At 45.1% G+C, this 288,358-nt stretch overlaps 1 protein-coding gene and 3 long non-coding RNA genes across 4 annotated transcripts; 3 read left to right on the forward strand and 1 right to left on the reverse strand.

Annotated features, from left to right (window-relative positions):
• Positions 1-67,920: 67,920 nt before the first annotated feature.
• LOC129637242 (uncharacterized) lies at positions 67,921-76,442 on the forward strand. The gene is made up of 3 exons (XR_008707396.1): positions 67,921-68,438; positions 72,638-72,777; positions 76,127-76,442. It is a non-coding gene; the product is annotated as an uncharacterized LOC129637242 (long non-coding RNA).
• A 28,199-nt stretch (positions 76,443-104,641) lies between these two features.
• LOC129637244 (uncharacterized) lies at positions 104,642-224,041 on the forward strand. The gene is made up of 3 exons (XR_008707398.1): positions 104,642-104,796; positions 222,156-222,463; positions 223,870-224,041. It is a non-coding gene; the product is annotated as an uncharacterized LOC129637244 (long non-coding RNA).
• On the forward strand, positions 136,482-145,335 carry LOC129637243 (uncharacterized). Its single transcript, XR_008707397.1, has 3 exons — positions 136,482-136,559; positions 143,758-143,885; positions 144,110-145,335. It is a non-coding gene; the product is annotated as an uncharacterized LOC129637243 (long non-coding RNA).
• Positions 224,042-261,706: 37,665 nt separating the features above from the next.
• LOC129637241 (centromere protein R-like) lies at positions 261,707-263,806 on the reverse strand. The gene is made up of 3 exons (XM_055561213.1): positions 263,375-263,806; positions 262,886-262,979; positions 261,707-262,547 (listed from the first exon to the last, which is right to left on the reverse strand). The coding sequence occupies exons 1-3, from the start codon at positions 263,702-263,704 to the stop codon at positions 262,480-262,482; spliced, it is 492 nt and encodes a 163-aa protein (XP_055417188.1). The 5' UTR covers positions 263,705-263,806; the 3' UTR covers positions 261,707-262,479.
• Between the last annotated feature and the right edge of the window lie 24,552 nt (positions 263,807-288,358).

Below are 288,358 nucleotides of genomic sequence, written 5' to 3' on the forward strand. Positions count from 1 at the left end.
TCCCAGTGTATTCGCGTGATTCAACAACAACCTTTCATCTTGGGGGCTCGTCTGGGATCCTTCAGGACAAGGTAAGGAAGCTTGGAGCTTTAGTTCTTTGTTCTCTTAGCGAACGTGTTTTCTGCCGTGCTTTACTAACTCTACGGTGTGCTTGTGTGAATGAATGGCAGGCCCTTCATGAAGCAAGTAAGGGGCCCTGCTCTGCGGTTCCACAGTGATCTCATACGGCTTATGGCAGAAACCTGTCGGGCCATTGTACCAACCTGCCAATGCCAAGAGGCACCCAGTGTCTCCTTCGGGAACCGACCAGAAATGGGCAAAGCATGTGGACCGAACTTTGCTTTCTCGGTCAAACTTTTCGGTCTCTTTGACCATTTCATAACTCCTTGGGAATTAGAAGTGCTAACCTAATCTATCGGATCATAGACTTTCAAGGGACTTGTGATCTATACTGTTACTGTATACTGTGGCTTAGGTCCCAAACTTGGATTGGTAGTCAAGAAAGTGTCTAGCCTCGCTAGGAATCGAAAGTTCGGAAGCTAGATGGAGCTCTAGCTCCCAGAACATCTCTGAGGTTAAAGGTTACTCAGATTGGGACTGTGATGGGTTTTTTCCTTTGGTAACGCCGCCGGCTCTTAGTGGATCAGAGGAGGCTGTTATACTGGTGTGGTGATGCTTGGAAAGAACATCTCAGTTTTATGTTCGCGTCGGTCTTATTGTAGTCAGGAAATACTCAGGGTCGTGCACAGGCACTCAGGTGACAAATGTTTCCCACAGCGGTCTTAGCTTGGGAGGCATTCCAAAAGGTTACTCTGATTCACCCCGGGTGACATCAGAGGCAAGCAAGGTTAAGGGTGAAGAGCTGGACGTCAAGTAGGGATGCTATCAAGTCTACCCCTGGTACATCCCCACCCCATCTCGGTGGTAGAACCGGGAGGGACGAGTATGGCACCTGTGTCGGTAAGGGACAGACTAAGTCCGACCAGGAAGGAAAAGCTTTTGGTGTAACGTCTGTCTATACCCCCATCTAGAGCAGGGAGGGACGCCTCCGGTAGAAAAATGGTGCTGGTCGCTTTTTTTCTCTCTTACAGATGGGAGCTAACAATTCCAGCCTCACTCCTTTGAACTGTATCCTGAAAAACTGGGATAGATTTGATCCCCAGGGCTTAAAGAAGACACACCTGGTCTTCCTATGTGATACTGCATGGCCACGGTATCCATTGGAGGACGGCGAACGGTGGCCGGTTGGAGGGTCTCTTAAGTATAATACTGTTCTACAATTAGACTGGTTCTGTAAGGAACAAGGGAAATGGGTAGAAGTAGCATATGTGTTGCCCTTTTTCTCTCTGAGAAATATGCCAGACTTATGTCCTAAGGGTATAGATTTTGGCATGAAACCTTCAGCTCCTTCCTGTCCTCTTACTTTGCCCCCATACTGGGGACTCCAAACTGGGATTCAAACTGCCAACATGGAGGTCCAAACAACCCCTGTTTCAGTACGACCTCAGACTACTCTGGTTTCAGTAGAAACTCAGACCATCGAAGTAAGAGATGAGATGGAGGACAGGAGACAAAGAGAAGAGGAAAAACAGGTTTCTCCAATCTATCCCTGGCATCATATGCGCAGAGCAGCCAGAGAGACTGAGGAACAGCCACAGAAGCTGTTGCCTCTTTATGAAACACCCACCGGGAGAAATAATCAGTCTGTGAGAGTTAATAAGCCTTTTTCTTATCAAGAAATACAAAGAATCAAGGAGGATCTGGGAGACTATTTAGATGACCCAGAAAAATATATTAGAGCTTTTAAAGGTGTTACTCTGCTTTATGACCTCACTTGAAAGGATGTGATGTATATCTTGGGACAAATGCTGACTCCTGAGTCAAAGACTCGAGTTTTGGGAAAAGCGGTTGCTTATGGAGATGAATGGCTTGGTAATGAATCAGTAGGGAAGAGGGAGAACGAGATAGCGGCCCTCCCCACTGGGAATCAGGCGGTCCCAACTACAGAACCAGACTGGGACTACAACACAGCTAAAGGAAGATGGGATCAGAGTCATTTTGTTAGATATATTCTTGAAGGACTTAGGCAGGCACGTTCTAAGCCTTTAAACTATGGCAAATTGGCAGATATAGAACAGGAGGAAAAAGAAGCTCCTGGTAAATTCCTAGATAGACTGAGAGAAGGCCTTTGCAGATTCACTGAGATTGATCCTGAAAGCGAAGAGGGAAAAGTGATCTTAAAGGATAGATTTCTCACTCAGTCGGCTCCAGATATCCACCGTAAGCTATTAAAACAGGCGTATGGACCAAATCAGTCTTTAGATACTCTGTTACAACTGGCTCAGACAGTCTATTATGGTAGAAAATATGAGAAAAAGAAAGAAAGGCAAAAAAAAAGACAAAGGAAAAGGCGGAGGCCTTCGCCATGGCTATGAAAAACGTTCTTAAACAGCCTGAGAAAAATGTCCAGAGGGGCTCAGGTGAAAAGGGATGGGCTTGCTACTACTGTGGAAAGGAGGGGCACCTCAAGCGGGATTGCCCTCAGGCATCTAAGCCGCCCCCGGCTCCATGTCTGGTCTGCAAAGGACCACAATGGAAGAGAGACTGCCCCCAGAGGCGTAGGTCTCCCGGGTCGGACTCTCAAGACAATCAGGACTGAAGGTGCCCGGGGGTCCCCACACAAGCTCCCGTCCTAATTACACCTGAGGAACCCCGGGTATTAATAATTGTGGGGGGCCAATCCGTCGATTTCCTTTTAGATACTGGGGCAACTTATTCTGTGCTTACTGAAGTCCCTGGCCCACTTTCTTCCCGATCCGCTTCCATAATGGGACTGTCTGGACGAGCCAAAAGGTATTATTTCAGTTATTCTTTATCTTGCAACTGGGATTCTGTGCTGTTTTCACACGGGTTTCTGATCGTGCCAGAATCTCCCTCACCCCTTTTGGGAAGGGATATACTGAGCAAGGTCCATGCCTCTGTTTTTATGAATATGGAGCCCTTCCTTTCTCTCCCTTTAGTTGAACAAAATGTAAATCCTAGAGTATGGGCTGATGGAAAATCTGTGCGTTGAGCACAAAATGCTATTCCTGTAGTTGTTACGCTCAAAGACCCACACGTATTTCCACATAAGAAGCAGTATCCACTGAAACCTGAAGTTAAGGAAGGGTTAAAACCCATCATCGAAAATTTAAAGGAGCAGGGACTATTAATTCCCTGTAACAGTCCTTGCAACACTCCTATTTTGGGTATAAAGAAATCGAATGGTAAATGGAGACTAGTTCAAGATTTACGAATAAATGAGGCTGTAGTTCCTTTACACCCCGTGGTGCCTAATCCTTATACTCTATTGTCTGAAATTCCTGAACGAGCCAAATATTTCTCAGTAATTGATTTAAAGGATGCCTTCTATTCAGTGCCTTTGGCAGAAGAAAGCCAATTTCTATTTGCCTTTGAAGACCCTACACAGCCAGCTTCTCAGTTAACCTGGACAGTTTTGCCCCAGGAATTTTGTGACAGTCCTCACTTATTTGGACAAGTTTGTCACGGGATCTGCAAAACTTTAATAGCTCTGAAGTAGTGGTGTTACAATATGTAGATGATATTTTGCTCTGTGCTGAGACAGAGGAAGCTTGTTCGCGAGCCTCAGAAGATTTCTTAAACTTTCCGGCGGACTGTGGTTACAAGGCATCAAGAGAAAAGGCTCAGCTTTGTCAACAATCGGTTAGATATCTGGGCCTAATCATATTAGAAGGGACTAGGGCCATAGGCCCTGAGAGAATTAAACCTATACTAAATCACCCCCTATCTATGACTTTAAGACAATTGAGAGGATTTTTGGGAATCACAGGTTACTGTCGCATTTGGATTCTGGGTTACGGGGAACTTGCCCGGCCTTTATATAAACTTATAGCTGAAACTCAGCAGGCCCAAACCGACAAACTGGTTTGGTCTCCAGAAACTCAAAAGGCTTTTAAGGTTCTTCAGACTGCTCTCCTGCAAGCTCCAGCTCTGAGCTTGCCCACAGGGTCAGAATTTAATTTGTTTGTCACTGAAAGAAAAGGTGTGGCATTGGGAGTTTTGACACAACCCCGAGGGCCTCACCAGCAACCTATTGCTTATCTAAGCAGAGAATTAGATGTAGTTTCACGTGGGTGGCCCCACTGCCTAAGAGTAATTGGGGCAGCGGCTTTATTAGCACCTGAAGCTTTAAAAATAATTAATGGACGAAACCTTACTGTACTGACTTCTCATGATGTGAGTGGAATCTTAAATTCTAAGGTTAATATTTGGATGACAGACAGTAGGCTTCTTAAGTATCAGTCATTGTTGTTAGAAGGACCAGTAACTAAGCTTAAAGTTTGTGGAAATTTAAATTCTGCCACTTTCCTTCCTGAGAAGGAAAATGAAACACCTGATCACGATTGTTCTCAATTCCTAACTTTAAACTGTGCAGCTCGGGAGGATCTAAAGGATACCCCATTAGACAATCTGACATGGAAATATTTACAGATGGCAGTTCTTTAGTTCGGGATGGAAAGCGTAAAGCAGGTTATGCCGTGGTGACTGCTGAACAGGTTTTGGAAGCAAAATCTCTCCCCCAGGGAACCAGTGCTCAGTTGGCGGAGCTTGTGGCTCTGACCCGAGCTCTAGAGTTAAGCAAAGGGCAGCGGATGGGCCTGATAACCTCTGTGAGCTTACTTTTGCTGACTCCAAATATCCTGAGTCTGCCGTTGGATCCTCAAGACAATGTCTTCCTGTCCTGGGCTCACTCCTATGCTGCATTCCACAATCGGTCTAACTGCTGGGTCTGTGGAGCACTCCCTTCTTCGTCAGTGGAAGGCTTCCTGTGGTGGACATCCCCACTTCAAGGAAAAGACTTTCTCCAAGTCTGTGAATACCTTCGACAACAATCACATGCAGTGCCTCTTCTTCATCTGATGACGTCTACCAACCCTAAAATGGACTGGTGCAACAGTTTGCACTTTAACTATGGACATAATGTGACTTTTAATTATGATTCTGAATGTTGTGTTTTTGCTGTTTGCTCCCTGCATCTGTAATTGTATAACTGGATTTGTTTCTAGCCGCATGAAAGCCTTTAAGTTACAAATGGTTGCTCAAACTCCTGCTACTGCTGTAGCTTCCTCCAGCTACTATTTGGGGCCCCTGGATCAGATATCCTCAATATGAGGATTAGGAGAATATGTTGCCTCACCAATTTAGGGACAATGCCCCTTGTCAGCTCGGAAGTAGTTATGGAACGAGAACGACGCCCCTTTTCCCTAGGCAACATAATTCTCCTAAAAGAAAAGGGGGGAATGAGAGAGTCAGTTCCCAGGCAAGTTGATAGGGAGTCTAGGGGTCCCCAAGGAGAGAGGGGTCTGGAATTCTCAAGGAGGAAGAAAGGACAAACTGTTTTGTCTTTCTCTACATTCCTTAGGATTATATAACAATAATGTATCCTGCCTAAGGACAGTCTTTGGAGTCAACCTTTTGTTATCTTAAAATGTTAATTATGGGAGTAGACCTGGTCTTTACAAGGATGTATCTTGCCTGAGGACAGTGTTACCTTAAGATGTAAATTATGGGAGTGGGTCTGATGAGGTCTTTGCAACCTCCAGACATTCTTTGGCTTATATAACTTCATTGTTAACACTAGCAAGCGGGTACTCTTTCTGCCCCCTTCTGATGCCTATGTCAGAAGCTTTCTCTATCTCCTTTATACTTTAATAAAACTTTATTACACAAAAGCTCTGAGCGATCAAGCCTCGTCTCTGGCCCCAGATTGAATTCTTCTCCTCCGGGAGCCAAGAATCCCAGTGTATTCGCGTGATTCAACAACAACCTTTCATAAGGTAGCGGATGCAGGCTCGATCCCTGGTCAGGGAACTAAGATCCCACACGACTCATGGCCAAAAAACAAAAAACAAAAAACAAAAAAAAATAAAAGAGGTACAATATTGTAATGTAATGTAACGTAACAAATTCAATAAAGACTTTAAAAATGATCCACATCAGAAGAATCGTAAAAAAAAAAAAGCAAACACAGGCATCATGGCACTTTGCACAGCACTAGGGACTCAGCAAACCCTCTATAAATATAAGCTCTGTATGCTGTGCGCTAAGTCACTTCTGACGCTTTGCAATCTGATGATCACCAGACTCCTCTGTCCATGGGATTCTCCAGGCAAGAATACTGGAGTGGGTCTACTGGAGTGGGTCGCCGTGCCCTCCTCCAGAGGTCTTCCCTGACCCAGGGATCGAGCCTGCGTGTCTTCCGTCGCCTGCGTTGGCAGGCGGGTTCTTTACCACTAGCACCATCTGGGATCTGTGAAGTTGAGGCTCATATGAACCTCTTGGACACAGGAGGTCTGCAAGGAACAGTAGGGACGTGACGATGATGACGGCCACGTGTTCTGTTTTCACAGGATCTCTGCGGTGCCCCTGAAATTCTTCTATCCCCCACACCTCCACATCAAAGTGAAATTCAAAGCCATTGTCAAAATTGAAAAAGCAACAGACTTGCCCCCGGGGAGGCTGATGATGGATCTTGGGTCTACTGGTGCCGAAAATCATAAAAGGCAGCTGCCTTCCCCCTGGGTTTTCCTCTGCGCTAGTCTTCTGAAAGCTGACTCCAACAAGAGCAGTTCTTGTAATGGGAACTTGCTTTCCTAGAAGCAGGGGGTGTCTCTTCATCCTCTTTTCTCTTGTTCTGTCTGGCTCTGAATGCTTATGTCCTCCCCAAATTCATATGTTGAAGCATTCACTTGCAACGTGTTTTTTAAAAAGATTTTTTAAAGCAAAAATTAAAAAAGTTATTTGTTTATTTGGCTGTGCTGGGTCTTAGTTGCAGCACTCAGCATCTTCCATCTTCATTGGGGCATGCAGGATCTTTAGTTGCAACATTTGGGATCTAGGTCCCTGACCAGGGATCAAACCCAGATCCACTGCATTGGGAGTGCAGAGTCTTAGCCACTGGACCACCAGGGAAGTCCCACTTGCAATGTGATAGTATTCGAAACTGGACTTGTGTAAAGGGATTACGTTTAGTTAGATGAGGTCATGGGCTTCCCAGGTGGCACAGTGGTAAAGAATCTGCCTGCCAATGCAGTAGATGCAGGTTTGATCCCTGAGTTGGAAAGATACCCTGGAGGAGGAAATGGCAATCCACTCCAGTATTCCTGCCTGGAGAATCCCATGGACAGGAGCCTGGTGGGCTACAGTTCATAGGGTTGCAAAGAGTTGAACACAACTGACTGGACTTAGCAAGCACACACTGTATTTTTGTGAACTGGTTTCTGATCATGGGGCCTAGAACATAGTAAGTGCTCAGAAATGTCTGTGGTATTGAATGTGTGAATGTTAAAATGAGAATTCAAAATTAGCCTTTTCAAGGGCCACTTTTAAATACAGGTTTCTCTTAAGAGTAAAGTCAGGTTCTGACTTTGAGACAGCAGCTTTTAAATTTCTTTTTTGCAGGAGGATCAGAGTTTTGAAATAGTACATGTAATGAGAATTTCAGTTTAGGAAAATTGATTTGTTCAATGGGTTTAAACATCTTTTCCGTTAGAAAAGATGATGCCCAAGGACAGAAGACATTGGCCTGTGTTCATTCCAAAGACATTTACATTGATAGAATTAGAGAAAAAAGGATCATTTTGGATAAAATATCCAAATAATGATACATAAAAAATTATAGAATATAAATGTAAAGTAGCCTAAATTTGTGTTGTACCTGGGGGGAAAAAAGCTAAGGCTGTACCTGGATGGAGAAACTTGTCCTGGAAAATATCTACTCCTTCTCCCAACAATTCTAGATATCTAGAATGTGTCAGGTCTTGATTTGAGCACTAACACGATCACCTTTAATCCTTTCAAATCCCTGTTTGGTAGGAGTCACTGTCTCCACTTTGTAACTGATGACATTGAAGTTCAGCATATTGAGGTACTTGGCCCCAAGTTCGTGCAGCTGGGAAGTAGCGGAGGTGGTATTTGAACACTGGTCTTCCTGATGTCAAAGCTGATGTTTTCACACCCATTTCAACCCAAGGATGGGGCACAGGCGTAATTTTCCAAAAGGGAACCCAAAGCGCTGACTTCACATTTAGTCCCTGTCTTCGGCTCTGGATGTTTTTTAAAAAATTATTTTATTGAAGTATAGTTGATTTACAATGTTCTGTTAGATTCTGCGGTACAGCAATGTGATTCAGTTACTCATTTGCATACATTCTTTTTCATATTCTTTCCCTTATAGTTTATCACAGAATATTGAATATAGTTCAGCCCAGGGCTCTTTATTTTTAAAAGTATTTATTTATTTTTGGGTGCACTGGGTCTTCGTTGCTGCAAGCGGGCTTTCTCTAGCTGCAGTGAGTAGAGGCTACTCTCTAGTTGCCGTGTGCAGGCTTATCATTGCGGTGGCTTCTCTTGTTGCGGAGTACGGGCTCTAGGGCACAAGGGCTTCAGTAGTTGCTGCACATGGGTTCAGTAGTTGCAGGTCCCGGGCTCTAGAGCACTGACTCAAGTGTTCTACCACAGGGTCTTAGTTGCTCCATGGCATATGGAATCTTCCCCGACCTGGGATTGAGCCCGTGTCCCCTGCATTGGCAGGAGGATTCTTAACCACTGGACCACCAGGGAAGTCCATGCCCAGGGTTCTTTAAATCCTTTCTAGCCAAGGTCAGGACTGGCCCTGGGGCTAGGGAGGGCTGAGCTTTCTTGCTGGGAAGGGACTCTAAGGATCAGCTGGAAGATTCTTCCTTGGCAGGATTTGCAGGTGAAATGCTCTAACTCTGAGGACAAATCCTGGGGGGACAGACCTTCTCCCAGCAGACAGGTATTCCCCTCTGCCTGTCTGGGGTAGTGAGGGTGAAGGTGAGTGGGTGCACACAGGTGAATGCCTTTGCATGTGTATAAACCCAGGCACTCATGCTTTAAGAGGGTGTGCACGTCTGTAAATATTTATGCCTTTGCATGTGTGTTTTTGTTGTACATTTCACAACTATTTCTGCCTCTGTATGTGTGTCTATCTGTGTATGTGTATATAATGACTTACAACAACAAGGAAATGTGTATTCAGAGATCCCCGACTTCCCGCCATCCTATTTAACAGATCTTAGAGAGTGTCAATTTACCTCTTATTGGAACTGCTCTGCTGCGCTCTGCAATTTCATCTCCCATTTGATCAAATGGATTTTGTTTATCTTCCATAAATCTTGTGCTGGCAATTCCAGCTCTGCTGACTCCCACATCTCTCATTGTTCTCAACATTGTACTGTCTTTTATGAGGTTTAATATTCTGCCCAGCCTTCGTGGGATGCTAATTTCCTATTGGGCTATGATCCTATTGTGTTGGCCTGGACTTTGGGGAAACTGGCTTTGGTAACTGATGGCCAGATCTGTCCTGTTAGCTCTCCTGAAATATAGAAACAATCTTGGGTGTTGGCAGGTTTGGCATCATCTTAGGCAGCATGGAGTGAGGGACATAAAGAGATGGATTTTGAATTAAATGGAATTCATTTCAATTCTGGCTCTGGAACTAACCAGATGAGTGACCTCGGGCAAGTCCTTCTTGTTTCCTTCCTGCCATTAAACCTTTTAGGACAAAGAGAATTAGAAATTCTTAGTTTCATGGATAAAAATAATCTATCCAAAACATCGTTTACTTGGTAAGAGTATCAGATAGATATTGCTGTGTAACAAACCATCTCAAAACTAAATGGCTTAAAATCTATAAACATTTGTGTTTGCTCATGAGCCTGTGTGTTGGCTATTTGCAGGGGGATGTTCTTTGGCTCCCAGTGGGGCTCTGTTCTGTGTCTGTGGTCAGCTGAGGGTCATCTTGATGGCTTTTACTGGAGGTTGCCTGACTATTGGCTGATGCCTCTTGGTTCTTTTCATGTGATTTCCCAGCCTCCAGAAGACTAGCCTGGGCTTGTTTTCACAGTGGAAGCAAGACATTTGAAGCTATAAAGTTTCCTAATGCTTCCACTTGGAACTAGAATTCTGGTCCATTGCATTCTATCGGCCAGATCAGGTGATAGGGCCAGCCTGGATAAACTGGTGGGGAAATAAGACTCTACCTCTCTCTCTCTCTTTTTTTTTGGTTGCACTGGGTCCTTGCTGCTGTGCACAGACTTTCTCTAGTTGCAACGAGTGGGGGCTACTCTCTAGGTGCTGTGCACAGGCTTCTCAGTGGTGGTCTCTCTTGTTGCAGAGCATAGGCTCAGTAGTTGAGGCTCCTGGACTCTAGGGCACAGTTTCAGTAGTTGTGGCCTATGGGTTTAGTTGCTCCGAGGCTTGTGGAATCTTCCCAAACCAGACATCAAACCCTGTGCTCTATAATGGCAGGCAAATTCTCAACACAGGACCACCAGGGAAAAGACTCTCTACCTCTTGTTAGGAGAAGCTGCGAAGTCACATTGGAAAGATGTGCAAACAGGGAGACCATTAACTGGGGCAATCAATGCAATCAGCCTGTTGCAATAGGCACTTAATCCTGGAACTTAGGAGGAATTTCGTGAACATTAATTAATGGCACTTAGTGTAACCTGTTTTGAGGGAAAGAAAAAACAGGTTCCCCCCACTCTTCTAAATTCTTGGCTGAGATTCTATGGTGCGTGCAATCTCAGTTGCTCAGTCGTATCTGATTCTCTGTGACCTCATGAAATGTAGCCCAGCAGGCTCTTCTGTCTATAGGATTCTCCAGGCAAGAAAACTGGAGTGGGTAACCATTTCCTTCTCCAAGGGATCATCTTCCCAGTCCAGGGATCAAATCTGCGTCTCCTGCAGCTTCTGCCTTGTCAGGTACGTTCTTTACCACCGTATCACCTGGGAAGCCCAAAGATCCCCCTGTAATAACAGATATTAACAGGAGAGAAAGAAACAAAAGTTCAATAACACGTATACATGAGAGAGCATGGCAACCCACTCCAGGATTCTTGCCTGAAAAATCCCATGGACAGAGGAGCCTGGTGGGCTGTGGCTGAGCCATGGCATCGCAAAGAACTGGACTCGATTGAAGTGACTAAGCACAGCACAGCACAGCACAGCATACGTGAGAGAGACCCAGGAGAAGTGAGTAACTCCTTGAAATGGTCCAAGTCACCACCTTAAATACGGTCTCCAGCTAAAGTCAAAAGCATGTATTGAGGGAACCAGGTCTGGGAGGTGACCAGGAAAAGCGCAGTAAACAAGGGTACGGACGCAATGCAAATTTAAGTCAGTTGGTTTCTCCACTGATAAGATTTTCCGGAGATTTAGTCATGCTTCCTGTGGTCCAGAGAGGAAGACACCCTTCCAAATGGAGATTTCCCTTATCAATGTAAATTTCGGTTACAAAGGGTCACTTCTACTACTGGGGTTCTGAGAGCTCCTCTGGTTGCTGCTGCTCAAAAATAACTAACCTAAAGTTATCCTGATGCTGGAGAGGCATGTTTTAGGGCAACAAATTCTTCTCCCCTTCTCTGTATAAACTTGGATCTCCAGGCGGACCACTCTCAGCACAGATTTGCATTCATTCAGGGCCCTTTGATTTCCTCGTCTCTCTCTCTGGCTGCATCCCATACCTGGGCTTGATTCCTCTCTTTGAGCTCAGTAGGCATTCAGAATGCGCACTTGTAGCTCATTTCTTCAAATGATGAGAATAAACGTGTCCTGGAGGCTTACTCAGCTCTAGGCTTTGTTTTTGTTGCTCAACAGCTAAGTCGTGTCCAACTCTTGGTGACCCCATGAACTGCAGCATACCAGCCTCCTCGGTCCTTCACTATCTCCCAGAGTTTGCTCAGACTCACGTCTTTTGAGTCGGTGATGCCATCCAACCATCCTCTGTTGTCCCCTTCTCCTCCTGCCCTCAATGTTTCCCAACATCAGGGTCTTTTCCAGTGAGTCAGTTCTTCATATCAGGTGGCCAAAGGATTGGAGCTTCAGCGTCAGTCTTTCCAAGGAATATTCAGGGTTGATTTTCTTTAGGATTGACTGGTTTGATCTCCTTGCTGTCCAGGGGACTCTCAAGAGTCTTTTCCAGCACCACAATTTGAAAGCATTAATTCTTTGGTGCTCAGCCATTTTTATGGTCCAACTCTTACATCTGTACGTGACTACTGGAAAAACCATAGCTTTGACTATGCAGACCTTTGTCAGCAAAGGCGGAGAAGGCGATGGCACCCCACTCCAGTACTCTTGCCTGGAAAATCCCATGGACGGAGGAGACTGGTAGGCTGCAGTCCTTTGGGTCTTGAAGATTTGGACACGACTGAGTGACTTCCCTTGCACTTTTCACTTTCATGCATTGGAGAAGGAAATGGCAACCCACTCCAGTGTTCTTGCCTGGAGAATCCCAGGGACGGGGGAGCCTGGTGGGCTGCCGTCTATGGGGTTGCACAGAGTCGGACATGACTGAATTGACTTAGCAGCAGCAGCAGCAGTCAGCAAAGGGATGTCTCTGCTTTTTGATATGCTGTCTAGGTTTGTCATGCTTTCCTTCCAGGGAGCAAGCGTCTTTTAATTTCACGGCTGCAGTTACTATTCGCAGTCATTTTGGAGCCTGAGAAAATAAAATCTGTCTAGGCCTTATGCTATTAATAATGTAGGGGAGTACAATTTGCTTTCCCCAAATATCTGTTTGTGTATTACTTTGTGCTGAAAGCAATCAGTGTTCCAAAAGACTCAGGAAGAACCTTTGACCTTCCTCTAACTGCTTAAAAGAATGTAGACAGAGGACCTGTTCCAGGAAGGGAGCATCACGGGAGATCACCAGGGTGTAAACTAGCTGTGTAGACAGGGAGGAAACCAGCAAAGTCTGTTAAAACTCCTCTCTGTGTGGGCTTCCCTGGTGGCTCAGTGGTAAAGAATCCACCTGCCAATGCAAGAGACGTAAGTTCGATCCCTGATCCAGGAAGATCCCACATGCTGCAGAGCAACTAAGCATCACAGTTATTGAGCCTGTGCTCTAGAGCCTGGGAGCTGCAACAACTGAGCCCATGTGATGCGGCTGCTGAAGTCTGTGTGCCCTAGAGACTGTGTTCCATGATGAGAAGCTGCCACAATAAGTCCCTGCACCACAGTTAGAGAGTAGCTCCTGCTCGCTGCAACTAGAGAAAAGCCTTAGCAGGAAGAACACCTGCTGCTGCTGCTGCTGCTGCTAAGTACAGCCCAAAAAAACAAAAACAAAAACAAAAAACTTCTCTGTGTCCCATTTGTTTGCCAAACATTTGCTTCATTTGCTTTTCCAGCTCCATGTTGATTGCCTTCCTCTGTTTTGAAATCCTAAACCACTACCCCCCCCCCCCCCAACATCCTCTTTTTTTCTTTTAATTATTTTTGTTCATACTGTGTGGTTTGTGGGATCTTGGTCCCCTGACTAGGAATTGAACTCAGGCCCTTGGCAGTGAAAGCATGGAAGCACCGAGTCTTAACCACTAGACTGCCAGGGAATTCCCTCAACATCCTGTTTTGTCTTTAGCTGGAGATTACGAGTTACTCAGTTCTCTGAGTCTCTCCCATGTATATAGGTTATTAAACTTTTGTTTCATATTCTGTGTCAATTTAATTCCTAAGAATTAATTCAGAATCAGCCAGAAGAATCTAAAAGAGAAGAGAAAACTTTCTTTGTTCCTGAATCTGTGCATTTCATTTGCATTCATTTTTAATCTTTTTTTGAGCACTGAAGAATTGATGCTTTTGAACTGTGGTGTTGGAGAAAGCTCTTGAGAGTTCCTGGGACTGCAAGGAGATCCAACCAGTCCATCCTAAAGGAGATCAGTCCTGAATATTCATTGGAAGGACTGATGCTGAAGCTGAAACTCCAATACTTTGGCCACCTGATGCGAAGAACTGACTCCTTGGAAAAGACCCTGATGCTGGGAAAGATTGAAGGTGGGAGGAGAAGGGGACGACAGAGGATGAGATGGTTGGATGGCATCACTAACTCGATGGACAGAGTTTGAGCAAGCTTCAGGAGTTGGTGATGGACAGGGAAGCCTGGTGTACTGCAATCCATGGGGTCACAAAGAGTTGGACGTGACTGAGCAACTGAACTGATACTGATTTATCTTACTACTTTCCTGTGATGGAAGTACCTTGATCATCCCCACATTACAGACAAGAGAGGGGAGTAGCCTACCCAAGGTCACTGAGCTAGCACAGGTGGGGTTCAAACCCAGGTCTATCTGATTTTAAAGTCAGTGCTTGGGATTTTCACTGATGTCTGGTGCTTAAGAATGTGCCTGCCAGTGCGGAGGACATGGGTTTGATCCTTGGTCTGAGAACTAATACCCCACGTGCTGTGGGATGACTGAGCCTGTGTGTCACAACTGTTGAGCCTGGGAGCTGCAACTACTGAGCCCTTGTGCCCTGGAACTCCTCCTCTGCAACAACAAGAGAAGCCCCCTCAGTGAGAAGCTTGAACACCACAACCCCCAGTTGCTGCAACTAGAGAAAGCCCAGGCCACAAAGATCCAGCCACAAAGATCCAGTGGAGCCAAAAATAATAATATTTTAGAAATTAAAAAATAAAGTCAAGGCTGTATAAACAATGTCAGACTGTCTTCTAGGTACACCTAGGATGACCCACTCATCTTGGTTTTCTGGTTTTAAAATGGAAACCCCTGTGAGGGGGGTGGTTTAGAATGGGGGGAACACATGTATACCTGTGACCGGTTCATGTTAATGTATGGCCAAAACCATCACAATATTGTAAAGTAATTATCTTCCAATTAAAATACATAAATTAATTAAAAGACAAAATGGAAACCCCTGTGTCCTTGGAAATCACTCTGTCCTGGCAAAGTGGGGTGGTCTGTCATTTTGCCCTGACCTGAGCCATCTTGCACGAGGCAGGCCTGGCTCAGGATCCAAGAATCCCCTGGCTTCCCCAGTCCTGATTGGAAAAGGAGGATTCCCAGGCCCTGTAGCATCTCTTGTGTCCTCTCTGATTCCCGAGACCGGTCCCGTTGCTCGTTTCCTGCCGGTACAGCCTGGTGTGCCATCAACATCTGCTTTGTTCCACTTTGAAAGCGCACACATCACTGCAGGTTGCTCCTGGTCCTGACTCCTGCCCCTGGACCCATAGCCGAGGCCTCCCTGGGGTCCCTAGGTGATGAAACAAAATAGCAATCCCATCTGTTTGGCAAAATCTTAGGAAACTTACTGTCCTCTTAATGCCTCCCAGTTGCCCCAGGGGGATAGGCAATGCCTTCTCACTGTGACATCTTTGCTAAATTCCTCTCATCACCTTGACAACCCAGCCATCACAGTTAGCCATGGGGTATTCACAGGAAAGAGGGAGAAACTATTAATAGCATCCAAGGGATTCCTCCCCAATCAAATATGCTTGCCCTTAGAATCATTTTTTTTTTCTTCTGAGCAGCTTCTTTATTTTTATTTTTTAAAGCATTTTTTATTGTGGGAAAATCTACATAATATGTGACTATCTTAACCATTTTTTAAAAAAATTGGAGGATAATTGCTTTACAATGTTGTGTTAGTTTCTGCTATACAACAGCATGAATCAGCTATAAATATATGTATATCCCCTCCCTCTTGAGACTTCCCTCCTCTCCATGTGCTCAGTGGCTTTGGACTCTTTGGGACCCCATGGACTATAGCCTGTCAGGCTCCTGTCCATGGAATTTTCCAGGCAAGAGTAACGGAAGCGGGTTGCCATTTCCTCCCACAGGGGATCTTCCTGACCCAGGGATCAAACCCACATCTCTTGGGTCTCCTGCATTGGCAGGCAGATTCTTTACCACTGTGCCACCTGGGAAGCCTATCCCACCCCTCTGGGTCATCACAGAGCACTGAACAGAGCTCCCTGTGTTACACAGCAGCTTCCCACTAGTGCCCTTAGAATCTTTATATTCTTCTTATGTTCTTAAAATAGAACATTGCTCCTGATAATTATCACTTAAAAACCTTCATTCAAATCAAAGAACTACAAACATCTAGGGGCTTCCCTAGTGGCTCAGATGGTAAAGAATCTGCCCGCAATGTGGGAGACCCGGGTTCGATCCCTGGGTTGGGACGATCCCCTGGAGGAGGGTGTGGCAACCCACTCCAGTATTCTTGCCTGGAGAACCCCAATGGACAGAGGAGCCTGGCAGGCTGCAGTCCATGGGGTTGCAAAGAGTCGGACACGACTGAGCGACTAAGCACACACAGAAACATCTAGGCATTAGGGATGGTACTCAGAACGATGGTACTCTCTAACATGCAGCATAGAAGACTTCCCCGTAAATACAGAGAATGCTGAAAGGAGGGAGGGGAAGCAATATTAGATATCCCTGAGTGCTGATTTAACCAGCACAAAAATATATTGGAAATGCAGACTTCAACGGGTTTGCTATTAATACATAACCAGATTGGCCACTGAATCTGCCCAATTTCAAATGAGCATCTCACCTTGGAAGCTTCTCCAAGCTTGACCTCTCGGGAATCTTGAAGACACCCAACAGAGCAAGAAAAATTGGTCCTGTATTTTTCTTTAATTTAATTCGATGTTATTTTTGGCTTTGGCTGCACTGCAGAGCATGTGGGATCTTAGTTTCCCGACCAGGGGTTGAACCCTTGCCTGCCCCCTGCATTGGAAGCATGGAGTCCCAGCCACTGGACGGCTAGGGGAGTCCCCAGTCCATATTGTTTAACAGCCAAGGCAATGACTTTTCTGTATACAGTGGATTTAACTCAGATGTCTGGAGGAGCCACAGGTAAGCAATCAAAAAAAAAAAAAAATTGTGTAAGCACTAGAGTTGCTCACAGTTGAATCTTAAACAAAAACCCTCAGCACCCCGTGTTGCTGGAGGTTGGGTGCACTTGTGAGATACAACAGTCAAATCAGTATGTACCCGGAGAAACAAATTAGGAACGAGCAGCTCCATACTTAGTCAAGCGTGCCCAGCTCTCCAAGGATGTAGAAATGAAAGATTTCCCTGGCCCTCTGTGCATGCCCCAAAGAACATCTAAAAGCTCCCCAAGGTTAACTCCAGAAGAAAAGAGACCTTGGGCAACTGTGATGTGAGAATTTACATTAGATAAAGTTAATGGGATTTTGAAAGTACTTCTTGGTTGCTATTAGGTCCATGCTGGGAAAATAATGGGAAAAAAAAAAAATCTAGCAAAAATGCTTTTCAAGATTAATGGGAAATAATATTGGGGAGAAACAAAAATCCCCTACTGATGAGGGCAGTCGAATGGCTGCATATGGCCAGTGTGTGGGGTAGACTTTCCATCATGTCAGTGATTAATATGGTTAATATTGAGGGTAATTAGAAACAGCAACAGGAATCTAAAGAGTTGCCGTCACAGAGCCCAGGGAGTGAGGGATTGTGGGTAAATCCTTTCCTGTCTTTTTCAGCATCTTAGCTTATCTCCATATCTCATTCACTTGGCAGATTCTGTGAGTTGAAGGAAAGATGAGGATTATCACAGGTCTCCTGATTCAGGCAAAGAATCAGCCAAGATTTCCATCTGGATGGGAAACTGGAGGTTGGCAACCCTGTTTGCTCCCCAATCTGGCTGCCCATCAGAATTCCTTGGAAAATTAAAAGAATAGACTATTGGAAATCCCTTCAGACATATGGAATTGATGTCTTTGGGGCTGAGGTCCAGAAATCAGTACAGTAATTCCCCTACACACGAACCTTCAGGTTGTGAACTCTCAAAGATGAGAATGCGCATTCCATCAACGTCAGGTGTGAGTGAAATTGCAGCTTGTCCTCCATCTCCTATTACTGACCACCCTTCAGCTCTACCATCTCCCAACTCTTCTCCCGCCTCCAGTCAGTAATTCTTTTTATCTGTTCACTTGATGCCAGCCCCTGTATGCCAGCTGTTGTACTTTACCGTTGTACTTCTCAAAGTACTGCACTGTAAGATTAAATTTTTTTTAAATTTTTTGCTTTTTTGTGTATTATTTGTGTGAAAAGTATTAGAAACCTATTACAGTACAGTATTATATAGCTGATTGTGTTAGCTAGGGGCCTAGGCCAACTTTGTTGGGCTTATGAACAAATTGGACTTACGAACGCACTCTGGGAATGGAACTCATTCATATGTAGAGGATTTCAGTTCAGTTCAATCGCTCAGTTGTGTCTGACCCTTTGCAACCCCATGGATGGCAGCACACCAGTCTTCTTTGTTCATCACCAACTCCTGGAGTTTGTTCAACTCATGTCCACAGAGCCGGTGATGCCATCCAACCATCTTATCCTCTGTTGTCCCCTTCTCCTCCTGCCCTCAATCTTTCCCAGCTTCAGGGTCTTTTCCAGAGTCAGTTCTTATCAGATGGCCAAAGTATTGGAGCTTCAGCTTCAGCATCAGTCCTTCCAATGAATATTCAGGACTGACTTCCTGGAGGATTGATTGGTTGGATCTCCGTGCAGTCCAAGGGACTCTCAAGAGTCTTCTCCAACACCACAGGTCAAAAGCATCAATTCTTCGGCACTCAACTTTTTTTTTTATGGTTCAACTCTTGCATCTATACATGATTACTGGAAAAACCATAGTTCTAACTAGATGGACCTTTTTTGGCAAGGTAATGTCTCTGCTTTTTAATATGCTGTCTAGGTTGGTCATCGATTTTCTTCAGGAGCAAGAGTCTTAATTTCATGGCTGCAGTCACCATCTGCAGTGATTTTGGAACCCTCTCCCCCTCCAAGTGAAGTCTTTCACTATTTCTATTGTTTCCCCATCTGTTTCCCATGAAGTGATGGGACCAGATGCCATGATCTTAGTTTTCTGAATGTTGAGTTTTAAGCCAACTTTTTCCCTCTCCTCTTTTACTTTCATTGAGGCTCTTTAGTTCCTCTTTGCTTTCTGCCATAAGGGTGGAATCATCTGCGTATCTGAGGTTATTGATATTTTTCCTGGCAATCTTGATTCTGGCTTATGCTTCCTCCAGCCCAGCATTTCTCATGATGTACTCTGCATATAAGTTAAATAAGCAGGGTGACAATATACAGCCTTGGTGTACTCCTTTCCCAATTTGGAGCCATCTTGTTGTTCCAGGTCTGGTTCTAACTGTTGCTTCTTGTCCTGGATATAGATTTCTCAGGAGGCAGGTCAGGTGGTCTGGTATTCCCATCTCTTTTAAGAATTTTCCACAGTTTGTTGTGATCCCCACAGTCAAAGGCTCTTGCATAGTCAATAAAGCAGAAGTAGATGTTTTTCTGGAATTCTCTTGCTTTTTCTATGATCCAAAGATGTTGGCAATTTGATCTCTGATTCCTTTGCCTTTTCTAAATCCAACTTGAACATCTGGAAGTACATGGTTCATGCACTGTTGAAGCCTGGCTTGGAGAATTTTGAGCATTACTTTGCTAGCATGTGAGATGAGTGCAATTGTGTAGTAGTTTGAACATTCTTTGGCATTGCCTTTCTTTGGGATTGGAATATATACATTTTTTTATATGCAGTAGAGAACTTACTGTGTATAAAAAGTTTCTGTGTCAAAATAGTCACTACCTGGAGTGTGTATATATATGTGTGTGTTTATCATATATACTCAGAGAAGGCAATGGCACCCCACTCCAGTACTCTTGCCTGGAAAATCCCAGGGACGGGGGAGCCTGGTGGGCTGCCGTCTATGGGTTCGCACAGAGTTGGACACGACTGAAATGCCTTAGCAGCAGCATCAGCATCATATATACTATATGTTATATTTCAATATGCATTCCAGGTGGTTCTATAGTAGGAGCAGATGTTTGGAAAAATGGAGCTGGTGTCTTTCACAAATAAGAAAACTGAGTCACTGGGTGATGAGGGACTTGCTTAATGCCACTGGACACAAATCCATGCCTGGAGGCTTAGCCTCTTAACACAAGGGTTAGGCTTCCCCTTCTGGGCCAGGCCACAGCTCTTGCAGTAGTTCTGGAAACTTCTGGGAAGGTTTTGTGTCGCCCCTCACAAAGACATGTCCACAGAAGGGCTGGCTTATTTGGCAGAATCTCGTGGTCTTATCAACTCTGACAAGCCCTTCTGTTTGCTCACTCGCAGAAGCCTCCCAATACAGAAATACTGGCCTCCTCCCAGTGAGTACCTCCGTGGGCAGCTGGACAAACAGAGCTCTGTAGCAGCTGCTAACTTCCTGTGTGCCTTTTATTGAGCACCTACTATGTGGCAGGCACTTAAACTTCATATCAACATCCTGAGGAATAGACGGTAGTATTCCCATTTGATAAATGAAGAGGCTCATTTCACAAATGTTTTACAAAGGGGAGGCCCAGAGAGGTGAAGAAACTCAACCAAGATCACGCAGCTCAAAAGCACTGAAGATTTAGGGAGTTCCCTGGTGGCCTAGTGGTTAGGATTCTGGGCTTTCATTGCTGCGGCCAGGATTCAAGTGAAAAAAGTGAAAGTGAAAAGTGAAGTCGCTCAGTGGTGTCCGACTCTTTGCGACCCCATGGCCTGTAGCCTACCAGGCTTCTTGGTTCATGGGATTTTCCAGGCAAGAACACTGGAGTGGGTTACCATTTCCTTCTCCAGGAGATCTTCCCAACCCAGGGATTGAACCTGGGTCTCCTGCATTGTAGGCAGATGCTTTAACATCTGAGCCACCAGGATTCAATCCCTGGTCTAAAAACTGGGATCCTACAAGGTGCGTGGTGCATCCAAAACAAGAAAAGAAAGAAGCAAAAACAAAAAACCCCTAAGATTCAAGTCCAGGTCATTACAGCTTCGAGGCTTATATTTTTTCCTTTGCTTCTATGGCATCACTCACAACTCTCCCATCACGTCTGAAGAATTTCAGCAACTCTCAGTTCATTTAGAAACTAACCCATTCTCTTGATTAAAAATAAGTTTTTGTTGTTCAGTTGCTAAGTCGTGTCTGGCTCTTTGCCACCCCATGGACTGCAGCACACCAGGCTTCTTTGTCCTTCACTATCTCCTGGAGTTTGCTCAAACTCATGTCCATTGAGTCAGTGATGCCGTCCATCCACCTTATCCTCTGTCGCCCCCTTCTCCTCCTGCCCTCAATCTTTCCCAGCATTGGATTCTCCAAGAATTTTCTTAGCAGAGAATTCTGGTCGGGGAGCTGGCCTTGGGGAAGTCAGCACTGGTGTTAACCAAAGTTCAGTCACTTTCTGGCGGATGGAGGTCAAGTTCAGGCGTTTGTAATCAGTTGGTAAAAGGCATGTGTGCACAGCCATGCAGGAAATCTATGAATATTATCAAATAATGGTGTCGAGTATAATTAAGGTTGAGCTATTAAGCACTAATTAATTAAGCTGTCAGATTTTAATCAAGGAATTGATTGTTTCTGTAGAGCGCTCAGATGGTTCCGCATCTTTGCAAAGCTTGGAAACCATGATTTACAAAGATTAACAAATTAAAGGGCCATGCTCCAAGAGGAAGTGAGCTGTTCTGTTCCTTGGAGAATGCAGACCTGACCACATTTTGATTCTTATAGACAGTCAAAAAGGCAAGGAGTCTCATTCCAGTAGGACCAGGACCAAGGTGGTCTTTAACATTCTACAGATTAAAAAAACCCTTTCTTGAACACCTACTCTGGTTGGAAATGGGTTTCCCCACCTTATCCTCTAAGCAACTTGTTCTTCAGTCACTCAGTCGTGTCGGACTCTTTGCGACCCCATGGACTGCAGCACGCCAGGCTTCCCTGCCCTTCACTGTCTCCTGGAGTTTGCTCAAACTCATCTCCATTGAGTCAGTGATGCTCTCTAACCATCTCATCCTCTGCTGCCCTCTTCTCCTTTTGCCTTCAATCTTTCCCAGGATCAGGGTCTTTTCCAATGAGTCAGCTCTTCGCATCAAGTGGCCAAAGGACTGGAATTTCAGCTTCAGCATCAGTCTTTCCAATGAATATTCAGGGTTAATTTCCTTTAGGATTGACTGGTTTGATCTCCTTGCTGTTCAAGGGATTCTCAAGAGTCTTCTCCAGTACCACGATTGGAAAGCATCAGTTCTTCGGTGCTCAGCATTCTTTATGACTAGAAAGAAGAAAAAACTGAGACCTAGAGAGGGATTGGGACCAACCCAAGGTTTTATTGAGTTTCCCTGATGGCTCAGATGGTAAAGAATCTGCCTGTAATGTGGGAGACTTGGGTTTGATCCCTGGGTCAGGAAGATCCCTTGGAGAAAGAAATGGCAACCCACTTAAGTATTCTTGCCTGGAGAATCCCATGGACAAAGAAGCCTGGTGTGCTACAATCCACGGGGGTCACAAGGTTTTATTACTGAAGCTGGACTTCTTGGGGAGGGGAGTGGTGTTGGGCTTCTCTTTCCTGAGGCCGAGTGGACTGTCTTCTCTTGGATTCTGAGGATTCGGCTTTGGTTTTTGTTGCATTTTGTGTTACTGCCACCCTTCTTTCAGTCTCTCTTCCTACTGAGCAGAAATCACTTGCCACATGGAAAATATACCTGTTTGTTTTTCCCTAGGGAACTCCATTTTTAAAAGAATTAATATTAATCTGGCTAGGTGGGCCTTAGTTGTGGCACGTGAGATCTTTATCACAGCATGTGTGATCTTTAGTTACGGCATGTGAACTCTTAATTGTGGCTTGTGGGTTCTAGTTCCCTGACCTGGGATCGGACCTGGGCCCCCTGTATTGGGATCACAGAGTCTCAGCCTCTGGACCACCAGGGAGGTCCCAACACACTTGTTTTTGAAATCACACACATCAGGGTTTAAGCCTCCCTCTGCTACTTACTGGCCACAAAAACTTGAACAAGTTATTTTCATTTCTCTGAGCCTCAGCTTTCTCATCTGCTAAGTGGGAACAATGCCGCTTCCCTTAGAGATGATTTAATGATCTAATAACTCCCTAGCTCTGTTGTTATCAAGCACTTCCTATCTGCCAGGCGTGCGCCAAGCACCATATGCTCACCAGTTCACTTCATCCTCACAATAACCCAAGACTGTGCTGCTCACCAGCCCTTCCTGCCACGATGAAGACATTTTTATCTTTCTTACCTGTTATCTGTGCTATCCAACAGAGTAGACACTAACCACACACAGCCATTGAGCACTTAGACATGGCTCTCACGACAGAAAGACAAAGTTTTAAATTTTCTTTAATTTTTTAAAATTTAAACTTTTAATTTCATATTGGAGTATAGCCGAGTCACAATGCTGTGATAGTTTCCAGTGTACATCAAAGCGACCCAGCCATACATATACATGTACTCCATTCTCCCCCAAGTCCCCTTCCAAAATTTTCGTTAATTTTAATGAGTTAAAATATAAAGAACCAGAGTTGACTGGTGGCTACTGTATTAGCGCAGCTCTAACGATGTACTTACCCTCTTACCCTCGTTTGACCCATGAGGGCTCAGAGAAACCATGTGATTTGCCTATAGTTCTACAGGTTGTAAGTGGCGGGGTTGGGATTTGAACATGGCGAGGTGACTCCTAACCATGATACTATACTGCATGGGAACTCTTTTAAAATTTTAATTATTTTCTTTCTGGCTGTGCTGGGTCTTCATTGCTCTGCCTGGGCTTTCTCTAGTTCTGGGGAGCAGAGGCTCTTGGGCCCGTGGGCACAGTAATTGTGGCACACGGGTTCAGTTGCCCCACGGCATGCGGGGGCTCTTCCCAAGCCAGGGATTGAACCAGTGTCCCCTGCATTGCAAGGCGGAGTCTTAACCCCCGGACCACCAGGGAAGAGCCCCGCATAGGAGCTCTTCAGGTGATCAGGGCATCTTGCAGCAAACATCCGTGGCCCTCTGTTGTGACCTGGCCTTCCTGCTGAGGGTCGTAGCAGGAGACAGGCCGTCTTACCGCATCCCAAAGCTGCTCGTCCGCCCTGAGTGAGTCGCCTGTTTATAGGCAGGAGATCAACTGGACTGGAATCGTGCGCTGCCGACATGCAGCGGTGAAGATTAATTGCACAGTCTGTGTTTGTTTCTCGGTTGGAGCGACCTGTGCTTTGGCCTTTGGTCAGTTGAAAAAGGGAGCTGGTGTTGAGTGAATGCTGGTCGTGTTCCAGATGCCACGTGGGGTCCTTTAAGTGCTGTAAGGCAGGCGCTGTCACCTCTCTCCTAGAGGTGATAAGACTGAAGCTCCAAGAGGCTGGATGACCTGCCCAAGGTCACACAACCTGGAGGGGACGATGCAGAGAGCCTTGAAGGCAGGAGTCTGGCTCTGTTATTATATTTTGAATCTTCTCTTGCCTTCTTCTCTTTCTCGGGATGCTTTACTGTGGCTGTGTCTCCCTGTCAGCCGTTTAGGTCTCTCTCATGGTGGGACAGACCTTGGGGATCCATCTCTCTAGGCAGGAAAGCAGCAGGAAGAAAATGGGTTTTGCAGAAATGGACTCACAGACTTAGAGAATGAATTTATGGTTGGGGGGGGCGGGGAAAGGATGGGGGAAAGGGATAGCTAGGGAGTCCAAGATGACGTGCATGCTCTACTATATTTAAAATGGATAATCAGCAAGGACCTACTGTATAGCACAAATACTGCTCGATGTTATGTAGCTGCCTACATGGGAGGGGAGTTTGGGGAAAATGCATGTGCCTACTAAGTCGCTTTAGTCGTGTCCGACTCTTTGTGACCCCATGGACTGTAGCCTGCCAGGATCCTCTGTAGATGGCATTGTAGAGGCAAGAATACTGGAGTGGGTTGCCATGCCCTCCTCCAGGGGATCTTCCTGACCCAGAGATCAAACCCATGGGTCTCTTATATCTCTTGCGTTGGCAGGAGGGTTCTTTACCACTAGCGCCACCTGGGAAGCTCTCTTGGGGGAGAATGGATACATGTATATGTGTGGCTGAATCCCTTTGATGTCCACCTGAAACTATCACAACATTGTTAATCAGCCATACCCTAGTATAAAATAAAAAGTTAAAAAAATAATAAATCTTTTCAACCTTTAAAAAAAAAAAAGAAAATGGAGTTTTGCTGAATTTGGCTGTAGCAGTCTCTAGCAGGATCGGGGAAGGGAGACAGGGAGCTGAGGAAGACTAGGGGATGACACCGAAGAAAGCCATTATTATCATAATAATTATAATCACACTGATTCTCCATGCCCTCTCCCTGGAATCTCTGTGACTCCCCCACGCCCCACACAATGGCCTCCCTGGAGAGATGGGATCAGTCATCCTCAGAGGGACCTGACAACATAAGAGATCGGCTGTCACATCTGGAGCAAATGGAAACCAAGGCACCAACGTTTAAGGAAATGTATCTGCACTTAATACTTTGTTTCTTTGATGGAGCTGTAAGAATGCCAAGATTTACACATTATGGGATTCCTCATTGAATCGTGTGAGTGTGGAAAATGCGAGCTCTGGGAATCTTTGGAAAAGCAGGCGGGCAATTTGCCAATGTCAGGCTGCCATCGAGGCTTCCTTCTTAAAAACTGCTGTTGTTGTTCTGTCTATTAAGTCGTGTCTGACTCTTTGCAACCCCATGGACTACAGCACGCCAGGCTCCTCTGTCCTTCACTATCTCCTGGTGTTTGCTCAGATTCATGTCCATTGAGTCAGTGATGCCATCTAACCATCTCATCCTCTGTCGGCCCTTCTCCTTTTGCCTTTAATCTTTCCCAGCATCAGAGTCTTTTCTAACGAGTTAGCTCTTTGCATCAGGTGGCCCAAGTATTGGAGCTTCAGCTCTAGTGTCAGCACTTCCAATGAAAATTCAGGGTTGATTTCCTTTAGGATTGACTGGTTTGATGTCCTTGCTGTCCAAGGGACTCTTCAAGAGTCTTCTCCAGCACCACAATTTGAAAGCATCAATTCTTTGGCCCTCAGCCTTCTTTATGGTTCAATTCTCACGTCCAAATAAAATATTACCAAGAAACCACTATGAGTTGACTTGGTTTGGGGAAGGCAAAGATAGAAGCAGAGAGAAAAGTAAAAGAAAAATAGTGTAAGATTTTTTTTTTTCAATTATTTGGATTATGAAAATATTTTGAAATGAGTTCCTAATATTATAGAAGTCCTTTGAATTTTTTTTTAACGGCCCTGTTGGGTCTCGTGGTCCCCGTTGCCCTGTGGCATGTGGGATCCTAGTTCCCTGCCCAGGGACTGAAGCTGTGCAAACAGACAGTAGAATGGAGGTTAGCAAGTGCTGGGGAGTGAGGGAACTGGGGAGACGCTGTTTGAGAACACACACTTGCGGCTAGTGGATACATAAGTGTTGGAGGTCTAACACACGGCCCAGGGATGACAGCCAACAATGCTGTATTGTAAACTGCACAGTTGCTAAGAGACCAGATCTTAATTGTTCTCACTACAAAGAAGAGATGATCATTACGCAACCTGGTCGAGGAGTGAGCTCACCCTCCAGGGACGATCATCTTGCAGCCCTTACATGTATTACACCAACACTGCTGTGCATCTTAAACTCACACGATGTTACATGTCAGTTACATCTCCACAAAATAAGGGAAGGAATTACAAAAAAACAAAAGCAAAATAAAGCACGAGAAGGACCCTCTGTAACCCTAACAGATCAAGACAAAACTAGGATTACAAATGACACTTTGTAATCATGTCTAGGCACAGACAAAACGCAAACATTGTCCAGACCCCCAAAATGATCAAACCATCCTTTATCCTGGCTGATCTGAGAGATTGCTGTTTCTTGACCAATCAGCTTAAGCCTTGGTTCATTTCTGCCCCCTTCTGTGGGTCTTTTAAAAATTATTATAGAATTGCTTTTACTTCCTGATACTGCCAATCCAGAATAAAGCCCCACTTCCTTAAAGTCATCACCAAATCAACCAACATGAGCCCAAATCATGTAAGAAATCCTTACCCAGGTACCTCATGTTTCCCCGTGGTGTGTGTCCTCTCTCACTGCAGTGAGTCCATCAGCTCCACCTCCTAACTGCCGGCGCATTTCTGGTGGTCCTTGGTTGACTGTAAGGTGAGGAAACACACAGACCCCTGCCAGCATTGTGGTGGTGGTCAGTAAGCAAGCATACACATCACATAAAGCAGTGCCAAGTACATGTGGCATGGTATGCAGTGTCTGCTGGAATCAGGATTGCTGTGGTCTGGATGCTCAGCATCCATTCCCTTCTCTCCTTTATTCAAAGTATCAAGAGTGTCCCCAAATGGGCATGCACTTTTCTGAGCTCAGAAGTTTTCCATGTTCCCTTTCTTGACCAAATGAACTCCTACTCATCCCTGAAAACCCAGCCCAGATAACCCCTCTTCTGTCTAGTGGTTAAGAGCATGCACTCTAAAGCCGAGTATCTAGATACATTCTCCTCTGCCTCTCACTTGGTATGTGTTCTAAAGCAGTTTTCTTCCTTCTCTGTGCATCAGTTTTTCTTCCAAAGAATGGAATGATGATAATATTATTCCCCTTATAGTGATATTGAGGATTACATGAGATAAGTGTATGAGTACTTGGAACAGTATTGTTGCCTGGAGAATCCCATGGACAGAGGAGCCTGGTGGGCTGCAGTTCATAGAGTAGCAAAGAGTAGGACATGACTGAGCATGCATGAACACACACATGCACTTGGAACAGTAGGTGACACCTAGTAGCTGCTTACCTGATGTTAGGTATTATTAGGCTTTATTTTCATCCTCTTTCCCCCACCACACCTGCTAGACCCTGGCCATTAATGGGCATTACTGGATTTATTAGTAGGTGTTCACAAGTGTTTGTGGAGAAAAGGGTTGTGATATAGAAATGGTATTCACTAGTCACATTGTGTATGAGTGACTGCTAAAATCTGAGCAAAAATCCCAACCTTAAACAAACTTCTGAGTCCTGAATAAACAGATGGAGGAAGTCCAGGTATTGAATTGGGAAGGGATACCCATAGTTTGCTCTTATGAGTGGCTATGAACCAGCTCCAGCACATCTAGTTAAGCCCCTTATACTAACTCTGGTTTGTTTGTCAGCTGCTTCCTGTAGTATGGTGTTAAGAAGGATTCTGAGACTGTGTCTGGGTACAGAGAGAAAGAATGACTTGGTCGATTGTGGCTGTCTGCCACAGGTGATGGAGGGCATGAGGCACGCGGGTGCAGGTACTTATTGTCTCTGGATTTATGAGCTTGTAGAAAAAGGCCCTTCCAGGATTTGGCACCAAGAGGCACTCAATTGATGATATAGCTGGGCAAAGAGACAAAGACTGTCTCCTATTCTTCTTGCACTGATACATTTTGAACATACATGGGAAAATTATTTAAACCAAAAGTTGATAAGTGCTTCAGAAGCACAAGGCCCTGTGGGACAAAGGGTAAAGCTTGGGCTTCAGAGTCAAACTGACCTGGCTGAGTATTCCAGCCCATTAGCTGTGTGACCTTGGAGAAAATTATTTATCCTCTCAGATCCTCGGTTTCTTTATCTGCAAAATGGGGGCATTATTGAGAAGGTTGACTACAGGTATGAAAATAAAGCATGAGGCTCATCGCTGGTGTTTCCTTTCTCCAATTCAGTCTGAAGCTGCAAATGCATCATCTGACCCACAGCCAAGTCAGCGTCATAAACCCTGAAAGTCCTGTGACTGATTTCCAAGCAGCAGTAAAACTCGAAAATCACTCACAAATCTTCTGGCTCCACTTAAAATGTTCCCTGAGTTATTCTTTTCCATTTGCAAACAGAAAAAGACTAAAATGGGGAAAAAATACTCTTCATCCATACTCTGCAGATAAACATCCTTAAGTCGTTGATCCCCAGGGACCGTCTGCAGTGAAGGACAGGGACATTTGCTTTGCCACATGCTGGGTTCATTATAATCCCTGGAAAAAGCAGGCTCCAAGGGAGAAATTCTGATGCAGCCCTCCGCGTTGCTAGGATACATACATTATACACAACCCCATCCTGAAATGTGGAAGCTCTTTCTAATGACCAAACCCCTGCCTGTCTCATGGGAGAGCCTCCTGTCATTGTGTCCTGAGTGCCTGCCAGCCTTTGTTTCATTTCATTGATGGCTAACGAGACTCATTGATTGTCCTTCCACGATTTAGCTTCCTTCCACTTGGCAGGTGTGAATGGGAGCTTGGTCTTAAGAAGGGGAGCCAGTTACGTAATGAAATGGCTTCTCAGCAGGGCAGTGAGGGGCGGAATGGCGACCCAGTCCAGTTTTCTTGCCTGGAGAATCCCACGGATGGAGGAGCCTGGTGGGCTACAGTCCATGGGGTCGCAGAGAGTCGGACACGACTGAAGGCAGTTAACGCTTGGGTCTTCATTGCCGCTCATGGACTTTCTCTAGTTGTGGAGAGTGGGGGCTACTCTCTGATTGCGGCGTGCAAGCTTCTCATTGTGGCGGCTTCTCTTGTTGCAGAGCACGGGCTCTAGGCACACGGGTGTCAGTAGTTGGCGCACGTGGCCTCAGTGGCTGTGGCTTGTGGTCTTTAGAGCCTGGGCTCAGTAGCTGTGACGCATGGACTTAGTTGCTCCACAGCAATGTGGAATCTCCCTAGCCCAGGGATGGAACCCCTGTGCCCTGCATTGACAGGCAGACTCTTAACCACTGGACCACATGGGAAGTCCGTAAGGCTCTGGTTATAACAAAGACATTCTCCTTGGCTGATTCAGGATCCAGGGTTCTAAGTTCATGCCCGTGAGTCACACGGGCTCTTGTGACAAGGCAGACTCTGAGTGAGTGGGTCTAGGGTGGAGCCCAAGACCCTGCATGCCTGTCTAACAAGTATCTGGTGAGGCCAGTGCTCTTGGCTTCTGGTTGCTGCTTTAGTAGCCAACCTCCAAGACATGTAAAAGCGCTTTGGGAACAGAAATTTATTGTACCCTCTGGTGGTTCAGATGGTAAAGAACCCGCCTGCAGTGCAGGGTTTGATCCCTGGTTCAGGAAGATCCCTTGCAGGAGGGCATGGCAACCCACTCCAGTATTCTTGCCTGGAAAATCCTATGGACAGAAGAGCCTTGTTACCTAGGAAACACAGATGTGGAAGTTTCCTCAGATACTTAAGCCAAATAATACTTAGTAAGTACCTCGGAGGTAGCCAGTAGTGTGTTTGGATGGTAACGCATTAACTCCTCCAGTGTGATGATGAGAGCAGAGAGAAAGAGGGACAGAGAGAGAGAGAAAGAGGGAGAGAGAGAGAGAGAGAGGGAAGGTGTGGACTGTGGACAGACCTGAGTTTGAATCCTGGCTCTGCTGTTTCATAGTTGTGTGATCGTAAAAGGGGCTCCCCAGGTGGCGCTAGTGGTCAAGAACTCGCCTGCCAATGCAGGAGACGTAAGAGACGTGGGTTCAATCCCTGGGTCAGGAAGATCCCCGAGAGGAGGGCATGGCAACCCACTCCAGTATTCTTGCCTGGAGAATCCCGTGGACCGAGGAGTCTGGCGGGCTATAGTCCATAGGGTCACAAAGAGTCGGACACGACTGAAGTGACTTAGCATGTAATCATAAACAAGTCAGATGGTCTCAGTTTCTCCACGTGTTAAATGGGCATTACATCACCTTCATAGGTTGGGCTGAGAGGGTTAAATAACAAAGCATCTGTCAGCTGAAGAGTAGGCTCAGTGGATGCTGTGCGTGTATGCTAAGTCACTTCAGTCATGTCCAATTCTGCGACCCCACGGACTGTAGCCTGCCAGGCTCCTCTTTCCATGGGATTTTTCCAGGCAAGAATTCTGGAGTGGGTTGCCATTTCCTCCTCCAGGGGATCTTCCCGACCCAGGGATCAAGACTGCGTCTCTTGTGTCTGCTGCATTGGCAGGCGGATTCTTTGCTACTGAGCCACCTGGGAAGCTCGATCTGCAGCCAGTCCTCAAGGCCCCAGCTGCAGCTTCCCAGTGCCAAGGGGGCTCTGCTTCCCAGGATGCCGCTTCGCATTGCAGCATCATGACTCATAAAGCCAGCAGGGGACAGGCCTCCCTGGCTCCAGGCTGATCACTCTGTGTGCGCCTTTGCTCCGTGCTCCTGGCCTCCAACTCACCCTTGGGAACCGCCAGGCAGGGAGCAAACACCACCCATGCCTTTGGGAGTTAGGTTAGGTGCACTCAGCCAATGTGGGGAGCAGCTGGGATGCAGAAAAGAGCAGCTGGGATCCACATGGCTTAATGCTATCTGGCTTCAGCTTTCTCATCTGCAAAATGGGACCATAAACCTTGATTCAGAGAGGCAGGGCAGTAGAGAGCGGGAAATCGGCAAGTCTGGATTGATAACAATATATGGCTCATGGGGGAATGTGTGGTCTCCTCTCTCTGGCCAACCCAACAATCTTCTTGTTTCTCTTCTCCTACATAGGTATTCTGGTCACACACAGAAGTTTAAGATCTAGAGAGAGGCATGTGGTTAGGAGAATTGGTTATTGCAGAGTGAGGCAGAGCTGAGTTTGCAGTCCAGCTCTGTAGCCTCACCTGCATACTCTCGGTTAATCCATAGTCTCTCAGAGGCTGTTTTCTCAGCAATAAAAGAGCTAGAATAGTCCTGCTTTCCCCATAGCATTGTCATAAGGAATAAACGAAATGCGAGTCAGACAAGTGCTTAGCTTAGGGCTTACATGTTATTATAGTTGTTATGTCTTTTTCTTCCTTCTTCCTTTCCTCTCTCCCTCCCTCCCGACTTCTTTTCTTTCTTTTTTTCTTCCTTCCTTCTCTTTTCTTTCTCTCTTTCTTCCCTTCCTTCTTCCTTTCTTTCCTTTCTTCTTTCTCTTTCTTTTCTTTCCTTCCTTCCTTTCATTTCCAACTGCTACTTTGCCCATCTTGCTAACATCTTCTGAGATGGACCACAAACAGATCACTAAGAGGAATATTCAGAATAAAAAGCATCACTCTCCATTGGCCTTTGAAGCCCAAGGACAACCATGACGTCACATCTCATCTTCCTCTCCGAATAGAGAAGATTCAAGAGGTCCAGTGCTTTCAGATGGGACGGCAGTGGCGTTAGCATGAGAAACCGATTAAGGAGAGGTGTGAAGCTCTTCTGCGTTAGAGACCGTCCCCGATCTGGCCGTCACCTGCCTTTGGCCTCCTTGTCCTCTGCTTTCTCTCACGAGCAGGCAGGGTGACTCTTCAGCACCACACTTTCCCACCTCCATGCCTTGGTCTACATTGTGGCCACCTTCTGGAATGTTCTTCCCCATCTCATTTATAAATCCAAACAGATCCATCCTCACCTTCTCTGTGTCTTTGCGGCTTGGCCACACAGAGGGAACGTCTCTTAAACAACCATTCTTCCTATTTTGGCAATGCTTTTTCCCCATGGGGTTAGGTTGGGGTTGACCCCCATCATCCATCAGAGTGATGTCTTCCTGTGGCAACAGGAAAAGGGAAGGATGGAAAGAGCAAAGCTGGGGGTGGGTCATGTCTGGGGGAATCAACTTCATTTAAAGAGCCTTCCAGGAAGTCGCGCCATCTCCATTCCCTGATTGCAAAGTGCTGAACTTGAAGGCTGATCCTCAACAGTCCTCTTCCAGTTTTCTTTGGAGACTGGAAATCAACATGGCCTGGGGAAAGCCTTGTAGAGTGGGTGTCTTAACCTGTCTTTGCTTGCATTACCCTGGGGACCACATCAATAGGGGATTGAATGGAAGCCCCCTGCCAGCGCTGGTTCTCAGCTACCACGTTTCTGCTGTCCTTAAGCTTCTTACCACTGTCTTTGCTTCTCATTTATAAATGTTTAAAAATATTCGCTTGATGCACAGTGGGATTATAGATTCTCTCATTTCTGCAATGAAAAGCCGCTCATGCATTATTCAAGAAAAATATTGTATTATTGAACAAAGGATGGGTGCATTCATCCCTTATTATGCATTCTAGTCTTTGTTACCTTATTAGTAGATGTGTTCTGTGAGGACTTTACTGATGCGGTTTGTAAACAAAGGTGAGATCAAACACTGGTGTGTTTAGATGGCAAGATTACGAGGTTATCATAAAGTCATCAAATTGTATGCCTGGGAGGTTACCTAGTCTTCTCAGTGCCTGGGTTCCTTCTCCCTTCCATTCCTACCAAGTGGAAGTTCAACCTTGGCTTGAACTCTTCCAGTGATGGGAAACTCATTACCCCAATTTCACCACTGTGGTGTTTGTAACAAAGTTCATCTCATATTGGGCAGGGACTCTCTCCCCATGGGCTCTACCCACTGGACTTCCCTTCTACATGAAATAGTTCTGTTCCCTTTCCTCCACAACAGCCCTTAAGCTAAGCGCTTAAGCGAAAATGGAGATTGTCGTAACCCACCTTGGTAATTTCTTTGAAAGGCTACATATCCTTTGATTCTTCAGCCAACTGGCCATTGCAAAAAGGACAGTCAATTGGATCAATAAATATTTATCAAAGAACCTCCTCTTTACAGTCCAGTCACTTTGATAAGCATGTTCATACCTTATAACTCTTTAAGAATATTTGTTTATTTATTTGGCTGGGCCAGGTCTTAGTTGAGGCCTGAGGGATCTTTAGCTGTGGCATGTGGGATTTAGTTCTGCAACCAGAGAGTGAACCCAGGCCCCTTGCATTGGAAGCTTGGAGTCTTAGCCACTGGACCACCAGGGAAGTCCCTGTGGCTTATAACTCTTTGCAATTCAGTGGAGGATTTGTAGAGTGTTTAACTAGCAGGGTTCGAAGCTCATATGCACCCTGTACCTCTCCAGTCCTGACTCCTACCACTCTGCCCTCACCCTCCTTCCTCAGCCTCTTTGGATTTCTAGCCCTCCAACACACAAGCTCTCCCTGCCTCAGGGCCTTTGTATATGCCACGCTCACTGCCTGGGATGTTTTCCCAAGATCTTTATATCTGCTGCTCACTTCTTACCATACAGCTTGCCACTGAAGGGACATCTCCTCAGAGTAGCCTTTTTGGATTTCTATCTAAACGAAGCCCCCAGTCCCACCTCTGGCCCATCACTCTCCCTTCCACTGCCCTGCATTATTTTTTCTGTAGCACTCTGCAGTCAATAAATGTTTACTGAGCACATATTATGTGTCAGGGATTTTTCTAGGAACTTGAGCTTCATTGGTGAAAAAAAGAAATTCAGTAATTCTTGCCTTCATGGAGCTTACCTTCTCCAGGAGGGACAGAGAATATGTAATATATGTGTGGATAAATTATCTGGTATGTTAGAAGGAGTTAGGAACTAGGGAGAAAGAAGCAGAGGACTGAGATGCTAGTAAGGTGAACAGGGTTTTGTGTTAATATTAAAGTCATCTTTCAGAGATGAACTTTGAGCAAGGATAGTTTCCAGAGATGAGATAATATTTTTATTTGTGTGTCTGTGTATTCCTTGTCTCTTCCTTTTTGGAATGTAAGATCTATGAGGATGGGGGTCTCTTCTGTCTTATTTCTGTTTGCACCCAGTATCTGGCATATCATAGGAACTCAATGGATTTTTGGGAAATGACTGTCAAATGCCTATACGACTAGATAAGAGGCATTGGCAAAAGTTTTTGTCCAAGGTATAATGTAAAATGCACAAAGTTGGGACTTCCCTGATGGTCCAGTGGATAAGAATCCATTTGTCAATGCGGGGAACGCAAGTTTGATCCCTGGTCTGGGGAGATTTCTCCTGCCATGGAACAATGAAGCCTGTGTGCCAGGGCTGAAGCCTGTGCCCTTGAGCCCGCGCTCTGCAGCAAGAAAAGCCACCGCGATGAGAGGCCCTCGTACCGCAGCTAGAGAGTAGCCCCCGCCCGCCACAACTAGAGAAAGCCCAGGCACAGCAACAAAGACCTGGAGTAGCCAAAAATAAATAAATAAAAACTAAAAAATTCCCCCCTCAAAATCCTTGCAATTGTCATCTGCATCCTCTACTTCTTCCCTGAATTTTTTTTAGGGCCTGCCTCCCTATTTCCTTTCCCATAGAATGGCAGATCAGATCAGATCAGTTGCTCAGTCGTGTCCGACTCTTTGCAACCCCATGAATCACAGCACGCCAGGCCTCCCTGTCCATCACCAACTCCCGGAGTTCACTCAGACTCACGTCCATCGAGTCAGTGATGCCATCCAGCCATCTCATCCTCTGTCATCCCCTTCTCCTCCTGCCCCCAATCCCTCCCAGCATCAGAGTCTTTTCCAATGAGTCAACTCTTCACATGAGGTGGCCAAAGTACTGGAGTTTCAGCTTTAGCATCATTCCTTGCAAAGAAATCCCAGGGCTGATCTCCTTCACAATGGACTGGTTGGATCTCCTTGCAGTCCAAGGGACTCTCAAGTGTCTTCTCCAACACCACAGTTCAAAAGCATCAATTCTTCGGCGCTCAGCCTTCTTCACAGTCCAACTCTCACATCCATACATGACCACAGGAAAAACCATAGCCTTGACTAGACGAACCTTTGTTGGCAAAGTAATGTCTCTGCTTTTGAATCTGCTATCTAGGTTGGTCATAACTTTCTTTCCAAGGAGTAAGCGTCTTTTAATTTCATGGCTGCAGTCACCATCTGTAGTGATTTTGGAGCCCAGAAAAAAAAATCTGACAGTGTTTCCATTGTTTCCCCATCTATTTCCCATGAAGTGGTGGGACCGGATGCCATGATCTTCATTTTCTGAATGTTGAGCTTTAAGCCAACTTTTTCACTCTCCACTTTCACTTTCATCAAGAGGCTTTTGAGTTCCTCTTCACTTTCTGCCATAAGGGTGGTGTCATCTGCATATCTGAGGTTATTGATATTTCTCCCGGCAATCTTGATTCCAGTTTGTGTTTCTTTCAGTCCAGCATAGAACGGTAAGAAGGATGGAATTGCACCCACTTCCTGCTAACACATCCCATGATGTGACTCAGAGAAGGTGCTATCATTCCCATTCTGCAGATGAAGAAACTGAGGCTCGTAGTGACCGAGTGTGGATTTGAATCAGAGTCCATTCCACTGACAGGATGACCAACGGCAAGCCCCCCTCACTGGCTTTTTCTGCACTATCCTCAGACCAGAGCTTCCTTGAACAGCTTGGGTGATGGGTCCTCCCTGGTGGGGACTCTCACGAGATCCAACTCTTCATTGCCTCCCCACCTTGAATCTGAGGTGGAATTTTCCTGAGAGTGAATCTGCTACTTCCTAACTCTCTCTGAACCAAGGGCAAATCCTGCTCAGCCTGCTGGATCCTCTTAAACAGAACCAAATAAATAAGCAGTAAGCTTTGAATAATTGGCTTTTGCTTCTCAAAGCCAATTGTTATCAAAATGAATCCTTCATTCTGCCTCTTTCATTACATTTGACTAAATTGTCTTTTGGGTCTCAGGGGAAAGATTAACTCTTTTCCTTCCAGATGTCTTCAGGGCAATAGCAATCTTCCCTTACCTTTCTAAAGGATCTTAGGATTTTCAAAGTCCTTTCATATAAATCATAGGATTTTTGGTCTAGGTATTACAAACCATCCTGTGTTGTATAGTTACTTAGTTAGTCACTCAGTCATGTCTGACGTTTTGCGACCCCATGGACTGTAGCCTGCCAGGCTCCTCTGTCCATGGAATTCTCCAGGCAAGAATACTGGAGTGGGTAGCCATTCCCTTCTCCAGGGGATCTTCCCAACCCAGGGACCAAACCCAGGTCTCCTGCATTGCAGGCAGATTCTTTACCATCTGAGCCATAAGGGCACTTTAAAAAATTGGGAATCCACAGATGGATGCATTCATTTTCAAGTAACAGAAAACTCAGCTCCAATGGACACAGAAATAAAGGGAACTTACTGACATAGAACTGAAATATCCAGAGGAAGAAACAGTTTTGGGTGCCGTGTGATCATTACTATGGCTTAATTTCTCTGTCAGTGTTTTTTGTTTTTTTTTTCAGTTATTTTGCAAGTCAGATTCATTCTCAAGCTGGCTTCTTCCTTGATTGCAATATGGTTACAACAAACGATGCTTTATGCTTTCTCATTCACATCCACGGAGCAGAAAGAGCCTTTTTGTTTCCACATTCCAAGAGGAAGCCAATGGCTCACCTCAGTTGCACCTGCAGAAATCACGTGCTCACTCCTGAGCCGGCGACAGCGGCTCAGGCAGGGGCAGGTGTGCTAAAATGCTGATTGGCTTGGAGTCAATTTCCCCTAAAGCATATGGATGCTGTTAGGGAGAGGGCAGAGGGTACAGATGCTGAATACGTAGTCAACATATTTCTACTCCAGATCCAGGTTAGGATGTGAAAACCTGAGGATGGAGTCATTTATGAAAGTCATTTATTGGGCACTGGGTATTGGAGCAGAGACTAAAACCTAGACTCACATCTTTGGATTCAGAGATCTTTCCCAACATCAATTTGTCCTCACCTTTTGCTAGTGCTGAATTTGTAATCTTTCTTTTGCCAGAGGCTGAGCAGTATCAGCAGAGTAAGATATTCGGATGAGGGAAGGCCTCCTTTGTACCTTGTTGATACTGAAAACTTCACATAATTACCTTCTCTGGGGTTACAATATTGCTTGTTCAGTTATTAACAATCATCCGTTGAACCAGGAAAGTTGCCTGGCCCAGACCATCCAGATACCCGTCTTTTAATCAAGTCTTCTAGTTGCAAGTTACAGAAACCTACTGAAGCTAATTTGAGAAAAAGCAAAAGGAGAGGATTTATTCTAAAAGTACAGGATTCTTGATTTTATCCTCTCTTCTCCCAGAAATTACATCATACTCTTCTAGATGAAATGTGTAATAACAATACACACACTGCTTATGGAGAATATTAATTAGCCCCGGAAGTCTCTGCAGCCTGATCAGAGTGGATTCTCTGCTCCTCTTATTATATTTGAGTTTAAGTTTAAGGAGCTTTGAATAACATCTAACCCCATTTGCATGTATTTCCAGCTAGCTCTTTTAGGATTAATTAGATGGTTTTTTTTTTTTTTAAAGGAAAGGAACTGGAAAGCTTTTCTGGAAAAAAAATATAGGGGATCGATTGGAAATCTGTGTGGTAAAGTCTGCTCCTCTCATTACCCAGTTTAGATACTCAGTCGCTGTAACCTCAATGCGTGCCCACTTTGTACTGAGTTTGCATTCCGACTCAGGTCCCACAGGTGCAAGCGAGAAATTACTCGAGGCTGGCAGAAGGCATGCTCATTTTATCAAGTTTCCTGTGCTCACTCCCATGCAAGATCTGGGGCCATGGAAAAATTTCTTGGCCACTCAGGTATTCAGGGAGGACAGAGTGTTTCTATCTCTTCATGAAGACCCTGGATGGATGGCTCTCATTTGGGGATTGTAAGAGAGTCACCTTCTTATGCATCTGGATTAAATCATCTGGAACCATCCTCTCCAGCTCATGAACGTCATAGCTTCCTCCTCTTTCCAGAAGCAGAGGGAAGCAATACCTAGATAACCTGATGAGTAAGCAGTGAATGAATGAATGGATTCCTCTTTTGCTTCCCCAATGAATTCTTCAGTTTCTCTGCTCAAATTGCAGCTTCAGAATCAGTTGAGAATGTGTTGGAAGCATCAAATCTGAAGCCCCATTCCAGACCCTGAATCAGAAACCGTGTTTTAGTAATACTCCCTGGGCCTTTCCCAGGCACAGGAAAGTTTGAGAAGCAAGGCTGTATAAATTGCTTCTACATCACCTGTAGTCCTTTACTGCTCATTTGACTGCCTGTCTGCATCCAGGAGAAGGGCCAGAACCATGTCTATTCCCTTGGGTATCTCCATCTCCTATATAAGGGTTATATCCTGGGGGTATTCAGTAGCTGTTAGATGGATGCATGGATGGATGGATGGATGGACAGATGGATGGATGGATGGATGGATGGATGGATGGATAGATGGGTGGGTGGATGGGTGGGTAGGTGGATGGATGGATGGATATGTGAATAGATAGATGGATGGATGAATGAGTGGAAGGATGGACAGGTGGATGTATGGATGGACAGATGGATGGATGGATGGGTTGATGGATGGATAGATGGGTGGGTGGATGGGTGGGTAGGTGGATGGATGGATGGATATGTGAATAGATAGATGGATGGATGAATGAGTGGAAGGATGGACAGGTGGATGTATGGATGGATGGATGGATAGGTAGGTGGATGGATGGATGGGTGGGTGGATGGATGGGTGGGTAGGTGGATGGATGGATATGTGAATAGATAGATGGATGGATGAATGAGTGGAAGGATAGACAGGTGGATGGATGGGTGGGTGGGTGAATGGATGGGTGGGTGGGTGGATGGATGGATGGATGGGTGGGTTGGCAGGTGGATGGATGGATGGGTGGGTGGATGGATGGGTGGGTGGATGGATGGATGGATGGGTGGGTTGGCGGGTGGATGGATGGATGGGTGGGTGGATGGATGGATGGATGGGTGGGTGGATGGATGGGTGGGTAGGTGGATGGATGGATGGATGGATGGGTGGGTTGGTGGGTGGATGGATGGATGGGTGGATGGATAGGTAGGTGGATGGATGGACGAATGGATGGATGAGTGGGTGGATGGATGGATGGGTGGATGGATGGATGTGTGGGTGATGGGTGGGTGGGTGGATGGGTGGGTGGGTAGGTGGGTGGATGGTAGGTGATGGATGGATGGTAGGTAGATGGATGGATGGAAGGATGGATAGGTAGGGGGGTGGATGGATGGATAGTTAGATGGATGGATGGATAGGTGAATAGATGGATGGATGGATGGATGAGTGGATGGATGGATGGGTAGGGGGGTGGATGGATGGGGAGTGGATGGATGGATAAGCGGATGGATGGATGGATAGGTAGATAGATGGATAGGCAGATGGAAAGAGAAAACAGATTTCACTGCTTGCAGGGAGGCTCCCTGTTCTAGTGGCAGAAAGCTGAGGTCAGAGGAAAGGGAAATGTCATTGAGCAGTTTTGTTAGCATCACATTTCTTGAGCATCCTATTTGCGTGAGGTGGTTTCCTACACCATACAGCTCACTCCCTATAAATCATTACCAGGTAGGCATCAACACCATCATATTACACCTGAGCAAGTGGTGGCGCTACACTTTGAACCTGGACCAATACTTTTTCTTTCCTGCTGCACTGCCACTCAGTGTCTGTGTGACCTGGGTGTCAGGGGCAGAGGCTTTGGCGCCCTGCTCATCCAGTACCCCCTGCCATTCACTCTTCCATACAACAGCTTCTGTCTGTGGGGAACCCACAGCTCTGCCTGAAGGCTTCCCCCAAGCTTAAGAGCTTGCTTGTCCTGTGTGCAAGGCAAGTCAGGAGTTCTGGGGAGATAACACTGTTAGGAGCAACCCTCCACCAATAGGAATGGGTTGTTGTTGTTTAGTCCCTAAGTCGTGTCCAACTCTTTGCGACCCCATGGACTGCAGCACGCCAGGCTCCCCTGTCCTTTACTATCTCCCTGAGTTTGCTCAAATTCATGTCTATTGAATTGCGGATGCCATTCAACCATCACATCCTCTGTTGTTTCCTTTTCCTTTTGCCTTCAGTCTTTCCCAGCATCAGGGTGTTCGCCATTGAGTTAGCTCTTCACATCAGGGGGCCAAAGGATTGAAGCTTCAGCTTCAGCATCAGTCCTTCCAATGAATACTCAGGGTTGATTTCCTTCAGGACTGACTGGTTTGATCTCCTTACAGTCCAAGGAACTCTCAAGAGTCTTCTCCAGCACCACGATTTGAAAGCATCAATTCTTATGGTCCAACTCTCACAACTGAATAAAATATTAAAAACAACAACAACAACAACACTATGACGACTTGGTTTGGGGAAGGCAAAGGTAGTAGCAGAGAGAAAAGAATAATGAAAAATAATGTAAGGTTTTTTTCAATCTTGGGCAGAGTTGGTGCATAAATGCCTCTTGGATGGGATAACTCTGGGAGCACGTTCTACAGCATCTCCTAGAGTCTTGATGTGGTGAAGCCCCAGCTGTGCACCGTGGAGACCTACTCAAAACACCCTCTTCATTGGTTTGCTTTGCTTCCCTGTCTCCTCTCCCTCTGGTGCTTCCTGGGATAGCCTCACAAATACATTGTTTGCATTCAGATACTTATCTTAGAATCTCCTTCTCAGAACCCAAATCTGAGACAGGATCTATTAAATAAAAACCACTACAGCCATCATGTTCTGATTACCAGACACTGTGATAAGCACCTGGAGAGTGTTATCTCATTGATCTTCACAACATCCCTGGGAGGTAGATTCTGGCTGCAGATAGGAAATCAAGGCTCAGAGAGTGAAGGGATGTGCTGAAGGTCACCCAGGCTGGTCACTGTTTCTGTTTGTTGTCACGAGCCTTAAATACCTGCCATCCCAAGAGGATCTGAATTATCCCCTGAGATCATGGATGTGACGATTCTTCACAAAAACTGGAACTGAAGTTATCATCACTGAGTTTCTAGAATGGACTGACTTTGTCAACAGAGTTCTTTCCAAGGATGCTAGGGCAAGTCAAGGAGCGTTTGGGTTCCCAGGGGTCTGAGGGGATATTTGGAGAGGGTTAATGTAAGGATTTCAAGGGACCAGAGGACAATGGAAAAATGTTCGGGCTAGGGATGTGCATGCCTGCAACCCTATGGACTATAGCCTGCCAGGCTCCTCTGTCCACGGAGTTTTCCAGGCAAGAATACTAAAGTGGGGTTGCCATTTCCTCCTCCAGGGGATCTTCCCAACTCTGTGATCAAATCCTCGTCTCTGCATCTCTTACATTGGCCAGTCAATTCTTTACCAGTAGCGCTACCTGGGAAGCCCAGGGTCTAGGGCTAGGGGAGATCTTATCAGTAGAATAGGAGGAGGCTAGATGGATTTGAGGATGAGCTTGGAAAAAGCAAGAATGATCCGGGTCCCTCTATCCACGGCCCACATCTGGTGCTTGGGTGTTGGGGAGTAGCCAAGGAGTATGATAGACAGTCTGGAAGTAGGGAAAGGGATTATATGTGGTTCATAGCAGTCAAAGGTGAACCCCTGGCAGCCACATCAATAAATTGTAGAGGGTAGACTGGCAAACAGCTTTTATCTTACATGCCAGCTCTCACTGACTGATTATGGCTTCCTGGAGCCCTGTGTAGAGGGCAGTTCGGTGGCTACTTCTCACCTCGGAGTAAAAGAGAATCAGGATTGATTAGTGATGTCTGCCTGGGGCCCAGGGGTGGAGCGTATTGGTACCCACGCCCCGTGGAGGAACAGACTGAATTCCAGTCTGAGTTAGAAAAATTCTTTCCATTAGGATGGAAGCAACATTTACATTTCAAGTAAGCTTTTGCTTTTGAGAAGTAAGATTTTTTTCCTTGAGAGTTTATCTTTCCTTTGAACATATGTGGCTAAACCGAGGCCATATGCAAACTTACAGCTTGATTGTAACTCCCTAGAGGCAAAGAAAAGAAAAAAACCAGCACACAATCTCTGAGTAGAACACACAAAGAAGAGGGAGTGTGTTGAATGGCTTGCTTCTCCTCCTCCTTCTTGCTCACGGTGGCCTGTGTTGGGTGCGTTTTGATGATGCTAAGTCTTCCTGCAATCCTTTCTAAATCTGTGTTCTCTGACTCCAGGAACTCTGGCTCTGGGTCTCATCTAAGTGATAGTGACAAGGTCTGATAGTGGGAGTTTTGTTTTCTTATTGCAGTTGGGAGAAGGAGGCAGGCAGCCCCCACACGGGCGGTGGTGCGCGGGTGCATCTGCCTATGAGGAATGCCGAACACAGACTATAAATAATGCAGCCGCATCTGCCCTTGGCTTTGGAGCGCGTGTGCTCTGCCGCATCACTTAGCTTGCTGATGCTCCATGCAGACCTGTGTGGTGGGGAGAGTCAGACTCACACTTTTATTTTAACCCATAATTGGTACCCTCGCTTTCAGAATGCCCTGGGGGATTGACTTTTATCTCATGAGATGTTTTGAAATTGTCCTCAAGCATTCATTGGAAATTCAAGCATTTAGGTGAAGTCTCACGGAATGAACTCGTTATGTATTCACATAGGGACAAATTCTGTTTGTATTTAATGTGTAATTGTCAGGTTAAATGGTTTAACAGAGTACTCCACACTGAGATTCGATTATACGAAGTGGCTTTCCTAACATGAGCCTGGCATTCAGCAGATTTATGGGGAGAGGTATAGTATTATCCTTCCAGTGCAGAAGGCTGGTTTGGAAACACAGTTAGATGGAGTGTGGCTACAGGAAAAGGATGGGAAATTGACTTCTTTGGGTTGGTAGCTGATGCCTGGAGCTTAACTAAACAGAGAAGATTGAAGTCGAGGTGAGGATCAGTGAAATGGAATGTCAGGATTGATTAGAAATGTCTGCCACGGATAAAGGCGAAAAGAAACAGTATGCACGCATAGGTGTCATCCTTTCTCTAAGAGGAAGTTGTTTAGAAAAGCAGGACGGGAGGCACAGACACCAACTGTCCTGGAAGTAAAAAAGAATTGGACAGGGTCCATCCTGACCGCCTATTACTGGAGGAAAAGTTTTGATTTAGACATTGGCAGGCTCCAGAAAAAGCTAGTTCCTATCCTCCACAGTTTCCTATGAGAAATGAGCCAACAGCATTGTTTAAGACCTAATGCAAATGAGTTTTTTCAGGCAGAGGAGAGACAGGAGAGAGAAAAGCAAAAGCTTTCTTTTGGCACTAGGTGGTGATGAACAGAACTATAAAAAGAAAAGACTTTGCGGAACCATACTGAGCATGGGGCTGTGGTTTTCCTTGAATTTCCGTGTCTTCTAGAACAGTGAAGTGGAAAGGCTTCATTCAGCTTTGGATGTGGATCAGCACATCGATCGCATCACATACCACCTAAGTCACTTTGGCCAGGTCATCTGAACATTCCGAGCTTAATTTTCTTCCTGTGTAAATTAAAACTAAAAATGTAAAACCTGCCTAACTGATGAGGTTTTGAAAAAAGTGGAGCATTAGTTCCTTCCATGTGGAATCTGCCTGTGAGGATGTGGCTGGTACAATGCTAGGCACGTAGTGTGTGTTTGACAATATGAATCCAGAAAGGAACAATCCATTTAGGATCAGACTACCCTGGTTTTTGCTCCTATCTCTAAGGTCCTGGAATGCTTCTTCTCGGGGATCATGCCTTCCGGAATGTCTCTAGAGAAAAGAAAGACAGCTCCAGATCCTGGTGGCTTCAGTCACTTTATCAGCCTTGTGAATTTCACGAGACTCTGAAGAAGTTGTGTGTTAGTTTCAGTTGATCCCAAAGGTGATGATTTGGTCTGGCTGTCTAGATCATTGAATACCCTTCTTTCTGCAAGTCCTGGATATTGAGTTTAGCTTCTTGATTTTTCTGTAGTTGGGAGAGAGAGACCGAGACTGCCAGCCCCTTCCCAGGTCTTTATGAAGCGCCAAGGTGAAGACCACTGATAACTTTCTCACCATCTCGTTGTTTCTGGAGTCATGCAATCCTTGCAGACCCAAGAAGAATGAGTGTTCCATCAGAGCTGTAAATGGCCTCAGGCTGGAGGCATCTGGGGAAATTGGCAGGGCAGTCCTTACCCAAATAGCTCCTCTAGCAGAAGGAAAGCCTGCAGATTTCTGAGCCTGCAACCCTTTCCACCTTCAGATCATTTACAAATTGCTAACAATGAATAGATGGAGAAATCAAGGCTTCTTGCTTGTGTTTTCACCACCCTTTATTCTGGTTGAACATAGTTGAGCTTCTGTTATAGTAATATAGCCAAATAGTAGATTTTTCTCCTCATACTCGCTTCTCAGTCTTTTTGGCTAAAATCAAGTGTAGAATGGGGGCTTCCCAGGTGGCACAGTGGTAAAGATTCCACATGCCAATGCAGGAGATGCAAGGGATGCAGGTTTGATCTCTGGGTTAGGAAGATCCCCTGGAGAAAGAAATGGCAACCCACCTCCAGTATTCTTGCCTGGGAAATCCCATGGACAGAGGAACCTGATGGGCTGCAGTCCATGGGGTCACAAAGAATTGGACACGACTTAGCTACTGAGCACACTGTGCCCAAGACCAGCCCACCATCACTCCATCCTTGGCTCTAGCTGTGCAGACACCTGGTCAATCAGGGTGCTTCCTCAGTTTGGAATTTAAACCACAGTAATCCTTATTATTATTTTTTTTTCCTATCTGGCTATTGAGAAAGGACCAAGGCTGGTGTTCAGCTGCTGCCTCCTGCTTCTAGCTTTGCAAGCTGAGAATGTCTGGAAGCCTGTGCCCGGGGCCTGGCATCCACTGGGGCTTTGCGGTTGGGCATATTCAAACCTCTTGCCCACAGAGAAGAAAGTCTCTGCTCTTGGGGCCTCGCTGAGAGCATTGAGATAGGAGGCATTGTTCCCGCGGGCAATCAAGGGAGAAGCTCAAGCTGATTTTTCTGTTCTGGCAGCCGCCTTTGCTTTCCTTTCCCCTCTGGGGAAATTAGCTTGCTGGCTCAGAAAGAGGGAGAATAAACAAGTCTAACCTGAAATATGCATTAGAGTTTAGCTATTTTTGGAGGTCTCCAAGATGGAAAATGGCTGAAGACTGACCAGTTCCCATCTGCCCTGAATTAACTTTCTGAGGTTTTATGGGGAGAGGGAGGGGGCCCATAGACCATCAGAACAGTTGAGCTGAGACTGAGAGCAATCTGTCGATCTGAGTGAAAGAAGCATGGCTGTAGCAAGTCCATTCTTCTTAGCAACCAACTCAGAGAGGAGACAGAGAAGGAAGCTGTTTTGAGATGCGCAGGGGTTGCCTCTGCTATGGACCCAATGCCTGTGGCCCCCTCTCCCCCCAGCTAATCCCAAAGAAAGGCAATGCCAAAGAATGCTCAAACTACCGCACAATCGCACTCATCTCACATGCTAGTAAAGTAATGCTCAAAATTCTCCAAGCCAGGCTTCAGCAATATGTGAACCGTGAACTTCCTGATGTTCAAGCTGGTTTTAGAAAAGGCAGAGGAACCAGAGATCAAATTGCCAACATCTACTGCATCATGGAAAAAGCAAGAGAGTTCCAGAAAAATATCTATTTCTGCTTTATTGACTATGCCAAAGCCTTTGACTGTGTGGATCACAATAAACTGTGGAAAATTCTGAAAGAGATGGGAATACCAGACCACCTGATCTGCCTTTTGAGAAACCTATATGCAGGTCAGGAAGCAACAGTTAGAACTGGACATGGAACAACAGACTGGTTCCAAATAGGAAAAGGAGTACATCAAGGCTGTATATTGTCACCCTGCTTATTTAACTTATATGTAGAGTACATCATGAGAAACTCTGGGCTGGAAGAAGCACAAGCTGGAATCAAGATTGCCGGGAGAAATATCAATAACCTCAGATATGCAGATGACACCACCCTTATGGCAGAAAGTGAAGAGGAACTCAAAAACCTCTTGATGAAAGTGAAAGTGAAGAGTGAAAAAGTTGGCTTAAAGCTCAACATTCAGAAAATGAAGATCATGGCATCTGGTCCCATCAGTTCATGGCAAAGGGATGGGGAAACAGTGGAAACAGTGTCAAACTTTATTTTTTTGGGCTCCAAAATCACTGCAGATGGTGATTGCAGCCATGAAATTAAAAGACGCTTACTCCTTGGAAGGAAAGTTATGACCACCTAGATAGCATATTCAAAAGCAGAGACATTACTTTGCCAACAAAGTTTCGTCTAGTCAAGGCTATGGTTTTTCCTGTGGTCATGTATGGATGTGAGACTTGGACTGTGAAGAAGGCTGAGCGCTGAAGAATTGATGCTTTTGAACTGTGGTGTTGGAGAAGACACTTGAGAGTCCCTTGGACTGCAAGGAGATCCAACCAGTCCATTCTGAAGGAGATCAGCCCTGGGATTTCTTTGGAAGGAATGATGCTAAAGCTGAAACTCCAGTACTTTGGCCACCTCATGTGAAGTGTTGACTCATTGGAAAAGACTCTGATGCTGGGAGGGATTGGGGGCAGGAGGAGAAGGGGACGCCAGAGGATGAGATGGCTGGATGGCATCACTGACTCGATGGACGTGAGTCTGGGTGAACTCTGGGAGTTGGTGATGGACCGGGAGGCCTGGCGTGCTGCGATTCATGGGGTCGCAAAGAGTCGGACACGACTGAGCGACTGAACTGAACTGAATGTGATAGTAGTGGGAAGTGGGCCTTGGGGAAGCCGTTTGGTCATGAGAGTGGAGGCCCCATGGTGGGATAAGAGTCTTGAAAAGAAGACTACCTTTTCTCTTTTTTTGTGCCATGTGAGCACACAATCAGAAGATAGCCACAAGCAAACCAGGAAGAATCCTGCACCAGACATCAGATCTGCTGGAGCCTTGATTTTGGACTTCCCCACTTCCAGAACTATGAGAAGTACATGTCTGTTGTCTCAGCCACCTCATCTATGCTGTTCAGTTTTGTTGTTGTTGTTCAGTCACAAAGTTGTGTCTGAATCTTTGTGACCCCGTGGACTGCAGCACACCAGGCTTTGCTGTCCTTCACTGTCTCCTGGAATTTGCTCAAATTCATGCCCACTGAGTCAGTGATGCTCTCTAGCCATCTCATCCTCTGCCACCACTTTCTCCTCCTGCCCTCAGTCTTTCCCAGCATCAGGGTCTTTCTCAATGAGTCAGCTCTTCACATCAGGTGGCCAAAGTGTTGGTGCTTTAGCATCAGTCCTTCCAATGAATATTCAGGGTTGATTTCCTTTAGGATTGACTGGTTTGATCTCCTTGCCATCCAGGGGACTCTCAAGAGTCTTCTCCAGCACCACAGTTTGAAAGCATGAGGGATCTTTAGTTGCGGCATGCAAACTCTTACTTGCAACATATGGGATCTGGTTCCCTGACCAGAGATTGAACCCAGGCCCTCCTCACTGGGAGCATGGAATTTTAGCCACTGGACCATGAGGGAAGTCCTTCATGTCCCTATCTTTGAAAAAAGTGACTGCAGACTACCCACATATCTATTGACAGATTAATGGATAAGCAGATGCGATCCATCCATACAATGCAATCACTGAAAGGAATGAAGTACTGATTCATGCGACAACGTGGATGAACCTTGAAAACAAGGTGCTATGTGAAGAAGCCAGACACAAGAAGTCACATGCTGTGTGATTTCTATGAAATGTCTATATTAGGTAAATCCACAGAGACAGCAAATAGATTAGTGATTTCCAGGAGCTGGGGGAAGAGGGCCATGGGAGTGCCTGCTTAGTGGGTCTGGGCTTCTTTTTGGGGGTACTGAAAATATCTTAGCGATGGTGCTTGCAAAACACTATGAATGTACTAAAAGCCATTGAACTGTCAACTTTAAAAGCATTCATCATTAATTTCATGTTAGATACATTTACCCTCAAGGAAAAGAAAAGGCAATGTGTTGGTCCTTATCCCCTGGTAGCATATTCAGGTCACCTGGGAGCTTTAAAAAATGGATGCCAGGCCCACCCCTACGGATTCTCATTCCATTTTGCTCTTGTTCATTGGTTAGTCACTAAGTCGTGTCCGACTCTTTCCGACCCCATGGACTGTAGCCCACCGGGCTCTTACATCCATGGGATTTCCCAGGCAAGAATCCTAGAGTGGGTTGCCATTTCCTTCTCCAGAGGATCTCCTTGACTTGGATTGAATCCACGTCTCCTGCATTGCAGATTCTCTACCACTGAGCCATCAGGAATTTCTAAAAGTTGCTCTGGAGATCCTAACCTGCAACAAAGTTCAGAACCACAGAACAACCTCTAAGGTTCCTGCCAACCCTGCTTCCCTGTTGAGAGTGAATTTAAGTCAATTCATCCTTTCTTTGGTATTTTGAATCTTCTTTGTGGAGTAAAAACCTTAAATCTTTTTTTTTTTTTTTTGGGTTAAAGATATTACAGACACGGACTTGTAGGAGAGGTAAATTTTGGAGTGCGGGGGATGGTAAAGGGAGGAGAGTTGCTGGGTGCCTTTGAAACCACGCATCCCCCCAGCACACTTGATCCAGCCTCTTCCCTACAGAAAAGTATCTGTGCACTTCATCTCAACATCTTTAGATACCTAAAACCACACGTACAACATTAAGCATTTCAAGGTACCGAGACTTAAATGGACTCAATCCCATTCAAACACTTGAACTGAGGACCTGCTGGTACTAAATGAGCGTGGGGTCTGGCTGCTCACCTCTCAAAAGCCAGTAAACAGACCAGGTTGGTGCAAAGGAAACTTTGCTTTATTTCAGATGCAGGCAATAGGGGTGGGGGGCGCTATATGTAGAAAACCGCACAGTCACCTCTAACAGTCATCTTCAAATTGGTGGTCTGACCAGCATCATTTTGATTGCTTTAGGTACAGTTAGTCTTCAGTTCCAGGTCCATTTATTCCCATTTGCTTGAGGCCAATTCTTGGAATTGTGGCTGTGACAGCTGCAGTCTGGTCATTATGTAGTTAACTTCTCCACCTGGCATTTCGGTATCTGTAAGACAGCTCCCAGGACATGGCTCAGAATATTATCTATAGTCCTTGAGAAGGAACCAAAGGTCCTTGACTATGTTTAATGTCGTATATTAATGATCCTACATTATTATTATTTGGTCTCCTTTGACTGCTTTCCTTTGTTTCTGTATTTCTCATATCTCTGATCAAACTTATCCTATGACTAAAGTTTTCTATAGACAAAAGGCAGGCACGGACATTTGCGGGGATGCGGGCAAGGACCATAGGGTCTTGCTCCTTTTCACTACTATGTGCCCGGCTTTGTGCTAGATGCCAGTGGGGGTGAGAAAGAAACCAGGATGAATCAGAGCTCAGTTCAGCAGCCCACTGTCCAACAGGGGAGGACAGAAGCATTGTGAAAGAGAACAGTAACCTTCCCACCAGTGCATAACCTGGATCGACAGCCTGCTGTGTGCGAGGCCTTTTATATAGACCATCTCATTCTGAGAAGGTTGTCACCTGCTCCAGGTGTGATGGTTACTTTTAGGTGTCAGCCTGACCAGGCTCAGGGATGCTCAGAGAGCCGGCAGCATGTTATTTCTGGGTGTGTCTGTGAGGGTGTTTCTGGAAGAGATTAGCATCTGAATCAGTAGACTGTAGAAAGATCGCCCTCACCAACGTGGGCAGGCCTCATCCAATCTGTTGAGGACCTGAATAGAACAAAAAGGCGGAAGAAGGGCAAATCTGCTGTCTCCACTTGAGTTGGGACGTCCATCTCCTGTCCTTGGACCTCAGCGAGTCTTGCCCTCCTGCCTCTGGACTTGGGCTGGAACGCACACTGCTGGCTTCCCTGGCTCTCAGGTTTTGGGGTTTGGGCTGGAACTACACCACGGATTCTCCTGGGGCTCTAGCTTTCAGATAGGAAGGAGGTCGTGTGACTTCTCAGACTCCCTAATCCCACAGGCCAATTTCTTATAATGAACCTCTTTCTGTGTATCTCTTTGCTGTTGCTGTTGTTCATTAGCAAAGTCGTGTCTGACTCTTTGCGACCCCATGGACTGCAACATGCCAGGCCTCCCTGTCCCTCACTGTCTCTCAGAGTTTGCCCAAGTTCATGTCCATTGAGTCAGTGATGCTATCCAACCATCTCATCCTCTGCCGCCCTCTTCTCCCTTTGCCTTCAATCTTTCCAAGCATCAGGGTCTTTTCCAATGAGTCAGCTCTTGGCATCAGATGGCCAAAGAACTGGAGCTTCAGCTTCAGCATCAGTCCTTCCAATGAGAATTCAATGTTGAATACTCAAACCTGTGTATCTCTATGTGTACCCTATTGGTTATGTTTCTCTGGAGACCCCTGACTGATGAACCACTTTACATGGCTGGGATGTGGTTGTCACAGACTCTCAGCTACTGGCCACTGTACTTTCCCTCTTGTGTTTCCAGGGCTCACTCTGACCTTGCTGCTTGGAGACTTATGTGGCATCTGGAGAACAGAGAGGAGGGGGAAGTCATTTTACAAGAGGGGGATCTTCCTTAGGAACCTGCCCACCATATATTTCCCTCGAGCTTTGTGGTCCAATATGAGGGTCACGGGCCACCTGTGTGGCTACATAAATTAATCAAAATTAAATTAAATTGGTCACACCAGCCACAGTTCAAGTGGTCAGTAGCCAAACTCAAATTTATTATCTTATAGTTCCAGGGAGTCAGAAGTGAGAAAGCTCTCAGTGGGACAAAATCAAGTTTTCAGCAGGCATGCATTCCTTTCTGAGGCCCAGTGGGAAAAATCTGTTTTCTGGTTTTTCCATCTCCTAGAAGCTGCCTTTGCTCATCGTCCCCCCTCCATCTTCAGAATCACCAATGGGCAGCTGAGTCTTTTTCATTGACATAACTCTGAACTCCAGCCTCCTCTTTCACATTTAAGGATCTCTGTGGTTACAATGGACCCATCTTGATAACCCAGGATAAGACCCCTCTCCCAATTTTAAGATCAGCTGATTAGTAACCTTAATTTCACCTGCTTCCTTAATTCCCCTTGGCCAGGTAACATTGCTCCTTGGAAGGAAAGCTATGACAAACCTAGACAGCTTATCAAAAAACAGAGGCATCATGTTGCTGACAAAAGTCAAAGCTATGGTTTTTCCAGTAGTCATGTACTGATGCAAAAAAAGTTGGACCATAAGGAAGGCTGAGCACTGCACAATTGATTCTTTTGAATCGTGGTGCTGGAGAAAACTCTTGAGAGTCGTTTGGACTACAAGGAGATCAAACCAGTCAATCCTAAAGGAAATCAATTCATTGGAATGTTCACTGGAAGGAGTGATGTGAAGCTGAAGCTCCTTTGGCCACCTGATGTGAAGAACTGACCCACTGAAAAAGACCTTGATGCTCAGTAAGATTGAAGGCAAAAGGAAAAGAGGGTGGCAGAGGGTGAGATGGTAGGATGACATCACTGACTCAATGGACATGAGTCTGAGCAAACTCCAGGAGATAGTAAAGGACAGGGGAGCCTGGTGTGCTGCAGTCCATGGGATCACGAAGAGTCAGACAGGACTTAGCGACTGGAGAACAGCAAAATGATATATTCAAAGGTTCTGGGAATTAGGGTGTGGACATCTTTGGGAGATCATTATTCTATCCACTACTGCATCTAAAGTTCTAGTAGAAATCATAGCAAAAGACATATTTATGTGTGTGGAGGATGAGTGGCAGGTGAGAGGTGAGGCTTTGTGATTTGAAAAGCAGTGTAAGGTGGACGTAGAAGAGGCTTTCTGGATTTCTGGAGTCAGACTGCCTGGGTTAAAGTCTTGCATGGTGACCTTGGGCAAACATCTTGGAGCCTCAGTTTCCTCACCTGTAAATGGAAAATAATGACAGAACCCCTCCTCTACCCGACCCCTCCCATGTCTTGGTGAGAATTAGAAGAGATAATGCATATAAAGGCTTGGCAGATAGTAAACCCTGAAATGTCAGGTACCATTTGGAAGCTAAAAATGCCTTCACATTACAGTTTGAATGTGTTCTAGCTTTGAAAATAGCCCTGAATTCCATTTATGTTAAGAACCACATTCTGTTCTCCATCCCTGTGTGTGAGATGGTCCCTGGGAACTGGGTGGTCCTCAGCACAGGGAGGAAGGGAGTTCTGCGTGTTCCCAAGATGACGGCAGAATGCTGGGTGACCCAGAGAGCCTCCCTCTGCTCTCTGCTAGCAGACCTAGGGGGACTTGAAGTTCAAAAGCCTGTTACGCTTTTACAGATCTAATAGCAATACTTCTGTCATCTTGAGTGCAGTGAAATCAGCTAGTGCTGATGTATTTCAGGAAATTCCTAGAATCCCCAAATTACAAGGGAATCTATTGGGGCCATTTGCACGAAGCTTGCTTATTCTTTATCATAATTGGCTAAAATCATCATCCCTCTTTAAATGACCCAGAGAGGCAATTGCATTTGGCTGTGCCTCACTGCTTGTGATATCTTAGTTCCCTGGGATTGAACCTGGGGCCCCAGGAGTGAGAGCACCAAGGGAATTCCCTGCGATACCTTTAAAATAATAAGAATAAAGGGATAGGTAACACATGCACAGGATATAAAAGGGTTTGCTGCTTCAGCAGTTCTCCTCTCTAGGATCAACTATTGCTACTGGTTTCTTTTTGAGAAAAATATTTAATTAATTAACTTGGCTGCATCGGGTTTTAATGGCATCACACTGGATCTTTCATTGTGATACACGGACTGTCTAGTCGCGGTGAGGGCTCAGTAGTTTCGGTGTGTGGGTTTCATTGCTCCTCGGCATGTGAGATCTTAGTTCCCTGACCAGGGATTGAACCCAAGTTCCCCACAATGCAAGGTGCATTCTTAACCACTGGACCACCAGGGAAGTCCTGGTATTGGTTTCTTGTGAGCCCTTCCCAATGTGCACTTACATGCTCTACATTATGCTGTATCTGTTCCTCCCCCACTGTCCCTGACACCACTGACTATTCACCATTTTGTACTTGCCCCACCCTGCTCCTGGTCGGTTTCAGCAATGTGTCTTGGATTCTGTTCTCTATTGCTACAAAAGCAGTATTCCATTTTAAGCATGTATCGATACCATAATCTATCTTACTAATAACTTATTTATAGTTTTTAGATGGTCTCCACTGTTTTGCTATTGCAAGCAATATTGCAAATAATCTTTGTATTTACAATGTTTCACGCAGGTCCAAATATAATAACTTTTTCCAGTGGAATCGCTGCATTTTAAAAGTATGTGGATTTTTAATTTAAAAAGTTTGTGCCTTTGCTGGTGAGAATGTAAACTGGTTCAGCCTGAATGAAAATAGTATGGGGAGGTCCTCAAGAAATTAAAAATAGAACTACTAGATGATCCAGCAATGCCACTTCTGGGTATCTATCCAAAGGAAATGAAGTCATTATTCTGAAGATGTATCTAAACACCCATCTTCATTGCAGCATTATTTACAATAGCCAAGATATGGAAACAACCTGTGTCCATTGGTGGATAAATGGATAAAGAAAATGTGATATATATATATATATATATATATATTATATATATGAAAGTTGCTAAAAGGGTAGATCTTAAATATTCTCACCACACATAAAAAATTATAATTATGTGATGTGTTAACTAACCTTCCTGTAGTAGTCATGTTTCAATATATATCTGTATTGAAAAAACATAAAAAAGTTGGGGCCGAATTTCATTTCATAGAAGTTTATCAGCAATTGTGAAAAAGACTATTTTGCCACAAACTCAATGATAGTTTTTTATCAAATATCCAGATTTTTGCCAATTAACTATTTTTTTTTTAAATTTTATTTTATTTTTAAACTTTAAATTAGCATTTATCTGGGACTTCTTTGGTGGGCCAGTGGTTAAGACCCTGCACTTCCACTGCCGGGGGCACAGGTTTGATCCCTGGGCTGGGAACTAAGACCCTGAATGCTACACATCCAAAAAAAAAAAAAAAAAAGAAAAGAAAAAAAATCAAATGTACCTATTAAAAAAGTATTTTTTAAAAAATAATTGATTCACATTTATCTTATAATTAGTGTGAGTGACTATATTTTAATATGTTTAAGAACCATTCATATTTTATTTTTAAATGAAGGACCCTTGGTCCATTTTTCTATTGAGTTGTGAGTCTTTTTATTACTAGATTTATTTATTTACTAGATTTCTAGAATTTCCTTATATTTAGGAAATGGCCTTTTCTTTTGGTTCACACAAACGTTTTCCCCAGTTTGTTGTATCTTTTTAAACTTTGTGGTTTTTAAAGGCAGAAATTGCTTATTGTGTTTATTCACATATATCTAAAATATATGGATTCTGAATTTTAAGTTGTCCTTAATGTTTTCTGGTCATCAAGAGTTTATTTAAAAAAAAAACATTTTTTTTTTCTCTTAGTATTTTACTGGTTCCATTATTTTATGTTTAAATCTTGGCTCCATCTGGAATTTGTTTTAGTGCAAAGGTATGAAATAAGAATTCGACTTTATATCTCTCCAGATGGTTTTCCAGTTGTTACCATTTATGGAGTCCTCTGTCTTTCTCCCGCTGATATGAATGCAATGCCATTATATTAGCATCATGTATGTACTGGAGTCTATTTCTAGATCCTTTCTTCTGTAATTCTCTTCCCCTTTGGGTATGTTATTTGGTCTTTGGTGGTCTCTAGTGCTTTTTGTCCCAGGTCCTCTTAAATCACAGAAAGGAAGTTCCTGCTGTTTTGACTGCATTCTAGACTTTTGCAATGGCTTCGACTCGAATGTAAACTCAGGCTTGAGAGGCTGGCTAATTAGAAAGCAGGGTGTGAGGGCCAGGAAATTCCTCTCCATCATTGGCCACAATCATACTCTCTCAGGATTCAGAGGTTTCAGATTGCTGCATTGGAAAGATAACATTAAAAGTGAGATGACCTCCCCTCTTGTGGAGGACTGGTTGATAACCATGATGATATTAATGATTATAAACTACCATCCTGGTGGTGCTAAGCACTTTAATATTAGTTCACTGATTCTTCCAGCAACTAATAAATTATCTAATAGTGTATTTATCCCTATATTACATAAGAAGAATGTGAAGGGAAGTAAAACCTACGAGACAGTACAAAATAGAGAAATTTAGACCTAGACAGAACTGATTCCAAAACTAGGACTTGTAAAAATTTTTTAAAAAGCATTTAATTTTGCATTGGAGTATAGGTGATAACAACATTGTGATAGTCTCAGGTGCAGAGCAAAGCGACTCAGCTATACGTATACATGCATCCATTCTCCCCCAGGACTTCCCTCCCATCCAGGCTTTGAGCAGAGTTCCCTGTGCTATACAGTCGGTCCTTGTTGGTTATACATTTTCAATATAGCGGCATGTACATGTCCATCCCAAACTCCCTAACTATCCATTCCCCTCCTTCTTCACCCTGGCAACCATAAATTCGTTCTCTAAGTTCAGTGAGTCTATTTCTGTTTTGTAAGTTCATTTGTATCATTTCAAAGCTAGGACATTTATCCAGTCTGTATTGCAGAATCTTTGGCACAGCATAACTAATGAAATACACTATGTTCATTTATTGTCTTCTTCATTAATTCACTCCATTATCACTTTGGAACTCTCGGTACTTATTAACAGGAGTTGGAAAATCATATACCTTTTGGGGCAGGCTGATGACATAGTTACCCAGATAGGGTACAATAGGGAGTGGTGGAGACTGTGGCAAATGAGAGAGCATGTGTCGTGTCTAAAGTTGGCACAATCCCTCAGCCCAGGCCATTTTTGCCATGGAGAAGGGTGAGCTGAGCATTGCCCAATCTTCAGATTCCCAAAAGGAACCAGAAATTCAGATCTTCAAGTGAAATCTCCTAATTTTTAGGTATCAACAAATTATGAAAATCAATATATGTCCTTTAAAACTCAGTACTTAATTCTAAAAGATTCCTGTTAGATAGGGCATTAAGCAAATAGAGATATTGATTTGACCAAAATTGACTCAGCAAGGGAAGGGAATGAATTACTGATACACGTGCAAGATATGAATGAATCTCAGATAATCTGAGTAGAAGAAGCCAGACACAAAAGAATGTGTTCTGCATACATCCATTATTTGAAATTCTGTGACAAGTAAAATTAACACATGATGAGGGCAGGGATTAATTGGTAATGGAGTGAGTACCCTTTCAGTTGTGGTAGTAACATTCTGTATCTTCACAGGGTTTGGATTAAACTGATGCATGCATTTGTCAAAACCGGGTTCAAGAGGGAAGAGACATATGTATACCTATGGCTGATTCATGTTGATGTATGGGAGAAACCAACATAGTATTGTAAAGCAATTATCCTCTGATTAAAAAGAATAAATTTTAAAAAACCTAGTGAATGTGCTTCCCTGGTAGCTCAGCTGGTAAAGAATCCGCCTGCAATGCAGGAGACCTGGGTTCAGTCCCTTGGTTGGGAAGATCCCCTGGAGAAGGGATAGGCTACCCACTCCATTATTCTTGCCTGGAGAATCCCATGGACAGAGGAGCCTGGCGGGCTACAGTCCATGGGGGGTCACAAACAGTCAGACACCACTGAGTGACTAAGCACGGCACAGTGAATGGACACTTGAAAAAGTATATATTTCAATGTATGTAAATTGTATACCAAAATCTATTAACACATATTGAACTCTAGTTAATGGCAATCATCCTGAAGTATTTAGGAGAAAGTATTAACATATGGATGTCTACAACTTACTTTGAGATGAAGGTAAGAATAGACGGATTAATGGAGGGATGGATGGAAAGATATGTGATACATCAAGCTTAGTAAAATGTTAATGAATCGGCAGTTGCTGTGTACTTGAAAATTTTCATTATAAAATGCTGGGGCACTTCCCTGGTGGTCCAGTGGTTAAGAATCCACCTTGCAATGCAGGGGACACAGGTTCGATTCCTGGTCGGGGAATTAAACCTGTGCGCTGCACTTACTGAGCCCCTGCTCTGGAACCTGTGTGCCACAGCTAGAGAGCCCGTGTGCCACAACAAAAGATCCTGCGTGCTGAAATTGAGACCCAACACAGCTAAATAAGTATTTAAAAAATATATAAAAAATGGGAAAACTAGCAACCCCCCCCAACCCAATAAGAACTATGTGTGAGCTTAGTACACACACACACACACACACACACACACACACGCATCCCTGTGGGCTAGACTTGGCTCTATTCCATCATGCGCCCTCATCAGCCCATTACATGGTGTTGTCTCTGCAAGTTGATTATAAGGAGATCGTTCCTGAAGTTGAGCTCTCCCCGATGCGCGGGGCTTGATAGGTCAGTGGGTGAAGGTATGAGGAAATCCATCACCTGATGACATCATTAACACTTCTCCAACATGCCCTGTTGGAGACAAAAGTGAGCCTGGCCTCCTTCTCATCAATCAAGGGGCAAGAAGAAAACCATTCTGGCGACACAGCACCTTCGTTCCCTCTGCTAATCCATCTTGCTACATCAGTACTCTCTCTATATACATGACATTTAAATTCAGAGGGGACAAATATTAGCCTGGCACAGTCCCTTCATTAGTGAACAGGGTTTCAGAAGAGTGTTTGCAGGCTGCCTTGCCGTTCCCAGTGTTGGCTAAGAGACAACAACCTTCACTCGTCGGCAGCATTTCGGGGCAAGGGGCTGTGTGTGGGTTGAATACCCATTGTGTGTCCTCGGCTGTGGCTGGGAAAATAGAAACTACGCTCAAGGAGTGTCAGAGTCTTGGAGGCAGTGCCGGAACTGCACGGAGAAGGGAACAGGATGGAGTAATGTTCCCTCTAAACACAGTCTCTAAAAGCTGCACTTTGCAATGATTTTAAAAGGCAATCTTTCATCATAACAAGGGTTTAGACTATGATGCATACAAGTAGACGAAACAAGGGTCAGTTTTGTAAGTACGTGATTGATGCATCAGAGGTCAAACCTGCAGACATTTTAAGATTGTAGTCAGAGGAGCACCTTTTTAATGGGCTCTTCTCTTATGCTAGTTGAATTATTCACTGGACTATTCACTCCTTCTCCCTGGAGGAGGATAATGCTTCCTTTTCTCAATGATGTCATACTTTTGACCTCCTTTGGCCAATGAAATGGGAGCAGAAGTGATATGAGTCACTTCCAAGCAGGAGATTTAGGGGCTGCATTCTTTTTTCTTCTGCCAAAGCCATGTCTCAGACTGCGGCTGTTCCAGCAGCCTGGGGCCTAGAGAGAAGAGACGTGGAGAAGAGCTCTGTGCTGGCCGTGGTGGATTTACAAGATGAAGGAGATACAAATATTTGTTACTGTCAAGACATTGGGCTACTGGAGTCATTTGTTATGGCAGCTCACCTAGCCTACCCTACCTGATGCAATCCCCAGCTAACAAAGGAGGTTCCTGCCCAGATTGTACAGACAGGATCCTCTTGACCTGATGACATCTCCACAAAACTTCTGCCTAGTTTTGGAAAAGCAAGGACTACACAGTAGAAATTAGCTTGGATAAAGACAATATAATTTAGATGCGATTATGTGTTGTGAGTGTGGTTGCTAAGGAAGGAGACCAGGTGGGCTGGTGGAGATGGGCATGGCTGTTGGGGACGACACAGCACAGGGCAGTGGTCTAGGGTACTGGCCTTGAATTCTGGATATGCTTTTCACTAGCTGTGTGTGTTTAGTCGCTCAGTCGTGTCCGACTCTTTGCGACTAGCTGTGTGGCTTTGGACCAAACTCTTGGTGTCTCCACTCCTTTGTGCCCAATAGATGGAGTTTTTGTGAGCTAAGAACTGGGTCGGTTGTAAGGTGTATCATCAGGATTCAGGGTTTTTTTTCCTTTTCTTTCATCTCCTTTTCCTCTTCCTCTCCTATGTGGTCTGAATAATAATATGGAGGAATGGTGGACGATCAGGAAGTATAACATATGCCTGGAGATAAGGTTCTAGCCTGCCCTGTGGAAGGGCCTTGTCCTCTGAGTTTCCAGCAGACACATTTGGACAGCAGCTTTGCCATTCATTTAGCTGCTTAGACCTTTGGATGAACCAAAGGGAGATGGGGTGAATACCCAGATCTTCCCTCAAAAAATTTTTTTTCTAAATGCATAAAATAGAATAATCAGAATTACAAAGTTTATTGCTGGCAAGACATTTAAAAAATACAAATATGTGTGTAGAATAATACACACATTTCTTTATTAGTGTGTTAAATATAACTGGAACTTTTGGCAGATCTAATAATTATCGATATTTCAGAATTCTGCTGATCATAAATAATATTTTTCCACGACTTCAACACTTGTATTGTGATGGGAAAATATCTGTGGTTTCCTTTGGTGACAAAGTCAGAATAAGGTAAATACAATTGTGCTTGGTTGTCTACATTCAGTCGAAGAAAAGAAAAACTTTCAGCTAGAGGTTATGGAAAACTTTTTCTAATTTGTTCCCATTCAAGTTTACAGATTCCCTAAATTCCATTCAGGACACCTTGAGGGTCTGTGGACTTCAGGTTAAGAACTGCATTAGCTTCATTTTCTTTTTTAAAATTTATTTTTAATTGAAGGATAGTTGCTTTTAAAAATTTATTTTTTAACTGAAGGATAATTGCTTTTCAGAATTTTGTTGGTTATTTAGCTGCATTTTCTTAAGGACATTATGTCCCTTTTCTGAACCTCAGTGTCCTCACTTGCAAAATGGGTGTCTTACCCTTGATATTTTTTATAAGCATGGGATTTGGTAATCCTCAGGTGAGGAGCCCTTGTGGGACTCTGCCTCCCCGGATAATGGATTTCAAGGAGTGACACCAACCTGTGGCAGATTCATTTTGATATATGGCAAAACCAATACAATATTGTTAAGTTAAAAAATAAAATAAAATTAAAAAAAAAAAGAATGAGCACACTCAGCTGCCTCTCCTCTGGCCCAAAGTCCTATGAATTGACAAGAGAGAGGGAGAGGAAGACAGAGGATATAAATGAAAATATATACAAAGCAACAAACTGGAAAAGGAGAAAGAGTGGCATCGGCAAACGAAAATTCTTGAGAAATCTTTGACACATCAAAACACAATCATGTATTTGGAAGAAGAGCCACTGGAAACCACAACCTAAAACACACTTATAAGAGTATCTAATTTTAAGACCCTTGGCACACTGACCCTGTGCCAATCTTCGTACTTGGGTTATTTGTGTTAGTCTTCATGATGCCCCTTTCATGTAGGGATATCCAAAAATATCCTTTTTATGGATAGAGAAACTGAGGCTTAGTGGGTTCAGGGACTTTGCCTGAAATCACGCAGAGAGTGACACAGCTGAAAATGTTTGGCTATGTGGCTTCAAAGTCCATGATCTCATCCATTGTACTCTCCTGGTAGTTAATTGCTGCATTTAATTCATAGGCAGGAAGAGGCTTTTTTTATTTTTTCATCATTTTAAGTCCCGCTAGAATCTGCAGGCTTAAGAACTGGGATGAAAATTGTTCTGGCACCGCTTCTGGATCTGGAAAAGCTTAAGATCCACCATTCCATTTAAAGGGCAGCGTGGTCCTCATTAACCTACCTCCAGGTCAGCAATGCAGGCAGGAGCTGTCTAGCTTGGGGGCTGTCAGGGGAACCCACACTTACCCATCCGAAAATATCTGCACTTGAACACAATTAACTCACTGTTTCTCTTCGTCTCTTCTCTGAACACCATTTGCCCTAAAAATATTCTTTGACATTATCCACAAACATTGAAGAGACTTTTATCTGGCCCTGACCTTTGTACAGTTCCTACTAAATAAGCGTCAGTGACACAAATGGGGATGAATTATTTATAGGCCTGAAGGGAAGTCAAAGTTGCTTTTATTCCTATTTAAAGTTTATTAGAAGGCCAAAGAGCACCAAATTAATTATGGTGCCTCACAGAAGGAACCCAGCCAAACTCAAGGATGCTTATTAAAGCCGGGGTGCTCTCCATGGCTGGGTCCCTGGAAATCCCCATAAACTTGGGCTGTTGTTTGAAGTGAAGTGAAAGTCGCTCAGTTGTGTCCGACTCTTTGCGACCCCATGGACTATTCAGTCCATGGAATTCTCCAGGCCAGAATACTGGAGTGGGTAGCCTTTCCCTTCTCCAGGGGATCTTTCCAACCCAGAGATTGAACCCAGGTCTCCCAAATTGCAGGCAGATTCTTTACCAGCTGAACTACAAGGGAAGCCTTTCAAATGCCTTGTCAGGGAGCAAAAGTCTGTATCCTTTCTGACAAGAGGCTGCCAGGATGAGAGCAGAGATGTAAGGAGTTCTGGGGGCTTCAGAGACAACCATGAGGGTGGTCATTTATGAACTTATTTAATAAGTCAACTGACATTGATTGAGCACCTACTTGAGGCTGGGCATTGGAGAGGAAGAGACAAGCTCATTAACTTATTTGTCCAATGATTCAACAAATATTTAATGTCTTCTCTTGAGAAGTACTGTTTTAGGCACATGGATGTATGTAACAGGGCTTCCCTGGTGGCTCTGATGGTAAAGAAGCCACCTGCAATGTGGGAGACCTGGGTTTGATCCCTGGGTTGGGAAGATCCCCTGGAGGAGAGCATGGTGACCCATCCAGTATTCTTGCCTGGAGAATCCCCATAGACAGGGTCCTGCATTCATGATAAAGATGCTATTCCTGTTCTCAGGAGCTCAGTCTAATGAGTCCTTAATCACCATGATCATCATCGTGGTTCTTATTGTCATCATTTATTGAATGCTTACTATTTTCCAGGCACCGCACTAAGTGCTTTACATGCATTAATTCAACTAATCCTCATCAGTACTCAATGAGATGGGGTTATTACGATCATCCCCTTTTCACAGCTTAGAATACAGTTACAAAGTTTAAGTAACTCGCTCAAAGAGTCAGACCCTGGAAGCTGTGGGGCTGGGTTTCAAGCCTCGGCAGTCAGCCTACCGTGAAATCTGTTATTATAGCGCTTATATATGGCCTATAAGACTCAGAGGCACAAGGAAATCAGGAAAGGGGTGTCTGAATTGGGTCTTTTTTTAAAAACAAATTCAACTTTTTTTTTTTTTTTTAATATTTGTTTATTTATTGGGCTGTGCCGGGTCTTGGTTGGGTCACATGTGATCGTTAGTTTCTCTGGCACCACAACTTGGAAGCACAACGGAGATTTTAGCCATGGAAGCAAACTCTTAGCTGCAGCATGTGGGATCTAGTTCCCTGACCAGGGATCGAACCCAGGTCCCCTGTATTGGGAGCATGGAGTTTTAACCACTGAACCACCATGGAAGTCTGTTCTTTATTATATTTTAAAATACTGCCACAATAAACTTGTTCTATTTTAAAAGTAGAAAAGAGACAGTAATTATGTCTTTCTTTTTCTGTGTTTTTTTCTTTTCTTTCTGTCCTTCTCTTAGGAAAAGGTCAGATGGGTTCCCCTACACTCTAGGGAGGCAGAACTGGGGATCTGAGTCTGGGTATGTGTCAAGAGACAGAGGCGGAAGGAAGGTTGGGAAGGTAGGTGACAAGTCACCATGCTGGGTGCTTTCTGTTTTTCCTTATTGTTTTCTCAGCCACCCGGCTGCGTAACTGTTGTACTCCCTAAACATTGATTTTAACAGTGAAGGACACAGATTGAGAGAGGGGACACCTTTACAGTGAGCAACAGAGTGACAACTGAGCTGGGTTTGGGGGCAGCCCCGTCTACACTCCTGGTCCCACCTGCGCTGTCCCCCAGCTCGGACCTGCTCCTCCCAGCTCCACCCCTCTCAGGGGCTTTAAATCCCTCAGCTCAGGCTCCTGAGAATGGCAGTGAGGTCCTCCTTCTCACCCAGACATATGACGCTGTTTCTCACCATTTCTTTGCCTTGTGGGCTCCTCAGGGACCCTGACGATGCAGAAAGTCCCCCTCTGTTGCTTGAGCTTTGGGCCCTCTTGGATCTTATCAGACACTTTCACCATAGTGTTTACATCTCAGCTAAAGAGGGGAAAAAGAAAGCTGTCATCCTCCCAATACACATCCTTGGCCTAGATTCGCCCAGGCAGGGACCATTGCATCTAGACGTTGTCACAGAGAAAGGAACAGTGGAAGGGCCAGAGGATGAAGTGCAGGGCTGTCTGGGTGTGGGAGGCGGGGAGGGAAGCCCTGGCAGCCGCTCTGGGGAATATCCGTTTATGGCACGTCTGATCTCGATGGTGTGTGTTCAGGAGAAATGATCAAACATCTCAACAGACCAGCCAGTGGGGGAACTGAATAGTGAGCGAGACCCAGTGCCTCTTCTCTGTCCTGTAGAGCTCAAGGTCTAGTACAGAGTCTGCCAGGCTCATGGGCCCTCTTGGCAGGAGAAGCAGTACTGGAGGGGAGCAGAGAGCTGATTTGGGGGGGGGGGGCCTGGTGGGCTGCCATCTATGGGGTCGCACAGAGTCAGACATGATTGAAGCGATTAGCAGCAGCAGTAGCTTAACCCAAGAGAGGTGAGGACAAAGACCTTTCCTGACCACATTTGAGAGTAGCTCCTCTGAGTCCTCTTCCCCACAAGGCCTCAAGACTGACCTTGAACTTGAACAAGCTCGACCTTGGACTTGAACCAGCACCACCATAGTTTTTCTAGCAGTTCATGGCTGCACCCTGGGATGAGTCTAATCTTCCTTAAAATGCTGCCCGAGGAAAACATAAGGATGTCCACAGAAATGGTTGTTCCAGCCAACTCCTGAATATGGGACCCCTGCCTCTTTGGGAGGCTTGGAGCCTAATTTCCAGCAACACCAGTTAGCAAACCCAGATGGCTCAGATGGTAAAGAATCTGCCTGAAATGCTGGAAACCTGGGTTCCATCTCCAGGTGGGGAATATCTCCTGGAGAAGGGAATGGCTACCCATGGAGAATTCCATGGATTGAGGAGCCTGGTGGGCTGCATGCAGTCCATGGGTTGCAAAGAGTCAGACACGACTGAGAGACTAACACACACACATCCCTCCCTCCCATTTTTTGGTGACTTTTCACGTCCCTGTCTCTGCAAGATCCTTCCACTCCTCTTTCTACTCCCTCATTCTCCCTTTAGAGATCCACTCATCTCTGCACAAATCTGGATGGAGGTCTGATCTTTTTCCTACTGTTGGTAGTTACTGAATAAAATCTGCTTTCGCTGCTTCAACTGAGGTCTGGCTGTTTCTCTTTGGTTTCGGGAAGCATGATCTGGAAGGATGCATGGAGAAGGGACGCGAAACTAGGGCATAGGGGTGAACGTTCTGCGGAAGGAATGGTTTGTGCAGCTGATACACATGGTTCAAATAACTGGGCCAAGTTTGAGGAAGGTGGAGAGCAAGTTGGAAAGGCGGCTGACCCACCAGCAGAGCAGAGGTGCACGTATTTTGGGGTGATACTTGGCGTGCGCCTTGGTGCAACTGTGTTTCCATAAGAGACTGTCTCGGCTGGAGAAATGGAGACTGCTTTAAACTGCAGTGAATCCAGGATCAAGTCAGGATGTCCAGTGGCGCTGGATAACTGATGGTCCCCCCTGTCTCCTAGCTTTCTTTTTTCCGGAGATCCTTTGTGCCGTTCGACGCCTGTCTCCTCCCTGCCTCTTGAGAGGTGGAATTGCAAATATTGTGGCCCCTGGATGGGGATATTTGGGGGCCAAGAAGTCTTCCTTCCTTGTGAAAGTGTTAGTTGCTCAGTCATGTCTGACTCTTTGTGACCCCATGGACTGTAGCCAGGCTCTTCTGTCCACGGAATTCTCCAGGCAAGAACACTGGAATGGGTAGCCATTCCCTTCTCCAGGGGATCTTCTTGACCTAGGGATTGAACCTGGGTCTCCTGCCGTGCAGGCAGATTCTTTACCGTGTGAGCCACTGGGGAAGCCTTCCCTGCTTGTAGCACACCCCATGCCTGTACAAGTGCTAAGTAAGTTGCTTGAGTCATATCCCACTCTATGCAACCCTATGGACTGCAGCCCACCAGGCTCCTCTGTCCATGGTATTCTCCAGGCAAGAATACTGGAGTGGGTTGCCATGCCCTCCTCCAGACCACACCCCATGGTATTGTTCATTTTTGTGATTCAGCTCCACCAGAAGTTAGTATATTCCATCTATAACCCCTTTAGCTTTCCTGAAACAGGATTCAGGGCTTCGTGTTCATGAGTTCATCCTTTCCCTCTCATCCTGTTTACCATGCCACCTGCTGCAGGGATGCCCTGAGGGCCCCTGTCATTGTGTTGTTTGTGGAATGCAGGGGACTGCAAGCTGCTAATTTCCCTTCTCTCCTTGGAGAGTTTCTGTGCAAGGCTTCTCTTGATATGCCTAGCTCTGGGCTACGGTAGGTCTTTGGATGCCCGATGTTATGGTGTTTGACTTGATTAAGCTTTTTTTAAACGTAAAAGGAGTTCATCAAGGCTGTATATTATCACCTTGTTTATTTAACTTATATGCAGAGTACATCATGAGAAACGCTGGACTGGAAGAAACACAAGCTGGAATCAAGATTGCCGGGAGAAATATCAATAACCTCAGATATGCAAATGACACCACCCTTATGGGAGAAAGTGAAGAGGAACTCAAAAGCCTCTTGATGAAAGTGAAAGTGGAGAGTGAAAAAGTTGGCTTAAAGCTCAACATTCAAAAACAAAGATCATGGCATCCGGTCCCACCACTTCATGGGAAATAGATGGGGAAACAGTGGAAACAGTGTCAGACTTTATATTTCTGGGCTCCAAAGTCACTGCAGATGGTGACTTCAGCCATGAAATTAAAAGACGCTTACTCCTTGGAAGGAAAGTTATGACCAACCTAGACAGCATATTCAAAAGCAGAGACATTACTTTGCCAACAAAGGTCCGTCTAGTCAAGGCTATGGTTTTTCCTGTGGTCATGTATGGATGTGAGAGTTGGACTGTGAAGGCTGAGCACCGAAGAATTGATGCTTTTGAACTGTGGTGTTGGAGTAGACTCTTGAGAGTCCCTTGGACTGCAAGGAGATCCAACCAGTCCATTCTGAAAGAGATCAGCCCTGGGATTTCTTTGGAAGGAATGATGCTAAAGCTGAAACTCCAGTACTTTGGCTGCCTCATGGGAAGAGTTGACTCATTGGAAAAGACTCTGATGCTGGGAGGGATTGGGGGCAGGAGGAGAAGGGGACGACAGAGGATGAGGTGGCTGGATGGCATCACTGACTTGATGGACGTGAGTCTGGGTGAACTCCGGGAGTTGGTGATGGACAGGGAGGCCTGGCGTGCTGCAATTCATGGGGTCGAAGAGTCGGACATGACTGAGCGACTGATCTGATCTGATAGCTTATTAACCTTGGAGAAGGCAATGGCACCCCACTCCAGTACTCTTGTCTGGAAAATCCCATGGACGGAGGAGCCTGGTAGGCTGTAGTCCATGGGCTCACTTAGAGTCGGACATGACTGAGCGGCTTCCCTTTCACTTTTCACTTTTCACTTTCATGCATTGGAGAAGGAAATGGCAACCCACTCCAGTGTTCTTGCCTGGAGAATCCCAAGGACAGGGGAGCCTGGTGGGCTTCTGACTATGGGGTCACACAGAGTTGGACACGACTGAAGCGACTTAGCAGCAGCAGCATAGCTTATTAACCTAGACAATATATTAAAAAGTAATGATATAGCTTTGCCGACAAAGGTCCCTATAGTCAATGCTTTTGACTACTGGAAAAATAAATGCTGGTTTTTCCAGTAGTCACGTATGGATATGAGAGTTGGACCATAAAGAAGGCTGAGCGCTGAAGAACATATGCTTTCAAATTGTGGTGCTGGAGAAGGCTCTTAGAGTCCCTTGGGCAGCAAGGAGATCCAACCAGTCAATCCTAAAGGAAATCAACCCTGAATATTCATTGAAAGGACTGATGCTGAAGCTGAAACTCCAGTCCTTTGGCCACTTGATGCGAAGAGCTGACTCATTGGAACAGACCCTGATACTGGGAAAGATTGAAGGCAGGAGGAGAAGGGGACAACAGAGGATGAGATGGTTAGATAGCATCACCGACTCAGTGGACATGAATTTGAGCAAATTCCAGGAAATAATGAAGGACAGGGAAGCCAAGTGTGTTGCAGTCCATGGGGTTGCAACGAGCCGGACATGACTTAGTGTCTGAACAAATAACCAATTAACAATGTTGTGGTAGTTTCTGGTGGACAGCAAAGAGACCCAGCTATACATCTACATGGATCCATTCTCACCCAAACCCTCCTCCCATCCAGGCTGACATATAACATTGAGCAGAATTCCCTATGCTATAAAGTAGGACCTTGTTGGTTACCCATTTTAAATATAGCAGTGTGTACATGTGATCCCAAGCTCCCTAACTATGCTTTCCCCCCATTCTTCCCTCCTGCCAACCATAAGTTCATTCTCTAAGTCTGTGAGTCTGTTGATTAAGCTTCTGTTGAATTTCTTTCTGATATTTTCAGGCACATATATTCCTACATTTAAGAAAACCAGTTTTACGAAAGTTTGAGCACATGGAATTGACAACTGGCTCTAGAACTTTTTTTTTTTTCACACACACCAGAAAGCTGGGGGGACTGGAGCACATTTTCATAAAGTGGTCTCTACTGGCACAGTGTGCTTCTGGTAGAGCAAGCAATTTCCATATAAATGAAGAAAGAGAGCTGAACTGCAAATTTTGAAAATGGAGTTTTCAGGAGATTATGTGATCTGGGAGATCATATTGTTTCCCGAAGAAGGTAATACTTGCCGGGTGAGAGAAAAGAGATTTCATGCGAAGTGCTGCAAAGCTCTGAAAACTCTTCAAAAATCATCTGTTCTAGCAACACCACCAACAAAAAGCCTGAGACTTGGCCACTGTGGTATTTTTTTTCAATATTGAATTGCTTTTTTTGTTTTGTTTTGTCTCCAGGGAAAAACCCATCTACAAGTGTATAAGAAAAGTCTATGAAAAAGTTTGACTTACTTTACAAAATCACTTTCCTGAAATATATCTACCTGCTAAGGCCACAAGATGCCTCTATGGAGATGAATAAAAATCAGATGCTCCAAAGTCAGAATTCTGGCAGTGGTCTAAAATACCGTCATATGATTGTCACTTCTTCCCCCAAGCTGTTCTGGGGACCCAAGGTGGATACTGGGGCGAACTTCAAGGAGATGTCCCATTGTGAACATCAAGGAAACAGCTGGTCGTGTTTGGAGATCAGTTGCTAAAAATACCTCCATACGCTGAGGCCAATCACCCATGGTGGGAACTTGTCAGATTTCTCTTCAATAACTCCCCAGCTTGAAGTGTGCATTTGACAACTCCATACGCTCTACTAGTAGTCCGAGATATAACTGGGAGGAAGCTGGGCTCTCCATCTCTGGCGCCCCCACACGGATGGAATGCAGTTCTGAAGATGGTGTTGGTCTCCGTTGAATATTGCTTCCGCGGTGGCTCAAATGGTAAAGAATCCGCCTGTAATGCGGGAATCTGGGTTTGATCCCTGGGTTGGGAAGATCTGCTACAGCCCCGTGGGGTCACAACGAACACTTCCACTTTTCACGTTCACTTAATGTTGTCCATTGCTCCTCCCTAAAGTTTCCAATACGATTTACGGCTCATGTGAAGCTCATAAAACTAAAGCTAAACAACAGTGAGAATTACAGAATCTAATTCCAATGCCATTTTGGCATCACTGACTCAATGGACATGAGTTTGAGTAAACTCCGGGAGTTCGTGATGGACAGGGAGGCCTGGTGTGCTGCGGTCCATGGGGTTGCAAAGAGTCAGACACGACTGAGCAACTGAGCTGAACTGAAACAACAGTGAGAATTACAGAATCTAATTCCAATGCTATGACTTAGACTTAAGACCATTGTGGGATTTTTTTACTTCATTTTCAGCTAGGATCCCACTGGCTAGTGGACTTGCCACGTGGGTTTTGTGTTTACCACCTCACACACCATCCCCTTCCAACCTAAAGGATTCAGTGTCTTTGTTACATCCATTTTATAGATGACAAAACTGAGGCACTTAGAGATGAAAGATGTCTGCATTTCCACCAGGAGTCAGTGGTCCAGCTGCGATGGGAACACATCTCTGTCTATGTCACTGCAACTTTTTTTTTTGGTGTTTTTTTTTGTTGTTGTTCTGTTAAATAAGATCAATAACTTTATTATTTGTGTAGAAGTGTTGCACCCATATTATAAAAATTCAAGCCATTGGAGAAATATACAGAAGAAAAATAACTTACCTTGTTTCACCCTCTCTAGAAAAACATAATTAATATTTAGTGACTATCATTCTAGGCATCTCTCCACGTATATACACAGACATCAGGATAGGGAGGTCAGTGCAAAGATAGACGGAAATTATTCTGCTAAGTGAGAGCCTGCTCTTCATCTTATTCATAACAAAAATAATTACTTTAACTTTTACCTGAAGAAAATTAAATGGAAATGGAATTTGAAGAAATTGTTAAAAGCTTAGATAGCAAATCCTTTCCCAGAAATAATTCTCATCCCAAAGTCATTCCTCTAAAATGAAGAGGAAAATTATGGACTCATTTCATGGCTAGAATCTTTGTTTTTCAGCAACTTGTTTCACTTTATCAAGGCTGGAGAAGGAAATGGCAATTCTTGCCTGGAGAATTCCATAGACAGAAGAGCTTGGCGGGCTATAGTCCATGGGGTTGCAAAGAGTTGGACACAACTGAGTGACTATCACTCACTCACTCCTGTAAAAGGTGAGCAAATAGCATGCTCACATTCCTCTTGTCTGTTGTTCCCAACCTTGTGGTTTTAATTATGTAAAATATGTGCTTACATTTTCAAGGTCATAGTGTTGGAATTAAATTCTGTAATTCTTACTGTTATTTAGCTTTAGTTTTAGATTTAAACAACTCTATGCTTAATCCCAGGTGTGTCCGTTCTTGAGCTCTGCTGATTCATTTCTTATTTGAATACATTTCATTGTCAAGCTTTTTTTTTTCCCAAGAGAAACTCAGAGGTGTTGTATTCTCTGAATGCTTATAGGCTTGATTTCTACAACTTTCTTTTAAAATAGGATTTTATTGAGATGTAATTTTAGTACATAGAATGTACAAGTCCTAAGGGTACAACTCTTTTGAGGGGACTTTTGTCAATTGCTTTATGGGCTGTGTCAGCTACCGATTGGCACTTGCCAAGGGCAGTTGCCATCTGCCTCTGGCTGAACCCTGTGCTGCGGCCACTCTTACCTTCAACACCCCCGAGGGGGTTCAGGGTGGAGAGTGAGGCACTCTGCTCCAGAGAAACTGGTGAAATAGGATCTTTAGATAGATATTTTCAAGCACTGATTTCATGATCCCAATCTTTGCATCTCTTCATATCTGGAAAAGCACTAAGTCTCTTCCTGATGGCATCAGCTCCTTGTGACTAGGGGAAAGCCTCTTTAAAGTAAGCCCGTGATTGCGTTGAACTCCCTCTTCACCAAAGTCTTCCATATTGATCTTCCCCACACTGAACTTCCCTGGTGGCTCAGACTGTAAAGCGTTTGCCTGCAATGCAGGAGACCTGGGTTCAATCCCTGGGTCAGGAAGATCCCCTGGAGAAGGCAATGGCAACCCACTCCAGTACTCTTGCCTGGAAAATCCCAAGGACGGAGGAGCCTGGTAGGCTACAGTCCATGAGGTCACAAAGAGTCAGACACGACTGAGTGACTTCACTTTCTATATTGATCTTACCTCCACTACCTCTTTGGAGCAGTTTCTCTGAGTTACCTGAGATACTGTCTCCTGAGCTGCATCCCTCATTTTGCCCCAAATAAAACTTAACTCACAGTTCTCACATTATGCATCTGTTTAATCGATAGGTGTAACTGACAAAAAATAAACTGCCCGTATTTCAAACATACAGTGGGGTAGAGTCTGGTGTGATGAAGTAACCAGTGAAGCTAAAGCAAACCAAAGATTAAGAGACAGTATCTGTAGCCATATACCCGACAAGGGGTTGATATCTAAAATGTGTAAGGAACTCATACAACTCAATAGCCGAAAAATTGAAATATTCCAATTAAAAACTGGGCAAAGGACCTGAATGGACATTTTCCTAATGAAGACCTACAGATGGCCAACAGGTATCTGAAAAGATTCTCAACATCACTCACCATCAGGGAAGTGAAAATCAAATGAGCTATCACCTCACACCTGTTAGAATGGCTTTTATTCAAAAGATGGTTGTTGGTTAGTCCTTAAGTCGTGTCTGACTCTTTTTGCCACCCCATGGACTGTAGCCCGCCAGGCTCCTCTGAGCATGGACACACACATCAGAGAGTAAGTACTCTATTTTGTCTGAATTTTTTTACTCAGCATAATTATTTTGAGATTCAGCCCTGCTGTTGAGTATAACAATAGTTCATTCTTTTTGCTGCCGAATGGTCTTTCATTGCATGGATGTACCATGATTAGTTTATCCATTTACCTATTGGGCTTCCCAGGTGGCACAATGGTAAAGAATCTGCCTGCCAATGTAGGAGACACAGGAGATGAGAGTTCGATCCCTGGGTCAGGAAGATCCCCTGGAGGAGGGCATGGCCACCCACTCCAGTATTCTTGCCTGGAGAATCCCATGGACAGCGGAGCCTGGTGGGCTAAAGTCCATGGAGTTGCACAGAGTCGGATACAACTGAGCACGCATTCACTAAATAGCCAATTGATGGATGTCTAGATTTTTGCTGTTACAGATAAAGCTGCTGTTTACATTTGTGTACATTCTTTGGATGGTCATATATTTTCATTTCTCTTGAGTAATCTGGATGTGGAATGGGCTGAATCACCTGTTAGATGCATATCTGAATTTTAAGACACCGAGAAACTGTTTTTTAGAGTTGTTGTAGCATTTTAAACTCACCAACAGTGTGTGAGAGTTCCAGTTCCTCTGCATTTTTGTCAGCTCTTGGTATGGTCAAACTTTTAAATTTTAGCCATTCTGATAACAATATCTTGTGGTTTTAATGTGCATTTTCCTAATGACTAATGATACGGAGCATCTTTTCATGTGCTTGTTGGCATCGATATATATTCTTTTTTTCCATGCCAGATATAATAGATTTATTATTATTATATATTATTATTATTATTATATTTTTATTTAATTATTATTTAATTTTTAAATTTAATTATATAATTAATATTTAATTTTATTTAATTATTTTATATATATATATATATAATATAATAAAATTACTTCTGTTAACCCCAACCTCCCACTCCACTACTCACCAAACCTCATCCCCTTTGGCAAACACAAGCCTGTTCTCTATGTCCTTGAGCCTGTTTCTGTTTGTAGATAGGTTCATTTGTGCCATACTTAAGGTTCCACATATAAGTGATGCCATCTGGTATTTTTCTCTCTCTTTCTGACTTACTTCACACTTCTGACTTACTTCACTTAGTATGATCATCTCTAGTTGTGTCTATGTTGCTGCAAATGGCATTATTTAATTCTTTTTTTATGGCTGAGTGGTATTCCATTATATGTATGTACCACATCTTCCTTATTCATTCATTTGTCAATGGACATTGAGATTGTTTCCTTGTCTTGGCTATTGTAAATAGTGCTGCTCTGAACATTGCAGTGAACATATGTGTTTGAATTAGAGTTTTGTCTGGATGTATGCACAGGCGTGAGATGGCTGGATCATACAATGGACATGAGTTTGAACAAACTCCAGGAGATGGTGAAGGACAGGGAAGCCTGGCGTGCTGCAGTCCATGGGGTCACAAAGATTTGGACACAACTGAGCAACTGAAGAACAACAGTGGTAATTCTATTTTTATTTTTCTGAAGAATTTCCATACTGTTTTCCATTGAGGCTGTGCCAACTTACATTCCCACCAACAGTGTAGGAGGACTCCCTTTTCTCCACGTCTTTTCCAGCTTTTGTTTTTTTTGGTAGAGTTTTTACTGATGGCCGTCCTGACTGTTGTGAGTTGGTGCCCCAGTTTTGATTGGCGTTTCTCTAATTATTAATGATGTTGAGCATCTTTTCATGTGCCTTGTGGCCATTTGTATTTCTCCTTTGGAGAAATGTCTATTTAGGTCTTCTGCCCATTTTTTGATTGGGTTGTTCATTTTTTGTCATTGAGTTGTATGAGCTGTTTATATATTTTGGAAATTAAGCCCTCGTTGGTCTTGTCATTTGCAAATATTCTCTCCCGTTCTGTAGGTTGTCTTTTCGTTCTGCTTCTAGTTCCTTCTGCTGCACAAGAGCTTGTCTCGTACGTTTGATTAGGTCCTGTTTGTTTTTTCTTTTTTTTTTTGCTTTGGGAGACTGACCTAAGAAAACAATTTATGTCAGAGAATGTCTTGCCTGCGGTCTCTTCTAGGAGTTTTATGGCGTCGTTTCTTATGTTTACGTCTTTAAGGCACTCTAAGTTTATGTTTGTGTATGGTGAGGGGGTGTGTGCAGCTATATATGTTCTTTATTAAAATGTCAGTTCAAATGCTTGGCTTATTTTTCAAAGTGGGTTGTTTATTTTTCTTAGTTTTAAGCTTTGAGAGTTCTTTGTATAACCTGGACAGAAGTCCATGATCAAATATATTTTCTACTGTGGCTGGTCTTTTCATGTGCTTAACAGGGTCTCTTTTTCTAACTTTTAAAAAAAATGGAAATGTAGCTTGATTTATAATGTGTTAATTTCTGCTGTACAGCAAAGTGATTCAGTTACACACACACACACACACACACACACACACACACACTCTTTTCTGTATTCTTTTCCATTCTGGTTTATCACAGGATATTGAATATAGATCCTGTGCTCTGCAGTAAGACCCTGTTGCTTATCCATTCTATTTATAATAGTTTGCATCTGCTGATCCCAGACTCCCAATCCTTCCCTCCCCCACCCCCTTGGCAACCACAAATCTGTTCTCTATGTCTGTGAATCTCTTTCTTCAATAATGTCTTTTGAAGAGTCAAGATTAAAAAACTTGACAAAGTACATACTAATCATCAAATTTCTTTTCTTTTATGGATCATGCTTTTGGTGTTATATCTAAGAAATGTTTGCCCAACCCAAAGTTACAAAGATTTTATGTTTTTAAGGATAAAGCTAGATTCCATTAACTTTCTTCTAAAATTTTTATAGTTTTAGATTTTGCATTTAGTCTGTAATCCATTTTGAGTGAATTTTTGTATATAGTGTGATGTGTTCATCCAAGTTCTTTTGAGGGTGAATAGCTACCCAGGTTTCCCATAAATGTTAATTAGGCCAAGTTGACAGTATTATTCAAGTCTTCTATATGCTTGTTAATTTCCTTCTACCTGTTATATTAATTTTTGAGAGAATCTCTGGCTATAGTTTAAATTTTCTATTTTTACTTGCAGTTCTATCAGTTTTGCTTCACATATTTTGAGCTCTGGTTTTTTTTTAAAGCCCACCTTTCTGACCATCCTGGGGGTCAAACTAGACCAGCATGGGGTCTTTCCTGTGACCTGATGATAGCCCTGGATTTTGTCCTTCTTAGAGATGATTTATTTATTTTTTGATAAGTCTTTCACATCTGTAACCTTTATTTTCAAGGAAATTTGCTTCCTGCTTGATGTCTGAGGAGGCATGCACTGAGACTCAGCCTCCCCCCAAATAATGGTAATAATAACAATAGCAGCTCCTGGCTGCCAGGTGCCTTGCCTACATTATCTCTAATCCTCCCAGCAGCTTTGCATGGTAAATATTATCTCTATTTTGCAGATACCTTCTATTTATACCCCGCCACGTTTTAGGAAGGCTTATAGAAGGCTTTATAGGGAGTTATAAAATAGAGTATCATCACAAAAGGTGAAGGTAGAAAAAACAGTTTCTTAAAAGCAACGCAGAAGTGGAGTCTCCTTGCCTTTAAGAATCTTGCCTGCAACCACTGAAGTGTTAAGAATTGCGATTTGAAACTGGCTCTTTCAGCTGCTAAGACTCTGATGTTTATACTCAGCCAGACCAAGCAACAAGAAGAGGCAGACAGGTGCTGGGGGTCAATCCTCAGTGGGGACAGTCTTGTCATTGTTCACTCACTCAGTCGCTCAGTCGCTTCCAACTCTTTGGACCCCATGGACTGCAGCACGCCAGGCTTCCCTGTCCTTCACCATCTCCTGGAGTTTGCTCAAATTCATGTCCATTGAGTTGGTGATACCAGCCAACCATCTCATCCTCTGTTGCCCCCTTCCCTTCTTGCCCTCATCAGTCTTTCCCAGCATCAGGGTCTTTTCCAATGAATCAGTTCTTCGCATCAGGTGGCCAAAGTATTGGAGCTTCAGCATCAGTCCTTCCAATGAATATTCAGGGTTGAGTTCCCTTAGGAATGACTGGTTTGACCTCCTTGCAGTCCAAGGGACCCGCAAAAGTATTCTCCAGCTCCACAGTTTGAAAGCATCAATTCTTTGGTGCTCAGCCGTCTTTATGGTCCAACTGTCACATGACTACTGGAAAAACCATAGCTTTGACTATATGGACCTTTTTTGGCAAAGTGATGTCTTTGCTTTTTCATACACTGTCTAGGTTTGTCATAGCTTTCCTTCCAGGAACCAAGTGTCTTTTAATTTCAAGGGGAGACTGACATAGGGCTAATTTGGGGGTAAGAAGAGAGGATTAGGGGAAATAACATACAGCCGGAGACTTTTTGGTTGATACCTGCTATTATTGCTTGGCCTTCACCCTTTCTTTGATAACAGAGCTGCTTTTGGGAAAACCCATTCATTCCATGTGGACTGGATGTGGTTGTTCCCCAGGCTGAGGTGTGGGCATGAGACCTGGACCTGGTCAATCAGAATACTCTACTCCTGTAGGGGCAGGCACGTGGTCAGAGAGAAACCAGAATCTGTCCTGGGCTTTTCATCCAGAGCCAACAGGGAGGATGCTCTCTTCCCAGCGTGGTTCTGAAACAGAGCTGGGCCCTCTGGTCTTTGTCCCCCATGTCCTCCACCTGCCTTTTGTCTGTGGAAAAACTTTAGCCCAAGAATAAGTTTAATCAAAGAAGTTAGAGCATGCAGAAACAACAGAAAATGATACAAGACAAAATTACATTAGTTTAGTCAATAAGTATAATCAAGGACCTTTAGGTCCTCTTCAAGGGCTATAGATAATATTCTGAGCCATATCCCTTGGGCTGTCTTATAGACACTGAAACCTCACCAAGTGGAAGAAGCTACCTACCCGATGAGCAGACTGTAGCCATGACATAAGCTGCCACGATTCTGAGAACTGGCCTCAAGAAATGTAAACAAACTGACCCTGGAACTGAAGATTAGCTGTACTTAAAATGATCAAGATGATGCTGGTGAGACCACCCATGACCAATTTCAACATGACGGTCAGAGATGACTGTGCTATTTCTACATGTAGCCCCTCCCTCTGCCTATAAAAGCTGACTTCCCTTGGGAAGTCAGCCTTTGAACTGTCGTCCACCCTCCCCCAAAGTTGCCAGCATCCCAAATAAAGCAAACTTTCTTTTCCACCCACCTGGCCTCCTTATTGGCCTCTAAATGGTGAGCAGTTGAACCCCATTTTCGGTTACAGTTCCAGCCACAACCATGTGAGTCCGGGGCTTCTGACAACCATCCTGCATTCACATGGAGAAAGGCTGTCTAAGAGACGGGGAAAGCCCGAGCCGTGGTGGCATACATTGAAACCCCAGATCCAGCCTTGCCTGAAGCCTGCTCTTTTACAGCAATTGATGTGTTTCCCACATTCGTGGGTGGCTAAGTTAATATAAATTGGGTTTCTGTTACTTGTATCTAAAAGGAATTTACTACAGATCTGAAAAATAATAGAAATTAACTAGGGAGATATTGGGAGGAAGAGTGTTGCAGGCATGAGTGAGGGGCTGAGGTGAGAGAAAGCTGGATGCACTGAGTTGAAGGAGGTCAGTCCAGACACATGAAGTGGATAAGGTGGACAGAATTGCACCAGTGGGCTGGTGTACTGCATGTCATTGCCTGGATGAGCAACGAAGGGAGTTGGTGGAGGTACTAGGTTGAATACTACTCCCCTCAATTCATAACCGTATAGAACCTCAGAGTGAGACCTTATTGGCAAATAGAGTCTTTGCAGATTACTTTGTTAAATGGAGTAGCTGCTGCTGCTCAGTTGCTAAGTCATATCCAACTCTTTGCGACTCCATGGACTGTAGCCCGCCAGGCTCCTCTGTCCATGGGATTCTCCAGGCAAGAATACTGGAGTGGGTCACCATTCCCTTCTCCAGGGGATCTTCCTGACCCAGGGATCCAACCTGGGTCTCTTGCATTGCAGGTGGATTCTTTACTGTCTGAGCCACCAGGGAAGCTCAAGGTATGAATACCATGGATAAACACCCCAGCTTCCTTGTCCTCCGATGGGATGACTCTAAGGCATGTCTCACAGTCTCCAGTGGTCTCCAGCTTCATCACTCTCTGTGGCCCAGAGGGTAACCTGCTCATTTTTTAAAATATTTATTTATTTGCTTGACTGAGCCAGGTGTTAGGTGTGACACAGGAGATCTTTCATCTTCGTTGCAGCAAGGGAGCTCTTAGTTTCAGCATGTGGGCTCTAGTTCCTTGACCAGGGATTGAACCTGGGCCCCTGCTTTGGGAGCGTGGAGTCTTAGTCACTGGACCACCAGGGACCAGTGCTGTAACGTGCTCATTGACGTGTCCTACGCTGGCTCTTTCCCCTTCTCCCTCTCTCTCTTCCCTTTGCTTCCCGGGATCACTTCCCAGATCAACTACTCATGCCCAGATCCTTGTCTTGGGGTCTGCTTTGTGGGAATTCAAACTAAGACAGATGTCCCTTAAGCCAGTGGTGGCCTAGTGGACAGGGGCTGGAGATGAAGATGGTGAGGTTGGCAGGAGACACATTGTGAACATCTTCATGGACAGATGGATGCGTTTGGGCTTAATCTTAAGTGGGAGTGATGTCTGATATTCATTTTTCAAGGATCCTATGGGCAGCGGTTCATAGGGCAGTAAAACAGTTGCAAGGAGACGGATTGCAGTGGTCTTTCTCCTTGTTATAATTCAGGATCTGAGGCTGAACTCTCCCCTGGGGATAGAGTGAGATGCACAGTAGGATGGGCAAGATGCAATTTTCTCCCCACGAATCTTGGGGACCCCTTGTTATGCTGTAACTGTCTTAGTTAACACTCAATTGCCGAGTAATTCTCATTACCTCTTCTCACTGACAGACAATGAACAGCTGTCAAGCTTGTCTTACAAAACAAGACAATTTTTTACCGATTAACGAAGCTCTGGATCGGAGTGAGGGAAGGAGCGTGCGCTGCCGTAATGGAGTATTCTGGCTGTGTCTCTGCCAGCCCTGCTTGCAAGTGAGCAATCATTTCCCTGCGATCCTGGGAGGAAGTGGGGAGAGGGGGCAAGGCCGAGGTGACTTTCTGGACCTGTTTTCCACTCTGCTTCCCATTCCTCTTTCTGAAAGAAACCTAACTGCAGCCCCTTTGGAATTTGTGTATAATCTGCATTTGCAATTGTATGTGGGGGACGCTTTCACCTGAGATTGTGTGTTACGTGCAACCAAGTGGGAAAAGGTTTGATCCCGAGTTTAAATACTGGAAGAGGGAGGGAAGATCTTTAAGCTGCAGACAGACTGCCAGGCACATGGAAGGCACTCGGTAAATCCATGCATTCCTCTCCAGTCTTTGTTCTTTCCTGTCTTCTCCCTCCCTCCCTTTCCTCTCAACCTTATTTTTGATGCCTGAATCACATTTACAATATACCCATTAGATGGTGTCCAGACTTGGTCTGAATACTGCCAGTGACAAGGAAGTCATGACTTCTCATTCTGTTGCAGTTCAGCTCTGACAAGGAGAAAATTCAATTTTTAAATTGCTGATGTGAAATTTTTTCCTCTGTACCTCCCACCTACTGGGTCTAACTAAGCTCTCCCAGTGCTCAGTCACTTCAGTCTTGTTTGACTCTCTGCAACCCCATGGACCATGGCCCGCCAGGCTCCTCTGTCCATGGGATTCTCCAGGCAAGAACAGTGGTTGGGGGCGGGGGGCATGGGTTGCCATTTCCTTCTCCAGTGATAAAGTATGAAGTGAGTGAAGTGAAGTCTCTCAGTTGTGTCTGACTCTTTGCATCCCCATGGACTGTAGCCTACCAGACTCCTCTGTCCATGGGATTTTTCAGGCAAGAGTACTGGAGTGGGTCGTCATTTCCTTCTCCAGAGCTCCTCCAGTAGCCTCACAAAATAACTCTTATCTTTCTTCCACATGAGTGCTGCATGGACATCTGAAGATAGTGCTTATACCCCTGTTTTTTTTTTTTTTTTTTTTAACCTAAAAGAATAAAGACAGGGCTTCCTTGGTGGTCTAGTGGTTAAGAATCCTCCTTGCAATGCAATGATTCGATCCCTGGTGTGGGAAGATCCCACATGATGCTGAGCAACTAAGCACTTTAGAGCCTGTTCTCCCAAGAGAAGCCACTGCAATGAGGGGCCCGTGCACCCCAATGAAGAGCAGCCCTGCCTCACCGCGACTAGAGAAAGCTCACATGCAGCAATGAAGATCTAGTACAGCCAAAAAATAAAATAAACAAATCTTAAAAAAATCTTGGAAAAAAGTTCACCAGACTTCCTATAAACAAGTTCCAATAGTCTTTATCTCTTTGAAATGGTGGCCTTGACTCCCAGTGTGAAAACCAGACTTGGACTGTCACCTCCCTTTCCCTGAGCAATAGACCTCTATTGATGCAACCCAAGATAACATTAAGTCTTAAAATTTTTTTTTTCATTTTTAGTATTTTGGTGGCAGCTACTTTATATGGCTAGCTCATGTTTATCTTAGCACTGACTAACTCTTTAAAAAAATATTTATTTACTTATTTTTGGCTGTGCTGGACCTTTGTTGCTGCTAGAGAAACTCGGGGCTTCTCTAGTTGTGGTGAGCAGGGACTCCCCTTTGTTGCAGTTGAGGCGCACAGCCTTCTCATTACAGTGGCCTCTCTTGTTTCAGAGCACAGGCTCTAGAGCACACAGACTTCAGTAGCCGGGGCACACGGGCTTAGTTGCTCTGTGGCATGTGGGATCTTCGTGGACTAGGGATGGAACCAGTGTCCCCTGCACTGGTAGGCAGATTATTAACCACTGGACCACCAGGGAAGTCCTGATGAAGACTCTTAAGAGCTGAAAAGACAAATACTGTCAGAGGCTGAGTGGGTAAGGCAAATGAGTGAAACGTTCTGGGTGAGGCTTGAAGTGAACGGAAGAGTTCATGCCACTTTCAGAGCAGACAGCAACTCTCCTTTTCAGCTGATTTCTGTCCTGCAGGCCCTGCAGGGTGTATGTTCAGCTTTAAAAATGAGAAGATTCCACATAAAAATCCAGACTTGAAACTTAAGAAAACCAGACCCAAAGATCTGGCAGTCTTGGCTGCATAGTCCAGTGTGGCTGGAGCTGAGCTGTAGCTGTGGGAGGCCTTTGGGCAGTCTTGCAGCAGCAGCAAGAGGGCGCTGGTCCACTTTCTATGTGACTCTGTTAAGAATCTGTTGAAGGGGTGGGCCAAATGGTCCCCAGGAGGGCGCAGATGCTCAGTCCCCTGACATCACTGATGGAAGCAAGGTAACAAGGGGAGAGGCCCTGTCCAGGGTATTTTGGAGTCATAGCATCTGGCACTTTACTATAGAAACACGGCAAGCTTGGTACTTTATTATCTCTGGTGAAAAGTGGAAGAGGAAACATGATAAATGCACATATGAATATAGTCCATAGAGTTGGGGACTTCCTTGGTAGTCCAGTGGTTAAGAATCTGACTTCCAATGCAGAGGATGCATGTTCAATCCCTTGTTGGGGAACTAAGATCCCACAGGCAAAAAAAAAAAAAAAAATCTATAGAGTTAGGGAGAGATAAGTGTCTGGATGGAACAGGAAAGGGGAGGAGTCAGGGGTGGAGTCGGGGAATTGTTTAGATGTAGGGGTCCAGGAAGCCTGCTCTGACAACATGACTTGCAACTGGAGACCTGAATGAAGGGAGGGTAGCAGGCGATGAGAATGTTTAGGCAGCAGGTGAAAAGGTCCTGAGGTCAGGATGCTCTTCGTGTGTTTGAGGAGCGGTGAGGAGCCTGGGAGTTGGTGAAGGACAGGGAAGCCTGGCCTGCTGCAGTCCATGGGGTCACAAAGAGTCAGACACGAATGAGTGACTGGACTGAACTGAACTGAGGGGCCTGGGACTGTGGAGCAGAATGAGAGGTGGGGCAGTACCAGAGGATGAGGCGGAGGCGGTGGTAGGGCTGAGTGGTATAGGGCAGGACAGGCTGAGGGGAGGCGTTGAGAGTTTTAAGTGCAATGCCAACTTCCAATACATATTTATTGAGCTCCTTCTATAAGCCAGTCACTGTGCAAGATGTTAGAGACAGTGAATGAAATGGATAAAATCTGCCCTCGTGGGGCTTAATTCTAGTGTGTGTGCATGTGTGTAACATATGATAAACAAGTCATATGTGTAGTGTGTGTGTGTAACATGATAAACACATCATATGTGCAGTGTGCAAATACAGAAAAATAAAGCAAAGAGGCTGACATGATCTAAGGCCAACATCACAGCCCCTCTGAGCCCCAGTTTACTCATTTTTAAACTCTGATTTCCTCTTGCTGTTGTTAAAAGGATTAAATAAGGGGGTGTTACAGACTGCATGTGTCCCCCAAATTCATACATTGAAGTTTCAGCCCCCAGGACTCAGCATGTGACCTTATTTGGAGATGGGCTCTTTACAGAGGTGGTCAAGTTACAACAAAGTCATTAGGGTCAGCCCTGGGCTTCCCAGGTGGCGCTAGTGGTAAAAGAACCCACCTGCCAATGCAGGAGATGAAAGAGATGCGGGTTCAATCTCCAGGCTGGGGCGATCCCCTGGAGAAGGCCATGGCAACCCACTCCAGTATTCTTGCTTGGAGAATCCTTTGGACAGAGGAGCCTGGCAGGCTACAGTCTATAGGGTCGCAAAGAGTCAGACACGACTGAAGCGGCTTAGCATGCACTCATGTCTGCATGCATGCACGAACCCAATATGACCGTGTCCTCTTAAGAAGAAGAGGAAACCAGGATATGGACACAACAGAGGGAAGGCAGTGTGAAGACACAGGGGAAGACGGCTATCTGCAAGCCACGGAGAGGGGCCTCGGAAGGAACCAACCCTTGATCTTGGACTTCAGCCTCCACAACTGTGGGACAATAACGTTTCTGTTGTTTAAAGCTCCCAGTCTCAACAGCACCCCAGCAAAGCAATATAGTGAAGTGTTTATTCCAGGGCCTGGCACCAGTAAGCATATGCTGGGCAAACAGAGGTGGATGTTATAACAAATGTGTATTGTTGCATGGTCCGTGGATGACTCTTGTTTCATGGTACTGCCTCCCTTCACCCCACCCATATCAAGGACAGGCAGGTGTGTGTGCTAGGTCACTTGAGTCATGTCCCACTGTTTGCGACCCTTTGGACTGTAGCCCGCCAGACTCCTCTGTCCATGGAATCCCTCCAGGCAAGTGAGTTGCTATGACCTCCTCCAGGGGATCTTCCCAACCCAGGGATCAAACCCGTGTCTTACCTCTTTACCACTAGTGCCACCTGGGAAGCGTTATAAGGATTCTCAGACAGGTTGCCCAAGCAAGAAGTACCCTCACTCCTGCCTTGATCATGGCTCATGCAGAGCAAAGCTTTCCACTGGCAACAGCTCTCTGGGGGAAACAAAATAAACCAAAAAGAAAACATCATCACGTCCCGGCCTGACATTTCCCCACCTTGGATATTCTTTGAGGTTGCCGAATAGCTATGAGCAGCATCTTCCACAGCCTCAGATGACAGATCACCGCCTTTTAATGGAGTAACTGAACTGCAATGTCATAGCTGTTTCGAGGGAAATGAGGCTTGTAATCCACCCTCTTCCTCCCTTCAGAGACTGTTCCCCAAAGGGCGGCTGGTTAGACACAGAATGGTCACTGCAATCATTAGCATCCATCCCTGGTAAACCTCAGCCTGACCTCCTCTCCCCCCAGCTCCTTCCCATGGCATTCTAGACCTGTTTCCTCTGTCTAGTCATTGGATCAGATGGATCTGGAGAGTTTTCCAACAGCCTGTGGCCATCGTCAGTGTACAGCAAGAAGTTCTTGCTTCCTGGATTGGAATACTGCAACTGCTGCTCCAAGCACTTACACCTCAGTAATCGGCTAATAGTAAAGACAGCAGGTCCAGGTCCTCTCGGCCTGGACGGGAGGTGAAGCGGCAGCGCCCCGGCTCTGGTGTCTCGTGAATCCGAGTCTCCAGGCTGCCCGCTGGCTTACAGCTCGCCTTCTCAATCTGTTCTGCACGTGACCGATGGCCAGAGGGGTTTCTCTGCAAACACAGGGGCCTTGAATACCTTCCCTGAATGCTCAGCATCTCCAGAGTTCAAGCACTTTGGCACGGCATTCAAGGCCCCCTGTAGGCTGGATGTTCCTGTCCGCTCTCCAGCTCACTCCTTTCCCCCGTCGTGGGCACCTCCCCGTGTTCATCTCCTGTGTCTTACCTCTGTCCTTGTTTTTCTGGCCACACGGCATAATGGGAATCTTGGTTGCCTCACCAGGGATCGAACCTGTGCTCCCTGCCATGGTGGGGCAGAGTCTTAATCACCGGACTGCCAGAGAATTCCCTCATCTGTCTGTTTGCAGATGTGTTCCTGCTGCTGTGTTCCACACCCGTTTAGTCCACCAGCCTAATGTCTATTTGTTCTTAAACATTTTGCTCAGTCTTTTTGTATAGACTCCCGAAGCCCTGGGCTTCCCTGGTGGCTCAGTGGTAAAGAATCTGCCTGTCAATGAAGGAGATGCAGGAGATGCGAGTACCAGCCCTGGGTTTCGAAGATCCCCTGGGGAAGGCAATGGCAACCCTCCTCCAGTATTCTTGTCTGGGAAATCCCATGGACAGAGGAGCTTGGCGGGCTACAGTCCATGGGGCCATGGAGAGTCAGGCACGACTTAGCAACTAAACAATAATAGCCCAGAACTTCCCTCTCCCAGGAGAAAATCCCTCCCTCCTGTATAATGCATGCTCCCCCATAGGCACTTCATTTAGTTTCTCTTTCCGTGTTGAGACACTTGACTGTTTCTGATTTCTGCCTCTCTCGCCAGTATTCTTCATTCAACAAATATCTGTGGTGCTCCAACCACATCAGGGGAACGGTGCTAGGAAATGGAGATGCAGCCGAGAGCAAACATGTATGGGAGCTCCGTCTTCTTGGAAACTAGGGTCTGTCCGGGGGAGACTGACATTATACAAATGCCTGACAAATAATTTAAAATATGAGCATGAACGTTTCAATGAAGGAAAAGTTGGTCATGGGCTCCTCCAAAGTTTTTAAAATGATTGTAACCTGGGTCCTCAGCAGGGGGCAGATTTTGTCCATGGGGGATGTTTCACCATGTATGGAGACATCTTTGGCCATCATAACTGGGGGTTGGGTGCTCCTGGCATTTAGTGGGTGGAAACCAGGGATGCTAACATCCTACAGGGCTTTGGATAGTCCCCACAATAAAGAATTATCCGTCCCCTAATGTCAATAGTGCCGAGGCTGGGGGACCCTGCCATCACCCCCTCACCCAGTAGGTGAGGGGGGTGCCCATAACAGAAACACAGGGAAAAAGGCTTGTTGAATAAATGGGTGGAGAGAGGAGGTCATTCCATCATGGCAGCGAGTGATGCTAATACTTCATACATGGGCACCTGTGAACAGCTTCTCCAGATCCTTGAAGGGTAGGGCAGGGCTGGCTTCCTGGAGGTGGCGCTGGTGTGGTTGTACAGGATCCCGGGCTCAGAAGGGTCAGTTGAGCGCTATGCTAGCGCCATCTTGAAATTCTGAATAATTTTGGAGGGGCCTCCCTGGTGGTCCAGTGGCTAAGACTCTGAGCTCTCAATGCACGGGCCCCATGTTTGATCCATGCTCAGGGAACTAGGTCCTGCATGTCACACTAAGAGTTTACATGCTCTCTCTCTCTCTTAATTCGCTAAGTTGTGTCTGACTCTTGTGACCCCATGGACTGTAGCCCACCAGGCTCCTCTGTCCAGGGAATTCTCTAGGCAAGAATACTGGACTGGGTTGCCAATTCCTTCTCCAGGGGATCTTCCAGGCCCACTGCACTGTAGGCAGATTCTTTACCAATGGAGCTACAGGGGATTTCACATGCTACAACTAAAAAAAAAAAAGATTCCATATGCCAAAACTAGGACATAGCACAGCCAATTAAATAAATTTTTTTTTTTAATAAATAATTTTTGAAGAAAGGCCCTGCATTTTCACTTTACACTGGTTCCTACAATTATGTGGTTGGTTCTGGGGTGTGTGTGAAGGAGGCTGTGATCAATGAAGCCTCTGAGAATGGGGTGGAAGCATTTGGGGAGAGTAGGGGAGGCGTGTAGCCCTCTCTCTGATGTCTCAGGTCTGGGACCAGCGCTTGAATTTCTGCCACAGGAGGACCTTCACCTGATCCTTCTCTCTGCCTGGCTTCCCCATCCCCAAAATGGAACAAATGGTACAACACAAACTTATAACCCCATCACCAGCTCCAGCAATGATCAGCATGTTTCCCATCTTACTTCATTTCCTCCCCTTCCAAAGTTTCCCCCTCTCTATTATTTTGAAGTTAATCCCAGAATTATATCATTTCATGTATAAAGATTCAAGTGTGGAGCTCTAAAAGATAAGAACGCTGAAGAATACAAAACCACTCTACCACGATCCCATCTAAGCTGTTGATAATTCCTTAATATCCTCCCGTATCCCGTCTATGTCTGGGAACTAACTGCTTCCTCCTCCTCCATCGTCCTCCTACGTGCATCCACGAGCCCTGACATCCTGTCATCTCGAGACCCATCCAGAACCCATCCATTCTGCCCTTCCTCTGAGACCCCCATCCTTGCCCATTCCAGGACTGTCTTGGATCCTGACGAGTGTACATTTCACGGTCTGGTCTCTGTCCACTCCTGGACCTCACCCGCTTCTGGCCTCTCTGCACCTGATTCCTCACCAGCCACGGAGCCTCCTTGCTGGTCCCCAAACATGCCCCTGTTTCCTGGTGCTGGAATTGTTTTCATCCAGGTATCTCCAGGGGCCCAGCCTCAATGTATCCAGATCTGTGGTTCTCAGGGAGACCCTCCCATCTGGCTTATCTAAACCATCTCTCCCACAACCCTGTCCCCTCCCCCAGCCTTCTCAGTAATCAGGCTGTGTCCTGTCCTGCCGTTGGCTTGTTTATTGCTTTTCTTTCCAACTAAAGCAAAAGCTGGATAAACCAGTTCATTGTGCGTCCACTGTATCTGGGACAGGCCCTCCAATACTCTCAATCCTCTATAAATATTTGCTAAGTGAACAGATTTACTGGGTGGATTCTTCTGCCTCTGATAGATGTAGCCATATAGACTTCCTACCAAATGAACAAGTAAGTCCCTCTTCCATCCAATTCTGGAAAATCTAATCAAGAATCAACCAGGTCTAGAAGGCATTTTTTTTTTTCTCCCACATTAAAAAAATTTCGTTAAATTTATTATTTATTTATTTGGCTGCCAGAGATCTTCGTTGTGGCATGCTGAATCTTTAGTTATGGTGTGAGAAGTCTCAGCTGTGACATGTGGGGTCTAGCTCCCTGACAGGGATGGAACCCAGACCCCCTGCATTGGGAACAAGGAGTCTTAGCCACTGGACCACCAGGGAAGTCCCCGCAAATTTTTAAAATTTATTTATTTTTGGCCGCAATGAATCTTAGTTTCAGCATGTGGGATCTTTCTTTGTGGCGCACAGGCTTAGCTGGCCCATGGCATGTGGGATCTTAATTCCCCGACCAGGGATTGAACCCACATCCATCGCACTGGAAGGTGAATTCTTAACTACTGGGCCAGCAGAGAAGTCCCTGGAAAGCATCAGATGGTTGTTAAGGACATGGCAGAGGCTTTCTCCCAAAGTGGGGCTGGGAAGGCGCCAGGAAGGTCCTACTTCTGGTTACCCTTCTCACCTGCTCAGCATACCTTGAGCCTGTCTCCCATCTTTCAAGGTAAACCAGGCTGGGGAATCCTGGTCTTTCCCCAGAAACTGCCCACCCCACCATCCACTCCAGGACCACAGGGAGAAAGGAAAAGCTGGAGAGAACACTCTTTTCCAAAGGTGCATGACACCCCGAGGCACCCAGGTGTGGGCAGCTCTGTGCATGAGGGCTAATAAGATGGGGCTTTGAGGAGCCCAGTATCTCTGGGGCAATCTGTTGATGATGCAATTGCCTGAACTCTCTCCTTGGACACTAGTCCAGGGCACCCACACAGGGATGCCGGTATCCCAGAGGCTGCTCCTCTAAGGGACTGTACAATGAGGATGCCAGGCAGGACTTGGAGTTCCTGCCTCTTTTGAATGCCGGCTTCGGAGACCTGGGTTCAATCCCTGGGTCAGGAAGATTCCCTGGAGAAGGGAAAGGCCAGTATTGTGCCCTGGAGAATTCCATGGACTGTATAGTCCATGGGGTCGCAAGGAGTTGGACACGACTGAGTGGCTTTCACTTTCACTTTTCCTTTTGAGCAAACACAGGAGACTAATTATTCAGTTCTATTGAGACCTCCTGGAAGGGCTCAGACACCTCGTTAATTGGAGCTCAACAAAACCGGGCCTGGAGGTTGGAATAAAAATAGCTTCGTGCAGGTTAAAAGGAAACATTGGCTTTGGCATCAGGAATTCAGGCCTCAAGGTTGTGGGGGGTGTTCGGGGGAGTCAGAGGCCTGACTGTGTGTGTCCTGGACTATGCATGTCCACACCCATTTGAAGCAATGGGTGTGTCACACCTGCAGATCGTGACGAGATGATGTTAACTCACATGCTATAAGAGTTTCCCTGGGCTGCTGCGGCAGATGACCAGAGATGAGGTGACTTAAAGCAACAGAAATTTATTTTCTCTCTATTCTGGAGTTTGGAAGTCTGAAATAAGGGGTCGGCAGAGCCATGCTCCCTCTCAAGCCTCTAAATGAGAATCCGTCCCTTTTCCTTTATTCCTATTAGCTTGTGGACCCATCACTCGCTCCCATCTCTGCTTCTGTTGTCACATGGCATCTATCCCTGTGTGTTGGTGTGTGTGTCCAAATTTCCTTCTTAAAAGGAGGCCAGTATCGGATAATTGGGACTTCCTTGGTAGCTCAGCTGGTAAAGACTCTGCCTGCAAGGCAGGAGACCCTGGTTCTATTCCTGTGTCAGGAAGATCTCCTGGAGAAGGGATAGGCTACCCACTCCAGTATTCTTGGGCTTCCCTGGTGGCTCAGCTGGTAAAGAATCCACTGCAATGTGGGAGACCTGGGTTCAGTCCCTGTGTTGGGAAGATCCTCTGGAGAAGGGAAAGGCCACCCAGTCCAGTATTCTGGTCTGGAGAATTCCATGGACTGTATAGATGATGGGGTCGCAAAGAGTTGGACACGACTGAGCGACTCACTTTCGTTGGATAATTATAAATACAGTTAAATCATATGACCTAATGACCTCACCTGCTTACATCTGCAACTTCTCTATTTCTAAATAGAGTCACATTGCAGGTACTGGGGGTTGGGGCTTTAATGTATCTTTTGGGGGGACAAGATTCAAACCATGACACATGCATCCCACAAGTATCCCCTGAGGACCTAGTGTGCTGCCTAATAATGTGAAGAGGGCAACCTCACCCATCTTCTGGCATGCTCTGTACTTGGTGCATTTATGTGCATTAAGACACGGGCTCAAGTTCATCCTTTTATTTTTTTTAAGAAAATTTCCTCTTTGCTGTGCCGTGTGGGCTTTCTGAGAGTAGCGGCTACTCTTTGTTGTGGTGCTTGGGCTTCTCATTGCTGTGGCTTCTCTTGCTGCAGACCATGGGGTCTAGAATGCGCAGGCTCGGTAGTTGCGGCTCCTGGGCTCAGTTGCCCCAAAGTGTGTGGAATCTTAGTTCCCGGACCAGGGATCTAACTGGCATCCCTTGCATCAGAAGGCGGATTCTTAACCACTGGACCACCAGGGAAGTCCCAAGCTCATCCTTTTAAAGAAGAGCAGAATCACCTGTGATGCCCACTAAGGGTTATACTAATGGAATCCATCCCACCTTAGGGTTCAGGTCCCAAGATGCTGGAGTCTCGACATTGGAGACAGACTACTTCACTGGCAGACTCTTAGGAGGATTTAGTGGTTGCTTAATGATCTTCCCATATGGGGAGTCAAAGTAGGGTTCTGGACTAAACTGTGGAGAGAGTCAGCCTTTTCTAGAAACTCTCCATTTCCCAATCAGAGTCAGCTCCCAGGATCCCCCCCCACTATTCCATGTCCCTCCCCATGCAAAGGTTATGAGAAGCTGGGGGTGGGAGGCTCCTCTGTGCATGGTGGGGATATTGAGGGGACAGCCTACCCTGCTCCATTATGGCCACCTGCACAGCCCATGTTGAATTCTGTTACTTTTAGCCTATCCTTGGACGATTTTTTCAACATTGGCTCAAGAGACATTAGAACTTCTTGTTGTTTAGTTGCTCAGTCGTGTCCAACTCTGTGATCCCATGGACTGCAGCACGCCAGGCTTCCCTGTCCTTCACTATCTCCTGGTGTTTGCTCAAACTCACGTCCACTGAGTTGATGATGCCATCTACCCATCTCATCCTCTGAAGACCCCCTTCTCCTCTTGCCTTCAATATTTCCCAGCATCAGGGTCTTTTCTAATGAGTTGGCTCTTCATATCAGGTGGCCAAAGTATTGGAGCTTTATCATCAGTCCTTCCAATGAATACTCAGTGTTGATTTCCTTTAGGAATTCTGTTACTTTCTGCTTATCGCTGGACCATTCATTCAACATGGGCTCAGGAAATGTTGGAGCTTCTGCTCTCTGCCATATGCTTGGAAGCCAAATGCGGACTGAGACAGTGAACACAACAGACCAAGTCCCTGGTTTTATGCAGTGGATGTTATATGGAGACATGAACAATGAACCAGAGAATAAATGAGCCCCCGCTGTCGGCCGCGAGCATCTCTTTTCCTTCTAAGAGGTCTGACGTTCCACTAGCCCATGATCTTTGGCCCTGTGCTGTCTGTCCCTGAGAAGGGAAAAACGTCCAGGCCTCCTACCCACACCCCTTTGTGGAGCTTGGGCTGTCTCTGTCACAGCCACATACATCAGAGCCAAAGGGAGCCATTAGGCAGGGGTCCTGTCTTCAAAGTCACCTTTTCTTGAAACTCCTAGCAACCAGTTGGGAGCAGGGATCCAAGGATGAACACTTTCTTCTGCCTTCTCTAATTTCACCATCGATTCTCTTTTCATACCAGAACTTGGTGTGATTAATAAAGCTGTGACTGAAGAATAGATAGAAGCAGGATTTGGGGTAGGGGATATAGAAATACCAAAACGTGGGTTCATGTTCACTGTGCACCTACCAGGGCTGAGGCTGGGGGAGTGGGGTGAAGCCCTTGCCTTGGGCGCAAAATTTAAGGAGGGGTGCCACCAAACTTAGCAGTTGAGAGAAATCATACTTCAATGGAATGTTTTGAACATTATTATTGTTATTTTAAAAATAGCTGTATTTATTCATTTTTGGCTGTGCTGGGTCTTCATGGCTACACGGGCTTTCTCTCGTTGCGGAGGAGGGGAGTGTACAGGCTTTGCTAGTTGTGGCTCCCAGGCTCTAGAGGGCAAGCTCAGTAGTTCTGGGCATGGGCTTAGTTCTGTGGCCTATGGGACATTCCCAGATCAGGGATCGAACCTGTGTTTCCTGCATTGGCAGGCAGTCTTTACCACCGAACCACCAGGGGAGCCATTTTTAATGATTATTTAAAAAATTTTTATTTATTTATTTTTGGCTGCCCTGGGTCTTTGTTTGCTGCACGTGGGCTCTCCCTAGTTGTGGGGAGCAGGGGCTACTCGTTAGTTGCGCGGAGCAGCTTTCTCATTGCATGGGTTCTCTTGTTGTGGACCCAGGGCTCTAGAGTGTGGGCTCAGTAGTTGTGGCACAAGGGTTTAGTTGCTCCACAGCATGGGGGATCTTCCAGAACCAGGGATCAAACCCGTGTCTCCTGCAATGGAAGGCGGATTCTTTACCACTGGACCACCAGGGAAGTCCCTAATGCAATATTTTAGCGCATTGAAGTTCATGCAGAAAAATCCCAGATGAGCAAAATATCAAACCTTTGAGTGAGATCATATCAGCAAAGATCCTAGTTCAGGACTTGGCACCTGGTAGGTATCTGAGAAATCAAACACAAGAAGGGAAATGGGGAATAATAATGCTAAAACTTTCTGGTGTTCTTCTAAGGAATTTGCATGTGTTATTTTGTTGAATCCTCCCAACAACCCCTATGAGCTGGGTTTCTTGATGCCCATCTCATAGACAGGAAAATAAAGGAATACTCACATCCATGTAATGAGTTGGCTTCCCTGATAGCTCAGTTGGTAAAGAATCTGCCTGCAGTGCAGAAGACCCCAGTTCAATTCGTGGGTCAGGAAGATCCCCCAGAGAACGGATAGGCTACCCACTCCAGTATTCTTGGGCTTCCCTGGTGTCTCAGCTGGTAAAGAATCTGCCTGCAATATGGGAGACCTGGGTTTGATCTCTGGATGGGAAGATTCCCTGGAGAAGGGAAATGCTACCCACTCCAGTATTCTGGCCTAGAGAATTCCATAGACTGTATAGTCCATGGGGTAGAAAAGAGTCGGACACAACTGAGTGACATTTGGTTTCACATGTGATGCGTAGAGGGTGGAGCCAGAATGAAAACTCAGATTATGTACTGCCAGCATCCACAGAAGTAACCACTCATGCCAGTGACTCTCACAGGGAATTAAAAGAAATCAATGTTTTCACTGTTTCTCTGAATCTTCATTTAGGATTAATTTGAACAGAAAAAGGCCAATGGGGATATTTCCCAATGTTAGTAAATACATAGAATTAAATAATACAAAGCGTTTCTCTGGCTACGTGATACGTGTTAAAAGTAGAGGAAGAAAACCCAGCTCCTCTCGGGTTTGACATCAGTCTAAAACGTGACACTATTGATTTGATTCAATGGGAGTCCCACGACAGCGGACATCAGGGAGGAAGACATTATCCCGTGAGAAGGAGGAGGAGGGGGAAATGGGAAACCATAATCAGTTTAACCTCCCTTGGCTGTGGGGAAGGGATCATCTCTCCTCCCCTGACAGAGCCCACAGGTAAAGGGTCCGCCTGGGGAGGCGGCCCCTGGAGGGAGGCTGGAAAATGGATTTGTCAGTTCCAGTAAGTCTCTATGAATAGCAGCGGAGAATCATTTGGATTGAAAAACTGCATTATGGCTTTTTCAAAAAGTAGAGAGTCCTCTGTGCAGTTTTCAGCTTAAATGTGGCATCCCTCTTTCTGTCACAGTGCCCTGCGTATTTTCTCCATAGGCCAATTGGTTATTATTATTTTATTTTATTTCTTCACTTGCTTGTTTATTGTCTATCTCTCCGACAAGCCTGTAAAGTGGTAATGTGCCAGCACCAGCAGTTCTTCCTGACCCCGTTTTTGGTGATGGGTAGCTTCCAATGCGGCTTCTCTAGTAGCTCAGCTGGTAAAGAATCTGCCTCCAAAGTGGGAGACCTTGATTCGATTCCTGAGTCAGGAAGTTCCTCCAGAGAAGGGATAGGCTATCCACCCCAGTATTCTTGGGCTTCCTTGGTGGCTCAGCGGGTAAAGAATCTGCCTGCAATGCAGGAGACCTGGGTTCGATCCCTGGATTGGAAGATCCCTGGAGGAGGGCATAGCAATCCACTTCAGTATTCTCGCCTGGAGAATCCCCATGGACAGAGGAGCCTGGTGGGCTACAGTCCACGGGGTCACAAAGAGTTGGACACAACTGAGTGACTAAGCACAGCACAGCTTCAAACGGCCACAGTGGGAGTATTTACACCATGGGAATTGGCAAAGGCTACAGGTAAGGCTCCCCTCACCCCACCATATGGAGACCTGGGTTTGATCCCTTGGTTGGGAAGATCCCCTGGAGAAGGAAATGGCAACCTAATCCAGTACTCTTGCCTGGAAAATTCCATGGATGGAGGTGACTGGTAGACTACAGTCAATGGGATCTCAGAGTCGTACCTGACTAAGCAACTTCATTTCACCCCACCATATGACTAGGTTCCTTGAGGATGGCCATCATGTCTGTTTTGACTTCTGGGTCCTGCCCTGCTCAGGGCTAGGCACACAGTTGGTGCTTGCTAAGGACCCAAATCAAGTAGCTTGAAATGGTCTCAGCAGGAGAATTTACACCACAGAAATTGGCAAACTGACAGATGGCTGTTGTTGTTTGGCTTTTTGAAGAAATTGTTTCGATGCAAGTCTGTCGTGTCGATTCAGTCACTACCTTGTATCAGATGACAGGGCATCCCAGATGGAACCATCACAGTCTCCTGCCCTCTAGAGGCTCACAGTAGGGTTTGGGGTAGGGGGTAGGGTTTGGGAGAAGACTCATGGACCAATGGCCAAGCCAGTGCTCAGGGGTAGTGGGGACAAAATAAGGGGTTAGAGTATATCCCTGCTGAGGGATTAGAACCACCTAGGGGTCAGTTTCTCTGTCTGAGCATCATGGCACCAGCCAGAAGTGGACACAGCCAAGCTCTGGAGGACATGGACTCCCAGTCCAATCTCACTGAGCTGTGAGACAGGCACCTTACCTGTCTGTGTTCCAGTGTGCTCATGTGGTAAGATAAAAATAATAATACTTGTCCACAGGTGTTGTTTAGAAAGATAACTTAAATAACACTTGTGAACACAGTAGACCCTGAATGGACTTCCCAGGTGGCACTAGCGGTAAAGAACCCACCTGCCAAGGCAGGAGACATAAGAGACTCAGGTTTGAGCCCTGGGTTGGGAAGATCCCCTGGAGAAGGAAATGGCAACCCACTCCAGTATTCTTGCCTGGAGAATTCCATGGACAGAGGAGCCTGGCAGGCTACATGGGGTCACAAAGAGCTGAACACGACTGCAGAGACTTAGGATGCCCACAAGGTACTCACTGAATTAGCATGTGGTCATCTGATGTGTTGGAAGAAGTGACATTTTTTATCCAATGCAATATATATATTTCCCATATAGTTTCTCTCTCTTCCCTCTCCTTCTTTCTTTCATTTTCCCTCTGTTTACCAATAGCTAACCCTTTAAAAACTTTATTTGGCTGCATTGAGTCTTAGTTGTGGTGCTCGAGGGCTTCTTTAATTGTAGCACAGGGGTTTTGGAACATGTGGGCTCAGTATTTGTGGCACGTGGGCTTTATTGCCTTGCTCCATGCGGGATCTTAGTTCCCCCACCAGGGTTCAAACCCACGTCCCCTACATTGGAAGGCAGATTCTTAACCACTGGACCCCCAGAGAAGTCCCTACTAATTGCTAACACTTATTGGGCATTTATTCACTCAGTGCAAGACACATTCTGAGTGCTCTCATCGAGGGCTTACTTTGCACAACAATCCTTGCAGGTTGGTACTGTTGTTATCCCATTTTATAAAGGAGGCAACAGTGAGGAGACATAACTTGCCTAATGTCACTCAGCAAATTCATGGCAGAGCTGGGACTGGACCCCGGGGGCTCCGTCTCTCATTCCCAGCAGCCTCTGGGAGCCTTTTCCCACAGTGGAGGACCAGGCAGGCTTCCTACAATTGTCCCTGGGAGACCAGTGGCAGCTGAGGAGAGATGCTGACCATTGCTGTCCCTAATGAGGGAGCCTCAGAAAAGAGCAATTACAGCTTCAGCATTTGTGTTCTCCCAGGAGGGCCAGGACTGGTCCTGAGCTCTCTGGACAAGGCCAGCTTGCTTCTGATAAAAGCAGAAATTTGCTAAGTGCTTTGGCAGCAGGCAAAAAATGGGGAAACAGTGGAAACAATGACAGACTTTTTTTGTGGGGGGGGGGGCTCCAAAATCACTGCAGATGGTGACTGCAGCCATGAAATTAAAAGATGTTTGCTCCTTGGAAGAAAAGTTATGACCAACATAGACAGCATATTAAAAAGCAGAGACTTTACTTTGCCAGCAAAGGTCCATTTAGTAAAAGGTATGGTTTTTCCAGTGGTCATATATGGATGTAAGAGTTGGACTATAAAGAAAGCTAAGTGCCAAAGAATTGATGCTTTTGAACTGTGATGTTGGAGAAGAGTGCCTTGAACAGCAAGGAGATCCAACCAGTCCATCCTAAAGGAAGTCAGCCCTGAATATTCATTGGAAGGACTGATGTTGAAGCTGAAATTCCACTACTTTGGCCACCTGATGTGAAGAACTGACTTATTTGAAAAGACTCTGATGCTGGGAAAGATTGAGGGCAGGAGGAGACGGGGACGAAAGAGGATGAGATGGTTGGGTGGCATCACCGACTCAATGGACATGAGTCTGAGTAAACTCCGGGAGTTGGTGATGGACAGGGAGGCCTGGCGTGCTGCAGTCCATGGGGTCGCAAAGAGTCGGACACGACTAAGCAACTGAACTGAACTGAACTTGGCAGCAGAAGCATCAGACCTGCCACAGAACCCTCTGCCTGCAGGGGGCACATTCCTTGCCTTGCTTCTGTGATTGCGGGTCTGGGTCCCGAAGGATCGCACGTTCCCAGGGGTCTCCCCCCACCCCGCCCCCGAACACTTGCTCAGCTGTCATTGGCTCTTTGAAAAGGAGGCGGAGCAAACTCTCTAAAATGCAAAAGGAAGCACGCTGCTCCTCAGCAGGCAAATGCACGCGGGTCCCAGGGCAGTGGCCACTCTCCCCAGTGACACCGACGGCCCTTCCCAAACCGACCCCTCACCACGTTCCCCTCTGCGCCCGGCCACCAGCCTCACCACGGTGCTTAAGGCGAAGACGTGCAGTCCTCTCTCTTGCTGTCATCCTGGTCTTTCCGTCATCTGTCTCCTGTGTGTGACACCATGGCCTCCCCTCCACCTCCTACCTGGTGTTCCAAGCTTTGGGGCAGGGGGTTACCTCCTCCTAGAAGGTTCCTTCACCTCTTAGACTGAGCCGGGTCTCCCTGCTGTATGCTGTCAGAGACCCCCCGCGTCTTTCCTTCTCCACACTTTGCGGGGTTTATAACCTGTCCTTGTGTCACAGCCCTGAAAAACTTCACTTGAGAAACTGTGGAGAGTAGCAGGGTAATCTGAATGACAGACAATTATTCTCCCCCACAATACATATATACACATGCACACATATACACACAATGTACATGTGTGTATGTACATGTACATACAGACATGCACACATATACAGTACGCACATAAACATGCATGCAATATTGTTCTTTACCACACTGGACTTTACCATCACCACCAGACACATCTACAGCTGAACGTCGTATCTGCTCTGGCCCAGCCACTTCATTCTCTCTGGAGTTATTTCTCCGCACTTCCCCAGTAGCACACTGGACACCTACCGACCTGGGAGGGATCATCTTCTGGTGTCATGTCTTCTTGCCTTTTCATACCATTCTCGCAGCAAGAATACTGGAGTGGTTTGGCTTTCCCTCCTCCAGTGGACCACGTTTTGTCAGAACTCTTCCACTACTACTCATCCATCTTGGGTGACCCTGCACGGCATGGCTCATAGCTTCACTGAGTTACACAAGCCCCTTCGCCATGACAAGGCTGTGATCAAGGGGATATACACAGACACATAGGCACACAGACACACACACAAACTTATACATACATATGTATATGAGATAACAGATCTTGTGCTTTCTCAAATGCACAGAGAAGTATCCAAGGAATGACAGAGACAGAAAAAAATCTCGAGAGTCAAGGAGGACTTCCTGAAGGGGGTGAAACCAAACCAAATAGTAGAGTGAAATTCACCAGACAAGTGAGGTCCTATTTGACCAGCTTTCAAAGACTTGCCATCCATCGGCACCTATGGTTCTCTACTGTACCCTTATAATAAGCGTTCTGGTTGTGTTTCGGTGTTTACTCTTGCTTGGATTGGTTTCTATTTTATGCAAGTAGAAAGAGTCTTGTAAAGCACACTCACCTACCCGTTCAGTGCATGGGAGGGGCAGCGGGGTCATGAGGGTACTGGCTCCCCGAAAAGAGGAAGTGTGCTGTTCGACTTTAATGTTCTACCAACAAGCTTTCTTAGAGGCCAGCATCAGAAATACTTTCTGAATTAAGCAAAGACAGTAACCTTTTGAAGGATGCAGGGCCTTATAGAATCAGGGGAACAAGTGGAGACATAGGTAGGAACCAAGGATGCTTCAGAGGCTGCAGAGAAGTGACCACAGTGTGGGCACACGAGACGCTCCTGCTGCCCTCTGAACCTGGCCACCCAAGATGCCCTTTGGCTTCAGGGATTGGGATTGTCTGGCTTGGGTTCAAGAACCTGCCCTTGGATATGTGAGCTGAGTCTCTACCTGACCTCGGCAGTCTATAGTGCATTGGAATGGACACACGATTGGAATTTCTTCCCAAAAGGCTATCAGTAAACCATAGGAAGAAGGGTGGACTTGAAAATAAAAAGCCACAAATTCTGTTAAAGTGCCTACTTTAAAATGCCCTTTTAGAGGCGCCAAATCCACCTGTTTATTTGGTGTCCTCAGTGATCTATTTCTGTTTTCTGCTTAGACATGGGAAGTCAGCCATGGGTCAAATCTCGGAGCAGCCGATACCAGCCAAAAAAAAGAGACTCTTGACAGACAAGCTCCTTCCCTAGTTCACTAAACACACACTAAACTTCTCAGATGTGGTCTTTTAAAAAAATAGTTATTTTTATTTATTATTTGGCTGCGCTGGGTCTTAGTTGCGGCATGCGGGATCTTTCATCTTCGTTGCAGAATGTTGAATCTAGTTCCCTGACCAGGGATCAAACCTGGACGCCCTGCATTGGGAGCACAGAATCTTAGCCACTGGGTCACCAGGGGAGTCCCCCTCAGGTGTGGTCTTGATGATTTCTCACTAGGACTGGATTGGGCACCTCAACTTCTTGCTCTGGTCCTCAGTAAACAGGTCATTACCAGGAACAAAGAGTGTACGAGGGTGCAACTTGCATGCTAAGCAGCCAGTCATCTCCTCTTGTCCGTCTCTGGCTGCCACATCCCAAATCCTGGCATGAGGGCCACATGGGCCCTGGTCCATGAGCCTCTAATGGAACTGAATCCAATCCTGCCTGCAGTCCTGCAGAGCCATGAGGATTTGGCTAATATGCTTAACCTGTCTGAGCCTCTGTTTACCCATTGGCAAAACGAGGGTAAAAGCCAATGGAAACTTGCTGTATGACTCAGGGAACTCAAAGCAGGGCACTGTAACAACTTTAAGGGGTGGGAAACAGGGGGAGGTGGGAGGGAGGTTCAAGAGGAAGGGGACACATACACCTATGGCTAACTCACGTTGATGTATGGCAGAAATCAAACCAATATTGTAAAGCGATCATCAATCAATTAAAAATAAATATAATTTTAAAAAAAGAGTGCTTACTTCACAGAATTGTAGTTAGGATTAAAGGAAATGATAAGCCAGTAAATTGCTGGACCCAGAATGGGGGCTCAATAAATAGCAATTATTGTTATTATTGATAAATACTTATTTCAATCCCAAATCAACTGTTTGGTGTAGCAGAAGGGAGACTGCAGTCAGACCTGAATTAGAATCCAGCTCCTACAATTTATTAGTTAGGAAAGTCACTTAACACCTCTGAACCTCAGTTTCTTCATCTGTAAAGTGGGTAGAATACTTTCTAGCTGCAGGACAGATATGAATATTTATGAATATATTCAGCTTGACAGCGACCTCATGAAAGGCTGAGCCAGAAGCATCTAGCTAAGTTGCTGCCAGATCCCTGACCCACAGAAAGTAAGATAATAAATGTTCTTTGTTTCAAGTTGTTACCAGCAAGAGATAATGAACACACCCACCTGGTTACTTCTGCTTACTTATTATTGGCCAGACTGTATCACATGGTCACTCCCCCCTCAAGGGAGCCTGGGAAATGTAGTTTTTAACCAGGCAGATGGCCAGTCAGAATAAAGTTAGGACTTTATTAATGAGAAAAAGGGGAGAATGGATAATGCATTGAACAGTTTCTTTATTGTATTGTTGCTTTATTATATTTCTTATAGCACAAACCTGCAAGAAGTTGAAATGGTTTGTGGATAAACACCTCCTTTTCTTTTTTTTCTTTGCTAATGCATGGTGGAGAGGCAGCAACTCAGCTCCCACGAATGGCAGTGCTGTTGCTTCACTTGAAGTGTTTCCAATAAAATTAGGGGACAAGGAAAGTATGTAGAAGTCCTCTCTGTGTCTGTCTCCCCTTGTAAATAAGCCAGCCACAAAGATGTTTGCATCATCCATCAACTGTTTAATTTCTTAAGGGGCTATTCGTTTAAAAACCTTTCTGCTGGCCAATTGTATGGCTGTGAGGCTCTGGAAAGATTTATTGGCTCTTAATTTTTCTTACTGGCATCTTCTCCTGCATTCCCTTTCAAGAGGAGAAGACCCAATGCTATCATAATATTTTGTGTCATGTTTGAATATCTGCCATAGGAACATTTAACTTTTTTTCCTAATTAAATGGGAAGTATAATTCTAGTTTTTATGTTTTATGAAAACACATTTATCACACCGGGAGCCTTTTTGTGCTGTTTCCCAAGTGGAAGAAAAACTAATCATTCTCTGAAGACCTCCTGCATGCCAAGTGTTTATATATAGAAAAAATATATATGCATATATAAAAAATAAAATATGTATGTGAAAGTGAAGTCGCTCAGTCGTGTCTGACTCTTTGTGACCCCATGGGCTGTAGCCCACCAGGCTCCTCCATCCATGGGATTCTCCAGGCAAGAATACTGAAGTGAGTTGCCATTTCCTTCTCCAGGGGATCTTCCTGACCCAGGGATTGAACCCAAGTCTCCTGCATTGCAGGCAGATGCTTTAATCTCTGAGCCACCAGGGAAACCCCAAATATGTATATGTATGTGTATATATGTGTGTGTGTAAATATATATATATTCTCAGTCACACAGTTGTATCCAGCTCTTTGTGATCCATGGGCTGTAGCCTGCCAGTCTTCTCTGTCCATGGAATTTTCCAAGCAGAACACTGGAGTGGGTTGCCATAGGTGCACCCACGATAGACCTATGATAAGGATTGCTAGGATGTCCATTTTACAGATGAGATTCATAGAAGTGACTTGCCCAGGAGATGAACAAAATTTGAATACAAGACTCAGATTTCAAAGTCTTTGCCTGCATGAATGTTAAGTTGCTTCAGTTGTGTCCAGCTCTCTGTGATTCCATCAACTGTAGCCTGCCAGGCTCCTCTGTCCATGGGATTCTCTAGGTAAGAACACTGGAGTGGATTGCAATGCTCTCCTGCAGGGGATCATCCCAACCCAGGGATCCAACCTGCATCTTTCATGTCTCCTGCTCTGGCAGGCGGGTCTTTCAATGGGAAGCCCTTCAATGTCTTTGTTGTTGTTGCTCAGTTGCTAAGTTGTGTCCAACTCTTTGCAACCCCATGGACTACAGCCCACCAGGCTTCTCTGTCTATAGGATTCTCTAGGTAAAAATACTGGAGTGGGTTGCCATTTCCTTCTCCAGGGAATCTTTCTGACCCAGGGACTGAACCCAGGTCTCCTGCATAGGCAGCCAGATTCTTTACCACTGAGCCATCAGGGAAGTCAAAGTCAACGTCTTTGCTTGCCACTAAATTGCTACTCGCCCTGCACCCTGATTTAAGATGGAAAAACTAATCCTCATTGTCAACCTTTAACTTTTTTCTTTTGGTTGGTTTCCTGACCCAGTGAAAAGTTAATGACAGAACTTTTAGGCCCTTGCCCAGTGCCTAATTGTATTTTAATATTTGATGTGCTTAGAAATGTATGAAGAATTAGTGCTAATTCTGGGCTGATTATCACATTCTGGCATGTCTTATGGCATGTGAACTGTGGCCTTCAGGACGTTCTTGAACTTTTCCCTCTAATTATCGCTGTGTGGATGTGAATTGATGATGCTATGAAAGGAGCCTGTTGGGACTTCATTTTTTTTTTTTGGTCATTAAAATAAAGATCTAGGAGAAAGTGGATCTGACTTTTCTGAAGATTTGTGGTGTTCTATTGCCCATGAATTGGTTTCCATTTGATTCCATTAAGAGGCCAGTCTCTGCTTGGATTTAATTTTGGCGGCAGGGTCTTTGTTCAAGATTTCATTTTACTTTGCTTTCTAGTTTTTTTAAATTAAATTTTTTTTTTTTTGGAGATCATTTTGGATTCACATTCAGTTGTAAGAAACAGTACAGAGAGATACCATGCATCCTTTTCCCTATTTCCCCCTTAATGGAAAACTTGAAAATTTTGAAAATTCCAATAAAATCACAGCCAGGATATTGACTTAGTAGAGTCACTAATAGAACAGTTCTATCACAAAAATTCCTCCTGATTTAATTTTATAGCCATGCCCAGTTAAGATAACTTGATGACTAGGAATAAAGTCACGGAGGAGAGCTTAAATTCTTGAGGTCGCATAGAGTCGGATGCGACTGAATGACTGCACTGAACTGCTTAATCGAGGGGAAAGAAGGCTTTCTTGGAAGAGGCATTAATATCTGCTGTGGTCCGCTCATTGTCTCCCGTTCTATTTCTTCTCTTTCAACCAGGTGACTCCGATGAGGCTGTCAATCATAGACCTTACTCCCATTGCCATAGAAATCGGTCAGGTGACCCATGAAAAGCCAATCACGGTAAGTCATTTCCTGGCTAACAGAGACTGGTGGTGGGTGGATGGGTGAGCATATTTCCAATTCTGGTCTAAAGGCTTTCCCTGCGTTTTTTGGTATGAAGCGGGAGGAAGGGTTTGCCTCTAGAGTTCTGGAGCTAAAATGATGGGGCATTGTTGCCTGCAGCCTGTTTCCTAACATGTGAGGCAAAGCTGTCTATCGGAAAAGAGCATGCCGCCCACATAGAGATATAGGGATTGGAAAGATGGCAGATGAGTGAGTGAGGGAGATTGCAACGTTGTTTCCTCTCTGGGCTTAGTTGTGCCTAAAGTCACCACCTTCTCTCTAGTTATTGGTATGTAAATCAGTAATTCGCATCATTTTGTTTACCTTGGTTTGATTTCTATCACTTTCTGTTGCCGGAAGGGGGACCCCCTTCCAGGGCCCGAGAGTGGGCTCTTGTTTTAACATTAGGAAATGAATTGTCCGAGGAGACACATGTGCTGACAAAGCAAGAGATTTTACTAGGAAGGGGTGCCCGGGCGCAGAGCAGGAGGGTAAGGGAACCCAGGAGATCTGCTCTGCCACGTGGCTAGCAGTCTCAGGTTTTATGGTGATGGGATTAATTTCTGAGTTACCTTTCATCATCACTGCGACTCAGGATCCTTTCTGGTGGCTTGTGCATCACTAAGCCAAAATGGATTCCAGCAGGAAGGATTCTGGGAGGCTGGTAGGACATGTGAACAGGCGTCTCCTCTCTCCTTTTGACCTTCCCCGAATTCTTCCAGTGGGTGGTGTCTTGTGAGTTCCATGCTCCTTACCAGGACCTCCTGTTGTAAGATAATTCATGCAAGTGACTATTATTTTACCTGGCCAGGGCAGGTGGTTTTGGTCAGTGTTTCCCCTAACATTTCCATCCAAATAATGCTACTGAATGCTGAAGGATCCCAGGAAATTTCTTGGACTCATGCCCAGCAAGGATACTTCAAGGTCTGAGGTCAGGAACTCAAAGCACAAGGGCCCAGCAGGAAGGTCTCCCTGGGAGCTGTTCTGCCTCTCCCTAGGCATTGGTCTCTTCTTTATCCCAAGATAAAGAGCTTTTGCTTGTTCTCCATGCTCACGCCGGTAGAAGATGGACACTCCCCCAACCTCTGCCATGTGGCTATCTCCTGATCCAAATTTCAGATGTCTGGGGTAGAGAACCCATTTGGCCCAGCTTCAGCCTGATGTCTGCCCCTTGTAGGATAATGATCAGGGTGACATGCTGCAAAGAGGGTTACCAGCAACACACCTCGGAGGTGGGAGGCAGTTCTCAGAGAAAAGGAACAAGCATGAAATTAACCTCATGGAGATACCTACCCCATTGCTAGGGTACTGAGATTCTCAGTGTTGTTGTTCAGTCTCTTAAGTTATGTCTGACTCTGTGACGCCATGAATGTCTGTATGTAGAGAACGAACTTGTGGACACAGAGCGGAAAACAGAGGGTGGAACAAGTTGAGAGAGTAGCATGAACATATATACACTGCCATGTGTAAAATAGATAGCTAATGGGAACCTGTTATATAGCACTGGAGCTCAGCTCGATGCTCTGTGATGACCTGCTGGGTGGGATGGGGGAGACGGGAAGGAGGCTCAAGAGTGAGGGGAATTACGTATGCACATAGCTGATTCACTTCATTGTACGGCAGAACTAACACAACAGTGTAAAGCAATTATACTCCAACAATAAATTAAAAAAAAATCTATAAGCTTCTATCTCGTGTGGCACATAACAGACACCTAATTCCTTCCTTTAGCCCTTAATGTTATTTAATGACAATTGCCAAATCTCTCATACACAGTCAGAAAGGACTTCTGACATCTCCATTTTCTCTGGGGCTCACAAGTGCAGAAGCTCATCAATCTAGAAATGTACTCTCTATTTCGCGGATTCTGTTTTCTTTCTCCCATGAGTATCTTCTTCATTCACACGATCCATTTACTGATTAACCTTTATTCTTTCACTGAATGGAAAGTAATCTCTCCCCTTCGAGGGCTGGAACTCCAAGAGGGGCTTAATTCTGAAAACTCAGGAAAAGGAGCTACACAAAAACAAGTGTATTTGTGAGCCCTCGTGGGCCCCATGTTAATTAGAAAAATGTTGTAAAATCTTTGCAGAGATGGAGGAGCCTCAGAGCAGAAGTGGGCTGGTGATAAGGACGGTACTAAAATCATCCCCTTATAAAGAACATCTCATGGAATAAGCCAAGCCTGTGAAAAGACAAGGCCTCCAGCTTCCCCTTCCCAATGACTGGAGCTCCAAGATGCTGGAGAAGGTGTCTTGAATTCAAGTTTTATAAGAAATGGTAGTTTTAGGTTGATTTTGATGAAGGTGAGAGGAAGACAAGAGGAAGGGAAATTTAAATGTGAAGGGAAAAGGACATCATTTATTTATTCAGTAATCATCTATGGGTTGTCTAACTGGGATTCACGCTGGTTAGGCTTAATGCTACTACTGCTCTCTTTAGTCACTCAGTTGTGTCCATCTCTTTGCAACCCCATGCACCTGGCCCACCAGGCTCCTCTGTCCATGGGATTTTCCAGGCAAGAATACTGGAGCATGTTGCCATTTCCTTCTCCAGGGGATCTTCCCGACCCAGGATTGAACCCGTGTCTCCTGCGTCTCCTGCGCTGCAGTCAGATTCTTTACTGCTGAGCCATTAGGGAAACCAAGGAAATAACTGGGTTTTTTCCTGATCAGAGTAATTTACAGAAATTTAAAAAATGGGGGTATGAAAATGGTTTCCTTTTACCTTCAGCAGTTAAAACAGACTAAATGTGATCCAATTGCATTTTCCTCCTCTCTGCATCGTAACTGCAGTATTGTTTAAGCAACACATTCTGTGTTAAATTGTAGCTAACACAGATACAAAAGGCTTAACAGGCGAGCAGAGGTGAGAGTAAATGAATCACCCTTCAGCAGGAGGAAAATGCATGAGTGCTTTTCATGCTGTTTCTAGATTGGAGACGGAGACTGGGGAGGCCGGATGCTGTGAAATGCCCAGACCAGCACTTCGGGATGCCTCCTTCCCCCAGCCTCACCTGCCCAGGACACCTGAGAAGCAACTTGCAGAATAAGTGGTTACCAAAAGTGGGGTCCAGCTGCTTGTGGCTTAAAAGCCAAAAAAAGAGGCAAGGTTGGTGGAAAGAAAAGTTTGCTTTACTTTGGATACTGGCAACCGGGGGAGGATGGACTCTTGTCCGCAGGCTGCCTCCCTCCTCACCCCCTCATCACATATCAGTGGGCAAGAGCTTTATATAGGCAGAGGGAGAGGGCTATGTGCAGAAACAGCAATCAACTCTGCCAGTCATCTTGAAATTGGTCATGTGGTGGTCTGATCAGTGTCATCTTGATTGTTTTGAGTACAGTTAATCTTCAGTTCCAGAGTCAGTTTGTTTCCATTTCTTTGAGGCCAGTTCTTGGAATTGTGGCAGCTTATGTCATGGCTACAGTCTGCTCATCAGGTAGTTAGCTTCTCCACCTCGTAGGGATTTCACTATCGTAAGACAGGTCACAGGACATGACTCAGAGTATTATCTGTAGCTCATGAAGAGGAACTAAAGGTCCTTGACTTTGCTTACTATTATTATTGGTCTATGCGCCTTTGTTTCTGCATCTTCTCACTTCTCTGATTAAACTTATTCTTTGGCTAGATTTTGCACAGAAAGAAGACAGGCGGAGGACATGGGGGTGGGGGAAGACCGTCCATCCGGTCCTGCTCTGTAAGGAACGCTAGAGTCACGAGATTTCACATCCTTTGTCCTGAGGCTACAACACCAGAGTCACAATGTTCTGGATAAACACGAGATATATCCCAGGTGGCGCTAATGGTAAAGATCCCTCCTGCCAACGCAGGAGACATAAGAGACGCAGGTTCGATCCCTGGGTTGGGAAGATCCTCTGGAAGAGGGCATGGCAGCCCACTCCAGTATTCTTGCCTGGAGAATCCCATGGACAGAGGAGCCTGGTGGGCTCCAAAGAGGTCTTTGGGGTCACAAAGAGTGAGACATGGCTGAGCGACTAAGCACGTGTGCACGTTCACAGGTTCTGAATGAATGTCTATTGTGTCAGGCACTGCGTTAGACCCTGGGGTGTGGGGTGGGGAATGTCAGATGTCATGCTAGAGACCTGGATATAATAACTGGGTACAGAAATTGCCTTTGCTCACACCATCCTCTGTGCCTGGACTGCTGGCCCACCCCCACCTAACGAGCTTCTACTAATCTTCAGAGCATCATTAGGCCTCACTTCCTCCTGCAAATTTCCTCTGACCTTCTCCCTGCAGGGTAGAGGCACCTCCCTCCTTTTTCTTCTTTTGTCTCAACATGGGACCTAGAATCAATCTCTCTTTCTCTCTTGTACAAACACATGCACACATGCATACACACGCACACACACACACGTGCACACGCACAGTGCTGTTCACTGCTGTTTACTTGCTCCCATGTCAATATCTCCCCCACCCTGCTTCCAAGGGCCTTTTGAGGACAAGGCTAGTCTCATATATTTCTGTCTCCCTATTTTTAAAACTTAGTTCCTGGGATGTAGCAGGCGCTCAAAAATGTTTGTTAAAAGGGATGAATAAAAGTTTAATTCTGGATTTGTTCCATCTATTTCTGGATCTTTCTGTCCTCAACTGCTCCCAATAAAACTCAAGCCTTAATGATCCTGGAGGCCCCTCGAAGCACCAACGTTCTTTAATTCTACCCAGACCCAGTTGACCAAGCACTGTTGTATCCTGGAGCAAATGGAGGGTGTGTTCCGTGGCTCCACGAAGATAGGAGATATTTCATTTTGTTGTGGAGAGAAAAGAAAGAAAAAGAAGGTCCTTTAGGGCAACTTTGGGTTTATGTATGTCTCCCAGTATCCTTGCCTGGAAAATCCCAGGGATGGAGCCTGGTAGGCTACAGTCCATGGGGTCGCAGAGTCGGATACGACTGAGCGACTTCACTTCACTTCTTCCCGTGCATGGGCAGGGTCCACCGCGCGAGACAGGGTTATGACTCTAGTGGAGAGGCAGCAGCAGCTGTAGCTGCCATTACTGAAAGGTGAAAGTGTTAGTCACTGGTACTCTCCAAAGACAGGCTCTCCTGTCCTTCCTGGACGCGTGGAAAGCCACGTTCCCCAGACCCCTTGGAGCTGGCAGGGCCCATGCTGCTTGCTGTTGAGTCCTTCAGTCATGTCCAACTCTTTTGTGATCCATGGACTGTAGGCCATCTGTTCATGGGATTTGCTAGCAAGAATACTGGAATGGATTCCCCTTTCCTTCTCCAGGGGATCTTCCTGACTAGGGGCTCGAACCTACGTCTCCTGTACTGGCAGGCAATTTATTTACTAGTGAGCCACCTGGGAAGTCCTTTAGTTGCTGAGAGCTTCAGAAATGGAGCGCTTTTCTTCTCTCTCTTTCCCAGCTGTAGCAAATGAGGAGGTTCACATTCCAGTTGGTGGGCTTCCAACAGCCTGGTGCCTGAGTGACTACCTGGAGTGGAGTTAGGCTAACCCAGGGAAACACATGATTGAGAAATAAAATTTTGTAATGTTAAATCACTGAGATCTGGCTCATGCTGACTGCTAGAGGCATGAAGTGGTGTATTGGCCCTTTTCCAATAAGTTCGAATGCTCTTTACTTTATTCTGTTGTTGTTTTACTCGCTAAGTGGTGTCCGACTCTTTGCAAACCCATGGACTCTGGCCCACCAGGCTCCTCTGTCCATGGGATTCTTCAGAAAAGAATACCAGATTGGGTTGCCATTTCCTTCTCCAGGGGATCTTCCTAACCCAGGGATCAAACCCACATCTCCTGCATTGGCAAGTGGATTCTTTACCACTGAGCCACCCAGGATGCTCTAGCTAACCTATCACCGTGTTCTAGTCCCTGACTCCTGAAGTTAGACAAGGAGAGTTCTGAAAAGGGACAAGGATGAAACAGGAGGGAGAGACTAAGTGAATTCTGTGGGTTATCATCCATTGAGTTAGTGTTTTTTTTTTTTTTTTTTTTCTGTGCTGTGCAGCTTGTGGAATTTTAGTTCCCTGACCAGAGACTGAACCTGTGCCTTTGGCAGGGAAAATGCGGGATCCTAATCTCTGGATCACCAGAAAATTCCGAGTTTTTTTTTTTTTTTTAATATATATTTATTTATTTGGCTGTGCCAGGTCTTAGTTGTGGCCCAAAGGATCTTTGCTCCTCATTGCAGCTTTAACTCTTATTGCGGCATGTGGGATCTAGTTTCCTGACTAGGGATTGAACCTGGTCCCCGCCGTGTTGTCAGTGTGGAATCTTAGCCACTGGACCACCAGGGAAGTCTTGAGTTGATAGTTTTGATCTGTCTCCTGTTAATAAGTTATTCATAGACTATCATCATTCTAACCAGGCAGCTGCTTGATTTTTCAGTGTCTGGGGAGTTGTTTATTTCTCCTTTCTGAACAAGGGGGATCATTTTGCTAACAACTGAGTCAATTAGCTGGCCAATAAATAACAGTCCCAGAAAACAAGAGCTGGAGTCTCAGGCCTGGATCTAAGCTGGTGCTCAAACAAGAGTCCAAATCACATCTGTATAACCCTGAGAGTCAAGGGAAGCCAGGTTCCAGCCTCACCCCTCAGGCATCACAGCACCAGGGAAGGAAAACCAAGCAGCATGGGATAGCAGTTCTGCACCTGAGTTCAGAGCCAGTGATCACCATTTGAGTCATATCCCCCCATTTCAAGCTATCGATTTTAGGGAAGTGGTGTTAACTCTCTGAACAAAGGAATAAAACTAATAAAACTGACCTCCCTGGACTATTGAGGGTGTGAAAGATGTGATGTCTTTGGGGCAGGTGGGAATCTCAGGCCAGGCATTGACCATGCAGTCAATGGGATCCCTTTCCCTCTCCGGGTCTCAGCTGAGTTTCTGTCGCACATGCCTGATACTGATGGCACAGCCTCTCCACTTTTCTGGTTCTGATTGACTTGTTTATGCTGATCTTGTTCCAAAGGAAATGATCTTGCTTCTTCCAGAGCCAAGCAGAGGTAGAGGCAGGCTCAGAGGCTGACTCAGGCTGACTTGCATGCTGTTGTTGTTCAGCTGTGAAGTCGTGTCTGACTCTTTGCGACCCCATGGACTGCAGCCCGCCAGGCTCCTCCGTCCATGAGATTTTCCAGGCAAGAGTACTGGAGTGGGGTGCCATCGCCTTCTCCAGCACCACAGTTGGAAAGCATCAATTCTTTGGCACTCAGCCTTCTTCATGATGTATTAGTTATCTAGTGCTGTGCTATATATTGATCCAAATGTATCAATTTATAAAAACCCCACACGGTTATTAGATCATGGTTTCAGTGAGTCAGGAATCTGTATGCAGCTTAGGTGGGTGCTTCCAGCAGGGTCTCCCTAGAAGCTGCAATCGAGTGTCAGCTGAGGCTGCAGAATTCTGCTTCCAACATCACTGACATGGCTGTTGAACCGAAGGCCTCAAGTTCTTGCTGGCTGTTGGTTGGAAGAATCAGTTCTTTGTCATGTGGACCTCTCTATGGGGCTCCTCACAGCATGGGAGCTGGCTTCTGCAAGAGAGAGAGAGAGAAAGAGAGAGAGAGAGAAAAGGAACCCAGAACAGAAGCCAGTATTTTTGTAACCCGGCCTTGGAAGTGGCATCTCATTGCTTCTGCCATATTCTGTTCATGAATCATCAATAATCTCAACCCAGGACTTCCCTGGAGGGCCAATGCAGGGACTGTGGGTTCAATCCCTGGTTGAGGAGCCAAGACCCCACATGCCTCATGACCAGAAAACCGAAACATAAAACAGAAGCAATATTGTCACAAATTCAATAAAGACTTTTAAAAAGTGGTCCATATCAAAGGAATCTAAAAAAAAAAAGTAATCCCAACGTTCACTCAAGGGGATGGGTTTCCCACAAGGACATGACCTGCAGGAGGTAATAATTATGGAGGGTCATTTCAGGACTTGCTTTTCCCCAACCTTCACATGAGGAGCAAGATTTAGGTCTCAGCTCTCAGTTTCCTGGGTTTCCCTGGTGGCTAAGACGCTCTCCTGCAGTGCGGCAGACCCAGTTTTAGTCCCTGGGTTAGGAAGATCCCCTGGAGAAAGGAGTGGCAATCCAATCCAGTATTCTTGCCTGGAGAATTCCATGGACAGAGGAGCCTGGCAGGCCCATGGAGTCGCAAAGAGTCAGACAGGACCGAGTGACTATCACTTTCACTTTCCCCAGTTTCCCAAACCTGTCCTCTTTCCTTTGTTCTTATCCCCCTGCGACTAGACCTGGGAAAGCGCTGGGGCGGGACTCGGGACTCTTTCTCAGAGATCCAGTGACATGCAATCTTCCTTGCTTTCTTCAATCCTGGCAATCTCCAACTCCTTGAAGGCAGGAAAACTCATTCTGATTGATTATAAATTCTCCTAAATCTATTATTAATGACATCATTTCTCTGCCCAGAGTCTTTTAGAGCTCTGACTTCTGATTCTCACAACCTAGGATTTTGAAACTCAGAGAACGAGTCTCTCAAACTCTTGTTTTGAAAACTTAGCTGAAACGCCAAAGCAGAGAACAGATTCTTCTCCCCTTCCTAAATTTCTGCTGTCATCTCCTTTCCCGCAGCAATGAACACGGGAAGCCTTAGCATTCTGGACTTGTGGAAGGATCGACAGGGATTTGGGGAGGGGATAGCTGTTGTGGAGGGAAGCCTAGCTGTTAATGCATGCGGATGTTATTCTGTGAGACACACAAACCACCTGGGACATTTCGTCATGTGCTCGGTTCACATCATGTACTCAATTCAAATCGGCTCAGGTCTTCGCTGGTGGCTCAGATGGTAAAAGCACCTGCCTGCAATGCAGGAGACCCAGCTTCGCTCTCTGGGTCAGGAAGAGCCCCTGGAGGAGGGAATGTGACCCACTCCAGGAATCTTTCCTGGAAAATTCCATGGACAGAGGAGCCTGGGGTTGCAAAGAGTCCGACACAACTGAGCAACTAACACACAATGATGGCAGTTCATATTAATTCTTTTTCTTCTTTGTATCTTTGTGGGAAATCAGGCAGATTCTGAAGGTGAGCAGACAGGCATGTGAACAGTGAGGGCAGAACTGAAAGGTCGCAGGCAGTAACTGGGGTATCTGTGGAGGGGAGTTTGCTTGCTGGCAAGACAGTGACCCTGAACCCCATTGCATGGTGGTGGCCAAGCTGAGGACACGCACTTCACAGACTTCTCTCCTTCACTGTTTCACCATCATCTTCTGTCCCCCATTCCTGTCCCCTGGGGTCACTTCCCGAAATAAATCGGCGATCTGAAAGTACTTGTTTCAGGGTTTATTTTTGGGTGGAGTGAGAACTCTGCTTCCTTTCATGGATCAGCTCCTGTATGAAACATTCTCTGCATAAGAACTGTCTTATCCCGTACAGGTTGCTATAACAAAAATACCGAGGCGGGGCGGTGCAAGAAGAATTGGGAGCCGGGGACTGACGCAAATGCACTATTGATCCTCTGTATAACATAGATAGCACCTTCCCAGGTGGCTCAGTGGTAAAGAACCTGCCTGCCAATGCAGGAGACATAAGAGACTCAGTTTTGATCCCTGGGTCGGGAAGATCCCCTGGAGGAGGGCATGGCAACCCACTCAAGTATTCTTACCTGGAGAATCCCATGGACAGAGGAGCCTGGCGGGCTACAGTCATAGCATCACAGAGAGTCAGACACGACTGAAAAAACTGAGCATGCGCACATATAACTTAGATAACTAAAGAGAACAATTCGTATAGCACAGGAACTCTACTCAGTGCTCTGTGGTGACCTAAATGGGAAGGAGATCCAAAAAAAAAAAAAAAAAAAAGAGGGGATATATGTAAATATAGAGCCGACTCACTTTGCTGTACAGTAGAAACCAACATGATATTGTACAGCAACGATACTCCAATAAAAACTTAAAAAAAATACCTTGGACTGGGGTGATTTATTATTTATTTCTCATGGCTTTGGAGGCTGGAAAGTCTAAGATCAAGGCACCAACAGCTTTAGTGTCTGGTGAGAGCTCACTTCCTGGTTTATAGATGGCTGTCTTCTTACTATGTCACCCCTGGCAGAAGGAGGGGGTGAAGGAGTTCTCTGGGGTCTCATTCATCAGAGAGCTAAGCCCATTCATGACAGCTTCAGCCTCATGACTTAATCACTTCCAAGAATTTCCACCTCCAGATAGCATCAATTTGAGGATTAGAATTTGGGGCTGGGGGGAGGACACAAGCCTTAGCAATTAACCCATTTAAGTCTCATAACATCTGATGAGGTAAGTTTTATTATCTCCACTTTACAGATGTGGAAACAGAGGTTCAGAGTAGAGGTGGTTTGGCTAGGGTCACGAGGCTTGGATGTGGCAGAGCTGGGTTTGAGCTCTGGTCACTCTCAGGTCTCAGATCTTGCTTTGGATCAGTTCTCCTGCCTGGACTCTCATCCTGCATCAGAGCCCAGTGGTTCTGGTTTTGGGGAAGGGGCATGTCCTTCCCCAGGCTCTGGAGGACCTCACACCGAGAGTGTCACAGGTGAGCATGGCCTTTGTCCTGCCCCTCTGGCCGAGCCTGCTCCCCCAGGAGCTGATGCCCTAAAATTGCAGACTCAGGCCCACAGCCAAGGGCTCTGAGTTTCCCACCCTTCTGAAGTCTGAGTGCTTTGAAACTGATCTGAGATTCATCGGAGGCCGAGAAAGGGGAAAAAAAAAGTGCTTGACTTGCTCTTTTTATTTTCTTTCTTAAAGAAACTGTAAAGTCATTTTGGTAGCAAGCCTGAGATCAGTCAGTTTCTGTCCAGAAACAGCGGTGCTGGTGTTTGCCAAGGCTGGCTTTGTTTTGTCCCAGCAAAGACCAAGTGAATCCTGTTTTTTAAAAGCCTGTCTGTGGATTTCCCTGGTGGTTCAGTGGTTGAGGATCTGCCTTCCTATGCAGGGAACACAGGTTTGATCCTTGAATCCGGGAGGATCCCACATGCCATGGGGGCAGCTAAACCCTTGTGCCACAACCATGTGGAGCCCACCCACAGCTACGTGGGGCCCACCCACAGCTACGTGGGGCCCACCCACAGCTACGTGGAGCCCACACTCCTGAGCCCTCCAGCCGCAGCTACTGAAGCTCACTCTCCTGGAGCCCGTTCTCCACAAGAGAAGCCACCAAATTGAGAAGCCCACACACTGCAACTAGTGAGGAGCCTCTGCTTGCCGCAACTAGAGAAAGCCCGCACACAGCAACCGAGATCCAGTGCAGTGGGGAAAAAATAAGCTTTTTTGTGCCTGTTCTTTGGCTCTGGCCTCATCTCGGCTAGACTTGGTATTCAGTCATTGGCATCTATGAATACGATTTAAAGGATGCCATGAAACCTCCAGCTTCCCAAACATCTCTACACCCCCGTGTGCCTCGGGGACTAGAGTTCCATTTTTTTGGAGGTAGAAGCCAAAATGTACAGATGTTCTTTTGATTAAGCGCAGCAAGTTTTATATGAAATTTCTCATTCCATGCACATCGTCCCACTATACAAATGAGAAGACTGAGGTCCAGTCTTCTGGACCTTGGCTGGCCTGAGATCAGTGAGTGGAAGAGTCAGCGTTTGAGCTTAGAACTGTCAGCTTTCAAAGTCTAGACTGTTTCTACTTCAGCTCGCTGCTGCTATGCTTAGTGATTTTTTTCCTTTGGGCTAAGCCTTGCTCTCTCCCTGGGGAGTTAGGAAAGGATTTGATTAGCGAATCCCTAAAAGTTCTCTGATTGGGGAACGAGGGTCCCCAGAACCCAGGCAAATGGCTGAATCAACAGTCATACCGGGGAACTGGCTCTGTCAGACTTGGTTGCCTCCTGGGGTCCTGCAGTTGCATTGCAGTTTTTTCAAAGCAGATCTTTTCTTCCCAGCAGTTGCTTTTCCAGGAAGCAATGACGCAATGCATGTGGACAGCTGATCTGAGCCCTGGGAGGGATGAGGGGTGCTTTAGTCCTAGAGCAGCAGTGTCTGCAGAGACCTCAGTGCTCAGAGTGTGGTCTGCAGACTGGCGGCCTCTGCATCTCCTGGGAGCTTGTTAGAAATGCAAGCCCTCCCGAGGGCCCCAGTTCTGTTGCATTTTAACAGGCCTCTGGGTGACTTGAAAGCACAAAAACGTTTGAGAAGTGCTGAGCAGAGAGGCTAAACCAGCAGTCTCTGACCTTGCTTGGATCCAATGCTGTGAGTCCTCTGAAGAGCTGAATCTATCAATGAACTTTGTGACACAGATGGAGATTATTGTGTGCCTGTCTCCACTGTCACCCCCTTACTTTTGACCTCATATACATTTTTACACACGCACCCATGTGACAGTTCTTGCAACATTAATTTTCTGCAACAAAGTGTTTCATGGAGCAAATTCCATTAAGCCTTTTAAATCCAGGACTTAAATTGCTCTATAGCTCAACTAAACTGTTTCCATTCTTTTCCCCCATCAAAATAGGTGTCATAACATTATTTTCATAGCATCGATTATTTTCTGTTTAAATTTTACAACAACGTGTTTCATTCATCTTCCTCCTCATACTGACTTTCTGCTGTGGCTAACTTCTGCTGTTTTAAGGTTTTTGTTTGTTTGCTTCCTTCCTTTTGTACATTTTAATAAAAAAAAATTTTAAAGTTATTTATCTGCTGCACCTTGTGGCATGTGGGATCGTAGTTCCCCGACCGGGAATTGAACCTGTGTCCTCTGCCAGTGGACAGGTGGAGTCTTAACCACTGGAGCACCAGGGAGGTCCCCGTTTCCTTCTTTTGTGGCCTTTCTACCCAGTGCAAATCTCTTGCAGATCGAAATGGTGTCAAAAATACTTTTCTGCTGCCGACTTATAGCCTGTTACAAATTCCAGCGTATGTCACGTCAGCCCTGTTAGTTTTACGAACAGCTGATTATTTTCTACCAGTAGTGTATGATAGAAATAACCACTGGGATGCAAGGGAGGGAAGGATTTCTGTCTTTATCCTCCTGCCTTGTCTTCAGGACCTAGGACAGTGCCTGGGGTCATAGTGGGTTCTCTACAAACATTTGGAGGCAGAATGAATAAAATTCACTAACAGTTGAATCAAAGACTGATGGTTTGGGCTTCCGTGGTGGCTCAGAGGGTAAAGAATCTGCCTGTAATGCGGAAGACCTGGGTTTGATCCCTGGGGTGGGAAGATCCCCTGGAGGAGGGCACGGCAGCCACCCTAGTATTCTTGCCTGGAGAATCCCTATGGACAGAGGAGCCTGGCGGGCTGCAGCCCATGCTGTCCCTGAGCAACTCAGCACACACGCACTGATGGTTTATCTGTGTTTGTCATACAGCATCAGTGATCAACGTTAGGGGAGCGAGATAGATGGAGGCAGATGAAGAAGGACGAGAAGATGGGGAGAGTATGCACACACATGCTCACTGGCACACACATGTAGGCACATGTGTACACACATGTACACAGACACGCGTGCATATGCACACGGGTCATGCACACTCAGGTTTGCACACATGTGTGTGTGTGTCCAGGCATGCACATGCACATATAGAGACATATATGCATATGCTCATATATACACACACAGACACATTCATGCCTACTCACATGTGCACATAGCCACAGGCACACGCATACAAACACACATTTGCACACACATGCACATGCGTGCACACACAAGCACACAGTGACAGGTGCATACATAAACACATACACAGGCACTCACATGTATACACAAAGTCTACCAGCATATTTACTGGTAAACTCTTTACTGCAGGGTAGGGTAAAATGTCTCTGGTGCAAGAATAAGGAAAGAAAAATTGCAAGATCAAAATGACATGCTTAACACTCTCCTCTTTGGGGGTGTCAGCATCTCCATTTGATAATTGATTAAATGCATATCGAGGTGAACTGAACATTGGAAATCCAGTTGCTGCCTTGGTGTGAATTTATTAAAAAATCATACTTGGTCTTCTCTCTGGGTCAGACAGTGTGAAAAACACTGGGTATTGGAGATGGAGAGTGTTTGGCCCTTCATTTCAAAAGCTCCCAGGCTGGTGAGGGAGGTGGATGTGGAAGCCGAGCAATTAAAATGCAGTGCGATAAGGGCTGTGTAGAAAATTCCTCGGAGCGGGAAGAGCTGGGGGGGGCAGGGGGTGTTGGAGTTTAGTGGGAGCTGTTAAGGTCTGAGCCATCAGACATTTCTGCTGGATTCCTCTTGGCGTGTTAGCTAACTAATTATAAAATAATTATAACGAGCACTTCAGGGGAAGGGAAGGGGTTGAAAGGCAGGAGAGGGCTGGAAATGAGCTGGGAAGATATGCAGTTAGAGACCTGGGCTGCCCAGTCAACCTGGATGAAAGAGAGGCCAGTGCTTTGTTCTTGACCCCCAAATCCCCACCTGTAAAACAAGGAATAAGAAACATCTTCTTCCCAGGTTTGCTTCCCAGGCTAAATAAGCAAATGGGTCCAGAAGAGTTCTGGAAAACACCCACCACTAACAAGCAGGACATTTTTTAATTTAGAAGAGACTGCAAAGACCTGCAGTTTGTTCTTCAACTAGTCAGTGTCTACATGGGCTTCCCTGGTGGTTCAGTGGTGAAGAATCCACCAGCCAATGTGGGAGACACAGGCTCAGTCCCTGGGTCGGGAAGATCCCCTGGAGGAGGGCACAGCAACCCACTCCAGTATTCTTGTCTGGGAAATGTCATTGACAGAGGAGCCTGGCAAGCTATATAGTCCATGGGGTCACAAAAGAGTCGGACACAATTTAGTGACTAAACAACAATATCAACCTGGAATTTTAATCTAGCTGGTGCTGGCAGAGGCAGAAGATGACAAGCCCACTTTTAAGTACTTTTAAAGCCCAGCAGTCCATTGGTCATTGCCAGTCACATGACCAAGGGAAGGATGGTATAAGTTGAATTGGGAGGGAGAGGGGAACTAATCTAATCTGCCACAGCCTTCAGGGCAGGACTAGTGATGATGATAGACTGGATGCCGATTCCTGGCATTTCCCTTCCCCTTCCTAGCCTGAGACTTGGGCTAAGTCAACTTCTATAAGCCTCAGTTTGCTGATCTGTAAAATGGGCATAATAATATTCCCCATCTCCCCTGAGGTGAAGATTGTTTGATTTGCTACAACAGCCCTATCACCAGCTTCCTAGCTTTGACCTTGTGTCTCCCCACTGTCTCTTCTCTTCACGTCAGCTAGAGTCATTCATCCTTTAACTACAAAAGTCACCCAGAAAGAAACCTCGTGTCCATTCAGGCAGGCGAGTGGTTGCTAGGAGCTGGATGGGAGAGAGGAAACGGGAAGTGACTGTTAATAAGCATGATATTACTTTCTGGGCTAAAGAAAATATTCCAAAATGGATTCTGATGATGGTCACACAGTTTGGTGACTGTACAGTCTCTCTGCCTGGAATCTTCTTCCTTCAGATATTTGCCCATCCCCTCAGGTCTTTGCTTACATAAGGTGAGCTTTCCCTAAACACCCCATTTATTTATCTGGTGGTCCATACAGCTTGTGGGGGTCTTAGTTCCCCTAGCAGGGGTGGAAGGCTCACCCTTGGCAGTGAAAGCTCAGAGTCTCTAACCATTGGACCACCACGGAATTCACCTGAATGCTCCATTTAACCTTGCAGTGCACACTGCCAGTCTCTCTTTTGATATATTTTATCCAGCATTTGGACCAATCTGACGTGTTTCATATCTTGGTTGTGCACTTTGTCTACGATTCATTCCCTTCTCCTCCTCTTCCTTATGCCCAAAATACACCAGGAGAATGTAAACTCCCCAAAGGTAGCCATATTTGTCTATGTTGTTTGTGGCTCCCTCTGCAGATGATACCTGGCACCTAGCCAGCCCTCCATAAATATTTGTCGAATGGATGATATAAACGATATAATGTTTATTAAGGGCTCCAGATCCAGTGTGTATGAGGGGCATCATCAATGTTCGCTTTCATCACTACTTATTTCAGACGAGCTCCTTCATTGCCACATTTTCTGTCTGAAGTGACTCTGAGTTTGAGTCAAATATTTTCCCCCCGGGAGTCCTTGCTGGCAAACATGTGTGGGTACAGATCCTGCCGCGTCTGTAGAGGCAACATTTCAGTCCCAGGTTCTTTCCTGCCGGGCAGACGGAGCCATGACATTTATAAATCTCTGGGCTCTTAATCCCCTGCTGATCCTCAGAAAGCAGTAGTGCTTTGTTGCTAAAGACATTGCCCCGCTTTGAACAAAGGAGTGAAGCCACATCCCAGCGTCCTTCCTGGAGCTGTGATGTCACCTCCATCATCAGGAGGAGGAGGCGGCTCAGGGGTGAGAACTGACTTGCCCCATGTCACCCGTCTGGGGAGGGTGAACTCGCTACGGGGACATGCATCCTGGGGTCCTGCTCTTCGCCCTGCATTCCTGAGTTTGGGGGCTGATCTGTTGGTTTGGGGGATTTTCCCTGATGTTGAGCTAAATTTTGTAACTCTTCCCTTGTGGCTCAGCTGGTAAAGAATCTGCCAGCAATGTGGAAGACCTGGGTTCAATCCCTGGGTTGGGAAGATCCCCTGGAGAAGGGAAAGGCTACCCACTCCAGTATTCTGGCCTGGAGAATTCCATGGAGAGTCCATGGGGTCACAAAGAGTCGGGCATGACTGAGCAACTTTCACTTTCACTTTCCATGTAAATCCTGTACCTTCTCACTACCAACTGTTCTCTCCTCCATGTCAACCTTTTTAAAGAGGTGGCCTCTCCAGCTCTCTTAGAGCGATTTCCACAGAATCAGGTCCAGAAGTTCCTGTTAGCATGCACACATGCTATAGTACAGCTACATTCTCACTGAGATTCCGTGGTGTGAAGTGTGGAGAATCAAGTCAGGTCCTTCCACCATCAGGCACTGTTGAATGGGGACCACGTGGTGGTTGATGGACTGGTTGGGATGGGCAGGTCTGGGATTTGGGGGCCTGATCAGGGGCATGGGTGCTCCTGATCCAACATGGCACTTTAAAGGCTCCCTAAAGACCCCAGCCAGAGAAGGCAATGGCACCCCACTCCAGTACTCTCGCCTAGAAAGATCCCATGGATGGAGGAACCTGGTAGGCTGCAGTCCATGGGGTTGCTAAGAGTTGGGCACGACTGAGGGACTTCACTTTCACTTTTCACTTGCATGCATTGGAGAAGGAAATGGCAACCCACTCCAGTGTTCTTGCCTGGAGAATCCCAGGGACGGGGGAGCCTGGTGGGCTGCCATCTATGGGGTTGCACAGAGTCGGACACGACTGAAGCGACTTAGCAGCAGCAGCAGCAGCAGCAAAGACCCCAGCAGCTTGGGGAGCCATGGAGAAGAAATATGTGAACACCAGATGGTGGCTCCTGGAGGCTGTGTTTGCAGACACACCATTTACAGAAGGACCCGAAGCAAGTGTCTTGTCCATTCAGTGATTACATTTGGCAGGACATTAAACAACCGAGAAAGCTGCCGAGGCCAGGCTGAACCAAACCGTTGCAAATGGCCTTTGCTCCTAGGGGTTGGCTTGAATTAAAGAACAAACCATCTGAACTGGAATGAGAAAGCGGTGTTGGGACAGACTGTAGACTTTGGACCAACAGGCCAAAGAGCCTGAAGCCTCTCATCAGCAATTCTTTGGGAGGAATGAAATTCATTTATCCTCAGATCAGTTCAGCAAAATTTATAGAGTGCTGCCAATAGGCTATGGGTCCAGAATTGAAAAAGCTAGATTCTTGCCCTCCAGAAATTCCCGGCCCAAGACAACGTAATTACTTCTCTATACAACACTCATCAACACCGAATGTGTTAACCAATCAGTGGACACAATGATATAAGGTTATATATGTGTATATGTGTGTGTGTATGCATAAGGACACTCCCTAAAGAATTTATAAATGTGACATTTTTTAACTTACTTCTTGCTTTTTGTTTTTGTTTTATTTTTTCCTGTTGCTTTTTTTTCTTTTTCAAAACATCATTCACATACCACAGAAGGTACCCATTTTAAGTGTATATCATTCAGTGGCAATTAGCACATTTACAAATGGCAACCCACTCCAGTGTTCTTGCCTGGAGTATCCCAGGGATGGGGAAGTCTGGTGGGCTGCCGTCTATGGGGTCGCACAGAGTTGGACATGACTGAAGCGACTTAGCAGCGGCAGCAGCAGCACATTTACAGACTTGCTCGATCATCACCATCCACTTATTTTAAATAGGCTTCCCTGATGGCTCAGTGGGTAAAGAATCTGCCTACAATGCAGGAGACATAAGAGATGTGGGTTTGACCCCTGGGTCGGGAAGATCCCCTGGAGGAGGAAATGGCAACCCAATGCAGTATTCTTGCATGGAGAAAGAATCCCATGGACAGAGGAGCCTGGAGGCTACAGTCCATGGGGTCACACAGAGCTGTACATGACTGAGTGATTGGGCACACTTGCATGCTGCCCTACAGGACTTTTATTTTAAATAATTTCCATCACCCGGGAAAGAAACCTTATGCCTATTTGTCATCACCCTCCATCCCTTCCTCCAGCTTGAGGCAACCACTAATTTACTTCCTGTCTTTATAGATTTTCCTTTTCTGGACATTTCATATAATGAAATCATATAATGTATGGCCTTTTGTGCCTGTTTTCTTTCACTTAGCTTAATGATCTTGCAGTTCATTCATTAGACACACTCAGAAGCAGCATTTTCCAGCATCTATATATACTTTAATTTCATCCTCTTCCATCACAATTGAAGGGACAATTAGCTGGCCTCCACCTGATGAAGTTAAAAATTGGCTCATTTCAGTCTCGGTGGAGATATGATCCCTTATTAATAGCAGCGCTTTAACTTTTCTGTCTTCAGTCACTTTTTATAAGATCATGAGTAGATTTTAATAAAATGGCTAAATAGTCACCTTGATAAAGACAGTCGATGGTGTTGGAACTGCTAGTGGGTGAGCAGAGGTGCTGGAAAGAGGTAACATGTCTCATGATGTGTGAAAGCGAACGTTTCACAGACAGATTTGACCCAAGGACAGGGATGCACAATGTATGAAAGTGCAGCTTGTTTGTAACTTGGGGGTGTGAGTGTCGGAGACGGCCCGTAAACGTCTCCGTCACTCATCCTCATGATAGTTGGAGCTACCCTTTTCTGATCTGCACCATGTGTCAATACTGTACTAGGCAATTCACGTATATTTTCTCATCTAATCCCCACAACCACCAAGAGAGGCTTTTAAATTTTTCATTATTATTCCCATTTTATAACTAGAGAAAATGAGGCTCAGAGATCTTAAAGAAACACATCTAAGATCACGTGGGGAGGAAGGGATAGAACCAGCATTTGGACGCAAGGACTCTGGACTCCACGGATGGTCAGACAACTATGGTGGACCCTTGAGCACAGCAGGTTTGAACTGTGTGGGGCCACTTAAATATGGATTATTTTCAATGGTAGATACCACAGTGCTACACTATCCTTGGCTGGTTGGGTTGAATCCAAGAATGCGGAAATGTAAATATAGAGGAACCGTGTATCAACATAAGGTGTGGCTTCTCTGGGCTTCCCAGGTGGCGCTAGTGGTAACGAACCTGCCTGCCAATGTGGGAGACATAAAAAACATAGGTTCGATCCCTGGATTGGGAAGATATCCTGGAGGAGAGCATGGTGACCCATCCAGTATTCTTTCCTGGAGAATCCCATGGGCACAGGAACCTGGTGGGTTCAAGTCCAAAGGGTCGCACAGAGTCCGACATGGCTGAGCGACTGAGCACGCACAGACACACTGATGTATAAACAGGGCTGGGGGTGGATTTAGAGGAATCAGAGGAAAAGCGTGGATTCAAAGAAAAAAGGTAGGTGGGTGGAGAAGTAACTCTGGGAAGTAGGAAAAGTGTGGGCAGAGCAAAAGGGGAGGTGATTATGGTCTTTTTATCAGAAAGGTATTTAGAGGCTGTGAGTTGCAAAGGCAGGTATCCTGGGACGTGACCTTCCTCTTCTAAGAGTTAGGGACCTTCCTCCCAGTCACTTTATCATTGGTCTTGTTGATGAAAAGGGGAAAGGGATCAATATATTTGCCTTCTAGGACCTCTGACCTCTGCGAGCAAGGATGCGGAGGTCTGCGTTCCAGTAAATGTGGGCTCTAAAATAACTCCTGATCAGTGTCCCACTGAACCAATGATCAGAGTGTTTCCCACAAACTATATGGCCTCAGGCAAATTCCTTAACTTCCCTAGGCCTCAGTTGTTTAGTCTGTAAAATGGGAATACAAAGACCACGTCCACCTGCTCTGAGAGTTATGAGGATGAGATGAGCCCTGATCTCGTCTCTTGTTGGAAACTCAGTGACCAAGATGGCAGCTACTGGCCACGTGCAGCTGTTTAAATTAAAGTTGATTAAAATGAAATACATTTAAAAAGTTAGTCCCTCCGTCACAGAAGCCCTATTTTTTTCTTCTTGTCTTTTTTGTTTTATTTTTTAAAAATTTATCTTATCGAAGTATAGTTGGTTTATAAAGTTGTGTTAACTTCTACTGTTCAGCAAAGTGATTCAGTTATACATATATATGTTCTTTTTCATATTCATTTCAATTATGGTTTATCACAGGGCATTGGATACGGGTCCCTGTACTAGGGAGTAGCACCTTGCTGTTGATCCAGCCTAAACGTACTGGTTTGCCTCCGCTAATCCCAAACTCCCAACCCATCCCGCCCCCACCCACCTCCCTCTTGGCAACCGCAAATCTGTTCTCTATGTCTGTGAGTCTGTTTCATAGGTAAATTCAGCTGTGTCATATTTTAGATTCCACACGTAAGTGGTATCATTATGATATTTTGTCTTTCTGACTTACTCTGCTTAATATGATCATCTGTAAGCCCATCAGAGGAGCCATATTTTAAGTGCTCAATAAACCTCTGTGGCGAATCCCTACAGTCTTGTGAGGTGCAGATACAGAATATTTCCGTCGCTGCAGAAAGTTCTTTTGAATGGCGTTGTTTTAGAAGTTGCCAATGGTACATTCTTTGTGGATCAACAGGTATGCCCTGGGGACTTGTCCAGAGATGAAAATAAAAACGGTTATGGGTCAGAGAGGCAAACAATAACTACCACTCAGCAGAAACACCCGAGTCATCTGAAGAAGGTGGAAGAAAACCCCCAAACCTTTGAAAGTTGGCGAAGTTCCTGGGCAAGCGTGTTGCCACTCTCTGCCGGCGGAAATGCTGCCTCAGAACCTATGACATCCATGTTCCTACCAGATAAATTCATTAGGATGGATGCGATCACAGTGAATACCAAACGAAGTGGCCGTGACGGGACAATCAATCCAAGTGTTACATAAACAGTGCTCAACTGTGGGACCCCTCCCTCTGGCTCCCTTTGCCTGTTTGCAGGCGGCATGGACAGGCAACTCATCTGAGGGGTGGCCACGGAAATGTTAGAGCACCTTTTTGAAAGGGTCATTGCAGAACATTGCCTGGTGGGGGCTTGAAGACATTTGGAAGCAAAAGGGCTCCAGGAATTTGGATCTCGGCCTCTAGATCTGAAGCAAGAAGACTGCGGTTGTCAGAGGCAATTATCACCCCTTGCACTGGCACAGGATTTATCGTTGCAAATGTTCTGGGCATACGTTTCTCTCATTTGATTGCCAATTACCTATGGGGTTGTGGTGAGAGATTGAAATCAGAGAAAACCCTGAAAGCTAAAAGTGTTTGGAGACAATTCATTTTGTTCCCTAGGCTTCAATTCTGAACACATTACCAGGCAGCTGGGACTTTATGAGCAAAGTGTTAGCAGCCTCTCTGAGCCCATTTCCTTATTTATAAAATTCTTACTTCAAAGTGTGGGTGGGGGGACTTCCCTGGCAATCCAATGGTTGAGACTCTGTACTCCCAATGCAGGGGGCACAGGTTTGATCCCTGGTCGGGGAAGATCCCACATACTTCATGGTGTGCCCCCAGCCCCAAAAGTGGAAGTGGGTGGGTTGGAGATAGAATGTACAGACACACGAAAGGTGCTCAGCATGTGGTAACTGAATATTCTTAGCCTCTGGTGGCTATATGAATGGACATTTTCTGAGAACCTACTATGTACCAGGCAAGGGAGTGATAAAAACCAAAATGGATAAGACGTGATTCTTGTCATGTGCAGGAAGCAACAGTGTGTAATTAATCACAGTAACCAGTGATCAGGACACGGATGGATAAAGGTGTTTACAGGGAACCATGGAAACACAGACGCACTTTTCTTCTTGGGAAGGCTTTAGTGGGAGGTGTCGTTTAAGCTGGATGGTGAGAAAGGATTGCTAAGAAGGCTTGGGGAGGGCATTGCAGAGGGATGGGGAAGAGCTTTTGAAAGAGTTCAGAGCTGGGAATGCTCTCTGCTTGCAGAAAACTCAAACAGATCTGGTGGGTTAGGACCAAGGGTATCTATGGGAAGGGCTGAGAGATGAGGATGGAGGACAAGGGCTGCAAATGAGCGTGAGGTGTCTGTCTCAGGCTAAGAAATGTGCTTTCATTGATTATTTTGTTTTTCTAAATTTTATTTATTTATTTTTATTTTTGACTGCCCTATTTTTGACTGCTTTGTGTGGACTTTCTCTAGCTGCAGCGAGCAGGGGCTTCTCATTGTGGTAGCTTCTCTTGTTGAAGAACATGGGCTCCAGGGTGAGGGATCAGTAGTTGTGGTGTATGGGCTTAGTTGTTCTAAGGCATGTGGAATCTTCCTGGACCAGTGATTGAACCTGCATCCCCTGCATTGGCAGGTGGATTCTTAAGCCCTGGACTACCAGGAAAGTCCTCACTGATTATTAATGGAGGATTATATTATGTCTATGAACTCATAGACCAACCACTAATTATTAATGGAGGATTATATTATGTTTATGAACTCATAGACCAACCTAGACAGCATATTAAAAAGCAGAGACATTACTTTGCCAACAAAGGTCCTTCTAGTCAAAGCTATGGTTTTTCCAGTAGTCATGTATGGATGTGAGAGTTGGACTATAAAGAAAGCTGAGTGCCAAAGAATTGATGCTTTTGAACTGTGGTGTTGGAGGACTCTCGAGAGTCCCTTGGACTGCAAGGAGATCCAACCAGTCCATCCTAAAGGAAATAAGTCCTGAACATTCATTGAAAGGACTGATGCTGAAGCTGAAACTCCAATTCTTTGGCCACCTGATGCAAAGAGCTGACTCATTTGAAAAGACCCTGATGCTGGGAAAGATCGAAGGCAGGAGGAGAAGGGGACGACAGAGAATGAGGTGGTTGGGTGGCATCATCGACTCAATGGACATGAGTTTGAGTAAGCTCCGGGAGCTGGTGATGGACAGGGAAGCCTGGTGTGTTGCAGTCCATGGGGTTGCAAAGAGTCAGATACAACTGAGTGACTGAACTGAATTGAATGAACTCAAAAAATTACCTCTCAGATTAGCATCTTTAAATATCAAGAAACCTTTATTGTCTCACAGTTTCTGAGAGTCAGGAATTTGGGAGCAACTCAGCTGAGTGGTTCTAACTTAGGATCTCTAAGGAGGTTTCGGTCAAGGTGTCATCTGAAGGCTTAACTGGGAAGGTAGGACCCACTTCCAAGATGGTGCCCTCACATGGCTGGCAGGTTGGTGTAGGCTGGTGGCTGGAAGGCTCTGTTCTTCATGGATTTTTGCATTAGGGCTGCTTGGGAGTCCTCACAATACGATTTCTGACTTCCCCCAGAGCAAGCGGTCCAAGAGAGACCAAGGCAGAGCGGCAATGTCCTTCATGCCCTAACACTGGAAGTCACACATTCCTGTAATATCCTTTTGATCACCAGCTCAGCCTATCAAGTGTGGGAGGGGACTTTGCCAGTGTGACCCTCAGGAGATGAGAATCACTGGGGCTGTCTACGAGGCTGGCTACCTTTCCAGGTAGATGAGGGATTATATCATTGGTCCCTTTTTAACCAATAGGAGGCCGAGGTTTGAGGCTGAGTGACTGACCCACAGATCATGCAAGGAGATGTGATGTTGGGTGAGCTTGGTACCTTGCTGCCTCCTGAAGTGCTTTCTTCCATTCAAAACCACTCGATTAGGATTTCTGAAGGTGTCACAGAAATAGCAGAGAACTCTGAATTCCTTGTGGGGAGTACTAGGGAAAAGTACACTTAGAGGAGAAACTAAACCCAAGAGAAATTCTTCCACCCAGAACCTATTGTTCAGGTAAAATGACACTGTTAGGTTCGTAAGGAGGCTGGCTGGTGGACCGGTGGTGGTGGTTTAGTTGCTAAGTCGTGTCTGCCTCTTGCAACCCCTGCCTCTTGCAATGGACTGTAGCCTGCCAGACTCCTCTGTCCATAGGATTTCCCAGGCAAGAATACTGGAGAGGGTTGCCATTTCCTTCTCCAGGGGATCTTCTATTGAATTGACCCCAGGAATTGAAGCCAGGTCTCCTCTATTGCAGGTGGTTTCTTTACTGACTGGGCTCCAAGGGGCAGGCAGACTTATTTGTTTATTACAGGTTGTTTTATTAATGTTTGTTTTCAGGAAGTTCCTCATTAAACTGGAAAAATAATTTACTAATCTATCTATGTCTATAGTTATGGAGAGATGGGTGGGTGGGCAGATACATAGATAAGATGCTGGTGTAAGGCTACCAGGGTCTTTTGGGGAAGGACTGGTCTTTATTTTGAGGTTATGTTCTTTCTGAATAATACTTAAAAAGGTTAAAAAACCCAAACCTTAGAGTTGCCCTTGACTTCTCTCTTTACCTCATATCCTATATTTTCAAAATTTCTGGAATTTGGCCACTTCTCACCACCTCTTGGGATATCATCCTGGTCCCGGCCGCCCTCATCTTTGGTCTGGGTTATTACAGTGGGCTCCTCTTTGCACCCATTCACTCTATTCTCCACAAGCTGCCAGAGGGATCATACGGGAACATAAGCAGGCCATGTGATTCCTAGGCTCAAACTCTTCTGATAGCTCTCAACTCAGAGTAAATCCCACATCCTTATAATGATCCAGTGGGCCTCGAAGAGCCCTGTCCCCTGTTTTCTCTCTGACTCCTCCCTCATCCACTCTGGCCTCTGCTGGTCCTCACACTCTCCAGGCCTCTTTCCTCTTCAGCATCTTTGCTGATTCCTCTGCCTGACATGTTCTTAGCCAGACTTCTGCATGACCCACTCTCCTACTTCTTGGTGCTGCCTTCCCTGGACACACAAGCCAAAATCCTCCACCCCCAACTGCGTTTTGTTCCTGGCTGCAAGCCCCAGCTTCTGAAAGCATGTTGAATGTCAGCCCTCAGTAATTATTTGCTGAATAAATGAACAAATGAACAATAAATACCAGTCAAGACCTTTCCATTCATCATCTCATTTAATCCAGGCAAATAGGTCTGATTTATTAGTGTCTTCATTTTATAGGTGGGGCAACAGAGTCCAGGGAGAGTCATTGGTTGGCCTGGTCCGTGGCTGAGCTGAGACTAAAATGGAAGCTTGTCTGGCTCCAAGGCCAGTGTTCACTTTGCCTCTCATTGCCCTGTGTGATGTGGAGCTTCTACCCTCGGACACTGGGGATCCTAGAATGTCAGCTTCAAATCCTAATTTTTCACCAAATGGATTGAGTCATCAGAGAGGTGACATTAAGATGCAGTGGGAAGTATAGAAAGCTATTAATTTTTTCTTTTCTCTTTTTATTCCACAATATTGGGTTTCTTTTGAAAAGTCCTCCTCACTGACCTTTAATAATAGCCTTCTCCCCCACCCCCTGCCCCCACTGCAGTATACCTCCACACATGCTTGCAGAAACCTTGCTGGCTAAGAGTTGTCAGCTCCAGCTGCCTCGGGACTCTCTGGGGGAAGACTGGCTTCTCTTGGTTCTGCTTGGAGGTGAAAGAGCCATTCCAAGTCTCTCTAGACAGTTGCTGCTGCTGCTGCTAAGCCGCTTCAGTCGTGTCTGACTCTGTGCGACCCCATAGATGGCAACCTATCAGGCTCCCCCGTCCCTGGGATTCTCCAGGCAAGAACACTGGAGTGGGTTGCCATTTTCTTCTCCAATGCATGAAAGTGAAAAGTGAAAGTGAAGTCCCTCAGTTGTGTCCGACTCTTAGCGACCCCATGGACTGCAGCCTACCAGGCTCCTCCATCCATGGGATTTTCCAGGCAAAAGTACTGGAGTAGGGTGCCATTGCCTTCTCCGTCTCTAGACAGTAGTGATGACTAAACATAACTGAACTGCTGTTTTCTTCACTTTTCATTTTAAGGAAAAACGTGACCATATTCTAGAAAGAGTTTTGAATGAAGGGGAAAAGACTTTCCTAATTCTGCCAGGTAGCTCAGCAGACATGTTGAATTGTGAGCATCTTCTAAATGATCAGAACCTCTTCCTGTGATAGGACTTGATGAAAATTTTGGTTGAGGTGCATGAGGGAGACAGGAATAAAAGACCACACACACACACACACTCGTTCACAGAACCTGGAACTCACACCTAAGCCATGTAGGAGTCAGGACTGGTCTTACCTGGCAGATGATTCTCCATGAAGAGAGTAGGAAGATGAGCAATTAATAACAGCTTTCATCACGAATCATATTCTTTACCTCATTTAGTCTGGCAAGACAGTTATTACTTAATGCTACCTGCATTTTACAGATGGTCAAGTTGAGTCAGAGCTAAAGAATCCGTCTGCCAAGCAGGAGACTTGGGTTTCATCCCTGGGTCAGGAAGATCCCCTGGAGAAGGAAATGACAATCCACTCCCATATTCTTACCTGAACAATCCCACGGACAGAGGAGCCCAGTGGGGCTACAGTCCATGGGATCACCAAGAGTTGGATGTGACTTAGCACCTAAAACAGCAAACAACAAGCACCACAAAATCAAGTTAATTGCTTTATCCACTCTGTGGCCAAGCTGCATTTCCAAGGTTACCTTGGTGAAGAGAAGACCCCTGTCTGTAAAACTCTTCTTCATGTATAAGTGCCAGCTTCATTATAGGTTTATTCTCTCAGGTTTGTAACCTGGTTCTCAACCTGGGGAGCTCTGACACAATGCTGATGCCCAGGCCCCACCCTCAAGGGTGTTGACATATTTGATGTGCGTGGAGCATCAGAATTAGGGATTCCAGCATGCAGTCAGGGTTGAGATGCATTGGGTTAGGTCTTTGCTGACTTGGAGAAGTCCCCAGCGAGATGCAAATACTTTGTCAACTGCACCCTTCTAAACCATGAGGGGACGGCAGATGTTACACCGTTCACTGAGCTGGAGCAGAGCTCACATGGTGCACACTTTGCTCTGTGTCTCTTCCCAGAGCCCTGATGGGAGGCCCTTTAGGAATGACAGAGACCCCTGTGGCTTAGCATCACTCAGGAGTGATGCTTGATGGTAATGGAAAGAATGTTCTCCTCTTGCTTTTAAGCTTTTTATTAAAAGAAAAAAAAACACACTTTATATTTTCCCAAGTTAGGAAGAAAAGTATAGAAAGGTAGCCCGGAAGGTAAAGAATTCTCCAGGAAACCAAGTAACTAATGTTGGGATGGCAAGGAGAGAGTCAGAACCTGGGGGTTCCAGGGTGGGCACCACACCACATTGGAAAAGATGGAGCAGAGAGTTGTGTCAGGGATCCCCCAAAGACACAGAGAAGGAAAACTCTGCCAGGGCAGGGGCCATCTGTCTTGATTTCACTGTATTTCTAGTTTCTGGGACAGTACCTGCGATACAACAGGTGCTGCATCAATATTTGTTAAATTAATGATGTGTGTGTGCTCAATCGTGTCCGACTCTTCGAGACCCTGTGGACTGTAGCCCACCAGGCTCCTCCATTCATGGGATTCTCCAGGCAAGAATATTGGGGTGGGTTGCCATGTCCTCCTTCAGGGGATCTTCCCAACTTAGGGATTGAACCCACGTCTCCTGTGGCTCCTGCATTGGCAGGTGGATTCATTATCACTGAACCACCTGGGAAACCCCTTAAATTAAATTAAATTAATGATGAATGCATTTAAGAAAACACTATTGCTTTTCAAGAGCTATCATCAGTGGTCTCCAGGACTTTCCTTCTTGATTCTTCTGGATATAAAGATAAGGATGATCCAGAACTGAAGTATATTAATAGCTCTATGGCTAGAAGGTTCTAGAAAGACTGGAAATACATAACCTCAGGGCATCACTGTGGGCCAGGAACATGATGAGGCATGGAGATGCCAGAGACGGGAACCCACACACGCGTAACTCAGCTTTGCTCTGAGCATGCCTTCTGGAAAAGATGAGATGAGATTCTCCAGGGGCTACATACTGGAGGGCCATGCAGAGAATGTAGTTCCTCAGCTATTTTGTTTGGATCACCAGTTTATTAATGATATTTTAAATTTGTTACCAACACTTGAAAATTGGGAGATTTGGGGCTTCCCTGGTGGTCCAGTGTTTAAGAATCCGCCTGCCAATGCAGAGGACATGGGTTCAATCCCTGGTCTGGGAAGATTGCACATGTCGTGGAATATCTAAGTGCATGAGCTACAACTCCTGAAGCACAAGTGCCTAGAGCCCATGCTCTGGAACAAGAGAAACCCTCTTGCACCGTAAGAGTAAAACTAGTAAAACTAGTAAAAACTCTCTAGCACCGCAGCTAGAGAGTACTCTCATTGCTTGCCACAATGAGAAAAAGCTCATGTGCAGCCATGAAGACATAGTGCAGCCAAAGATACAGAAATAAACAGATAAATGAAAATCGGGAGATTTCCTTAAGAAGTCTAGATTTCTGGTTTCTCTGGAAAATTCAGAAGCTCTAGTAACTCTGGGTCAGAATTCCCACTAGCAGGAATTATTGACTAGCTGCTGACCCTCTAGACAGATGGGCTAGGCCCCCCTTACTTTGCCTTTACATCTGCCCGGGGGCTCTGCCAAGTGTTATGACCAACCTTGGCCCCTGTAGGCATTTGAGTTTGATACTCTCTGTGTTGTTCCTTTGCTTCTGACTTCCAGCAACATATTCCAGGCTGTTTTTCTCACTGGGCGTTTGGCACCTCGGCCAGCCTGCTTCTCAGCATCTCCAGGTGATTGCTTCACACACAACCCAGGCTATATCTGATGTGGCTCATCTGCCTGTTGTGGCAGGCACTGCTGGTTTTTGTTTTTGCCCAACAAACATTTCCTCCCCGGCTTTGTTCTTCTGAAGGAAAAGGCAGTGTGTTCAGCCTTGGAGGATGAATCACAGTTGGTCTAGGTTATCTGTGGTAATTCCAATTCATTTCCCAAACCGCCTGGGTTTTGTCGTGGACACGTGACCCAGTTCTGGCCAATGACATCTAAGGAGTAGCTCTACTGGGAGTTTCTGGCAAAGCGTTTTCTCCCTCATAAAAGAAGAATTCCTTCTTTTTGGAAAACTGCCATGTGAAGATGTGCTACTTTGAGTTGTGGCAGCCATTTTGTGACCATGAGGCAAGACCTCATTCTCTCACTGAGAATAACAGAAGACAGGAAAATCCAGGGACCCTCATGATATCACTGAGCTGCTGCTAGTTTTCTTTACTATGAGTGTATTTTGCAAGCCACAAATGCACTTATGTTGCAAGATGTGTTGGTATTTTAAAAACAATTAATTGAAGTTGAACACATTTCTAAACCATATCTCTCTCTCACCAGGTGGATAGTAAGCTCCAAAAATGCAGGATTGCATCTGTTTGTTCTCTAGTGTATATATATATATATATATATATATATATATATACACACACATACATACATACATATATATACAAGGCTTAGCATGGTGTCTGGCACATAGCTGCTGCTGCTGCTAAGTCACTTCAGTCGTGTTCGACTCTGTGCAACTCCATAGATGGCAGCCCACCAGGCTCCCCCATCCCTGGGATTCTCCAGGCAAGAACACTGGAGTGGGTTGCCATTTCCTTCTCCAATGCATGAAAGGGAAAAGTGAAGTCTCTCAGTCGTTCAGTCGCGTCCGATTCTTAGCGACCCCATGGACTGCAGCCTACCAGGCTCCTCTGCCCATGGGATTTTCCAGGCAAGAGTACTGGAGTGGGGTGCCATTGCCTTCTCTGGGCACATAGTTAGCACTCTATAAAATATTTATTGAATGGACTAATAAATGCATTTCAGACATTTCAAACTGTGAAATAGTTTCATTACTATTCAAAGTATGAAGAAGGCAGAAACACCTAATTTATATGCTCCGGTCCAAGTAAATAATATATTTAAACAAAAATCAGGTAGTAATTTCAGAGTAGTAAAGGTGAGATGAATATATTTGACCTCATTTTACAGGTGAGAGTTCTGGAGCTTAGAGGGGAGAAATCCCTTGCCTATATTCCCAGGGATAGTCACAGATGGGAAATAGTGGAGTGTGGGTGGTTTGAGTCCAAAATCCATACTCTGTGGCCTCTGGTCCATGTGCTAAGCTCTATCACCTGCCGTCCTCAAGGGAGGGTGTAACGTCTGCAGCAAACAAGATAACACTGACAGGCTTTGCGTTGCAAAATACAACAGATGACAGAACTACCCAGCAGAATTTGGTTCTCTCGAGCCCTGATTCATAGATGCTATTTTGGTGTCATGTATGAGTAGAGCCACCAAAACTGGCCTCATGGAACCTGACAGTTCGAAGGAAAGCTTGGTATCCATCCCTTTTAGCTCCCTGCTTATGAACCCATGTGGCGGCAGTGAGAGCATGGACCTTGGAGACCAGCAGGCCTGATTTCTAGCTCCAGCTCTGCCCCTCGCAAGCTGTATGACCTTGGGTGTACAAAGTCAGCCTTTTGAGACTCGGCTTCATCCCCTACAAAAGGCAGTGTGTGTATAGTGAGACAGCACATGGGAAATACTCTCTTTGCACGGTACCCAGCACATAGGAGGCACTCTACAAACTGCCTGTTTCTGCCTGTTCCCCTGTTCCCCTCTTCTACCTCAGTGCTGAGGTCAACTGTAAGTCAAGCTTTATGCTTCTAGAAGTTATTTCATTTTTTTTTTTTTTTGGTATGAGGGCAATGTGAAAGGGATGTGGAAAATTTTATTGAAGATTTCATAACCCTTATTTCTGGGTTCTGAGCCAGAGAAGTAAACCTTAGTTCATCTCATTGTGAAAGGGAACTAGTAGCAACTGCTACCAAATGCACAGTCAGGCTGAGAGATGTTATGGCTTAAGTGCTGCAGAATATTTTCTTATCTGCAGATGAATGACATTTAAATAGAAACTCATGTTCAGTTATTTCATTACCTGAAATATGCCCCCAAACAACATGCCTCAGTAATTACTGTACACTTTTCTTAAATACCGTGTTTACTGATTATCTTATAACCGGATGATACACATACGTTAATTTTATATTTATGGATAAGTGCTCTTTCCTGACAACTTGAACATCTAAATTAGGCAGCGCAAAATCAGATAATTGCAGAGAAACATTTGTCGTCTGGCATATGAGATCTCCAGGTAAATAGCATAATTATGTGCTGTCTGTTTGGAATCAATTGAAGGTGGGCGTCTGGATGTTGATCAGTTACCCTTCCATCATCTTCTCACTTCTAAAAGTGAATTTCCAAGTTACTTTAAAGAAAATCTTCTAGCTTTGACAACTCTCATCAAATGTCCATGCCCTTGCTGTCATGACTTGATGTTCTTGGAGACTGTGGGTACAGATAAGCATGTTTAAGTAAAGTAGCTACTGGAAAAAAAAAAAAAATCTGGCAGGGTTTTGCATCTCTCTCCTTCTGATAACAGATCTGGCCAATGAGATTGGCATATGGCTCAGGTCTGGCTGATCATTGAACTCTATACCTCAGGCATCAGTAATTGGCTCAGTGAGTGATCATGTGACCATAGGAGAGCCAATGGGCACTCGTCCCTGGAACTGATGCTGAAGGAAAGACAGTCTTGTTTTTGGCTGGAAATATAAAGGAGTATGTAAGTTGTAGGTGCTGGCAGCTGTCATTTTTTTCCTGTCCTGTAGAGAAGACCCATACTGTAGTGGAAGATAATGAAGTCAAGGAGAGAAAAGGGAGGTGAGAAGTTGATGAAGGCAGGGGAGAGAGAGAGAGAGACAGCGAAATGCCTTGCAGCGTCAAGGTCCAGCCCCATTACCTTCCTCCAGTGTACAGGTAGACTGGGTTCTGAACAAAAGCACTTTAGCTTAACAGTCAGAAAAGGGCAGGATTCTTTGAGGCAGGCCCTTCTGTGTGATTATAATAACAAAAGCAATGAAAAGCAAGTCAAAGAAACAATTCCAATGTAGAGTCAAAATTGACTTTCCCCTGCAATAGGTGCAAGAATCTCCGTGGGTTAAGCAGGGAGGACATGTTTCCAGGATAGATTCTTTGCTCCTGGGAAGAACTGGAAAGACTTTATTTCCTAGATCTAACTCCTTTTGAGGTGAAAAAAGTGTGTGTGGTTTTTTTTAAAGTACAGTTCTTAAGGATTGGATGAGATGGAAGTAGCTCTGGTGGTAGGGATGGGGTTGGGGTCCCTGGATGAGAGAGGGCATGGGATTTGAGGGCGGTTCTGTGGGTGGTGAAGTCGGTGACCCTCTCAGGATGCCTGTGCAAGGGTGGAAGCTGAGAGCGGTGGTGCAAGCCTTTGTGGCTGGACCAGTGGTCAGTGAGAGGGGATCTCTGGCCGAGGCTACTTTGAGCCTAATTAGGCATCAACAGCCAGAGATTGCTGAAAACTGGGTTCAACAGGTGTCACAAAACAGAAAAATTGGCACTGATTCTAGGACCCCATCCATCTCAGGTCCACATCTCTCTTCCATTCTCCGGGCATCGAGAAACCTGGAGGATTTCACAGAGAGGAGGGACAGCAAAACCCAACCGAGACTTCATTTGTCACTACCTCGGCAGATGGAACTCAGAGTCTGATCTGATTTGATTTGGAAAAAATAAATTTTTTGTGACCGCTTTGCCCCCGAGGGTTGCAGGGCCTTTTCGAACCTGATTTTGACATTATTTCCTGTCTGCCGAGCATCCTGATAACCCGCTGGCCAGGAGAGTTAGAAAGGGCATCCCTGCTTTGCTTTTTCAGCAGAAGTGCTAGGGAGGGTGGAGGGATGTGTTAAGGAGATTCATCGGAGGGAACTCGTGAACCTTGGAACCAGCATTTATTGGAAGACAGAAGGAAAGGAATGGATTCAGTGAAAGGATGGAATCCTTTGAAGGGGTTTTGAAGCTGGGGTCTAGGACCCCAAGCACCAAGTCTTCTTCCTGGCTGAGTGGCCTGGGGCAAATTATACCACGTCTCTGAGCCTCTGCTTTCTTTTGTGCAGAAAAGGTATAATAAAATCCACTGTGGTGGATCAGGTTCCCAGGAAACAGACTGAGGTGGAGATTTGTCTGGAGGTTTAGAGGGGAGAGTTCTAGGGCTCAACACTTGTTGGAAGGTAAAGGAGCAGGATTTGGCAGTAGGAAGAGGAGAATTGGTAGGGCTGCAAAAGAGACCTCAGCCAATTACCATATCATTGTACCTGAGCAGGACCCTGTGGGGCCTTTCTGGTGCAGAGCCCTCCCCCATATCCTCTGCTTTATCTCTTCTCTGAAGTACTGGATAATAGTATCAGATGCTTATTTCCTGAGGGATCTTCCTGACCCACGGATTGAAACCAAGTCTCCTGTGTCTCCTGCATTGGTGGGTGGATTCTTTATTACCACTGAGCCACCTGGGAAGCCCCTACATATGTTAAAGGCACTAGCAAATGGAATAAATTAACTACTTGATGGTCATGTAGCCCCCAGACCTGCTGGTGCCAGAAAAGTGAAAATGAAAGTCACTGAGTCATGTCCAACTCTTTGTGATACCATGGAATAGTCCATGGAGTTCTCCAGGCCAGAATACTGGCATGGGTAGCTGTTCCCTTCTCCAGGGGATCGTCCCAACCCAGGGATTGAACCCACATCTCCGGCATTGCAGGCGGATTCTTTACCAGCTGAGCAACCAGGGAAGCCCTAAGGAATCCTTAGGATTGCTGGTACCTAAGGATTGCTAATGTTGATGCCCGTGACACTGCCCTGTTTCCTCCCCGTCAGCCAATCAGAGAATTGTGCATGAGTTGATTGCATACCCGGATGCCCCTCCTTCAACTGGTCTTAAAAAATGCTTTGCTGAAAAACCTTTTGGGGAGTTCAGGTTTTTTGAGCACAACCCACCCATTCCCTGGGCTTCCCTGGTGACTCTGTCTGTAAAGAATCTGCCTGCAATGCAGGAGACATGGGTTCAATCCCTGGGTTGGAAAGATGCCCTGGAGAAGGGAACGGCAACCCATTCAATTCTCCAATATTCTTGCCTGGTGAGTCCCCATGGACAGAGGAGCCTGGTGGGCTATAGTCCCTGCGGATGCAATCAGTCGGACACGACTGACTGACTAACACCATTCTGACACACACATGTCACATATCAGCCTCTCAATGAACGGTCTTTGACAATATTGTCATAGTTGTTATAATTCTTCTGATATCAAGAACATTTGAGGAGAAGCTAATGGATAAAAAGAGACGAGTAAGTTCCCAGCAGCCTTGAGGTCTGGGAAATTCAGGGGAAAGGCTTATCCTCCAGGAGTTCAGTGGCCTTTGCAGAGCCTCTAAGCGTGGAGGAGCTGACTGTAGACGTGAGTCCTGAAAAAGCCTCCAAGTCTGCAAACAAAGCAACGTCTTGCCTTTGAAGGTGGAAAGCGGGAACAAGCAGAGGTCTGAACAAAGCTGTTTTGCATATGAACCAGCCCTGGTTTATGGTTCTCTGGAGCCAAGAACATTCAGGCAACCAACCAGCTTGTGCTGTTTTGTTTTCCTTGTGGCAATTAGATTCTGCCTCCTCACTAGGCCGGGTGCTGCCTGAGACTTGATTATTTTCAGGAACAAGGGCCTGTGCTGAACCCTTTGAACGTGTACATGACATCGAGGCCTCTGCTCAGGCTTTGTCTCTTTCTGGAAGAAGTGCTGGGTCAGCAGGAGAGGCTGCTGGAGCCTCAGGTACTGCAGGGAAGTCTACTAAAGCCACCAGGGGTTTGTTCCCAAAGTGACCGCCTTTCCCCCTTCTCCTGGGAACTCCGAGGATCCTGGTTGAGAAGACCACTTGTCATCATGGAGATGTGAAGGTTGACACTGAGCTCCATGAGGACATATCTTATGGGTTTGGTTTGTCCTTATTTTCCTTATGGGGCTTGGTACCTAGGAGGAGCTCGGTGAATATTTATTGGATGAATGAACAAGCAAACGAATGAATGAATGATTCTCCAGAAGATACTGGAAGGTCCAACCTCACCCTCCAGATCTTTGTGTCCCAGGAAAGTGAGTGTGTTGCCAGGAAATGTGACTGTCCATGGACCATCTCCAGGTGCTCCCCTCCCCTGAACCCTGGGCCCCTTGGGGGTTGTGTGTGTTCTCTAGTCTCCCAGGTATGAGATTCTATAGTGATGGAGAGGCAGAGCCTTCACACATGCCAGGCCCTTGCCTGGTCACCTTCTTCTTCCTCACTCGCCCCTCTTCACTTTGATGAGTACTGATCATCCCTGGGATTTTTTTTTTTTACAATGCCGCAGTTAGGGCGATTGCTTGAAAGTGCTCATCAGATCACATGTAGTCTCAGTTTCCCCATTAGTTGCTCCCCACTGTCCTCGGGGTAAACTCTGAAGCTCCATCAACGCTCTCCTAGGCTTTGTTTCCCCTTCAACATCATCTCAGGCTGTGGTCTCCCTGGACCACGTGTGATAGATGCTGGCTCAGGGAACACTCGGGACAGTAGCTCAGATCACAGGTACCTCCTGGGAGCTGCAAGAGCCAGACCACAGATGTTGCCACCAGACCTATTGGAGCAGATGTTGCAGGGGCCCTGCATGCACCCCTCGGCCTCGGCTGGGGTTTCAGCTCCTCTGCATCCTGATGGTTTCCTCTGGCTCCCTGGGGTGCACTCTGTCCACCCTCTGGGGCATCCTTGGCCTGTGCCTTGTGTAGGCAAATGTGCTAGAGAGTTTTAACACCCCAGGAGCAATCCTAAACAGGTGAAGGATGGCAGTTGTATATTCATAATCAAAGGATGAGAAGTTAACTGAGCGTAACAGACAGGGCTCAGCCCACCTATGTGGCACGTGAGGAGCAAAGCTTCAAGAACCCCAGAGGTTCTGAGGATGGTCTTGCATGGCTCCCAGGCCCCCAGGCGACTGACATTGCTTGGAGCCTCTTTACCAAGAGCACTGGGAGGTCAGTTCCGAATCAGAGGCAGGAAGGAGTGGAGATGAATGTCGGGGTGTGAGCCTGGCTCTGTTGTGTGATCTGGGGCAAGTTGCTTCTTTCACCTGGGTTTTCTTCTCTAGGGGAACTATTAATTCGTTTAGATGATTAACTATCTGAACGGGACACAGGGAGCGTGAAGGGGACACTGTTCGATTATGTGGGAAGCGGGCCGTGAGGTCCCCTTACTCATTGCTAAGGGAGGCGATACCAACAGTGTTAGAGGGGATCCACGGTAAGACGTACGCTCCTATTTTATTCCTTGCAATACTCCTATAGACTGATGCTGTCATTACCCTGTTGACAGATGAGTAAGCTTGGCACTGAGGGAGGCTCAGTGAAGGACTCAAGGTCTAGAACTTGCTCGCATCCCTGTTTGTGTTCGGTGCTCTTGACGGTGATGCTATGAAGACGGGGGAGGCCCGTCCTGCTGGCGCTGCTAGGTTTCCAAGTTCTGTGCGGCATGTCCCTGAGCGCCGGCTGCCTGCCGGTCTCTCCCCCCGGTTGTCCCATGAGGTCCAGGCACTGACCTTATCCTCACCTGCAGATCTTACCTTGAACCAGTGCCTTCTCCTGCTTCAGATTCTGAAATGACCTCCCAGTGGTTTTGGTAAAGAGGCCCCAGCAAAGCTCTGTGTGATGCCATTCAGTCACCTACGAGCCCTCCAGGACCATTCTCAGAACCCTTAGGAATCTGGACGTTCCATTTCTCACAAACCGCTGGCTTGCGGACAGGCTGAGTTGTGCCTACACTATGCTCAGTCATTTGTGTGCATGTTAGTAGCGCAGTTGTGTCCAACTCTTTGTGACCGCATGGACTATAGCCCACCAGGCTCCTCTGTCCATGAGATTCTCCAGGCAAGAATACTGAAGTGGGTTGCCATTCCCTTCATCCAGGGGATCTTCCCGACCCAGGGATCGAACCTGCATCTCTTATGTCGCGTGCATTGGCAGGCAAGTTCAGGAAAGGCAACCCACTCCAGTGTTCTTGCCTGGAGAATCCCAGGGGCTGGGGAGCCTGGTGGGCTGCTGTCTATGGGGTCGCACAGAGTCAGACACGGCTGAAGTGACTTAGCAGCAGCAGCACCACCTGGGAAGCCCAGTTAATGGTGGCCCTTTAATTATGAATGTAAAATGGAGCCTCTTTCATTTTTCAAGGCCATAAAACTATTCATTTAAAGTCACTCCTGCTCAGCCCATACTCATAGATAAACATAAATAAATCATACCTCTTTCCCATGAATTATGCATTAAATACACATCTGTAAAATGTCCCCATCCATAGGAGGACTTCGAATCTATGGGATTTTAATTGGACACCAAATCAATTTTCATATCTGTTGATGGAATTTAAAAAATACTCCTAGCTTTATTTCAAATGTCAGTCCTTGTTACATGATACAAAAGTAAAACCTTTTTCTCAAAGCCCTGTCATTTGGATCTCCACTGCTTGCGTTCACTTTCCCTAATTCAAAACTCAGCTCAGGTACCTGGCGATGAAGAGATTAAGATGATTCTCTGCCAGCCAGGCAGCAGAGAGTTCAGATAACACTGGAGACTAAGAGGTAGAAAAACGGTCGACAACGGAGGAAATATGCATGCCTGGCATGAGCCAAGAAGCTCTGGTGAAGGCGTCGAGGATGCAAAGGCAAGAAAGGAAGAAGGGGAAGTAGAGATGGAGAGAGGGTGCATGGTGGTGGGGGGACATTATCTCCTCTCTGCCAAGTGCTTCTTTAAAAAATTAATTTAATTTATTTATTTTTGCCACACTGGGTGGGTCTTCATTGCTGCACAAGGGTTTTCTCTAGTTGTGGCAATCAAGCGGGGACTGCTCTCTAGTTGGGATGTGGGAGCTTCTCATTACGGGAGCTTCTTGTTGCGGTGGCTTCTCTTGCTGCAGAGCACAGGCTGTGGCATGCGCAGGCTTCTATAGTTGAGGTGTGTGGGCTCAGTAGTTGTGGCACACAGGTGTACTTGACCCAAGGCACGTGGAATCTTCCCAGATCAGGAACTGAACCCGTGTCCCCTGCATTGATAGGCAAGTTCTTAACCACTGGACCACCAGGGAAGTCCTTTGCTAAGTTCTTTAACTCCAACAGGTGATTTAGGTCAATCTCCCATTTTATGAGATATGGACTCCATTCTGCTGGTGAGAAAACTGAGATCTAGGAAGGTCATGGGATTTTTTCCCCCCCCAATTTTGTATGGAACACGTTATTGACCAGAGACATATTAATTTGTCTTTTGTTACCTGAACATTATTGACGGGAGATGTATCAATATCTCTTGCATAACAAATCACTGGGCATAGGCGTTAGTTTTTGCAAAAATCTCCTGGTCAATAATGAGCTAATAAATAGACTCATAAGGTATTTGTCTTTCTGTGCCTGGCTTATTTCACCTAGCATTATGGCTTCGAGATTTGTCCACGCTGTAACGTGCGTCAGAATTTCCTTCTTTTCTGAGGCTTACTAATATTCCATTTTATGTACATGCCATGTTTTGTTTATCCACTGTTCTGTCACTGGACACTAGGGTTGCTTGCATCTTTTGGCTCTTGTGAACAATGCTTCTATGGGTGTACAAGTATCTCTGATATAGTGTTTTCAATTCTTTGGGATGTGTACTCAGACATGGAATTGCTATATCATATGGTAGTTCTGTTTTCATTTTATTTAAAAGAACTCTACTGTTTTCCATAGAGGTTGAACGTTTTATAATCCCATCAATAGGGTCATAGGATTTTTTTTAAGGTTATGCTATGCTGTGTTTGCTCAGTCATGTCTGACTCTTTTGTGACCCCCAGGACTGTAGCTTACCAGGCTCCTCTGTCCATGGAATTCTCCAGGCAAGAATACTGGAGTGTTTTGCCACTCCCTTCTCCAGGGGATCTTCCCAACCCAGGGATTGAGCCTGGATCTCCTGCATTGTAGGCAGATTCTTTATCATGTGAGCCACCAGGGAAGCCCAGGGAATCAGACTGGTGTCCTTATAAGAGGAGGAAATTTGGATACGCTAGACAGCAGGGCTGTGTGCACACAAAGAAAAGACCTTGTGAGGTCACAATAAGAAGGTGACCATTTGCAAGCCAAGGAGAGAAACCTCACCCAGCTGGGAATCCCAGGGACGGGGGAGCCTGGTGAGCTGCCATCTGTGGGGTCGCACAGAGTCGGACATGACTGAAGCACCTTAGCAGCAGCAGCAGCAGAGTCAAACTTGGGTTGATCTGATAGCAAAATTCATGTGCTTAACTACTAACCAAATTCATGACTTAGAGTCAATAGTTAATGAAAACAGTAGCAATACATACTGTCTGTGGATTGCTTGCCATGTGCTGGGCATTGTGCTGAGTTGCTTACTCCCATTTTCTCATTTAATCCTCTCAACAATCTGTGCGTAAATGTAATCACACCTTCCTTCTACAGGTAAGGAAACAGGCACAGAAGGTTTGGCGATCTGATCCGAGTTCCATAGGTGATAAGGAGGGGGCAGTGCTACATTGATCATCACTGAACATCTTCCACAGGCGCCTTCTGTGCTCAGATTCCTTTTTGTGTTTTAGCAACAGAACCCTTTCCCAAGCAGGTCCAGAGAGGCAGAGAAGATTATCTGCAGGTCCACACAGCTGGTGGGTGGCCGAGTTGTGACGTTAGCCCCCTCAGACCTCAAGCCTTTCTACTGGTCCTTTCTGTGCTCCATTCACTCCACTTATACTTTTCCCAGTGTTGCAGCTAGCCCCGCGTGGCCTCGAGAACTTCTTCAGCCTCAAAGGTGGAGCCATGTAGTGACTGACCAACAGTGGGGCATTCACAGAGAAACCGTCTTAGAACGGCTCCAGTGCTTATTTCCTCATTATTTTGATTCTGAGCTTCTGCAAATTGAGGACTCAGCAGCACAAGGATTAGGCAATTTTCTTGCCTCCCATAATGTACTTTCTCTGAATTGGTTCTTTTGAGACAATTATTTGAGGCCGTCAGATTGCTCCCGCAGGCAAGCTGAGGAAGTCACATCTTCATATTCCCACACATCTTAGGGTTCCTTTCATCTCAAACTTGGATTCACAACCGCAGGAAGGGAAAGGCAGCATCCTCCTCCCCCTCCAAGAAACCTACTCAGATCCAATCAAGGATCCTCGATGCAAATCATCTATGTCCAAACACAAACCAAGCCCCTCTGCTATCTCCTCTGTTATCCTCTTAAATCCTTATGCTGACCTCCTGAGAAGGATCCTATTATTTCCAATTCTCAATTGAAGAAACTGAGGATCCTTTAGAGAGGAAATAAAAATTTTCCAGGTAACAGCCAGTCCCTAGCCTTTGCCATCTTTCACTCATGTCTCTTCTCTTTGAATTTTCAGAATATAAATTGCCTCTCTCTTCATTTGGTGCTTACTAAGATGTAGGCTTATCTTTTATTTAACCGCTTTGGAGAGGCAGCAGAGTATAGAGGTTAAAAGGATAAGCTTTTGAATCAGAGATATGTGGGTTTGATTGCTGGCTCTGCCTCTTACTCGCTAAAGAACCCACGAGCTATTTAACCTCTCCGAGCCTGTTTCCTTTTCTGTAAAATGGGGATAAATAGAGTACTTAACTCATTGAGTTCTTTGTGGGCGAATAATATATTTAAAGTGGCTGGAACAGTTCCCGCACATTGCAGGTGCTTAAGAGAGCTTAGTTGACCTTGTCATTTAGGTCATTATTGTTAATTTGTGTGGACACCGTTATGAAAAGTGCTGGGAAGAGAGCCAAACATCCAGGTGTCAGTTATAAAGTGTGCAAATTCCTGCAAATGTGCACACCGCTTGCGTCCTTTAGCGATTGAGTCTCGGTTCTTAATTTAAATTCTGTCCGATGGGGATACTGAGTTTGGCTGTGTTTGCTTGAAAGAAGCCTTGTGGGGGCTCAGATGGCACTACGTACCTCAGCCAGTGCATGGCAGCCCAAAGATGTTGAGTGATTGACAAGATAACTTTACATGAATGGTTTTTAAAAGCCCCCCAGTGCATATGTGTAAAGGACTCATGGATCAATTCAACCCAGGGAAAGAAGGTAGATTAGAGGAAATCATAAGGAAGAAAGAAAATAAAGGAAGGAGGGAAGAGAAGAGGTACTATGTTCTTAGGCACCATGGTGGTCGTGGCTAAGGGGGGCGGGTCTGCAGTCAGATGGTTGGCTAGAATCCCTACTTAGCCATTTTCCGTCTGTGTCCTTGGATAGATTACATAATCTTGTTGGGACTTGATTTTCTCAACTCTAAAAGCACATCTGTATCATAGGGTTGTTGTAAGAATTAATATGAATTAATAAGACAACAAAGTGTGAATGTTTAGCATACAGCCTACTCTGGTACTCTTGCCTGGAAAATCCCATGGACAGAGGGGCCTGGTGGGTTGCAGTTCATGGGGTCACTATGAGTCGGACACGACTGAGCGACTTCCCTTTCACTTTTCACTTTCATGCATTGGAGAAGGAAATGGCAACCCACTCCAGTGTTCTTGCCTGGAGAATCCGAAGGACGGGGGAGCCTGGTGGGCTACCGTCTATGGGGTTGCACAGAGTCAAACACGACTGAAGCGACTTAGCAGCAGCAGCACATAATGGTCACTTAATATTATATTATTGTCACTGTTATGGATACTGGGTTTCCAAGGTGGCTCAGTGATAAAGAATCTGCCTGCAATGCAGCAGGCGCCGGTTCGATCCCTGGGTCAGGAAAATCCCCTGGAGAAGAGAATGGCAACCCTCTCCAGTACTCTTGCCTGGAGAATCCCATGGACAGAGGAACCTGGTAGGCTGCAGTCCATGTGGTTGCAAAGAGTCAGACATGACTTAATGACAACACCAACATTATGGATACTGAAAACTGTCCTGGGGGAAGTACTTAGGAAACTAGTATTTATTAAGGAGTGACTCTTCACTCATATTTTATCTAACCTGTACAGGAACCCAAGAGGGAGATGCCAGAATTATGCTGCTGTGTTTACAAATGAGTATCTGAGGCTCTGAAAAGTGAAGTAACTAATCCAAGGATGGACAGCTGGGAGGTGGTGGAGCCTCGGTTTGATCCCAGGTCTGTCTGAATGCAGAGAGCTTGGCCCTGTAAGTCAAGGCAAGGACAGGGGCTTCGGCAACTGGAGAGGAAGGAAAGGAGGCGGAGAGGGAGACCAGAAGAGCTTCAGAGCATCGCACGCAAAGGCACTGCTGGGGCTGGTCCCATGTCACCATGGAGAGGGCTCCAATTTCTCTGAGAAGCTGCCAGATCTCTGATATTTAAAACGCTTTCCTCTCTTTCAGAGTCTATCAAGACTTTTCCAGTTTCGTAAACTTTGGAGGTCTCCCGCAAATTCTTAAGAGCACTGTATGAGAAGGAAGTATCTGACTTTCAAGCCTCGGTTGAGATTATAGAGACATGGTGGTCCTTGCAGGGTGGTCCTTGAAGAGAGGTCTTCCTTCGTGGACCACCTGCTCAGTTGCTCACCTGCATCCCACCACACACCTGGCTTTGCTGCCAGCTTTCTCCCCCTGCTTGCTCTGTGGCCTTATTCATCACTGTCATCATCCTGACATCTCTGTGTAAAGACTGGGGACAAGCAGAAGGTCACATGGTTTATGTGTCTTTCCTTTGGCAACCTCTCCATCAGTGGATCCCTTCAGGGAGTTCTGACAGCACTGGGAGCTGCCTTTGGAGTCCCCTCAAAACTATGGTTTTTCTGGTAGTCATGTATGGATGTCAGAGTTGGACCATAAAGAAGGCTGAGCGCCGAAGAATTGACACTTTTGGACCGTGGTGTTGGAGAAGACTCTTGAGAGTCCCTTGGGCTGCAAGGAGATCCATCCAGTCCATCCTAAAGGAAATCAACCCTGAATATTCATTGGAAGGACTAATGCTGAAGCTCCAAACCTTTGGCTGCCTGATATGAAGAATGGACTCAATGGAAAAGATCCTGATGCTGGAAAAGATTGGGGGCAGGAGAAGGGGGCAACAGAGGATGAGATGGTTGCATGGCATCACTGACTCAATGGACGTGAATCTGAGAAAACTCTGGGAGATAGTGAAAGACAGGGGAGCCTGGTATGCTGTAGTCCATGGGGTTGTAAAGAGTTGGACACAACTTAGTGACTGAACAACAAAAAGCTAGTCATTTAGATTCTTTGCCACTGATGTTAAATACTGATCATTACAATGACTGAGGATCACGTGGTCTGGTGCTGTAACATTATGAGAGGTTTACAGAAATGGTTTTTGGGGATGCACGTTTGAAAGACACATATGAAAAGAAAAGGAAGATGTTTCTCCATTTTCATTCAGAAGTTTACACACAAAACATCCCTGCATCAAAAAATCTAAAAAAGGAATTAAGGCCTCTGTGTTCACTTCCAAGAGGAGACTGTCAGGAGCCTTGCTCAGAAAGGGCTCAGAAAGTCGAGTTTCTTTTTTTAAATGTTTATTAGAGGATAGTTGATTTGCAATGTTGTTTTATTTTCTACTGTACACCAAAGTGAATCAGTTGTACGTACACATGTATCTGCTCTTTTTTAAGTTCTTTTCCCACATAGGTCATTACAGAGTATTGAGTAGAGTTTCCTATGGTAAATAGCAGGTCCTTATTAGTTATTTATTTTATATCTAGCAGTGTGTATATGTCAATTCCAATCTCCCAGTTTATCCTTCCTCCCCTTTCCCCTGGTAACCATGGTGGTTAAGTCGCTAAGTCATGCCCGACTCTTGTGACCCCATGGACTGTAGCCTGCCAGGCTCCTCTGCCCATGGGATTTTCTAGGCAAGAATACTGGAGTGGGTTGCCATTTCCTTCTCCAGAAATCTTCTCCACCCAGGAATCAAACCTGGGCTGCAGATTCTTGCATCGCAGGCAGATTCTTTACCAATTGAGCTATGAGAGAAGCCCAGCAGAAAGTATAAACTCTATCTCACTGCCTCTGTGCAGTGTGTCATTTAGGGAAGAAGGTCTTAAGCACTGTGTATCTGGCATCTTCTTGGATCAGGTATTTGGTCTACTTGAGTCTTCACAATGCTCCATGTAAGGAGGGTATTATGTTGTTGTTGTTTAATTGCAAAGTCATGTCTCTTTTGTGACCCCATGGACTCCAGCCAGCTAGGCTCCTCTATCCATAAGATTCTCTAGGCAAGAATACTGGAGTGGGTTGCCATGCCCTCCTTTGGGGGATCTTCCCGATCCAGGGATCAAACCCACATCTCTTGTGTCTCCTACATTGCAGATGGATTTTTTTTTTTACCTCTGAGCTACCGAGAAAGCCCTAAATGAAAAGCAAAGCTTATTAAATGCTTAGAAAACTGCCTGAACCCTGGAAGCATTAAATATGCAATTGGGATTATATTCCTGGTCCTCTAGGTCTTGGCGGAGAAGGAGCGCTGACTGCCTCCACTGATTCAGGCAATACTGCAGGTCATAAATCAGAAAAGACAAAATTGGGTGGTCTGTGTGCTCAACACCATCTGAAGAGCCCAGGAGACTGGGGCTGGTCCTGGTGGCAGCGCAAAGACAATATCAGCTAAACACAGAGTGTGATCCATCTATGGTGGGCACTCCTGTAGGGCCCCAGGGGGACAGGGAGCGGGGTCCTGGGTCTGAGTACTCTGAAAGGGAGCCTGATTGGAAGAAGCTCTGCTCATCTTTTCTGCTGTTTCACAGACATTCCAGGCTTGAGGGTCACTTTTAAGGGAAAGGACAATCCCACCAGGCAACAGAGGGTTTCGTCAAGCGGAGAAAAGCATCAGTATAAGCTGACTGGGTTTCTCTTGAGCTCCTGTCCACTGTTTATGGATAAGGATATGTGATGGGGTGAGGTTGGTTTTTATCTTTAAGGGGCATGGACTCAGTGGGTCTGCTCCAGTCCAATTATTTCTGAAATATCCCTGAGGATTGGGTCGTTACAGCTCAACATTTTAGGCATGCGAGGGAGGTTGGTAAGAATGTGTGTGTGTGTAAACTCGGTTATTTTCAATTCCTGCTCCCTCGAGCCTCTCTTCTCTTGGCAGGAGCCCTCAGGGCCACTTGGCAGATGGTCCTTATCTGCAAAGAGCTGTCAGTCATGAGGCATCTCAGGGCTGACAATGCTTCACAAGAGTCCTTCTCCCATCTCTGGGCAATTGGATCTAGGAGGCTCTGGAGTAAAATTTAAAAGCGAGCAACAGACCCAGAGACATGCTGCGTGCGTGTGTGCTCAGTCGTGTCTGTCTCTTTGCAACCCCATGGACTGTAGCCCCCCAGGCCGCTCTGTCCATGGGGATTCTCCAAGTAAGAATACCGGAGCGGTTGCCCTTTCCTCCCCCAGGGGATCTTCCCAACCCAGGAATTGAACCCATGTCTACTGTGTCTCCTGCACTGGGGGGCAGGTTCTTTACCACTGAGGTTTCCAGAAACTGCTTTCGGTAGTTTCTGCCTCAAATGGTAATAATGGTACTAATAATTTGCTACAGCCCAATGGTGCCCGCCCCCCTTCATAACATGGCCACCCCAATAGAGTAGGGAGTTCGATGACCTCGGAACTGTGCTTATTAAAGTTAAGTGCATTCATTAAGTTCTGTCCCACACGAGTCTGCGGGCAGTGCAAGGGAAGTCAGATTTAAATGAGCTAGGTTCAAGAGAGCAGAACAGTCATTTTAATAAACAAAGCAAAATTTCACAGAATGGGGTGCTATTATCAGGGAGCTGAGATCCCTGGAGGGTGAATGACTTTGCGACAGTAATAATGGGGATTATCCATTTGTTTGTTCAGACACACAAAAAAGCATGTGTTGAAACCCTGCATTCTACCAAGCCCTGTTGTTGGCACTGCTAACACAGGCACGCCCTAACCTTGACGGTCTAGCAGGAGAGACCGTCTTTTCAATAAGTGGTTTCACAAATAAATGTAATTACAAGGAAATGTTCATGGTGCTCTAAGATGGCACAGAACGGAACCAAGACTAAGTAGGGGATTTAAGGTGGTGACATTTAAGATGAGCATTTACTATTTTTTAATCAATTTCAAGGAGGTATAATTTGCATCCAATAAAGTGCTTCTTTTTTCTTTTGTTAAACCACAATCAGGATATAAAACATTTTCTTCATTCTCATGTTCCCATGCAGTCAACCCTCACTTTCTCACCCCCAGCCAGGACCAGTCTACTTCCTGTCACTATGAGGTTAGTTTAGCCTGGGGTTCTTGACCTTGGTATGTCTAGATCAGATAATTCTGGGCATTTTGGATCAGGTATTTCTTTGCAGTGGGCGCTGGATTCTGCATTTTAAGATGTTGAGCAAGATCTCCAGCCTCTACTCCCTGGAGGCCAGTTGGTGACAAATCAATTATATTTCCAGATGCCCCGCCGCCCAGGAGAGAATGATCACCTGCAGTTGAGAATTACAGAATTTTAGATAAATGAGTCACAGCGCATGTCTTCTTTTGTTTCTACTTCTTTGGCTCAGTTTAGTTTTGGGGATTCATTTCTGTTGTGTGTCTTGTTTCTTTTTCATATCTGAGTACTAGTCCATTGTATGGATGTATCCTAATTTGCCCATTTACCTGTTGATGGACCTTTGAATTATTTTCAACATAGGGGCAATAGGACTGTCTCATTTAAACATACATTTATAAGTCCGTTTGAACATATGTTTTGACTTCTTAAAAGTAAGGAATGAGAGACTTCCTTGGCAGTCCAGTGGTTAAGACTCCGAGTTTCTGATGCAGGGGGCGTGGGTTTGATCCCTGGTTGGGAACCAAGATGCCCACATGCCATGCAGGTACAAAATAAATAAATAAAGTGAGGAGTGAAATCATGGGGTTGTATGTAAGTATATTTTTAACTATATAAGAAACTGTCAAACTGTTCTCCAAATCGGTCTTGTCTTTTTAAGTTCGGGTTACTCCACATCCTCTTCTCCATTGGAATGATTAGTCTTTTTAATTCTAAATCTTCTAATGCCTGCAAGATCAAACCAGTCAACCCTAGAGGAAATCAGGGCTTCCCTGGTAATTCAGATAGTGAAGAATCTGCCTGCAATGCGGTAGACCTGGGTTCCATTCCTGGGTCAGGAAGATCCCCTGGAGAAGGGAACGGCTACCCACTCCAGTATACTTGCCTGGAGAATTCCATGGACAGAAGAGACTGGCAGGCTATAGTTCATGGAGTTGTAAAGAGTCAGACACGACTGAAGCGATTTAGCACACATGCATATATTTCTGGATACAAGTGGTTTGTCAGTTGTTTGTATTTTAAGCATATTCTACCAGTCTGTGGCTTTCTTCTTCAATTCTTCAGTGGTGTCTTTGAAGAACAGATATTTTCAATTTTAATTAAGTCAAATTTATCCACTTTTCTCTTTTGATAGTGCATTTTGTGTGTGTGTGTGTGTGTTTTTTTTTTCTAGAAAATCATTGCCTATGCCTAAGTCAAAAAGGCTTTTTCCTATTTGTCCTCCAAAATTTTGATAGTTTTAACTTTTATAAGATTTATCTCTATGGTCTATGTTGGGTTAATTTTTTTTTTTTTCATCTATGGTGTATGGTGTAAGTTTAGATTTAAGGTTCATTTCTTTTTCTTATGGGCTTCCCTGTTGGCTCAGACAATAAAGGATCTGCCTACAATGTGGGAGACCTGGGTTTGATCCCTGTGTTGGGAAGATCCCCTGGAGAAGGGAGTGGCAACCCACTCCTGTATTCTTGCCTGGAGAATTTCATGGACAGAGGAGCCTGGCTCCTGGACAGAGGATGTCTTGTTTTTCCAAAGCTATCCTTTTCCTGCTCAATTTTCTCAGCATGCTGATTAAAAATCAATCGACCATAGATACGTGGGTCTATTTTTGGACTCTCTAATCTGTGCCATTGATAAGCTGATCTTCCTTTAAGAGCATTTACTATCATAACTGCCACGTCTGCTGCAGTTGCTGCTGCTAATACCACTGTTTCTATGACTACTATCACGGCTGCTGCCCCCTTTTTCTCCCCAGCCCACCACTTCCTCTTCCCCCTGTTGGTGTATATCCAGGAATAAAGCAGAATCCTGAATCTGATTGTGTCATTACTATTGTTAGAACAACAAGGCTTTTCTCCAACTGAAAAACAAACAAACCCAGAGCAATATTACAACAGCTGCAATACAGAGGGAGTCTGAGTGTTATCATGAAATCCACTGGACAGTGGACCCGTCTCTGACCATATCCCAAGGCTGATAGAGTTAAAGGTGTTGCCTATAATTCTGTCATTGTTTATGCTCTCCTGGACTAACTGCGTCCATCCTTGTCCTTTCTGTAGGCACCCGCTACTGTTAAGTGAAACTTCTGGTCAACAAGGCAACCATGCGCAGAGAAAAGTAAAACAAAAGTAAAAGATTAGCTGGGAAAGCTAATAAGGTGGCTGATACATCAGAACTTTATGGCCATAGAGTTCAGAGTAGCTCATCATCCCTTCTCAGCTCAGTCCACTCCAGCTCTGTCCCTATCATCCCAGGAGAAATGCCCTCACCGAGCCACCGACACCTTCCTTGCTGAAAAGGTCATAGACATTGTCACGTTCCCTCTTGCATCCCCTCCTTGCAATAACTGCCAGATTTGACCACTCCTTCCTTCCTGAAAGGGCTTCCCTGGTGGCTCAGATGGTAAAGCATCTGCCTGCAATGTGGGAGACCTGGGTTCAACCCCTGGGTCAGGAAGATCCCCTGGAGAAGGAAATGGCAACCCACTCCAGTACTCTTGCCTGGAAAATTCCATGGATGGAGGAGCCTGGTGGGCTACAGTCCATGGGGTCACAAAGAATCGGACACGACTGAGCAACTTCACTTCACTTCACTTCCTTCCTGAAAACTCTCCACGGCCTTGTCATCTTTAGTACAGTAAATCAAGACACAGAATATGGAGGCAGATACTCTGAGATCAACCCCTTATTCCATTCCTGCTGACTGTGAAGTCCTGAATTAGTCACCCATCTAAGCCTCGGTTTCTTCCATCGTCAAATAACCTTTGCAAAACTCATAGCCTGGAACCATTCAATACAAGTTAGCTGTACATGCTAAGTCATTTCAGTCATGTCTGACTCTCTGTGACCCTATGGACTGTAGCCGGCCAGGGGTACAGCAGCCAAGTCCATGGGAATTCTCCAGGCAAGCATACTGGAGTGGATTGTCATGCCCTCCTCCAGGAGATCTTCCTGACCCAGGGATTGAACCCATGTCTCATGTTGGCAGGCAGGTTCTTTACCACTAGCACCACCTGGGAAGCCTCACAAGTTAACTATATATTATTACCATATTCTCTTGGTGTTTGACTGACATCCTGGTTTGTTTCTTAGCCTGTTTGTCTGACCTCCATCCATCTGTTCTTTAAAAACTGGGTTTCTCTAGGCTTCTCTCGTAGGCTCTTTCCATTTCAGGTTACACATCCTTCCTAGGAAGGCTCATCTACCACCATAGCTTCAGGTATCATTTTTATGCTGAGAATTTCTGTTCTTTTGTCTCTAGCCCAGATTTTTCTCCTGAGCTTCACACTCAAACTATATGACCTTTCCTCTTGGGCATCTCCCAGGGATTTCAGACTCTCTTGGCTCCAGATGGAGTACACAGCTCTCTCCTGAAACCCGACCTTTCTCCCACGTCTACTATCTCGTGATCCATCCAGATGCTCAATCCCGAGTCCTCCCCACTCCCCAGGCAGTCATTCATCATGTCCTACTGTTTCAAACCACCCATTGCTACCTCGTCACCATCCTTTCTGGCGAAGACATCTATCTCCACAGTTGTCCTAACTGGTCTCCCTACTGCCAACCTTGCCCACTTCCACTTCATCACACAGCTGGAGTGATCTTTAAACAACAAGAATCAGATCGTGCCAACCCCCCACCTGAGACACGCCAGTAACTTCTCTTCATTCTGAGAAAAAAATCCCAACTCCTTCATCTGCTGTAGTGGATGCTTCGGTGTGTTGTTCTGACCCACTGTGAGACCAAGAGCTCACAGCTGAGTCCCTCCCTAGACAGGGTGCTGCCTCGTCCAGGGTTATCAGGGGAAGGCTCCATCCAAGCTTGGCCAGTGCAGAGGTTCAAAGTCTGGCTCCTTTGCTTCAATTCCAGACAGATATAGCGCCCCCTGTGGCATCGTCTGAGATTTGTATTGTAACTGCATCATTGCTCACCAGTTCTGTCTGTCCAGTCTGATTTCCCTCCCTTCTTCCCAGGTGTTGTACCTGAGAACATTCCCCAGGAAACCTCCTGCATGCAAATCTCCACTCAGAGTTTAGATCCTGAGCAAACTGATCGTTTTATGAGGTCCTCTATAATCTGGCTCCAGCACAATGTCTGGTCTTTAGGTCAATGCAAACTGAGTTCCAGGGGTTGACTGGCTGGTTGTTTGCTTGGGGCAAACATGCATTCTGCATGAAGTGGTCAGCACTGGGCATGTGTTTAGTAGCTCTCAGGGGCATAGTCAGACAACATCCAGGATAATTCATGAGCAATGCAGACCCCCATCAGTAACAATGCAATCCAGGTAGCTCAGGGGAATGGAGGAGAGGTTTTCTTTTATTGTCAGTGCTTTATTTGCAGAGAATTTGAATCTGAATCGATTTCTGTGTTTTCTGTACTCTGCCAAGCCAGGAACAAAAAGGAAAGGCAGAAATTTCAGAACGTGCTGCAGCCAATGGAATTCTCTCTGAATCTCACCTTTTTTAAACAACTTGCTGTGAGAACAGCAAGGGCAGATCGCTGGCAGGATTCTTTGTGAAATTTGGTACTAAGCCCATCCTGCCAAGTAAAGAGAAAAGGCAAGAGCAACGGAATCCCAAGCTTGGCTCACAAGCTTGGAGGTTGGTATGAGAGCAATCTTGAAGACCTGGATTCCAAGCCTTGCATGGAATCTGGCCTTGCTGTGACATCTGCCTGTACCACTCTTCCAGCTTTATCTGTCTGCACACACCTTGCTTGTGCTTTAAAATACATCTCAGAAATGACCTGCCACAGGTCTCTCCTCTGATTCCACAACAGGATTGTATACCTCCCCTCTGCTGACATCACGTTGTCCGGTAACATTTTATTTCTCTCTTTGCATTGGCTGCTAGGAAGCTTGGTGTTCAATGTGCAGGCTACCAGTAATCTGTTCGGTGTGTGTGTCATGGACATTCATCTCACTTCCAATTTTCTTCTTCTTCTTTTTTTTAAATATGATAGTGAATTTATTACTATGAAATAGTATGTATTTATTTTGCCTGTGCTGGGTCTTCATTTCAGCACGCAGGCTTTATAATTGTAGAGCAGGGACTTAGTTGCCCCAAGGTGTGTGGGATTTTAGTTTCCCGACCAGGGATTAAACCCAACTCCTTTGCATTGGAAGGCAGATTCCTAACCACTGGACTACCAGGGAAGTCCCCAGCTTCCTCTTCTTTTGCTTACCCTTATTTTCCCTTCCCTTAATTTCCTCAGTGGCATGTAGGTGTAGTCTTGTGCCGACATACTGATGCTAATCAATTTTTCAAGCAAGAGTTTTTTTTTTTAGTGACTACAGTGTATCATAATGGTGTCTGCTTGTCTCCTTTTCCCCACTAGTTTATGAGTTTATGAAGAGAAGATAGTGACATCTTTTAACCCATCTGCCTCGAATGCCCGGTGCGTAGTAGGTCCTCAAAAATATTTACTGACGGAGGAAACCTGTTCTAAGGAGTGTGTGGAGGTGAATCCAGCGCTTTGGAGACCTTTGACTTCGGACCCAGAGCTTTAGACAGAGAAAATCGTAGACGCCAGATTTTCTGTGGGTTTTTTTTTTTTTTTTTTTTAATTTAAAAAGATCATGGATGATTTTGTGACCAGGTGGCCTGGAGAGGGAAGGAAGGAAGCAGTGAGACTGCTAGAGAGGGAATATAGTTCACTTAAAAGACAGCCCTTCACCCCCTCCCTCTGCCCTCGCTGTGACTAGGCTTTATGTTAAATTGAGGGGGACAAGTCTAAGTACATAAAACACTGAACAGAAGCCGCTAACTTCTTTTTAAAAATTAAAGTGCATTTCTATCTTCCCCATGAAGCGATAGTTCTTTCTGTTTATTTAGCAGGACTGAATGACATAGTGATACCCATTCTCCTGACATGATCACATTTTATTTTTCATTTTAATTTTTTTCATTATCACACTTTATTATTTTTATTTATTTATTTTTACTTTACAATATCGTATTGGTTTTGCCATACATCAACATGTATCCACCACGGGTGTACACATGTTCCCCATCCTGAACCCCTCTCCCACCTCCCTCCCCATACCATCCCTCCAGGTCATCCCAGTGCACCAGCTCCAAGCTTCCTGTATCCTGCATTGAACCTGGACTGGCGATTCATTTCTTATATGATATTATACATGTTTTAATGCCATTCTCCCAAATCATCCCCCCCACACACAGAGTCAAAAAAACTGTTCTATACATCTGTGTCTGTTTTGCTGTCTCACATACAGGGTTGTTGTTACCATCTTTCTAAATTCTATATATATGTGTTAGTATACTGTATTGGTGTTTTTCTTTCTGGCTTACTTCACTCTGTATAATAGGCTCCAGTTTCATCCACCTCATTAGAACTGATTCGAATGTATTCTTTTTAATGGCTGAGTAATACTCCATTGTGTATATGTACCACAGCTTTCTTATCCATTCATCTGCTGATGGACATCTAGGTTTGCTTCCATGTCCTGGCTATTATAAACAGTGCTTCGATGAACATTGGGGTACACGTGTCTCTTTCAATTCTGGTTTCCTCAGTGTGTATGCCCAGCAGTGGGATTGCTGGATCATAAGGTAGTTCTATTTCCAGTTTTTTAAGGAATCTCTACACTGTTCTCCACAGTGGCTGTATTAGTTTGCCTTCCCACCAACAGTGTAAGAGGGTTCCCTTTTCTCCACATCCTCTCCAGCATTTATTGCTTGTAGACTTTTGGATGGCAGCCATTCTGACTGGGGTGAAATGATACCTCATTGTGGTTTTGATTTGCATTTCTCTGATTCATTATCACACTTTAAAGGGACAATATCCCCTGGAGGAGGGTATGTTTATCCTCATTTTCCAGAGGAAAGATGTGAGGCTCAGAGAGGTGAGGTAACCTGCCTAATGTTGCCCAGCTGAGGGCAAACCAGAATTTGAGCCCTGGTTCATCTGACCCCAAAGCCCATTATAATCTCTTCCTACATCCTTCTGACAGGGGACAAAGATGAACGATGATATGGACCAAGTGGTTTCTCAGGGGAAAACCCAGGACTCAGGGGAAAGGGACTCTTTCAAGTTGACCCATCAAGGGCCCATTTCCTCCTCTTATCTCAAAATTTGTTGTTGTTCAGTCACTAAGTCATGTCTGACTCTTTGTGACCCCCATGGACTGCAGCATGTTGTTTAGCTTTGTACTAGATGTCTTGTGTATTAAAGAGAATAACCCCCCATGTCCCAAGCAACTGCCACACCCTGACACCCTGCGGCCCTGGCCAGATGCTTGCTGGTTACATATTGTTTAAGATGCTCATTCTCAAACCTAGCTTCACTGTAGTATCTTCTGGTGGACTTGCAAAAACACCTCTTCTGGCCCCAGTCAAATCCAGATTCCCAGGATGGGACCCAGGCATCAGCTTTGTTTAAAGCTCCCCAGGTGATATCAAGTGTTACTGTTGTTCAGTTGCTAAATCGTGTCTGACTCTTTGTGACCCCACAGACTGCAGCACGCCAGGCTTCCTTCATTATCTCCTGAAGTTTGCTCAAACTTGTGTCTATTGAATTGGTGATGCCATCCAACCATCTCATCCTCTGCCGTCCCCTTTTCCTCCTACTCTCAATCTTTTCTGGCATCGGGGGCTTTTCCAACGAGTCAGCTCTTTGCATCAGGTGGCCAAAGTTTTGGAGTTTCAGGATCAGTCCTTCCAATGAATATTCAGGACTAATTTCCTTTAGGATTGACTCGTTTGATCTCCTTGCTGTCCAAGGGACTTTTAAGAGTTTTCTCCAGCACCACAATCCAAAAGCATCAATTCTTCGGCACTCAGCCTTCTTTATGGTCCAACTCCTATATCCATACATGACTGGAAAAATCATGGCTTTGAATATGTGTACCTTTATCTCAAAATAGAGGGGCAGATATAAGCCACGTTTATTGGTGTGCAACTGGCTTAGATTTGAAGAGGGAAGGGGTCATTTTTATGGGCAGCTCTTGGGGACAGGGCTGGCTCAGAATTTCTTGGAGACAGATGAACAAAATTACTAAGAAGTAAGATTGGATGGTCCACAATTAATCCTTGTGTAGGGCTCTGGGAGGTAAACGTTGTCTGATAGTCTTGAATTTTTGTCCCTACATTTTCATGTGCCAATGAGTCATTAAACTAGCATTAATGCAACTCTGTGTGGCAGGCCATGAGCTTAGGGTTTTGTCAGTATAATCTTAATTGATCTGAGTACCAGCTGATGGTAGGCACCCTCATTGCCTTTATTTCTCAGGTGAGGAAGCAGAGCCAAGTAGTAAGAAAGCAGTACCTCCAAGGTCACAAATCATAAGGTTTAGATTGGAACCTGGTTCTGATGAACTTCAATGACTAAACTCTTGCTGCTGCTGCTGCTGCTAAGTCGCTCCAGTTGTGTCCGACTCTGTGCAACCCCATAGACGGCAGCCCACCAGGCTCCCCATCCCTGGGATTCTCCAGGCAAGAACTCTGGAGTAGGTTGCCATTTCCTTCTCCAGTGCATGAAAGTGAAAAGTGAAAGGGAAGTCGCTCAGTCATGTCCGACTCTTCGCGACCCCATGGACTGCAGCCTACCAGGCTCCTCCATCCATGGGATTTTCCAGGCAAGAGTACTGGAGTGGGGTGCCATTGCCTTCTCCGAAACTCTTGACTGACTGCCTAAGAGCTGAATCTGGCCCTTGAATATTCTTGCTTGGTTTCTACAGTCGATTTTTTGACTGCATTGGATCTCAGTGGTAGCATGCAGGATCTTTTGTTGTGGTGCTCGGGCTTCTCTCTAGTTGTGGGGTATGGACTCTAGAATTTGGCTTTCAGTAGCTGTGAAGTCTGAGGTTTAGGTGCCCCACAGCATGTGGGATGTTAGTGCCCTGACCAGGGATGGAACCTGAATCCCTTGCATTGAAAGGTGGATTCTTAACCACTAAATTACCAGGAAAGTCCCTTCTTCTTTTGTTATTAGCCAAAAGTTTAAAAAATTAAAGAATTTACCAAAATCTGATCCCTTAACTCATCCTAAAAAATCAGACTATCTGGTAACACTACATATTCTCACCTGAGACTGAAGATGGCTGAGACTGAACCATAGCTGTGCTTTCTACAAAGTGCCGTCACTCATTTATGTAACCTGTTTGGCACCTGTTGGTACCTGAGATTTTCATCTTTGGTCAAAACCACTCTGGCATATAATTGGAGCAGGAGAAGAGAGCCTGATGCCCACATGTAACATGAACATCATTTCCTTTGGATCTTCTACCTGTGGGCAGCGTGACCCAGTCTGAACTTGAACTTGACTAACTCCTCCTTGCACCAGAAGGATGGGGGACTTCATGGTCCATCATTGTGACTCTAGGCGTATAGAAAAAGCAGGGATCAGGACCCCCTTAGAAGCCAGTGAAAAGGCTCAGACGTTTTGTCTAAATCTTCCTTTACGTTTTGAAAAGCCCTAAATTTCAGAATTCATACAGGTATTGTTAAGCTAGATGTCAAGTCCAGGTCAACCCCACCCCCCAAGTATCACAGCCATAATTCTGGTGCCCAGAGGGAGAAAAACCAGGTAAAGAGCATCCCCTTTGTAGAATTCTGACTTAACAAGGCTTATTTACATCTTTGTGTGCTGCAAGTTACAAGAGCATTGTCTTTCCTTGCATAAATAATGTATAAATAAGTGTTAAGTCACTGTGCATTAGTTTCAGTCCTTGGGAGGCTGAAGGACAAAGGAATCAACCTTACACAGGTGTTTAGAGGATGCACATTTCCACCTTTCTTGCATTAAATGTGGTGTTTGTCTTACCTGCCGAGAGAAGTCCAGGGGAATGTTTTTATGCAGTGTCGTGTGGATTCAACATGGCTGCCAGATAAAGGCCAGAAATTCACTGCTGGACGATGATGGATGATGGATGGATGATGCTGATGGTGTTAAGGTAGCATCTCCATTGAGAGCACCTGTTATGTACTAATTTGGCTGCTTTGTATGTCTCACCTCCAATCTCCATAACAACCCTTTGCACTTGTTCTTATTCTTTATGTGTTGCAAATGAGGAAACTGAGGCTCTTGTGAGATGACAAGCCCAAGGTCACAAGCTAGAAAAAGTCATAGCTATTACTCACAGATGTTCTATTGCAGTTTCATTTGCTTCCCAAACCTTCCACCCTGCCATATACTTAAATTCTCCAGCAATTTAAATTAAGCCATCTGGGCTACCCTGGAGTACAATTTGGAAGCGCTCCATCTACCCCATTTCCTAATTATCCAGTGGAAATCTATGAGTCGAGAAGACTTCACGCATTCATCACTGTGTAAGGTTCGGGCAACTTCAAGATGTGTAGCTGTAAGAATTCATTTCAGATGAATGTGGTGAATGAAGAAGCTGATGAGTGGGGGCAGGCCACCTCACTCCTCCCAGGATCACTCTGACAACACATGAACCCCTCTCTTGGATGTTTCTTTAATTAGGCAAGGCACAGAGAACATGTTCTGAAAATTGCTAAATGGTTGGGTGGCTGCTCCGTATTAAGAAATGCTAACCTTTTTATCCAGAGGAACTCAATTAACATGAGTCAACCAGTAGTTAATAATAATAATAAAGCAGAATGATCATTGAATGAAAGGTTTTTATTTTCATTTCATAGGAATCTTTTGCTAAATGTGAAGAGGCTTCTCTTTATCTTCAATGGAAAAGAGACAGAATGCCCTTGGGTGTATTTCTACGGCCTTAGAGAGGGGGAGGGAGTTTTCTGAAATTTTTTGTTTTGAGGCTCAGGAAGGAAACAGGTGTTAATTGGGTCCTTCTTCCTCTGCTTCCTCATCTCATTTATTTCTCTCCCACTCCACACTTCTCACACTTTCCGGGGCTCAGCACATGATCACATGCAAGGAGTCTTGGCTTTGAATGCTCAACAGTGTCAGGGGCTTGAACAGCAAAATCAAAAGGAGAGAACAAAAGATGAAGGGGCTTTCATCAGTCCCGAATGAGTCAGGAGCGGAGTTTAGGGCAGGCAGAGAGGTGTAGACCTCAGGCAGCAGAAGGAAGAGGGCCTGAATTTCCTGACCGCCTACTCTATGCCAGGCACTGGGTGTCTGGACAGTTACTTGAACTGATACACCCACCAGCTCCATGGGGTAAGGTGTCATTGTCTGTAATTTACAAATAAGGAAATGAAGGCCAATTGTCCACAGTGTCACAGGTGATGAGAAACGGAGCTGAAATCTAATCCAGATCTTTTTCTGTGACTTGGTTCCCTTGACCTTTTCAAAGAATGCATTCAGCTACTGGGTGTGCTGTGTTCTAACTGATGACTCTGGTTTTTACAGAGGCATCAGGGAGAGGGAAGAGAAGGCAACAAAGAACATAAGGGGCAAGAGGATGGGAGAAAGGGGACAGAGGATGGGAGAAAGGGACAGAGGATGGGAGAAAGAGACAGAGGATGGGAGAAAGGGACAGGGGATGGGAGAAAGGGACAGGGGATGGGAGAAAGGGACAGAGGATGGGAGAAATGGGCAAGAGGTCTCAAGAAAAAAAAAAAAAAACAAACACATGTAATTCCCTGGTGGTCCAGTGGTTAGGACACAGTGCTTATATTGTTGGGACCCAACTTCGATGCCTGGTCAGGGAACTAAGATCCCACATGCCATGTTGCATGGTCAAAATATTAAAAAAAAATTTTTTTTTTTTAAAAGAACTCAGCCCATAACAAACAGCAAATGTACTCAGGATTTCTACATTATTTTATATGTAAATTTTCATCAAAGGAAAAAAAAACACTGAGAACAATTGTTTGAGTTAATGTACTCTTGCTGAAATACTTAGGGGAAAGTATGCTGATAATTAGCAGTTTACTTTAAAAGGCTTTTCATTGGAAAATAAGATGGATTAATGAATGGATAGGCAAAAGGATAGATAAGTGATAAAGCAAATATAATAAATAACATTTTCTTTTTAATTGAAGTACAGATGATTTATACTGGTGGCTCAGAAGCAAAGAATCCACATGCAATGCAGGAAACAGGTTCGATCCTTGGGATGGGAAGATCACCTGGAGAAGGAAATGGCAACCCACTCCAATATTCTTGCCTGGAGAATCTCATGGACAGAAGAGCCTAGTGGGCTACAGTCCATGGAATTGCAGAATTGGACACGACTTAGTGACTAAACAACAGCAACAATAACAACAGCTGATATATAATATTGTGTTAATTTCAGCTATACAGCAAAGTGATTCAGTTATACATATATATGTATACATTATTTTTGTAATTATGTATTAATGGTAGAATCTAGGTGGTAAGTATATGAATTTTCACTTTAACATTCCTTCAACTTTCTTGTGTTTGAAAACTTTTATAATGTTGGAAAAGGATTTATGGAGCATCTGCTGTGTGCCAAGAGCTGAATGAGGTAATGGGAATTGAATAATGAGCAATATAGACAAGTTTGTTATCTTAGTTCTTTGGGGATGAAGAAACAACCACAGACAAGTGGCTTACACAACAAACACTTCTTTCTCCCAGTTTTGGAGGCTGGGAAGTCCAAGACAAAGGCGCTGGCAGACTTGGTGTCTGATGAAGACCTGCTTCCCCTACATGGACCACAGCCTTGTCATGGCGAAGGAGCTTAAGTAACCCAATGAAGCTATGAGCCATGCTAAAGCTATGACAAACCTAAGCAACATATTAAAAAGCAGAGACATTACTTTGCTGACAAAGGTCCATATAGTCAAAAGCTTTGGTTTTTCCAGTGGTCACATACAGATGTGAGATTTGAACCATAAAGAAGACTGGGCAAGGAAGAATTGGTGCCTTTGAATTGCAGTGCTGGAGAAGAGTCTTGAGAGTCCCTTGGAGAGCTAGGAGATCAAGCCAATCAATCCTAAAGGAAATCAACCCTGAATATTTGTTGGGAGGACTGTTGCTGAAGCTGAAGCTCCAATACTTTGGCCATCTGATGCAAACAACCCATTCATTGAGAAAGACCCTGATGCTGGGAAAGACTGAAGACAAAAGGAGAAGGGGGTGACAGAGGATGAGATGGTTAGATGGCATCACTGACTCCATTCATCACTGACATGAATCTGAGCAAAGTCTGGGAGGTAGTGGGGGACAGAGGAGTCTGGTGTGCTGCAGTCCATGGGGTCTCAAAGAGTCAGACACCACTTAGTGACTGAATAACAATGAGGACCTGCTTCCTGGTTCATAGACGGTCATCTTCTCACTGTGTCCTCACACGTGAGGGGTGAGGAAGTTCTTTGGGGTCTCTGTTATAAGGGCACTAATCCTATTCACGAGGGCTCCACCCTCAGGATCTCGTCACCTCCCAATGCCACCACACTGCCAGCTTCTGATGCGGCCACCCTGAGGGTTAGGTTTTCAACAAATGAATTGTAGGGGGACACAAACAGTCAGCCGTCACAGTCCCCATCCTTGTCAGGCTTGCATGCTGGGGTAGTTCATTAGCAGTTGTGGTTTCCAGAGATGTACCCCGCGGCCCATTCATTTAAGAGTCAGTCAGACTGAGGCCGACCTCCACGTGTACGTGTATTTTACATTTAGCTGCTCAGTGAGCACAGGCCTTGCTGGCTTTCTGCCTCCACTCAGATGATGAATGCCACAGCAGGCCCGCGTTGTGCGAAGATAAATCACTGCAGGTCCAAGTGGTAAACCACAGAAATAACAGCAATTTATATAGACCCCAGGAGTCCCCTGTGAGAACTCTCACTATTTACGATGTGTAGTAATGGAAGTTAAAAGTGAGGATGGGGGTGGCAGCCTGATTTTATTACCATCTGTACACCACAAAAGAAATCCAAATGGAAATGCTCATTGGAAAGCCAGTTAGTTAGAAAATCCTCATGACAAAATTTATCATGAAAAAAAAAAATAGGCAACCACATAAAGCTGCAGTAATATTTTCAATGCCAGCTGAGCATTTTTGAATTGGAACAAAGGGATTTTTCAATATTCTCAAATGACTTCTAAGCTTATGGTCTAAATCCCAATGAACAAAATGTTGCACTGATTCAAATCACAATAAGAGAAAATAAATAATTCTTCTGCCACTGTTTACATTCAGGGGATTTGGGAAACCTGGACTGAGATGGAAAAAAACAAAAACCAAAAAACCTTAGCATTCTTAAATGTGAGTTTTCTATGATGTCATAACTTACAGGTTTGAATTCTGATTTTTACTTAGGCCAGTTACTTTGCCTCATTAAACCTCAGTTTCTTTATCTGTAAATGCAGTAAAACCACCCATACAGAATGTCTCAAGAATTTAAAACAAGACATGGAACTTAGTATCCTTAGTACTTGTTGTTTAGTTGCTAAGTCGTGTCCAGCTCTTTTTGCGACCCCATGGACTGTAGCCTGCCAGGCCCCTCTATCCATGGGATTTTCCAGGCAAGAATACTGGAGTGGGTTGCCATTTCCTTCTCCAGGGAATCTTCCTGACCCAGAAATCAAACCCACATCTCCTGCTTTGGCAGGCAGATTCTTTATTGAATCTGCTGAGCCACCGAGAAAGCCCATCCTTAATGCTTGCTGCTGCTAAGTCACTTCAGTCGTGTCCGACTCTGTGCGACCCCATAGACGGCAGCCCACCAGGCTTCCCCCTCCCTGGGATTCTTCAGGCAAGAACACTGGAGTGGGTTGCCATTTCCTTCTCCAATGCATGAAAGTGAGAAGTGAAAGTGAAGTCGCTCAGTCATGTCCGACTCTTAGCGACCCCATGGACTGAAGCCCATCAGGCTTCTCCGTCCATGGGATTTTCCAGGCAAAAGTACTGGAGTGGGGTGCCATTGCCTTCTCCTTAATGCTTAGTCTGGCTCATAATCAGTGTTCAGAAAATGGTACTGCTGATGACGATGGTGGTGGTGGTGATGATGGTGGTGATGACCATAAAAGCAATGCTGAAAATTACAGTGAAAATGGTGATGCTTTGCTGGAGGATAAAGAAAAGCAGGAGAGCATGCAGCTGAATATTGCCTCGAGCGAGCAGGGAGGCAACTATTCTGTCTCTGGAGGAATTAAATGGCATGAAATCAACCAAGATATTTTGGACATGGAACTATTGAAAGGCTTTAGAAGAAAACCAACAGAGGGAGATGGCCTGATAGCTAGGGTGCCAACGGTTTCTCTTTAATCAATTCTCAGTCTAGTTTATCCATAGAGTGCTGTGATCAATTAGTGATGCCTGCTATGGTTTTGGATAGAGACACAGCCACATATGCGAGTTTATAGCTTCTGGTAAAGAATTCCAAGCAGAGTTCTAATATTTTGCACTTATGGATTCTCTGAAGGTTTAATATTATTTGGGTGTACAAACCAGTCAATCCTAAAGGAAACCAACCCTAAATATTCACTGGAAGGAGGGATGCTGAAGCTGAAGCTCCAGTACTTTCGCCATCTGATGTGAAGAGCTGACTCAGTGGAAAAGACCCTGGTGCTGAGAAAGACTGAGGGCAGGAGGAGAAGGGGACGACAGAGGATGAGATGGCTGGATGGCGTCACTGACTCAATGGACATGAGTTTGAGTAGACTCCGGGAGATACTGAAGGACAGGGAGGCTGGGTGTGCTGCAGTCCACGGAATGTCAAAGAATTGGATGTGACTTATTGACAGAACAACCTCATTATTTTGAGAGCAGGGGCCATGTATTTATTAATATAAATATTAATAATAAATTTTAACTTTGTTAATATAAATGTTAATCATTATCTTTTAAAATATTTATTCCCTTTTATGGGGACTTCCCTGATGGTCCAGTGGTTAAAAATCTGCCTTCCACTGCAGGGAGCGTGGGTTCGATCCTTGGTCAGGGAAGTAAGATCCCACATGCTGGGGCAACTGAGCCTGTGACCACAGCTAGAGAGATGCCCTCAAGAGGAGATCCCATGTGCTGAAACTAAGGCTCAACACAGCCAAATAAATAATAAATAGACCAGTGCTAAAAATAATAATAATAAATACTTAAAAATATTTATTCCCTTTTTATCTCCAGCACATAGACAATTCTTTGGTGCCCAGTAGATGCCTACTGAATCAAATTAAAAATGCCTTTCTGATACTATAGTTAGTGTTTATAATATTTTGTTCTGTTTACTGTGCCATATGTTAAGAAGAACATAAGAAAACTTTCATCTCCATGCAACTCTCTACTCAAAAGGGGCATAAGGAAAAATGAACAACTACTCTTAAAAAAAGTTACACACAGCCCATCCTATGACTTGCTTTATAGAAATGATCTTAATGAAGTCCTGGTAAAAGCTGTTCCAGATATAAGTTAATGACTGGGTTTGTGATTCACCTCCCAAAGCTATTTATTTGTGTCTCAAAAAGCCACCTTTGTTCTAGGTCAAGACTGGCACAAAAGGGAAATTTTCACTAAGATTTTATAGGCAAGAATGTTACAAGATTCCCCCACCCCATTTCTTGTCAATTATTGCAGTAATCCATATGGGAAGAAGGGGAAATATTTATGTTGCTATTTGGTATAGAGGTCTTCTCTTTGTCCCTCATTCTTCAAGACTTAGAGCATCACTAAGAGCAAGACTCTGTTGAACGACTGTCCCCAGTGCCCAAGCCCCGCAGATCATGAGGTTTTTAGTCCAGTGGGTGGAAACAGGTTCCATTCTCTGCTGTGAGTTCCAGTTTCTGTTCCTCTAACCCTTTCCGGTGGTTCCCTCCCCAGCCTAAGGTAGCTTCCTGGCACCAGGGTGCTCTGTACACGAGGGGACCCTCTGCATCTCTGAGACTGTCTTTCCATGTAGCTTCCTGCAATCTGGTACCCTAGCCCGCACACTCTAGCTATTTTAGTTTCCATAGACTCGAGTTCCATCTCCTCAACTCAGAGAATTCATAAGGTGCTTCCCGGCTTCCCCGTCCCTAGGCAGTGTCCTGGATACTCTTTCAAGGCAGGCAGATTCATAGGACTGACTTGTCTGTTTCCAGACTCTTAGGGATCACGGTGCTTGATTGTCTGCTGTTCACCGTCTTTAAAACCACTCTTACGTCTTATCTGGTTTTTGTAGTTATTTCTGGTATGAGGATAAATCTGATCTGAGCTACTCGTGGACAAAAAATGGGCTCAGGAGTAATGCAGTGTATGAATCTTTTCTAGTTTATAAATCCTACCACATGAGGAGTCAACAAGTATTGGTTGATGTGAATAGGTTTTCAGTTTCACTGAACAACCTGCTTTATAGATTTCCTAGAAACCACCCCGAAAGCAGAATCTCTGAACTTAAAAGCTGGACGGAAGCTCAGAGGTCAAGGTGCCCTGCCCTCCAAGGAGCTTGCAGACACATTGTGATGCCTGGTTATACCTTCTGTGACACAGCGAGGCACCTGGGGTAAAACAATTGCTTCCATTCTTGGCTCACTGTCCTCATCCATAGGATGGGGAAGAGGGGACGCGGAAGCGGCACAGCATGAGCTGTGATGTTAAAAACACTAAATTAGAATCCTAGTTCTGCTCCTTGGCAGCTGGGTGACCTTAGGCAAATTACTTAACCTCTCTGAGTATCTGTAACAACAGCAACAAAAAAGCCTCCTTGGAAGAGTGGTCAGAGGTTTGAAGGAGGCAATGCCATGCCTGGAGCCTGTAGGTGCTCAACACCTGTCTATGTGTTAGTTGCTCAGTTGTGTCTGACTCTTCGTGATCGACCCCATGGACTGTAACCCACCAGGTTCCTCTGTCCACGGAATTTTCCAAGTAAGCATTCTGGAGTGCAATACCATTTCCTTCTCCAAACAGTAGCTTATTTCTGGTATTATAATTAGATGTGGGGAAGGGTGTCCCCCGCTAGACCCTTGAGGATTTCATGATTGGGGAAGTTTAGGTAGATGGCTTCTATGGTCTCTGCCATCTTCAGTAACTACTGAAAAGGCCATAGCAGGACTTGTCTCAGTGAGAAAAGCAGCCAAGCGAACAGAGGTGGGGAACAGACAGCCCCTCCTCCTGGGAGGGCAGGAGACCAGGCAGAGTCCAGCAGCAGGTAATGCCCCATGGCCAGGCGAAGGATGCTCCCTCATCACTAAGTTTCATAACCGCATCAGCAAAGCCGGGCAGCTCTAATGAGCTCAGCGGACAGCAATGCTCCGCTCCTGAGTCAGCTCCCCCAGGCCACGGGGGGCTGGGTGCCACTGGCCTGGCTGGAACTTTCCTCAGGCTTCTGGGAAGTGAGCCCTTTCTGCAATAACTTGTGCACTGGACAAGGCCGGATGGATACAGACATGAGAGCAACCTGATAACTACCACTGACCTCATTCTTACTGTGAGCATATCCGTCTCCATCTGCTGTAGTAACCCCTTCAACAAGCATCAGGGAACTATTCCCTCACGGTTACTCTGGTGGGGGTGGTTTAGTCACTCAGTTCAGTTCAGTTCAGTTCAGTCGCTCAGTCATGTCCGACTCTTCGCGACCCCGTGAAGCGCAGCATGCCAGGCCTCCCTGTCCATCACCAACTCCCGGAATTCACTGAGACTCACGTCCATCGAGTCAGTGATGCCATCCAGCCATCTCATCCTCTGTCGTCCCCTTCTCCTCCTGCCCCCAATCCCTCCCAGCATCAGAGACTTTTCCAATGAGTCAATTCTTCGCATGAGGTGGCCAAAGTACTGGAGTTTCAGCTTCAGCATCATTCCCTCCAAAGAAATCTCAGGGCTGATCTCATTCAGAATGGACTGGTTGGATCTCCTTGCAGTCCAAGGGACTCTCAAGAGTCTTCTCCAACACCACAGTTCAAAAGCATCAATTCTTCGGCGCTCAGCCTTCTTCACAATCCAACTCTCACATCCATACATGACCACAGGAAAAACCATAGCCTTGACTAGATGGACCTTTGTTGGTAAAGTAATGTCTCTGCTTTTGAATATGCTATCTAGGTTGGACATAACTTTCCTTCCAAGAAGTAAGCATCTTTTAATTTCGTGGCTGCAGTCACCATCTGCAGTGATTTTGGAGCCCAAGAAAATAAAGTCTGACACTGTTTCCACTGTTTCCCCATCTATTTCCCATGAAGTGATGGGACCGGATGCCATGATCTTTGTTTTCTGAATGTTGAGCTTTAAGCCAAATTTTTCACTCTCCTCTTTCACTTTCATCAAGAGGCTTTTGAGTTCCTCTTCACTTTCTGCCATAAGGGTGGTATCATCTGCATATCTGAGGTTATTGATATTTCTCCTGACAATCTTGATTCCAGCTTGTGTTTCTTCCAGTCCAGCGTTTCTCATGATGTGCTCTGCATACAAGTTAAGTAAGCAGGGTGATAATATACAGCCTTGAAGTACTCCTTTTCCTATTTGGAACCAGTCTGTTGTTCCATGTCCAGTTCTAACTGTTGCTTCCTGAGTCATGTCCAACTCTTGTGACCCCATGGACTGTAGTCTGCCAGCCTTCTCTGTCCATGGGATTTCCCAGGCAAGAATACTGGAGTGGGTTGCCATATTCTTCTCCAGGGGAACTTCCTGACCCAGGGATCGAACCTGTGTCTCTCACATCTCCTGCATTGCATACAGATTATTTGCCACTGAGCCACCAGGCAAGCCCTAATGGCTACTCTGGGATAAATCAAATCATGTTACCTCTATGCTTTAAAACCCCCTAAAAACTATCTGTTACATTTGGAATAAAGTTCAAATTTCTTAATGCCCTAGAGTCTTACATGACCTAAACCTTCCCCAAACTATTTTTCTCCTCCCTCCCTCCCACTTTCTATGCTGCAGCAACACTGTCTCTTCTGGTTCTTTTAAAAAAAATGATTAGTTAGACTGCCTCAGGTCTTACTGACAGCACATGGGATCTTTTGTTGTGATGCACAAACTCTCGAGTAGTGGCAGGCAGGCTCCAGAGCATATGGGCTCAGCAGTTGTGGCACAAAGTCTTAGCTGCTCTGTGGCATGTGGGATCTTAGTTCCCTGACCAGGGATTGAACCTGTGTCTCCTGCACTGGAGCTAACCACTGGACCACCAGGGAAGTCCCTGGTTCTTTAATAAAAAAATGTTTCTACCCCAGGGCGTTTGCACTTGCTGAGTGCAAACTTAATCTGAGATAGTCTGTGATTTTTTTTTTTCCTCCCTGCCAGCAGGCCTGGGGCCCAGAGGGTCTTCTCAGTCTGGTTCCAGGCCCCCCAGCCCTGGGCCTTGGGGTGTGAGAAAGCCCTCCAGAGCCAGGCCTCAGGATGGGGAGGGGGCTGGCGGGGAGAGAGCAAGGCTGAGGAAGGGCCATGTGGTGGTCAGGGCAGGAGGGGACAGGCAAGGCTTCCATGCTCACTCCACACCCAGTTCTTTGATGTTTGTACGTCTGTCTGACTTGTTCTCATCCTTCAAGTCTTGCTCAGGAGGTATTAATTGCTTAAAGAGTTCTTCTCTGAGCATTAAGTTGCTGGGTGATTTGAAAGATGCTGTGTTTTCATTGTTTTCATTTTAGAGATGACAAAACTGAGGTTCAGAAAAATGATATAACTGGCCTGAGACCCCCATAGCTTGATTTCATTGCAGTCGGTGGCAAATTACTTTTCCATTGTTTTATGTTAGACTTGCTTGTTTTTTTTTTTTTCCTTTTTAAACTGGAGTATAATTGCTTTACAATGTTGTGTTAGTTGCTGCTGTAAAAAGAAAAGAATCAGCCATATGTATACATATGTTCCCTCCCTCTTGGACCTCGCTCCCCGCCCTATCCCACCCTTCTAGGTCTTCACAGAGCACCGAGCTGGGCTTGCCTGTGTATCAGACCCCCACCTCCTCCTCCTTCTCTCCTCCCTGATCCATCCTCTTCCTCCTTCTCCTTCCCCTTTCTCCTCCTCTTTCTTCTTCAGAGTCATTTTAGGGTCAAATGGATCCACATCGTCTCTTCTTCAACAGGATGCACTCAGACCATGTTTGAATAGGAATGCAAGCAAAGTTCCTGGGCCAAGGTTTTATTTTTCTTTCCCTTCCCAGGTGGCTCAGATGGTAAAGAAAGGCCCAGATGGTAAAGCATCTGCCAGCAGTGCTGGAGACCTGGGTTTGATCCCTGGGTTGGGAGGATCCCTTGGAGGAGGAAATGGCAACGCACTCCAGTGTTCTTGCCTGGAGCATCCCATGGACAGAGGAGCCTGGCGGGCTACGGTCCATGGGATTGCAAAGAGTCAGACAGGAGTGAGTGCCTAACACTTTCACTTTCCTGCAGGCTAATATGTCTATCATTTCTTTTATTACAGACAAAATTGAAAACAGCTCCTGCTGTGGAGAGACCAAAATTGCCAATGCTAAACTTGTCTGCTTTCTAAAGCAGTTTGTGAAATAAAGTGGGTAACATTTTCCCCCCTCAGGCCACTCCAACCCACCATAGTGATAAAAACAGGGTTCCACCTCCAAGCGCAATCGATATTCCTGTGCCTGTGGGACCCACCATTGTAGACTCCCGTTCACTCCCACGCTCATCCAAGCCCACATTCCTCTTGGGCTTCCTCACTTCTCCTTCCCACTGCTGAGACATATGGGTGGTTTAAACCATCCGTGCCAGGTCTTGAAAGGACAAAAGTAGCCTTTCTCCTGCTGAATTTCCACAGGGCTGTTGGACTCTCTCAGTGGAACACTGGAGAAAAGACCATTAGATTTGGATCAGAAAAAACTCAAGCTCTAAGCTCAGAGTGTCTACTCGCCAGGTGAAGGAACTGGGAAAATTGATCCCCCTCTTTCTGAGCCCCAACTTTTTCATCTGTAGGTTAACTTGCCTTACTGGGACATTAAAAGAAATAAAAGAGATACTAAATGTAGAATTTCCTGGCTTCCACCATAGTGAGGGTGAGAGCATGAAATGGTGGTCAAAGGCACACAGACTCCATTTCTCCCAGCTATGTTGATTACTGGCAAATTACTGATTTCCATTGCACATTTATATGCATATACTGTATTTCATTGGGGACTTCCCAGGTGGCGCTAGTGGTAAAGGACCTGCCTGCCAATTTGGACTCGATCCCTGGGTTGGGAAGATCCCCTGGAAGAGGGCATGGCAACCCACTCCAGTATCAGCATGCCTGGAGAATCCCGTGGACAGAGGAGCCTGGCGGGCTACAGTCCATGGGGTCACCAAGAGCCAGACATGACTGAAGCGACTGAACACACCCAGCATGCAGCACAAACATTGCATTTTATAATATTTGTAATTTATATTCTCTAAAGATATAATCAATTGATTTTATTATTTTATTTTTTTTATTTATATACTGTGCTGTGCAGCACATGGAATTTTAGTTCCCCAACCAGGGATCATACCTGTGCCCACTGCTTTGGTAGTCAGGAGTCTTAACTGCCGGACCACCAGGGAAGTCCCTACGGATATAATCAATCAGTTTTAGAGAAAAGCACTAACATAACTCACTGGGGGAAGGAAATGTATTTTCAACTAATGTTGACAGAAAAACAGAATGTTTAGAAGAGAGAAATGTGCATTCAACTTCTGCCTCACACAAAATTTTATTTAAAATGTATCATAGACTTAAATGTAAAAGCTAAAACTATAAAACTTTATGAAGAAAACATAAGAGAAAAAATTCATAACTTTCGGACAGGCGAAGATTTCTTGAGACTAAACACAAAAAATGAACTGGCTATTAAAAAGAGGAGGTAATATTTGCAGAACATATGGGCTTCCCTGGTGGCTCAGAGAGTAAAGAATAAGCCTGTTACGCAGGAGACCAGGGTTCAATTCCTGGGTCAGGAGGATCTCCTGGAGAAGGGAATAGCTATCTACTCTGGTATTCTTGTCTGGAAAATTCCATGGACAGAGAAGCCTGGTGGATGGGAGCCATGGGATCACAAATAATCCGACAGGACTGAGCAACTAAACATATATACATACAAACATACATATATTGGACAAAGGACTTTTTCCCAGAACATGAAGAAAATTCTTACAGCTCAAGAAGAAGACAAAAAAAAAAAAATTGAGAAATGGGCAAATATTTGAATAGATACTTCATTAAAGAAAATTACAAATAGTTGATGAACACACACGTCAATGTCCAACATCATTTCTTGCTCAGTTCAGTTCAGTTCAGTTGCTCAGTCATGTCCGACTCTTTGTGACCCCATGAATCGCAGCACGCCAGGCCTCCCTGTCCATCACCAACTCCCGGAGTTCACTGAGACTCACGTTCATCAAGTCAGTGATGCCATCCAGCCATCTCATCCTCTGTTGTCCCCTTCTCCTCCTGCCCTCAATCCCTCCCAGCATCAGTCTTTTCCAATGAGTCAACTCCTAGCATTAGGTGGCCAAAGTACTGGAGTTTCAGCTTCAGCATCATTCCCTCCAAAGAAATCCCAGGGCTGATCTCCTTCAGAATGGACTGGTTGGATCTCCTTGCAGTCCAAGGGACTCTCAAGAGTCTTCTCCAACACCACAGTTCAAAAGCATCAATTCTTTGGTGCTCAGCTTTCTTCACAGTCCAACTCTCACATCCATACATGACCACAGGAAAAACCATAGCCTTGACTAGATGGACCTTTGTTGCCAAAGTAATGTCTCTGCTTTTAAATATGCTATCTAGGTTGGTCATAACTTTCCTTCCAAGGAGTACGTGTCTTTTAATTTCATGGCTGCAGTCACCATCTGCAGTGATTTTGGAGCCCAAAAAAATAAAGTCTGACACAGTTTCCACTGTTTCCCCATCTATTTCCCATGAAGTGATGGGACTGGATGCCATGATCTTTGTTTTCTGAATCAAGCCAACTTTTTCACTCTCCTCTTTCACTTTCATCAAGAGGCTTTTGAGTTCCTCTTCACTTTCTGCCATAAAGGTGATGTCATCTGCATATCTGAGGTTATTGATATTTCTCCCGGCAATCTTGATTCCAGCTTGTATTTCTTCCAGCCCAGTGTTTCTCATAATGTACTCTGCATAGAAGTTAAATAAGCAGGGTGACAATATACAGCCTTGACGTACTCCTTTTCCTATTTGGAACCAGTCTGTTGTTCCATGTCCAGTTCTAACTGTTGCTTCCTGACCTGCATACAGGTTTCTCAAGAGGCAGGTCAGGTGGTCTGGTATTCCCATCTCTTTCAGAATTTTCCGCAGTTTATTGTGATCCACACAGTCAAAGGCTTTGGCATAGTCAATAAAGCAGAAATAGATGTTTTTCTGGAACTCTCTTGCTTTTTCAATGATCCAGCGGATGTTGGCAATTTGATCTCTGGTTCCTCTGCCTTTTCTAAAATCAGCTTAAATATCTGCAAGTTCACGGTTCACATATTGCTGAAGCCTGGCTTGGAGAATTTTGAGCATTACTTTACTAGCGTGTGAGATGAGTGCAATTGTGTGGTAGTTTGAGCATTCTTTGGCATTGCCTTTCTGTGGGATTGGAATGAAAACTGACCTTTTCCAGTCCTGTGGCCACTGCTGAGTTTTCCAAATTTGCTGACATATTGAGTGCAGCACTTTCACAGCATCGTCTTTGAGGATTTGAAATAGCTCAATGGGAATTCCATCACCTCCACTAGCTTTGTTTGTAGTGATGCTTTCTAAGGCCCACTTGACTTCACATTCCGGGATGTCTGGCTCTAGATGAGTGATTATATCATTGTGATTATCTTGGTCATGAAGATCTTTTTTGTACAGTTCTTCTGTGTATTCTTGCCACCTCGTCTTAACATCTTCTGCCTCTGTTAGGTCCATACCATTTCTGTCCTTTAACGAGCCCATCTTTGCATGAAATGTTCCCTTGGTATCTCCAATTTTCTTGAAGAGATCTGTAGTCTTTCCCATTCTGTTGTTTTCCTCTATTTCTTTGCACTGATCGCTGAGGAAGGCTTTCTTATCTCTCCTTGCTGCTCTTGGGAACTCTGCATCCAGATGCTTGTATCTTTCCTTTGCTCCTTTGCTTTTCACTCTGTGTGCCATCGCAGCCGCCCATGCTCTGCACATCCAAGGTAAGAGAAACCCAAGTAAGACGGGAGGTGTTGCAAGAGGGCATCAGAGGGTGGACAGAATGAAACCATACTCACAGAAAACTAGTCAATCTAATCACACTAGGACCACAGCCTTGTCTAACTCAATGAAACTAAGCCATGCCCTGTGGGGCCACCCAAGATGGGCAGGCATGGTGGAGAGGTCTGATACAATGTGGTCCACTGGAGAAGGGAATGGCAAACCAGTATTCTTGCCTTGAGAACCCCATGAACAGTATGAAAAGGCAAAATGATAGGATACTGAAAGAGGAACTCCCCAGGTCAGTAGGTGCCCAATATGCTACTGGAGATCAGTGAAGAAATAACTCCAGAAAGAATGAAAGGATGGAGCCAAAGCAGAAACAATACCCAGCTGTGGATGTGACTGGTGATAGAAGCAAGGTCCGATGCTGTAAAGAGCAATATTGCATAGGAACCTGGAATGTCAGGTCCATGAATCAAGGCAAATTGGAAGTGGTCCAACAGGAGATGGCAAGAGTGAACGTCGACATTCTAGGAATCAGCGAACTAAAGTGGACTGGAATGGGTGGATTTAACTCAGATGACCATTATATCTACTACTGTGGGCAGGAATCCCTCAGAAGAAATGGAGTAGCCATCATGGTCAACAAAAGAGTCTGAAATGCAGTACTTGGATGCAATCTCAAAAACAACAGAATGATCTCTGTTCGTTTCCAAGGCAAACCATTCAATATCACAGTAATCCAAGTCTATGCCCCAACCAGTAATGCTGAAGAAGCTGAAGTTGAACGGTTCTATGAAGACCTACAAGACCTTTTAGAACTAACACCCAAAAAAGATGTCCTTTTCATTATAGGGGACTGGAATGCAAAAGCAGGAAGTCAAGAAACACCTGGGGTAACAGGCAAATTTGGCCTTGGAATACGGAATGAAGCAGGGCAAAGGCTAATAGAGTTTTGCCAAGAAAATGCACTGGTCATAGCAAACACCCTCTTGCAACAAAACAAGAGAAGACTACACATGGACATTGCCAGATGGTCAACACCGAAATCAGATTGATTATACTCTTTGCAGCCAAAGATGGAGAAGCTGTATACAGTCAACAAAAACAAGACCAGGAGCTGATTGTGGCTCAGATCATGAACTCCTTATTGCCAAATTCAGACTTAAATTGAAGAAAGTAGGGAAAACCACTAGACCATTCAGGTATGACCTAAATCAAATCTCTTATGATTATACAGTGGAAGTGAGAAATAGATTTAAGGGCCTAGATCTGATAGAGTGCCTGATGAACTATGGACGGAGGTTTGTGACATTGTACAGGAGACAGGGATCAAGACCATCCCCATGGAAAAGAAATGCAAAAAAGCAAAATGGCTGTCTGGGGAGGCCTTACAAATAGCTGTGAAAAGAAGAGAAGTGAAAAGGAAAGATATAAGCATCTGAATGCAGAGTTCCAAAGAATAGCAAGAAAAGATAAGAAAGCCTTCCTCAGCGATCAATGCAAAGAAATAGAGGAAAACAACATTTCTTGCTGGAAATATGCAAATTAGAACCACAAGACAGTGATCAATTAGAATATTTAAAGTGAAAAAAACACCACACTAAGTGCTGGAGAGAGTGTAAGTGGTATAACCACTTTGGAAGAGAGTGTGACAGTTACTTTTAAAAGTTAAAAGTTTCACATGACTCAGTGGCTCCATGCTCAGCTATTTATACAAGAGAAATGAAAATGTAGGGCCACAAACAAACCTGTACATGAATGTCCATAGCAACTTTGTAAGAGTCAAAAACCTAACTGTCCTTCACCAGGGGATTGCAAAAACGGATTCTGGAGCAGGGCTCTGCAGTTCAACGGAACAAGCTTTTCTGTGACATGCAGGAAGGTGGCTGGATCTCAGAAACACGCTGGGTGAAAAAAATCTTACGTCAAAGAGTAAATACCACATGATTCTGTTACCAAAAGAGTGTGGCATCCAGCTGCTCGCCACTCAAAAGTCAATCAACAGGCCAGGTTGGTGGAAAGGAAAGTTTGCTTTATTTCAGATGCCAGCAACTGGGGGTCAGCAAGGGAGCAGACATCTGTTCAAAGGCAACTGGCAACTCGTGGCGCAAGAGCTTTTATAGACCGAAGGAGGGGGCTACATATAGACCCAGCACAGTCAGCTCTGATAGTCATTTTCAAAGTGGTCGTCGGTAGTCTGACTAGCGTCATCTTGATGGTTGGAGGTACAGTTAAGCTTCAGTCCCAGGGTTCGTTTGTTCCCGTTTTTCTGAGGCCAGTTCTCAGAATTGTGGCAGCTCATGTCCTGGGCACAGTTGGGTCATCACGTGGTTAACTTCTCCATCTGGGGTTTCAGGATCTATAAGACAACTCACAGGATATGGCTCAGAACATTGTCTCTAGCCCTTGAGAAGGAACAAATGGTCCTTGACTATGTTGAATGACACATCATTATTATTTGGTCTCCTTTCACTGTTTTCCTTTCTTTTTGTAAGTTCTCATTTCTCTGATTAAACTTAGTCTTTGACCAAAGTTTTCCACAGGCAAAAGACATGGCTGGAGGCGGTGGGGTCCTGCTCTGTTTCAGTTCTGTTTATAAGATGTTCTAGAGGAGATTAAACTAATCTGTAATGATAGAAATCACTTTAATGGTTGCCTGGGATGGAGGGTTGGGGGGGACTCATTTCAAAGAGTCATGTGGCAACTTTCTGGACTGATGAAAATGTTATATATCTTGATTAGGGTGCTGGTACCTGTTGGAAAAATATAACTTAAAACCTTCTCTCAACTGAACTCTGTTCAGTATTATGTGGCAACCTGGATGGGAGGGGAGTCTGGGGGAAGAATGGATCCACGTATATGTATGGCTGAGTCCCTTTACTGTCCACCTGAATCTATGACAACATTGTTCACCAGCTATACTCCAATATAAAATAAAAGTTAAAGAAATAGGGCAAAGCATTGGAGAAATTATAATACACATAAAAAATGAAAAAAACAAAAACAAAGAATAAGGACCAAGGGAAAAAAAAAAAAATCTCCCAACTCAGAAAATCTCTCCACAGAGAAAGAGGAGAAAGAAAACAATTTTTACTATTGAATAACCATTGAATCTAAATGTGATTCAGATCACAGGCAATCTGCCAAGAGATTGCAAAAAATAATCTCCCTTTTCTATAGCCAAGCAGATGCAACTTATTCATACACATTTTCAAGAGAAATGATAAACTAGTTCTCAAGGAAGAGGACCTGACCAGACCATTCGTTATGCCTCATCCATTCTAGATTCTCCTGGTAACTGGGTGGCTCTTTGTGTTTGCTAATTGGTTTTATCCAAAGGGAAAATAAACTTCTCATATATGTACAACAGAAGGTAGTTTTGAATCTTGGAGTTAGACTTCTCCCTCCCACAAGAAACTGGTGCATAGAAATGCTATCTTCTTTGATGATTATATATTTCAAAGAGATGGTTCACAGGTCTGTGAGGAAGATATTACTGGTACCTAAAGCTGGCAAGAGACTTATTTAGCTTTGAAAAAGATTTACACACATTTCAAAGAGATAGAGAAAGAACTTCAACTCCCCAGCTTCCTAAAGTAAATTTATGCTCTCACAAAAGGGGCTTGGGAGAAGTCTGTTTCCTTATTTCCAACACAGAGAAGGAAACCTCTTAAGTTTTTAATTTGTCTTTGCCTTTTCACGATGTAAGTGTATGTCTTTGTCCAAATTATCAAACTGTATCCTTAAAATGTGTGCATTTTTGTATATGAAAGGTATACCTCACAAAAGGTCATTTAAAATAAGCTGCAAATCATCTGAATGCGTCTATGCTTTTACGTAGGGCACTTCAAAAACCTTTCTGTGCTTTCCTTGAAAGTTTCACAAATCTCTGAGTTGTTTTCACTGTCATGACAGCATAGGTAAAATTGTAGCTGCTTTCTAGGTTAGCACTGTCGTGTGGCTCAGTCACGTCTGACCCTTGGTGACCACATGGACTGCAGCACACCAGGCTTCCTTGTCCTTCACCATCTCCCGGAGTTTACTTAAATTCATGTCCGTTAAGTCGGTGATACCATCCATACATCTCATCTTCTATCGTCCCCTTCTCCTCCTGCTTTCCGTCTTTCCCAGCATCAGGGTCTTTCCCAATGAATCAGCTCTTCACATCAGATGGCCAAAGTACTGGAGCTTCAGCTTTAGCATCAGTCCTTCCAATGAATATTCAGGGTTGATTTCCTTTAGGATGGACTGGTTTTATCTCCTTGCAGTCCAAGGGACTCTCAAGAGTCTTCTACAGCACCACATTTCAAAAACATCAAGAAATCCTTATATATTTTTGCGGTAATGGAACCCATTTCCTTCAAATCACAAATAAATAATTCAAAGGGGAATTTAGAGTAAAGAATCTTAAAATAATTTAATACCTATCAATTGATGAGACATATTGTAAGTTGGGAGTTTTCTTTCTCTCTCTTCCTCCTAAAATCTAAGTAAGCATCAAGCATATTCTACGTTTTTGCTAGGTGCTGGGGATATAATGCTGAACAAAATAGAGGTCCCTGCTGTCAAGGAGATTATGGGCTAGAAAAATACCCAGATGTTAAACAGATAAATATATGAATACTTTTAATTTGGTTTTATTGCATTGTATCAAAAAGAATTTCAATGTGCAACAAAAGTTCCTGAAATGTGTGTGTGTGTGTAAGAGGAAGTGGCTAAGCCTGGAGATCTCCCCCAAGAGACTGGGAGCAACCCATTGGTTCTTGGTTACCTTTCATATCTTATCTTGCACATTCGTGCTCAGTCCCTAAGTCATGTTCAACTCTTTGGGACCCCAAAGACTGTAGTATTCTTGCCTGGGAAATTACCATGGGCAGAGGAGCCTGGCGGGCAAGCTATAATCCATGGTGGGGAGCGGGGCGTGGCGGTCACAAAGAGTCAAACACAATTTAGTGACTGAACATGCATCTTATCTTGCCCCACCCTTCACCTTGCTCTCTCCCTGTGAGTCTAGACATCTTTTTTTTCTGTTCCTTGAACCTCTGAAGCTACTCCTGACTTTGGCATTTGCACATTAGGTTCTGTCTGCAGCATCCTCAACCAAATCTGTAAATGGTGGGCTTCTTACCATTGGGTCTCATCCCACATGCCCACGAAAGGATCTCCCTTTCCACCCCCATGGGAAAACATCCCTCCCTCACTCTCTCCCTCCATCCTGCTTCCTGGACCCAGGTGATGCTGATGCTCCCAGGCACTGACCACAGTATGGGCAGCAAAATTTCAAGCAATTTCCTCCTTTGCATCAGAAGAGAGGATAGAAAGGCATGAGGTTAGTATTCTCACCAGTGGTCACCATGATTTCAGGGACTGACTTCGGGCTCTCATGCAGTCAGATCTGTGGGGAAAAGCCAGTCTCCCATTAGGAAAAAATAACTATCCTTTGAAAGTGAAAGTGTTAGTTGCTCAGTCATGTCTGACTCTTTGTAACCCCACGGACTGTAACCCACCAGGCTCCTCTGTTTTGGAGCCTGCAATGGAGAATCCTCCATGGGATTCTCCAAGCAAGAATACCAGAGTGGGTTGTGTGATTGCTATTCCCTTATCTAAGAGGTCTTCCTAAACCAGGGATTGAACGTGATCTCCTGCATTGCACGCACACTCCTTCCTATCTGAGCCACTAGGGAACCATCCTTTACTTGTGTGAATTGCTGTGCCAGGTGCTTTCTCTGGACAGTTCATTAAACTCTTAGATCATTTCTCACTCACAGAAGAGCCACCCGTAGCACAGAGAGTGTCCTGGAATCTCACAGCGAGGCAGTGGCCGGTCATGGATGCAGATGTGTCGCATGTTAGAACTTCCCTTTTTCTGCCACAGTCCACATTTTCTTCTGAAGCTGTGTTTTAAAACGACTTTTTGTTTTAAAGATCAAATTGATGAAGGATTTGCTCCTCTGGGAAACAGACAGCAAATGCCTGGGAAACTCTTCCAGTAATTGACTTTGAATTGAAAGTAAAATTATTTCTGTAATTGACTAAACACATTCACATCTGTGATCTTGACCATCAGGAAAGTCTATGTGAGGTGGGCTGGGACCCTGGGATTGGAATTCTCATTCATATCCCGGCTGGTAGCTTTGAGAGAGAGTCATTTAAGCCATCAGTTCAAAATTCCTCACCTGTACAGTGGGGCTGTGAATACCCATGCCAAGATTCGCAAATATTAAGTGGAAATCTAAGTCCATCATTAGCACATCATTGGCTTCACAGGGGTACCTTGCTACCATCAAATCTACGGTTTAATGGTAATCATTACAGTTAATGGTTATCATCAATTCTACAGTCATTAGCAGACTCATTTAACCAGTGTGCTGGGCCAGGAGGACCCTGGGTTGATGGGTCAGTGAAAGGTGAGTCAGTCATAGCCAAGGACAGCTGGATCTCACAAGCCAAGCTGTAGGACAGCCCAGTTCTTATCTCCCCTTGGGGACCAGATGGCAGCCCTTGGAATGAGGCAGTCACATCAATGAACTATAGTGTTTCCGTGTTATCTTTGCAAGATTCTCATCATTTTTGGACCAGTAAATGCTCCCACAATCTGTTTACCTGAATTCCTCAGCTTTGCCAGTGGAAAAAGAGGCCCCTAGAGGTTAACCTGGCATCTCAGGAGCAGCGGGAATGATTTATAAAGACAGCGACAACATCACTTGTCTCTGTGACCAGGAGTGCCTCACACCTCTCTTCATTTGTTAAACAAATTAGTCTGGATGTGTCTTCTAAATGCAACAGCGACCTTCACTCACAGAGCCAGGATGGCTTAGATGGAAGAGACATCCGTTCTCTAGGCTGCAGACAGGAGTCTCGCTGAGTTTCACTCCACCTCTCATTGTTGTCCAATCTTTTCTGATGGTTAAAGGATGTTCATTGTCTTGTGATCCCTTAACATTTGGAAAGATAGGATGCTGACGTCCATTCCTGAAAAAAAATTGAGCACAGTGAAAATAATTAGAAAACTTGTATTTCTCTTTTAAGTACAGTTGACTTGAATCCAAGGATTACTTTGAAATAAGTAGTGAACTTTTTTTTTAATTGATTTACTTGGCTGTGCCAATCATTGTGGCATGCAGGATTTTTAGTTGTTGCAGCATGTGGGATCTACTTCCCTGACCAGGGATTGAACCCCAGGCCCCTGTATTGGGAGTGTGGAGTCTTAGCCACTGGACCACCAGGGAAGTCCCTGTGATTCCCTTCTAATTGCCCATCGGTTCACACTAGGTCTACCTCGTTTAGGTAAAAAAGAAGTCTTATATTAAGAATGGTTGAAGGTGGACTATGGCTTGTCAATATTTTACTTGGCCTGTAGACATTTTCAATGTCCTTGCTTCCTTTGATTCACTTAAAAAAAAAAAAGTGTGAAAGTGCTCAGTCGTGTTTGACTTTTTGAAACCCCATGGTCTGTAGCCCAGCAGCTTCCTCTGTCCATGGGATTCTCCAGGCAAGAATGGAGTAATTCTCCAGGGGAATCGTCCTGATCCAGGGATCGAACCCAGGTCTCCTCAACTGTAGGCAAATTCTTTTACATCTGAGCCCCCAGGGAAGCGCACCCCACCCCCACAAATAGACAAAAGTAACAATGTCCAATGCATCCATCAGACAAAAAAACCCAACTTGTTATATTTTTTATTGTATTTTATTGGATATCATGTTTTGATAAATGGAGTTTAAAACTTTAAATATTTACCAATATTTAAAAGCCAGAGATTTTTCTTACATAGAAATATGGATTCCTGGGTGAAAAATGGGAGAAACTTGGCAAACCCTGGGCTGCTTTCCCACATGGTAACATTCACCTGCAGTTAATTAACTCTGCCCATTCCACAGGGTATGCACTTTTTCTTCAGTTTGCACAATCCCCTCCAATCCCTCTTGCTTCACACAGCTTGGTTATCTGTTTGACCCTGTTAAGTAGATGAGTTTTGAACACCTTTTCCCCTGTGGTCTTCTTCCCCTCCTTCCCCGATAGCTCCCTTGGTTTATTAATTTGCACCCCACTGCTTCCTCTCAGCCTTTCTCCATGTTACCAGTTTTTAAGTTCTACCCAGTTTTCTCCCAGTTAAGCTTAGGGATGAGTGGAATTATGACATCCTTTAAGAACTGTGTAAGAGAGAAGGTGAAGGAGTTCAGCTGTAGGAAACAATTTTAAGGCAAAGTCCTCTCCTGGTAATGACTGACCATCTCTGTGCACAGTTCCAGTTTATCATAACTCTGAGTGAGTCTGGGGATTCCCTGGTGGCTCAGTGATCAAGAATCTGCCTGCCAATGTAGGACACCCGGGTTCGATCCCTGATCTGGGGAGATACCGCATGCCGCAGAGAACCGAAGCTTGTGTGCCACAAATACTGAGCCTTCGCTCTGGAGCCTGGGAAGCACAACTACTGAGCCCGTGTATCCTAGATCTCGTGCTCCACAATGAGAAGCCACCACAATAAGAAACCTGTGCATCACCGCTAGAGAGTAGCCACCACTCGCTGAGACTAGTAAAGCCCATGCAGCGACTAAAACCCAGCACAGCCAAAATAATAAATAAAATTTAAACGAGTCTGTGCGTTTCTGCACCTTTCTCAAGCCACACCTTCCTATCCTAGTTTGAAGACAGCCAGAATCTCAGAACAGCAGTGGGTAGAAATGTGTTTATGGCAAATGGAATGAGGTGGAGAAAAATCTCCACCAGACTATAGCTTAAGCTCTGAAAAATATAAAAAAAAATTACAAAACAAAAAATCATTCTTAAACACAACACAAAGGGTTGATCACGCCAGCATATTTTCACTTCTTTCCTCTACAGGGTTGAGACTAAAGTAATACAATTTTGCATCCTCATTATCTTGCTTGTCATTGTTGAGTAAGTATTTCCCTAGGATATTCAAAATGCTCATAAACATAATTTTAATGACCTTATAACAGTCCATCATATTAATGTGCCCACATTTGTTTACCCAGTGCTGTATTACTGGACAGTTGGGTCATTTCCTGTCCTCTATACTGTAAATCACATTGCAAACACAGCTTTGTGTTTCACAATATCTCCTTATGGTATTTTCTAAAAGGGAGATTTCTGGATTCAAGAGTTGGATATCGTTAAGGTTCCTGTTACCTTTGACAAATTGGCACTTGCATTTTGGGCTTTGTTGTACACGTATTGTGGTATTTTGGTGCAATCCTCCAAGAGTCTGACAAGGGTGATGAAGAGGGATGTGAGCTTCGGGATAATGGATGAAGGATGTTTGGACATTTCTTGGATGGAAAGTACAGTCAGATTCTCATGTCACTCACAAAAGTACATTTCATTTCTGGCTAGATTTCCTGAAATTGGCTTCTTTCTGAAACTAACTCCTGAAGATAGTTTCCTCAACGGTAGTGCTATTATCCAAAAACAGGCATGTCAGATCATTTTTGAAACCATTCCACTTTCCTGCCTGAATCTTGGCATAAAATTTCCCTCCCTCCCTTCTTTCCTTCCTTCTCTCCTTTTGTATTTGCTTTCCATAATTACCATGTGTTGAGTGCCTACAATGAACCAGGCACTATACATGTTTTTTTTTTTTTTTATCATTATTCATTTAATTACCTCCATCATCCCAATTTTATTTACAGGAAAGTTGAAGCTTAAGAGAGGCTATCCAGCATGCAGAAGGCTACACTCCTGGTAGGTGAGAAATAGAACTAGATTCAACGTTTGTCTCAAGCCATGCTGGTCCACCAAGCCTACCAATAAGGCAACTCAGTGATGGAGCTCATGTTGACTTAATGGATGAAGTGATGCCCTCCTCTCTTGTCTGTTGAGTGATGTTGGGTCCTGGATGGGTCTGCTAGAGGAGATGCTGTCTGACCTCCTTGAGAACAGAGGCTAGGTGTTATAATTTCTATATTCTCAGTACCCAGCATATAGTGGGCACTTTATAAATATATATGAAAACAATCTTGCTGAAAGACCACAAAGCCTCACTCACAATGCTGGTGTAAGCCTCTTGATTTTCTGTTCTTGCATAGAATCTAAAGTTTCCTGCTGATCATGGCACATGGCAGCTTCTGGAAGGTTTTCAAACTCCTTTGCATGCAGGGCCAGGAAGACCAAAAGAGCTAAAGATGTGTGATTTCTGTGTGCTTAGGAACATGACAGTGAAGCCGAATCTCAGTGCTCATGGATCCCAGCACCCCTTTTTTCTAAAAATGAAAGACTCCAGAGTGGATTAGCATTTGCAAACACATACGAGATCCTTCTATTTAGGGAGCGCCCAGCAGTCAGTGATGGGTGAAACGACTTCACAAGTGCTTTTAATTTCCCTCCTTGGTTTTTCTGCTTAGGAAGGCAGGCTCTCAATAAGAAAGACAGTGAAATTAATGGAACCAGGTAGACCACACAGGTGCCTCATGGAAAGCAGTTGAAATGAAAGGAGTCCAGGTTTAGTTGCTTCCCAGTGAAATCACCCTTGGGAAGTTTCCTCAGTTTCCTCCTATCTGAAATGAGGGCAATATTTCTTATCTGGAATTATTGCAATAAGGACTTGACATATTCATAATCAGTTCAGTTCATTTCAGTCACTCAGTTGTGTCTGACTCTTCATGACCCCATGAACCATAGCACGTCAGGCCTCCCTGTCCATCACCAACTCCCGGAGTCTACCCAAACCCATGTCCATTGAGTTGGTGATGCCATCCAGCCATCTCATCCTCTGCCGTCCCCTTCTCCTCCTGCCCCCAATCCCTCCCAGCATCAGAGTCTTTTCCAATGAGTCAACTCTTCGCATGAGGTGGCCAAAGTACTGGAGTTTCAGCTTAAGCATCATTCCTTCCAAAGAAATCCCAGGGCTGATCTCCTTCAGAATGGACTGGTTGGATCTCCTTGCCGTCCAAGGGACTCTCAAGAGTCTTCTCCAACACCACAGTTCAAAAGCATCAATTCTTCTGTGCTCAGCTTTCTGTATAGTCCAACTCTCACATCCATACATGACCACCGGAAAAACCATAGCCTTGACTAGGCGGACCTTTGTTGGCAAAGTAATGTCTCTGCTTTTGAATATGCTATCTAGGTTGTCATAACTTTCTTTCCAAGGAGAGAAAGTTTCTTTCTTTCATGGCTACAATCACCACCTGCAGTGATTTTGGAGCCCAAAAAAATAAAGTCTGACACTGTTTCCACTGTTTCCTCATCTATTTGCCATGAAGTGATGGGACCAGATGCCATGATCTTAGTTTTCTGAATGTTGAGCTTTAAGCCAACTTTTTCACTCTCCTCTTTCACTTTCATCAAGAGGCTCTTTAGTTCTTCTTCACTTTCTGCCATAAGGGTGATGTCATCTGCATATCTGAGGTTATTGATATTTCTCCCAGCAATCTTGATTCCAGCTTGTGCTTCTTCCAGCCCAGCGTTTCTCATGATGTACTCTGCATATAAGTTAAATAAGCAGGGTGACAATATACAGCCTTGACGTACTCCTTTTCCTATTTGGAACCAGTCTGTTGTTCCATGTCCAGTTCTAACTGTTGCTTCCTGACCAATGGAATATATTTAGTAAAAAGTCTGGCATTAATTATTGATAATGATATTATTGTTTCTTTATACCTCGATCTGAGTCCATGTATGTATGCATGTATTTTTCTATCTACCTATCTCGTGTCTGTTTTACAACGTTCTTTTGACTGGTGGAATTTTCTGCAGAAAAATAGTCTCTATCTGTCTGTAGATGTTAAAACCAGGTTTTCTTCTCCTCACTCCATTTCACTTGCTGGCACATTCTTCCTTTTTTCTGGTTAATTTATTTTACTTTTGGCTGCACTGGGTCTTCATCACGGTGGGAGGGCTTTTCATTGCAGTGGCTTCTTTTGATGCAGAGCACAGGCTCTAGGCACATGGGCTTCGGTAGCACGTGGGCTCAGTAGTTGCCGTGTGTAGGTTTAGTTGCTCCATGGTATGTGGAATTTTTGGGGACCAGGGATTGAACTCGTGTCCCCTGCACTGGCAGGCAGATTCCTAGCCACTACGCCACCAGGGAAGTCCCCTGCTGGCACATTCTTACGTATAACATAGATGTGTGTGTGAGCGTTGCTCAGCTGTGTCCAACTCTTTATGACCGCTAGACTATAGCCCACCAGGGTTATAATCCCTCTGTCCGTGGGATTCTCCAGGCAAGAATATTGGAGTTGGGTTGCCGTTCCCTTCTGCAAGGGATCTACCCAACCCAGGGATCAAACCTGGGTCTCCTGCATTACAGGTGAATTCTTTACCATCTGAGTCACCTGGGAAGCCCCATAATATAGATGACCACTAAGCAAATATTTAGATAACATAATGTCATGAGCTGATGGCAATATGGAGCAAAAACCCAGGGGAAGGGAGACTGAGGGTGATTATTTCAGTTGGAGTGATCAGGGAAGGCTTCTCAGGAAAGGTGAGTGAAGTCTTGCTTGAAGCAAGGGAGCCAGCCACGTGGATGTGGGCTGCAAATGAGTTCTGGCTGGTGGGACAGCAAGCGCAGAGGTGCTTAAGCAGAAGTGGAGGTGGTGGATTGCAGATATATCCGAGAAGCAAGAGTGGCTGAGGCAGAGTGAGTCATACAAGACGATGTTGGAAAGGAAGGTAGGGGCCAGATGGGTTGAGGGCTTGCAGTTTATGATGAGGACTTCAGGCACACATGAAGAGGGACCACTAGGGGGCTTTGGGAGGCGGGAGTCAATGCTCCCTGCATGTTAGCAGCTGAGCGGGAGGGGAGGCTCTTACAGTATCCTGGTGAAAAAATGGTAACAGCTCACGCTACAGTGTTGTGACGGCAAATGGAGGTCAAAAGTGCCCAGGTTGGGCGTGTGCTTTGTGTTGTTTTGTGTGAAGTTTCACAGACTGGTTTTCTGTGTATGTGTGTTTCACAGACTGGTTTTCTGCCATTGCCACTGCTAATGATGCAGTCTGTTTGAGTATGTGTGTGTGTTTGTGTAAAAGGGAGAAATGGATGTGACTGGACTTAGGATCCCTGCATAGGAGAAGGTGGGAGCAGTTCAGCCAGAGCTACAGTTGGTCTGGGTAGATTTGATAGCCATGAATCCAGAAAAATGAAGAAACTCATCAGATGGCTTGTTCCTCGAAAATGCAATTTAAATTCAGCTTGTAGATAAGCAGATGGCTACTTTTGTTTCTATGCAACATGAGAACAATTACAGCTAAACACCTTGGAGAAAGTTATCCCATCTCCATGTTTGCTCATTCAATTTCTAAAATAGCTCTGAAGTCTTGGTTTGCTCAGGGCGGGGATAATTAAAACTAATGAAGTGAATTTAGGGGTGTGCATCAGAGCCTGGGTTAAGACGCCAATGGTGATTCCAGACACCATGACTTCTTTGAAGGTAATCATTGGGCGACCCTTCTTCATTTATATTCATGGGGACACGGAGTCATTTTCTTGAGGCTGCTAAACCCTTTGGAGGACCCATCCACGTGTTATGTTTTAGAATTTGGAATTCATTAGATTTTAAGAGTTCTAGGATTTTACCTACTGGTTACAAATGACTAAGCATCAAACATGACATGTCTTATTTCCTTCCCCTGAATATTGAATTTAAGAGATGAAAAGCTAGATAAGGGGCAGGGACAAGAGGGAGGGAGGGAGAGAGGAAGAAACTCATTTATGTACTTAGGATATAAATATTTATCGAGCACTCAGGTGCTAGAAGGCAATGGCAACCCACTCCAGTACTCTTGCCTGGAAAATCCCATGGACGGAGGAGCCTGATAGGCTGCAGTCCATGGGGTCCCTAGGAGTCGGACATGACTGAGCGACTTCACTTTCACTTTTCACTTTCATGCATTGGAGAAAGAAATGGCAACCCACTCCAGTGTTCTTGCCTGGAGAATCCCAGGGACGGGGGAGCCTGGTGGGCTGCCGTCTATGGGGTCGCAAAGAGTCGGACACGACTGAAGCGACTTAGCAGCAGCAGCAGCAGCAGTAGCTGGTGCTAGATTCTATTTCGTGCCAGATTGTGTCTAAGGTACCGTTGTTGTCTAGTCACTAATTCATGTCTGACTCTTTGCAATCTCATGAACTGCAGCATGCCAGGCTTCCCTGTCCTTCACTATCTCCCAGGGTTTGCTCAAACTCATGAGGAAACCATAAACAGAATACACAGGGCTCTTTCTCCATGCAGTTGCATTTTAATCGGGAGAAACAAAAGAGGAAAAATTGGAGTTGGTGATACATGGATGCAAGAATCACAACTGGGAATGGGTCAGAGGGAGCTGGGAGGTCAGGGAAGTCCTCTCAAAGGTTGTGACTTGTTTGTAAAATTTTTAAAAGTCTTTATTGAATTTGTACAATATTGCTTCTGTTGTTTATGTTCTGAGTTTTTCTGGGGAGACACAGGCATATGGGGCTTAGATCCCCAACCAGGAATTAAACCCACACTCCCTGAAATGGAAGGTAAAGTCTTAACCACTGGACCACCAGGGAAGTCCCTGAGATTGTGACTTTTGAACTGAGATTCAAAGACAAGAAGGAAACAGGTCCAGAAAAATCCAAGGGTGAGCGTTTGAGGCTAAAGGAACTTGAATGTAAAGGCAGATGGTCTGAAGGGACCCAAGAGGGTGGGCGAGGAGGCCACACGGTGGATGCAGGGGGATTGAGCACAGGAGTGGACAGGATGAGGCTGAGTTTTGGAAGGTGAAGGAGTTTGGATTTTATTAATAAATATAAATAGAGATCAGTAGAAACTTTCTGATTGGGGAATAACAGGATCTGTTTTATTTGGCTGTATCATAACTTACTTGTGGCATGTGGGATCTTTTCTTGAGGTATACGAACTCTCTAGTTGTGAAGCGTGGGCCTAGTTGCTTGAGCAGGAATTGAACCTACATTCCCTGCATTGCAAGGTGGCTTCTTAACCACTGAGTCAGTCAGTTCATGTCCAGCTCTTTGCAACCCCATGGACTGCAGCATGCCAGGCTTCCCTGTCCATCACCAACTCCCAGAGCTTGCTCAAACTCATATCTGTTGAGTCAGTGATGCCATCCAACCATCTCATCCTCTTTTGTCCCCTTCTCCTCCTGCCCTCAATCTTTCCCAGCATCAGGGTCTTTTCCAATGAGTCAGTGCTTTGCATTAGGTGGCCAAAGGATTGGAGCTTCAGCTTCAGCATCAATCCTTCCAATGAATATTCAGGACTGATTTCCTTGGGGATTGACTGGTTTGATCTCCTTGCAGTCCAAGGGATTCTCAGGAGTCTTTTCCAACACCACAGTTCAAAAGCATCAATTCTTCGGTGCTCAACTTTCTTTATGGTGCAACTCTCACATCCATATACGACTACTGGAAAGACCATGTCTTTGACCATATGGACCTTTGTCACAAAGTAATGTCTCTGCACTGAACCACCAGGGAAGTCCCAAAAGATCTGTTTTGTTTTCAAAAGCTCTTTGATACTGTGCAGGGAATAGAATGGGGAGGGGCAAGAGTGAAGCGGGAAGGTAACTGAGCAGCCGTCCAGCTGAGAGATGATGGGGGTAGAGGAGGTGGAGGAAAGTGAGGAACTAGTCACTTGTATGAAGGTGAGGTTGCCATGGAAACCACCTCCTTGTTTACCAGTGGATGAATGAATCAACAAGATGTAGTGTATGTATACAACAGAATATTATTCAGCCACGAGAAAGAAGGAAACCTTGCTATTTATGGACCTTGAGGACATTACACTCAGTGAAATAAGTCAGACAGAGAAAGACAAATCTCACTTATATGCACAGTCTGAAAAAGCTGAATTCACAAAAGCAGAAAGCTGGGGTTTCTATGTTTTGCTGGTGAGGAAAAGGTGGCTTGTGAGTTTTGGGGTTAAGTGGCTAAGAGATGGGCGACCAATGGAGGAAGAACATATTGGGAAGGGTGCTTAGAATTTCTGAGTCTGGGTTTGCTTATCTTAATACTAAGACACCAACTGACATTCAAGTGGGGAAGTGGAAGCAGAGAAGGATGATGATATGAAGAGAGAAAAAGGGAACACTGAGAAAGGAAAGCAACGAGGCAAAGATGCTACGTCCCCTCCAGTCTTTTCCTGTGGTACCTGGATCGAGTTCCCCCTTTGTCTCTACATGTAGGGCACAGGGTGGAGACTAAGGCTGTCCCCTTATTCTCCTCCTAAACCTCTAGTTCCCTCCTATTGAACTCTGGTCCAAAGCATGGCTTTGGCACCCTACACATTTGTGTTCAAATCCAAGGATTATGAGAGGATATCAGGCAAGTAATGTGACCTGTCAGAACCTTGGTTTACTCATATGTAAAATGGGAATAATAAGTCCTACCTCATGGGGTTATTGACCCAATGACAGCTAATCTTTATTTGAGCATTTATTTCATTATATGTATTGTTGCACCCTATTCTTAACAGCCGTAGGTGGTGGGGACTATTGTTCTCATCCTAGTGACGAGGAAAACAAGGCTCAGAGAGGTTACATGACTGGTCCAAGACTCTACATGTAGAAACCAGCAGAGAGGAGATAACTTTTCCCATCACTGGGCAGTATCCAAGATGGTACTGAAACCTGGATGTCAGACTCCAGAGCCTGTCCTCTGTTCCTTCCTTTAACTTTCTTTTAATTTATTTAAAACAGATGTTTGGCTGTGATGGGTCTTCTTTTCCCTAGGTGTGGCGTGCGAGCTTCTTGTTGCCGCAGCTTCCCTTGTGGAGCACGGCCTGTAGGTGCATGGGCTTCCATAGTTGTGCCTCCAGGGCTCTAGAGCACAGGCTCAGTAGTTGTGGTACATGCAGTTAGTTGCTGCATAGAATATGGGATCTTCTCAGATGAGGGATCGAACCTGTATCCCCTGCATTGCAAGGCAGATTCATAATCACTGAACCGCCAGGGAAGCCCCCATTTCCTTCCTTTTAAGCCCAGTAATGGACTCACGCATGCTAAGTCGCTTCAGTCCTGTCCAACTCTTTGAGACGTCCATGCTAAGTCGCTTCAGTCGAGTCCAACTCTATGGACTGTAGCTCACCAGGCTCCTCTGTCCTTGGCGTTCTCCAGGCAGGAATACTGGAGTGGGTTACCATTCCCTTTTCCAGGGGATCGTGTTTGAGAGAAGGCACCCTCTTCTCCCAGACAGACCAGGCCTTACCACTCTACAGGAAATGAGGAATGCACATCTCAGCAAGTTCCTCCACCCCTGAGCTTCGTCCTCAGTGAAGAAAGTGTCCCCTCAAAACAGGAATTAAAGCTAGGATGTATTTGGCATCAGCCAAGAGCCCACACAAGTGCTAAACATAGCATGAGGGCGGGGACCGACTCCTTGAGGCGGAACAGGAAACTTCTTCTAATCCATTCTCTTTCCAGCCTGTGAGACAGCAAGTCTGTCGTGGGCAGGACAATTAAATTGAAATATGGCCCAGCTAAGCATAAGAGCTGTTCTAACCAGAAAATCAAGCCATCCAAGGGCTAACTTTGCAGGGAGGTAGGCGGAATGAGGTCCTTGAGGTGAGGTTTAGCTGTCTTGGTCGTGTCAATTTCAGAGCTGGTGGCTGGCCTAAAAAACCCCCAATCCCCAGGTTCCACTGAGATTGTTATTTAATAATAAGAGATACAGTCAGTAACATTTTAGAACAGCTTTGCAATTAGCCCACGCCTCTTAGGCCATATGTCATTTCCTATGGAAATGATGGGTTGTGTCTGTCTGCATCCCTTACCTCAGAATGTGAATACCCACGGGGATGGTGCTGGCTGTGGGGGTGTCCAACAGCATGGAGAGGGCAAAGCTGTGGCTGGCCCCCTTTCCAACATCTCCTGACAGCCCTCTAGCACCCCAGAGAGGAAGCTGGTTGTCCTAAAGCAGAAAAGACAGCTCAGGAATGCCAGGGGTGGGCATCTCTTCTAATAGTAACTCCTGGGACTCAGAGATGTTGGAGCACAGAGCTAGCGAGGGGGGAGTAGAAAGCTTAAGAAATGCATCTGCTTCTTCAAATGAAAGAGCAAAACATCCCTGAGGACCACTTGGGGGAGACCCAGCCACTTGGAGCTTGCTGCTCTCTGGAGCCATCATGCTACGGACTGTAGGCAATGAACTTAGCCCGCCAGGCTCCTCTGTCCATGGGATTTCCCAGGCAAGAATACTGGAGTGGGTTGCCATTTCCTGACCCAGGATCGAACCTACCTCTCTTGCATCTCTTGCATTAACAGGCAGATTCTTTACTGCTGTGCCACCTGGAAAGCCCCAATAGCAGCTGCGGCTAATATCTATTTTCAAATAAATTCTCATTTAATCTCCATAAAATCTCTATAACGGAAATGCAATTATGAGCTGCGTTTTACACACGAAGAAGAAACAGACGCTAACAGAAGCAAGGATGGGGCTAGGAGGGTTGGAGTTCCAGAGCCACACTCCTCCTTGTTACTGGGGTTGCCATGGTAACACCTGGGTGGGAGTAGTCCATGCTCAGATGGAAGAGGATGCCTCCACGTCACCTGCTTTACAGGAAGGGGTGGAGGGCAGTGATTGGGGGAGACACCAGGTTCAATGCCAGCGGTGCAGGCCCTTCATCTCATTCTTGCCAGCTGCCTTCTTTCAAATCTTTAGTCACTTCAAGAAATATTTTAATATTATGTGCAGAATGGATAAACAACAAGGCCCTACTGTATAGCAGGAAGCTATATTCATTATCCTGTGAGAAGCCATAATGGAAAAGAATACGAAAAAGAATTGATATATATATGTATAACTGATTCACTTTGCTGTACAGCAGAAATTAACATAGCATTTTAAACCAACTATATGTCAATAAGATAAATGTTTTAAAAAAGAAGTATTTTAAGTCCCTACTGTGTACCAAGCGGGCTTTCCCAGTGGCTCAGTGGTAAAGAATCCACCTGCAATGCAGAAGACGCAGGAGACACGGGTTCCATCACTGGGTTGGGAAGATGCCCCGGAGGAGGGCATGGCAACCCACTTGTCTGGGGAATCCCATGGGCAGAGGAGCTTGGTGGGCTACAGTCCATGGGGTTGCAGAGAGTCGGACACACCTGAGCGACTGAGCACACGTGTACCAAGCACCAAGCTGGGCTCTGGGGCACCGGCCAGGACCACAACTGACGTGGGGCGACGGCCCAGGAGTACCACCACTTCCTCCCTCTGAGTTCCCCAAGTTCTTAAGCAGCCCCTCCCTCCAAGCAGCAGAAGGAAGCAGCCAGCAGACCCGCTTCTTTGTTTCCTTTCTTTCCCTCTTCCGACAGCCATACTTCATGTCTGACCGCGGAGGTGACGCTTCTCGACAGTGACAAATTTATGAGTTTTGACGGTTTGTGAAACTCCCTAATTAATTCTTTATAGACTTCTATTGGCGGCAACCGAATTGGAGTTTTGAGTTCAAGAGCGACTTTAGAGAAATGCTGTTCTGCTCCCTTTGGGGAACTCACCCTCCGTGCTCACGCTGTTCGTCTCCCTGCTTTGCAGCAGCATCATTGCAGTGGCGAAGGCAGGCGGTTTCCGTGGCTGACGACAGCGGCGCAGCATCCACCCGGGAAGCACTCCCGAACCGTCTCTCCCCTTCCTCCGCACCACAAGGGTTACTTTAAAATTCCCAGCAGGTGGCCTGTGATCGACACCTGATCAGGAGCCCAAGGTGACTGTCAAACCTAGGTAGGGGGTTACAGAGAGCCTCTGTCCAGGAAGAGAGGGAAAGGGAGGGGAGATGGAAGGAGGGAGGGAGTGAGGGAAGGAACTGAGATAGAGTCAGAAATACAGCGACAGAGGAAGGAAGGGGATGTACCTGAAATAAAGAAATAGATAATAATATTAATAGCTAATAGTTAGTGAGTGCTTGCTCTGTGCTGGGCACCATGCTGGGCGCTTCTAGTGGCAATATCATTCACTCTTTGTGACGACCTTCCAAAGTAAGTCCTGTTGCTTTCTTTACTTTTGAAGTGAAAAAATGAACTCGGAGACACTAAAGTGTTAGTCGCTTGGTTGTGTCCGACTCTCTGCGACCCCATGGACTGTAGCCCACCAGGCTCCTCTGTCCATGGGATTCTCCAGGCAAAAATACTAGAGTGGGTAGCCGAAGAGACTAATATATTTTTAATTGCTCTGGTCAAGAGACAGGGAGGCAGAGAGGATATGAGGAACCAAAAGGAAGAGAGACTGAGAGAATTCACACTTGCATACACAGAGATGCTGAGAGAGAGAGACAGAGAGAGAGATGACCTCCAGAAAGAAATGACATGGTTAAAAGAAATCCCCAGAAAGAAGTTGAGATAATCGACATGGACAGAGAAAAACAGAGAGAGAGGTGGAGAGACACAGAGAGGACTTTGGCAAGGAGATGACTGTCTCTTCACGCAAAATGAAAATTTCTGGGGACAACCAGCGTGTATTGTAATGACAGCATGCACCCAACACCGATAGACAGCTTTCCTTCTTCTTTTTGTTCAGTTCACATTACCATTCGTGTTCTAGAAGTGCTGAAGCACGCTCCAGAGATTGTGATGGGATGCGTAGGTTTTGGAGGCCCAGGTACTTGAGTTTAGGGCCCTGAACTCACAGCGTGGGTTTTTTCCCAATGGAGGGAAGCTAGGGGACACAGCTGGGCATTTTGCAGGGGTGCGTGGTGGCTGATGGAGGCAAAGGAAGGATTAAGGGTGGAGGTTGTCTGAAGTTCTTTCTGTTCCATACGTTCCAGGCCTTCCTCATGGCTGGTGACCAGAGAGTTTGGTGCAGGCGGGGGGCTGGGGACACTGATGGCCTGAGGATTGAGACCTGTGCTATGTATGTGTGGTTTGTGGCTACTCCTTCCAACAGGCCTGTGCATTTGGAGTATTGTTCTTCTTACATAGATAAGGGGACACAGCTTTGGTGGTGGGTGGTGGGACAGTGACTGCAGCCCAGCAGCCTAGATTCAGAGCCTTTGGCCTCAATCATTGAAGCCGAAGAACGGGACCAGTGTCAAGTGTGAATGGACTCCAGAGGAACCACAGCCACGCTTTCAAGCTGCCTTGCTGGCCCTGTTTGCAAGGAGACCACGGAGGACATGGGCATCCATCAGATGGACAGGTCAAATGTCTGTGGCTTTTTGTAGGGAAAACAAATTTGCATTAACTGGAGTACAAACCCTTGGCAATTTAATTCCCCACCAGCTGCAACCAAGCAATGCTGACCCATCTGTGATTTTTGTCCCCCCCCCCAACCCCGCACCTCTGTCATCCTTGACCCCAAATGCAGAAGATTAAACACTGTTGGACCACTTCCAGTTGAATTCTGTTCCCCTGAATCCATAATGCTGGGACTCAGAGAAGGGCAAAAATCCATCTTCTCCGTGTCCTTGACTTTGGAGCTACAATCAATCCAAAGGTCCCTCTCACAGGTCAATATGAGATTTGGAAACAAGATTATCATCAACAAAAAGAAGAGTAGGTTCCAAGGGCATAGCACTAAGCTTCAGGAATAGATCAGAGCATCCTGGGGAGGAATGATAGAGCAGAGGGTGAGAGCGTGGGCTGTACAGAAGGACACACCTGTTTGTGGACTTGCCGACCTCTGACACTTATGAGCTGTGGGGATCTTGAGCAAGTGGCTAAACTTCTCTTAACAGCAGTTTGGTTTCACATCTTGGGCTTTCATCCTTGCATGAAACACAGAAGCTGCCTGAATCCCAGTCTTTGCTCCTGCACACAGTTAATCATCTCCTTAATTGTGGAGGTGAAGACGACATTACTGTGATCCCCAAAGGTTAGGAAAGTTTGTCAGGGAGAGGATGGTCAGGAAGGGCTTTCTGGGTGAGGCAGAACTTGTGCTGTAATCCTCCTCATCACCGTTGTTGTCATCATCATTAGCTCCTTCATGATCACCTCTCGAGTGTTAACTATGCTCTTTGCTGTGTTTAGTCACTCAGCCCTGTCCGACCCTCTGCAACCCTATGGTCTCTGTCCAGGGGATTTCCTAGGCAAGAATACGGAGCGGTTTGCCATTTGCTTCTCCAGGGATCTTACTGACCCAGCAATCGAACCCGCACCTCCTGCATTGGCAAGTGGGTTCTTTACCACTGAGTCACCTGCGAAGCCCTAATTATGGGCTCAGTTCAGTTCAGTCACTCAGTCGTGTCCGACTCTTTGCAACCCCATGGACTGAAGCACACCAGGCCTCCCTGCCCATCACCAAGAGTTCACTCAGACTCACGTCCATCGAGTCTGTGATGCCATCCAACCATCTCATCCTCTGTCGTCCCCTTCTCCTCCTACCTTCAATCTTTCCCAGCATCAGGGTCTTTTCAAATGAGTCAGCTCTTTCCATGAGGTGGCCAAAGTATTGGAGTTTCAGCTTCAGCATCAGTCCTTCCAATGAACATTCAGAACTGATCTTCTTTAGGATGTACTGGTTGGATCTCCTTGCAGTCCAAGGGACTCTCAAGAGTCTTCTCCAACACCACAGTTCAAAAGCATCAATTATTCTGTGCTCAGCTTTCTTTATAGTCCAACTCTCACATCCATACATGACTACTGGAAAAACCATAGCCTTGACTAGATGGACCTTTGTTGGCAAAGAATGTCTCTGCTTTTTAATATGCTGTATAGGTTGGTCATAACTTTCCTTCCAAAGAGTAAGCGTTTTTAATTTCATGGCTACAATCACCACCTGCAGTGATTTTGGAGCCCCAAAAATTAAGTCTACCACTGTTTCTCCATCTATTTGCCATGAAGTGATGGGACCAGATGCCATGATCTTAGTTTTCTGAATGTCGAGCTTTAAGCCAACTTTTTCACTCTCCTCTTTCACTTTCATCAAGAGGCTCTTTAGTTCTTCTTCACTTTCTGCCATAAGGGTGGTGTCATCTGCATAACTGAGGTTATTGATATTTCTCCCAGCAATTTGAATCCAGCTTGTGCCTCCTTCAGCTCAGCGTTTCTCATGATGTACTCTGCATATAAGTTAAATAAGCAGGGTGACAATATACAGCCTTGACGTACTCCTTTTCCTATTTGGAACCAGTCTATTTCTATTTGTTCCATGTCCAGTTCTAACTGTTGCTTCCTGACTTGCATACAGGTTTCTCAAGAGGCAGGTCAGGTGGTCTGGTATTCCCATCTCTTTCAGAATTTTCCACAGTTTGTTGTAATCCACATAGTCAAAGGCTTTGGCATAGTCAATAAAGCAGAAATAGATGTTTTTCTGGAACTCTCTTGCTTTTTCAATGATCCAGTGGATGTTAGGAATTTGATCTCTGGTTCCTCTGCCTTTTCTAAAACCAGCTTGAAAAAAAAAAAAAATAAAACCAGCTTGAACATCTGGAAGTTCATAGTTCACGTATTGTTGAAGCCTGGCTTGGAGAAATTTGAACATTACTTTACTAGAGTGTGAGATGAGTGCAATTGTACAATAGTTTGAGCATTCTTTGGCATTGCCATTTTTGGGGATTGAAATGAAAACTGACCTTTTGCAGTCCTGTGGCCACTGCTGAGTTTTCCAAATTTGCTGGCATATTGAATGCAGCACTTTCACAGCATCATCTTTTAGGATTTGAAATAGCTCAGCTGGAATTCCATCACCTCCACTAGCTTTGTTCATAGTGATGCTCCCTGAGGCCCACTTGACTTCACATTCCAGGATATCTGGCTCTAGGTGAGTGATCACACCATTGTGATTATCTGGGTTTTGAAGATTTTTTTTTTGTATAGTTCTGTGTATTCTTGCCACCTCTTCTTAATATCTTTTGCTTCTGTTAGGTCCATACCATTTCTGTCTTTTATTGTGCCCATCTTTGCATGAAATGTTCCCTTGGTATCTCTAATTTTCTTGAAAAGATCTCTAGTCTTTCCCATTCTATTGTTTTCCTCTATTTCTTTGTACTGATCACTGAGGAAGGCTTTCTTATCTCTCCTTGCTATTCTTTGGAACTCTGCATTCAAATAGGTATAACTTTCCTTCTCCCCTTTGCTTTTCACTTCTCTTCATTTCACAGCTATTTGTAAGGCCTCCTCAGACAGCCATTTTGCTTTTTGTGTTTCTTTTTATTGGGGATCATCTTGATGCCTGTCTCCTGTACAATGTCATGAACCTCTATCCATAGTTCATCAGGTACTCTGTCTATCAGATCTAGTCTCATAAATCTATTTCTCAGTTCCACTGTATAATTGTAAGGGATTTGATTTAGGTCATACCTGAATGGTCTAGTGGTTTTCCCTACTTTCTTCAATTTAAGTCTGAATTTGGCAATAAGGAGTTCATGATCTGAGCCACAGTCAGCTTCTGGTCTTGCTTTTGCTGACTGTATAGAACTTCTCCATCTTTGGCTGCAAAGAATATAATTAATCTGATTTCGGTGTAGACCATCTGGTGATGCCCATGTGTAGAGTCTTCTCTTGTGTTGTTGGAAGAGGGTGTTTCCTATGACCAGTGTGTTCTCTTGGCAAAACTCTATTAGCCTTTGCCCTGCTTCATTCCGTATTCCAAGGCCAAATTTGCCTGTTACTCCAGGTGTTTCTTGACTTCCTACTTTTGCATTCCAGTCCCCTGTAATGAAAAGGACATCTTTTTTGGGTGTTAGTTCTAAAAGTTCTTGTAGGTCTTCATAGAACCGTTCATCTTCAGCTTCTTGGATTACTGTGATGTTCAATGGTTTGTCTTGGAAACGAACAGAGATCATTCTGTCATTTTTGAGATTGCATCCAAGTACTGCATTTCAGACTCTTTTGTTGACTATGATGGCTACTCCATTTCTTCTAAGGGATTCTTGTCCAAGTAGTAGATATAATGGTCATCTGAGTTCAATTCACCCATTCCAGTCCATTTTTGTTCACCGATTCCTAAAATGTCGACGTTCACTCTTGCCATCTCCTGTTTGACCACTTCCAATTTGCCTTGATTCACGGACTTAACATTCCAGGTTCCTATGCAATATTGCTTTTTACAGCATCGGACTTTGCTTCCATTACCAGTCACATCCACACCTGGGTGTTGTTTTTGCTTTGACTCTATCTCTTCATTCTTTCTGGAGTTATTTCTCCACTGATCTCTAGTAGTATACTGGGCACCTACTGACCTGCGGAGTTCATCTTTCAGTGTCCTATCTTTTTGCCTTTTCATACTGTTCATGGCCCTGCCCATCAGAACAAGACCCAGTTTCCCCCTCAGTCAATCTCTGCCATCAGGAAGCTTCCATAAGCCTCTTATCCTTCTCCATCAGAGGGCATACGGACTGAAAACCACAATCACAGAAAGCTAACCAATCTAATCACATGGACCACAGCCTTGTCTAACTCAATGAAACTATGAGCCTTGCTGTGTAGGGCCACCCAAGATGGACAGGTCATGGTGGAGAGGTCTGACAAAATGTGGTCCACTGGAGAAGGGATTAGCAAACCACTTCAGCATTCTTGCCTTGAGAACCCCATGAACAGTATAACAATATGAATTATGGGCTAGGATGACACTAAATGATCCACGTATTCTGCATTTATTTCTTGGAGACATTTTGAATCATTTATCTCATCTGGGTTCAATCCCTGGGTTGGGAAGATCCCCTGGAGGAGAGCACGGCAACTCACTCCAGTATTCTAGCATGGAGGATCCCCATGGACAGAGGAGCCTGGTGGGGTACAGTCCATGGGGTCACAAAGAGTTGGACATGACTGAGCAACTAAGCACAATAAAAATGGAATCTGAAGCTTCAGGATGGAAAGTACCTTTTTCAAGGCCACAGAGGTGGAAAATAGCAGAGAGAAAAGCTCAGATCCACCTGACTGCAAATTTCAGGTGGCCCTCGGAATAGACACTTGTTTCTCACTTTCCTCTCTTGCTGAATCTGTGCAATGTTTGTAAGGCCTTTTCCCTTTGAAATTGAATTGTACTTTACTGTTGGCCTCTGTTGTAATTTTGGAGATAATTCATCTTCATCACCGGTATCTCTTTCACTGGCACCAGCTTTGCCGACATCAGTTTATGTTATTTGTGGTCATAATGTTCCTTCGGTCTCTCTGCCAAGTAGTTAATGGTGTATAAACACATGCTTAAGTGCACCCGAGGATCATGCTGAGAGGTTGTCCTTTGGTAGAGTGACAATTTCTATTGTTCTGGGAACACAGGTCCCTGAATTATCAGAAAAGCGTGTCTCTCCATGGAAGCCACATTGAATTGACATCAATACACTGGCTGCTGCTCCACGGAAGACCATTTTCCCGATTCCAGTAACAAAAGACCTAAGTGGGTTGGTCCCTCTGCATTTCTTAATAAGAAGACTCTTTGGTTTTTCAATAACAAAGCTCAAGTTGAATCATCTTGGGCAAAAAGCAATTTGTTGGAAGGATACTGCACCATCTCAGAGAATCTAAGGAAACATTGAGAACATTTTATCTTCACATAAGGAATGGGCTGGGACTTCCATGGTGGTCTGGTGGTTAAGACTTCATGCTTCCAAAGCAGAGGGCTTGGGTTCAATCCCTGGTCAGAGAACTAAGATCCTGCATGCTTACGTCATGGCCAAAAATTTAGAAAAAAAAAAGTATGAAAAAGTTATTAAAAAAAAAAAGGACTGCTCTAGGTACCTCAAAAAAGGAGTTGGGGAGTCATTCCTCTTGAATTTTGCAACGAAATCCTGAGAGCTATGTTAGGCAGGCTTCTCTTCTGATATGTGCTCAGTCATGTCTGACTCTTTGCAGCCCCATGGACAGCAGCCTACCAGACTCCTTTGCTCATGGGATTTTCCAGGCAAGAATACTGGAGCCACATCCATCTCTAGAGGATTTTTCTGGCCCAGGGATCGAACCTGTGCCTCTTACATCTCCTGCATTGGCAGGTGGATTCTTTACCACTAGTGCCACCTGGGAAGCTAGTAGATTTCCTCTGGATCTACCAGTATTTCATGCTTACCTTCAGTCCTTTGTTGGGGCCTAATTTGTACCAGTTCACAAGAACCAATTATTTAAAATTTCAGGAAGCTCATGCATCAGTACTTATACTAACTTCAAATCAGTCATGGTGGGAGCATTTATACCTTGGGTATTTGCAAATGCTGCCTTCTTTTTCTTGTTTTTTTTTTTTTTTTTTTTTTTTGAGAGAGAGTTTACCAGCACCCTCCCTGCAACAATAGATTACACATGCACTTATCATCCAAAGTCATGTTTAGGGCAATACACTTTAAATCAGACTCTCTGGGTTTGACATCTTGCTGTGCTACTTCCGTGCTTTGTGATCAAGTTTCTTAACACATCTGAACCTTGATTCATTCACCTGTAAGAGGACAATAATAATTCTACACCAAATAGGAAGAACTGAGAAATAGAGATCTGTGGCCATGATATAAGTGGCTCAGTGGGTAAAGAGTCTGCCTGCAATGCAAGAAATGGGGGTTGATCCCTGGGTCAGGAAGATCCCCTGAAGGAGGAAATGGCAACTCACTCCAGTATTCTTGCTGGGATAGTTCCATGGACAGAGGAGTCTGGCAGGCTACAGTTCATAGGATTGCAGAGAGTCAGAATGACTGAAGCAGCTGAGCACACACAAACACACATGCACACACACACAGGAGGATGAAGTGAGCTAATATCCATGGTGCCTGGCCCATGGGAGGTGTCTTGAGTACATTCATTATTTTCCATCCTGACTTCCAATTGTCTATTTCTTTGTTTACTCTATTCTGGGACCTCAGTGCCCCCACACAGTTCTTGGGACAGTCAACACTGAAATGTTCAATGAATGGATGAAGGCAGGAGAGTGGAACCATGGGAAACATGCACATTTTGGCTCTCTACTATATCTCCAGCATCCAGAACTGTGTCTGACACATAGTTGGTGCTCAGTGTATACCTTTTGAAAGTATTAATAGATAGATAAACTCTCAATCTTCTTTTGGGACACTTTAAAGATAATCTGAACACAGATGTGTCTGATTCCATCATCCATGTCATTTTCCTCTTCTTGGTTACATGCTGCGCCGTGCTTAGTCACTCAGTTGTATACGATTCTTTGTGATCCTATGGACTGTAGCCTGCCAGGCTCCTCTATCCATGGGATTTTTAATTCGAGAATACTGGAGTGGGTTGCCATTTTCCTCTGCTAGGGTGTCTTCCCAACCCAGGGATGGAAACCACATCTCCTGTGTCTCCTGCATTGGCAGGTCTGGATTCTTTTACCTGCTGAGTCATCAGAGAAACTTCTCTGCAATTTATCCATCAACCATATTCCAGAGAATTCTCTGATCCCTCTCATGAAGACTAAGCGGCAGAACCTACAGGAAAAAAGAATGATATGCCTTTTGCATTCAGCACTTGAAACTTCACCCTCTTGGTGATTGTGGTTGTTTTCTTTTTTGTTTCTTTCTTTCTTTTTGGCTGCACTGGGTCTTTCTTGCTAGGCACAAGCTTTCTCAAGTTGCAGCGAGCAGCGGATGCTCTGCAGTTGCAGTACTTAGGCTTCTCATTGCGGTTGCTTCTCTTGTTGCAGAGCACAGGCTTTAGGGTGCACGGACTCAGTAATTGCAGCTGGTGGGCTGAGTAGTTGCGACTGGTGGGCTCTAGGGCACAGGCTGAGTAGTTGTGGGCTTAGTTGCCCTGCGGCATGTGGGATCTTCCCAGACCAGAGATTGAACCGATGTCCCCTGCATCTCGAGGCAGATTCTTAACCACTGGACCACCAGGGAAGCCCCTGTTTTCTTTTTTGAAGTGAGGGAGACCCTTGGGAAGAACTGAGAAATAGAGATCTGTGGCCATGATGTAAGGCTGAGCGGATCTGGTGACTTTCATGGGAAATGGCGGTGGCAAGCCCAGGGTCTCCAGGCAAGACAGCTCCATGTCCAGAACATGTTTCCAGCCCATGTTTAGAGATGGCGAGATGACTATACACATTCACTTGAGAGTCTGGCAGAGCATGGGGTGCTCAGCAGGGTGTCTGGCAGGGCCAAGATGAAGTCACGTGTCTCTGCCTTCTGCAGGCAGAGATGGAAGAGGGGAGCCTCTGCTTGGTTTGGAGCAGAGCGGGCTCATGGTTGATGCTTATTCAGTTAACTAAGCGTGTGCCTTCCGTACTAATGACTTAAGGGCTGTGAGCCTTACACAAGAGCCCACTGAGTTGCATTCCCGATGCTTCCTTTCCTGACCTAGAGCTACAGTGGCTAATTGAAGCATACCCTGCAGAGTGTCTTTGGAGCGGAAACCAGCTGCCAATCCCGCATTAGCCCAGACTCAGTGTCCTGCTGGTAATCTTTATTCTTCAGTTTGCTAGAAACCATCAGCTGAAGGAGAAAGGTGTTGTTTTTTTTTTTTTTCCCTCCCCTAAATGAATTTGCATGCAACTCGTGAGGCTGCAAAGCTAATGTCAGCCTGGACTCATTTTCTGGGCAGAGAACCTGGAGTTTACAGTGTTAGGTTACAGAAGTGCAGTGTGCATGCATGCTAAGTCGCTTCAGTCGTGTCCAACTCTTTGCGACCCTATGGACTGTAGCCCCCCAGGCTCCTCTGTCCATGGGATTCTTCAGGCTAGAATACTGGTGTGGGTTGCCATGCCCTCCTCCAGGGGATCGTCCCAACCCAGGGATCAAACCCATGTCTCTTATGCCTCCTGCATTGACAGGTGGGTTCTTTACCACTAGTGCCACCTGGGAAGCCATAAAAGTGCAGCTGCTGCTGCTGCTGCTAAGTCGCTTCAGTCGTGTCCGACTCTGTGCGACCCCATGGACCGCAGCCCACCAGGCTTCTCCGTCCCTGGGATTCTCCAGGCAAGAACACTGGAGTGGGTTGCCATTTCCTTCTCCAGTGCATGAAAGTGAAAAGTGAAAGTGAAGTCGCTCAGTCGTGCCTGACTCTTAGCGACCCCATGGACTGCAGCCTACCAGGCTCCTCTGTCCATGGGATTTTCTGGGCAACAGTACTGGAGTGGGGTGCCATAGTGGAATTCAAACCCAAGTGTGGATTTGTGTGTAGAGGTCAGACTTTAGAGGTCAAACAGTCTCTGCCTTAGCAAGTTCTTCCATTGTGTTCAATACCTTGAGAATTTTTTTAAAAAATTTATTGTATAGTTAATTTGCAATGTTGTGTTTAATTTCTGCTGTATAGCAAAGTGACTCAGTTATACATATACATATGTATGTATTCTTTTTCATTATGGTTTATCCCAGGATATTGAATATAGTTCCCTGTGCTCTACAGCAGGACCTTGTTGTTCATCCATCTTATGTATTAATATAATAGTTTGCATCTGTTAATTCCAAACTCCCAATCCTTCTTTCCTCCATTTCTTCCTGTTTAGGAAGAGAGAACATGTCTGTTCTCTATGTATGTAAGTCTATTTTGTATATATGTATATATATATATATATATGTTTATATATGTAATATTTTAGGTTTCATGTATAAGTGATACCATATACCAATTCCTTGAGATTTAATGCAGTTGACTTCTTTACTGGTATTCTGCCTTATTCCAAAATGAACTGCCAGCCACCCTGGGATGTACCGGAAGCCCCTGACACCAGCTTATAAGAACCGATTGTTAATGTGGTCAAGAGTTTCATGAATCAGTTATTGAACCATTCATTGGTTACTTCATGGTGGAGAGTCTTTACATCATGGAAATTAGAAAACTCTACAATATCAGGCTTTTCAATATCACTGGAGAAGTGATTCACAAGTTCACCTCCACTGTAAAATATTCATGCATAAACCATATGGAGTCATATTTAAGAATATGAGCTTTGGAATTAAACTCAGGATTTGATATCTAGCTTTGGAGCATAGTCAAAAATAGGCTTTGATTCTTGGGTGTAAGACAGTGCCAAGAATGTATTGTACAATAGGGGGAATATAGCCAGTATTTTATAACTGTAAATGGAAAATAAACTTTAAAATATGTATACCAATAAAAAAATTTTAAGATGTAAAAAAGTCAATTAGCTTGACCTAGTGTGTAATGGCACTCAGTAATCTCTCTTGTTTTTTAATGTTCAACAATTTAAAAAAATGCTAATAATAGTAATTTTTATTTTGGCATTCATGTTTTGCCACAGGCAATATTTTAGGTATTTTATATTTTTTCATCATAAAACAAAAATATGAGACAAGTAATATCATTATCTGCTTAAAGTAAAGAAAAATATAGTTTATGTAACTTCTCTAATCATAGAAAGAATCATGGACAAAATGGAGTTTGAAACAGGGTTCTACATTTACCTTGTTCATGGTGGAAAAGTTGGAATACACAAAAGCACTGAAAATAGAATTATCTATTAAGTTTATTAACTGATTAACAGTTGCATTTCTTTCTTTTTTGTGTGTGTGTGTACATGTACATTGGATTTATTTACATAAACATAGGCTTCCCTGGTGGCTCAGAATCTGCCTGCAATGCTGGAGACCTGGGTTCAATCCCTTGGCCAGGAAGATCCCCTGGAGAAGGGCATGGCAACCCACTCTAGTATTCTTGCCTGGAGAATCCCATGGACGGAGAAGTCTGACGGGTTACAGTAATGGGGTCACAAAAAGTCAGACATGACTGAAGCAACTTAGCAGCACGCACAGATAAAAATGAATGCAAGGACTTCCCTGGTGGTCCAGTGGTTAAGAATCTGCCTTTAGTGGAGGAGACAAACAACATCATTTAAAAATTTTTAAATCATTTTTAAAGTTTTAAATATAAACTTTATAGTTTGTGTAAATAAAGTTACATAAACTATGTTTTTAAGGTGAGAACGATAATACTTGCCTCATATATTTGTTATTATGATGAAAAAATATAAAACACCTAAAATCTGCCTGTGGCAAAACATGAATGCAAAAATAAAGATGACTATTATTAGCATTTTTTCTTTTTATTGTTCAGCATTAAAAAACAAGAGCTATTATTGAGTGCCATTACACACTAGGTCAAGCTAATGGGCTCTTTTATGTCTTAAAAAAGTTTTTTTTATTGGCTAAAAGTTGTACCAAATGGTAGCGATGGACTTACAATTGACTAGAAATGTCTGTCACAAAGGAGGCTGTGGGAAGTGTGAAAAAGGTGGGGTGGGGGGAAGAGAAATGTTCCTCCAGGTGTCAGGAACTGCGTTGGCAAAGGCATGGCCTTAGTTCAGTTCAGTTCAGTCACTCAGTCGTGTCCGACTCTTTGTGACCCCATGAATTGCAGCACGCCAGGCCTCCCTGTCCATCACCAACTCCCAGAGTTCACTCAGACTCACGTCCATCGAGTCAGTGATGCCATCCAGCCATCTCATCCTCTGGCGTCCCCTTCTCCTCCTGCCCCCAATCCCTCCCAGCATCAGAGTCTTTTCCAATGAGTCAACTCTTCGCATGAGGTGGCCAAAGTACTGGAGTTTCAACTTTAGCATCATTCCTTCCAAAGAAATCCCAGGGCTGATCTCCTTCAGAATGGACTGGTTGGATCTCCTTGCAGTCCAAGGGACTCTCAAGAGTCTTCTCCAATACCACAGTTCAAAAGCATCAATTCTTCGGCGCTCAGCCTTCTTCACAATCCAACTCTCACATCCATACATGACCACAGGAAAAACCATAGCCTTGACTAGACGGACCTTTGTTAGAAAAGTAATGTCTCTGCTTTTGAATATGCTATCTAGGTTGGTCATAACTTTCCTTCCTTAGTAAGCTAACATTAGCTAACACTTATGATATACCAGGCACTTTCCTAAGTGATTTACAAATGTGATATTAACCTGGTTTATCCTCATAAGAATCCTACAGTGGGAACTTCCCTGGTGGTCCAGTGGTTAAGAATCCACCTGCCAATGCAGGGGACACGGGTTGGATCCCTGGTCTGGGAAGATTCCATGTGGTGGGACACAAAGCCCACACACCACAACTGCTGAGCCTGTCTCCAGAGCTCAGGAGCCACAACTACTGAAGCCCAAGCACCTTAGAGCGTGTGCTCCCCAACAAGAGAAGCCACTGCAGTGAGAAATCGGGCACTGCAACTAGAGAGTAGGCCCCACTCGCTGCAGCAAGAGAAAGCCCGCACACAGCAAATAATACCCAGTGCAGCCAAAAATACATACATAAATAGTAATAATAAAAGAATCCAACAAGGTAGTGGTTCCCAACCACAGAAGATTCTGCCATCTACTCCCCCTCAACCACCTTGCCCAGCCAGGGGATATGTTTAACAGTGTCTAAAGAAGGCAATGGCACCCCACTCTAGTTCTCTTGCCTGGAAATTCCCATGGATGGCGAAGCCTGGTAGGCTGCAGTCCATGGGGTCTCTAAGAGTCGGATGCAACTGAGCGACTTCACTTTCACTTTTCACTTTCATGCGTTGGAGAAGGAAATGGCAACCTACTCCAGTGTTCTTGCCTGGAGAATCCCAGGGACGGGGGAGCCTGGTGGGCTTCCGTCTATGGGGTCGCATAGAGCCAGACATGACTGAAGCAACTTAGCAGCAGTAGCAGAGACATTTTTGGTTAGTGTCTCTGGCAGAGGGATGGATGGGTGTGCATGGGGCAGCCTCCACAACAAAGGATGATCTGGCTCGTAGCGTCAACGGTGCCAAGATTGAGAAATACTTCAGTAAAGTATGAAACACTGTATTATCATCCCCATTATACTGATGGGAAGAGTGAGGCACAGAGAAGCTGAAGCTCATTCTCTAGGTTTTTCAGGCAGTAAACTGCTGATACTGGATTCAGAACTCGAAGCTTACCTGCTTACTCTCTGTGGCTCCCCACACTCTGGGGTTTAGTCAGAAAGACTGGGGGGGGGGTAAAGGGTGAGGAGGGAGAGGAAAAATGGGATTCAGGGCTGTTTGGGGAAAATAAGGGCTTCCCAGTTAGCTCAGACAGTAAAGAATCTGCCTGCAATGCAGGAGACTCAGGTTTGATCTCTGGGGTGGGAAGATCCCTTGGAGGAGGGCATGGTAACCCTCTCCAGTATTCTTGCCTGGGGAACACTATGAACAGAGGAGTCTGGCAGGGCTACAGTCCCTGGGGTCACAAAGAGCTGGACACGAATGAGTGACTAACACCCTTGGGAAAATAAAAGACAAGCGACAGCTATGGTGAGTTGTGATTCTTAATTTTTGCTTAGATTGTACTGACACCAGGCTTCCCTCCCTCAGGTCGGCTTCTCTGAGCCCCTGCTGTGAAAGTTCAGTTCGGTTAAATTTCCTCCAGCATCAGGGCCCTCCTTCCAGGTGCTTCCCGCTCTCCTCCATTGCTGGTGGGTTAGGAGCCCTGAGCAAGATTTGCTCTGACACGCTGCTTTTGCTAATTTTGCCTGAGAAACCGAAGCTGAGAGTTGCTGCAGCTTCTTCAGGATAAAATAGCATCAGTGGTCTTCCCACTGAGGAGGGTGGGGCTGGTCCAGCTCTGGGGCTGTTAGTAACTCAGTTTGCTTGGGGACCAGCTCCTTGTGGCCTTGGATGCTCCCGGTGGGGCAGCGCTGGCTGTCAACCGAGTGATGAGTCACCTGGAACCTTTGGAGATGGGAGGTGGGGATCAGTCTTTCCTGGGGCTGCCATGTCAAGCTCTACCCTTGTTGCTGGGTGAGCAGGTGTGTGTGTGTGCGAAGTCGCTTCAGTCGTATCTGGTGGTGAGCAGGCAGTTGTGAACAGTTTGCTGTTTTTAATATGAATAGGCAAGGAGGAGCAGGAGGAGGCGGGGAGGAATGGTATAAAGCATGCACGTGGAATCAGATGGCTTTGGTAGCTGTGTGATAGTAAGTGGCTGTACCTCTCGGAGCCTCACTCTTTACCTGTAAAATGGGGCTAATCGCACAGTGTGGGTATTGTTGTGAGAATTAAATCTTTCTGTTTTTGTTTTTTAGTCACTCAGTTATGTCTGACCCTTTGTGACCCCATGGACTGCAGCACGCCAGGCTTTCCTGTCCTTCCCTATCTCCTGGACTCATGTCTGTTAAGCTGGTGATGCCACCCAACCATTTCATCCTCTGTTGTCGCCTTCACCTCCTGCCCTCAATCTTTCTGAGTATCAGGCAGGGTCTTTTCCAGTGAGTTGACTCTTCACATCAGGTGGCCAAAGTATTGGAGCTTCAGCTTCAGCATCAGTCCTTCCAAGGAATATTCAGTGTTGATTTCCTTTAGGAAACTTGTTAGATACAGTCATAAGCCTAGATATTGCCAACGTCTGAGAGGTTTTGGAGTCCTTTCTTATGAATAAAATCAGCTCCATTCTTTTCATTCTGGATGCTGTATTGAGGATTCTGAGATCAGGCTCCAACTTACCAGTTTATCAGGAAAGAGTGGGCGATTGATTAGTGATGTCTGACATGGGTGTAGGCATGGGGAGGGGAGGAAAGTGTGTGCCTGGCATTTCCAGGTAGATTCAGCTGCAGAGTGAATAGTCACTGAAACCATAGTACTGCTGTTGTTGGTTATTTAGGTCAGTGTAAAGTCAAGTTGAAGAATACTTCTATGTTTGAGGGAGGCTAAAGTCAGAGAAGGAAGAAAAGTTGCTGATTTCTCTTAAATTGGCAGTTTCTAGTGATAGAATGGCTCTGCTGCTGAGAAGTTTAACATACATCGACAGTGGGTGATATAAGGCCCAATGATTGGCTACACTTATCTCCCTCCCTGGCAATTCTTCTTGCTGGGCAGGCTGGGATAATTGTGGAGGCTGCAGTGATGGAGGCCCCGTGCCTCCCGGAGTGGAGGTGAAGGCTGGATGGGGGATTGATGAGCATGGGAGGAGATGGTTAGCTGAGCCGCTGATCAGAGAGAGCTTCTTCTGTTAACAGCTGGCTGATGCGAAAGGGAGTTGATATCAAGAGGAAAAAATGGGAAAATGCCTATGGTTGCTGAACATGTATTGGTTTTTGAAAAATATTTATTTTTATTTGTTTGGTTGCACCAGAGCTTCCCAGGTGGCATTAGTGGTGAAGAATCTGCCTGCAATGCAGGAGACCTGAGTTTGAACTCTGGGTTGGGAAGATCCCCTGGAGGAGGGCATGTCAACCCACGCCAGTATTCTTGTGGAGAATTCCATGGACAGAGGAACCTGGCAAGACCATGGCAAAGAGTCAGACAGGACTGAGTGAGTGTCGCACACACCCATTGGGGCTTAGTTGCGGCATGCGAGCTCTTAGTTGCAACAGGTAGAATCTAGTTCCTTGACCAGGGGTTGAACTCAGGTCCCCTGAAGTGGGAGTGTGGCATCTTAGCTACTGGACCACCAAGTAGGTCCCCACATGCATTGGTTTTGTTTGCATTTCCAGATACTGCTCTTCAGGGAAGGGCATCCCACATTCCCTCTGGGTTCCACCCCCCTCCCACTCCAGCTGTAGCTCCTCTTGCAGGTCTGGTCAATCAGAACATTGCATCCCTGGCCACCAAGCTAGGTTTAGAGATGGCCACATGATCAAAGGGCTTCCCTGGTGATTCAGATGGTAAAGAATCTGTCTGCAAGGCTGGAGACACAGGTTTGACCCATGGGTTGGGAAAATCCCTGGAGAAGGAAATGGCAACCCACTCCAATAAGTTGTCTGGAGAATTCCGTGGACAGAGGAGCCTGGTTAGCTACAGTCCATGGGGTAACCAAGAGTTGGACACGACTAAGTGACTAATACTTCCACGTGATCAAAGCCCATATGAGAATTAAGCCCAGGGATTTTTCTGGAAGTTTTGGGAAAATAGTTCCTTTCCATTAACCTTGCTAAACTGGCACTGTCTTCGTTTAGAGTTGCTGAAGGCCATTTTTGTCAGTACACAGGGAGAGACTTTCCTGACAATGAACCCAAAACAGGGCAAAGTGGAGATGAGAGAGGACAGGTAGCAGATTGTTGACAACCTCATCTGAGCATCTGGATGCAGCCACGCCTGCAGCTCATAGCAGCTGCACTTCCGGATGCTTTCACCTTGACCAATTCATGATGAATATTTTCATTACCGAAGGAAAGGGAGTGCTGATGAGCTCTAGCTAATACAATACCCACAGGCAATTTCCTCAAAGTCAAGTGATATTTTCTGGCAGAAGAAAAGGCGAACGCTCAAGATAGAGCAAATAGTATGTTAGCTATGAGAAGGATCACTTCTGTAACACTGACGCTGCTATTAAATAGCCCTGGACCAGGTGGTTTTCATAGTTATTGCAGAACTTAGTGATCATCTCCCAGTATGATCTCTGTTTTGCTCTTGAAGAAATCAGGAAGCTAAGAATTAGTGGTCATGTCCAAGGTAACACCGGTGGGTTCAGTCTGGCTCTGTCTGCCTCTAAGACCCACGCTTTGTCACTGCACTCTGTATGGCCTCTTGGCAGACATGCTGCAGAGTATGAGAGAAAGCAGAGGTGTGGGTTTGCCATGAGCCAGGCCCAGGGTTGTTGGACCCACCACCCGCCTCCCATGGGTATTCTCTTTTGAGCAAAGTAAATCTCAGGTCACAGAGACTGAGAAAACAAAAGATTAAGGAAATAAAAATCTGTAGGCAGAAAGTACAAAATCTGTTTGCCCTGATGCATGGAGCTCCTTATGCAACTTATATTAAAATAATTGATCAAATGGGTACTATTGGCTCATGGAATACACAGCCATGATGACTGGCTTCATCTTGCGCCCCCAGTGGGAATTCCAAGGAAATCCAGGAAGGATATTATTGCATTTCATCATCAAACCATTCCTGGAAAGCTCAAAGGAGAGAGGGAACAGGTTTAAGCATGTTTTGTTACCAGTTGGCATTTGTTGTTGGTGTTCAGTCGCTCAGTCATGTCCGACTCTTTGCAACCCCATGGACCGCAGCATGGCAGGCTTCCCTGTCCTTCACTATTTCCTGGAGTTTGCTCAACCTTATGTCCACCGAGTCAGTGATGCCATCTCATCCTCTGCTATTTCCTTCTCCTTTTGCCTTCTATCTTTCCCAGCATCAGGGTCTTTTCCAATGAATTGGCTCTTTCCATGAGGTGGTCAAAGTATTGGAGCTTCCAGCTTCAGCATAAATCCTTCCAGTGCATATTCAGGGTTGATTTTCTTTAGTATAGACTAGTTTGATCCCCTTGCTGTCCAAGGGACTCTCAAGTTTCTTCCTTGAGACCTTCATTAAGCACAAAGTACTAGTCTTAAATGGCATAGGGAGGGTGTTTTTATTTACATCATGAATATTTTAAAGTGTTTTAAGGTTTAGAAAATATCTGATGCAATGAATCTCTTTGTCTATTTCTGTTTCTCACTGCTCTGAAGTCTAAATTCAGGAAAGACAGTGGCTGATGTTAACTGTTTATGAAATATTTACTCAGTACTTGAAAAAGATGGGAATACCAGACCACCTGATCTGCCTCTTGAGAAATCTGTATGCAGGTCAGGAAGCAACAGTTAGAACTGGACATGGAACAACAGACTGGTTCCAAATAGGAAAAGGAGTACGTCAAGGCTGTATATTGTCACCCTGCTTATTTAACTTATATGCAGAGTACATCATGAGAAATGCTGGGCTGGATGAAGCACAAGCTGGAATCAAGATTGCTGGGAGAAATATCAATAACCTCAGATATGCAGATGACACCACCCTTATGGCAGAAAGTGAAGAGGAACTCAAAAGCCTCTTGATGAAAGTGAAAGTGGAGGGTGAAAAAGTTGGCTTAAAGATCAACATTCAGAAAACGAAGATCATGGCATCCGGTCCTACCACTTCATGGGAAATAGATGGGGAAACAGTGGAAACAGTGTCAGACTTTATTTTTCTGGGCTCCAAAATCACTGCAGGTGGTGACTGTAGCCATGAAATTAAAAGACGCTTACTCCTTGGAAGGAAAGTTATGACCAACCTAGATAGCATATTGAAAAGCAGAGACATTAGTTTGCCAACAAAGGTCCGTCTAGTCAAGGCTATGGTTTTTCCTGTGGTCATGTATGGATGTGAGAGTTGGACTGTGAAGAAAGCTGAGTGCTGAAGAATCGATGCTTTTGAACTGTGGTGTTGGAGAAGACTCTTGAGAGTCCCTTGGACTGCAAGGAGATCCAACCAGTCCATTCTGAAGGAGATCAGCCCTGGGATTTCTTTGGAAGGAATGATGCTAAAGCTGAAACTCCAGTACTTTGGCTACCTCATGCGAAGAGTTGATTCATTGGAAAAGACTCTGATGCTGGGAGGGATTGAGGGCAGGAGGAGAAGGGGACGACAGAGGATGAGATGGCTGGATGGCATCACTGGCTCAATGGACATGAGTCTGAGTGAACTCTGGGAGTTGGTGATGGACAGGGAGGCCTGGTGTGCTGCAATTCATGGGGTCTCAGAGTCGGACACGACTGAGCGACCGAACTGAACAGAAACCTCACTGTGTCACTTCCATCTTCTGCTGCCCCACCTCCCAGGGCCTCTGCTTCTACACATTTCTCTGCTGGAACTTCCCTCCCCTCCCACTTCCATCAAATTCCCCTTCCTCTGCATTTTCTCCAAATTATCTCCTATTCCTTCAAATTCCAGCCTGTGTTCCCAGATGAGCGCTCTCAATACATGTTTTCTTAGCTCCTGGTGTTTCTCCTAAATAGATGTATCCCTTCATAGTTACACAGTTGCAGTTAGGTAATTTTTTGATAATTGCCTATGGTTATTTGACTAATGTCCAACTCTAGTTAAATTTCATGAGAATAAGCATTCTGTCATTTGTTAAAATTGCTAGTCAATCCTAAAGGAAATCAACCCTGAATATTCACTGGAAGGACTGATGCTGAAGCTGAAGCTCCAGTCCTTTGGCCACCTGATGGGAAGAGCCGACTCATTGGAAAAGACCCTGATGCTGGGAAAGGTTGAGAGCAGGAGGCGAAGGCAGAGACAAAGGGTGAGGTGGTTGGATGGCCTCACTGACTCAGTGGACATGAGTGTGAGCAAACTCCACGAGATAGTGAAGGACAGGGAAGCCTGGTGTGCTGCAGTCCATGGGGTTGCAAAAAGCTGGACATGACTCAGCGAATGAACAACAAATTGTATTCCCAGGGCTTACCAAAGAGCCTTACAGACAATAGGTTCTCAATAAATATTTTACAACATCCCTATGAAAAAGGTAGATAGTACTAATCAAATATTATAGATAAGAAAACTGAGGCACTCAGAGAAGGCAGAACAACCTGCTAGGTCTCAAGTCCAGTCCTGTTTCACAGAGCTCTGCCCTTAACCGTTGCTGCTGCTGTTGCTTCAGTTGTGTCCGACTCTGTGCGACCCCATAGATGGCAGCCCACCAGGCTTCCCCGTCCCTGGGATTTTCCAGGCAAGAACACTGGAGTGGGTTGCCATTTCCTTCTCCAATGCATGAAAGTGAAAAGTGAAAGTGAAGTTGCTCAGTCGTGTCTGACTCGTAGCGACCCCATGGACTGCAGCCTACCAGTCTTCTCGGTCCATGGGATTTTCCAGGCAAGAGTACTGGAGTGGGGTGCCCTTAACTGTTATGTTATTCCTAATTACTTCTAGAAGTTGACCTTTGGTTTGGCAAGAGCAAAATGACCTGGAGCCATTTAAATCAGTCTGAAAATTTATTGCCCTTTCTTAGATCTAATTACCTCCATGGTATCAGAAGTCCTTTATTTCTTTTTTATTAAAAAAAATAATTCACAGCCCCTCTTTAGATTGGTAACAAGACACTTGATAATCAAGTCTAGTGTTTCAAAAGCTGCTGCTGCTGCTAAGTCGCTTCAGTCGTGTCCGACTCTGTACGACCCCATAGATGGCAGCCCACCAGGCTTCCCCATCCCAGGGATTCTCTAGGCAAGAACACTGGGTTGCCATTTCCTTCTCCAATGCATGAAAGTAAAAAGTGAAAGTGAAGTCGCTCAGTCGCTTAGCGACCCCATGGACTAGCAACTAGCAATTCACTGGAATTACCTGGAGAGATTAAAAAAATTTTTTTGATGTCTGCATTGCACCACTAAAAGGTTCTGGTTAATTGATTTGGAGTGGGAACTGGGTGTTAGTATTTTTTATGCCCCCCAATGGTTCTCACATGCAGGCAAGTTGAGAAGCACTGATCTAACCCTCACCAGTTTCACTATCACATCTCCCTGTGTATCCACAGTAACGGTTCCATCTTTGCTTCAGTCTCATCCTCCTGTGAGCCATTTGCCTATGGTTGCTTTTCCTCCTTTCATGGCTACAGGATCTATTCACACACTGCCATTATTTTCATGGCACTCAGCATGCTGTATTCTAATCCATCACTTTATCATTCTAATTTAGTTGTCCTGGTTGAGGTCACAGACTGGGTCTTATCCAATGCAATACCCAGAGAGTCTACTTCATATCACACATTGTACCCATGAATAATGAGTTCGTGAATTAATAAATAAATGAAACGGAGGGATGATTTCATATATTTTTCTATTTCTCACCCTTCCCCATTTGAAACACATTTCCCAAAAGTCAAGGTCACAGAGGTTGAATATTTTAGTAGATCAGATCTCTCTATTCATTCATTCAAATGTAAACCTCAATGCTAAGTGAAAGAAAGTGTTAGTTTCTCAGTCATGTCCAACTCTTTGCGACCCCGTGGATGTAGCCCACCAGGCTCCTCTGTCTGTGGGCTTTTCCAAGCAAGAATACTGGAGTGGGTTGCCATGCCTCCTCCAGGGGATCTTCCTGACCCAGGGATCCAACTCAGGTCTCCGGCATTGCAGGCAGATTCTTTACTACCTGAGCCACCAGGGAGCCCGATGCTAAGGTCATCATCTGCTTTTGGTAAGGCTAGTGAGGACTGTTGGCTTAGTTAGAAGTTATCTGGCCTGGAGACAACAGGCTGCTCCAGTGGTCCTCAAACTGGCTGCCCATTGGCATCACTGGGCCGTGATTGTGGTTACCGTCTGGCCAGTTGCCACATACATGCACTGCAGGCCTCTGTGTATCATGAACTGAGGATCTGTGTATTTCATGAGTTAATAGATGAATTTCTCACTAAACACACCCTGAACTTCGAACATACCTTCCCCTCCTTTTTCTTACCCATCACCCTTCATCCAACATTCTAGAAACCGCAATTGGCCTTCTTTACAAAAATGGGGGAAAACAAAGCCACTAGGAAACGCCGTATTTTCTGAGTTTTTCTAAATGATTCTTTCTCATCTCCATATGGTACACTCATTCAATTATGGCTTTCATGAAAGAGCAAGAAAGGGAAGAATAAATTTTTTTTAAAAATGACTTTTTCAGTTGCAGTCTGGCATGAATGTTTTGATACTGTTGTTTTGAGGATAAAAAAGAAGTTGAGCGTGGAAATATATTATTGATTCCCACCTGTTCTTCAGGGTCACACACTCCTGATTAAAGCCCTGCACAGCTCTAACCTTTGCTCCCTTATCCCAAGGGAACAAATTTGTAGAGCTGCCAAGAACCCAAACTCTGGCGTGGAGACTGTAATGCTTGGTGAAACAGCCAGGCCGCAGAAGCTCAGAAAATTCCTATCAGTAGTAGGAGAGACCTCACTGGGGAGATGGAAGGAAGGCAGATCGAGCTGACAGGGAGGTTTTGGATGCTAACGAAGCACTCTCACTCTTTTCCAAGGACTCTGCCATCTCTTTCTCTGCATTTCTGTATATAGGTCTGGAGAGGCAGTGTAATTCATACATAATTTACTCTCCACTGCAAGCGACAAGAAGCCTGACTCCAACTGGCATGGGCAACATCATTTGGGGCTTTCTTGGCTAATGTAACTGGGAGTGGTGGGGGTAGAGTTATTTGCCTTAAGGACAGCTGGATCCACTTGTTTGAAGTGCTCAACATTATTTTCTCCTTTTCTCCATCTTTGGATTTTATTTTCTCCCACTGTAGACAGGGGGCTTTCCATGTGGCTCAGTGATAAAGAATCCACCTGCCAGTGCAGGAGACTCGAGTTCCATCCCTGGATTGGGAAGATCCCCTGGAAGAGGAAATGGCAACCCACTCCAGTATTCTTGCCAGGATAATCCCATGGACAGAGGAGCCTGGCGGGCTACAGTCCATGGGGCTGCAAAGAGTCAGACACGACTGAGCTACTGAGCACACACCACAGTCAGTCTTCTCCCAGTGTTGGTTCTTTCCTTGTAAGACTCTCACATTCAGCTTCTTCCTTTCCTCTCTTGTGATCGTACCCCCTTACTCCAGTTTCCTATAATCACGACTTCTTTTTTTAGATGTCTGTGGCAGACTTATGCAAATAGATTACTTTTAGTAGGCTGATCATCTATTTAGCTACCTTGATGAACTCAACTTTTTTTTTTTGGTCATACCCTGTGACATGCGGGACCTTGGTTCTTCAACCAGGGATCGCAGCCGTCCCTCCTGCGTTGGAAGGTGGAGCCTCACCGCTGGACCCCTGGGGAAGTCCCATTCCTCAACTTTTTAAACTGGCTCTGGAACCAATCTCTCTGCCCTGGGAGATGATGTCGAGAGAATAGTGTCAGGTTCAAGTTCTGGCAGGGCCATTGATAAGATCTAAACTCCCGGGAGAACCACCCAATTTTCCTCTCTTCCTTTATGCACTTCACATGTGTGGAGTCCTGCCCCATGGCCACAGAAGCAGAGCCCAGAACCAAGGTCACCTCTGAAGCTGACTGAACCCCTTTGTGCTGCTGCTGCTGCTAAGTCACTTCAGTCGTGTCTGACTCTGTGAGACCCCATAGACGGCAGCCCACCACACTCCTATCCCTGGGATTCTCCAGGCAAGAATACTGGAGTGGATTGCCATTTCCTTCTCCAATGCATGAAAGTGAAAAGTGAAAGTGAAGTCGCTCAGTCGTGTCCGACTCTGTGAGACCCCATAGACGGCAGCCCACCACGCTCCCATCCCTGGGATTCTCCAGGCAAGAATACTGGAGTGGATTGCCATTTCCTTCTCCAATGCATGAAAGTGAAAAGTGAAAGTGAAGTCGCTCAGTCGTGTCTGTCTCTTTGCGACCCCGTGGACTGCAGCCCACCAGGCTCCTCCGCCCATGGGATTTTCCAGGCAAGAGTACTGGAGTGGGGTGCCATTGCCTTCTCCAGAACCCCTTTGTAGCCATGGCCAAAAGCCCCCCTGCCCTCACCACCCCTGATCATCACCAGCAGGCTTCCTGACCCTGAATTAGGTAAAAATGCCCACCTCAGTAGTCACTCTATATAGGACCCTAACCAATCACCTAGTGCCAACCTTCCCACAGGAATTTTGTCTTGAGGCTATAAAAATTGGCTGCAAACCCATAAAAAGAGCTTCCCTGGTGGCTTAGTGATAGAGAATCCACCTGCCAATGAAGGAGACGCAGGTTCCATCCCTGGGTGGGGAAGATCCCCTGGAGAAAGAAATGGCAACCCACTCCAGTATTCTTACTTGGAGAATCCCATGGACAGATGAGCCTGGTAGGGGTTTGAAAAGAGTCGGACATGACTTAGTGACTGAGCATGATCACAAACCTGCAAAAAGCGTTGACTCTTCCTGGCCTATGAGGAGCTGCTGGCCTGTGTACTTGCTGTGCCCACATTATCTCTGCTCTTTGTTCTTAATAAACTCACTCCCTTCTGCAATGCTCTGTGTCTGGACATTCTTTTCCAACCCACGTTTGGAGAGCCATAACATGGCAGTGATGACCGTTCAATGGGAACGCATATGTTGCAGGCAGTTTAGCAATGAAACAAAGATATCTTCCCATCCCGTCTGAACAACTAGCCTGGAAATTAGAAAAGAAACAGTTGTCTGGCAATCAAACTATGAAATCACTATTCAGTGAATCAGGGCAGAGATAGATAGCGAAGAAAGAGCTCAGGTTTCTAGGCTGGAGGAAGACTTTGTTGAAGTTGTTAATAGCTAAAGACTGCATGTCTATATACACTGACCAGAAATAAAAATGTAGGGGGAAAAGTGTCAGAGAAATTATCAATCCTGAAAAAGATAATCCAGGATAAAGCATGTTCTCACTAATGGCCTTTGAGGATTAGGGCCCGACGAGAAGGCTCTTACAGTGTGAAAATGGTTCAGCTCAGTCCAGTCACTCAGTCGTGTCCGGCTCTTCTCAACCCCCATGGACTTCTGCACATCAGGCTCCTCTGTCCATCACCAACTCCTGGAGCTTGCTCAAACTCATGTCCATAGAGTCAGTGATGCCATCCAACCATCTCATCCTTTGTCATCCCCTTCTCCTCCCACCTTCAATCTTTCCCAGCATCAGGGTCTTTTCCAATGAGTCAGTTCTTTGCATCAGGTGGCCAAAGGGTTGGAGTTTCAGCTTCAGCATCAGTCCTTCCAAATGAATATTCAGGACTGATTTCCTTTAGGACTGACTGCTTTGATGTCCTTGCAGATCATATGAAAATGGTGCTGTCACCCTAACTGGTCTTGCTGCCATTAATCATGGGCGATAATCCAATGGACCTGCCCAAACTTGCCTTCTGGTCTACTAATATTCTCATGCCTGGCTGGAATGTTTCCTTTTGCACATCTTTTCTGGAGGGACAACTTGCAATGTGTGCCAAGAGACTTAAAAACATTCCTAACTTGTGACGTGGCTTCCCAGATGGCTCAGCGGTAAAGAATCGGCCTGCAATACAAAAGCCACAGAAGATTCAGTTTCGATCCCTGGGTTGGGAAGATCCCCCGAGAAGGGAATGACTACCTACTCTGGTATTCTTGCCTGGAGAATTCCATGGACAGAATTCCTGGTGGGCTACAGTCCATAGGGTTGCAAAGAATAAGACACGACTGAAGCAACTTAACATGCAACCCTGTGACCCAATAATTCCATTGCTGAGGAATTGATTACAAACAGGGATGAGGTTTTAGAAATGTGAATATTCATCACAGAGTCATTTATAATAGTAACAAGTGGAGATGCTCTAACTGTCTGACCATGGGGGAATGGGTAAGTTCACTATGGCCATCTTATCATATAGTGGGTAGGACTCTGTTGTGACCACAGCAACGTGGGTTTGAATCTGAGTCATGGCAGGAACTGCATTGCTCATAAGCACCGCACTGTTTGGGCTTCCCTGGTGGCTCAGTGGTAAAAAAAAAAGAACACTCCTGCCCATGCAGGAGACCCAGTGTCGATCCCTGGGTTGGGAAGATCCCGTGAAGAAGGAAATGGCAACCCACTCCAGTATTCTTGCCTGGAAAAGTCCTGTGGACAGAGGAGCCTGATGGGCTATAGTCCATGGGGTCCACAAAAAGAGTCGGACATGAATTAGCAACTAAATAACAACAACAACATGCTGTCTAAAGACACTTTGTATAATTTTTAATCTGAAAACCCAGGGGATGATAACACCAAGTGAGTACAAGTGAGATATAATACTTTTATAGAACATGATCCAGAACTTAATAGGTGATTTCCACTGTGGATAGTTAAACATTTTGGTTCTGAAAGTGACCCTCCTCTATTGCCAGATGCCAGCATGCTTGTGTGAGGACAAGAATGGAAGGAAATAATAGCTTACTTTTCTGTATTTGCCAAAATTCCCATAATGCATATGTGTTGCTTTCACAAGAGAAATATATAATTTTCGATGGTGTCATTTTCCTGATTACAAACCTTTGTGATATCCCTCTCGAGGATTGTGATTATGGATGAGTCTTAGAGTAGTACTCTTAGTGTACTCTGGCTAGAATTCAGTGATCTCCACCGGCAGCTCCCTAGCTTTCTTCCCACCTACCATCCTTCAAAACTTCCGAGATTTAGTTAGGCTCACCGCCATTTAATCTTTCAATGTATACCCTCAGTAGATAAGAGTTTGTGGTGTTTGTCCAGCCCCAGAAACCACTGCCCTCAAGTTCACCGGTTAGCTTCCCTGGCAACCATGTTTGTGATGCTGGCCCCCTCAGAGAAGCTCATTGGATGAAGGATACACAGATGCCTCAATCTGGGCCAATCAGAGTCACTCTCTTGGAAACTTAAAGTTAAATTGAGAGGCAGCCATGTCTACCTTGTAAGAAGAAATGGAAGCTCATTGGCTAAGAAATAATAACACAGGGAGAAAAAGGAGAGGGCACAGTGGTGACATTTGCAAACTTCATTTCAGTTTATGCCCAATTCCCTGGGGCACTGCCATCTTAGAGTCTGTATTCTCATGTTAAATTTGAAAGTCTACTTGTTAAACTTCAGTTGGCTTCAGTTGGTTACTGTCGTTTAGTCTGCAAGTCAGATCTGATTCTTTGTGACCCCATGGGCTGTAGCCCACCAGGCTCCTCTGTCCATGGGGTTTTCCAGGCAAGAATACTGGAGTGGGTTGCCATTTCCCTTCCCTAGGGGAATCTCCCCAACCCAGGGTTTGAACCCACATCTCCTGCCTTGGCAGGCAGATTCTTTACCACTGAGCCACCAGAAAAGAAACTTAACCATTATGTATCCCATGCTCACATTTTTCTAAGAAAGGTGTAGCTCCAAGATAGGCTATTTCTTTGTTTTTTTTTTTTTGTCCATCTGAATCCTACTCTTTCTCCAGCCCACCTCCCCTGGGGAGTCTGCCCTGATTAAGCCCGTTTACACTCACCTTCCAGTTGCCCATAATTGCTTCCATCTGTTCACACATCCACCTACTTCATTGTGGGTTAGCATCTGCTGTTTCATAACTGTGCACTTTGTAAGCATCCAGGGAGCTGAAAATCGGTCTGTTTCATTTCTTCTAAATGTTACAACACCTACCCCTCTGCTAAGCAGAAATTAATTTCCTGAATGGGAATAAAACTTCAGGGCAATAGTTGGGAAAAGTGGCTAGGGAAGACTTTAGTCCGTGTTGACAACCCAGCTCTTACTTTCTGAAAATGGTCCCTGGTTGGTGCTTCTGCCCACAGGTTGATTCAGCAAGCACAGGTGGGTATTAGTGTGAGGCGGGACGGAGATTTTAACAGTGAGTCAGATTCCTTTATTTCCTTGTTATGTGACTTCAGGGAAATTATTTAACTCCCCTGAGGTTCAGATTTTTGTTTTCAAAATCTAAAATAGAGCTAGGAATAACCCTTCTCTTTAGAGTTGTTAGGGGTTTCCCTGGTGGCTCAGTGGTAAAGAATCTGCCTTCAGTGCAGGATACCCAGGTTCGATCCTTAGGTTGGGAAGATCCCCTGGAGAAGGAATGGCAATCCTCTCCAGTATTCTAGCCTGGAGAATTCCATGGGCAGAGGAGCCTGGCATGCTGCCGTCCATGGGGCTGTGATGGAGTGGGACATGAATGAGCAACTAACACTTTTCTTAGAGTTTTAAATGTAATCTTTTGAGAATAAAGCAAAATAATGTACTATGGAATGGCAGGGTACCTGAGAACGCAGATTCTGGAGTCAGACTCTGGGTTGAAATCCTATCCCCACCACTTGTGAGCTGTGTGATCTTAGATAAGGGGCATGACCTCTGTGGGAGATGGATGCAGTGGTGGGCTCACTGCATTCAGTTCTCCTCCCCTCTGCATGTAATTAGGTCGTCCCTTCTGTGGGGCTCTGGGATTGGTCAGGTGACTTGCTTTGCCTTGTGAAAAAATAGCAAATGAGACGGTAGCAGAGACTCGAGATGGCATTTGTCCCCTCCAGCTACTTGGGACCCAGGTGAAGACAGTCATACTAGCTGGCTGAATGATGAGACAGACAGGATGCCTTGTCTCCTGGCCAACAGCCTTCCAACCCCCAGACATGTGACTGTGATCATCCTCCCTGCAGCCATCAGCCTATCCCCAAGCTGACAAAAGTTGCACAAGAGAGCCCAGCCAAGATCAGCTGAACTGTTCAGATCAGAAAAACTCGCCAATGATTCAGAATTGTGAGCTAAAACAATGCATGATTTTTAAAGCCATTATGGTTAGGGGATGTTTGTTACCTGCAAAAGACAGCTGATATACTTCCCATGCCCCACTTCTCCTTATCTAAATAAATAATATTAGTATTTACTATGTAAAGTGGTCGTGAGAGTTGAATTACTATGTGCACAAGGCTTTTAACATGTTCGGACACAATGCACAAAGTGTATAATTTATCGATGGACAAAAGTTTTTGGTGTTTAGTACGTACTGTTTAGTACACTGTCTCAGGCACATAGTAAGTGCTCAATGAATATTCACTCCCTTTTCTTTTAAAATGTGTTTGTTGTACTTAAAATGGATAACCAACAAGGTCCTACTGTGAAGCACAGGGAGCTCTGCTCAATGTCATGTGGCAGCCTGGATGGGAGGAGGCGGTTTGGGGAAGAATGGATACATGTCCATGTATGGCTGAGTCCCATTACCATTCACCTGAAGCTTTCACAACATTGTTAATCAACTATACTCCAATACAAAATAGAAGGTTTAAAATAAATACATAAATGCATTTGTTGATAAACTGAACAGAAATTCAAATTAAAGCTCAGGCTGACTTTTCCATTTCTTTGTAGTCTATGAAGAGAAACCCATGGGATTTCTGCCAACAATGTTTGAACTAACTTGATCTGAAAATGTCCCTCACCTTCTGACAAGACCTTTGAATCAAGCTGTTGAAAAGACTCTGATGTGAAAAATATCCACCTAGGTCTTCCTCCTCCTCCCCTTGGAGGCAGCTGAGTGATTTGTCTTCAATCACCTTGGGCACCTGGGTGGCCAGCCTCTGAGATGAGCAGAGGGTTCTTGTCAATCCTCCGCCGTATACCTCAATCTAAGTCGTGCTGGGAGAAATCTCACAATGAGCAAGAGGATTTTTTTTAAGGTGAGGCAAGATACTTATCTTAAAATCAAAGGCAGTTGACAGGCAGGAAACACAATTCTCTTTGTCTGGACACATCTCAGATGAGCAGAGAAAGAATGACCACCGGGAAGTCCTGACTGATGTAGAACCACTCCTTTTCAGCCAATTCTCGGGGAGAGATTTACAACACCTTCTGTTTATCTGTTGGCTGTAAAATCCCTCAATTTCTGCAATTTAGAGTCATTGTTTTCAATTTGCCAAGAGGTTCTTTTTTCCAGGGAGGTGTGATGAAGTTTCCCTTGAAGAAATCACTATTCATAAACCAGGTTGGTGTCAAAAAGAGGCTGGAGCTCCTCTTACTGTCTTGGGAATCTCTGATCAGATTCAGCTGGACGCATGGGAGACAGGAGAGCCCAAGGTTAAGAGTACGGTCTTTGAACTCTGCCAGACCCCGGACTGGAGGGCTGGCTTTGTCCTTCACTAGTTTTAGAACTTTGGGCTAGTTGTTGAATGACTCCAAGTCTCTGTATTTGTAGAGTAGAAAGGCTGCTGTTGTTTAGTAGCTAAGTTATGTCTCTTTGTGATCCCATGGACTGTAGCCCACCAGGCTCCTCTGTCCACATGATTCTCCAGGTAAGAATACTGGAGTGGGTTGCCATTTCCTTCTCCAGGGGATCTTCCTGACCCAGGGATTGAACCCGTGTCACCCACATCGCCTACATTGGCGGGCAGATTCTTTATTGCTGAGCCAACCAGAGAAGTGCCAGAAAGGCAGTGGTTCCAACCAACAGGTATTGTGCAGGTTTAATGAGATGATAAACCAAGACTGATTAGCACAGCACCTGGCAAAGTTAGTGCTCAATAAATGACAGCTGATGCTATTGTTATTGTATCAGAGAGTTGTTTCATGTCTATTGTGTACCAACTCTGTGCTAGGCATTGAGAGATATGAAAAAGAAATAATTTATAACCTTTGTCCTAGAGCAGAGAGTTGGAAAATTATTTTCTGTAAAAGGCCAGGGAGCAAATAGTTTAGGTTTTGTGGGCCTGCTGGTCTCTGTTACTCAGTTCTGCCATTGCAGCAGAAAAGCAGTCAGAGACAACAAACAAATGGGCATAGCTGTATCCCAATAAAACTTTATTTATAAAAACGAGTGGTCAGCTGGATTTAGCCCATGGGCTGTAGTTTGCCAAGCCCTGTCCTAAATAAATTGTATAGTTAGAGATGTCCCTGGCTATAAGTAATAGATAACCCTGCTTATATGAGGCACACAGCTACTGGTGTTGATTCAGTAGTTCAAAGGTGTCAACTACAATTTTTATGATTCTCTACGTATTTTCTTAATGCTTGTTGACCATATAACATCTGCATTCAAGACAGGCAGAAAAGAAGGGGCAGAGTCAACTGAAGTGTTTCTTCTTCTTAGGAGAGTCAAGACTGTCCCCAAGATCTCCCTGAAGAGTCTGCTATGTCTCATTGGCTGGGCTGTGACATCCTGCCAGCTACAGTGGAGGCTCGCTGATGTCGGTCACCTCTGCCACTTACGGTGGCGCTGGGTGGGAAGGAAAAGGGGCGAGATTCAGTGTTAAATAAATCAATGAAGCTGTCGAATCATTCAGTAATGTCACATCCTTGAGACACAGAATTACAATGCAGACTGCTTAATGAGTTCTCACACACACACGCCCCAAAACAAAAGATGTAATGAGAATGAAGAAGCAGAGAATCTAATTCCCTGGTAGTTCAGAATCTCATCATTTTGTAGTCATTAGTAAGGCTATTTGAACAAGGAAATACAGGTGTCAAGATGGAGATGAAAGCATTTGATAAGCAAAATGAATTACCAAAAGACGGAGCATTAGTTCAGTTCAGTTCAGTTCAGTCGCTCAGTTGTGTACAACTCTTTTCTACCCCATGGACTGCAGCATGTCAGGCTTCTCTGTCCATCACCAACCCCTGGAGCTTTCTCAAACTCGTGTTCATTGAGTTAGTGATGCCATCCAACCATCTCATCCTCTGTCGTCCCCTTCTCCTGCCTTCAATTTTTCCCAGCCTCGGGGTCTTTTCCAATGAGTCAGTTCTTCGCATCAGGTGGCCAAAGTATTGGAGCTTCAGCTTCAGCATCAGTCCTTCCAATGAATATTCAGGACTGATATCCTTTAGGATGGACTGGTTTGATCCCCTTGCAGTCCAAAGACTCTCAAGAGTCTTCTCCAACACCACAGTTCCAAAGCATCAATTCTTCGGCATTCAGCTTTCTTTATAGTCCAACTCTCACATCCATACATGACTACTGGAAGAATTTTTGTGTTAGATCAATTATTTATTGTCTAAAATATCCACTCCCTCCCACTTCCATGGAAAGAACATGCTCAGTAAACCCACAATGTTGAACTTGGTCTTGCAGCTCGCTTGGTTTTGACTGTGTGGATCACAATAAACTGCGGAAAATTCTGAAAGAGATGGGAATACCAGACCACCTGATCTGCCTCTTGAGAAATTTGTATGCAGGTCAGGAAGCAACAGTTAGAACTGGACATGGAACAACAGACTGGTTCCAAATAGGAAAAGGGGTACGTCAAGGCTGTATATTGTCACCCTGCTTATTTAACTTATATGCAGAGTACATCATGAGAAACGCTGGACTGGAAGAAACACAAGCTGGAATCAAGATTGCCGGGAGAAATATCAATAACCTCAGATATGCAGATGACACCACCCTCATGGCAGAAAGTGAAGAGGAACTCAAAAGCCTCTTGATGAAAGTGAAAGTGGAAAGTGAAAAAGTTGGCTTAAAGTTCAACATTCAGAAAACAAAGATCATGGCATCCGGTCCCATCACTTCATGGGAAATAGATGGGGAAACAGTGGAAACAGTGTCAGACTTTATTTTTCTGGGCTCCAAAATCACTACAGATGGTGACTGCAGCCATGAAATTAAAAGACGCTTACTCCTTGGAAGAAAAGTTATGACCAACCTAGATAGCATATTGAAAAGCAGAGACATTACTTTGGCAACAAAGGTTTGTCTAGTCAAGGCTATGGTTTTTCCTGTGGTCATGTATGGATGTGAGAGTTGGACTATGAAGAAGGCTGAGTGCCGAAGAATTGATGCTTTTGAACTGTGGTGTTGGAGAAGACTCTTGAGAGTCCCTTGGACTGCAAGGAGATCCAACCAGTCCATTCTGAAGGAGATCAGCCCTGGGATTTCTTTGGAAGGAATGATGCTAAAGCTGAAACTCCAGTACTTTGGCCACCTGATGCAAAGAGTTGACTCATTGGAAAAGATTCTGATGCTGGGAGGGATTGGGGGCAAGAGGAGAAGGGGACGACAGAGGATGAGATGGCTGGATGGCATCACTGACTCGATGGATGTGAGTCTGAGTGAACTCTGGGAGTTGGTGATGGACAGGGAGGCCTGGCATGCTGCAATTCATGGGGTCGCAGAGAGTTGGACATGACTGAGCGACTGATCTGATCTGATCTGTCATTGTGATGGGCAATGTACACGTTTCTGCTCCTTCACTATGAGATTAGAGGGGTATGGCCCCAAGCCAATGGATGCTGGCAGCTACCAGAAGCTGGAAAAGGCAAGAGATGGATTCTTCCATAGAGCTCCTGGAGGCGGCCCTGATGACACCTTAAGTCTGTAGTTCTGATTTCCAGAACCATGAGAAAACAAAATTCTATTGTTTTAAGTCACCTCATTCTTAGTCTTTTATTACAGCAGCCTCAAGGAACTAATACAGGAACTAAACTTCCATCTGCCATGGACAGACCAGAAAGGCTGACTCTGAAAAAGAAAACAACTTTGGAAAGCTTAGAGGCTTAGGTCTCCCCAGGTACAGAGTGGTTGAGAATCCGCCTGCCAATGCACGAGATGCAGGAGACACGAGTTGAATCTCTGGGTCAGGAGACTCTCCTGGAGGAGGAAATGGCAACCCACTCCAGGATTCTTGCCCAGGAAATCCCAAGGACACAGGGGCCTGGTGGGCTACAGTTCGTGGGGTTGCACAGAGCGGGACATGACTGAATACAGCAGCACAGGGGCACTTAGGGATCCAACAGAGACTCCCAATAATAAATACATTTGAGTGATTAAGAACCCACCTGCCAATGCCGGTTCCATCGCTGCTCTGGGAAGATTTTGCATGCCACCGAGCAACTAAGCCCGTGTGCCACAACCATGGATGCCCGTGTGCCCTAGCACCTGTGCTCGGAAACAAGAGAAGCCCATGCATGCCAATAAAGAGTAGCCCCCGCTCGCCACAACTAAAGCAAGCCAGTGTGCGGCAGCAAAGACCCAGCACAGCCAAAAGTAAATCAACAAACCCCCTGTTTAAAAAAAGAGTGAAAACAAAGAAATTCTTGATTGAGAGGGCAGCTGGGTTCCCCCTCGGGTGGGGTGGATGCCCACCTCGGGGACAGGCCTAGTAACCATTGTGGACTTTTCTTTTTGTGGCTGTCAGCTTTGGAGCCATGGGAGCATACTGACTTTTCTCAGATAGGACTGCAAGGGAGGCAGTCCCATTTTGCCTTCATATTTAGATCCACAGTTAGGCCTGAGTTCTTCTAACACAGTGAAAAAAGTCTCTGAGCACATCTGTACTCAGTGGTGGGGGCATGAGAGGATGGCTTTAGCTCAGGTTCAGGTGTGTGGGTCTGTGTAAAGTTGAATAAAATTTTGCTGAATGCCTGTTCTACTCCAGTCCCTGTTGAGCCTTGGGGCTACTGAGATGCATAAGACACAGTTTCCATCTGAAGAATCTCACAGTCTGGTGATAGGAATAAGAATTCAGGGCATGCTGGCAAATCTTAAGCACATTTGTGCTTGTATGGTATGTGTGTAACTACACTTGTGATTTTTCAGGTGTGTGCCTTGTGCATGCACGTGTCCATTCCTGCCTGTTTGTGTTTCAATGTGTGCACGCTTGGTGTGCAGATCCACGTGTTTGCTTTTGCCCATATGAGCGTGTCTGCAGCCCTGTGAAATTTGCACATGTATTTTCCAATGTGTTACCTGTCTTTAGAAAAGGTTTCGTTGTCTCTGCAGAAAACTCATTGCTTTCTCTTTTTCCCCATGGTGAGAGTTGGTCCCAGCCAGGACTTGGCACAGTGACTGATACCATTCCCCTTCAGTTAATATTTCATGTACCAGATGTCACATCAAGTGGCTGGATGGCTGATGGGCTGTCCTCCGGATAAGCCTCCCAGAAAACCCCTTTCATTCACCTCTTCCCGAGACTTCCCTTCCCTTTCTGGTGTTGTCCAGAAGCACGCAGATTTTCCATTTTGTCCTACTCTATTTGCCGTGCCACAGATAGCCGCAAATATCTCTGTCTTCGGCAGTTTTGCTTCTAATCCTCTGTTAGGAAGGAATGAGTCTCCTGCCCTGAAATCCAGAGACCTTATGTCCTCTGTTAAACCAACCCCGAGCCTGTAAATTGTTACTGCTGGTTGGACATGATGGGTGTACTTTAAAGCCTCCAAGACCATCCAGCTGAGGCCCCAAAGTTCACATGAGGGCAAAACCATTAAAGTATTCGCTATTTCACATCAAGAAACAAAAAGCTGGTGAGATGGTGGGGATGAGGGAAAAAAGCCATAAGGGAAATAGTGCCTGTTGGGAAATAGCCAAGTAAATTCTGGTTTAGTCTTGGTTCTTCGGCTCATTTCTGTGTGACCTAGAGTCAGTCATATCCCTCTCTGAGCTTTAGAGGGGAGTGAGTAAACACCCAAAGGGACTAATTAAAAAGAAAACCACCTGGACCTCATTCCAGAAATGCTGAATCAGAATCTCCAGAAATGAGGTCCAAGAACCCATGTTTTAATATGCTTTCCACACCACAATTCTTTCATCCTCTGGAACTTGGAAACAAATGGACAAGCTGACCTCTGAAGTCCCTTTCAGATACTCACTATTATTCCAGACGAGAAAGTATTGGCAGAGTGCAGTGGGGATTTTCTCAAGGAAAAGAAATGAAAAATTTACATCTTTCAGGAAATAGAAAAAAATCAACTGTTTGAGGAAGCATCACAGGAGGCTAGCAGGAGAGAGCTGAGGGCTGAGGGTCTGACCCCGAAAGCCAGGCTGGCTGGTCTCCAGGACCAAGGACACACCGCCCACCTCCTTGTATTGATTCATCTGCCCAGCCCCAATGTTAGGAGAGCTTTCTGTATCTTGAAGCATTTTGCAACTGAAAGTCAGACGCCCTGCCATTTAATGAAGAGTCATATTGTCCTGATCTTTTGCCGTACTTGGGACTAGCATTTTCCAATTGTTAATTTTCAAACTGGCTCACAGGTGACCCAGTCATCCACATCAGTGAATGAAGGGAATAATAATAACAATGAGTTAAGATTTGTTGAGAAGTTATCCTACACCAGATGCTATGCCTAACAGGAATTGCTATGCTGTGCTTAGTCGCTCAGTTTTGTCCGACTTTTTGGGACCCCATGGACTGCAGTCCACCATGCTCCTCTGTCTGTGGGGATTCTCCAGGCAAGAATACTGGAGTGGGTTGCCATGCCCTCCTCCAGGGGATCTTCCCAACCCAGGGTCACAGGAATTAACCCACTTAATCCCTGAAATAATTCTTTGAGAAAGGTGCTTTCAAAGCTATGAAAACCAAGGCCCAGGGAGGTTAAGTAACTTGCCCAAGGTGACACAGCACAGTGCCTCTGCTAGCTTACAAGGGTCTATAGGCAAACCAGGAAAAGGCATTCCCCTTTTGAATTAGAACAAGATGTCCCTTTGGGTAGAATACAGCTCAACTGTTGTACAGTTTGGCAAGTGGTTAGCATCTTTATGTAAGGAAGAAGCAGCCCCTTGATCCAGATGGAGTTGACTTCAGGCTGGCTTGACAAATATAGGGAAATCTGAATTTCAGCCCCTCCTCACCTCCTCACCTCCTCACCTCCTTATTTGTATGCATGTGTGCAGTGCGCAACCTACACAACTGTACTGAGCAGACCTAATACCATGACTAACTGGTGATGCGGGGGTTTGGCCAGAAGCTCTCTGATTCTAGAGTCTTCTCTTTTGACCATTTCAAATATTGACAATATGTTAAAATAATAACGATTTTCTTTCTTTTTACAAAAGGGAGATATATGGGCGTCTTTAAGTGCACATCAGATGGGCGTGCGTGGAAGGGAGTACAGACTGGACGGGAGCAGTCACCAGGTGTCTAACTACTCAGCAGGGCACTGGCCACCAGAGAACTATGGCCATTGTAGTTTGAAAAATTTCTTAATCAGATTATTTTTAGTGAATACCCACAATAAGTCCATTGTTGGTTTAAAATAGGATATAAAAGAGATCGTGAGCTGAATTGCACATCACTGGGGAGCATGATAATTCTGCATATGAGGCTCAAGATGGTCTTTACCCATTTTCGTAGGCCGTGTCCATCTGATCAGAATTCTTATTTAGCACATCTGGTATTCCAAAATAAATGTTAAAAAGAAAAACTTTTGTTAAGGACTCTCTCAACAGTAAAGAAACAAACAATCCAATTAGAAAATGGGCAAAAAACATGAAAAGACACTTCATTAAAAAGCGTGTACAGATGGCGAATAAGCACATGAAAAGATGCTTAACATCATTAGCTGGTAGGGAAATGCAAATTAAAACTGTAATGAGATTTCACTATTCACCTATCAAAACAGCTAAAATAAAATTAGTGACAACACCAAATGCTGGTGAGGATGTGAAGAAACCAGATCGCTCATTTATTGCTGGTGGGAATGTAAAATGGGACAGCCACTTTGGAAATAGGTTGCCAGTTTCTCATAAACTGCAATTTTCTTGTGGGCAGTTATTTCAGAGAAATGAGAATTTTTGTCTATATAAAAACCTACATATGCACATTCATAGAAGTTTTACTTATCTTAGCCCCAAACTGGAATCAATCCAAATGTCCTTTGATAGGTGACTGCTTAAACAAACTGTATAACATCCATACTATGGAATACTATTCAGCAATAAAAAGGAATAAACTATTAATACATTCAACAGAGTAAATGAATCTCAAGAGAATTATGCTGACTTTAAAAAGTCAGTCTCACAAGATCACAGATTGAATCCAGTTCCTGGGCATATATCTGGAAATGGTGAAAAACTCTAATTTGAAAAAATAAAGATGAGCCCCTGTGTTCAGGTGAAAATGTTAGTTGCTCAGTCGTGTCCAACCGTGACCCCATGACTATAGCCCACCAGGCTCCTCTGTCCATGGAATTCTCCAGGCAAGAATACTGGAGTTTGTTGCCATTTCCTTCTCCAGGGAATCTTCCCAACCCAGGGATTGAACCCTGGTCTCCTGCACTGCAGGCAGATTCTTTACCGTTTGGGCCACTGTGGCAATATGTGTGTGTGTATATGGAATATTTCTCAGCCATAAAAAGAATGAAATAATGCCATTTGTAGCAACATGGATGGACCTATGGATTATCATACTAAGTGAAGTCAGTCAGACAGAGAAAGACAAACATCATATGATATTGTTTATATGTGGAATCTAAATTGTGATACAAATAAACTTATTTACAAAACTGACTTAGACTCCCAGACATGGAAAATGAACTTGTGGTTACCAAAGGGCAAGGGGGGGGATAATTAGGAATCTGAGATTAACAGATACACAATACTGTGTATAAAACAGATGAACAACAAGGACCTACTGTATTGCACAGGGAAATAAATATATTCAATACCTTGTAATAACTTGTAATGGGAAAGAATCTGAAAAAATATATACATATATATGTAATATGTGTATGAATAGTTGAATCACTTGCTGTATACCTAAAACAGTGAAAATCATCTATACTTCAGTTTTTTAAAGGGTTACATACTGTATGGCTGCATTTATGTAACATTATTGAAATGACAAAATTATAGAGATGGAGAATGAATTAGGGGTCACATGTGTCTGGGGATATGGTGGGAAAGAGGTGGGTGCAGCTCTAAAAAGGTAGCAACCAAGGAGCCTGGTGACAGAACAGTGTACATTTTGATTGGTGGCAAACAAATCTATACATGAGTTAAAATTACATAGAAACGCACATACACAGTGCAGACACGAATGAGGGCATGTAACACTGGTAAATTCTGAATAAGCTCCATGGATCGTATTAATGTCAATTTCTTGGTTGTGTATCGTGCTAGAACTATACAAAGTGCTATTATTGGGAGAAACTGGGTAAAAGGTACATGAGACATCCTGCACTTTTCTATTTCCTGTGAATTGATTAATATATTTCAATATGTAGAGTTTAAAATGTAACTAGGAAATTTTCACACACTATTAGGTTATAGGAGCTCTACAGTATATACAATATACAAATTATGCAAGTGATTAATAAATAATACATTGAGAAGTAAAAAATAAGAAAAGATACTTTAATCACAAATATCACAGTATCTGGTTCCAATTTTTATATATTGATGCTAAGAACAAATATGATCCACTTTCGAATGTGAGACAGCCAGTCTCAGTCCTTCACACCTACTTCATTATTTAAGACCTGTTCTGGAGAAATTCGCATACATATATATAAGAAAGCAGGTGCCTAAAGACTCCACCAGAAAATTACTAGAGCTAATCAATGAATATAGTAAAATTGCAGGATATAAAATAAACACACAGAAATCCCTTGCATTCTTATACACTAATAATGAGAAAATAGAAAGAGAAATTAAGGAAACAATTCAATTCACCATTGCAATGAAAAGAATAAAATACTTAGGAATATATCTAGCTAAAGAAACTAAAGACCTATATATAGAAAACTATAAAACACCAGTGAAAGAAACCAAAGAGGACACTAATAGATGGAGAAATATACCATGTTCATGGATCAGAAGAATTAATATAGTGAAAATGAGTATACTACCCAAAGCAATCAATAGATTCAATGCAATCCCTATCAAGCTACCAACAGTATTTTTCACAGAGCTAGAACAAATAATTTCACAATTTGTATAGAAATACAAAAAACTTCGAATACCCAAAGCAATCTTGAGAAAGAAGAATGGAACTGGAGGAAACAATCTGCCTGACTTCAGGCTCTACTACAAAGCTACAGTCATCAAGACAGTATGGTACTGGCACAAAGACAGAAATATAGATCAATGGAACCAAATAGAAAGCCCAGAGATAAATCCATGCACCTATGGACACCTTATCTTTGACAAAGGAGGAAAGACTATACAATGGAGAAAAGACAATCTCTTTAACAAGTGGTGCTGGGAAAACTGGTCAACCACTTGTAAAAGAATGAAACTAGAACACTTTCTAACACCATACACAAAAATAAACTCAAAATGGATTAAATATCTAAATGTAAGACCATAAACTATAAAACTCTTAGAGGAGAACATAGGCAAAACACTCTCCGACATAAATCACAGCAGGATCCTCTATGACCCACCTCCCAGAATATTGGAAACAAAAGCAAAAATAAACAAATGGGACCTAATTAAAATTAAAAGCTTCTGCACAACAAAGGAAACTCTAAGCAAGGTGAAAAGACAGCCTTCAGAATGGGAGAAAATAATAGCAAATGAAGCAACTGACAAACAACTAATCTCAAAAATATACAAGCAACTCCTGCAGCTCAATTCCAGAAAAATAAATGACCCAATCAAAAAATGAGCCAAAGAACTGAATAGACATTTCTCCAAAGAAGACATACAGATGGCTAAGAAACACATGAAAAGATGCACAACATCACTCATTATCAGAGAAATGCAAATCAAAACCACAATGAGGTACCATTTCACGCCAGTCAGAATGGCTGCCATCCAAAAGTCTACAAGTAATAAATGCTGGAGAGGGTGTGGAGAAAAGGGAACCCTCTTACACTGTTGGTGGGAATGCAAACTAGTACAGCCACCATGGAGAACAGTGCAGATATTCCTTAAAAAACTGGAAATAGAACTGCCTTATGACCCAGCAATCCCACTGCTGGGCATACACACCGAGGAAACCAGAATTGAAAGAGACACGTGTATCCCAATGTTCATCGCAGCACTGTTTATAATAGCCAGGACATGGAAGCAACCTAGATGTCCATCAGCAAACGAATGGATAAGAAAGCTGTGGTACATATACACAATGGAGTATTACTCAGCCATTAAAAAGAATACATTTGAATCAGTTCTAATGAGGTGGATGAAACTGGAGCCTATTATACAGAATGAAGTAAGCCAGAAAGAAAAACACCAATACAGTATGCTGCTGCTACTGCTAAGTCGCTTCAGTCATGTCTGACTCTGTGCGACCCTATAGACGGCAGCCCACCAGGCTCCCCTGTCCCTGGGATTCTCCAGGCAAGAACACTGGAGTGGGTTGCCATTTCCTTCTCCAATGCATGAAAGTGAAAAGTGAAAGTGAAATTGCTCAGTCGCGTCCAACTCTTAGTGACCCCATGGACTGCAGCCTACTAGGGTCCTCCATCCATGGGATTTTCCAGGCAAGAGTACTGGAGTGGGGTGCCATTGCCTTCTCCGTCAATACAGTATACTAATGCATATATATGGAATTTAGAAAGATGGTAATGACAACCCTGTATGCGAGACAGGAAAAGAGACACAGATGTCTAGAACAGTCTTTTGGACTCTGTGGGAGAGGGAGAGGGTGGGATGAGTTGGGAGAATAGCATTGAAACATGTATAAAATCATATAAGAAATGAATTGCCAGTCCAGGTTTGATGCAGGATACAGGATACTTGGGGCTGGTGCACTGGGATGACCCAGAGGGATGGTACAGGGAGGGAGGTGGGAGGGGGGGTTAAGGACGGGGAAAATGTGTATACCCGTGGTGGATTTATGTTGATGTATGGCAAAACCAATACAATATTGTACAGTAATTAGCCTCCAATTAAAATAAATTAAAAAAAAAAAAAAGCAGGTGTGAAGATGCTATTAGCAACACAATTCATGAAGTAAAAACTCCAGAACAACCTAAATGTCCATCTGCACCTTATGCAGGGGGCAGGGGCAGGGGTGGGGGGGAAGGATGCAGAATTCCCTGGTGGTCCAGTAGCTAAGACTCTGAGCTCCCAACGCAGGGGGCCCTGGGTTCCATCCCTGATCAGGGAAGTAGATCCCACATGCTGCAACTAAGAGCTCTCGTGTTGCAACTAAAGATCCCACATGCCAAATAAATAAATAAATATAGAAATAAGGGAAAATACACCTTACAGGGTTCCACTTTATGGACCTCTGGACAGCAGTGTGAGAATGAAGGAGATATTCATGTACTAGCACAGAGACATGCTGAGATCTTCTTGGGTGAAACAGAAGCCTGGTATTTTTAAGTAAAGAAAAATAATTTGGAATATGTAAGTTCTGAATATATATTAGTATTATATGTACATATAGTTTTTATATAAAAAGAGGAAAAACACATATGTATATATATGTATATATTGGTATATTATGTGCCTAGTTGTTCAGTTTGTGTCTGACTCTTTGTGACCCTGTGACTATAGTCCACTAGGCCTCTCTGTCCATGGGGTTCTCCAGGCAAGAATACTGGAGTGGGTTGTCATTTCCTTCTCCAGAGGATCTTCCCAAGCCAGGCATCAAACCTGTGTCTTCTGCATTGGCAGGTGGGTTCTTTACCACTGAGCCACCTGGGAAGCTCAAGTGTGTGTGTGTGTGTATTTGTATAAATGAAGTGAAGCATTATTTGGAAAGTTGTATCCCAAACCAGTAGTAGATGTTCAAAGATTAGGTCAAACATTTGCCAAAGGTCAAGCCATGTTCTCTATTTTTAACTGGAGGATAATTGCTTAGCAATGTTGTGTTGGTTTCTGCTGTACAACAACGTGAATCAGCCATAAATATACATATATCCTGTCCCTCTTGAGCCTCCCTTCCACCTCCCCCACCCCATCCCCAGCCCTCTAGATCATCACAGAGTACCAGGTCAAGCCATGTTCTTTACAAACATCTTCAACCTTTACAACCACCCCCAGGCAGCCAGCTCTGCTTGTAGAACTCCATTAGCCAATATGGTGGCATGGAGCTGGGACGTGTCTTGCCCAAGGCCATGCCTCTGAGCTGGGACTGACTCCTAAGCCAGGGCACGTATTTCTTCTGGGACCCTCCTGTTGGGCCCACTGGGAATGCCAGTCCAGGGTCTGAGAGAAAATGACTCACAGCTGGAGACCACAGAGGAGCTGAGCCAGGCAAGAACAGCCCCATGGAGGGCCTGAGTGGGAGACCAGGCCCCGGCCTCTGAGTACCCATATCCATGACACACTTTGGCCAAAGCTATAATATTCAGGCCCCTGTCTGCTCAAGGAAAGCAAATGTCAGGCTGCCCCTGTCAAGCATCCCTGCCATGGCTGGGAGATGGACTCTAATCTCCATCTGTATGAAGTCTGGGTGAGGTTGGCTAGAGAGGGGCCACCTCATGCATTTCCTCTCTGAAGCCTGGCTCTCCTGATGGAATGGAAGTGTCTGGGTTGGGAGGACCATGGTAGCAAGAGAGGATGGGCAGAGTCACAAAGGAGGACTCTCTGTAGATGCTACAGTGGAAGTGGTCCCCACCCCCAGTCTATTTGGTAAGAACAAGTGGTCTGTGCCTATGCTTAGTCACTTGGTCATGTCCGATTCTTTGCAACGCCATGGACTGCAGCGTGCCAGGCTCCTCTGTCCATGGGGATTTTTCAGGCAAGAATACAGGAGTGGTTTGCCATGCCCCCTTCCGGGGGTAATCTTCCCACCCCAGAGACCAAACCCAGGTCTCCCATATTGCAGGTGGACTCTTTACTGTCTGAGTCACCAGGGAAGCCCAAGAACAAGTGGAACAAGTGGGGAGAAGGAAATTAACACTGGCTGCTGCTCACCTTGTGGACATGAGACCCTCCAGCTGTCAATGATTATCCACCCTATGGCCGAGGAGCCAAAATATCAGAGAAGTTGGAGGACTTCGCCCTTTAAATAAATCAAGCTGGATTTATCCCAGGGATGTAAGAATTCTTCAGTATGTGCAAGTCAATCATGGTGATACACCATATTAACAAACTGAAGAATAAAAAGCATATGATCATCTCAATGGACCCAGGAAAAACTTTCGGCAAAATCCAACACCCATGTATGATAAAAAACTCTCTGGAAAGTGGGCATAGAGGGAAACTACCTTAACATAATAAAAGCCATATGACGAACCCACAGCAAATTTCATTCTCAATGGTGAAAACCTTCCAAGATTAGGAACAAGACAAGGGTGCCCACTCTTGCCACTATTATTCAACTTAGTTTTGGAAGTCCTGGCCATGGCAATCAGAGAAGAAAAAAAAAAAGGAATTCAAATTGGCAAAGGAAAATTAAAACTGTCATGGTCTGTTCCTATGAGTTGGATTCTTAGATTCCTCCTGTAGGAAGAATCACGCAGTATTTGTCCTTCTGTGTCGGTTTATTTCACTTTGCATAATGAACTCCAGGCTCATCCACGTTGTTGTGAATGATAGCATTTCCTTCTTTTAAGTGGGTTTCACGGGGACAGAGACCAAATTTGTTCCATTAATTACTGACTCGCTAGCACCCAGCACAGGGCCCAGACATAGCAGGTGCCTGACAGCCGTGGAAACATGGATCCTGCATTAAAAATTAAGTTTTCATAGTGTTACAACTGTAACGAACACAAGGAAATATTTGGTGATTTGATATCTTGCCTCACTTACACCTCTAAGTACTGTTTATCTTATTTATCCTCTATAATATACATGGGTTTTCCAAGCCCTGGGAGTATAGTGGTGAAAAAAAAAACAACCCAGACATCCTTGTCTTCAAAGACAAAGTTCACTGTTAAGGATGGAAGGGGCTCAAGTGGAGATTTGGGAGCTGAAATCTTGTAAGAGCACTGCACAGGGAGGGCTGCTGGTCCTTGAAGGTGGCACCTGTGCTTAGGGTCCCTCGTGGCTCCCAGGGAAACCCATGCATATTTCACCACTCTTTTCAGATCCCCGATTATCAGGGCATTTCAATAGCCTCCAAGTCCCCTTCAAGGGAGCCTGTTGGGCACTATGGAAAAACACTCAAGTTGAAGTCAGAAAAGAATTGGATTCCCGCCTTCCCCTCTCAGAGCCATCTGACCTTGGGGAAGTCACTCAGACCCTCTCAGCCTTATTTTCATTAGCAAGAAGAGGCTGCACCTACATCGCAGGGTTTCTGTGACAATTCAGTATGGCCAGGCAACGCACGCACCAGGCTTACGGCTGAGCCCGTGGCACCTACTCCACAGAGATGAGGTCCCCGCTTCTCTTCTCTCCCTGTGTTCTCCCCTTAAGGGCTCTTGTGCATTTCGGGGCCTCAGGGAGGACCTTGGGCATCCTGCTGTCCCCAGGGCGCCTGAGGAAACTCAACTCTAATGAAGCTTCTGGGATTTCTGATAGAGTTCACGTCTTCATCATCATTCACCTGGGTTTTGAGAAACAGACAAGCCCAATACATTCATTTGGCTGCTATTCCAATGCCTCACGAGGCTGATTTTTCTTTAAAGACAGAATCACTTTGCCACTGAATGTTTACAAATGTTTGTCTCCTTCCTTTTTTCTTTCCTTGACATTTGTTTCTCCCTGAGCTGGTGTGATATTCTCTCTCTCTCTCTTCCTAGTAATCAACACACCATTGCCATCATCCTTTGCCTTTCTATTGAGTACATTTTTCAGGGAGTCATGTGACATAATGCAATACTCTTTACCAAGAGTACATCCAGAATGTGGGGCAGAACCTAAATGGATTTTCTGGTGCATTTTTCATTTTCTCCCCTTTCATTCCTGAATGTTAACCAGGAGAGAAAAAATTGTAGCTTGGAACAAAAAGAAGAGATTTGGAGAAAATGCCTCTTCTGGTCTCATGAACAGAACTGTCTACCTGGCCTCTTACCTGAGAAGTCCAACAGGCATCTCAACTCTAAGGAGCCCAAAACTAGACCTCTGCACACCTGTCCACTGTATCCTTCCCCACCTTTGATGGCAACCCCATCTTCCAGGTTGTCTGGATGCAGCTTTGATTGCAGTTTCTTAAACACCATGATGTTGAGAAAGATTAAAGGCAGGAGGAGAAGGGGATAACAGAGGATGAGATGGTTGGATGGCGTCACTGACTCAATGGATGTGAGTTTGACCAAACTCTGGGAGATGGTGAAGGACAGGGAAGCCTGGTGTGCTGCAGTTCATAGGGGCATTGCAAAGAGTCAGACATGACTTAGAGACTACCCGATGTTCAGTCTGTCAGATAATCCTGTTGGCTCAACGTTCAAAACATATCCAAAATCTGTTTACTCCCACTGCGATCTCACTCACCATTACCCCTCACCTGGATTCCTGCCAAGCCTCTCAAATCATCTCCCCACTTCTTCTTGGTCTGTTCCCCACACAGCAACTTGAGGGGACCATTTAAAACATAAGTAAAATCACATCTTTCTTGCCATCTTTCTTTTGGTTAAAAACTTGCAATGTTGCCCCAGTTCACTCAGGCGAAGAGCCTAACGTCTCACAACATCTGGCGTCACGTTGTGTCTCTGACCCATTTTTCACTATCTGTCATCATCATAACTGTTAATACCTAAAGTTGATCGCATGCTGGGGGCTAAGGTTTTACGTGTGTTGAATAATCCCATAATAATCCTATAAGATAGATCCTATTGTTATCCCATTTTATGGGTAAGGAAACTGAGTAACAGGGCAATTAGGTGGCTTGCTTACCACTTATTTCTCACAAGGGATCAGCCACGATTCCCACCCACGCAGTTTTGTCCCCCTCTATTTTTAGCATCACTAGTGAATCTTGCCCTCAGCAATTAGCGCAGTGGTGTAAAAGGATTAGGCTTTGAACTCTAGCTTCACCACTCACTCAGTGTGTGACCCTAGGCAGCTCACTTTGCCTTCCGGCATCTTAGTTTTTCATTCATTAAATGGGATTTATAATAGGGTTGGTATTATCATGATGATTAGTGAGAGGGCTGGAAAAATGCCTCTGCACATTTGGGATGCCACTAATACAAGACCTCTTTTGGTTCCTGTCTCCTCCCCTAAAGAAATGGCAAAATGGTATATTCATCCAGGAGATGAGATATTGAAAAGAGCATCCTTCTAATACCAACTGCCAGAGTACCAGAGGTTTCAAGACTCCCAGCAAGACAAAACACTCCATCGATGAAACAAGCTGCAGAATCCTTCTACATCTTGACAGAAGGACATCTGGGGTTTCCTGTCCATGTCCAGTAATTCACATTTTCTATGGGGCATATCAATTATGCATCCACTTGCTTCTATTAATATTTCAGGCTTCATAAGCATCAATAAAACATACATTAATTAGAAGTTTGCAATCATATCATCCCTTCTCCATCTCCTCCTGCTCCCAGCCTTATTTCCAAAGCTGAGCATGAGGGTGTATGGTCCACAGCCATAATGATTTTTCTTTTTTTGAATTTATTTTTAATTGGAGAATAATTGCTTTACAATCTTGTGTTGGTTTCTGCCATACATCAACATGAATCAGCCATAGGCATACTTCTGGCCCCTCCCTCTTGAACCTCCCTCCCACCTCCTGCCCCATCCCACCCCTCTAGGTTGTCACAGAGCCCGGGTTTGAGCTCCCTGCATCATACAGCAATTTCCCACTGGCTATCAATTTACATATAGTAATGTATGTTTCCATGCTACTCTGTCAATTCATCCCACCCCCTCCTTCCCCAACTTTGTCCACAAGCCTGTTCTCTCTGTCTGTGTTTCTGCTACTGCCCGGCAGATAGGTTTATCAGTACCATCTTTCTGCTAAGTCACTTTCAGTTCTGTTCAGTTCAGTCGCTCAGTCGTGTCCGACTCTTTGCGACCCCATGAATTGCAGCACGCCAGGCCTCCCTGTCCATCACCAACTCCCAGAGTTCACCCAGACTCACGTCCATTGAGTCAGTGATGCCATCCAGCCATCTCATCCTCTGTCCTCCCCTTCTCCTCCTGCCCCCAATCCCTCCCAGCATCAGAGTCTTTTCCAATGAGTCAACTCTTCGCATGAGGTGGCCAAAATACTGGAGTTTCAGCTTTAGCATCATTCCTTCGAAAGAAATTCCAGGGCTGATCTCTTTCGGAATGGACTGGTTGAATCTCCTTGCAGTCCAAGGGACTCTCAAGAGTCTTCTCCAATACCACAGTTCAAAAGCATCAATTCTTCAGCACTCAGCTTTCTTCACAGTCCAACTCTCACATCCATACATGACCACTGGAAAAACCATAGCCTTGACTAGACAGATCATTGTTGGCAAAGTAATGTCTCTGCTTTTGAATATGCTATCTAGGTTGGTCATAACTTTCCTTCCAAGGAGTAAGCGTCTTTTAATTTCATGGCTGCAGTCACCATCTGCAGTGATTTTGGAGCCCCCCAAAATAAAGTCTGACACTTTAGTCATGTCTAACTCTTTGCAACCCCATGGACGTACCCCGCCAGGCTCCTCTGTCCATGGGATTCTCCAGGCAAGTATATTGGTGTAGGTGGCCATTTCGTCCTCCAGGGGATCTTCCCAGGGATCGAACCCCTGACTTATGTCTCCTGTATTGGCAGGTCTGTTCTTTACCACTAGCACCACTTGTAGATTCCATATGTGTGTGTTAATATACATTATTTGTTTTTCTCTTTCTGACTTACTTCATTCTGTACAATAGTCTCTAGGTTCATCCACCTCATTAGAACTGATTCAAATGCGTTCCTTTCTTATGCACGGCCATAAATTATTGAGTACCATCCTTGTAGGCCTGGGGTGTGCCCCCCACCCCCCCCAACCAGGTCAGAACAATTGGTTCAGAGAACCTTGGTAAGCAGTCACTGAGCGACAAAAGCAACCAAATTCTATTGTTTTCTCTCCCTTTTAGAAGAGATTAAAATTATTCATGAAGGGCCGCTCAGCTGAACACTTGGATCTCTTCCCCTCCGGACAGCAGGGACAGATTTCCTGGCCAGCACTGGCTGCTGAAGAATTTAACATTGGTTAAAAGCGAACATCTCCTCCAAGGGGGGACATTAATACACTTAATGTTTGGGGAGTCTTGGCAGCCTGTGCTGCGAGGCTGCCAAACGAATTACATTAGGTCAGTACTTTTGCTTTTGACGGGGTGAACAGGTGGCCTGGGCGCCCCCTTCACATATCTCTATTCACCTGGATCAAGTGCATGCAGGTGTGCACTCTTCAGATCTCCAAAGAGTGGATTGACTGGCACGCTCAATCTGTCCTCTGACCACACACGTGCAGTCACCGGGTGCAGCAGAACTGAGGCAGTTTTCATTTCTGCTAACTGAGGGCCTGGGTACCTGTAATCATTTTTTTTTCCTGAGATTAGGCAGAGGACAGGAAGGAGGCTGATGCTGGAATTGCTCCAGAGCACCCTCCGTGTGCTCAAATACCCACAGACACAATGAGAGCAATCAGAGTGGGTTGAGTGAGGGGTTCGAACAAGAAACCCAAGGCTGGGCAGCCAGGGCACACAGGTTGTCACAATGAAGCTGGACTTTGAACACAGGTCTGTCTGGCTTGAAAGTTTTCCTAAATTCTTTCATAGATGACCCAGATCCCGAGATACAGCATGATGAAGTTTATCCATCAACAAATGGTGAGGGGTTTACTGTTGTCAATCAGTCTACATTTCCACCTTTTAGTGAACAGATAAGTGAGGGTTTCTTCATTCTAGAAGAAAAAGGATTTCAGTGGCGCCAGGATTCATCACATGTTCTTCTAATTTTCTTGCTCCTCTAAAGCCTTTTGCTCTTGGAATTTCAACAAAGGCAACACCATCACCTGCTATGTCTCTCCCTAATGACTCCCTGTCTTTTGAATAGTTGGCTTCACTTCCCCTCTGTGCACAGACTTTGGCTTCAGTCATTTCTGCCCTGAGCAGATGTTGGATCAAGCCTGCAAGCAACAGTTATGAGTTACGGATCCAACCGCAGAAGCACTCTGCACCCGCCATTGAAGCCAGAGGGTTTTGACAACTGCCTGCGCCCTGCACTTTGGTTGAATGTGACCTGTGTAAATCCTTTATTAGTGTACGAATCACCCAAGTTTACTTGCCACGTCATCCCCATTTTTGATCTCCGACACCCTATGCCCATTGGCAAGGATCTGGTTAAAATCCTTAACAAAACAGAAGCTTTTCTAAATTGCCAGTGGCTGTGAAAATTGGTGCAATTTTTTAGGGAAAAAAAAGTTCGGATTCAAATCAAGACTACTTAAGACTGTTCCATGCCATGTTACTCAGTAATCTGATTTCTGGGAATTTATCATAACAGCATCCTTTTTATACGCTTGCATCATTTATTGAGCACCTCCTCTGTGCCAAGCCCAGAGTTTATATAAGCTTTTCATTTGTATCCTCAACATTGCCACAGGGCAGATATGACTATTGTACTCATAGAAACACAAGGAGACTACAGCTCAGAGGGGCACAGTCACTTGTCCAAGTTCTTCAGCTGCTGGGCAAGAAAGGATTCAGGTGTCAGCCCAAAGCACTTTCCTTTAGACAAATTGCTCATGCAACTGGACATACTCCAGAGCAATGCTATTTTGGAAGTTCCATTTAATAAATTAAAATGAATTTTATGGGCAGCTGAGTAATTATCTGACTTGAACCCAATTAAAAATTGAGTCCATTCTGCCTGAGTTTTGAGGGATTCTTATAATGCTGGGCAAATGGATTTCTTCTTTTAACCAGTGCAGATGGCCAAGCTGGCTTCTGGACAGAGTGTCCACACGGCTTTGCATGATGACCCACACATGCTGACTTGTCTCCGTGGCTACATGGTGTCTCTGTGCGCCACAGGGAAAAGACTTAACTCCTGCAACTTAGACCTTACTGTCTCAGCAGCCAAGAGGTTTAATGGGAATGTATTTCTTTTCTGAAGTTCAATGAAACTCAAAGGGCATGAGCTTTAGAATTTCTAGACCTGAACTTGTGAACAGGCTCTGCCACCTAATAGTTGTGTGACCTTGGGCAAGTCACTTTGTCTTTTCAGCATTATTTCCTTCATCTATAAGTGATGGAATGTGTGGTCAGAGATTTTGGTGGCAGATAGAGAAGCTAAGCCTGAGTGTCATAAGAAAGCATCAGCAGAGGACCAGAGAGTCATTTTCAAAACCACGTCAGCAGCACCACTTGCCCCAGTCTCCCAGCAAATCTGTTCACCATTACTTCCAACATGACGCAGACTCTTCATGGTCCTCAGCGCTGGCCCTGGTCATCGGGTTTGTGGTAAGCCTGAGGACTTGAAGGAAGCTGCCGTCACAGCCATCTTCCATTTTCAAAATGGATTTCACTTGTCCCCAGTTTCTTGGTGCTGCATCTCCAATTCCACTTTGGAGTTGGTTCAACAGATTGGCAGAGCCTGGCAACCACTGAGACACATGAAAGTGGGTATTTGGCATTTTTATTTTCTTAAGTGGGAGGTGGGCACTGCCTCAAATGGTGGGAGCACGCTCTAAGTGAAGGGAGGAGCTTCAGGTGCTGGGTGGCCATAAAGAGAAAGACAATCACTCCCTGAAAGTGTTGGTCACTCAGTCATGTCTGACTCTTTGCGACCCCATGCACCAGATTCTTGTCTCCATGGAATTCTCCAGGCAGGAATACTGGAGTGGGTAGCCATTCCCTTGTCCAGGGGATCTTCCCAACCCAGGGATCAAACCCGGGTCTCTTGCATTTCAGGCAGATTCCTTACCATCTGAGCCACCAGGGAAGCCCCAAATCACAATCTACCAATGGAAATAACCATCCCCATCTGTACTGTTTCATTCATTCCACAGTGTTTATGGAGTATGTATAATGTGCCAGGCACTGTGCTAAGGTTGGGTTACAGCTGGGAAATAAAAACTTATTGTAAAGATCGACACTGTTGCTCATAACAACGATGTTATTGCCACAGATTTCCATTTTTTGAGCTCACTACACCGTGCCAGGCAGGGTGCTGGTTACTTAGGGTCCATTCCTCTCACTGCAAGTTAATGAAATATTATCTCCAAGAGATGACAGTCGTGTTACTGTGCAGGGCTACCCAATAGCAGGCGCCCAGTAAAAGCGAATTCTTTCTCTTCCCAGCTCAATGGTTTCCAACTCTGATCTCAAGAGATTAGGCTTTCCTGCTTTTCTTTTAGACATCAATGAACTTAAAAGTCAAAACACAGGAAGATGGCGATTTTTGTCTAAATGCATGATGTCAGCTGTTCCAGCTCAATCATGGAGTGACAGCTGCCAAGCAGGTGACAAATGGGATGAAGGGCTCCGGAGCATTGACACACTGCTTGAAAAGGCTTGCTGTGTGCAGCCTCAGATCATCTGTCACCAGACCCCCTCCCTGTGCTGAGTTAAAACGACATAATTAAAGCCATGTTTCTATTTGGGAAGTGACAGACCGAGCTGGCTTTGGGGGCTGCCACATTCGTCACCCCAGCCTGTCACTCTTTTGGGATCTGGTCTCTGAGCATGGTTCTCTCTAAATCTTTACCCCCTGAGACTCAGTTAATTCAATTATACAGTTGTGACAAAAATGGTACGCAATCTTGCAGTTGATGAGAAACTTAGACAAGGTGAACCAAATGCCCAGCTTATATTGTAGGTAAAAGAGAATCACTGTTATTATTATTATAATCATTATCACTGCCCACTCCAGTATTCTTGCCTGGAGAATCCCATGGACAGAGGAGCCTGACAGGCTACGGTCCACGGGGTCGCAAAGAGTCGGACACAACTGAGCGACTGAGCATGCATGCACACATTATTATATTAGTTTCCCCAGTTTTGTCATTTAATGGATGAGTTTGGTCAAGTCATGTAACCTTTCTGTGTCTACATTTACTCATCACTAAGCTGAGTTACCTCTTCCAGCGCATCTCATGGGAACATTATGAGGGTAGGTAGAGAAAGCATACATGCCAACACTTAAGTAATTCCTTTCTGAGGTTCGAGCTACTTCTTGGCCTGATAAAACAGGAAGGGAAATGCCATCTTGGACTGCATATTCACTCGAAAGCCTGCCACTTGGTAAGGGGTCATTTGTTTTCTGAGCACTCCTTGCTCATCTGTAAAATAAGGCTCCCTGCCTACCTCTTCGGCTTCCCTAGTGACTCAGATGGTAAAGCGTCTGTCTGCAATGCAGGAGACTCGGGTTTGATCCCTGGGTTGGGAAGATCCCCTGGAGAAGGAAATGGCAGCCCACTCCAGTATTCTTGCCTGGAAAATCCCATGGACCACGGAGTCTGGTAGGCTACTGTCCATGGGGTCGCAAAGACCCTCTTAGGGTTACTGTGAAGGCCAGGTAAGGAAATGCACGAGAAGGTTCCATAGATTATTATGTGTTTTCCCAACAATGGATGGTAGAGGGGGTCAGCTCCCAGACTCCGGGGTTCAGGGCTCACCCTGTTGTCTTACAGGCTGTGTTACCTTAGGCAGGTTACGTAAATGACCTGAGACTCACGGCGGGAGCCCCTGATGGGCCCAGCCTCAGTGGTCCTCCCTCTCACTCTGATGAACACCTGGGGATCTTGTATAAAATGCAGATTCTGATTTAGGAGGTCCGGGCAGGGCCTGAGATGCTACATCTCTAAGTTCCCAGGGCATGCTGATGCTATGGGTCTGAGGACCCCACTCTGAGTAGTGTGGGGCCGGGTGTGGTGGAGTCATGCATTGGGCTATTGGGGACCATCCAGTTTCAGGAATAAGTTGACAAATTAACAAGCTGATGGGAGGCTCAAAGGACACTGTGACTCTCAAAACCCTGAATCCACAGATCCTGACTCATCAAAGCTTTCCTCACATCAGCTGTCATTCACAGAGCCGCTCCTATAAGAATAGATTGGAAGTAACTTTCTATATGTCAGTCAACATGCTAACTACTTTGACACACAAGCATCTCGTTTACTCATCACAACAGCCCTACGGGATGGTCACAATGATTGTCCCTATTTTGCAGATAGGAAAACTGGCTCAGAGAAGTTACATGCATTGAATTATTATCAGTCTAACAGTTCTTTTGATGGACACGCTAAGGATAGTCCCCTTCTTTGCCTTTCTCATTCTCCTCTTTTAATAAAACCACCAAGGGTCTGAGAAAATTCAGTCTGTCCCCAGTCCTTGTTACTGCCACATAGGAGTGGATGTGTGGGCACCAGCTGTATTCACCCTCCTTTTTATTCCTTCCTGCAGTCAGACAAAGGTCCATATAGTCAAAGCTATGGTTTTTCCAGTCATCATGCGTGGATGTGAGAGTTGGACCAGAAAGAAGGCTGAGCACTGAAAAACTGATGCTTTCAAACTGTAGTGCTGAAGAAGACCCTCGAGAGTCCATTGGACACAAGGAGATCCAACCAATTAATCTAAAGGTCCTGAATATTCATTGGAAGGACTGATGCTTAAGCTGAAGCTCCAATACTTTGACCACCTGATGTGAAGAGAAGACACACTGGAAAAGACCCTGATGCTGGGAGAGATTGAGGGCAGGAGGAGAAGGGGACGATAGAGGATGAGGTGATTGGGTGGCATCACAGACCTGATGGACAGAGTTTGAGCAAGCTTTAGGAGTTGGTGATGGATGGGGAGGCCTGGGGTGCTGCAGTCCATGGGGTTGCAAAGAGTCAAACACGACTTAGCCACTGAACAATGACAAATGTGCAAAGCACTCTGTTTACCGTGGGGAAAGGCATTTTCCCTACTCTCATGGAGTATAGAGTCTAGGGAGAAAGGCAGACATTAATCAAAATAATGCACAGAGAAATAGGATTCCAATCTGTTGAAAGGGGCTATGAAAAAAATATTGGGGAGCTAAGAAAATCATGAATTTCATAAAGAGATTCTGCAAAAGCTTCTGTGTAGAGGTACTTCCCTGGTGGTCCAGTGGTTTAAGACTTAACCTTCCAGTGTAGGGAGTGTGGATTCAATCCCTGGTCACAGAGCTAAGATTCCACATGACTCGTGACCAAAAAAACCCCCCATAAAATAGAAACACCATTGTAACAAATTCAATAAAGATCTTTAAAAAAGGATCCACTTTAAAAAAAAAAAGCTTCTGTGTGAAGGTGACTCTGAAATAATATGAAAATGGCTGAGTAGGAGTAAGCTAGTTCAAGGGGAAGAGGGATGGATACTCCAACCAAAGAGAACTGTGCAAAGGCCCTGTGGCACATGAGACCAAAGAAGGCGTGTGTGACAGGAGTTAGGGGAGATGTGAGCTGAAACTGGAGAGGTGTTGAGGCCAAATGCCACAGGGCTTCACAGTACATGTCCAGGATTCTGATACTGTCTAAAGAGCCGCGGGCAGCCATGGCCTATTTTAAGCAAAGGAAGAGTGAAAAGATCAGGCAGGAATTTTGAAATTGCTCAGGGGATCAATCAGACCGATCTGGGGTGGGGGGCGGGTTGAGCAGAAAGAGAAAGAGGAATGAGGACGGTATTGCTCTTGTTCAGGGAAGAAAAGATGGGGACCAGGCAGCAGCAATGGGGCAGAGGGGGTTTCAGTAGCATGTAGCTTGGAAGTGAACAGAAATGATGGGATTTGGTCATGAGGTCACTGCTAAAGGCATAGTAACAAAGTCGAGGGGCTTTCTGCACGTGCGTGTGTGCATACTCAGTCATGTCCAACTCCTGAGACTCCATGGACTGTAGCCCGCCAGGCTCCTCCACCCATGGGATTTCCCAGGCAAGAATACTGGAGTGGCTTGCCATTCCCTTCTCCAGGGGATCTTTCCAATCCAGGGATCAAACCCACATCTCCTGCATTGCAGGCAGATTCTTTACCACTGAGCCACCTGGCAAGCCCGAATTTACAGCAGCTGGAGAGGTAAATCCAAAAACATGTTTATTGAGTAAAAATTTGAGTTGCCTAAGAATATGTTCAGCATGATGCCACTTATGTAAAAAATCACAGATGATACTATATATTTTATGGATACATTTACATTCATGTAAAATAATAAGAGGTCTGGAAGGTGATGTTCTTAACTCTGGAGGTCAGAGATTTCTGCACCGTTTTAATTTTCTAAAAGGAGGGTTGGTTGGTAAGTTGCTTCAGTCTTGTTCGACTCTGTGCAACCCTATGGACTGCAGCCTGCCAGGCTTTGTCCATGGGATTCTCCAGGCCAGAACAGTGGAGTGAGTTGCCATGCCCTCCTCCAGGGGATCTTCCCTACCCAGGGATCTAACCTGTGTCTCTTACATCTCCTGCATTGGCAGGCAGGTTCTTTAGCCCCCAAAGGAGGATGGATTCATTTATTTTAAGGAAAAAAACTCTGGATGTATGATCTCAAATAATATAATCTTTTCTGAGCTCCAGTCTTGTCACTTTTGAAAATGGTTGTGTTGTCTGTATGAGTTGCAGGAATCCCTCCTCAGAGGAGGTATCTGGAGAGAAAGTGAGTCATCCTTCTGAGAGCACAGCTAAGCCAGGTGTCAGGGGCCCTGTAGAAGGGTCACTGATCATCATGGGATGCAGGGAAGACCCCCTCTGGAGACTGGATTGAACTGCAGCTTGAAAGACAAGAAAGTATTAGCCAGTTTCAGGAAGAGGGGACAGGTGATACAAACAGGAAAAACAGCGTGCTCTGTGCCAGGCTGATTAATTACCACCTCACATGTAATGAAAAAAATAAATGCTGCTACTATTCTAAGTCTGTTTTATTGCTTTTTAAGTGCAGACAGCATCAATACAATGGGAATTATATTTAGCACAGAGGGCTGCTTTGAGGCAAGCATCTAGCATATAGTAGGTGCAGGCATGTGTTAAGTCACTCAGTCGTGTCCGACTCTTTACAACCCAGTGGACTGTAACCCACGGGGCTCCTTTGTCCATGGGATTTTCTAGGCAAAAATACTGGAGTGGATTGCCATTTCCTTCTCCAGGGGATGTTCCCAACCCAGGGATTGAATCTGCATCTCTTACGTCTATCTGCATTGCCAGGAGGGTTCTTTATCACTGTGCCACTTGGGAAGCCCCACAGAAGGTACATAATAGATGCTAACTCCCATCTTATCTGGGCTTCCCTGGTGGCTCAGATGGTAAAGAATCTGGCTCCAATGCAAGAGACCTGGGTTTGATCCCTGGGTCAGGAAGATCCCCTGGAGAAGGGAATGGCAACCCACACCTGTATTCTTGCCTAGGAAACTCCGTGGGCAGAGCAGCCTGGTGGGCTACAGTTTATAGGGTCACAAAGAGTCAGACATGACTGAGCGACTAACACTTTCACTTTTCCCAGCTCATCTGGTGCCTCATGGAACCCACTGTAATGGACTGAATAATGTCCCCTAAAGATAACAGGTCCTAATCCCTTAAACCTGTGTATGTGACCTTGTTTGGGGAAAAGGTCTTTGCAGATGTGATTTAAGAGTCTCGTGATAGAGGGGGGCTTCCCCAGTGACTCGGCAGTAAAGAATCTACCTGCCAATTCAGGTGATGCAGCAGACACGGGTTCGATCCCTGGATCGAGAAGATTCCCTGGAGGAGGGCATGGTAACCCCCTCCAGTATTCTTGCCTGGAGAATCCCATGGACAGAGGAGCCAGGTAGGCTACAGTCCACCGGGTCGCAAAGAGTCAGACACGACTGAATTGACTTAGCACAGGCACTAGTGATAAGGAGATTGTCCTGAATTATTCCAGTGGGTCCTATAAGAGATCCGCAAGAGGAGAGAACACAGACACAGAGGAGAGGAGGGGCAGTGTGACCAAGGAGGCAGAGAGAGATTTGAAGATGCTCCATCCTAAAGGAAATCAGTCCTGAAGATTCACTGGAAGGACTGATGTTGAAGCTGAAGCTCCAATACTTTGGCCACCTGATGTGAAGAACTGACTCGTTGGAAAAGACACTGATGCTGGGAAACATTGAAGGCGGGAGGAGATGGGTGATGAGACGGATGGCATCACCGACTCAATGGACATGAGTTTGAGTAAGCTCCAGGAGCTGGCGATGGACAGGGAAGCCTGACATGCTGCAGTCCATGGGGTAGCAAAGAGTCGGACACAACTGAGCGGCTCAACTGGCTGAACTGACCTTGAAGATGGGAATGGGGCAGCCACAAGCCAGAGAACACCAGCACCACCAGAAGCTGGAAGAGGCAGGAAGGGAATGCCCTAAAGGAATGCCCCAAAAGCCTCTGGAGGGCTCAAGGCCTTGATTTCAGCCTAGTGATAGTTATTTTTGGACTTCTGGACTTCAGAACTGCTAGGGAATATATTTCTGTTTTAAGCCACCAAGTCTGTGGTCATTTGCTGCACCAGCCACAGGAATGGAATGCATCTTTCTCTATTGTCTGCAGTTTTCTTCTTCCCGACTGCATTGCAGCAAAGATAGTCAATAAATGGATTTGCAGCAAGAATGTGAATTCGTAGTCTCCTAGGCAAATGATGCTCAGCTCAATTGAGCATTTCAGGCATTAGAAAGGTGTTGAGTTTTGCCCAGAAGGCCAGTTTGAAATATTCATTGCATTATCTGGAGGAAACTGACACCCTCGGAGAAGGTTCCTGGGATCTTATCCTGGCAAAACCATCATCTGAGGCTGTCCTAAGGACTGAACTGGGAGGCAGAGGCATCCTCAAGACAAAGACAAAATTTATAGAATTCAGCTTTGTGGGGTAAACACGAAGAGAAACACACGGATGGCATAGAACAAGCCATTGATGCAGAGCACAGCCTCGTGGGACTCTTGGGCATAGAGGCCTTGTTGTCCCCCATTCCTTGTAGGCAAGACTCCAGCCTCCATGGCTTTCTCTGATTTCCAAAGGGCAGAAGAGTTGCTAATCAAATGAGAAGCAGCCAGGAAACCATCTGAGGCAGAAGCTCATCAAAATTAGGAGAAGTACCACCTAGGACCATCCCTAATCTTGTCAGCAACCCCACCCTTATGCAACTGCAGAGAAAAGAATACAAGACTGTTGCTGCCTTGATCCTTATCACATATTCCTGCAGGACTATGTAACCTTTCCCTACATGCCAGGGTGTATGGATATGAGAGTCGGACCATAAAGAAAGCTGAGCTCTGAAGAATTGATGCTTTTGAACTGTGGTGCTGGAGAAGACTCTTGAGAGTCCCTTTGACTGCAAGGAGATCCAACCTGTCCATCCTAAAGGAGATCAGTCCTGGGTGTTCATTGGAAGGACTGATGCTGAAGCTGAAGCTCCAATACTTTGGCCACCTGATGCGAAGAACTGAGTCACTGGAAAAGACCCTGATGCTGGGAAAGATTGAAGGTGGGAGGAGAAAGGGACGACAGGAGATGAGATGGCTGGATGGCATCACCAACTCAATGGGCATGAGTTTGATCAAACTCTGGGAGTTGGTGATGGACAGGGAAGCCTGGCATGCTGCAGTCCATGGGGTCGCAAAGAGTTGGACACGAGTGAGAGACTGAACTGAACTGAACTCACCGGGGTGGGCAAGGGGAGGCACAGTTCTCAAGGAGCTAGCCTACTGTCTTCCCCCTTTGACTGGCAAAGTACTAAAGCCACTCTTTCTTTCTCCTCCATATTACTCCATCTCTGTATTTCTGTTCAGCATTGGTACACAGAGAGGCAAGATTTTGGCAACACCATCACAATACTCAGCTACCGAATGTGAGGCCTTGCTCTAAGAAGCTATGTGTGGTCCATGATCACACTCACATTACTCTTAGAGAAGCCTGTTTGATAAATTAGGGCTCTTAGGCTCAATGTTGTTGTTGTTTAGTCACTCAGCTGTGTCTGACTCTTTGCGACCCCATGGACTATAGCCCACCAGGCTCCTCTGTCCATGGGATTCTCCAGGCAAGAATACTGGACTGTGGTGCCATTTCCTTCTGCAGGGCATCTTCTCAACCCAGGTATCAAACCTGCATCTGTTGCAATGGCAGGCAGATTCTTTACCACTGAGCCGCCAGGGAAGCCCAAGGCTCAATGAGTCTGCCCAAAGTCACAAAACTGGAAGGGGTGGAGCCAAGCTTTATACCCACGAACTTTGGATTTCAGCTAGCTTTCTGGAAGTTGCCAGAAGACTGGGTAAGGTCTTCCAGGTGTGCTGGCCCAGGGGTCGCATTTCATACATACTCTCACTTTATATTTTGCAGATCTGCCTGCTAACCAGAAGCCTGATTCTTGTGCTAATATTTTCCAGGTTTTTTTTTTTTTTTTTTTTAGATAGATTCATGCCATCCCAACGATGGTCCAGTTATTTCTGGAAGTCCATTTGGGTTAATTTGTCAGACTTGAGCTTAGGAAGACTGAGTGGCGTGTGTGTCTTTGTGTGTGTATACGCACCTACGAACACACATTTGGTGTTATCAGCTCCCTCGTCTAAGGCTTCACTAAGCTACTGTCTTTTGAGAAAGAACAACATTGCCACTCGGTGTCAAGCTGATTAATTCTTGCTGCAGTTATAATGAAAAACAAACCACATTTCTGTCCCAACCTTGCTACATTCTGTATTTTCTGTGATTTTTTTCTCCTTTATCTTGCTTCAGAATCTGCACAGCTTGTTTTATCTTCCAAGATTTCTAGAGGAGTTTCTTAGGTGACTCTTTCTGAGAAAATGGGAGAAAAATTACATTGCCCCGGCTTCTTACAATTACTAGGAGGCTATGCATAGCTCCTCAAATTATGGGCCATCTAAAAGGTAATCTCTTGTTATCATAATTTAACTCAGTCTTGAGTCTAATTCTGGCAGCTTCTAATGTATTTCTTGGAAAACAGCATCATAGCTAACGCAGAATTTGCGTTGTCAGTTGCATTTGACATATATTAACTATTTTAACTATGCAACTACTCTGTGAAGCAGGTACTATTATTGCTATGCTATGCGAGGTCGCTTCAGTCATGTCTGACTCTGTGCGACCCCATAGATGGCAGCCCACCAGGCTCCCCCATCCCTGGGATTCTCCAGGCAAGAATACTGGAGTGGGTTGCCATTTCCTTCTCCAATGCATGAAAGTGAAAAGTGAAAGTGAAGTCGCTCAGTCGTGTCCGACTCTTAGCGACCCCATGGACTGCAGCCTACCAGGCTCCTCTGTCCATGGATTTTCCAGGCAAGAGTACTGGAATGGGGTGCCATTGCCTAAAAGATGATGCAACAGAGAATCAGAGAGGTTAAGAATCTTCCCAAAGCCACACAGCTACTAAAGCTAGAATTTAGATTCAGGGGTTCTTTGGATGTGGAAACAGCTTCATTTGTTTATTTTTTTATTACATAGACTATTTGTGGGAATTTTAGAAACTTCAGATAATACAGGAAAGAAGGAAAAGACAAAAAACTCACTGAAATTCCCAGCAGTCTTAAATAGCTCATTAATCAATTTAAATATTTTAAAGAACACATTTTCAGACATCTTTCTAAGGCTTAAAGAAACATATACCTCTGTACTTTCAGAAATGGGATTATATAACGAGATGTTCTGTAATTTGCTTTTTACCCATATGATGGTGATTATAGTGGACAAGTAAAGCAGACTCAGAAGATGAGAAATACCTCCTTTATCAAAGTGACAAATATAAGCTCAGGGCTCTCAGCCTGAGTGTGAGCGCTAACTCCAAGGTGTGTGTGGGGGTGTCTGTGTGAGAAGGAAAGGCATGTGCAATCTGTGTTAATTCTCTGGGCCTTACTCACTGGATTCTTCGACCAGAATTCATCCAACCAGGGCTTCCCAGGGGGCACTAGTGGTGAAGAATCTTCCTGCCAGAGCAGGAGACATAAGAGACGCGGGTTCAATCCCTGGATCGGGAAGATCCCCTAGAGGCGGGCATGGCAACCCACTCCAATGTTCTTGCCTGGAGAATCCCCAAAGACAGAGGAGTCTGGAGAGCTCCAGTCCATGGGATGTCAAAGAGTCAGACACTTCGCGACTTAGCACGCACAGCACACATGCACCAAAGGCTAGAATCAGAGATAGAAGCATGGGGACGGTTGCTGTCCATTTGACTCAGATGAAGTCTCCATGTAATGTATCATTTCAAAGTTTAAGTAGAGAAGGTCAAAAACGACATTAGAGAAGAATATTCATTTAGGCCGGTTCCTGGATTTTTCTATCTAATGGAATTCCTCTCAGCATACTCATGACCTCATCTCTGAAAATACTAGGTTTGGAAGTAGTCTTGATGGTGCTTCAGGGAATAGGCAATTTCAGCATCTCAGGGAGGTCACGTGATACAACAATCTGAATAACTGAAGTTTGTGGCCACTTCTCAGGTGTCAGACACTTGGAAGCGTCTTGCATTTTGCCCCCAGCACATCCTGATGTGTTAGTACTGTGGTTAGGAACATTGAGTAGGTGAAAATGCTACAGATAAGAATGGATGGATGACCGTCCTCCCCCAGGCTACCCAGCCAGCAACCGGCAGAGCCAGGAGTTGGATCCAGGGTTCTCTGAGTCAGACCCACCCTCGTAGCTGCTATGCTGATACATAGTAGCTGGTACATTTTCCCTTCCCTTCCCCTTACGTAGGAAGGACTTTCTGATTAGATGGCAGTGAGTAGAGACCCGAAAGAGACATGGAGGCAAGGCCTGCAGAATTCTGGAGGAAGAGTAATCTAGAGAAGGGCATGTGCAAAGGTCCTGAGGCATGAGCACGGTTGGGGTTCAGGGGAGAAGATGAGCTCAGAAAGGAAATGGGAGGTGGTCAGATATGTAGAACTTAGTGGGCCACTGTGAAGGACTGGGATTTATCCTGAGTGATCTGGGGTTTGCACAGGTGAGGAATAGGACCTGATTTTATCTTGATGGACCATTCTGGTTGCTGTATGTATTGGGGCTGGGGCAAGGATGGGAACGGATGAACCAGTTAGGAGAATGCGACAATCAGCCTGGCAAGATAAAGGGGTTTGGGGCCAGAGTGTGAGCACTGGAGGTGGTAGAAATGGTTGGATTCACTTTATGATTTAAAAAAGAATCAACAAGGACCTTCCCTGGTAGTCCAGTGTTTAAGAATCTGCCTGCCAAGGTAGGGGACTCGCATTCGATCCTTGGTCTGGGAAGATTCCACACACCATGGAGCAGCTAAGCCCATGTGCCGCAACTATCAAAGTCTGTGTGCTTTAGGGTCTGTGCTCTGTGACAAGAGAAGCGACTGCAATGAGAAGCCAGCACATTGCAACTAGAGAGCAGCCCCTATCTCCACAACTAGAGAAAGTCCAAGCACAGCCATGAAGATCCAGCACAGCCAAAAATAAATTAAAAAAAAAAAAGAATCAGTGGAGTTTTTGGATAAATTGGACAAGAAGAGAGAGATAACAAGAAAACATAAGAATGACATATTCCTTGTCATGTCACTCATCATTTTGATATGCAAATTATAAAAGAGCAGTTTGAGATTTCCAACCATGGTACCTGCACTCAGTGCCTGATCTCAGCCTGGGTTAGAATAAGACAGATGGATGTGTACTCAGTTGAGTCTGACTCTTTGCAACCCCATGGACTGTAGCCCACCAGGCTCCTCTGTCCGTGGGATTCTCCAGGTAAGAACACCAGAGTGGGTTGCCATTTCCTTCTCCAGGGGATCTTTCCAACCCAGGGATCAAACCCAATTCTCCTGCATCCCTACAATGGCAGGTGGCTTCTTTACCACTGGATAAGGCAGCACTGCCTCAAATCTGTACTTAGCAGCTTTGTTCTCCTGTAACTTTACTTCTGTGAACCATTTCTTCATCTGTTAAATTGGAACAATAATCACAGTGCCTCCATTAAGGCATCTTGAGAAGAAGTGAAGCGTTACTTGCTCAGTTGTGTCCAACTCTTTGCAACCCCATGGACTGTAGCTCGCCCGGCTCCTCTGTCCATGGAATTCTCCAGGCAAGAATACTGGAGTGGGTTGCCATTCCCTTCTCCAGGGGATTTTCCTGACCCAGGAATTGAACCCAGGTTTCTTGTATTATAGGCAGGTTCTATACTGTCTGAACTACCAGGGAAACCCAAGCCAACACAAACAGCCGGGCATGCCAGGCTCGGGTGACAACCCACGAAGCGAGGAAGCAGGGAGGCAATCACTGGGGGCTGACCGACCTGCCCAGCCCGCGGCGAGGACAGTGAAAGCATCTTGATGTGGATTGAATGAGATGACGCCCAGCTCAGGCACGTGTGTGTGGTGGCTGTGGTTGCTTGTTAGTCTCTGATCCTCTTTGGAGTCAGAGAGACTTGTTTGTTTGTTTTTAATATTTATTTGGCTGCGTCTCATCTTAGTTGTGGCACACAAGATCTTTAGCTGACGCATGTGGGATCTGGTTTCCCTGACCAGGAATCGAACCCAGGCCCCCAGCATTGAGAGCTTGGAGTCTTAGCCACTGGACCACCACGGAAGCCAGCGTCCTGTGCTTTGATCATGGGAAAGGGACTTTCCCTGGAGCTCCGCCCTTGTGAAAGGATTTATCTAGCACTGGGGCTAAGGACAGAAATCAGACTCAGAAATCAATGACAAGGCAGTCCTGGCCATAACTGCTCCTCCTCTTGGTCAAAGCATTCAGGGCCCTGGGCCTCAGTTAGCTCACCTGTGAAATGGGAGAATAAGAGCTTCCTTGCATGATCGACGAGAGGATGAAATGAACACACATATGGAGCCCAGAGCTGTCCCTCAGTCGTGACTGCTTCTCTCCTCCTCCTTATATGTTCCTGATCTCAGTTGCCAAGTACTTGTGCTGAGATTTGCCCTCACGTTTCATGTCTGCTCCGGGTTAAATAAAATTATTCTCCTGTCTTCTCGCATATGGAGCTGCAGCTAGTTCTGGGGCTGGGGATTTAATGTCTTTGCAGATTGTCAGATTCTGACATTTACTGTCCTCTGCTTATCCGGGGCTGGCTCCTGCGCAGAGAGACAACTGCGGGCTTTGTTCCGAGCAAAAGCCATGCTCGCTGCAGCCTGTTTGTGGGGCAGGAGGGAGAGAAAGACTGGGTTTCTTTTAAAAAATATATTTATCTATTTGGCTGCATCAGGTCCTAGTCGCAGTACATGGGCTCTCTAGTTGTGGCGTGCAGGCTCAGTAGCTGACACACATGGGCTTAGTTGTCCCGAGGCATGTGGGATCTTACACCCCAACCAGGGATCGAGTCTACATCCTCCACGTTGCAAGACAGATTCTTAACCACTGAACCACCAGAATAGTCTTTTTTTTTTTTAAGTCATCAAAGTGCAAGTAGTGGGTCCCATCATTGACTTTCATCTGGGATGCTGTCACTGATCTCTCAAGCCCATGCCTGCTCCTTCCAGTCTTTTCTCCATGCAGCTTTCAGTGGCTGAGAAGCCTTAAAAATGCTCCATCACAGCCTGTTGCTGCTCAAAACCTTCTAGTGTCTTCCACCCCTCTGAGGATAAAGATGAAATCCTCCCCAGGGCTCACAGGGAGGAGAAACATTCTTCTTTAGTCAAGGCTGCCCTTTTCAACTTGATTTTGCATCTTTCCTTCCAGCACAGGACCTTCTCATGTGCTGGTCTTCCTTTGGGCAGAGATGATTTAGGGTTAGAGAAAGAGGCACAGTCAATAAAGTAGGACTTTCAGAGGTTCAACACCTTGAACACCTCATGCTGCCACCACATGCAATTTAATTTAACAGTAGGCTCTGACATGTAATTTTATTTTCCCAAATTACACGTTAAATGTGAGTTGTGCTGAAATCACTCATTCCTCTTGTTTGCTTGTTCTCACTCTCTCCTTTAAAGCTTTTCTGATTCAGTCTCTTTTCCTCTTTGTCTCTCTGGATCCCTGCTTTTCTGCTCCCCTAAACTGGCAATTAAGAGAGAGATTACAAATAGTTTTGGTATCATAAAAGATGGGGCAGTAGTGGTGTAGGAGAGGGGTTGGAATGGCAGCCATGGGGATGCCCTGCTCACCTCTCCTGGTAGGAGACCCTGCTGTGAGGAGCGTGGTTGGTTCATGACCTCCAGCTCGACCTTTGCATCCCCCTCAGTGGTCATGGTGAGGCTGTGTTCTCCTGGATTGTGCTCAGCCAATGACGAAGTAGGGTCGAGGTACCAGTGTCCCTCCCTTCCTGCCCATCACAGGGTTCTGCCAATAGGCATCATCTCCTATGGGCGGAGCCCTTCTCCAAGCCCCGTGGTAGGCTGAGGGTCTCCCTCCCCACCCCGCCTTCCCTCTCAACTCTCACAGGTGTCAGAGTCAATCATGGTCTGAAGTCTCTTCCCATCAACTCCTGTTTCTTTTTCCTTTATGCTTCACAGGCACCTCCTGCCCTGCCAATAAATCTCCTGCACATCTAATTCTATCTTGACATCTGTTTCTCAGAGAACCCAAACCAACACAAGCAGAAGAGAAGAGAGTTAAACATCTTCAACCTTCTTAGAACACCCGATACTCTGAAACTCAAGAACTCCAGGCTTGTAGTAACCTTTAAGAGAAAGGAATCTGAAATTATATATATATATACACACACATATACATATATGTATATGAAAGTGAAATTGAAGTCGCTCAGTTGTGTCTGACTCTTTGCGACCTCATGGACTGTAGCCTACCAGGATCCTACATCCATGGGATTTTCCAGGCAAGAGTGCTGGAGTGGGTTGCCATTTCCTTCATTTATATATATATATATTTATATATTTATATATATATATTTGAATCATTTTGCTGTACACTCAAAATTAACACGACATTGTAAATCAATTATACTTCAATTAAAAAAAAAAAAGATGAACTCTAGGCTTCATGTTCTTCCTATCCACATGATGCTTGGACTTTTACTTCATTTGGAGGCTGTACCAAGGATGACACCAGTGGCTGGCTGGCTCCTTCCTAGCTGTATTTATCTAGTGCCTTGCTTCCTGCTATAGAGCCTGGAAAAGCTTGACTCATTTCCCAGCCTCTTTGGGTTGAGAATTGCTTTCCTGAAAAAGGAAGACAAGATGAAGTTCAGTCGTACTTCTCTCTCTACTTTTTTCAGCCTTGAATATGGACAAGAACCCTAGATCCCAAGCAACCAGTTGAGAATGTGAGATAACAATCATGAAAGAAAGACTCAGAGAATCACAAAGACCCCAGCCCTTGGCATAATCAAGCCCCAGAATGAACAGCAGCTGCTCCTGTACTGCTGGACTTCCTGTTACATAAGAAAAATAGACCCTTGTCTGTGTCAGCCACGGTATGTCACTTGCAGGTCAAAACATGCCCTAATGATATAGATGATCTGAATTGAAATATGTGCTCTGTGCATTTGGGGCAACTGGCTGGCTCAGGCAAGGCCAGAGGCATCTTTTGGTGCAGGTAGAATTTCATAGGCAGAAGGGCCAGCAATCGCTTTCCTTGTGCACTTGGCAGTCCATGGAGAAATATACCTGGACTTGGCATTGTAGGGCTGAAGAAGATCCTTCTTCCCCATTGTCTGTTTTTATAGGGTGTGAGTGACAGATAAGGGCTCAGTTTGTCTCTTCCCTACTTTATCAGATGAGTGGGAAGAGACAAGAGACAGAAGAAAGAGGTGACAGAGTTTATAGAAGAGAAAATAAAATGTCACTTATCCAAGTGAGAGGGGGTGGGACTCCCAAAAAGTGGTCCTGTGAAGATTACTGCAAGGGAAGATGCAAAGGACCCAACCACTCACCCATGTGTTATCAAGGAATTGTTGTTCAGTCACTCAGTTGTGCCCGACTCTTTGTGACCCCATAAACTGCAGCACGCCAGGCTTTCCTGTCCTCCACTATCTCCTGGAGTCTGCCCAAACTCGTGCCCATTGAGTCAGTGATGTCACCCAACCATCTCATTTTCTGTCATCCCCTTCTCCTCCCACCTTCAATCTTTCCCAGCATCAGGGGCTTTTCCAATGAGTCAGTTCTTCACATCAGGTGGCCAAAGTATTGGAGCTTTAGTTTCAGCATCAATCCTTTCAATAAATATTCAGGGTTGATTTCATTTAAGATTGACTGGTTTGATTTCCTTGATGTCCAAGGAACACTCAAGAGTCTTCTCCAACACCACAGTTCCAAAGCCTCAATTCTTCAGCACTCAGCCTTCTTTATGGTCCAACTCGCACATCCATACATAACTACTGGCTTTGACTAGACAGACCTTTGTGGGCAAAGGGATGTCTCTGCTCTTTAATATGCTGTCTAGACATCAGTTTGCTGTGTGTTTAGTCGCCAGTCATGTCTGACTCTTTGTGACCCCATGAACTGCACCCACCAGGCTCCTCTGTCCATGAGGATTCTCCAGGCAAGAATACTGGAGTTGGTTGCCATGTGCTCCTCCAGGGGATCTTCCCACCCCAGGGATTGAGCCCAGGTCCAATTGCAGGCAAATTCTTTACTGACTGAGCCACCAGGGAAGCCCAAGAATACTGGAGTAGGTAGCCTATCCCTTCTCCAGGGGATCTTTCCGACCCAGGAATTGAACCAGGGTCTTCTACATTGCAGGCAGATTCTTTACCAGCTGGGCTACCAGGGAAGCCCATCTAGGTATAAAAGGGGTTAATCTTTTTTTTTTTAATCTTTTTTTTCTATTTATTTCTATTTAATCTTGTTTTTTCTATTTAAAAAATATTCAAGTCCACTTTCCACATTCCCCCAAAAGCCCACATCTCCACCAGCTGAATCACCCGCACACTCAGAGTACAATTTGGTGGCATGTTCTTTACTAATATCAGCAGTAGTAACATTCAAGCACCAAAAAAGCCCAAGTAATTATACATCTGTTTTCTCTGCTGTTTTTATTTGCATGGAACAAAGGCAGCTGCCATGTTAATTGTGCCCTTTTTATAAACATCTTCTCCAGCCAGCCAACCAAAAATGCGTTGGGGGTGGGGGAGGGTTATGTGTTGGAGGGAAAGGATTCATCTGTACAACAGATTTTCAGATCTTTCTTGAGTCCAACGATACCTTCCTTCATATAAGGCTGCCAAACCTTCACCCAGACAACAGAGGAAGATGATTCACTGAACGTTAAACAAAAGAGATCTAAAAAAGAGAAAGAATCCTTGGAGAAGGAGAATGAAGAAAGAAGTGAATCAGACCTCCCTACCTGTGTTCAGTCACAGAAGCCATGACATAACATTGAGGATGTGTTTTCCTAAAGAAAAACAGAAAAAAAGAAATGTGCCCATCACAGCTGTATCATCTAGACATTGTGAAATAGTCCTTGACAGGTTTTTTTTTTCCCTATTTATGTGTAAAGACATAACATACAGTAAAGGGCACACATCTTAAGTGTACAGCTTGATTATTTTTTTGGAAATTTTTTGTTGTAGGAAAGTATATACATATTGAATTTCTCATCCTCATTATTTTATTTTATTTATTTTATTTTTTTTTATAACACTGTGATTCACTCTTCCCCTTTATTTTGTGACAGCACAAATAGATAATACAAAACAACACTGTAGAAAATTAAAAATTTGATGCTTCAAAATGTGGAGGGAATCACATGTTGTCCCATGAGATGAGGTCTTTTCTTTATATTCAGGAGATTCTGTGTAGTTCAGTTTAAAAACAACCTCACATTTAAATATCTGCACTGAAAAATGCATTCCAGCATTTTATAAAAGATGTAAGAATTTTAAAACTTTGAAAATATTTTTTCTCTACAAGCATAGGCATAACTAGAATGAAAACATCTATGAAGTAGAAGCTAAAGTAAACTTACAATTTTAAAAGCTTTTAAAAGAATCTAATTAGTACAAATCTAGGGCTTTAAATTGGAAAATCAGGACCTACTTCCAATTACTATTGGGTTTAATCTGAGTTTTAAGATATAGAGCTCTACCAAAGATGCCATTTTCATACAAGCTATAAGTCTATCCACAAATGATAAACATATACAGAAGTGTACCAGATACATAATATAAGTCAGGATCTTCTTCTATATGTTGGCTTACTTTAAAGGGTCAAGAAGAAATGTATTATTTATGTTAAGATTATCTACTGGTGTGTGTAGAAAGTTTAAATTAGCTTCAAGAAATTTTATCTAGACATGCACCTGCCTATGCTATGATCTGGTATTCACTGCACAGATTAATTACAAACATTTCTTCTGTTCCTTTAAATATGATCAGGCAGATACAGAAGTTGGCATTCATAGTGAGTGTGTTTCTTCTAAACGCCTGTGTTGGGAAGTCCTGAATTCTTCTTTTTAAATAGTTTTTGCTTTATTACGTTAGTCACTAAAGGAAAAAAATTAATATGGGATATTAATAATTTCTCAATTTGGAAGAAACAACTTAAAAAAATACATATTTTTATAAGTATCAAGTACAAAATGCAATACCTTATATCTCATGTAAAGAATGAGAACTACATAAATTAAGCCTAATACGAGTTACCAAGGAACACTCTTTCCCTCACATTCAGGAGGAATCTCTGAAACAACACATCCTAGCAAAAGATATGTGGTTTCCTGTTCTAAGTTTACAAACAAGCAATAGAGAGGAACTCATTAACAACTCATAAATTAGGGGTGGGGGGACAAAAAAAAAACCACAAACTCAAAAATTTCTCTTACTTAGTTTTTTTGTTTTCTGCATTTCTCTGTTAAAGACACATGATGCATGGGGGATACCAATGAGATTTTCAAGCTCTTTACTGCCCTTCAAAGCCTAAAAGAAAGGCATTTTAAATGAGTTAAGTTCTCTATAAATATACTACTACTGACAAGTCTAGTGAAAATACAGTACACTGCTTCCTTTCTCTGAAAAACTTAAACTCTGTGATAATGAAATTTAACTTTTTCTGGTAGGTTAACTAAAGCCTTAAAATATCTGAATAAAACCAATCTATTAACTACAAAGACAAAACATAATGATAAATGTACTTTTCAATGTGAAGTCAGGTATTACTAAAATATTATGGTTAATTAATGTTCATGTAAGAAATTCTTATGAAAAGTAAAATGAATATATCTTCTGTAAACTCTTTCCAGGATTGGATTCTCCTATTCTTTTTCTAATGGGGTAACAGAAGTATGAAAAATTATATGCCAAAAAAAGCAAACCTGTATACTACTTAAATTTTGCATGATTTCCATGAATTCTTCTGATGATTTTTCAACTTTCGATAGCAACACCATGAATTCATTGTCTTGCATAGTAGATTCCATTCTTTTGTTTATACTGAGGTGATTCAAGTTTTTCCTCTTTCCATTTGATGGTCCATTTCTGTTTTCTTGTTCTTTTGAGCTTGTGGGAGAAGCAATTGGGCTCATTTGACAGGTTCCAGTTGTTGGAGAATAGTCTGCAGCACTTTTCTTCCTTGTGATTTTAGGAGAACCAAATGAATTTGCTTTTAACATACCATCCAATTTCAGTGATCTTTTAACAGGCATTTCAACTTTCAGGAATGCACCTCCGTCGCCAGATAAAAATCCCTAAGCAACTCCTTCTGTAAACAGAGAACCTTCTAAGAGAGACACTGAAGCCTGAAAAACCCTCATTATTTTAAATTGTAGACGCCGCTGCCATTAAATTGCCGTCGTGATGTTGTATCACCATCATTACTAGCTTTTCCAAAATTTGTCATCCTATCAAATAGAGACTCTGAAACATTACACTTGGAGAAAATTTACATAAAATACAATGTGTAGCCAAAATTCAGATTGGGATATAAAATGATCCCAGCTTCCAGCTGGGTCCCTTAGGTTCCTCCTTGGATAATACCTCCTTAGAGGTAAAACTGTTCTGACCTCTCTCATCATGGGTTAATTCTGCCTGAACGTTAGTATAAATGGAACCAAACAGTAGGTATTGTTCTGCGTCTGGCTTCTTTCACTCAACACTGCCCCTGAGAGCCATCCATGTTGTTGCGTGAATCAGTGTTTTGTTCTTTTTTTTCGTTGCTACCTGGTATCCCATTCGGAGAAGGCAATGGCACCCCACTCCAGCACTCTTGCCTGGAGAATCCCATGGACGGAGGAGCCTGATGGGCTATAGTCCATGGGGTCGCAAAGAGTTGGACACGACTGAGGTACTTCACTTTCACTTTTCACTTTTCACTTTCATGCATTGGAGAAGGAAATGGCAACCCATTTCAGTGTTCTTGCCTGGAGAATCCTGGGGACAGGGGAGCCTGGTGGGCTGCCATCTATGGGGTCTCACAGAGTTGGACACGACTGATGCTACTTAGCAGCAGCAGCAGCAGCAGCAGCAGCAGTATTCCATTATATGAACATATCACAGTTTATTTTTCTTCTCCATTCATTTTCTGGTCAGTGGACATTTGGGTTGTTTCCAGCTTGGGATTCTTGGAAGTAAAGCCTCTGACTCATGGTCTTAGAGAAGGGACTGGCTTCCATTTCACGCACTGACACACCAGCACATGGATTCCGTTCTATGGACTGGTTTCCATTGAGAATGGTGGTTTCCAAAGGGGCAGGGGTCGGGGTGAGGAGGGAGCGGGAGGTGGGGGTTAGCAGGTGTCAGCTTTTATATGTAGAATGGATACACGACACTGTATAGCGTAAGAGAATACATGCACTGTCTTCTGATAAACCATAATGGAAACGAATATAAAAAAGGAATATATATTTGTGTAGCTGAATCACTTTGCTGCGCAGCAGAAATTAACACTACATCGTAAATTAACTATACTTCAATAAAAATAAATTTAAAAATGAAATAAAGCCACAGTGACATTACTGTGTAAAAGTCTTTTTTTAAAAAAATGATTTATTTTTGGCTGTGCTGGGTCTCCATTGCTGCTCAGGCTTTTCTTTAGTTATAGTAAGTGGGGGCTACTCTGTAGTTGTGGTTCATGGGCTTAATTGCTCCTTGGCATATGGGATCTTCCTGGACCAGGGATTGAACCTGTCTCCTGAATTGGCAGGCAGATTATTATTATTATTCTTATTACTGTTATTATTGTTGTTTTTGATGTGCTACCACCGATTTGCCCTATCCTTAAGGAGCAGGTCCATCCACCAGAAAGTTCTGCTTTGCACTGAGCTGAAATTGGCCTCTTTGCAACTTCACCCAATTGCTTCCAGTCCACAGCCCAACATTTAGCACTTAATTACATCTTGTCTTCTATTATGCACTAATTGTCTCTTGTGGCTCCTCCCTTCTCCCCGGCTCATTTGCCAACTCCTCGAGGGCAGAGACCAAGTCTTGTAGTCAGAACACCTTGCAGAGCTGCAAGAATAAGAGCTTATTAAATAAATACTTGTTGATGGAAAGTTCCCACCAGGATTTCCCCCTGGGGCCTCAAACCAGGTGTGTGGAAGACAGTGTAGGAAGGTCACAAGGGATTTGCAAGTTAAATATGCATACAGCGTATATATAATTTGCATACTCCCGCTGTCAACACTCAGCAATTTTACATTTAAGATGATATTGCTCTCCTGATGGCTGTCATTTCTTTATCTTGCTCTTCCTCAGTATTGTGTACATATCAAATCAGAACATGGGGAGTTTACACTCCATGTGTAAACTATTCAGTAAATTATTCAGAACCTCAGTTGCAGGAAGAGAACCTCAGGGTGAGCTTGTCTGGTTGAAATTTTGTTTGCCCTTTCAAGGGCAATTGTCACCTGTGCTCTCAAACACAATTACTCACTCCTACATCACTTTGTTCTTGCCACCTGCAGAGCCATTAACCACTGTGTATCCTAACTAGAAATTAGCGCTCTTTCAGTTGCAAGTAATTGGAACCCTACTCAGGGCAGTTTAAGCCAAGACAGGGAATCTGAATTCACTGGCTTCTGTAACTGAACCTTCTGGGGACTTCAGACACAGCTTGAGGTAGAGACTGAAAGGATGTCATTAAGGGTTCATCAGAATTTCTTTTCTCCAAGTCTACTCACAGTTCAATTCAGTTCAGTCCCTCAGTTGTGTCCAACTCTTAGAGACCCCATGGACCGCAGCACGCCAGGCTTCCCTGTCCATCACCAACTCCCGGAGTTGACTCAAATTCATCTCCATTGAGTCGGTGATGCCATCCAACCATCTCATCCTCTGTCATCCCCTTCTCCTGCCTTAAATCTTTCCCAGCATCAGGGTCTTTTCAAATGAGTCAGCTCTTCGCATCAGGTGGCCAAAGTATTAAGAGTTTCAGCTTCAACTCTGCTCGCAGTCCCAACACAAAAAGCTTCAGGCACCAGACAGGTAAAGTCAAAATCTCAAGGCTGCATCTCATTGGTTAGACATGAGTCACATGACAGTCCCTAAGCCAATCACTGTGTTTGGAAGAAAAAGAAACCGATTAGCTAGTTCTTGGGTGAGTCCTTCTCTGCCTCCTAGTCCTGTGGTCTGAGAATGAGGAAGAGGAGTTGCCTGAAGAGAAGTCTAGGGGCTTTCCTTAGAGGAAGTGCAGGTACAAGCACAGATATCAACTCCCAGCAGACGCTGGCTGAGTCTGTCTCTGCTCTTAATCTGGGGGCTCTTTGGGGGCAGGAAGTTGAGACTCCTCATGAAACTAAACATGTAAAAAGGGGTAGAATAAAGAACCCTCCGAGGCACCAGAGAGTCCTTCCTTTCTTAACTGTTTACTGAACAGCAAGCATTGGATGACAAGAATGAGCAAACACAGAGGTGGTCCCTGCCGACTGTGGGGCTTATGGTCTTGTTGGCAAGACAGAATACACACAACAGACATGAACAATAGAGAGTGATGTGTATAAGATACTGTTTGTATGAACAAAGATTCATCTTTGCAGCTTAGAACACTCGAGTTGATAAAAGAGTAATAAAATGACACCTTACATCATAAAGGGCTTCCCTGGTAGCTCAGCTGGTCAAGAATCCACCTGCAATGCAGGAGACCCTGGCTCAATTGCTGGGTTGGGAAGATCCCTTGGAGAAGGGATGGGCTACCCACTCCAATATTCTTGGGCTTCCCTGGTGGCTCAGCTGGTAAAAAATCTGCCTGCAATGTACGAGACCTGGGTTCGATCCCTGGGTTGGGAAGATCCCCTGGAGAAGGGAATGGCTACCCACTCCAGTATTCTGGCCTGGAGAATTCCATGGACTATTCCATGGGGTCGCAAACAGTCGGACACGACTGAGAGACTTTCACTTTACTTCACTTCACTTACATAACAAAGCCCTTTTAAACACCTTTATAACAACTTCTGGGCTTCCCAGGTGGCACTAACGGTAAAGAACCCACCTGCCACTGCAGGAGATGTAAGAGATGTGGATTTGATCCTTGGGTCAGGAAGATCCCCTAGAGAAGGGCATGGCAACCCACTCCAGTATTCTTGCCTGGAGAATCCCATGAACAGAGGAGCCTGGCGGGCTACAGTCCATGGGGTCACACAGAGTCGGACCCGATTAAAGCAACTTAGCACACACGCGCGCATAGCAACTTCTAGGATAGTAGTTGTGATGTTCCCCCCATTTTTTAGCAAAGAGTTGGAGACTGGAAAGCAAGCACGCCTACAATGTGCCAGTAACCAACCACACTACATACCTTCATGCAGAAGAACTGACTTTTATCAGCCTGCCCAACAGCCCCGTGAAGTGTGATCTCATGTCACAGAGGAGGAAAGAGGACCTCAGAGATGGAGAAACTAGCCTGACAGCAAGTGGCAGATCTAGAAGACCCAAGCGAGTGACTTAGTGTCACACAAAACCCAAGGCCGGGCCAGGACTCACCTCTGGGGCTCAGGGATCCAAGTCTAGTCCTCATCTCTCAGCCCCACTGGGTCCCCAGGCCCCTGCCTTCCAGCCACATCTGTCATCGGGGGTTCCTCTGATCTGTCATCAGGCCTTGACTCTTGCAACTAGACAAATAACTATCGTCAGTCTTGACCCAGAGGAAGAACGAAGTTTCCTTTCTGCTTTCCTTGCCAGAGCCTTGAAGCCCTGCCCCAGAAACGCCAACCTCCTTTTCCCCAGGAAGTGTTTCTATTTCCTTCATCACTCATCGCTAACCCTGTGCCAGAGCTGGGTGGTGGTGGTGGCAGAGGCGTGCAGACAGCTCCACCAGGGCTTGACTTGGCGAGTGTGTGTGGCAGCCAAGATCGGGCCCATTTTGCTCCTGTGCTGAGCAAAACACCAGCTTGCTGTTCTGCCTGTGTGTCATGAGAGAAAGGGAGGGGTCGAGGACGCCAATGATATTTTTTGTCTGGACAGCTAGAAGTTGTCACTTACGGAGATGTCAGCCAAAGCAGCTTCTGAGCAGGGTGAATTCCAGGGTTTAGGTTTGTGTCTGTTAAGTCAAAGATGCTTGTTCAACACCCAAGAGGAGTCATGAAAGGGCAACTGGATATGGAAAGAGGATGAGGCTGGAGATAAAAATGTGGGATGCGTTGTCACAGAGACGGTAGTAAATGCTGTGGGATGGTTGAAACCACTAGGGAGTGGGAGTATCAAAAAAAGAATGAGTTAGAAGAGAGCCTGGAGCCCCCCACCCTAGAGCACAGAGGATAAGGACCAGAGAAAACTTAGAAGACGTAGTGGGTGGGCAGGAAGGTACCGAGAGAATCAGGATGGAGGTCAAGCAAAGAAGGGATTTCAAGAAGGGAACAATTAATTGCACCAAGCAATACTGCTAAACTGTGTTCGATCAGAACTGAGGATTTACATGGGTTTGGCACATAAGTTATCATTGATGACCTTGGCAGGAGTAGCGTGGTGTGCAGGTGGACAGGAAGGCAGGAGAAAATGGGCAGAAAGTTAAACAGACTCTTTTTTTTAAACTAATTTTTTTTTTTATTGAAGTGTAGTTGATTTACAAAGCTGTGTTGGTTTCAGGTGCAGCAAAGTGAATCAGTTATGCATGTACATAGCTGCTACTGCTGCTGCTGCTAAGTCGCTTCAGTCGTGTCCGACTGTGTGACCCCATAGATGGCAGCCCACCAGGCTCCCCCATCCCTGGGATTCTCCAGGCAAGAACACTGGAGTGGGTTGCCATTTCCTTCTCCAATGCATGAAAGTGAAAAGTGAAAGTGAAGTTGCTCAGTCGTGTCCAATTCCTAGCAACCCCATAGACTGCAGCCTACCAGGCTCCTCCATCCATGGGATTTTCCAGCCAAGAGTATTGGAGTGGGGTACCATTGCCTTCTCCGGCATGTACATAGAGTCGCTCTTTTTTTTTTTTTTAAAGATTCTTTTCTAATGTAGATCATTACAAAGTATTGAGTAGAGTTCCCTGTGCTATACAGCAGGTTCTTATTAGTTATCTATTTTATATATAGTAATGTGTGGAGATGATTCCTTTTACAGGTTTGGAATAAGAGAGGGCTTCCTGGATGGCCTGCCAATACAGGAGCTGCTACTGCTACTAAGTTGCTTCAGTCGTGTTCGACTCTGAGTGACCCTATGGACAGTAGCCCACCAGGCTCCCCTGTCCACGGGATTCTCCAGGCAAGAATACAGGAGTGGGTTGCCATTTCCTTCTCCTAATACAGGAGACATGGATTCAATGATCTTGCCATCCTTTTTACACTTCAATGAGACATGCTCAGTTAAGTGCCTACTTGTCTCACTTCTATTTTATGGCTTAAAACAACACTTATTTTGTTCACCTGTCTGGAATTTGGGCAGGGCTTGGAGAAAGACATGGCAATGCACTCCAGTATTCTTGCCTGGAAAAATCCTATGGACAGAGGAGCCTGGCGGGCTACAGTCCACGGGGTCGCAAGAGTCGTACATGACTCAGCGACTAAACCACCACCAGTGGGGACAGCTTGTCGACACTGCTCCTTGGAGTGCTTGTCGACACAGCATCAGCTGTGATGGCTCAAAGGCTGGGGCAGAAATCATCTAAAGGTTCATCCCCCTATCAGGTGGTGGGTACTTGGCTGTTGGCTAGGACCCTAGGGAGGGCAACCTGGATACCTACACGTAGCCTCTGCAATGTGAGTTGGGCTTGCTCCCAACATGGTTGCTCAGTTACGAGGACGAACTTCCCAAGAGAGGAAATGGAGTGGAAGCCACATCACTTTTATGACCTCGCTTCAGAGGTCATGCAGCATCACTTCTGCTATGTTCTCTTCATTAGAGCCTAGCTCATATCCAAAAAGAGAAGAATTAGGTGACATCCCCATATGGTAAGTGACAAAAAATATGTGGACATGTCTTAAAACCCAGCACAGCCCACCTTCTACCCATGAATTATCTCTATTCTTCCCACATGCAAAACAGAGACACTCTCTCCCAAAATCCTCCCTACCTCCCTGAAAGTTTCATCTCGCTGGAACACCGGGTCTGATGTTCTTGTCATCTAAATCAGGTCCAGGGGACATATAGATTTTTGAGACAGGAGCCTGCTGTGTCTCCCATCGACTGGCAAAGCAATAAAGTTATTCTTTTCTGCTTCACCCAAAAAGCAAATAAATAAATCAGGCCCAAATGACACTTATTAGTCTCTCCTTTAACACACCGAGTCTTAGAACCTCACAGTGGTTGGTAACCAACCAGAATGAAATAACATTTGATTGATTGCTTGATTTTTATGGAGATAGAATCCACAACATTTTATTTTATTTTCCAGTTCCTTTAACATTTGATTGACTGCTTGATTTTTATGGAGATAGAATCCACAACATTTTATTTTATTTTCCAGTTCCTTTCCATTTGTGTAAGTGGTATTGGTTTTCCATTCCTAGTATTAATGTCAAGTTTTCTTTCAATACTGCCTTTTTTTTTAAAAAAAAAAACACAATGATTTTAAAGAAAATAGTAAGTAAAGAATAGTATAGGTGATGCTTAGATGTGGCAAAAATTGTGAGAGTGGGGAGTATAAAGAATGAAGTATTGATATTTGTTACAATGTGGATAAACTTCAAACATAATAACCCTATGTAAAAGAAACTACCCAGAAAATGACACATAGTGTGTGAGCCCATTGATATAAACTGTCCAGAAAAGGAGAATCTAAGTGGGTAGATTAATGATTGCCTGGATCTGTGGGTGAAAAGGGGGATGGACTTTTTTTGGGGGGGTGATAAAAAATGATCTAAAATCAGATTGTGGTGGTATTGGCACAATTCCGTAAATCTACTAAAAATTGTAGGGAGGTAGTATGGATGTGAGAGTTGGACTGTGAAGAAAGCTGAGTGCCAAAGAATCGATGCTTTTGAACTGTGGTGTTGGAGAAGACTCTTGAGAGTCCCTTGGACTGCAAGGAGATCCAACCAGTCCATTCTGAAGGAGATCAGCCCTGGGATTTCTTTGGAAGGAATGATGCTAAAGCTGAAACTCCAGTACTTTGGCCACCTCATGCGAAGAGTTGACTCATTGGAAAAGACTCTGATGCTGGGAGGGATTGGGGGCAGGAGGAGAAGGGGAGGACAGAGGATGAGATGGCTGGATGGCATCACTGCCTCGATGGATGTGAGTCTGGGTGAACTCCGGGAGTTGGTGATGGACAGGGAGGCCTGGCGTGCTGCGATTCATGGGGTCGCAAAGAGTCGGACACTACTGAGCAACTGAACTGAACTGAACTGAGGATTTTAGGAGACACTGCCTCTACTTTGCTTGTGGGAAGACTATGAGTAATTCATGGCCTGAGGGTGGACTGGGGTGGGTTTTAAGACGTGTCCACACACTTTTTGTCATGTGCCATCCATGAGATATCATCTGATTCCTCTTGTTTTTGGATATGGCTGGGCTCTAATGAAGAGAACATAGCAGAAATGATGCTGCACGACTTCTGAAGTGAGGTCATGGAAGTGACGTGGCTTCCACTCCACTTCCTCTCTTGGGAAGTTCATCCTTGTAACTGAGCCCCTATGTTGGGAGGAAGCCGAACTCACATTGGAGACCCTCCACTTAAAACTTCCCAGGTGGCTCAGTGGATAAACAATCCATCTGCAATGCAGGAGATGCCAGAGACACAGGTTCCATTCCTGGGTCAGGAAGATCCCTTGGAAGAGGAAATGACAACCCATTCCAGTATTCTTGCTTGGAAAATCCCATGGACAGTGTAGCACAGTGGTCGAAAAGAGTCCAACACGACTGAGCGACTAAGCATGCATGCACACTTCAAACGAGCTAATTTTATGGTATGTAAATTCCTTAATAAAACTGTTGGAAAACTGTGAGACCACATTTGGATGCCTGGAGTTTTTGAGACACTGAGCAGTAACAGTAGGAGGATTTTCAAATTATGTTAATCAGAGCAGCTCACTTTGAAGGAAAAAATATAGAATGGCCAATCAGGCCTGGATCAACAGCACTCTGATCTGTCCTCATTTGTTTTTAGAAACAGTTTAATGTAGAAACACAGACATTTCTAGAAATGAGCAAAGCTGCCCACCAGAGCAAAGACGGGTTCTCCCTGCCCAGCACCAGCTGATGGCATGAACCATTGTGTGGGGCCATTTAACCTCTAGGTCTCATGGTTTATTTATGAAGGTGACTCATGTCTTATTTATGATAAAAAGAGGAAGGTCATCATGTAAACATCTTTGAATGAAGCTTCTCTGAGCATAGAACAGAACAAGACGAGTCAGCAGATCAGAGTTTACTTCATTTGCAGGGCTGTGTATCTGTCACTTGTCTGGGGTCTCGGGACCTTGGGACAAATGGACTCAACAGAACACTTTAAAGAACTGAACCCATTTGTAGGTTGAAGAGGGTCTGATTTGGACCTTAGTTGATGAGTGTTTTGGAGGACAATATCCAGACAAGCAGTGGGCTAGAATATGCAGGGTGGACAACAGCATCCCAGAGTCCGGGATGGTTTTCCAGAGACTTTCCACAAATTGTAGTAATTACTGTTTGTGATTTCCTTTATGGATCAGCAAAAGAAGACTCTCAAAGGAAGACAGCTGAGCGAATGACAGCCTCCCTCAGGGAAATTCCATCTGTGAGAGGTCACCCCTTCCCCACCCCAACTCCTGCACCTCCCCCTTCCCCACCTCCCCAAAAGATGGAGGGATGGGATGGGAACAGACTTAGGGTAGCTCTAGGGTAGCTCATCCATGCTGTGAGTCCAGCCCCCTCTGCATTCAGGGGCAGGGGTTAGTTCCTGCGGCTTTTTGTCACTCAGCTTCTTCTCTTTTTTTTAAAGCTTCTTTTTTTTTTTAAATTAATTCATTTATAAAGTAGAATTGATTACAATGTTTCAGGCATACAGAAAAGTGATATGTGTATTCTTTTTCAGATTCTTTCCCCATATAGGCTTGGATGGTAAAGAATCTGCCTGCAATGCAGGAGACTCAGGTTCAATCCGTGGGTTGGAGGAGGGCATGGCGACCTACTCTAGTATTCTTGCCTGGAGAATCCCATGGACAGAGGAGCCTGTTGGGCTACAGTCCATGGGGTCTCAAAGAGTCAGACATGTCTGAATGACTAACACTTTCACTTTCATGTAGGCTATTATATATAAAATATTGAGTATAGTTCCCTGTGCTATACAATAGGGTACTTGTTATTTATCTGTTTTGTATGTAGTAGTGTGTATGGGTTAACCCCAAATTCCTAATCTATTCCTCCCCATGCCTTCTTTCCCTTTTGTTTGTAAGCCTATTTCTCTCTGCTTCCTCCTTTGATGTAAATAGGAGAAAAATCTCTGCTAAAAGCCACAGTTTTCCTTTTAAAACAAACAAATGAAGCCATGTTGCTGCTCAAGTCCCTCCAGTGGCTTGTTGTTGCTCAGTCGTGTCTGACTCTTTGTGACCCCATGGACTGCAGAATGCTAGGCTCCCCATCCTTCACCATCTCCCAGAGTTTGCTCAAACTCATGTCCATTGAGTCAGTGATGCCATCCAACCATCTCATCCTCTGTCGTCCCCTTCTCCTCCTGCCCTCAATCTTTCCCAGCATCAGGGTCTTTTCAAATGAGTCAGCTTTTCACATCAGGTGGCCAAAGTATTGGAGTTTCAGCTTCAACATCAGCCTTCCAATGAACATTCAGGACTGATTTCCTTTAGGATGGATTGGTTGGATCTCCTTGCAGTCCAAGGGACTTTCAAGAGTCTTCTCCAACACTACAGTTGGAAAGCATCAATTCTTCGGCACTTGCCGGGGTCCAGCCCCGGCTGATCCAGGGTATTCGAAGCGGGGACGGCGTCGGCGACCTATTTAATTATTTATTCATCAAAGATATAAAGAGTAATAGAATAAGGATAGCTCAGTGAAGAAATTCAGTGGAGAAAAGCGGCTGAAATAAGGAAAGCTCAGTAGGAAAATTCAGTGGAGAAAAGAAGCTGAGTGGCTTGGTTTACGCGGAAAATCAATATAACCGGTGACACCAGGTTAGCTCTGACCACGGAGGCCGCAGGCGCCCTCTCGAATAGCGGAAGGTGCCCCACCTTAGACACCTTCTCGAGTGGGTCTTAGAAGCCCAGGCAAATAAATGGTCGCAGAGGACATCCGCGCTCCAGATGGACACTCAGCTGGAATTTGGGAGAGAGAGTGACATGGGGAGACCAAGTTTCAGTGAACAAGGCCCGCACTTTATTTTCCAAAGTAGTTTTTATACCTTAAGTTATGCATAGAGGATAATGGGGGAAGGGGTAGAGTCATGCAGCAAGCCAGGCTTTTTTCCTGTAAACTTATCATATGCAAAAGTTCAGGTGATAGACATCATCTTCTGGCCCGGAGGCCTGTTAACATTTTAAGAAACTTATTTTTCTCTAAAGGTGATTATTCCAAAGTCAGGCACCAGCCTTCCAAAAAGCATTAGACAAAGCTGCATTTTACATTTCTATACACCCATTATATCAATCAATACACTGCCAAGGACACAGTAGGTAAGGAGTATGGAGACTTAGCAGCAAACTGGCTCAACAAGTGAAAAAACCCTTCACCAATACAATTTCTAATTAATCTTTTAACTACTCAAAGGAATCTGTGTTTAGGCAGTTTAGAACATCTCCTGCCTCTCACAGTTGGGAGGCTCTGAACAATCACACGTGGCCGGAAAAACCCATTCAGGCAGGCTAGAGGATTTCCAAAGGAGTTTGTAGGTTGAAACACTGTCACATCCAAGAATTATTAACTGGAGCTGTAAGCTAACTCTTTTTTCAGAGAGAGGTAGTGGGAGACAGCCCCCCGTAAAGTCAGAGGTGTAGGTGAAAGCACAAAGCAGAAAGTAGGCAGACTCTGGTTTTGGGGGTAGATGCTCGAGAATTTCCAGGGGGACTCCTGAGGCTCGATCCCACCTTTGCGTATGCCGAGCCTCCTTCCTCATGACCTTTGTCATGGGCGGAGTGCCTCACGCTGGCTCCCGGCAGTGATAGAATTCCAGTTGAGCTATTACAGATCCTCACTCAATATGCAATATGCCGGCTCCCGGCAGGCACTCAGCTTTCTTTATGGTCCAACTCTCACATCCATACATGACCACTGGAAAAACCATAGCCTTGACTATACAGGTGTTTGTCGGCAAAGTGATGTCTCTGCTTTTTAATACTCTGTCTAGACTTATCACAGCTTTTCTTTCAAGGAGCAAGCATCTTTTAGTTTCATGGCTGCAGTCACCATCCACAGTGATTTTGGAGCCCATGAAAATAGTCTGTCACTGTTTCCATTTTTTCCCCTTCTATTTGCAATGACGTGATGGGACTGGCTGCCGTGATCGTAGTTTTTTGAATGTTGAGTTTTAAACCAGCTTTTTCACTCTCCTCTTTCACTTTCATCAAGAGGCTCTTTAGTTTCTCTTCACTTTCTGCCATTAGGGTGGTGTCATCTGCATATCTGAGGTTATTGATATTTCTCCCGGCAATCTTGATTCCAGCTTGAGCTTCATCCAGGCCTGTATTTTGAAACTGTGCAGTAAGGTTCTCTATGTCCTTGACCTCCACTGCCTGCGTCTGGCCACTGAATGCTTAGAACATGGCTAGTTTAAATTCAGGTGCTTGGCTTCCCTGGTGGCTCAGTGGTAAAGACTACACCTGCCAATACAGGAGATACAAGTTCGATCTCTGGTCTGGGAAGATCCCACATGCTTCAGGGCAACTAAGCCTATGTGCCATAACCATTGAGCCTGTGCTCTAGAGCCTGGGAACCACAATTACTGAGCCCACCATCTCTGCAACTTCAGAAAAGCCCACACAGCAATGAAGACCCAGCACAGCCAAAAGTAAATAAATAAAATTATAAATTCAGATACATTGTGAGTGTGAAATACACAGTGGATGTGACATTCCCATATTTGAAGACAATAGGAATAAAATAATGTGAAATAGCTCATTGAGACTTTCAAATGTTAGTACGGTTGAAATGATAATATTTTAGATATATTGGCTCAAATAAAATATGTTCAGGTTATTTTCACCTCTTTAAAACTGTAGATACTAGAAAATTGAAAATTACATTTGTAAGCACACTGTGTTTCTATGAGGTGGAGTTAACCTAACCTCTGCTCATTGCACTGACCTCTGGTTTTTCTGTGAATGAGGCAATCATGCTCTGGGCTTTTGCACCTGCGTGCGTACTAAGTTACTTCAGTCGTGTCTGACGCTTTGTAACCCTATGGACTGTAGCCCGCCAAGCTCCTCTGTCCATGGGATTCTCCAGGCAAGGATACTGGAGTGGGTTGCCATGCCCTCCTCCAGGGAATCTTCCCAACCCAGGGATCAGACCCCCATCTCTTAAGTCTCCAGCATTGGCAGGCGGGTTCTTTACCACTAGTGCCACCCGGGTTCATTGCCAGTGAACAAGGCAATCATCCTCTAGGCTTTGGCACCTGCTGCTGCTGCTAAGTCGCGTCAGTCGTGTCCAACTCTGTACGACCCCATGACGGCAGCCCAGGCTCCTCTGTCCCTGGGATTCTTCAGGCAAGAACACTGGCGTGGGTTGCACCTACTGTTCACTAATCTGGGAGAGCACTTCACTGAGCACAGATGTGGCTCCTTCCTTTGCCTCCTCCAAGCCTCAGTTCAAAGGTAATCTTATCAGAGAAGTCTTCTTTGAAACACACTTTCTGAAGAAGAATCCTAATCACTCCTAATTACCTTTTTTTGTTTTATTTCTGTTCCTAGTACTTAGCATTGATGTTACACTGCACCCTCAATTTATCTGTTGCATGTAAATTTCAAAGAACAGGGGCTTTGATGTTCTCATCTTTGGGTCTTCCAGTGCCTAGCATGGACAGGTGAACCATCTGATCACACAGAGTTTTGTCTCATGAGGGAAGCAGGGAAGTAGGCAGATTTCTTCACTGAATGCCTAGAAGTTGGCATTCAGACCCAGAAGCATCTGGGTCTCTGAAGATGTCACTGAGCTGATGAGCTGACCACCTGTGAAGTGTTATAGGGGCTTCTGGGGTGGTGTTAGTGGTAAAGGTCCCGCCTGCTGATGCAGGAGACCTAAGAGACATGAGGTCTCTGGGTCAGGAAGAACCCCTGGAAGAGGGCATGGCAATCTATTCCTCCAATATTCTTGCCTGGGAAATCCCATGGACAGAGAGTCAGACATGACTGAAGTGACTAAGCATCCATAAAGAAGAGGAATAGCCTGCCAAGGGACACAAAGGAGGATGCTGTTCTTGCTGGTCCACCTTTCATGAATTTCCCCTCTTCTTTAGTAACAAAAACCCTAATATCTTTCAGGTTTCCATGCCTCCCCTGTTGCCAGGTTTCTCATGGGGTGGATACCCCATCCCTGTGTGGACCTGATCCTCCTTGCCAGTGATTGGTTCAGGAATCAGCATGTGACCCAACTGTGGCCAATGAGGGTACAAGGGCTTACTGAGAGGATGCTGGGAAAATCATATTGTTTCCTAGAAGAAGAGATGGACTCTCTTTTACTTCTAGGCATGCTCATATCTGGGCATGATGCCTGGAACGGCTGCAGCTATCTTGTGACAGCTTGAGGAGGAAATTAGCATTTAACATCAGGTGGCGCAGTGATAAAGAATCCTCCTGCCAAGGCAGGAGATGCAAGAGATGTAGGTTCGATCCCTGGGTTGGGAAGATCCCCTGAAGGAGGAAATGGCAATCTACTTCAATATTCTTACTTGGAAAATTTCATGGACAGAGGAGCCTGGTTGTTTACATCCATGGGGCTGCAAGGAGTTGGACAGTGACTGAGTGCCTGAGCACATGCACCAGCAGAGGGAGGAGAAGCATCTGGGTCTCTGAAGATGTCACTGAGCTGATGAGCTGACCACCTGTGAAGTGACCCCATGGACTATCCAGTCCATAGAATTCTCCAGGCCAGAATACTGGAGTGGGTAGCCTTTCCCTTCTCCAGGGGATCTTCCCAACCCAAGGATCAAACCCAGGTCTCCCACATTGCAGGCAGATTCTTTACCAGCTGAGCTACCAGGGAAGCCCTAGAGTCTCCATGGAGACAATAAATGCCATAATTGTTAAATAATTTTGAGTTAGAGTTTTGGTGACGTGCAGCTGAAAGTTTCCTGGACTTGATATGTGACTTAGTCTTATGGGGTGTTGGGGCTCCCACCATGTCTACAAAGAAGTAGATTCTGATTAAAGATTTTCATGAAAGAGATTTCTCTGGGAATGTCCTCCAGATCAGAACCCTTGGTAAATGAGGGAAGTAGAGTCATGCAAAGGAGTTGAATTGTGATGTGGGAGCAATAAAGCTTCAGCTGATCCATCTGGATGAAGCAAGCTGTGGAGCTGGTATGGTCCCAAGGGTTGCTCTTCCTTGAGACAAAGTGGTCAGGTTGCTATACAGCCATGTGGAACAATTTATGGATGTGGGTTGGCCCCAGGAAGGTGAAGTGATTTTGGGTGGGATAATTCTCTGCATGCATGCATGCTATGTCGCTTCAGTTGTGTCCAGCTCTTTGCGACTCCATGGACTGTTGTCTGCTGGGCTCCTATGTCTGTGGGATTCTCCAGGCAAGAATGCTTGAGTGGGTTGCCATTCCCTTTTCCAGGGTATCTTCCCGACCCAGGGAGCGAACACCTGTCTCCTATGGCTCCTGCCTTGCAGGCAGATTCTTTACCACTGAGCCACTGGGGAAGCCCATAGTTCTCTTTGATTGGAGGCATTTTCTGGACAGGGACTTGGAGGTAAGCACTCTCAGGGCCTTGCATTCCAGTAGCTGAAGGTGAGTCTGGGTGGCTTACTGCAGCCTGCTAGAGGAGGTGATCTCTAAGCTATGATCTCAAGAGATATGTTAGGGACCTTTTTGGTGGTCCAATGGTTAAGAACCTGCCTTCCAATGCAGGGGATGTGAGTTAGATTCCCAGTCAAGGAACTAAGAGTCCACATGCCACAGGGCAACTAGGCCCACATGCTGAAATTAGAGAAAGCCCTGGTACCACAATAAAGACCCAGCACAGCCACAGATAAAAATGAAATAAAGAGACATGTATGTTATTCCAGTGGCAGGTTGGGAAAATGGAGACCATTCAAAAGACAGCAAATAGTAGTTGAAAATCTTGGTGCTAATGAAGAGCTTGGTACATTTTCAGCATTGGAGGGGTGACCCTTTTCTACCCACTCCAAGTAAGATTCAGCTGGGTTTTCTGTCACTTGTACCCAATGAATCCCGATAGAGCATGTCTAAGTGGCAGAGACGTAATTTGAAACCCGTCCTCTATGACTCAAGAGTTTACGAGCTTTCTCTACATGTCATATTGTCTCCCCAGGTAAATAATATTTCTCCATATCTGCTGCTGCTAAGTAACTTCAGTCCTGTCCGACTCTTTGCAGCCCCATGGACCCTGCTAGGCTCCTCTGTCTATGGGATTCTGTAGGCAAGAATACTGGAATGGATTTCCATGCCCTCCTCCAGGGGATATGTCTCCTGCACTGGCAGGCAGGTTCTTTACCACTAGCACCACCTGGGAAACCCTGTATCTGAGTCACTTGAAATATCTCTAAGCGAGATCTTCATGTGACCACTCTGAAAATAAAGTTATAGAGGTCACTGCCAAGAGAATTGACACTCACATATTTTCATTTCACATATTGGCAATGCGGCCTTCATGTTACCTCCTCTAAATGTAATTTCCACTTATGGGCCTTCCTTTGCCCCACTGCTGTGCAGCAGGGGCCCCAGGAGGGAATAACAGCAGGACCATGGCAAAGGCTAGAAGGGCAGGCACTCAGAGCAAGAGTCTCACAAGCTAAGTCCTAATGATGGAAAGAGATCATTTCATTCACTGTAAATTAGTGACCTGTAGGCAGGGCTTCTGTCACCACCGCTGAAGGTCGAATGTGTTTCTGGAGTGAGTTCATCAAGTAATAGGAGCATCTAGAGACCAATCAACATAAGGTTGAGGGAAGCAAACACCCTCATGCCACCAAGAGCTGTAGAATATCCTGTGGGCTCATCTCTCCAAGCACTCACATGTGTGTGTGCCTGTCTGCTCAGTTGCATCCAATTCTCTGAGACCCTATGAACTGTAGCCCGCCAAGCTCCTGTCTGTGGGATTTCCCAAGCAAGAATACTGGAGTGGAGTGTCACCTCCTACTCTAGGGGATCTTCTCCATCCAGGGATTGAAACTGTATCCCCTGTGTCTCCTGCATTGGCAGGCAGGTTCTTTACCACTGAGCCACCTGGGAGCCCCAAAGCAGCCATGGTAGTAGTAGTGTTAGTCGCTGGGTCATGTCCGACTCTGTGTGACCCCATGGGCTGTAGCCCACCAGGCTCCTATGTCCATGGGATTTCCCAGGCAGGAATACTGGAGTGGATTGCTATTCCCTTCTCCAGAGAATCCTCCTGACCTAGGGATCGAACCCAGGTCTCTTGCGTGGCAGGCAGATTCTTTACCATTTGGGCTACAGGGAAGACCCTAAAGCAGCCATATTCCCAGGTCAAAAGAAATCAGGTTATAACTGGGGAAAGAGGGTACTGATCTCTTCCGTATACATCAGGTTCCAATATTTCCCCACCTTTGATCATACTGCTCCATCTACCTAGAATCCCTGTCTTTTCTACTATGCTTAGGAAACTCCTAGTCATTCTTCAAAACCCAGTTTGTGAAGCATTCCTCACTGCTCCCAAGGACAAGTCAGTTGCTCTGTCCTTAGAACTTTCTCTATGTTGACCTTTTCTGTAGCATTTTCTCTCAGTACAAAAGACAATGTATTGAAGTTCCTAGTTTAAGCATCTGATTGCCGTCTAGACTATAAGCTCCTTTAGGGGAGGGACATTATTGTTGTTGTTTAGTCGCTAAGCAGAATCCAATTCTTTAAGACCCCATGGACTGTAGCCAGCCAGGCTCCTCTGCCCACAGGATTTCCCAGGCAGGAATACTGGAGTGGGTTGCCATTTCCTCCTCCAGGGGGTCTTCCCGACCCAGGGATCGAACTGGCATTCCCTGCCTGGCAGGTGGACTCTACCACTGAGCCACCAGGGAAGCCCCCCTTTTCTGAGTGGCACCCATTTGAACCTGCCCTTTGGAACTCAGAGAAAGTCAAGGAGGCTGAGTGAAACCTTTTTCAAGAAGTGGGCTCACAGGAAAGATTTGTACCTGGGAGGGCCCCACGGGCCCTACTCAGTTCCATCATTAATGCGACCATTTCTAGGGAAAACTGAGGAGGGACTTGGTGATGGGATCAATACTTAATTTTCACTGCATGTACTTTGTACTGTTTGAATTTTTATGTATTACTTTTTATGTGCATGTATTAATTTTATCCATTTAAAATTACATTTAAAAAAATACTTATTTTTAATCAGTGGATGATTGCATTACAATATGGGTTTGATTTCTATCATTCATCAACATGCATTAACCATAGGTGTGCATATGTCCCCTTCCTCTTGAATCTCCCTCCCGCCTCCCGACCACTCCTACCCCTCTAGATTATTACAGAGCCCGGGTTTGAGTTCCCTAAATCATAGAGAAAATTCCCATTGGCTATCTACTTACATGCGTTAATGTATATGCATCCATGTTACTCTCTCCATTTATCTCATCCTTTCCCTCTTCTCTCCTACCCTTGTCCATAAGTCTGTCCATATGTGCATGTATTATACATGTCCATATGTGCATGTATTACTTTTATCCATTAAAAAAACAAGGAAGTTATTTTAAAAACAAGCACTGATTTCTTAGATTCATTTGTTCATTCATTCACTTAATAAATACAGAGAACTTCTTGGGAGCTGAGGTCTGATCATCCAGCTTTCAAAAACTTGTGACCCTTTGGACCTCCCTGGTTCCATGCTTCCCCTTCGCGGGGCACAAGTTCGATCCCTGGTGGGGGAGCTAAGGTCCCGCATGCCACATGGTAGAGTCAAAACAGAAACAAAAACATGTGACCCAAGAGTCATCCATTGAGAGAACCGAACAGAATGATACACCTTCGACATGACCAGAACCACCCGGTTAGCCTGTAGCTCCCAAAATTTGTTTGGAGAAGAAGAGAGGAGACGAAAGGTGACCATGACCTTTGAGCCTCTGCCCTTTTCCAGCCACAGGACTAGGCTCCCCAGGTGGCTCAGATGGTAAAGAATCTGCCTGCCAATGCAGGAGATTCAAGAGAGGTGGGTTTGATCCCTGGGTTGGGAAGATCCCCCCGGAGGAGGAAATGGCAACCCATTCCATTATGCTTGCCTGGAGAATCCCATGGACAGAGGAGCCTGTGGAGCCTGGTGGGGGCTACAGTCCATGAGGCCACATACAGTCGGACACAACTCAGAGCACACTCTGGCTGGCACTGGGAACTCCATTTCCCATCCCATCTAATCTGCTCTTCTCCTCGCTGGGTTCCTAGCACCTCTGTCCGGGCTTGCATCTGACCAGCAAAAGTGTGGTTGAATTTACAAATAAAGACACAAATGAATTTAGATGCAGAGTCCCTCTAGGAAGACGGGAAATGTGGCCTGTGGAGAGTAGACTCTTGGGTTAGCCTGGGGCTCAGAGTCCCGGTTGAGATGCTGAAGGCAGATTGAGACAATTGACTTTTTTTGCTGCTCCCCGTGGGGAAGGGAGTACAATCACCAATCAGGATGCTCGCCCAGGGTCTGAACAGGAAGCCACAGGAAGTGTGTCGCTAGGAGGCCTTTTTAATATTTTAATAGTATGTATTTAAAAAATTTATCTCCAGGATATGCTAGGTCCGTTTCTCTCTGCTCTTGAAACTTGAGGGTTTGTCTACTTTCTGAAACCATTGCCTCAAAGGGGAACAGAGTCTTGATTATTTTCAACAGATATTTTCCAGGCACCTCCTTTATTAAGAATGTTGTGAGTAAAGTCGCAACAGACTCTTTCTCTTTTTAAAGAATACTTACCCCCACTCAGTTACCAGTGCTCACTGTCTGTGACTATTTTTGTTTTTTTTTTTTAGAAACAGTGGCTCATCTATGATGTCGGGGTTATTTGTTTTTCTTCAGTTACTAGCAAGTTCAGAACCCAAGGGTGCCATCCACTTCTAGCATAGTTTCCAATTTGTCTATACAGGTGGTTCTTATCTCCATCTTTTCTACACTCTCCATGTCCTTTTGCTTAATTTTATCCTTATTTTATTTCCTTTTCCTGATTTTATCTTGTATTAAACCCTATAAAAACCTTTTGGAACAAGGCAGGTATAAATAAACCCTATAAAAACCTTTTGGAACAAGGCAGGCATATCAGTTCCTAGGGCTCCTGTAATAAATATACACTAATTTAGTGGCTTAAAACAAGAGAAGTTTATTCTCTCACAATTCTGGGGCTTCCCAGGTTGGTACTAGTGGTAAAGAATCCACCTGCTGATGCAGGAGACGCAAGAGGCGCAGGTTCGATCCCCGGGTCAGGAAGATCCCCTGAAGTAGGAAATGGTAACCCACCCCAGTATTCCTGCTTGGAAAATACCATGGACAGAGGAGCCTGACAGGCTACAGTCCATGGGGCCACAAAGAGTCGGACACGACTGAACACGCGCGTGCATGTGCACACTCACGCACATGCACATACACAATTTTGTAGCTTAAAACGATAGAAATATGTTCTCTTACAACTCAGGAGGAAAGAGGCACTGCATTAAGGTGGAGGCTGGGCTGGACAGTTTGCTCGACGCCTCTCTGCTGGCTTCTGGTAGTTTGCTGGTAATCCCTGGTGTTCCTCGGCTTCTAGATACATAGCCCCGGTCTCAGTTTCTTTGTCGGCAAAATGCAGAGAGTGGACAGGATGTTCTAGAATCTTCTGGTTCTAAAGGTCAATGGCTTCCCCGATAGGAGAAGGGTCACTGACCATCACTGGATTTTATGAATTCATGCTCTGGAAAGTGGCCCTCCAGGTGAAGTGGGGAGGACTCTTTGGGTCAGATTCTACATGGGGGCCAGGGTGGGGGAGTCCTGATGACCAAGAGATGTGGATCAAGATAAGTAGAGTAAGGGGAGCGAGCACAACGATCATCAGTAGCAACAGCCTCAACTTCTTTTCCATGGGCTTCCTGTGCCAGAGGGAGTCCCTGAGCAGCATGGAGCATGAATCCTGGGGCTGGGGTGGTATCTGTTGTGTCCCCCAACTGTGTGTCTCAGAGCCTGGCATGCAGGAGCATTTCAAACTATCTGTTGACAGGCAGTCTGGGTTAAGTCACATGGATCTGGTTCACATCTTGGTTCTGTCTCTTGGACAAGTGACTTTTTGAGCCTCTGGAGACACATCTGTAAAATGGGTACAATAGCTGCCCTGCAGGGCTATTTAAGCCTCGCACCTAGAATTTGCTAAGTGAGAGAGTCTGGGTTCTGCGGTTGAATGGTATGAGTTCCAATCCCGCCTCTTGTACTTCTCAGCTGTTCGATTTTAAGCGAGACCCCTGAACCTTCTGTGCCTCCAACTCCTTGTCTGTGAAAAGGCAATAATCCACTTCACTGAGTTGTGGGGAGGATAAAATGAGATGTGAATGTAACGTGCTCACCACAGGTCTTGGCTCAGTAATTCTTTTCTGTTCTTTAATTTCTCTGCAAGGATGCAGGAGGGGTTTCCCTGACGGTCTTACACTTAACAGATGCAGAGTCAGTGTTGTCCCCAGGCAGCCCCCAGACCCCTACAGACTCAGGATTCCCCCTTCCCACATCGGGAGGCAGGGCGACACCCTTTTAATAAAAACAGAAAAAAGGTTTTTTTTTCTTAGATGGGCCAGCTTGCTGAAGAACTCTCAGAAATCCATTAACTCCAGTATTACTGAACATCTGAATGCAATTTGCAGGCTATAATAACATCTCTCTAGTTAGCAAATGTTTATGCCTCTCTATAATTTTCTTTTCCATATGAAAATAGACCTGTCATACTAACGTGGTCGGCCAGCTGCCTCTATAATATCCTTAATAAGCAGGAAGAATCGTCCGCTCTGCAGTCTGATGGGCTTGGTGTGCATTTCTGTTCTGAGCAGGCTCAGAGAAGACTGTGGGTCTCCAACTCTTGAGGGTAATTCACACGTATGTATCACTCAATAGGTAGAAAATGTGGGACCCGAGGAGAAAGGAATCGGAGGCACAGACCTGCTTCAGACTGCCAAGCACAAAGCTGGGCTCATCTATATTTCAGTGGCACCCCAAGTTGGGAGGCTGTGTGTGTCAGAGTCCCCCACAGGACTTATAATCTATAATCTTAACGAATATAGATTCCTGGGTCTCATTCCAGACTTGCTGAATGAGAGTTCCTGCTGGTAGTGCCTGGGCTTCTGTATTTTTTAAACGTTTCTTTGACCACCTGGTGGGTTGCATGCATTTTAGAGCATGGAGGGGCTAAATTCTTATAGCACAGAGCACACGTGTGTGCTCAATTGCTTGGTCATGTGCGATACTTTGTGACCCCATGGACTGTAGTCCTCCAGTATCCACTGTCCATGGGATTTTCCAGGCAAGAATACTGGAGTGGGTTGCCATTTCTTCCTACAGGGGATCTTCCCGATCCAGGGATTGAACCCACGTCTCCTGCATCTCCTGCGTTGGCAGGCCGATTCTTTACCCCGGAGCCACCTGGGAAGCCCTCTTATAGCACAGTGGGAAAGACAATCACATTTAAGGGGAAAGCGTCCTCTAAATACAATAGATATGGGTCATTTAAGTTTTGCCCCAAAGTTTGCTTCCCTTAAAATAGCTAGGGAATTTAGACCCCCAAACCAGCCTTCTATCTGAGGCATCAATTCAGCAAAACTGAGTGCCAACTGAATGCACTGGTGTTTGTGGCTGGACCAGAAGAAATATCTTGTCCCTGCAGAGGTTGTATCCTAGCAGATAATTACAACAAAAGACAAACAGCGCCATGAATGAGGCAGGGGGAGCAGGGGCGCTGGTGAGGGACGCTGACCTAGTCTTGGGGACAGGGAGAGGGAGGAGCAGCTAAACTGAAGAGAAGGATAAGTTAGCGGAAGGAAGGCGGGGGTGTGCTAGGCAGGAGGAAGGCCACGTGACCAGGTCCCTGGGCTAGAAGGAGCCCAGAAGGTCAGAGGCGGGCAGAACTTTCTGCTTGGCTGGCACAGACAGTGAGAGATGGAAAATGCTGAAAAATGCGATCAGACTGCAGGGGGAAACTGGGTGTCACGTTGAGTTCAGACTTCATCCTGAGGGCAATGGGGAGCCATCGGCAGCACTTGGCGAGGGAAGACCGCGGTCATGTTCATGTTTCATAAAGATCACTGTGGTGGCGACGTGAGCTGTGACTGAAGGGAGTGCACCTCGGCTTTGGGGGACCAACTGGAGGGCTGCTGTTTTTGCCCAAGTGAAAGGTGAGGGTACCTGGGCTGAGGTACAGGCAGTGGAGGTGGAGATTGGTCGACAGGCTCAAGTCACATTACGGTGGTAAAAGCCATTCTGGGTGGAGCGATTGGACACTAGAAAATAGGGGACAAAATTAGGAGGCAGAATAATCAAGTGACTCCCTCCTTCAAGGCAATGACTATGACCTCTATTAGGTTTGAATTCTGATTTCTTTCTTTTTTTAAAAAAAAGGAAGCAGGACTCAGTCCCAGGATCACAGGAAGGGTTTTAACTGAAAGCAGAAGAAAGGCTTAATTCTTTCTGTTTTGGGGGAGGGTTTTTGTTTTAACTGGTGGCTCAGATGGTAAAGCGTTTGCCTATAAGGTAGGAGACCCGGGTTCAATCCCTGGGTCGGGAAGATCTCCTGGAGAAGGAAATGGCCACCCACTCCAGTATTCTTGCCTGGAGAATCCCTTGGATGGAGGAGCCTGGTAGGCTATAGTCCATGGGGTCGCAAAGAGTCTGACACAACTGAGTAACTTCACTTTTGGCCATACTTTGAGCGTGTGGGATTTTAGTTTCCCGACCAGCAATGGAATTCGTTCCCCCTGCAGTGGAAGCCCAGATTCTTAACCACCGCGATACCACCAGGGAAGTCCTGTATTTTTTTTTTCCCCCATCTAATGTGACCTCACATGCATTTCCCCTCCAGTATTCTTGCCTGGAAAATCCCATGGACAGAGGAGCCTGGTAGGCTGCAGTCCCTGGGGTCGCTGAGGGTCGGACACGACTGAGCGACTTCACTTTCACTTTTCACTTTCATGCATTGGAGAAGGAAATGGCAACCCACTCCAGTGTTCTTGTCTGGAGAATCCCAGGGACAGGGGATCCTAGTAGGCTGCCATTTTTGGGGTCGCACAGAGTCAGACATGACTGAAGCGACTTAGCAGCAGCATGCATTTCCCACCCCATGCTAAACTTTTCACAAACATTAATGAAAGCTTACTTGCATGGGTGCTCAATTGTGTCTGATTCTTTGCGACCCCATGGACTGTAGCCCGCCAGACTCCTCTGTCCATGCGATTTTCCAGCCAAGAATACTGGAGTGGGTTGCCATTTCCTCCTCCAGGAGATCTTCCTGACCCAGGGATCAAAGCCACATCTCCAGCATCTGCTGTACAGGCAGGTGGATTCTTTACCACCGTGCCACCTGGGAAGCCCCCAAACTGTCGGCAGCCTCCTTGTGGAAGTGACCGAAGAGAATTATTGAGAGCAGCTATACAATATTCTATTCTGTGGATGCACTGTGATTTTTAAACTGGCTTCACTGAGGCACAGTTGATATACAGAGGCCTGCACATGCTGCTGCTGCTAAGTCGCTTCAGTCATGTCCGACTCTGTGTGACCCCATAGATGGCAACCCACCAGGCTCCTCCATCCGTGGGATTCTCCAGGCAAGAACACTGGAGTGGGTTGCCATTTCCTTCTCCAATTGGTTGAGTCTGGATATTTGCAAACACCTGTGGTGCCATC

The sequence above is a fragment of the Bubalus kerabau genome, chromosome 23 (assembly GCF_029407905.1).
Source record: "Bubalus kerabau isolate K-KA32 ecotype Philippines breed swamp buffalo chromosome 23, PCC_UOA_SB_1v2, whole genome shotgun sequence".
Lineage (NCBI taxonomy): Eukaryota > Metazoa > Chordata > Mammalia > Artiodactyla > Bovidae > Bubalus > Bubalus kerabau.

Coding starts and splice junctions, on each gene's coding strand:
- LOC129637241 (XM_055561213.1), bottom strand. CDS start 263,704: ATGCCTGTTAAAAGATCACTGAAATTGGATGGTATGTTAAAAGCAAAT. Junction 262,980..263,374: donor AAAATTTAAGTAGTATACAG/GTTTGCTTTTTT, acceptor CCTTTCTTTTAG/GCTTTGAAGGGCAGTAAAGA. Junction 262,548..262,885: donor GCAGAAAACAAAAAAACTAA/GTAAGAGAAATT, acceptor TTTTTCCTTTAG/TGACTAACGTAATAAAGCAA.